Genomic DNA, 281,604 nt, shown 5'->3' on the forward strand with positions numbered 1-281,604 from the left:
GACACAACAGAAACACAACATTAAAATATAACACACACAGAAACGAACTATAATATAACAATGGTGATTTTCCTGACTTGGTACAGGGCATTTTAAGAAAAAAAAATGGTAGGTTGAACCTGGTTTTGTGGCATGCTATTCCTCCCGTTTTAATGGCAATGTTAAACATAACATTTAAATGACAACATTACAGGACAGGACTACAATACAAATAAATAGACTATCCAACTAAAAAAGACTAACCAGTGACGCTCAAATGAAAAAAGTTTGAAAACCAATACAGGCACAAAGCTGAAGAGTTATTTTATAAAATGACTATACAATAGATATACATGATTAACTTCTCAACGATTTGGTCATTTATCACGTTTAAACATCACTTCAAATATGTATAAAAAATCCAATTTTCTCTGTTATCATTTTGCAAAAGTACATCCTCGTTGTTAACCAATCATGTTGTAATTTCTAAGTGAAATTCTTCTATAATCTGGCAAGTCCCTTATTTAGTTTCATACAGAATTCAATATAATATATGTACACAACTTAATTATATCGAATCTTATTACAAATGTCATAGATGGACTTAATGATTTATCTGCACGTTACCCTTCTATTCTCTTTTCTCAATCAAAAGATAAATGGCATCGTCTTATTATACAGAGCGTTTTCCACAAAAAGTTTGGAGAATCGCCAACGACAAATATACCAAAAAGGTATCATTCAAATACTTGATTGTGTTTTAGCGACATATTGCAAGGATGCATTGATATAAAAAAGTTGTTTTACACCAGTTCTGATGTGTACTTGTTTGTTCTGCTCATTTGTTATCTGTTTTCTTTCATAGAAAGCAGAATTCCTACATAATCTTTCAGAAACAAAACAAAGCTTTTTGCTCAAATTCTCTGCCGGGCATATTCAAAGTACCCTGTCACTCATAATCAACATTTCGGTAAAAAGATCAATATTAAAAATAAAAAAGTCTACGAGAAATTCAAAAGGGAATTTTATTTATAAAATGGCAAAAACAAAAACTCAAACACATCAAACAAATGAAAGTTAACTGTTATTTTCCTTGCTTGTATCTTTTACAGTAAGATCCCATTTAACTTAAGATGAAAAAAAAAATATCACCGAAATAAAACGTTCAGATTCCTACTGTGATCCTTTCTTTAGACGTTTAAGCTAGATGAGGTGTCTTAATTTAAATCCTTTTTTTTTAAATTATTTGTCCAAATGTAATTTATATCATGCTTTTTCCACAAATGTATTAACAACTATGGGTCACAGTGCTTTTTTTCACGCTACGGATTAAGCAAAAATGTCAGATTTTGTATAAATTATAAATGGAAAACTAAAATTTAAGTGATGATAAGAAAAGGAGAAGGTCCGGTAAGGGCCGATTTTGGCCTCAAATTTCAGGTTCATTAAAGTTGAAGAACATTAGGGACCAAAAGTTTCAAAAAAATGTGCTCAATACGGCAAGGTTTTGGGATAAGAACATCATTATTATTTGGAATAATTCATACTTTTGCAAACAATAAATTTTATAAATTGATAAAACCGGTGACTAAATACAACAATTAAACGGATTGATAAATAACCTTAACCAGCATATATATTTAAATAAAACTATGATGATAAAGCTCTAATAATATGGTTTTAGATAAAAAATATTGGGGTCATGGGACTTGTTTTCTTACTAAATAATAAAGAAGGTTAATTCACAACAAATTCTATTATAAAAGTTCCTCATAGAGTTATGTCCCCTTACATCTGAGTTATATACCCCTATATGATAAAATTAAAAAAAAAGATTTTTGTAAAATACAGCTGTCGATGTAAAAATACGCATAATTTCTATATCAACATGAAAAGTGTTAGACATAAATTACATACAACTCTCGTAAATTGCAAATTGAATTCAAGAATAAAACCGATTGTAATATATTTTTACAAAATCCTAGATGGAAGAAGACACCCTATCTACCTTACATTAAGATTTAACAGTCACGTCTCAGTCATTACAGCTGAACGGACGTGCTGGGCCAGCTCTCATTTACCCGATATCTTCGATGAGGGTTTACAGTTAAATATCAACGACATACTACTTAAGATGACAGAAATCAATCCATGCCGTACAGATAGACGTAGTAGTTGGCGTACCCGCGTTAACATGCACTCCAAAACCATTGTATCATGGGGAGTGTTATGCCGATTAACGTCCGAGGGCTGTATCCTAGGCTGTTGGGTGATACGACCTTCATTTACCTGCCTCACGGCTTTGGTCCTGATAACGCTTCCTGTCATCTTTAGAACTACGTCCGAGATCATCTACCAGTACTCCATCATCGAGGCTAGCGGGCTGCCAAGCTGACCAAACTGGCCCTGAAAGCAGCCGTTAGTGAAGAATAAACAACAAAATAGTCAACAAACCAAAAGCAACTCACCAAAACCAAGGTGGCGGCCTACATATTGCGACCTCCACTACTTGTTCCTGACCCACGGCATCAAAATATGTTAAAGCTCACCAAACGTCTTCGGGCACCGAGCCGACCGTGCGAGGGCTGAAAAGCCAGTCAAGGTCGTTAAACACTTCCATATATATCTAACTTACACAAGCATTTTTGACAGCATGATTATTTCAACTGTCTAACTGTCTATTTTACATTACTCAGCAGTAATATCCTTTCACACCTAGTACATTGTGTATGAACTAACAGTACAGGAGTGTGCTGCTCCTAACACAGAAACTGCTCCAACAGAGTTATGAGGAGGAAAGATTAATAATGACACTCCGTAAATTTTATGCCAATTTTCCACGTCTTAAGTTATGGTTTAACATCTATGTCGTCTGTCTGCTATGTACCGACCTATTCCCGAATGTGACTATTATATCGATAGTGAATTTATACTGCCTTACGATGTATGTCGGTATTATTTATATCCAACCTTCATGTATTTATTTTTTATGTTTTTGTTATATCTTGGTTGAATAATGTGTTATTTCGTATTATTTGCTGTCATTTGTAAAATACACGAATAGAACTCTTATACTGAACGTGAATTTGCATTGCTGTGCGTTGTGTCTCGGTGTTTTGTACAATTATCTGTTATGTCTTTTGTAGTCCAAATAATTGTAAAATTGCCTTTTCCATAAAAAAAATTATCATGGCAATTGTTTGCACGAATATTGTGATAATTTTATAACGATCGAGATTGCATGTAAGTATCGTGAGCGCGACTGTTTTTGATATCCGTTGGTGTATATCGATGGTGGATCAAGTTCAGTGTTGTTCTGTCTGTATTTCTGTCATGTGGTGTTTCGCGATATTTTATAACATTGTCATAATGCATGAGGGTTGATATGCCATTAAAGCAGGTTCAACTCCCCATTTGTTTCTTAAAATATTCGTTCCAAGTTGGAATATGGCAGTTCATATCAAATTTTAAATTAGTGTTGTATTACTCCAGATAAGCAAGATAACAAACATCATCATTTAAATCAAATCTTTTTCATTGCTCTAGTAGCTTTTTGTTTTGTCGCAGGAATGACAAAAAATGCTTACTATATATAACGAAGCATTTAAAAAAATCTGATTTTATTGAGATTGGATCAGATACATGTATGTAACAAAATTTTAGTGTATTTTTAACTTTAACTGGACAATGTTTTACAGGGTTTACTTATTCGTTGTATTCCTATACTAGCAATCGTTATGAACTTCTTTGATATTTTTTTCAATAATGAAGTTCTTACCCAGCTCTCATCTCTTCTGTTCCCCATGTTAATTATTTTATTTATATTTGCTGGTTATTTACATTATTAATGAATATTTTTTTAGTCATACGGGCACATCATGATATTTAATACTAGGCAGGGAAGTATGTTTAACAGTAGGAAAATTACTACAGGTTGACTGAAAACAAGGTACTATATCAGTCAATCAATTTACCGACAAAAAGAGTATGTGTATAGCACACAAAAGAGATAAAGAGAAGATATTTTGTCGTTTGTTCATGTCTATAATAATTGTTTTTAGTCAATTAATTAGTTTTAAACCAGGCCGAAGTAGTTTCGTTTGAATTGTTACAGATTTTGTCATGTCGGGGCTCTGATAACAGTTATGGATTCACACTAATTGCTTTAATGCACAAATTCGAACCCTGTTGGATAGTTGTCACATTTGCGATACTTACATATATCATTATACATGTTTAAAAATGATGAATCACTTAAATGCAAACAAACAGTTTTAAATTCCATCCAACTGTAATAAAATTGTAATCTGATGATATATGAACATACATTACAAATATTGCAGTTTTAATAATTTTGTCTTTTTTTTTAGTTAGCCTGTCTTTATGTTGAACAATGCACGTCTAAATCGTACGTGTTTCGTTCTTTGTAAAATTGATACCTGGAATGAATGTATAATCTTTCTAAATCCATTTCAATCAAGGACAGTATACCATATTTACTGATGACGTAAATGCGAATTTGTGGTGAAATCCAATTGAAAGTACGCATTGCAATTCACACGAACCTGTCTTGTTTGACTTGACAAGGCAAAAATAAATTTGTATATCCTTAGTTCCGGTAAAGTAAACCAATCGACCTCTCTTATTTCTGCTGTTGGCCCCTACAGGTTCTAAAACATAAATAAGCAGAGTGGGCTTATTTGTCACTTTATGAATAAATTTGACATTTGTGTTAGTACTACACAGCTGTAATTGTTCTCCTTCCACATTGAGGACAATAAGTCATATAAATGTTTTTCAGAAAAAAAGTAAAATAACTAAATACTGAACTCTATATACAAAACAGAAAGTCCCTTATCAAAGGCAAAACTGATCAAAACATATAACGAATGGATAAAAACTGTCAGATTCTGGACTTGGTACATGCATTTACTAGCTTATGTTGAAAATAGTAAATAAACCCTGGTTTTATAGCTAGCTAAACCTCTCATTAGTATGACAGTCGGATAAAATTTCATTATACTGACAACAAGGTTGAACAAAACAAACATACATGATAGCTAAAATTGTCAAAATAGGTGTACAACAGTCAATATTGTGAAAAATCACAAAAAAAAAACAGTAGGAGTAATACTTTGTCTTTGTTTATAATCATTTGCGACTGAGAGGTATTTTATTATTTGGGCCATTGATTGAAAGCATTTTGTTTTGTCAGTTTGATGGACTTGGCTTTTTAAACTTACATTTCGCTCATTGTTTAATGTCGCACAGTGACCTATAATTGTTAGTTCTCAGTCATTTGGTTTCTTGTGGTGAGTTGTTTCATTGGAAATCATACCGCATCGTCTTATTTTTATATTTTCAAGACCAAAGTAGAAATCCAATGACCTTCCAATTGGGACAGTAATAAGAAAAAATCTAAACTAAAAAAAATAGTCAAATAGTTATCAAAGGTACCAGGACTATAATTTAGTACGTCAGACGCACGTTTCGTCTAAATAAGACTCTTCAGTGACGTTCATATCAATATTTATAAAGCCAAACAAGTACAAAGATGAAGAGCATTGAGGATCCAAAATTCAAAAAAAAAATTGCCAAATACGGCTAAGGTAATCTATGCCTGAGATTAGAAAATCCTTAGTTTTTATCGAAACATTCAAAGTTTTGTAAACAGGAAATTTATGAAAATGATGACATTATTGATATACGAAACGTCCACCAGCAGTGGCATCGACCCAATGGTGTAAATAGTTATCAAAGTTATCAAAACAAAAATAAAAAAACCCAGAGCATATCAAGGAAGACATAAATGGTCAACATTAAATCTAAGAAGCCTACGATTACATAAAAAGCCTAATTATGGTAAAAACACAAACAGATATCCAAATAACAATCGAAACTTATAATCTGACAACGAAGATTGATAAAAAATATAGTAAAATGCCGGTAAAAGTGCTTATTAGAGTTTGTTACTCATATGACTTTAATTATTAGATCGTGTACTGTGAAATATTAGCGAACACTGTGTTTAAAATATATAGTTACAAAGGATTTCAATATAAAATTTCATCACATATCAAAACAAAAGGTCTATCATTTGGTCTAACATATCTGTCATTTTGAACACAATCAAAGTTATAACCTTGAAGATTTATGCTATGCTTTATCACTTTTAAATGCATGTATAGAATAATCAATCGTAATATAATCTTTGAATTGTATGCTTTATTTTTCCTTTTTAACTCATGGTTAGGAGTTTCATTTTCCACTTATATGAAATCATTCAGCTTTGAAACATTACCTACAAAAGGAAAATGCAATTATATTTACTAGTAATTTTAAGTTCTGTATTTGTTATCGGTAATGCTGTATTTACATGCACCAACGGACAAACACAGTGCTATTTGAGCTCGTGGTTACAATGGTCAAACTGTACCTCATCGTGTGGTGGTGGTACGTCTAGGAGATTTAAATCACTGTGCTGTGATACATCTTATACTTCCATTGCAAAATGTGCGACAGACTGTAATATTACAACGAAAGATTACGTTGAAAATAAAGTATGTGGTCAAACGTGCGTGAATGGAGTGTTTAGACAGAACAAGTGCCAGTGTCCAAAGAGATTTACTGGAAAATGTTGTGAATCTGGTAAGAAAAGTCAAAGTAAATGAGATGAAATTATATCAAATGACAAAAAAAAATACTTAAAATTACGTGAAATGCATTCATTTATTTTTGGTTTTCATTTAGCCAGTTGATAAGAGATTTTTCGATTCAAGTTATCCTTGGATTTCGGTATTTTTGTTATTTTCCCAAAGCATGTTATTTCAAATTTTTTAATAATAAAGGTAATAAATAAAATCTATGAAATTGAACCGAAAGATCAAATTTTGGATTTTGATATGCTAAAATATTAAGGAAATATGGTGTTATTGGCAATGCGATAAGAGGACGCGACATGAAAAAATGAAAAACCTCAATTTAGCTACTGTCTTTATTTAACAAAATAGTTTACATTCCTTTTTTTCTTGAACTATGTTGGTATTTTTGGTTTTCAGAAACTTTTTAATAGCCCCGAAATGACCCTATGCGTATGGAAAATTTCATTATCATATTTGATAGATATGTGCACACGGAATTAAAGATTATACAAATACTAGATAGAAAATATAAAATTGAGAAAGGAAATGGTGAATATGTCAAAGCGACAACCACCTGACCACAGAGATATGTCTATCTTATGTTTAGGCTTATTTTCACTTTGTCACACACACTGTAAGCATCATTTTCGATTACCCACCAAAACGGGTTTCAAGCCCTTAAACATATTACATACGCGTCGACAACAAAATTTTATGAAACATTTTACTTGTGTTATTAGATTTTAAATAATATATTTGACATGAAATTAAATTTCTAGACCAGCTGTTAAATGTTTCCTTGTCTAAAGCTTGATTTAATCAAGAATATTTTCACAAAATCTCTATTTTGTTTTGCCCATTTGGATCTTGATGTCAACATTTAAGTAGCAAATGCTTCTGCTTTTTCAAAAGTTTATTTGGTAACTTTGTTGTTTGTAATGATTTACGTGAAGCAAGTTCCAAATAAGTCCTTAACAAAAACTTCGGACTTGTCGATCTAAACTTAATGGAAAAGGACCGACTCCTTTTTTACTGACAATATACTTTATTCTATGTTTTACAGAAATAACAACATTACCGGGGATACATAATGGATTCACCACGCCGCACTACAGCAGCACGATTACAACAAGTAAGTTATATAATACCTCAGGCATAGATTACCTTAGCTGTATTTGGAAAAACTTTTAGGAATTTTGGTCCTCAATGCTCTTCAACTTCGTACTTTATTTGGCCTTTTTTTTTTTCTTTTTTTTTATTTTTTAGGATTCGAGCGTCACTGATGAGTCTTTTGTAGACGAAACGCGCGTCTGGCGTATATTCAAAATGTAGTCCAGGTATCTATGATGAGTTCATCTATTATATCACAAATAAAATTCTTTGCTTTGAAAAAAAAATAAAAATTTAAATATTTTTAACTTGTTAAAAAAAAATGTGTTCGGAAAAGGACTCACCAATGATATTAATTATTCAATTTCGTATGCCACTCGCATTTCATCTAACTAAGATTTAAGAGTGGCTCTTAATTCAAATTCTAGAAAAAAAAACCAGTGGAAGCTACCAAGGGGGACATTCAAAACAAGCAAGTCGAAGACAAACTGAAAAAAAAAATCTAAATTTGTTTGTTTGTTTTTCGTCCGTGTAGGACTTCCTACTTATTATGTCAGGAAACAGGTTTACACGTATATAAACTTTTAGGTTACTGCGACGCACACCACTGAAATAACCCAAGGTATATAATTTCATCTGAAAGTAAAATAGATTTGCCTTACTTTCAGAATCGTGTAAACAAGATTGTAAGTTTGGTGACTGCAATGCTGGTAAATGTTCATGTATGACATTGTTCACGGGAAACACTTGCAATAAACGTAAGTACTAGAATATCAATTGCATTGTTCAAATGAAACCTATAAACATCTTTACCCTAATTCATTGAAAAAATGTATATATTTGTTATCATATGTGTATATAATATATGGTGTATCATTCTCCTGATTTCATAGAAAATCAAGATCTCGTTTGTAAATTAATGTTTCATGTATCTGACGCCTTGTTTATATTTTAAAGTATATTAACGCTATGTTTCTATTTATACGTATATTGACGGTAAATATGTGCAAGTAGATCGATTATATAGTTCCATATGAATTCTTTTTTTTTTAAACAGAAAATAAATCTGTAATTTTGTTTACAATTAAACAAGTTAATGTAATTTATTACTATAATTTCAATATCATGTTAACAATCGTGCAAAACAATATTTTAAACAAACCCAGAAGAACATGGAATTCCATTTTACTAATACAGTATTTATATATGTAACATATATATTAAGGACTTTCATTCAGTCAATACATTATATATGAACCTGTTAGATTATATTGACACTCGGACTTCATCCACGGTTAAAATAACCTGAAAAGGTCCATATATAACATATAGACCTCGTCTAAAGTCCACAGTTAATAAATACCTTACAACGTAAATGAAATATCCTTAACTTTGGTCAACTTACCAACATGCGAAATATATAAATAACATTATATCAAGGGGAAAACCGATCAACAATTAATATTGGCCGTTAGATTTCTCGTTTGAGTTGATTTGCATTTTTTCATTTCGCGGCCTTTTATAGCTGGCTATTCAGCGCACTACTAAAATTTGAAGATACTTTTTTTTTTTTATATAATGGGTGGCAATGGTATGCATATAATTTTTAGTCAAAAGTAGTGTTAATTCTTTTGTCACAGCTAAACAGTGGTTCCTAGTAGCAGCGGCCGTGCTTGGGACAATTACTTTTATGATGACCGTTTGCTGTATTGGTCATTTTTGTTGCGGGTAAGTTTGTCATCACACATGTATAAGCGGATACATATACCGTTGAACTAAAAGAGGGACGAAAGATACCAGAGGGACGAAAGATACCATAGGGACGAAAGATACCAGAGGGACAGTCAAACTCATAACTCGTAAATAAACTGACAACGCCTGGCTAAAAGAAGACAAACAGACAAACAATAGAACACATGACACAACATAGAAACCTCAAGAATAAGCAACAAGAACCCCAGAAAACCTTAGGGGTGATCGATGGTGATCCGGAAGGGTAAGCAGATTCTGCTCTACATGTGGCCCCCGTCGTGTCGCTTATGTTATAACAAATTCTGTAGATAGTCTAATTCGGCAGGCTACATTGATGAAAGGAAAGGGATTGTAGTTACGACGTAAGGACATATCCGATATAAATTGTGAAACGGTTATTCCATAACGTTCAACCAACTAGTGATGGCGTCCGTAAAATTTACGAAGGGATGATTTCAACTTCACCCTCTTGGTGTAATAGCTTCCTTGTGAGAAGAACCCTGTATCAAGAAAAACATGACAGGAAATGCAAGCACGGGAATATCGTATCAATTTTGAGATATATACACTGCATGAAGATGCTGCTGGAATGGGAATTTTGTTACTTAGAAATTGAAAGTTCACAATTGGAAAGCTGAAATCATCTCTTTTATCATAACTAACATACATGAGAGGCAAACACAATCAAAGTGAGAAAAAAATTCGTTTACGACTAGCTTTTACAATTTTCCTACGGAAAATGTTACAATTATTATCAGACCAGTAATTAGACCTACATCAAAATTATTCAGAAACATGTTCTAGATTAATTTTCATCGTGACATTTTATTAAAGAGCAACAGGGACCTCTGGAACATTTGATTTAACCTAGCCAGATCGATCCAACATAATAAACCCACATAAATCCTCTCGATTGATTATTAAAATAACAAATAAATGAGCAATGATCAAGTTGATCGGTGTGAGACAAGGCTCCGTGTTGAAGACCAACTTTCATGGTATACTTTTACAAATTGGGACGTCGGTTTACTACTGCCGGTTGAATCGTGTTTATATCTGAATATTTTCTTCCGTAAACAATCCCCCCCAACCCTTTAAATACAATGAAAAACAAAAATAATACCCAAAACCAAACCACAACCAATGAATTACTTGCTCCTGATTTAAGTTTTGGACTAACATTGACAGACTGCAACAGAGAAAAACATATGTGCTTTCTTCCAATTACCTCTTACATATGTCATCTTATTACCTGATCACTTTCAAATATGTTTATCTTACTTTTGAAGGTATGGTAAAAAAGTTCAACCGGAAAAGACAGAAACCAGAGTGAATAAACTTATGTAGACAGAGTTAACAAAGCTATTATTCTAATAAATACGTAATGTTTGGCGGTTTCTGTTGTTTTTATGTTTTTAAAAGGCGATATCAGGAGGTAAAAGAACTATTATAATTGTTATAATCGAATGAAGTTTCACATTTCTATAATATTGTTCAATTATTTAAGGTGTGAATATTAAAATTGAGAATGGAAATGGGGAATGTGTCAAAGAGACAACAACCCGACCAAAATAAAAAAAACACAACAGCAGAAGGTCACCAACAGGTCTTCAATGTAGCGAGAAATTCCCGCACCCGGAGGCGTCCTTCAGCTGGCCCCTAAACAAATATATACTAGTTCAGTGATAATGAACGCCATACTAATTTCCAAATTGTACACAAGAAACTAAAATTTAAAAAATACAAGACTAACAAAGGCTAGAGGCTCCTGACTTGGGACAGGCGCAAAAATGCGGCGGGGTTAAACATGTTTGTGAGATCTCAACCCTCCCCCTATACCTCTAACCAGTGTAGAAAAGTAAAAGCATAACAATACGCACATTAAAATTCAGTCCAAGAGAAGTCCGAGTCTGATGTCAGAAGATGTAACCAAAGAAAATAAATAAAATGACAATAATACATAAATAACAACAGACTACTAGCAGTTAACTGACATGCCAGCTCCAGACTTCAATTAAACTGACTGAAAGATTATGATTTCATCATATGAACATCAGGCACAATCCTTCCCGTAAGGGGTTTAGTATCATACCATCATAACATATATGAGAAGAACATAACCCGTGTCATGCCAACAACTGTTTTTAGAATAAATGTGTTTAGTTCCGACGCAAAGACCTTATCAGTGACTCAATATTAACTCCAAAATATGCAATCTTTAATGACTTGACAACAGTATCGTAATTATATCCCTTCTTAATAAGTCTATTCAAAGGTTTTGTAAGTTTATGAGGTGAATACTGACACCTTTGTGCTTTATAAAGAATATTTCCATAAAAAATTGGATGTGAAATACCTGAACGTATAAAAAATCTGCATGTTGAGCTATATTTACGAATGATGTCTTTATACCGATGATAAAATTTAGTAAATGTTTTGACTAGTTTGTGATATCGAAAACCCTGGTGTAATAATTTTTCAGTAATACATAAATTTCTCTCGTTAAAATCTAAAACATTGTTACATACACGAGCGAATCGTACAAGTTGAGATATATAAACACCGTAAGATGGTGACAAGGGAACGTCACCATCTAAAAACGGATAATTAACGATAGGAAATGAAAAATCATCCCTTTTATCATAAATTTTAGTATTCAGCTTTCCGTTAGTGATATAGATATCAAGATCGAGGAAAGGGCAGTGGTCATTGCTAGTATTAGCTTTATTTAAAGTAAGTTCACCAGGATAAATTTCATTAATATACATACTGAAGTCGTCATTATTGAGAGCCAAAATATCATCCAAATATCTAAAAGTATTATTAAATTTGTTTATCAGATGCTGTTTTGATGGGTCTTTGCTTATTTTTGTCATAAATTGTAACTCGTAACAATACAAAAAGAGGTCCGCAATAAGTGGTGCACAGTTAGTCCCCATTGGAATTCCGATAATCTGACGATATACGGAATCCCCAAAGCGAACAAAAATGTTATCTAGTAAAAATTCAAGGGCATATATAGTATCAAAGCATGTCCAATTAACATAGTTTTTTTGTTTATTGCTACTAAAAAATGACCTAAAAGAGTTTGAACATATATATTCACATTCTGATTTTTTGAATGCCCATTTAATTAGATGTGTGAATTTTTTCTTAATGAGAATGTGAGGCAATGTAGTATACAGGGTAGAAAAATCAAAACTTTGAACAGATTCAAAATCACCAATATAAGCATGCAATTTATCAAGTACTTCCAACGAGTTCTTGACACTCCAAAAGTAATTTATTCCACTATTTTCGAAGGCCTTATTTGAACAATTTATTATAAGGTTTTTAATTGTACCAAGTGTGCTGGTAAGAATAATAGACAATTTAGTAGTTGAACAATGGCTTGAAGACGAAATAAATCTATATTTGTAAGGGGTTTTGTGTAGCTTCGGAAGCCAATACATAGTTGGGACTTTCATTGTATTTGGCTCTGCTTGTAAAGCGGTGGCTAAAAGTTTATGTTTGTTACAGATTTCGTTTTCTGAAAATGGAGTCAGTTGGAATGTTGGTGAATTGGTGATTTCCTTTTTCAGAACCTCGATGTAAAATTTACGTCAAACAATAATAATATTATTAGCAGCTTTATCGGCCGGGACAAAAACAAATTCCTTGGCTAGTTCTTTTAGTTTATGTTTGATACGAGAAATAGGTTTATTGTGGTTATTGTTAATAGTAAAATGTTCTTTAAAATGTTGAATACGTATATCAACTATCTTCATTACTGAATTAAAAAAAGAGTCCAAAGATTTTTTGTCAGCTTTTTCCCGTTTTATCCATTTCATACAGTAAGTATGGAGTGAGTCGTGGATGATATTACGACACTCATTCCAATTAATAATTGACGGGGGACGATATTTAGGTCCTTTACTGAGAAATGATTTTAACTCTCGGTCTTGAACGATGTTAAGATCTCCTGTTATAACATGGGAAATGGGTCCATAAATATATTCGGAATTACTGCAATTACATGAAGTAGGTGTATTTTCACTGATATTAACATCTTTACACAATTGACTATAATTAAACACAAATTTCCGGGTAGATTTCTTGTAAATATAACAAATAAAAGGTAGCTCAGTATTGTCAAAATATCCAGGAATTTGTTCTTTAACAGAATGGTCGTTAAATATACCGGCAATATTTACAAAATCAAAGCCTTTATTGACATACTTAATTTTAATAAAATGTTTTTTGTGATCTTCAGGGCGATCAATTTTGGGAAATAATTTAGAATAACAATATGCCATAATAATTTGAACAATTTCATACTTAGGACTGCTATATGAAATTGTGTTGCAATCCTCCAAAATTTTATTTAACTTATTAACCGGTAACGAACAGAGTTTTGTTAAAAGATAATGTCTGCCGTTGTTTTTAGAAATAGAAATTAGGTCCGAAATATTGGTATGATTGGCCCGAAATTTTCTTTGATTGCGATTTGTTCTACAACCGTGAGAACGGTTTTTACGAACAGTTTTAGAAACAATATCCAAAATGTTAACGGAATTGGTTCTAGATATATTACCAATTCCCATGATATTATCATTTAGACCGAGAGGGTAAACTGTCTGTAATTTTTTAATCCAATTTAATTCAATTATTTTCCGTGATCGTACAAACTTTGAATGCGATTCACCAGGCTGCTTATTTACTACTTCTAATGGTTGAACTGCTAAATATTTAAAAGGATGGTTGTGCTTCTTAAGGTGTTGGTAAATGATACTTTTGAATTTATTAGGTCTTTTAAAACGATACAGATGTTCTTGAGTGCGTTTTGATAAATATCTTCCAGTTTCACCTACGTACTGAATACCACATCCCGGTTTGTTTCATGTGAGTAAATAAATAATACTGTTTGTTTTTCAAGTAATATCAGTTTCAAAATTTAAAGAAAATGTGCGACCATTAAACGTGGACCTTACCGTATTGTATTTTTTTACTATATCATTTTGCAATGCCTGTTTTATTTCGTAATTCCATGTCCGTGTCGTTTCACATTTCTCTAACGTTGTTTTACAATGAATATTAACTCATCTTATATATCAGGATTAAAGTTTGTATTTACACCAGACGCGCATTTCTTCTACAAAAGACTCATCAGCGACGCTCAAAGCCCAAACAGTTAAAAAGGCCAAATAAAGTACGAAGTTGAAGAGCATTGAGAACCAAACTTTAAAACGGTTTTGTCAAATACAGCGAAGGCAATCTATTCCTGAGGTACATACAGAAAAGCCTTTGCAAATGCAAAAGTTAATTTTTAGATACGACCATATCAATGATAACTCATGTCAGCACATATGTGCTGACTACTGGTCTGGTGATACCCTCGGTGAATTAAAACTCCACCAGCAATGGCATTGACCAATTGGTTGTAAACAAATCTTAGATAGCAGGATTAAAGTTTGTATTTACGACAGACTTTTAGTGTTGATCATTCCACGTGAAGTTGTCTGATTTCAATGAATCTATAGAACAATGGTTCAACTTATTGTGCGATGCTAAGCTCCAATGTGAGTCCCTGCTTCAAATGTGACACATATTCTGTTAATCATGCAAATACAAAACAAGCGACAATTCTTCTTGTTCGGAGAAAAGTTATCATGATTGTAGTTATCCGTAACACATGTATTCCATAACCATCAATTACGCCCCTAACATGGATGCTTCAACATTTACACGTTGAACCATAGTTCCAAACTCCAAGGTTATTCAAAAAGATTTGTCAAAAGCTCACATCTAACGAATAAAAAAAAACTATCATATAACTGACTTTGTATGTATAGTCATTTTCTTCTGTGTAATATGAAGACACCATTGTCATGTTTAAATTCGTTACTAAAAAAAAGACATACCATGGTAAAGAAACGAAAAACTATATCATCACATTTTCATTGAATTATCTAAAATATTTACTTTTTTTCGTACTAGAAGAAATATCTATATAAACTGCAGTATACAAATGTGTTCTCAGATTTATCAGAATACCATTATACATACATTTTTTTATAAAATTACTTAGTCTGTGTTTTGTTATTGAACCAAGCCGACGGCGTGGTATATTAAGCATTGAAAATTCATGTTTTAAGTAAACCAAAGTGATGAAATTGTTTAAATCGCACATACACGCAGGGGGTCGGTCAGTCCTCAAAAGGATTATACGTAAAATGATAAGTAAAGATCAAGTATATAGTAACGGAAAATTGTATTATTTACTGTAAATTACAGGCTTGAAGTACAGTAAATAATTAAATAATTAAATACTTTAATATCGTTAAATATATCTATAAATCTGTTTTAAGTAAAGAACACATACAATGTATGTCATTGCCCTTACTTTTTCACATAAACTTATACATTTTGATATTGTGATATACTTTCGAAAATTCAGGCGATCAAACATGAAATATAAAACATTTTGTAAACGGTATTACTTAATGTTATTGGTAAGTTCTACATTTATAGTTAGCAGTTCTGTATTTACATGCGGCAACGGACAAACACAGTGCGATTTGAGCAAGTGGGGACATTGGTCAAACTGTACTACATTCTGTGGTGGTGGGTTTTCCATGAGAATTAAAACACTGTGCTGTAATACATCTTATAAAACAATTGAAAAATGTGCGACAGATTGTAATATTACAACAAAAGATTACAGTGAAATGAAAGTATGTGGCCAAACATGTGTGAATGGTGTGTTTAAACAGAACAAGTGCCAATGTCCAAGTAGATTCACTGGGAAATGTTGTGCAACTGGTAGGTATTTTGATATTCAAAAATAACTATTATAGATAGTAAACTAATAGAATTGTTTTTATTAAAGTTATATTGCCGCTTCATATAAGATAAGAAGATGTGGTATTATTACCAATGAGACAACTCTCCACCATAAACCAAATGGCACAATAATTTACTGTAGGCCACAGCACGACAAATGAGCAAAACTAATACCGCATAGTCATATAAAAAGGCTCCAAAATAACAAATGCAATTCAATTCAAACTAGAAAGTTTATGCACACTTTTTAACCCGATATAAATAATAAAAGTAAAATAAGATATGTTTGTTTTTCATAGAAGTTATTTTGCTATTTTTCATTATTTTCAGTATTATAAGTAAAATACACTGCTCTCAGTTAATACTTACCAGATTATTTACACCATTTTTTCTTTCTAGAAATAGCGAAAATTCCTGTGACAACTAATGGGTTCAAAATGTCATCAAGAAAAACTGAGATCACAAGTAAGTGATACACTTTTCTTTATAGATAGAAAAGTATCTATATATCCATTGTTTAAAGATACAGGTTGATTTCAAAATCACACAAAAATGACATGTAATAAGGAAACACCCAAAATAATGTTATGATAAACTTATAAATGATGTTAAAACTTTTTTTTTCTTTCTGTTGATTTATGAGTTTCGAACAGCGGTATACTACGGTTGTCTTTATTTATTTGATACCTTCTTAATATTAAAAAAAAAGGGTTTTAGAATTCGAGTGGACAATTAGTGGCTATAACTAATATTTATGACGACATTGCATTCTCAATCTACCCTACTTAAGTAAATCTTGTGCTGGTAAAGGATAACACTAAAAAAATCAAAGGAACATTTAGAAAAAGAGGAACAAAACAATGCAACAATAATTGAACCTTATCATAATCTCGCATTAAGTTTTTAAAAAACACACATTAAGGATGTGCGCTACTCTGTTTAAAAATAACAAGCTTTTTAAAAGATTGTTATAAATTGAAAAGCAGAACAAATGGAGGGTCCGTGTGCTTGTTTTCGAGATATAAGTCGTTGAAAATTTGGTGGGAAATTATTCTCACTAGATTTTTCTTTCACTTAACATTGGCACCTTTTTTGCTTAAAACACTATGAAAACACAACAAGGATTTCATAAGATTTTTAAATAATATGTAAAAATATGAAAAGAAAAGTAGGGGTAAGTGGGTAATTTTTTTAATTTTATTACATAGATAAAACCAGAGGATACCGAAAATTTGGCAAAAATTCAAAAAGTAGAGGAATAAACATCCTTAAGGTAACAAACTAAAACATGGGAAATCGTATGAGCTCCAAAAAGACGAACCCGAGTACCTCATAAAACTATGTCAAACAAAGTGTGTGTACAATTGCTGAATAACACAAACAGTACGTGATCTATAACTTGAATTTCTACGCCTATAGTTCCAAATTCTATGCGAGAGACATGTATGTATTACTGAAAAATTATTTACACTAGGGTTTTCGATATCACAAACTAGTCAAAATATTTACTAAATTTAATTGTATAAGGACATCATTCGTAAATATAACTCAACACGCAAACATTTTATACGTTCCGGTATTTCACATCCAATCTTTTATGGTAATATTCTTTACAAAGCAGAAAAATGTCAGTATTCCCCTCAATAGCTAACAAAACCATTAGACAGACTTATTAAAAAGGTTTATAGTAACGATACTGTTGTCAGGTCATAACAGATTGCATTTTTTGGCTTTCATATTGATTCACTTATAGAATCTGTGCATCGGAATTAAACACATTTATTTTAAAACCAGTTGTTGGCATGACACGGGTTATGTTCTTCACATATAATTTATGATGGTGTAGTACTAAACCCCTAATTGGAGGGATTGTGCTTAATATTCATATGATGATGACATAATCTTTCAATCAGTTTAATTGAGGTCTGGAGCATGTCAGTAACTTCTAGTAATCCTTTTTTGTATTATTATTTTGTTGCGTTTCTTTTGTTACCTATTCTGACATCCGACTCTTGAACTGAGTTTTACTGTGAGTATTGTTGCGTGTTTTTTCTACATTGGCAAGAGGTATAGGGGAGGGTATAGATCTCTAAAAAACATTTTAACCCGCCGCTTTTTGGGCCTGTCCTAAGTCAGGAGGCTTGGCCTTTGTTAAGCTTGTATGATTTTTTATTTTAGTTTCTTGTGTAAAATAGGAGTTAAGTATGACGTCCATTATGACTGAACTTGTTTAGGGGCCACCTGAAGGACTCCTTTGGGTGCGGGAGTTTCTCGTTGCATTTACGACCCATTGGTGGCTTAAGGCTGTTGTCTGCTCTATGTTTGGGTTAATCCTTATTTCCATTCTCAATTTTATTTATAAAAATAACCAATACTAAATATCCGCTTGTGCTATTTGTCAAACACATGACCTCCATATTCTTTCGGATGTTAACCTATTTAGCTTCTTGTGCAACCGGACGTTTAGATAACTAAACTGTGAGCCTGATGATTGATATTTGAAGGCCGAGGATAACCGCAAGCAGATACTCATTTTGTCTGTGTTAGATTTACACAATATATATATTATTTTCTGAATTTTGTCTTAAAAAGTAACAATTATAGTAAGATATGATATAATTATATGTTATTGTTTGTATTTTGTCTTAAAAAGTAACAATTATAGTAAGATATGATATAATTATATGTTATTGTTTGTATTTTGTCTTAAAAAGTAACAATTATAGTATGATATGATATAATTATATGTTATTGTTTGTATTTTGTCTTAAAAAGTAACAATTATAGTATGATATGATATAATTATATGTTATTGTTTGTATTTTGTCTTAAAAAGTAACAATTATAGTATGATATGATATAACTATATGTTATTTTCTGTATTTTGTCTTAAAAAGTAACAATTATAGTATGATATGATATAATTATATGTTATTGTTTGTAGTTTGTCTTAACACGTTGATTGTCTTTACTTTAGATGCATGTGAACAAGGTTGTAAATTTGGAGAATGCAAAAATGGGAAATGTTCATGTATGGCATTTTTCAAGGGAAATTCTTGCCAAAAACGTAAGTTATGGAATATATACCATCGCTGAAGTAAACGACATGCTAAACACTTTGAATATAACCACCTTGTCACTTACTGGCAATGATGTGTACATTATATTACTTAATATACTGCAGCTGTGCTATTTGAGCAGTAAAATTGCATTGACTGTATATTTATATGTCATATACAGTCAATGACTGTATATCACCTGGTTTATGACGTTGACAATGTGTTTCCGTAGAGTTTTATTTATGACGTCAATAAAACATACAGGTTCGCGTCAATTTTACGTTGTCCGCTCACAATTAAAAAATTACGGTTTTTACTCAAATATTTCATTTTGAACAGTTATAAGAGTTGCAGTATATAAAAAAATAACCATACATTGTCTCGAAATATCAATGTTATTTGTACTCGGCTCGAAACAGGTAGAAATGCTCGGCACAGCCATATCAATGTTATTTGTACTCGGCTCGAAACAGGTAGAAATGCTCGGCACAGCCTCGCTTTCTACCTGTTTCTAAGCCTTGTACAAATAACATTGATATTTCGAGACAATGTATGGTTATTCTATATATGTCATATTTACTTATTTTTCTAGCTGAACCCTGGTTTATTGTAGCGACATCTATTCTGGGAACTATATTGATGACGATGATAGTTTGTTGTGTTTGCTGTTTTTGTTTTGGGTATGTTAACCATCAATCATATGATAGTATACCCAGTTAAAGGAAGCATGGAAACGCGCAACATTTTCATGCAGCTGCAGAACAAATATATATGGAGTAGACGGAACTAAGTTGAAAAACTTGTGTCTAATCCATTTGTTTTGAACAATAAAATATGTTTAAACTAACAAATATCTAAATCATGACTTTATATAATACTAGAACACACCCGTGACTGAATTAAAGTATATAACTATGCGCAAGCCTTACTTTAGTTTTAGTATTGTCATCTGATAAAATCATGCCGATTATAAGATACACAGTTTTCTCTGCTTTCAAATCTTTCTGTTTGAACCCGTCGAACTGGAACTTATCAATTATTGATCATGATAAATACTAATTATTTGGAAAACAAAATGTCCTGGAATGGAGTATTTTTTAATCAACAGCATTGTCCTATATTAGTTATAAATTAAGTTGAATTCTTTGATTCGCTGTTTTACGTCACTCATGCCCGGTAACAAATTGAAAACTGTACCTATACGCCTTATTGTTAGTCCATATTTTTAGTATTCGTATTGTTATCTTGGAAAGTCTAACTGATTAAAATACTACAATAGGTAACAATTTGACAATTTAGTAGTGTCAACCCTGTGAATATGACCCGTGTATATAGCATATTAATCCTGCATACACTGTTTGGTGGTGCCCCTGTCAGATGCGGAACGTACAGATAAGGTAATAAGTAACAGGTGATTATACTATTGGTATCGGTATCGGACTCGACCCGGAACTTCTTTAATAATTATTGGCAATATTAATTACGTGGAAAACAAAAGGTCCTGGAGTCGTGTAATTTTTAATCTACACCTTTGTACTATATAAGTTGTATATAAAGTTGAATTCTTTGATTCGTCGTTTTCACGTGATGACGGCTGACAAATTGGACCTCGTAATTTTAGTATTATAGATAGTTTAGCAATTTGAATTAGATGAACTCAAACATTTTAAATGGCAATCAAGTATATTTTTTTAATTCATTTGGTTTGTATCAACGTTTGTGAGGTGCATTCAACATTTTTTATACAAAAAATAACAGATGCTTCTTTTACCGAATGAAAACCGAATGAATTTTAAAAAGTCTCAGACTAAACCAAATTTGTTCGAAGGATATCACGCTTTGTTTATTTAAAAACAACATCCGAAAAAAGGCCTTTTAAGATTTGAAGTCGCCTGTGAATTTAATTACTTTTAACATATTTATATGATATTTGTAGATATGGTAAAAAAGTTGAGCCTGGGGAGACAGAAACACGTGTGAAATAATTAATAGACAATATTAAGAAGTATATAAATAATAGCTAAATAAATTATTGATTTAAAAAAAGTTGTGTTGTCTACTGAAAATGGAGATTATGGGAACAGGGGTCAACAGTCAATGGTCGACGAAGAACCAAATCACAACACACGAAAATCGGCAACTAAACAGAAAACAAAAACAGAAAAATAAAAAAACATAAACAAAAACAAAACCAACATATGCATTTAAATTTACTTGTTGATTATATTGTGTTCACATTAGGAGTTACTTTTGTCTATTGGTTCTTTTATTCCTTTAAAAGTGTTACTATGTGGCTGCTTCTAATAATCTATGCAAACGAGGAGTATTTCCGGTTAGTTACCTTTAATTCCCAATCTTATTTCTATTTGTTACAATAATATAACTTTTATCCAATAGAACAAAAATTTTAATAGCGCGTATGGCGTACTAAATTATAATCCTGGGACCTTTGATAACTAATTAAGTCCCATCAGAAATATTTGATAAATAATATACACTCTGACCTTAACATGAACTTTATCATAATACTGTATAGTTGATCTGTAATTTGAAGAGCGAGTTTGATAAATTTTATAACAACATCGGTAACATTAAGTATATGTAAACTTTGGAATGAAATTAATATAATATTTTGTTTTTATCTGTGAAATTGCTTCCTAGCTGATAAACAATATTTTTTTTATTTGAACAAGAATTGATACCACCATCCTTCTATTAATCTGCTAGATCATTTACTTAGGTTTTTAAATAATGGCAACATTATTATACCGCTGTTCAATAGTCATCAATCGATTATTTGAAAGCAAAGCCAGGTTCATACTTAAACCGAGGGAACAAATCAACTTTAAGTGCAAAACAACAGAACAATAGAAACACTGAACCCCAAACAAAAACAAACCCGAACATACATAGAAACGGACTATTTGTATCCTTATGATGAGTTGAGCCTTTTTCAAATGTGTTTTTTTGTAGTTTGTTCTTATTTTGATCTGTTAAACCACTGTCCACGGTTTAGGGGGGTATTGGTAGGTCGTAATTGTTCTTCTTCAAATTAATTGTTTTAAATTTTAATTTGGATGCTTTTTTATTGCTTACTATGTGGTATGGGCTTTATTTACTGTTGACGGCCGTATGGTGGCCTTACGCTGTCAATTCCTGTGTCGTTTGGTATTTTGTGGAGAGTACTTTCATTGTCAATCATAAAATTTTTTTTTTTTTTTGTATTTGAAAAAAAACTGCACTTTCTAGACATAACACAAATTCCATCTTGCTTAAAATTAGTAAAACCTCCGCGGAAAAATTCAAAACGTGAAGTCCCCAAGCAAATGACAAAATCAAACATCCAAACACATTCGAAAGAATGAATAACAACTGTCATATTCCTGACTTGGTAATTAAATCTCACAAATCAGTAATCCTTAAACTATTGGTATGGGTTTTGCTCAGTATTAACGGACGTACGATGACTTACAATTACTAACATATCCGTCTTTTAGTCTCTAGTAGATGGTTGTATCATTAAAAAATATACCAAATCTTCTTATTCGTGTTTTTGACAAATATATGAAGGAACTCGGATATATATGAAAATAAGAAGAGTTCAGCACGGAGAGGAGCACAGAAGGAAAGTCACTACCCAGAAACTATACTTCTCAAGACAATCTTGCCCTGTCAACGTTAAATTGATATTCTTTTGAATAATTTTTTTTATATAGGATAAAAGTCTGCTATCAAATTTGCTGAATATTGGAATTTACAGGAACAATAACAAAAATCTACAACCTTTCGATAAATGTTAGTCAAACCAAACACAATTATCAAGAGAACTTTTTCATCTGATTATAGCTCTAGTCCACTTTGTATATAAAGCACATTTACAATTTTAATTTCGGCACAACTTTTTTGAATTTTGGATCCTCAATGCTCTTCAACTTTTTACTTGTTTGGCTTTATAAATATTTTGATATGAGCGTCACTGATGAGTCTTATGTAGACGAAACGCGCGTCTGGCGTCCTAAATTATAATCCTGGTACCTTTGATAACTGTTTACACCACTTGGTCGATGCCACTACTGGTGGACGTTTCGTCCCCGAGGGTATCACCAGCCCAGTAGTCAACACTTCGGTGTTGACATGAATATCAATAACGTGGCCATTTATTAATAAATTTCCTGTTACAAAACTGAATTTTTCGAAAAACTAAGGATTTTCTTATCCCAGGCATAGATTACCTTAGCCGTATTTGGCACAACTTTTTGGAATTTTGGATCCTCAATGCTCTTCAACTTTTTACTTGTTTGGCTTTATAAATATTTTGATATGAGCGTCACTGATGAGTCTTATGAAGGCGAAACGCGCATCTGGCGTACTAAATTATAATCCTGGTACCTTTGAATTGATAACTATTTACACCACTTGCTCGATGCCACTGCTGGTGGACGTTTCGTCTCCGAGGGTATCACCAGCCCAGAAGTCAACACTTCGGTGTTGACATGAATATCAATAACGTGGTCATTTATTAATAAATTTCCTGTTACAAAACTGATTTTTTTCGAAAAACTAAGGATTTTCTTATCCCAGGCATAGATTACCTTAGCCGTATTTGGCACAACTTTTTGGAATTTTGGATCCTCAATGCTCTTCACCTTTTTACTTGTTGGGCTTTAAAAATATTTTGATATGAGCGTCACTGATGAGTCTTATGTAGACGAAACGCGCGTCTGCAAACTAAATTATAATCCTGGTACCTTTGATAACTATTTACACCAATGGGTCGATGCCACTGCTGGTGGAGTTTCGTCCCCGAGGGTATCACCAGCCCAGTAGTCAACACTTCGGTGTTGACATGAATATCAATAACGTGGTCATTTATTAATAAATTTCCTGTTACAAAACTGAATTTTTCGAAAAACTAAGGATTTTCTTATCCCAGGCATAGATTACCTTAGCCGTATTTGGCACAACTTTTTGGAATTTTGGATCCTCAATGCTCTTCAACTTTTTACTTGTTTGGCTTTAAAAATATTTTGATATGAGCGTCACTGATGAGTCTTATGTAGACGAAACGCGCGTCTGGCGTACTAAATTATAATCCTGGTACCTTTGATAACTATTTACACCAATGGGTCGATGCCACTGCTGGTGGACGTTTCGTCCCCGAGGGTATCACCAGCCCAGTAGTCAACACTTCGGTGTTGACATGAATATCAATAACGTGGTCTTTTATAATAAATTTCCTGTTACAAAACTGAATTTTTCGAAAAAGTAAGGATTTTCTTATCCCAGGCATAGATTACCTTAGCCGTATTTGGCACAACTTTTTGGAATTTTGGATCCTCAATGCTCTTCAACTCTTTACTTGTTTGGCTTTATAAATATTTTGATATGAGCGTCACTGATGAGTCTTATGTAGACGAAACGCGCGTCTGGCGTACTGAATTATAATCCTGGTACCTTTGATAACTATTTACACCACTGGGTCGATGCCACTGCTGGTGGACGTTTCGTCTCCGAGGGTATCACCAGCCCAGTAGTCGACACTTCGGTGTTGACATGAATATCAATAACGTGGTCATTTATTAATAAATTTCCTGTTACAAAACTGATTTTTTCGAAAAACTAAGGATTTTCTTATCCCAGGCATATATTACCTTAGCCGTATTTGGCACAACTTTTTGGAATTTTGGATCCTCAATGCTCTTCAACTTTTTACTTGTTTAGCTTTATAAATATTTTTATATGAGCGTCACTGATGAGTCTTATGTAGACGAAACGCGCGTCTGGCGTACTAAATTATAATCCTGGTACCTTTGATAACTATTTACACCACTGGGTCGATGCCACTGCTGGTGGACGTTTCGTCCACGAGGGTATCACCAGCCCAGTAGTTAACACTTCGGTGTTGACATGAATATCAATAACGTGGTCATTTATTAATAAATTTCCTGTTACAAAACTGAACTTTTCGAAAAACTAAGGATTTTCTTATCCAAGGCATAGATTACCTTAGCCGTATTTGGCACAACTTTTTGGAATTTTGGATCCTCAATGCTCTTCAACTTTTTACTTGTTTGGCTTTATAAATATTTTGATATGAGCGTCACTGATGAGTCTTATGTAGACGAAACGCGCGTCTGGCGTACTTAATTATATTCCTGGTACCTTTGATAACCAATTAATTTCAAATTCAAAAGAAAGCTTAATAACAAGTGCAGCAAATAAAAGTCCAATAATAATAATAATGTAACCATATCATTAACGTTTGATTCGATGGTGTTACAATGTAATTAAACGAAGTCGATAACGTGGTGAAGTTTTTATTGAATAAATCGATGCAACAGTAGTATACCACTGTTTAAAAGTCATAAGTTAATTCAGAGAAGAAAAAAATCCAGATTACAAACTAAAATTGAAAGAACCACATCAACTGTGAAAAGGTAAAAAGGAACAACCTGAAACACCAACTACATCAAAAACAAACGCAAACATACATAGAAACAGACACATTTGGATGGAGAGTTTTCCCACTGGCACTCACACGACATCTCCCTATATCGATTTGATAATAAACGCCAAATTCCGGTTTGGTACAGAACATTTTAAGAATAAAATGTTGAGTTTAACGTGGTTTAATGGCTAGCCAAACGTCCCATTTTATAAATTAATGTTAACCAATACCGCTAAATCGAAAACACGACGTGACAAGACGTACATACAAATGCAAGACCGTACAATGACATATAATCTTTTACTTTTTTAAATTGTTATTTGGATGGAGAGTTGTCTCATTGGCACTCACGCCACATCTTCCTTTATCTAAGAACCTTGAAAATTAATTTCATAATATACCATACCGTCAAATAATAATAAATAATAACGTGTATAGCCTTACCCTTTACGTTGCACTATCTGCGGATTAAAAGGCAACAATCGACAATTGATTGTCAGAGGTTTTGCTCTCAAAGGGATTATACATTTTAGACAGTTAAGATAAAATATATAGTTACAGAAGATTTTAATACTTATACATGTAGACAATAACTGATTTTCAATACAGTAAATAATACCATATGTTTCAATTATTTATACCATCAAATATATCCAATTGAACACAAGTTATAAAGTTAAGAACATTTACACCGCATATCCTTTCCATTAGTTTTTGCACGTATCCAGACGTATGCATATAAGTATAAGTATAAGTCAAGTTTTTTGTGGTATATTTTAAAATACGTTTGGCGACCAAACATGAATTTGGAAACATTTTATAAACAGTATAGTATTATATCACTGGTAGTTTTAAGTTCCACATTTATAGTTTGTAGTGCTGTGTTTTCGTGTCAGAACGGGAAGAACCAATGTCTAATGAGCGAATGGGGACAATGGTCGAACTGTAGCTCATCCTGTGGTGGCGGTACTGCTAGGAGATTCAAACAACTGTGCTGTAATACAACTTATACAACAATTGAAAAATGTGCAAAAGCCTGTAAGGTGTCACAAAACGATTACATTGAAAAGAAAGTATGTGGTGAAACTTGTGTAAAAGGTAATTTTACTCAGAACAAGTGTCAGTGTACAAAACAATTTACAGGGAAATGTTGTGAATCTGGGGCCTGTTTATCGAAGCTCTCTTAGGATTAGGACGTGTCCTAAGACCATCTTAAGACACATCTTAGTCCTAAATGGGTTTATCAAACATGTCGCAACTTAGGAAAATCCTAGAAATTGTCCTAACTTTAGGATACCAATTTAGGTGTCTTAAGATGGTCTCATGATGGTCCTAACTTTAGGATACATTCGAATTTCGTCTTTTGTTCATTTTCACGCGTATTATTTTTAAAGCATTAGTAAAAATAGTTGGAATTCTCCGTAATGATATGAATAATGCACGAGATTTGCATTTGCACTGTTGAAGAATGAAAATGTGAAACTTCGAATTCAACTCACTCAAAAATTACAGTTAGTTCGTTAATTTTTTTATGTTTGTGTCATGTTTGCTTTCATACAGTTTAAGTGTACAATTATTTACAAAAAATATTTATTACCTTTAATTTAAAACTACATATTAGATATTAGATTCTAATTAACCATATTTGAAATAAAATTATTGATAAAATATTATATCATAATTATTTTTTTTTCAAATTCGATTTGTATTTTCTTTTCCGCTAATACTTAGGACATCAGTTAGGACGTCCTAGCTAAGATATTCCTAAGATAGCTTCGATGTGCATGCTGAGACGTGTCGTAAGTCGGTCCTAACTTTATCCTAACTTCTGTCCTAAGAAATTCTTATGACCGATCTTAGGACAGTTTCGATAAACAGGCCCCTGGTAAGTACATTGGTAGTTAATTACTGAATTTACAAATCAGATTACTTCCAATATAAAAAGACCTATGTAGAAGAAACATGATAATCAAAATAAATGAATTTATCTGTGAATATAAATTTGTAAACTGAAGTTGTACCTAAACATACTATAAACAGACATGCAAATTTCTTGAAATGAAGTTTAAAAAGATATAGAAATAATTTGCAATAAAGCTAAATTGCTGTCCATTTGAATCTCCATTAATACAAGTAAGTTATTTTGGTATAATTCTTAATTCTATCGTTTAACTAAAATCATTGGTATTGACCATGAAAAAAATCTGGTTCATCTCAAAATTTTAAGCGGAGATAACACGAAAGATCTGCACAAATTGTAATAAAGTGTAAGATTATCACGTGTGGGTATTGTTTTTTTCTACTAATTCGGAAGACTTATCACCGTTAAAAGGAGCTGACTATTCTCATATTAAAAAAAAACCTTCTTTTTCAGTCGAATGAGGTTTTGTATTTCTATAAATGTTTGAAAAATCAAATATCATTTACCTAAAATAAAATCTCAAGTGAAATGGCTAGATCTGACTCCTAGTTATGATTTGATCATAATTTTTGTAATTAAATCGCTTATATCAGCTTTAGAATTTTATTAAGTTAGTTTTATTTTAACGAATATGTTGGCCTTGAGTATCCCATTCTTTAATCAAAATGTGCATTCCATGCAAGGCAAAATGGTACCGTTAAATGATTCTAGATTTAGGAAGATGTGGTATGAGTGCCAATGAGACAACTCTCCACCTAAGTCATAAATTTATTAAAATAATCCATTATAGGTCAAAGTACGGTCTTCAAATACTTATTTCATCTCCATTGTAACAAATAGTAAGATATATTTTGAAGTCAGCAGGCTTGTGCTGGTATAAAGTTTATCATTAAGACAGTTTCTGAAAAAAATAATGTTTTAAACTTATAAACCAGACATTGTCCTTACTTTTAGATGCGTGTGAACAAGGCTGTAAATTTGGTGAATGCAAAAATGGGAAGTGTTCATGTATGGCATTTTTCAAGGGAAAGTCTTGCCAAAAACGTAAGTACTAAAAATATAGTATCATCAAACCGATGTACAATTATGTATGTAAGGCTGTATAGACCAATTGTGGAAGGCATAAACCTAATATCAACAAATATTATGTTTTACATATCAACAATTTAGGTAAATACGTGATAGTGCACACAGAAAATACTTGATTTTATAAACAGTTTGTCATTGATTCTCGTTTGTGCCCTTCAAAAATCCTGCCCCAATAAAGTTTTGCAAACGAAAAAGTAAGATCGAGTGTGGTTAAATAAAGGCAACAGTAGTATACCGCTGTTCAAAATACATTTTTCGATTGAGAATAAAAAAAAAATACAGGTTACAAACTAAATCTGAGGAAAACACATCAAATATAAGAGGAGAACTACGACACAACAGATACACAACACTAGAATGTAACACAAACAGAAACTAACAATAATATATCAATGGCCATTTTTCTGACATGGCACAGGACATTTTTAATTTTAAAAAAATAGTGGGTTGAACCTTTAGTTATCCTTAAACTAGAATAATCAAAAATTGAAATGTATCTTTAAAATGAATGGTTGAGATACGAACATCGATAAAATACTTTTGCATGAAAAAAAGCATTTTCCGTCTAAGGATAAAAAAAAGTCATTGGTAGAAATCTTGATTTTATGTTCACTTGGGTATTTAAGATGCAGGCATATGCTTAAATGTGGACTGTTGAAAGAAAAGAAAAAAAACTATCATCATCAAATCTGAAATTGTGGTTAAAGAACACTAAATACGGTAAATGTTGACATTAACATATGCTACTTTTAATATTGAAGAATGTCAGTGGTAAAAACTCTACCCTCCCCCCCCCCCCCCCCCCCCCAACCCGAAAAAAGTACTGATGACATAAATGGCATTGCTAAATATAACACTTGAAAAACTAGGTATCGTGTATGTATGACACTGATAAAAGAATACCCGAGTAATATGTAAGCAAAAATATACTGTTTTCAGCAGTATATATTTTTTCGAAGTAAATGTTATGTGTTACAGGTTCACTCACTGACAATGATGTGTACAAGTTATTGCTTTATGCAGTATTCACTTATATTTTGCAGCTGAACCATGGTTTCTAGTAGCAGCATCTGTTCTGGGAACTATTTTGATGATGATGATAGGTTGTTGTGTTTGTCGTTTTTGCTGCGGGTAAGATTAGCATTATTATTTAAGGTTATAATTAATAAGAAGGCGCATTAAACACGTATGATTTACATTCAGATGAAGAAACAAATCCCAATGGAAACCCAAATGCAATGTACTCCCATAAGTTTCATCGAGTGGAAATTTTTCAAATCATAAATTTGGCCTATACTTAAGTTTATGGGATGCGTTAAAAAGGTAAGATAAAACAAATAAATATCAAACTAGGAGGGTTATTTCAAGTACCTGAATACATTTCAAAATCAAAAGGCCAAACACATCATACGAATGGATTCTAAATGCAACTGTAACACTTATGATTGAATTGAATAGACCACTTTGTTCATAAAAATACATCAAACAAAAAGGTTCATACCGATTTAATACACAGATTATAGACTATCTTTAAAATTGTTTATGCTTTTGAAGTGACAAATATTTCATCTTGTATTTGTAGATATGGAAGGAAAACTGAGCCTGAACAGACAGACAAAAGCGTTCATAATTGAAATAGACCGTTATAAACAGTTGTAGTAATAGTAAAATAAATCAGAAGTTTTAATGTCAATTGTTTATCTACGGGAAACAAGAAGAAGTATCATATGATATGCATTATCTTGTATCAACTAAACAAGAGTGCACACGCTGAAATGTCTCTTTACTTCTCATTGATATTATTTTGATAGACCTACATATAAAGCTTAATTACAACTGTCACATAAACTCAACATTAACCAAGAAAATGACAGATTGATCAATGAACCATGAAAACGAGGTCAAGGTCAGATGAACCAGCAAACATGTACAGCTAACAATTCTTCAATACAACAAATGTAGTTGAGTTATTGCTTATAAATTAAGAAAAACAGACCAAAACACAAACATTTAATACTTGGCAATGGACCGTAAAAATATGGTCAAGGTCAAATAAAACCTGCGTTACAGACATATAGATCATAAAATATTTCCATACACTAAATATAGTTGACGTAATGAATAAAGTATTAGAAAAATAGATTAAAACTCAAAAACTTAACTTTGACCACTGAACCATGAAAATGAGGTCAAGGTCAAATGACACCTGTCAGCTAGACATGTACACCTCACAATCATTCAATACACCAAATATAGTAGACCTTTTGCATATAGTATAAGAAAAACAGATCAAAACACAAAAACTTAAATATAACCACTGAACCATGAAAATGAGGTCAAGGTCAGATGACATCTGCCAGTTGGACATGTACACCTAACAGTCCTTCCATACACCGAATATACTAGACCTATTACTTATAGTATCTGAGATATGGACTTGACCACCATAACTTAACCTTGTTCACTGATGCATGAAATGAGGTCGAGGTCAAGTGAAAACTGTCTGATGGGCATGACATTGCTAGGTACGCACATACCAAATATAGTTATCCAATTACTTATAATAAGAGAGAACTTAACATTACAAAAAATCTTAACTTGTTTAATCAAGAAGTCACTGATCCATGAAAATGAGGTCAAGGACATTGGACATGTGACTGACGGAAAGGTCGTATAAACATGAGGCATATATATACAAAGTATGAAGCGTCTAGGGCATCTACCTTTTAAAATATAAAGCTTTTAAGAAGTTAGCTAACGCCGCCGCCGCCGTAGCCGCCGCCATCGGATCACTATCCCTATGTCGAGCTTTCTGCAACAAAAGTTGCAGGCTCGACAACAAACTATATCTCGGCAAAACATAAAGGGAAGAGGGATCAAATATTTGAGGCAGAACGAGCACATAATGAACAAAATGGCGATTAGATAGAAAACAATATCAAACCAAAACACATAGTTTATATCTTTAAGTTACACTAGATTACCTTCCATGTTAGAAGTTTTGTTTATCTATTGAACAAAATATTCTTAATTACAAGGTTGAAGCTATCGTTACAAAAGTTTTAAGGTACCTCATATTTGTTTCATAATATACACAGGATATAGAGTATTATTCGTGACTCAAAATCAGTTTACGTGAAGCAAAAAGCACACAAAAAGCAAAGAAAGAGCCATCTCAAAATCACAGTGAAGCCTTCAACACGGAACAAAAACAATTGTTTTAAAATGTGTCACTCTACGGGTTAGTTCTGTTTAATGTAGCCTCTTTCACGTCCATCTTTCATTATATAGAATGATAAAATGACAATACAAAATTAGTATACCCCCCCCTTTTTTTTAGTAACATGGCATATATATCGTAAACTTCAACTTATTTTTAACCGATAATATATACTTATATTTTGTAATGAAATTTGAAAATGAATATTATAAATGTTATCACAAATTCGGTAACTTTAAGTATAAGTAAACGTTTGGGGATTTTTGTAATATTAATTTAGAATTTATTGTCTGTTTCTATCTGTGAAATTAATTCTTAGTTGCCAAACAATAATATCTGTCATATCAATAACCATTGACACCACCATCCGGCTATAAATCTGTCAACTATTTTACTTAGTTCCGTAAAAAAATTAAAATAAAATCCAAAAAGATCAAATGTACGGATGGGGATATTTTCAATATTAAATCTTGATAGAAATATAATAGAAAATAAACAATTTCCTATTAAAGAATATATATTGTATGATGAAAATAACGCTTTTATGAGTTTGTTGAATCTGAAGCATCTTTTTGAAATTGCTTATCTCAATAACACAACAAAAAAGTTAAAAATCAAATATTAAAAGTACTTTCACAATTTAATTGAAAATGTTGGTACCTAAATATATTGGACTCAGATCGACGTCCGGTCTCTAACTGAAGTCCCTCAAAATCTGACGTCACAATTAAATATCATTCCAAATTGCCTGACGACCGAATTTATGTCCTCAAATCGACGTCAAATCTTTGGCTTGTCTACTCGATGTCCATTTTAGTAATTATCACAATGCAATGACATATTTATCAAAAAGTGGGTTAAATCATATACTGAACGACTTTAGAAACGCAACACTAGATTATTTTTCTGTTATTTTTTAATGAATGTGTCACCGTCAAAAGCGTCAAAAAATGCCTGTTACAAACGCCAAAATGATTGTCAGAAAGGTCAACAAATTGTGTCTGACATGTTTTTGGTTCCTTTTTACACCTTCTGATTTTGCATTTGTTCAACCCATTATTTGGTTTTGGCAATTATACGGTTGGAACTTTAGGGCTTTAAAGGTTTTCCTTCAGTCGATTCATTGGCAATTCAGTTGATGTGAAACATTTATGGCATGAATCTGTACTCAATGGCACTCGGCAATTTGATTAGCAGTTGACGTTTGCGGCCGTAAAAATGCCTGGCAAATGACGTCGCATGATAAAATTCTGTTGAAGTTCCATTGTCACTACACGTTGATCTGTTAATTGATTGCCAGCAAAACATCTTGTCTACTTGTATTGTTGTCGGAGGGACAGTAAGACAAGTTGCTGAAGTCATACAGTATGTTGCAGCACGTTTATGTTTTCATGTTTGCAGTATTCTTAAGGGCAAATTCAGTTTTTTATGTCCCAGTCTTGGCTAAATAGAGATGCAACATTTGTAAACTGATTTAAGTGATGCAAAGGATTGAAAGAACTGTTTCACAAAGCAAAAAAAAACTGAAACAATTCTCATGGGTCCAAAACTTCGCTTTAAGAAATTCGTGCCACTTCAAAAATTCGGTATGTTCAATAACCACAGGTAAGTCAAATTTCGATTTTTTGTAAGGAGAAAGAAGCATGATAAACATGAAAAGTAGTTTTAAGAGAATCAAACAAAATTTGGTAAAAAAAATCAACAAAATGAGTGATGCGTTTCTAAAGTCGTTCAGTATATATTATTGAAACATTAAAGACCAAATTATAATACTTTTGTCAGAACGCTATTTTATTCTTCAATTATTTGACTCTCTGTGTTGCCCTTCTATGTTTTTATTATTATATTTTTGGTGTGTTGTCTCAGTGTCGTACAACGTATTCCCATTCATTTGTGTATATGAACATGGGATCGAAGGTTGAAATCATTGTAAGGTCTTTCACTTCATTTGATTAATATGCATATACGTGTAAAAAGACTTATAACAAAAATACTGAAGTCCGAGAAAAATTCAAAAAGTCCCAAATCAAGTAGCAAAATCAAAAGCTAAAACACTTCAATGAACGGATAACAATTATTATATTCCCGTTTTGTACAGGTATTTTCTAATGTAGACAATGTTTGATAAAACCTGGTCTTATAACTAGCTTAACCTCTCACTTGTATGACAGTCACGTCAAATTGTTTATGAACAAAACCAGCACACATAATAAGTACTTGTCAAAAATTAAAGTAATAAAGACAGTTAACATTGTACAATAATCATACCCGGTGTTGAAACCGTACTCCGACCTATAGTTGTTTATTTTGTTTACATTGGACGTCGCATTGGAACTGACATTATTACATCTTATCAATAAAGATGAAAAACAATTCAAACGGGAAGCTTATGACCAGATTTATAAAACACTACAATAAACGAAACAAAAATATGATATAGAGCAACAAACGAAATACAATTTTATTACAGTGTCCTGTCTTGCGGCAGGCAAATACATCATGTGGCTGGGTTAAATAAGATGATTGGTGCCCTACCGTCCCCTAATCTTGGACAGTGATGTAACACCATATTTATTATTCTTTCGTAATTTATATGTGCATACTGCTGTCGTATCATTTTTAGTCCACAGCCATATATTGTGTTCATTTTATTGATTTACTCAATAATAAAGTTTTCATAAAATAGAGCTTTTTTAAAAATTAACTATTTAGAGGATAATACCGTCACCTATACTCAAGGTCCTAAATCTTGCTTTATCCTATTCAATAACAAATTAAAATGTGTTCAACCAATGAAGCGATATACGGAACTTTAAAAACTAAGCGATATCTGTATATATTAGTTTAGAACTGATTGTTCAAAGTCTTTAAATCGTTTCTGAAAATGACGAAAAATATGATGCTTATGGTCATGGTTATACTAACAATGATTTCTGTTTGTAAGGCAGTATTTCAGTGTTCACCGGGTATTTACCAGTGCTATCTATATCCATGGTCAGCTTGGTCAACATGTTCGTCCTCGTGTGGCGGAGGTGTTTCGAAAAGATACAAAACCATCTGCTGTTCACTGAATTTTTTGTCGTTTTCGGATTGTGCTGCGTTTTGCAATTACACTGTAGATGATTACTGGGACAAAATGGTATGTGGCAAGTCATGCGTCAATGGTGTATTCACACAGAATAGTTGTCAATGTCCGAGCGGATTTACAGGAAAATGTTGTCAATACGGTAATACATATATTGTTTTCAATGCTTGCATATATTACAATATGGTGATATTGTATAATTACCAATGAGGAAACTTTCAACCTAAACCTATAGGACATATAGCTCCTTCATGGCCTGAGTATGAAAAACTTCGGATATAACCTAAAATTTCTTAAAAAAGCAGAGAGTATGTAAAAGAAAAGAAAACTTCCGTGGATGCTTCGTCCGGGGATAAGAAAAAGCACATCACAAAAATACTGAACTCCGAGGAAAACTCAAAACTTAAAGTCCCTCATCCAATGGCAAAATCAAAAGCTCAAACACATCAAACAAGTGGATAACAAATGTAATATTGCATACTTGGTACATGCATTTTCTTATGTAAAAAATGGTGGGATAATTTAATTGAAAATGGAAATGGGGAATGTGTCAAAGAGACAACAACCCGACCAAATAAAAAAAAAACAGCAGAAGGTCACCAACAGGTCTTCAATGTAGCGAGAAATTCCCGCAACCGGAGGCGTCCTTCAGCTGGCCCCTAAACAAATATATACTAGTTCAGTGATAATGAACGCCATACTAATTTCCAAATTGTACACAAGAAACTAAAATTAAAATAATACAAGACTAACAAAGGCAAGAGGCTCCTGACTTGGGACAGGCCCAAAAAATGCGGCGGGGTTAAACATGTTTGTGAGATCTCAACCCTCCCCCTATACGTCTAACCAATGTAGAAAAGTAAACGCATAACAATACGCACATTAAAATTCAGTTCAAGAGAAGTGCGAGTCTGATGTCAGAAGATGTACCCAAAGAAAATAAACAAAATGACAATAATACATAAATAACAACAGACTACTAGCAGTTAACTGACTCGCCAGCTCCTGACTTCAATTAAACTGACTGAAAGGTTATGATTTCATCATATGAACATCAGACACAATCCTTCCCGTTAGGGGTTTAGTATCATACGATCATAACATATATGAGAAAAACATAACCCGTGTCATGCCAACAACTGTTTTAAGAATAAATGTGTTTAGTTCCGATGCAAAGACCTTATCAGTGACTCAATATTAACGCCAAAATATGCAATCTTTAATGACTTGATAATGCACGTTTGGTCAGATCTTAATTAATAAATGTTATTTATTTCAGCCCAAAAGTTTTGTTTCCGTTCATCTTTTACAATATTTTCTCTTCTCAATATTTTAAGCTTACTCTTGATGAAACAGTGGCTGTTCTTATCCTATTGTCTGTTAATATTGTAAATATAACAGGATTTGATGAGACTGTTATCAAGGTGAGAGGTTTAGCGCTTGAAAACAAGGTTTTGATTTGAAAATGCCTGTACCAAGTAAGGAATATGACAGTTCTTGTCCATTAGTTTTTGATGTGTTTTGATATTTGATTTTGCCATGTGATTATGGACTTTCCGATTGGATTTTTCTCTGAGTTCAGTATTTTTTTGATTTTACTCTTTTTTCTTATTTATTTCCATAGTTCAGATTATCTTGTTTCCTTTCAGTTATACAAAGAAATATTAATGCCACAGAAAATACATGTACTTCTTCGTCTTTCCTGTTTACCATAATGGGCAACAAGACTACACTCCCGTATGCAGATACTTGTAAGAAACCGTTATACTATAATAGATAAAATGGCTTAATTAACCAAAATATTCTGTATTAGTTTACACTCTACACCTATTATTGTATTTACATACTTTTCCATAGAAGCAGTATATAATTTATTAATCACTGACATAAAACGAGTTGCATAATTCAATAGCACAGTTGTAGTTTAAGACGATGAAGAATATATACCGGGTGTTTACAAGAAAAAGTAAAGATACCAAAGGGATATTCAAACTGATGAGTCGAAAACAAATCAACAATCATGAACATGGCAGAAAACAAATCAACAACCATGAACATGGCAGAAAACAAATCAACAACCATGAACATGGCAGAAAACAAATCAACAACCATGAACATGGCAGAAAACAAATCAACAATCATGAACATGGCAGAAAACAAAAACCGATAAAAAGAAAAAAAGTATACAAAACACAGCATCAATATAAAGACGGGACAACACGAACCCCATTATAAACTGAGGGTGATCATGTGCTCCGAGAGGTTGAATGGGTCCTGCTCAACACTTGGCTCCTGTCATGTTGCTAATTGAAATAGGGGATAAGTTAATTCGAGGAAAAGAAGACGGGTTGTGTTTACGCGTTTGTAATATATCAGCTGTCACCTGTAAAAAATTATATTTAGAATTGGGATGCTGAATAAACAAATATACGTACATATATGCACAAATTTTATGGCGTCTAGTCGACATAACAGTTTTCATCTCTGAAAGTAGGTAGTTGATACGATTGTCTTTCAAATTCCAGATCCTCCAAGTGAAAGATATACTAGTGCAAAATCAGTAAACAGGACAATAAATGGTAATCTTATGGCTAATATTCTTTTTAAAAAACATCATCCTATGTCCTATGCTTAACCATGAAAACACATTATCTATAATTCTCAGATTATTTCATTGTATTGTCTCTAACTCCAGACACCGACATCTTAGAGTGCTGAAATTAATACTAATGTATTTCTTTAAAATCTAAAAGAAATGTTTCCTACTCACATATCAGAGTTTGTCTCCTTTTTCAATACATCTCAGAGAAATGTATCCCATTTAACATCAAATTATTTGTTCACCTTCCATTTCTGAAATAACTTTAATCACGGTACTACTACTTGAAAAGTGTTTATTAACCTTCATCCTTTATAAAAAGGTTTTGGTAGGGTAAGCAGACGTGAATGATGGAGATAAAATAGTATAAACCACTGTAAAGAAAGGTTAAACCCTAAATTTTCTCCAAATAGTGGGTGTGTCGAGTCAGGAAAATAAGTTGTTTTCCATTCGTTCCATTATTTTTTGTTTTTTGTTTTAATCTACTTCTCCTATTTCTCTTTCTCAATTTATCTTGAAGTTTTGTTTTAATCTGAAATTGACAGTGTTGTCGTTTTCAAGCCGTTTTCGATACATATGGATTATCTGAGGGGTGTCACTTTATAATGTTCAACCCAGCAACTAAGTGTTTTGTGGGTCTAAGTTATCCTTCCATTGTAGTGTGATTTTCATGGCCTTGGGTTCCTCTGTATTATAGCCATCGATCCAAAACGCTAAGCAAGGAATCCCCATTTAAAAAAAGGAGCTAAATACAGATACTGACCTTGCTTGTCATGATATGAAATACCACGTGTACCTGGTGTCATACTCCTGATCCACCCATGTTAATTTCCGATATTCATATTTTTTCTTTACAAAATAAGATATTCAAAATTGAAAATTTCCCCTTACAGATTTTATACATTCGAAGAGCTTGTCAGTTTTTACCATCAGTCGGGAATGTTTAAAGCGAAACAGTGGAAAGCCTAGGGTGTATAAGTACCGAAACAGACGAGGTGCTATATGAACAAATATGCCTCATTGAGTTGATGCAAAAAAATACATTCAAAAGTGTGAAATACTTTTTAAGTCGGATGCACTAGGACAAATTTAAAAACAACCACTCTGTATACTAGACACGATAGATTTAAGCATCAGTTGTTGTTTTTTCTGAAAAGAACTTGAATGTTCTAAAACAGATTTAATCAAATATGCAATGATGTCTTAATTCTAAGAATCTACCAATCGGTTAAAAAAGAAATTAACTTCCTGAATTTGTTTGACATAAAATATTGAAATAACTGCATTTTTTTCTAGGGTATTGTAAAAACGGTTGTCAGTTTGGTTACTGTCATAATGATTACTGTGTATGTTCTACATTCTTCGAAGGGGATACCTGTGAAAAACGTAAGTCAATTAACCGTTATATAAATAGGCAGGGTGTTTAGTTTATTAAAAATGTTAACAATGCAATGGCAAGATTCCTTTTAAGCCAAGGCAAATTGACACAAACTCTCGGCAAATATAAATTTCGTACTGGTACCTAGAGTTTCTTCACTTATTTTGATTAAAAAAAAAAAATGTGAAGCCATGGTATTTCATCCCATAAGAAAAAATCCTACTTTAAACAAAAAATCAAAAAACAAAATAAATTTTTAACTTCAAAAAATGGAAAAAAGTACTGCTCACTACTCACTTAAAAATAGAGTTTAATTTCAAACACATGTGCTTTTCTTTATTTCTACATACACTGTCGTTAGAAAATAACTTTTACAAGAACAAGGACTCAGAAAGTATTTCGCAGGAATACCTCACTGGCTTTTGTTCATTGAAGTATAATTTAACGACCAATCTGACAAATAAGGAATTTATCTGTGGTGTAAAAAAAAAGTTAAATGATCAGTTTTTACGTATGGATGTGTAATACTGAAACATTTAATCTATTTTAGCACGTGGATGGTTTTTGGTAATGGTATGTATGCTAGGGTCGTTCCCTATGCTGATATTGTTTTATTGGTTCTGTAAACGGTAAGTACTTCTAAATTCAAATAAGTGTGTGCAATTAAGCATTTCTTGGAAAGCATGCTATATTACTTGTTGAATTTGAAATATACAGATTTGAATATGCTTTCGTTAACTTCATATACCTTCCCTTCCGTAGCACCTAATAACACCGTAGTTTTTGGATGGGGCTCATGTTGTTTAGTCTTTAGTGTTTATGTATTATTTGTATGAATTCATTAGGGAAATGCTGTTAGACAACATGTTCTGTAATAGAAAATCACTCTAATGCATGTGTAATGAATAAATCCGTCCGTTTCTATTTTAGGTTTTGTAATAAGGTGACACCAGACAACAAAGTACACGACGTGATGTGAGTGACACTGGATTCAGGATATATTGTAACAACGATGTCAGATATTATATTAAATTTAAACTTTTTTTTAATTAAAAATTGATTATATGACAAAATGTTATAAAGTCGATTAAGAATTTGGATTGAGTATTTAAGTCAAACAAATACACGTAGAATAAAACTCGCGAATTTCAATAAAGATATATTTCAAAATATGTTTTTGCTGATATGCATTTGTTTTGAAAAAAAACCTAACAAATATAAAAAAAAAAGAAAGTGTGGTAAGATTGTCAATAAGACAACTCTGTACAAGAGACCAAACGACACAGAAAATAACAACTATAGGTAACAAAACGGCCATCAAACTAGATCAAAGCCCAAACCGCATAGCCAGATGTAAAAGGCCCTGAAATTACAAATGAAAATCAATTCAAACGAGAAACCTAACAATCTAATTAATGTACAAAAAAGGAACGAACAACGCAAATGTAACAGAGCAACAAACGACAACCAATGAATTACAGGCTCCTGAGTTAAATCAAACAAATTATAGATACACAATGGGTATGACTTTCGGTAAAAGAAATAAAACCAACTCAGTATAATGAAACCTACATATTCTCTGCTTCTTTGATCTGAGCTCACGAAACTACAGAGTTGAGTACTCTAAAAACTGTGTTATTTTAACAAAACGCTATAAAAACACAAAGATACAAGGACTATAAAAATATAGATCGGAAAAAGATAGTCGATTTTATATAGTTAACATATTACATAACTTTACTCCAGCGAATATTAAAGTTATAACAACTCAAAATATCAAGAAAGAAACCAATTGAATTATTGAAGAAGGGTTCGAATCTATCTGATAAAATGCTTCAAGATATAAGATATCCATTTCTGTGTTTAAAGCGATGGAAAGATAACACGTGTCATCCGATATCATAATTATCATCAACGTTTGAATACTTCAAGGACATTATAAAAAAAAAGGAAATTATCTCCCTCATGCACTCCCATCATTATTTGCCCAACTTTTGCCTTTTTTGTTCTTTTTGTTTTAAAAACATTTTTATATATAAAGATTTGCATTTCCGCATATTTTGGTTTTAAAGAGAAAGTGTGTGCATGTAAATTGTAAAGCGAATCTGGTGCAGATTTGTTTTACTGTTAATTTTATTACTACTACTGAGTTAATAGCAGGTTGGATGGTAATACGGATAATGAGTCATCAAATGCTGTTACAAAATTTGAGTATTAGATTAAAGAGTGCGTTCAAGTTCCTATACCCCGGGCCAGCTAAACTTTAAAGTTTTTTGAGTGCCGAGATTCCAATATATACCTAAGGCAAGGCGGTTAAAAATTACAGGTCACCTTACGGTCTTTAACAATAAGCGAAGCTCAACCATATAGTGAGCTATAAAATGATTCGCATGATAAAAAAAACCAAACGTATATTCTAAACATAATCATAAAAATTTGTAACATGTAGCAATCAACAATATCCAATAGTAACTAATTACAGTCCATTAGATTACCCTTGCTCTTCAATAGATATAGGAAGATGTGGTGTGAGTGCCAATGAGACAACTCTCCATCCAAATAAAAATTAAAAAAATAAACCATTATAGGTTAAAGTACGGCCTTCAACACGGAGCCTTGGCTCACACCGAACAACAAGCTATAAAGGGCCCCAAAATTACTAGTGTAAAACCATTCAAACGGGAAAACCAACGGTATGATCTATATAAACAAAACGAGAAACGAGAAACACGTATATATTACATAAACAAACGACAACTACTGTACATCAGATTCCTGACTTAGGACAGGTGCAAACATTTGCAGCGGGATTAACTGTTTTAATGGGCCCAAATCTTCTCCCTTTTTCTGAAACAATAGCATAACATCACAACATATAAAAACATTCGATAAAATATCAATTGGCAGACTTAACTCAATCAAAAAACGTATGATTACACAATGAACGAATAAATTTGATCTGCGATATCTGAATACAAATGCACAGTTAATTAAATATTAGAGACAAACATTCATGACCTAAAAGGCTTACAAACAAATTCAAACACACTGAGAAATATTTAACCAATCAATGTTCACTCTTCAAGTCTGTTTAAATATACAAACAAGGAGATGTGGGATGATTGTCCTCACCAAAGTTCAAATGTATTGGATGTAAGCAAATACAAGCCTGTTTGATCATAAAGCTCCCAAAGTTGTAAATAATCCCGGCCTTAATTTACTTAACAGCATTGTTGCTGAAAGTTAAACAAGAAAAGACTCTTTGGACGCATTTATTTACATAGTCTATACATTTTCTGTGATTTCTGTTGGTAACATCTGTAGTGTACATCAAGTCTTGGTTTGTAAAATTGAATTATCATTTGATTTATTTGGTCGACAAAGTATTTCTGATATCGCGTTTTTGACGACCAAATTGACAAACACAAATTCTTGGAAATAAACTTGTAGCTTTATATTATATTTTTGGTTTCATATTTTATTCTGGTACCTTGTTCCTTAATTTATATAGTTCGTTTGATTATATTTGTAATCTGTTGTATGTGTTCAGTTTGGGAGGAGTATGCATCTATAACCTTATAAGAACTCAAAACAACGTATGATCGTTACTATTCCCTTTCTTACGTGTACGTATCTCATTTTAGACACAATTCGTGGCTAACCTCAGAGTGAGTTACATTAATAACATTGTATTTGTTGCTTTCACACCGTTCATCACATATTTTAACTCTTGATCCGTGATATATTGGAAATTATAACCGTCCAACTGATGTTTTGAAAGATAATCTGGGACCGTGGGACGTCCAAGCTTCTCTGGCAAAATTGAAGTTTGAGGTTAATCTGATTCTCGGACTACTTTATTTCGCGTTCTATGGTCTGTGCTTTATCTACATTTGAACTTCATACATTATAACATTAACATGAAAACATTTTTCAGTTTGTATCCGAAAACTGAAAAAATCACCTTTTTTAATGAACAATACCCCGTAGCTCGGACACATAAATTCTAAAATTTAGAAAATCAAAAGGGAGCTCATGTTGATGGATACGAACTATTCACCAAAGTTTTTGACACAGTGTTCATAGGGAATCCCTCTTAAAATCTTAAATATTTACAAACGAAAAGGAGCGCAAGTCAAATGATATGAACAATTAACTGTTTATTCAGGAATCGGTTAAAATGCTTTTGAGTTATTGTCTGACTATGCTCGTCAACGTTGTTTTTGTTTGGCTTTATAACTATTTTGATGGGAGCGTCACTGATGAGTCTTATCGAGACGAAACGCGCGTCTGACGTACTAAATTATAATCATGGTACCTTTGATAACTATGTTGACGACGGATGGACGGACGGACAACAGTAAATCATAGTACATTCCGTAAACGGGCATATAAAAACTAAATCGTCAATCGAAGCAATTCTAGAAATAGAATAATTCTCTGGTCAACGTCAATTGTGTAACTACAGTAAAGTAGATACATCAGTGTGGACGCTTTGCATATTTTCATTTACATATAGCTTTTGAACGAGGTTTTAGAGTGTAAAACAAGAAATTATATAATTTGAAAAATAACTCGTATGTAGAAGAACATATGCACGAACTGAAACGTGGTATCCATAAAACGAGAATAGCATAATGAGGAACGATAAACTCAAATGAATGCTCATTCTTATCAGTCGCAGTAAACTACCCAATTAAAGGCTTAGTTGAACAATTAATTGTTGAGTATCTGTTTAATTGCTTTTCACCCAACACTCTTTTATTTTCTGCTTTACTTCCGGAACTTCAATTCTATGCATATTTATTTTCTTCCAAATTCTTTTTTTTTTAATTGATCAAATTTGTGAGAAATCATAACAACATGATACATATTTTGAAACTTGTATTTTATGACATTTTCAGTGAGACGCCACAATGCACCAGAAACGTCTGCCAATAAAATGCTGATACTTTATAAACGGTCCTGCATAAAGTAAGTACAATGGAAATTTTACCCTTTATCTTTTCAATTTCAGTAACACATCCTTAATAACAGTGGTTTCAGTGATAACGCATAGACCAATAGAAACAAGTTAAGAATAACCGGATTAACGTTGAATCAATTTGGTAAACTTATTTTACAAGTCCATATCTTTGTCTGATCAAAGGTTTATATTGCTAAGATAAGTATGAAGTCGACATAATAAATGTGAATACAACAAACACGATACTTTATTTTTTTTCAAAAGTACTTTAGTAAAATCAAATATACAAATTCATTATGATATTAAAATAAAATGTTAAGGTTGTAAAGATTTTAATAAAACCGGGTAGAGAGATAACATATCACAAACATTATAAAAAGAACACATGTATTCTATAATACAATAATACTTTCTTTAATTTACATAGTCATTGTTAGGACGTTTAATCCTGGGAATATTATCTCCACGATTTAACTATATTAGAATTTATAAACTCATGGTGAGATTTGTAGTTCAAAAAGTATAAACGCTTATTCCTAAATCGTTTCATTTTGAAGAAGAACATGTCACGATACATAGTGTTGATTGCCGTTATATTTATTTCGACCTGCCTTGTTACTGATGCTAAGTACAGATGTAAGGCAGGTGTATACCAGTGTGATCTTAACCCATGGACAACTTGGTCAAATTGTTCCTCTTCGTGTGGGGGAGGTACACGAACACGCGTTATGCCGATGTGCTGCTCCCCAAATTACACATCAACGGCTGATTGTGCATCCGACTGCAGTATACCACTGAATAGCATCGTACACAGAGAGACGTGTGGACAAACGTGTGTACATGGAACATACAGACTGAATAGTTGTCAATGTCCCAATGGGTATCACGGGAAATGCTGTGACAAAAGTGAGCACTAAATAAATCATTTAAGAAATGAACGTATTATTTTGTATATTTTTATATGTTGTATTTATGCTTTAATCAAATTGTACGAATTTTCTTTTTACTGTATCGCATTCTTCATTATTTTTTCATTTTAATATGTTCAATTTAATTCACATTCGTGAAATGGGTTGAATTTAAGAAATATTCAAGAGTATTGTTTGTTCTTGAAACTATTTATTTTATCTTAGGTGAATTGAGTTATATAATTCTTTGTTTGTACACCATTTTCTACATAAGGAAATGCCTGTACCAAGTCAAGAATATGACAAAAATTGAGAATGGAAATGGGGAATGTATCAAAGAGACAACAACCCGACCATAGAAAAAACAACAACAGAAGGTCACCAACGGGTCTTCAATGTAACGAGAAATTCCCGCACCCGGACGCGTCCTTCAGCTGGCCCCTAAACAAATATATACCAGTTCAGTGATAATGAACGCCATACTAATTTCCAAATTGTACACAAGAAACTTAAAATTAAAATAATACAAGACTAACAAAGACCACAGGCTCCTGACTTTGGACAGGCGCAAAAATGCGGCGGGGTTAAACATGTTTATGAGATCTGAACCATCCCCCTATACCTTTAGCCAATGTAGAAAAGTAAACGCATAACAATACGTACATTTAAATTTCAATTGAAGAGAAGTCCGAATCTGATGTCAGAAGATGTAACCAAAGAAAATAAACAAAATCACAATTATACATAAATAACAACAGACTACTAGCAGTAAACTGACATTCCAGCTCCAGACTTCAATTAAACTGAGTTGTTTTCCATTCGTTTGATGTGCTTATTTCCTTTGTACTGAAAAAATTATACCCAAATATGTACATCATTTGCATTCCAATGTTTGACTTTGAGCGTTCCTGGATAAGATTGATACAGAAAAGCTTTTCAATGGCCCAAAAGACTTAATTTATTCTTTTTATATTTTTACGTAAACATTATATTTGTAATGTAAATTATTTCATAGATCATCAACAAATAAGGTACACGGTGTTTATGAAAGACTGATATATCTTCCTAAAATTACGATTACTCATCGAGTTCTTATGTTTTCAGTTGGAACTACCAGTAAACACCAGACATCTCAAGCAAACGGTGAGATTTACATCATTGTGAATATATAAGAAGACATCGTTTGTTAATATATATCGCCATTTTCATGGATGTTTAAAAAAAAAATCTAAATAAGGAGGGACGACCATTTTTTTTAAATAAATCATTACAAAAAACTCACCGAGATTGTTATTTGATGAGAGATCTTTAATGCAATGAAATCAATTGTCATTTTTATTAATTGAAACTTATCAAAATACTGTTTTTTAAAATCTTTCACAATTGATCAAAGTCACAGTGTTAATCTTTCGGCTCGAGTTAATTCTAGATGTTAGTTATTGGCTCCATACAATCTCTGCATAATATTAAGAAACCTAATCTCGAAAAAAGACAGCTGAGGGGGACGATTATTGTCATTTACCCCTAAGTTCATGCAATTTAATCAGTTTTCAAAAGGCAGATCGATCTTTATTTCGTTATACATGACTGTTATATTTATCATAAATTTGGGTCCCTTTATTGTGTTACCTCTTACATGTTGAATATAAAAAAGAAGATGTGGATGCTTGCCAATCAGACAACTCTCCACAAGAGACCAAAATGACACAGAAATTAACAACTATAGGTCACCGTACGGCCTTCAAAAATGAGCAAAGCCCGTACCGCATAGTCAGCTATAAAAGGCCCCGGAAAGACAATGTAAATCATTTTAAACAAAAAAACTAACGGCCTCATTTATGGACTAAAAATGAACGAAAAACAAATATGTAACACAAATGTAAGCGCCAACCACTGAATAACAGGCTCCTGACTTGGGACAGGCACATACATGCATAATGTGGCGACGTTAACAATGAAGCCCCCATTAAAGAGAGCAATGCGATTTTGAGTATAACGAGGATGCTTTTATTTACTTCCTGGATAAACACGTAGTAATAACAACATATTATCTTTTTTTGTAGGCATTGCCATTACAGATGATTCGGAAGATAATGGATGTTTTCAGTATAAGTCAGTAACAGCAATGACGGCATTGATGACTATAGCGGTCGTAGGAGTAGCTGCCTTGGATACAGTTCTCGGTTATCAGTTCTACAAACTTAGGAAACAGTTAATGGGAGGATCTCATATGGATTTGACAACTAGTGGAGTCGCTCCAGTATCCACGATGATAAAGAAATAAATGTCTGAATATTAAAGGACTTTCTAATATCAACATGTATTTGATAACTCATTTGACATCATGTAACATCATTCTTTGTGATTCTTTCGAATACTTGTAGTCTTGATATGAAAATGTTTAAAAAAAAACATTCAGTTTTTTCCCCTTTTTTCCTTGATAGTTTTCTCCAATGAAGCTTCTCTAAACATATTACATCGTCTGTGCAGATTTCACTAGCTTACAGAAAATTAGGTATAGAAATCAAAATGTTTCATTTAAATAAATGCATCAAGAATTATCAATGTTGTAGTTTTACAGATCATCTACTAATTATTCCTTTTTCAAATATACTTGTATAGGGACTTATCAATAAATTGATACCACACAAGTTATTATCGTTTAACAAATATGCGCTTAATATGTCGAAACATATAGTTTGGCATTGAACAAGGTCATGATTTTCTCTGAAGGATTTAAACTAAAGTAATTGGATTTTGAATGTGAACTGGTTGATATTATAGTCTTGGATACATACTTGTTTTATTTTTGTTATTTGCATTATTGAAATAGCTTTCAGTTAATGTGAGTACACTCAGATTTGTACTTTGTGATTTTTTTGTGGGAATGTAGAAAAAAAGTAAAAATAACAAAAATATTGTACTCTGAAGAAAATTCTAAACAGAAACTCTCTAAGCAAATGGAAAAATCAAGAGATCAAACACACAAAACGAACGAATAACACCTGTCACATGCCTGGCTTGTATTAAAGTCATCCTATTAACTGTTCTATATTATAGGTACCTCACTTTTCTCTCACTTTTTGAACAATTTACTATTGTACTCCAATCTGAATAATTCAGAATAATATACCAAAGGGACAGTCAAACTCATAAATCTAAAATAAACTGACAACGCCATGGCTAAAAATGAAAAAGACAAACAGACAAACAATAGTACACAAGACACAACGTAGAAAACTAAAGAATAAGCAACACGAACCCCACCAAAAACTAGGGGTGATCTCTGGTGCTCCGAAAGGGTAAGCAGATCCTGCTCTACATGTTGCACCCGTCGTGTTGCCTATGTGATGACAAATCCGGTAAATAGTCTTATTCGGTAGGTCACATGACATGTTTTAAGTGATTTTTTAAAAATTTATGTTTACTCCAGTTTTTACAATTATTCAGATGAATGTTTGATAGCTTACCACACAACAAGTAGGTTTGCAACCAAAGAATTGGGACCTTTGTGTATGATATGCAAATGAATTCATAATAAAATCATGTTAACTGCTGAACCCCTATTTTTGACGTTAAAACATTTTATGTCCGTTTGTGTTATTACCAAGTTAAGAATATGACAGTTGGTTTCCATATGTGTGATGTGATTGAGTTTTTGATTTTGCCATTTGATTACGGAATTTCCGTTTTGAATTTCACCCAGAATTCAGTATTTTGGTGAATTTAATTTTTTATTGTGTGTGCCAACCCATGAATATTTGTTCTAACATGCCTTGAAAAAAGAGAATGTCTTCCAACTTCTGTTACAACTTGTATCTATGTAAGTGCATACTGTAGAAACCCCGAGTTAGTATTTAAAAAACTTAAAGAGGAGGTTTGCCGTCTACCAGTTCTTGGATTTGTCAAGAAGTGTTTATCATTTTCTCTGTAGAGTAATATTGATAAAAGGCTTATCCCAAGGCAAATCATATGAAATAAGATACTATGTAAATATTTTTGTGGTTAGATTGTTTAGCAAATCCGCAGTATATCAAGTCGAGTTATGATTGAATATAGTCAGGTTTATGATGACGGTTTCAATCAAGATACGAATTGCCTCATGAGTATATGTACAGGTAGACAATCGTTTATATTGTAGATCATCATACCATCATACCTTTTACTTTAAACCCTTTTCCTGATCTTGCAATGAAATCAGGCAACAGCAGTTATGTGATGTTCAATTCATAAGATACTTTTTTTAGCATGCATTTTTTTTAAACTCAAGAAAGCAAAGAAAACAAATAACATATTTATTTAGAGATATTTCATATAAATATAAAAATTTACCTAAAACAAGATAATTTATTAATTCAACAACAAAAACATATGTTCAAAATATTCAGAAACAAAAGATACAGCATGGGACGGTAGATAACAAGAAAATCTAAATTAAATTCGTAAACAATAAAATCTAAACCTATAGTGATAAACAATATGACAAATAATATCAAAATGAGCTAATAAATGACAATTGGACGGATCATAAAAAGACCATTTAATATAAAGGAATCTAAATGAAAGTTAGCACAATTCAAAATGCAGGATCATATTAATATAACAATCTCGTAAAAATAAGATAAAAAATTGTCTATAAAACATGTAGATTGCCTCGATATTCGTGTATGAAAGACATTAAACAATTGATTGTGATAACAAGGCACCTTATTTCTATTACACACATATTTCTCTACAATCTAAAGCATATAAGGTTCTACTCACACACCTTAAATTAACACCTGATTTACGGCACTATTGCCACATAATGTTACTAATACCAATAGTACTATGTTCTGTCTAAAAGTCTATCACTTTACACATTTGACATAAATGCGTAAAATGTCTGAAAGTAATAATATGCTAGTCTATTAAAGAAAAACTAGTAAGCGTGCAGTTGCCCTTTTTTCACTGTTTATATTTTCAACTATGAAACGTAATGATAACTATAAAAGAGCTGTTACAAGATATTCCAGTTGCAATATTATAACCTATATCTAATACATCAAATTACTCCTGCTCGTAATAAAATTCTTCACCGGTTACTACGTCATAATCAGCATCACGTGACCTAGTAGACGCTCTTAAGTTGTCATGATCGCTACGTCTTGATCTTACTGAGGAACGTAAAACATCTCCATTCTCTATTCTATCTTCGACGATAATTTCGTTATCGTGAACTTCGTGTTCTTCGTGATGACGTTTGCTCTTCTTCTTCCTTCTACGTCTTCTTCGTCTGCGTTCTTCTTCCTCATCGTATGTGTACTCAACATCTGGAAGATAGTATTGTTGACGTGTTCCAGTGGATGTTACATAAGTGTTTTCTCTGGCACGTTCTGTTGTCTCACTGTAAAAAATATATTCCAATGAAGTCTATGAGAAAACCCATTTGCATAATATATTTTTATACAATAACTAACAATCATTGACATTTTAAAATCAAAGCTAAAATATAAGATAATGACATGTTGAGGCATGCAAGCGTTTCTTTAACCATTTAGTGGAAACGTATTGAAAGAAGAAAAATAAAAGATTGAAATACATTATGAAAGTCCTACTTACAGTTCTCTTGTTTCATCAGGCTTAAGGACTTGGTACTTGCTAATCTCATATTCGTCTGATGGCCGTCTGAAATAAAAAACATTAAAAATTAAGTTTCGCTGTTTAAACGATGTCAATTGTGCTAATTTGGTTTTGAATGTCACTCAAAAATGTTAAGCATGTATTCATGTATTAACAGACAAAACGCGATTAAGACATTGTTTTGGCTGAATTTGTTGGACATATTCACTGTAAATTGCAGACTTAGTTTCATTTATTTCATGGATAATCATTATCTTAACTTTTTTGTCATCTTCTCTTTAATTTATATCACGAGTCTATGGAATATTTTTTACTAGAAATACAAACTAAGTTATGGTATAAAGACAGTGGAGTCAATATTTTAATTAAGAATTGAATGCTTCTTTTTGTAAATTTATTGGGTGGTAAAAGCGTTGACCGAAGTACATTTTGTATGAAGCGCGGAAGCGCTTCATTCTAAAAATGTACGCACGGTCAACGCTTTTACAACCCTATAAAGTTTCAAAAAGAAGTATTCAATACTTATAATTACATTTTTTTAGCTAAAATCATGAAAACACGCTTTTTATCCAGTTTTATTTAATTCACCTGTGCACTTTTTTGTGGGACCTCGTATCATCATGCATGATAAATGTTATTGTCTGATGCAATTGTTTACGGAATAACATGTTAGCCAATCAGAATAACGTATTATAATGAAACTTACATCTAATGTAATTATTATAAAATATAGTTACCTGTATGTTCTATGTTTCTTATGACGTATCTTCCTAACCATAGTTGTTGGTGGTTCTCTACAAAAAAATAGATAACAAGAATGTAAACATGTCATACCTTAAAATATTCAATATCTCTCTCATTATAATTCATATTATCGCTATTTTGTGCATTTTTCCTTTGATCTTTTTTGTGATAATTTTCATATCATGCATCTCGCTTGAGATGGAAAAATTATCGCTTGAAACTAAGGAGGCCACGTGGCGTTGCTAACGAAATTGACATTAAAATAGACAACGTCTTCATAGTTAAAATAGCGATAAACAGATTATCATTGGTCATCTCAACTCGATTGCTTTTCTCACTTTCGCTGTACCAGCTCAAGCGAGAAAATCAATCTCGTTGAGATAATCAAAGATAATCTATAAATATCGATTGAAAAAATATAATTTAATTTAATACAAATTATTGCATAGAGCTATTTGAATCAACAAAAACTAAAATATTGATACGAATTAGAGTTCAATTTTGTGTTAAAGACATAATGTTTCACTTACGATGCAACAATTACAGGTTCCTCATAAAATCGTGGAATTTCCAATTTACGGAGTGATATGACGGATTCCTCTGGTTCTTCATAATAGACAGGTACTTGAACTATCTTAGGTGCTGGTTGTGGAGTAACCTTTTCTTTCTTACCACCACACAGGGACGCACAGTATCCTAAAAGCATATATATACATACATTGAAATAATTTATTAATCTTTGATATATCCACATTTACTGTAAACTGGAGATTTTGTGAGCTTTTCATATTATGTAGATTATTGTCTATTGTTAAAGTGCTGAATATGTGTTTCCTACTTTGTTGTCACTGGTTAGCACTTCATTTTCATTGATGTTTACCCAAAAAGTTTATATTTTACATTAGTGTAAATGTCCCTTTGTATCTTTCGTCTCTCTTTCCGACGAGTGTGCATATTTATTACAAAAGCTATTGTTTGAAATGATTGTTTATGAGATATTCAGATGGTTTTAACACTTCAAAAATAATTGAGCCGCATCTTCATTATTTTAGAAAGGACAAGTACAAAACCGAAAAATGTGTAACTGTCCAATCAAATAAAAAAATCAAGTAAAAAAATATATAAAAAAATATCACAAGAAGGATACTTGACATTTCTATAACATTCAAAATAATATAAGAAAACAGTCAGGTCTGACATATATATTAAGACGATATCGTGATACCATTCTTGAGGTTTTAACAGTCTTGTTAAATTGAGGTTTTATAGTCTTATATAAACACATACCTTGACAACAACAACATATGATGATTCCGATGACTAGCAGTAAGACAAAAAGAATGGCTAGAATAATGGCGGCTATTTCTCCAGTAGATAATGATGAAGATGCGCCTGTCGATGCTCCAAGGCCAGGACCTACAAAACAACCCAGGAAAAATTCAATTTCTAATATATATCACAAATATAAAAAAGGGAAGAATTATTCTGAAAGTATCTCAACGATAGATATCTAATAATCCTTTGATGTCTTATATAACCATCACATGTCACGCACAGGAAAAGCGAACAAAGCAAAGTTCAGTTTAAAAACGTTACAGGTCCGTTAATGAAAAAAAAATAATTGGAAACTCCTGAAATATCAAAAGGAAGAAACTGGCTGTTTTTTTGAAAAAAAAGAAATATAACAAGACTTCTATGTAGTTCAATAATGTCTTCATATAGATTATCGTGGATTAATTGCAATTTTAATCTTCCAACAGCATACAATGATTAACTTCTATACACGAACATGCTTATTTAAACATTATACATTGGTATAATAATAGGAGTTAAACTCAAAATACACCAAGAAGAAAAAGATTATTTACTCAATAAATTAGTTAATAATAGAAATAATCAATTAGTAGCTGATCAAGAAGTTAAAAAAGAAAGTAAAAACTATTCTAATAAAGATCGATCACATCAGAAATTGTATGATAATGATCACACATTATAACATTCGATTCTCATGCTGACAAAGCCATGGAAGATGTTAATGAAAAAGACAAAGATAGAGAGACAATCAAATACTGCAATGAAAAAGACAAAGATAGAGAGACAATCAAATACTGCAATGAAAAAGACAAAGATAGAGAGACAATCAAATACTGCAATGAAAAAGACAAAGATAGAGAGACAATCAAATACTGCGTACCTGCTGGGTCAACTGTAAAGTAAACATCGGAATAATAATACAAGTTGTTAATTTATAAATGAATGCTCTAACTACCTTCCACAAGAGGAAAAGTAAAGGATGACAAGAAAAAAGTACCAACATGTGCAATTAGTAAAGCAATAACATTTCCGTAGGACTTAAACGGTACAAATCGTAATGTCCATGATATTGTCTTCATTGATTACAGTTCGTCTTCGATACTTTAAGTAATAGTGTGAAGAACAAATGATAACAAAATATATGAAAACAAAATCCATTTATATGAAAAATGTCAGAAAAATATAATTTCGTTCGACGACCAGTACAAACTTAACTTGTAAGATGCATTTTTTTGTAAAAAATCGTGAAGTATCTATAAATACAAAGTATGAAGAAGTACACTTACCGATCCCTGTTCCTATACCAATGCTGAATGCAATGTCTGCAGATGATCCTACTGCGTTTGTAGCTCTACACGTATAGGTTCCGGCATCACTTTCTGTATCCATGTCAACTACTAGCACTTTATTGGTTGACGTTAGAGAATTACCATTATAAAACCATTCCCAAGCAGTAGCCGATGGGTTAGCACGGGTGTCACAGCTAAGACTGACAGGATTGCCAACTGTTTCGGATATGCTTGTCTGTGCAACATTACTCACGGGTATATCTGTAAATTATTAGAATGTAAGGTTCATTAACATGTAAGAAGACAAAGGTACAGAGTTGGATTTAAACAATGAATTGGCAACACAATTTTTGGAAAGGAAGAAAGACATTTTTGAAGTATGCAATGCACCTTAAACTACACAAAACTAAGAAAAGCCAGTTTTTCTTATTGGCTTTATCAACAGAACTTTTATTATTTAAAATGATGTTACAAATATTAATTGATTTTGATCTAAAACACAAACTTTATATAACTCACGCTGCACATCAACATCTTCCCACGTCTGTCTGCTTCCCTTAGTGTTGGTAGCTTTACACAAATGTAAACCATCATGTTCAGTCCAAAGGGAATTAGATATAGTTAGGACAGCACCTTCATGTATCATAACGTCATTGTGATACCAGTTATATATTGGAGCAGGATCACCATCAGCATCACAAGTCAGGGTGAAACCTTGACCTTCCTGTACTACAACACCTGCTGGTGTTATTCTTATGTATGATGGCGCAGCTGAAACATTGTAATATAAAATTGTTAAACAGTTCTGAAGTTTCAAGTTTTTACTTTTATAACAGTAAAATAGCAGCAATACCGAACAACGATATAAATTAAAACTTGAGTTTTAAGCTACTGTAATAACCTTTGGTTAAAATTGATAAAGTCTTTAATATTTAATATCAACAATTAAAATGTATGCTTTAAGAAGTGCATAGTAAACCTTTTTATACTTTGAAATAAAACCATAAGGGAAACACACTTTATAGATATTCGCTGTTATAGATCTATCTTTATCGGAAGCGTTAAAAAATCATATAAAACCAGCTATTTCTACAAGATATAGTCAACTATCCCAATCTTTACAAATAAATCAGAATAACTATGTTTATTCAAATTACAAAACTAGAATAAGGATTTCATCAACGATGACTCATTTAATAGACAGAAAATGTACATGACAAACAACCATTTAATACTCTATAAATCAATATCCAAATGTGGAGAAATCAAACATTCTGGTCAGCAGGTAATCTACAATCAAACAGTATATACCTAGATTTTTCTAAGAAAAGTTTTTATAATGACGCATGGGACTTACTTGATGTATCAACCGAAAGAGTGACAGATGATGAATCTCCTTGTCCAACGGAATTCACTACTGAACATCTGTATGATCCTTGATCAGAAGAAGCTAAGTTAGTGATGGTAAGACTAGGATTGGACAAGGTACCACCGACGTATTTGCTACCATCAATAGTAATGCCTTGGTTTCCTTTGCTCCATATAACATTAGTAGCTCCTGGGTTCGAAACGTAGGAGCATTGTATTGTTATAGCCTGTCCACCACTGCCTTGGGACGGTTGTGAGATAGTTACATCGGGCACATCTGTGGAAATGAACATACACTTTTTGTTAGAGTTAGTAAATAGATAAAGGAAGAAGTGGAATGAGTGCCAAAAAGATAACTCTCCATCCAAGTCACAATTTATAAAAGCTCTTTTTATTAAAAGAAGGCTGATTAAATAATAGGTAATTCCTTTAAAAAGCCTCACTAGTCTGAATATTTCAGCTTAATTCTACTTATATTAGTATTATGTCGTTTTCTGAGTTTTGCATGCAAATGAAAGACTATCAATCAGTTCGAAAACTTACAGGATAAAAAAACAATGATGAGCAAATATTATCAAGTAGAAAACTTACAGGATTGATAAAAAACAATAATGAGCAAATATTATCAAGTAGAAAACTTACAGGATTGATAAAAAAACAATGATGAGCAAATATTATCAAGTAGAAAACTTACAGGATTGATAAAAAAAACAATGATGAGCAAACATTATCAAGTAGAAAACTTACAGGATTGATAAAAAAAACAATGATGAGCAAATATTATCAAGTAGAAAACTTACAGGATTGATAAAAAAACAATGATGAGCAAACATTATCAAGTAGAAAACTTACAGGATTGATAAAAAAAACAATGATGAGCAAATATTATCAAGTAGAAAACTTACAGGATTGATAAAAAAAACAATGATGAGCAAATATTATCAAGTAGAAAACTTACAGGATTGATAAAAAAAACAATGATGAGCAAACATTATCAAGTAGAAAACTTACAGGATTGATAAAAAAAACAATGATGAGCAAATATTATCAAGTAGAAAACTTACAGGATTGATAAAAAAACAATAATGAGCAAATATTATCAAGTAGAAAACTTACAGGATTGATAAAAAAAACAATGATGAGCAAACATTATCAAGTAGAAAACTTACAGGATTGATAAAAAAAACAATGATGAGCAAACATTATCAAGTAGAAAACTTACAGGATTGATAAAAAAAACAATGATGAGCAAACATTATCAAGTAGAAAACTTACAGGATTGATAAAAAAAACAATAATGAGCAAACATTATCAAGTAGAAAACTTACAGGATTGAAAAAAAAACAATAATGAGCAAATATTATCAAGTAGAAAACTTACAGGATTGATAAAAAAACAATAATGAGCAAATATTATCAAGTAGAAAACTTACAGGATTGATAAAAAAACAATAATGAGCAAATATTATCAAGTAGAAAACTTACAGGATTGATAAAAAAACAATAATGAGAAAACTTACAGGATTGATAAAAAAACAATAATGAGCAAATATTATCAAGTAGAAAACTTACAGGATTGATAAAAAAAACAATGATGAGCAAACATTATCAAGTAGAAAACTTACAGGATTGATAAAAAAAACAATGATGAGCAAACATTATCAAGTAGAAAACTTACAGGATTGATAAAAAAAACAATAATGAGCAAACATTATCAAGTAGAAAACTTACAGGATTGAAAAAAAAAACAATAATGAGCAAATATTATCAAGTAGAAAACTTACAGGATTGATAAAAAAACAATAATGAGCAAATATTATCAAGTAGAAAACTTACAGGATTGATAAAAAAACAATAATGAGCAAATATTATCAAGTAGAAAACTTACAGGATTGATAAAAAAACAATAATGAGAAAACTTACAGGATTGATAAAAAAACAATAATGAGCAAATATTATCAAGTAGAAAACTTACAGGATTGATAAAAAAAACAATGATGAGCAAATATTATCAAGTAGGGTTTTATTGTTATTTAATAAGCAATAACAAGACTGTGTCCCCAGTCCACGGATTCCCCATCCGCACTATAATTTTCTATGTTCATTGGACTTTAAAAACAGGGTCAATCTCTAATTTGGTATTACAATTAGAAAGATCATATCATAGATAACATGTGTACTAAGTTTCAAGTTGATTGGACTTCAACTTCATCAAAAACTAACTCGACCAAAAACTTTAACTTGAAGCGGGACGAACGGACGGACGGACCCACAGACCAGAAAACATAATTCGCATATATATTGGGCATAAAAATACAAATAAGATTTCATTCCCAATGAAGATACTTACATTGAACCTCTACTGCAACAGTCGCGTCAGCATTTCCATAGGTGTTGGAAGCTCTACATTGGTACGTTCCGGCATCTGTGCGTGTTGAGGATGTAATCTGTAGAACAGAACCTGTGGACAACTGTGTATTTGAATTGCCCTTAAACCAGGTGTATGTTATCGTTGGACTTCCTAGGGCTGTACATGTAGCTGTTATAGTCTGGCCTTCATTTACAGTTATTGGACTGGGACTAATGGCAATGGATGTAGGTGCATCTAGAAATAAAACAGACATTTTACTCATATGAGACTGGTATTAGCCAGAAAGTGAGAATAAATAACTATTCATACTTGATATTCATTTATAAAAACACTAATGCCATCTACTTTACTTAGGGTCTTTCTGATGACATGCTTTACTTACAGATAATGTTTATTTTCTGAATACAGAAACGTATTGTTACAATGATCATTTTATAAAAAATATGACTATAATATTTACCTCCGGTCACAGTTAGATAGACATTATTACTAGTTCCTGTTCCTACGCTATTTGCAGCTTGACAAACATACTGTCCTTGGTCGCCTTCTTGTACAGTGTTAATAGTGAGAGACGGGTTAAATATCGTTCCTCCGCTGTATCGGTTACTACTTAAATCCATAGTTGTAGTCACACTATTTACAAGTCTCTGCCAGACTATCTGGGTAGCAGCTGGTGTTGCTGTTACTGCACAGGTTATTGTCACAGAATTCCCCACCTTCACAGAGGAGACGATTGACGCCGTTACAGATGGGATATCTATGTATGAGAAAAAATAACATTATTAAACTCTCTAATTACACAAACATAATATCTTAAAAAATGCAGTCAGATCGTAAGTCTTATTGAACTAAAACAAGCGCAAATTAAATATTGTGGTGATAAATCTTTTATCATAATGAAAAAAAGACGTGCTATGTTTGCTATATTGCTATGTTATTAAGTTTAACTGACTAGAAAAGTGGATTTTTGAAAAACAAGTACCTGGATAGAAGCCACTATTATGTCATGTTTGTGAAGTTATATTGTTCATTTATATCTGCTTTAGACTTTAATTCACAGTATTATTTTATATTTTAGCCGCATTAACATCTTCATTTACTTACTTCCGACAATATCTAAGAACGTCTGTGAGCTCTGACCAGTGCCAACAGCATTCGTTGCATGACATATATAATTGCCTTCATCAGACGTGTCTACGTTGTTGATAGTCAAAGACGGTGACTGTATAGTTGATCCGGAATATTTTGTAGAGGAAGTAGGATTCAGAGTTTCTGTATTGCCATTGTTGATCTGTCGTGTCCAGTAAACGGCAGTGTGTGGAGGGTTGGCAGACACTACACAAGCCAATACAATGGTATTCCCAATGTTTGTGGAGTAAGTTGGTTGACTTACTGTAACAACTGGAACGTCTAAAAAGATTGGGAAAGGTTAGAGAACATGTTAGAAAACATCTATCTCAAAATGAGTTGAAGTCTTTGATGAAAAATTGAAATTACAAAAATTGCTCCATCCATTTCGAAATATATTAGAAAACGTTTCTACGAGATTCATTGACAGATCACCGCTTTTAACTTTTAAAACCAATATGTTGAGATGTTTTTTTAGATTTTCAAAATTGCTGTTTTTTTTAAATTTTAACTCTACATCACTGCTTATTAGCAAAAATAGCAGACTATAACAGCTATATATAAAAGTACAATACTCACTTCCAACAACTGTTAAAGGTCCTTGTACACTCTGACCAGTTCCGACTGAATTAGCAGCTAGACATATATAATTCCCACCATCGTTACTATTGAGGTTAGTTATGGTAAAGGATGGTGTACTGACAGATGATCCAGTATATCTGGAGTTAGACATGTCTACAGTGGAAGTTACACTTCCCGAAACTTTCTGCCAGTATATAGAGGTAACACCGGGATTAGCAGATACAGTACAACCAAGTGTAATTGTGTCTCCATAGTTTCCAGTAAAAGCTGTCTGAGTAAGACTTACACTTGGAACACCTGAAAGAAAATTGTTGATACATGCATAAATTCCATCGTTTTAATGTTATAAAGTTTTTAATAAAAACTTAATAGAGTTACTAAGGCAGAGTTTTTGTGAACAGAGTTTAAGTTTATCGTGTAATAATTCATGATTTCGTTATGGCGTCTTTAAAACAGTATTTTTTTTATCTCGTCTGTATACTAGTAATAATACGTGGGCGCCATTTATAGTAGATGATTTCCAATGCTAAGGAATAACACCAACGAGAGATAAGGTTTCGGTGTTTTATTATACCAGTAGAGAAACAAGTCTTTTAGGTAAACAGTCACTTGTGGTGTGAGTCTAACATATATTCAGGACGTTATCCAGGAGTCAAATCAGATGGTAAATTGTGATAGCAATCATTATATTAGTACTTACTTCCTGTAACAGCCAATACAACCTGGGTACTCTGTCCTGTTCCTACACTATTAGTAGCATAGCAAACATATGTTCCTTGGTCTGATAACTGTGCAGTAGATAATGTTAGGGAGGGTGAGCTGACTGATGATCCACTAAATCTTCCTCCCATGTTTACATTTGTAGATGAGCCACCAGATATATATTGCCAGTAAACGGTGGTGTGTTGTGGGTTAGCTGTTACGGTACATGTCATGGTAATTGAATCACCAACATTTACAGTATATGCTGACGTAGGCGTTGTCACAACAGGTATATCTAATAAAAATACAACATGATTTTAATGATTTTTAATTGGATTTATACTTCAAGATTTACGAAGCTCAATAAATTTATTAAAAAAAGGAGGTTAAACTCCCGTATGCAAACTTAATATTAGATGGATTTGGCAATTAATTTTAGTCCCTTCTGGTTTAATTTCTTCTAATTTCAAGCTTGCAAAACATGCAAATCTAAAATTAAACTCCAATTGTTTGGAATTAGTTATCAAAGGTTCCTCGAGTATTGTTGACATAAGATAAATTAGGCATAACTTCAAATGAAAACAACAGAAAGCATTGCTAAATCTGAAAACAATTTAACTCATGGTTTATTATTTAGTTTAACGCATGGTATCGGATGGGGAATATATTTTTTTATCATTGAATTTCAAAGTAAGTCCTGGTATTTGTCTTTTCAAACAGAATGTTTAACATACAAAATATTCCAATAAAATGCAACTTTAGCAATGTAATTTGTGATAACATATAACTCCATCTTATGACTTCTAAAATGTGAATAATAAATGTATAGTGATTTTGATGTTATGTCAAAAACATACTTACTGCCTAAAACATCAAGGAATGTAGAAGAGCTGATTCCAGTTCCGACACTGTTGGTTACTTTACAAACATAATTGGCCTCGTCGGCTTCGTCAGCAGTATTTATTATCAAAGATGGCGACTGTGTGGTGGAACCATCATATTTACTGATAGCTGTAGAGATAATTGTGACCTGATTGGCTACAGTCCTTTCCCAGAAAACACTAGTAGGTGCTGGGTTTGAGGTATATGTACACTGTAGTGTAACTGATGACCCTCTATTGACTGTGTATGTAGATTGTGGAACAGTGACTGTTGGAATACCTTAAAGAAATCAATATATTTTCGTTTAATATATTTAGAAAACAAACGTGATAAAATTTAATCATTTGATGATTAAATGAATTTTCGAAACAAAATTTATAATCCTGAACTATAGACATAAGACATAATTATTATATACTTTAACTTACTTCCAATAACATCTAAAAATGTTTGTTGACTTTGTCCAGATCCAATGCTATTAGTAGCTTTACAGATATAGAACCCCTCATCTGATATGACAGTATTACTTATGACCAGTGACGGTGAGCCAACAGAACTTCCGCTGTAACGCCCACTGGACAGGTCAATATTTGTTGCTACATTATTGGTGAATCGCTGCCATGTGACACTTGTCGCTGATGGATTGGCACTTACAGTACACTGTAACGTTATTGAGTTACCGACGTTGATAGAGTAACTGGTTGATAGTACTGTTACTACGGGAACACCTAAAATAAATTCAAAGGGACAAACATGATGTATTCAAGGATCGAATGAACAAACGCTATATATATCAGGATTAAACGGGAAACTTCTGACATAAATTTTTAATCTAGTTATTTGTACTCTTCTCCTAATTGGAACTTTCCAAAATGTCAAATTAGTAGACAAGTTTTTTACAAGATGCTTGTAAATAATAAATCGCCTACTTATGTCTAAATTTCTGATCGGTATGTATGAATAAGAAAATTATATGTATAAATACAATATGAAAATAGATGCGTTTAGATATTCTCAAACATAGTTTTTAATCAAATAAACTTTAGATGTTGAGATTTGCATCTCAATAACGGATACATTTACTTACTTCCCGAAACATCCAGGAATGTCTGTGAACTTGTACCTGTGCCGACACTATTCTGGGCACTACATGTGTAATATCCTTCATCAGAAAGGACAACATTGAGAACAGTCAAGGATGGTGATGAGGTAGTAGATCCTGAGTATTTATTGGTCTGGAAGAGATTGATATTTGTCGATACTCCATTGACAACTTTTTGCCAATTAACTGATGTATGAGCAGGGTTGGCTGACACGGTACAAACTAAGGTGACGGACAAACCAACAGTAACACTATACTGTGCTTGGGCAATGGTAACCACTGGTATTGCTTTAAAAGTAAACAGACAAATAAATTAATAAACAGTCGTACGAATCTAATTGAAAATGTTTTATCTAAATTTTAACATGAGTAATTCAAAAATGATAAAAGAATAGCTTTCTGATGTATCGAGTTGATTTTTGTTTTGTTATTTCAAATTTTTTCTTAAATATCCTTTTCCAAGAGGCTTTACAAACGTAAAACATATTTGATTGGCGGTTTTATCGGTATCGTTGAGGACATTTCTTATAGAAACATATGATATATACTTTGTTGAGCACTTTCAGTTGAATTTGTTCTATAGTTAATATTTCGAGAGAGCTGGGGCACGCATATTTCCAAATCAGTTGAGGTGACCGTAATTCGAAAAAGATCATTTGAAGATTAACATATAATGGAAAAATATTCAGCTACTTACTTCCTTGAACGTTTAAGAAGGTCTGTGTACTAGTTCCGGTTCCGACAGAATTTGTTGCTTGACAAGTATAGTATCCCTCATCGCCCTCAACAGAGTTGGAAATTGTCAAAGATGGTGTACTGACAGTCGCACCTGAATATTTATTTGGGTTACTGGCTACGTTTATTGCAACGGGTACATTGTTTGTTATTCTATTCCATTGAACACTTGTGGCTGACGGGGTGGCAAATACAGTACATGTCAAAGTTATAGAATTTCCAAGAGCAATAGTGTATCCTTGTCCGACAGTCACTGAAGGTGCATCTGAAAAAGATAACACATTATGAAGGAATAAACACGAAACAATTGGAATAGCTAACAAAAATGAGCGCTTGCGGTATTGTATAACCAACATTATTCACATTGTATCATTGATAGACCAATACATCAACTGATTTTTGATAGATATAACTGTTTTAGTTTATAGCAAATACAAAGTTTATATAAAAAAAAGAGGTCAACATATTTTTAGTTGTTGATTGTCACAACTTAGAAAAGGAAGGCGACATTTGCGTATCATTGTATCGTGTAGATAAACTTACTGCCAACTACAGAGAGCTGAGTTTGTTGACTCTGTCCAGTTCCGACAGAGTTTGTAGCGTAACATGTGTAGGACCCTACGTCATTACTGTCAGCATTTAGAATTGTCAGAGACGGGGTTCCTGTTGTGGATCCAGAATATTTGTTCGAATTAGTGTTAGTGTTGATATTTGTCTGTGCGCCATTTGTAATCTTTTGCCAGTACACATTTTGTACTGCAGGAGTTCCGGAAACAGTACATACCAACTGTACTGACTGGCCATAATTCACACTATAGGATGACTGGGGTACAGTGACTGTTAATATACCTGAACAAGGATAAAACAGAATTAGATTCGATCTTAAATGACACTTCACATGAACAAACAGATATACTAGCTATACAATTACAGTTTTAGTTCAATGCAGAACATTTTTTTATTGATACTTGTAGAGAGGCACTATTTGACCAAATTGAAGAAAATTAAAAAAATATTCGATACAAATAAAAAACAACAACATATAAACAAACTTACTTCCGGAAACGTCTAAATATGTCTGTGAACTTTGACCTGTGCCCACTGCATTTGCTGCGGTACATATGTAATACCCTTCGTCTGTGTCAACAGCGTTCGAAATGGTCAAAGAAGGTGTATTGGTACTGCCTCCTGAATATCTACTGTTTGATCCTATATTAGTTTCCTGTCCGTTAACTATCTTCTTCCATGTCACGCTTGTATGAGATGGATTAGCTGTCACAGTGCACTGGAGCGTGACAGAAAGACCAATCTGAACTGAGTAATAGTTGGATAGTATCTGTACGGCAGGAACAGCTGTAAAAAGTAAAATTGTGAATAAGACATTCGATCTATACTTAGGGAACAGGTGTAAGAGAAAGAATGTAGATCAATAATAACATTTAGAGTTTTACAAATCATTGTTGGCTATTTAATTTTTGTCAGAAACTATCGTTCACATCGAACACCTATCAATTTTTGACAGGAGAAGGAAAGAATGCATATTTTGTGTTTATGTCTGCATTAGGCGTTTGATTAAAGTGCAATACTAACTAATATAGTCATTCATCATATTGATATCAGAGGTATTTATATAGTCACATATCATAGTGATTGGTATCAAGGGTATTTATCGTACGGATGTCAGGGATATATATATATAGTCACACATCATATTGATATCAGGGGTATGTTCTATTATGTAGTACTTACTTCCTTGTACATCGAGGTATGTCTGAGAACTTTGTCCAGTTCCTACACTGTTAGATGCAGAACATATGTAGAATGCCTCGTCCGTAATTCCGGTACCAGTGATAACCAAATTAGGGGAGGACACGGTACCACCCTGGTATCGCCCTGATATAACTACTGTTGACGGTATACCATTTTGTATTTTCTGCCACGATATACTTGTTTCTGTTGGTGTTGCAACAACATTGCATACAATGGTTGCTGTATTTCCGTAGTTTACAGAGTAGTAGTTAGAACCAATAGTCACTGCAGGGACACCTATAGAATGATTGTTAGAATTTATTTCATTTATTTCAAAATCACATGTAGCATTCATTTGATAACTGAATCGGGATATTATTAGTTGGTCGTTTCATTGCTCATCAACGCTTCGGACAAAAGATTTTATTTTGATAAAACAAGGAATTTATTAAATAATCAATTTGGGACTCCTTTTGGAAAACAGTCTGGTGTTATTTTACAAATAATTAAAATCTTAACGACATAAGAAGGTAGTTAAAGATATGGTTTATTCTACAGATATTTGTTTTTTTTGTATAACTGTAAAACATCTCTCTCGATTTTGAAATAAACTTGATCTAATTACTAAAAGTAGCATCATTTTACTGCTAAATTGGAGTTTAAAATATAATGTTATGTTTAAATGAAGATGTTAATCATTTGTACAATAATATTTAAAACCTTATGCACAATGTTAAAGGTAAATAGTCTTATTTTTGTTTCTTTCTTCATATTCTAGTACAGTCTACTTACTTCCAATGACATCCAAAAATGTTTGTGAACTTTGACCTGTGCCAACACTATTTGTAGCAAAACATATATAGTAGCCTTCATCATTAAGTATTGCATTAGATATTGTAAGAGTTGGACTGTTGACTGCTGCGCCGGAAAACCTCCCAGATATTGTCACCGCTGTTGTTACTCCATTTATAATTTTCCGCCACGTGACTGAAGTATGGCTAGGATTAGCTTGTACATTACACACAAGATTGATGCTACTTCCGATGTTGACAGAGTAAACATTTTCTTGTACTGTCACAACAGGTATATCTGGAAAAGTGATTCATTTAAATATTTTGCTTTTAATAAATAATGACTGGTTCTTAACGAATCAAACTAGTTGCATTTTACAATAATATTAGGAAAGAGACCGTTAATGAAATGGAAATATGATTTATTACTGCTATATAGTTATTATTCCGTAAAAACTTACTTCCAATGACGTCGAGAAAAGTCTGCTGACTGTTACCAGTTCCAATGTTATTTGTAGCATAACATATATAGTTTCCTTCGTCCGATGATTGAGCATTAGTAATGACCAGTGACGGATTAGAGACAGTAGAACCACTGTATCGTGAGTTGGAGGAGGTTGTATCAATACTTTGTTGTTGATTGTTAACAATACGTTGCCAGTACACATTGGTGGCAGCAGGGGAAGCAACCACAGTACAACCAAGTGTCACAGTCGCACCAATGTTAGAGTTGTAATTTGATAAAGCTACAGTTACTGACGGCAAATCTGAAAAAAGTAATATTTCACTTAAAAGATGTCTCACAAAAAAGCTTTATTAAATCATATTATGAGTTGCTTTATACATTTATAAGCTATTATTCTCATTTGTTCAATTTAAACAAAAGCAAAGTGTATGTAGAATACTTCATTTTTAACGAAAAAAAATCCAACTTATATAAATATTTTGTATTAACTTCTTTGTAATTTTAAAATCGAAATAAAAACTACTGATTCTAATTGCCAAGATAACTGATACATTGATGCTTCCAAATCTGATATTTGATAATTTTTTAACCAGAAAACACTTACTTCCTGTAACAGTCAAATATGTCTGAGATGAAGTTCCGGTTCCGACAATGTTAGTTGCTGTACAGACATAGTAGCCCTCATCACTCTGAGCAGCAGTGTTGACAATAAGATTAGGACTGTTAACAGTTGGTGTGTTATATTTCCCAGCATTGGTTGAAAGGGAAGATTGTACTCCATTTATAACTTTATACCACTGTACACTTGTGGCACTTGGATTTGCGGATATTGTGCAGACAAGTGTTGCTGTCTGTCCAAGAAGTACACTGTAACTATTGGACTGAACTGTCACTACAGGTAAATCTGCAAGATAAAAATGTGGTTAAAGAGCCATCATTTCAAAATGTATTTAAAATTTCAGAACGCATAACAACAATACCGAATGCAATGGGATATTATATTTGTATTAAGAGATAAATACCAATACAGTGTACTTTACAAACACCAAAAGAAAATCCTATAATGTTTCTGAAAAAGTAAAATAGCAAAAAAAACGAACTCCGAGGAAAATTCAAAACGGAAAGTTCCTAATGAAATGGCAAAATCAACTGCATTACCACAAAGCATAAGCTTAAAGAGTAAACTAAATATGATTTATACGTACTTCCAGAAACATCTACATAGGTCTGTTGACTCTGTCCTGTTCCCACTGAATTTGTTGCATAACAAACATAAAATGTTTCATCATTTTGATCAACATTACTGATTGTAAGAGATGGGTTACTGACGGTAGATCCGCTATATTTGGCTGTGTTAGCTGTAGAAATGGTCACTGCCTGTCCGTTCTGAACTCTAGTCCAGTACACCTGTGTTTGGGTTGGAGTGGCACTAACAGTACATACAAGCTGGACAGACTGTCCAAAATTCACAGGATAATTAGTTTGTGCAACAGTCACAACTGGTATATCTATAGGAAAATAAATAAAAAAAATCACTTTAAATTACATATTTAAAAAGTGAGTGTGGAGTATTGATACAAAACATAGTTTACAAGATGAACAAATATTCTTAAGAAATATTTTGTCAATCATTCGAAGAATACAATGTAGCTGAGATTATGTATAATTCATGCCATACTTGATAAGATCTGATTTTAACAGCAGAACATTCCAATATTACCGTTTACTTAAAAATGGCCTGTACTTACTTCCCACCACATTAAGTGTTGTCGGATTACTCTGTCCAGTACCAACATTGTTTGTTGCATGACATCTATAAACACCAGAGTCACTCTGAGTTGTACTGAGAATGATCAATGAAGGGGAGTTTATAGAAGATCCTTGATACTTTTGGGTATTTGTCATAGAGATGGTCTGTTCGGCGTTGTTACCGACTGCCACGGTCCAGTAGATATTGGTTTCTGTAGGATTAGCTGACACGATACAAGGAATTGTAATTTGACTACCAACATTTACACTGTACGCACTCTGTGGTATGCTTACTGTGGGTAGATCTACAAAATATAATCATGTACGTACTATAAGCTATTCGAATGCAACATAGATTATAACCTTTATTTTGATGGATAACGTCACAAACTTTCATGGCATCGATTTACAAAACGAACGGAGACCATTCTTACACGAAGTAATGTTAACATGGTTAATGCAATTATGAGATAACTGTATCGTATTGTAAGCTCTGACGGCACCGATTGATGATGTGATGATTGCAAAGACCGGTTTTCTGACTCCACTAAGGTGTCGCCAGTAAACTTAATTTGCGACCACCAAATCACCAATTGATACAATCGGAGCTTAAAATACAATACGGTTATCTCCTCATTGCACTAACATTCCTTTCTGTAGGAACGGTCTCCGTCCGTCAATCAAATTATTGATAAGCCCATCAGCTGCATATGTCATGTGAACAAAAAGTGAAATCATTCTGTTTTTGCTTTTTCTTTTTAACAGGTATGTCTAGGCTTTAAAACGATAATGATTGAATATCAATGTGTATTTGAACAATAGTTTTATATTAATGCAAATTAATAACAATTCTTTTAAATTTAAAATATACAGTAAACATCACTTACTGCCTACAACATCCAAAAATGTCTGACTACTTGAGGCTGTTCCTGCTGAGTTTGTAGCAGAACAGACGTAGTTCCCTTGATCCGCCTCTGTAGTACTAATGATGGTCAGAGATGGAGATTGTACTGTAGATCCACTGTACTTGTTAAAGTTATTCGTACTCATATCAACACTCGTTAGAGCACCATTCACAAGTTTTTGCCAAAACACGTTAGTGGCCGATGGATTGGCAATAACTTGACAACCAAGGACTACTGTGCCTCCAAGATTCACGGAGTATGTGTTAGACAAAACTTGAACAGAAGGGACATCTGAAAAATAGTAAGTTTAAATTATAGTCGATTTTAACAACAAAAATCTTGAATCATTGTGACTATTGTATATTAATTTTGTGTCCTTGTGTGTTCGTTTCTCTTTAAGATATTTTAGTGAAATTTTTGCCTGTTGAGTTAATTCATATATTGGTTACATATATAGTGACATGACGCAATATTATGCATGTCTGTTTTTTTTTTTTTTTTTACATGAAACCATTTAAAGCTTTCCATATCAGTTAAAACACCAAAGCAGATTAAAAAAAGAGCAGGCTAAGACTAAGGAAGCTTTCGCACCCGCAGAGTGGAAAGGGATTGTTATAAGTTGTAATAATGTTGTTTCCCAATCCACTATAAATAAATATGTTTAAACTAACGCTTGTGTTATGTGAATAGACGTGGAGCCATTTGAAGCTTGTCATAACAATTGTACAGCTAGCAGTTGTTAAAGATGATATGGTAGCGTCAATATATCTATGTGTGTTTGCTGATCCTTCAAAACAATTACCTAATCAATGTCAACATAAATTCAATAATATTCTATACAACAACTTACTTCCAATCACATCTAAAAATGTCTGTTGACTTTGTCCAGTACCCACACTATTCTGAGCATAACATTGATAGTATCCTTCATCAGACAGCTCCAAGGTAGTGATGGTTAGTGATGGCGAACCTACAGTCGAACCTGTATATCGCACATTGTTCATATCTATACTTGTCATCTGTCCGTTTACTAGTTTTCTCCAGTAAACACTTGTTTCTGTTGGATTAGCTTGTACTGTACATACCATTGTTACAGTTTGACCGAAGCTACCAGAATACTGATTCTGACCAACAGTAACTGTAGGTATATCTAAAAAAGACATACATTTGATTCTAAATTTTTTTCTAGTTAAATAAAGATCAAGTTATCAAAAGTTTTTTGAAAGAAAAGCAATATTGGCAATTTGACATTATAAACCCCTATACAAAATAAAAATAACTACAAAACATAACGAAATTGAACTACAGCAACCAAAACAAAACACAGTGACCTTAGAAAATAACTATCAAAGTAGCAGCTATTTAATTTGTGCTCTTCATTCAAACAACAATTTGCCTTGTGTGATTAACATTTAAGCGGTAAAATAACCGATCACAAGCCCAGTAGTCAGCCCTTCGGTGTTGACATGAATATCAGTTATATGGTCATTTTCATGTTGACAACACTTTGAACTTTTGAAAAAACTAAGGATTTTCTTATCCTATGAATAGATTACCTTAGCAGTTTTTGGCACAACATTTTGAAATTTCGGGTTCTCAATGCTCTTCACCTTTGTACTTTTTTGGCTTAATAACTGTTATAATCTGAGGGTCACTGATGACTCTTATGTAGACGAAACGTGCATACAGTCCTGATACCTTTAATAACTAATTATCGATAGCCGATGACAAACAAGTTAAAGGTAAATGATAAGTATCATAATCAACAGACTTATTAGTATTGAGGTTGTCCACGCAGAGACATGTACGAAAATGATTCTAAAACTTACTTCCTTGGACGTCTAAGAATGTCTGCTGACTGGTTCCAGTACCGACACTATTAGTAGCAGTACATATATAATTTCCTTCGTCACCAGATACAGCATTACTGATGGTGAGAGATGGTGTACTGACAGTGCTACCAATCATTCTGGATCCATCAACTGTTACTGTCGTGAGTACACCGTTAACGATTCTTTGCCACGTGACTGATGTTTGAGTGGGGTTAGAGGATACCGTACATTGCAATGTGACTGTACCGCTTAGCGATACCGAATAGCTGTTGGAAGATATAGTTACCACGGGAACATCTGTTGAAGAAAAACATAGATTATCTCTTTAGAAAAATGATTCAAACTGTAAAAACTATTGTATTCTTCAAATATTTGTGGAATAGAATTTTAGAATACTGATATTGATATAATGAGTATGTCTTTATTGAGGACGTTCTGTTGAGTAAAGTTCAGAATTATTTGTAATACAAAATGTATTTTTAAAACTAAAACATTGATCAAAGACAGAAATAAAAATACTTGTTCATTAATACATTAGTAATTTACCTCCAGTAACATCTAGGAATGTCTGTGTACTTTGTCCGGTACCAACACTATTGGAAGCAAAGCAAGCATAATTGGCCTCATCGTTAAGATCAGCGCTATTTATTTGTAGAGACGGGTTATTGACTGTGGAACCACTATACTTGTTGTTACTGTTAGCTACATTTATATCTGTGGTAACGCCATTCTTTATCTTTCGCCAGAAGACGTTTGTATGAGCTGGATTTGATGTGACGGAACATACCAGAACAGCAGAATTACCAAAGTTGACATTGTAGTTCTGTTGTTGTATAGTAACAGTTGGTGTATCTAAAATTAGTCAAAGTATTTATTATTAGTCTGAAGTTTGTATATCTTTCCTACAATGGATCAACAATAAACATAGTTTTCTAAGTAAGGCAACTTTGCTATGAAATACTGGAAAACGCAACCTTTGAGTGGACACTTTGTTATAAAAGGTGTGAAAAGTTATAATCTAGTAAAATAAAAAATCATTCAAAAATTAATGTCTATTTTAGTTTTAATTACCTTTATTAAATTTGTTTTCATTCATGTGGAGTTTTGTTTGTCCCACCGATATTTATTCTAGATTAACTTTCATAAGAAACGTTAATTTTAATCTGGATTAAAATGTTAACCGAAGTATAATTTAACGTTAGTGTTTAGATTAGTTATTAAAACTTTAATCCAGAAAATATATTTAAATGTAAACAGGCCTTTACATACAAATACATAAAAGGCAATTTGCTATACTTACTGCCGACAACAGTTAATGATGTTGATGTACTCTGTCCAGTTCCAACACTGTTTGTGGCATAACAGGTGTAGCTAGCTTCATCACTTGATGCAGCATTGTTGATAGTCAGGGACGGATTAGACACCGTTGAACCGGAATATTTCCCGCCACTATTGGTAACGTCAACATCTGTTGTTATTCCACCGACACTCTTCCTCCAGTAAACTTGGAAGTGAGAAGGATTCGAAACAACCGAACAACCAAGTGTGAGGGAACCAGCAATATTAACTTGGTAGCTTGGAAAGCTTACCCGTACTGTAGGGACCGCTAAAAATGAAATTTGTACAACGATGTATTATCATGGTTACCATTTACAAACAAATACAATTATACATGCAAATTATATTACTAAAATCAACATGAAGAGATCATTCATGTTTAATATTATTACTATCATTATATGTTTATTTTTTTGTTTCTCTCTTTGATTTGTTTTCATTATGTTGTACCATTAACAGCTCCTTTGAGTGATTTATATTTATAAAGGTTGCTATGTTAATTATCATTACCATAATCATAATATTTACTTCAGTTAGAAGTAAAAATGACTTAAAGTACAAGTTCTAACAAAGAAAAAGAAAAATATCCAATATGTTCACATGATGACTCCAGATTAAAAGTAGAAACAGATAGCAAAACACAGGTTGCAAATATATAAGTATCTTACATCCTTGTACATCAAGTAATGCCTGTTGACTTGAACCAGTTCCTATATTATTGGTGGCGAAACACTGGTAGTTTCCCGCGTCACTAATGTCAGCATTGAGTATAGTTAGAGATGGTGTCACAGTAGTAGATCCACCATATTTACTAGGATTGGATGACGGTCCTATAACGGTACTCTGCCCATTAATATCACGGGTCCAATACACACTAGTAACAGCAGGGTTGGCGGTAACAGTGCATCCAATTGTTATTGAATTGCCCACCTGAACTTGGAAGTTAGATCCTCCAATTGTCACAGTGGGGACGCCTATTAAATATGAGAATGGTAGTGAATAACTTACTATAAGGAATGGATCCTAAATAAGAAATATTTAATAGATAAACAAAATCAATCTGTCATTTGACGTTTTTTTTTTTAATTCATTTTGAAATTGATGAAGTCATACAAAATTGTAAAATGGATAAATCAACTACTAGTAAAACATTTATAAATCAAGGAAAAACGAAATGTTAAGATATATGATGAAATCTATGATTAATGCATGTATCATAAACATACAGTAACTTATAGTTGTACATACCTCCAGTAATGTCTAGGAACGTATTTTGACTGTTCGATGTCCCAATATTGTTTGAAGCATAGCACACGTATGTTCCTTCGTCTGAACTCTGTGTGTTGACTATTGTCAATGATGGACTTGAGGTGGTACCTCCAGAATATCTACCGTTACCATTTATATCTACGTTAGTTTGAACACCATTGACCAATTTTCTCCAGAACACGTTAGTCTGGATAGGAGTTCCGGTAACAGTGCAAGGTATGGTTACCTGTTGACCAGTCAATACGCTGTAGGATGATTGTGGAATAGTTACAGAAAGCAAGTCTGAAAAATATCAGTATTATTAACATACTTCCAATACTGTGAGGTATATATCTTTTTCAGAGATTATGAATAAAAAATAATTAGTTATAAATAATCGGTATGCCATCTTTTGTTGATGTGAATCATTTACTTTAAAACCTTTAAAGTGAAATACTAATGCTCTTCAGACATATTTCACTTTAAAGTCACACAGCAGTATTTTTGTCTTTTCAAAAAATAAATACTTATTAAAAACGCTAAATATTAAAGATTTTTCAGTTTTTTTGGAATTAATTACCAAGAAAATATAGCTCTTCCCCTCTATAGCATCGTTATGACTTACTTCCGGTGACGCTGAGTGAGGTTGCACTACTACTTCCTGTTCCAATAGTGTTGGTAGCTGAGCATGTATAGGTTCCGGCATCTGTAGATGCCAGATTGAATATGGTTAGAGACGGCGTAGAAGTTGTTGTTCCGCTATATTTTGCTGTATTGCTAAATGCTGCAATTATAATGGTTGATGCACCATTATTAAAAGTCCACGATACAGACTGGAGAGCGTCATTAGGCGAGGAAACTGTACACTGTAAAGTAACCGACTGTCCTGTGGTTCCCGAGTAGGTGGGCTGAGAAACTGTTACTACTGGTATGGACCCTGTAATAAATAAATAACACACAATATCAATAAAATAAGGGAAAGAAAAAAAAAATCAAATATTCAGGCAGGCTTTTTTTTAATTATTAAAATTGAATTATGTTTTATTAATACATAGTATACTATATTAATAATAAAGGGAGGAAATAAAAAAAAATAAGGTTCATTTCTTTTTATCATTAGTAGTATTAACGAACTTTTGGAGATCACAATAGGAAAATAATATTAGTTTCTTGTTATATAATATTTACATAATATATATTTTTTTATGCATGTGTGTGTGTGTCTAATTTTGAGTATACCAGTTCATGAGAAAAGATTTTTACATTAATACCTGTAATTTCGTAATTGAGAGATAGATTAGACATACATTACTAAGTTAGAAATAAAGAATTACCTAGAACTGTTAATGTAATGGTATTGGAGTTGGCAGTGGTCAATCCATTGGTTGCCTGACAGTAATATTGTCCAGCATCAGACAAAGCCACGTTTGATACAGTCAATGATGGGTTGATGGTATTGCCGTTGGAATATTTCGAAGAAGAAGCAATGTTAATCAATTGGTTGTTAAAGTACCACGTGATAGATGTCGCTGTTCCAGTAATCACACAGTTCATAACAAGAAGGGTGCCAACATTCTGCTGATACTGTGTCTGCGGAGCACTCACAGATAAAGGAGCTGAAAAATTTAAAAAGACATTACAACAGTGTTTTTGAGCATTTACCGATTAAGGGTCTAGCATTTCCAACGTATAATTTGTTATTGTTCCCCCATATCAGCGTTTAAAGCTATATCGTATCGAGTGAACACAATATATCAATTAACCATTTTATCACCCAGTGCTTGTATAAATTGTGGAAAACCTTATTTGACTCTTTCCTTTGTGCAAATGAATGCGTAATACATATTTCTATTCAAAATTAATTGATAGAACATTAAAAGTAACATTCAGCAGTTCTTGCAAACTGTATCTGAGGTAATACTGTTTTCAGTTTTGAACAAGCTCTATTCTATGAAAAAAAATATACAGAAGAGTTTGTAAGAAATAATAATAGCGAGTAAACATATCAGGTTTATACATAACACAGTTGTTTGCACGACATCTAACAATAAAACTATGTAAACAAGCATACCAGTAACTGTTAACTGAAGACTGACTGTCTGGAGGTTATTACCACGTGTCTCTGAATGTTGTACATCACAGAAAAGTGTCTGACCATTGTTACTGACACTTGGTGCCCACGATAGTGAGGAGGTAACAGTATATGTGTTATCTGACTGCAATACGGATGATTGTGTGATACCAGTATTAAACTGACTGCTACCTATCCTCATGGTCAGTGTTGGGGCGGGGTTGCCTCCCGTGCTGATGCAAGTCCATACGTAGGTAGAACCAGGTGATAGACTTTGAGAGCCAGTCAATGTGGGTTGATTTGGTTCGGCTGTAAAAAAAAGATTAATGGCATCATTTTACATTAGTATTTGCAATATCTAGTAAGCATTTCAAATGATCATAAATCGTCATTTTTATATTATGGATATGCACACAGATGTACCTGCACCATTTTCGTAAATATGTCTACCGGATATTTTCTAAAAAACGCTTTGTGATAATAGACATAGTGACAGGTGAGCAGATTCAACTCTAATAATGTGACACAGCAAGTTGAACAACTTGTTGAAACAGAATTCATAGAAAGGCGTAAAAGACCTAAAATTTGAAGAAAAAGAATTAAACCCAAGGTTGTTTTTTTTTTTTTTAATTTTTCGAATATTTACTTATCTTTGGCTTCATTTTAATATTTTTGTTCGATTTCTTTAAATATATGGTAAAGTTTTATTGTTCAGTGTGATATTTTAGTGAAAGCAAAAAGCTGTCTGGTGTCACGTGCTTTGGTTGATATTGGGTTAATCGTTTATTGGACCTACACAATAAATAGATTGAATGAAAGTCAATTATGGGATTAAAACAGACCAAAATGGAACAGACCGTACATATAAACATTTGTTTAATAATGAACAAATCTCGTTTACAATTGAAGAAAAGTATACATACTGTAGACTTGGAAGAACCATGTTGTACTCAGTTTGTTCTGTAATACATTATTATCCACCTGACATTCAAACACAGCCAGGTTGTGAGTTTTATCAGCGACAAAGTTATATGTGTTTGATGTGACGCCATTAGTGGTGGTCTGGGTATCATCTACCAGTTGGCCATTTCGGTACCAGTAGACTGTAGGTACGGGATTACCCCCGGACGATGTACACGTCAACCCTACTGAATTACCCTCCACTATAAACGTCGGCCCAGTAATAACAGGATTCCCAGGAGCTACAAAATATACAATACATACATATGTTATTTAATGATACGAGGGGGAATTCTAAAATTTCATATTGTCCCCAATTTCAGTCTCCAAAATTTAAAAACACTCTGAGTAAATGTTCTTTGTTTCTCTTTTTACGTATTTAAATACAAGTTGTAGCAAAACTATTTAATCCTTGAAAGCTGTAGTAACTTCATCTATTTCATCTGAATTCATAATAAAATCATTAATTTGAATTGAATATAAAAATGGGAATATGATGATTGCCCATGAGATGACTATACAAACAGAGTCTAAATATCATGAAAGTATATTTCAAATATTCAATTATTGCTTAAATATAATTATGAATATTCAGATATTTTTTTTTAATCTTTTTTATCATTTGGTCTTGCTATGTAATTGTGGCGGAAATGTAAAGTCATAAGAATCAAAACAAATCAAATCATTCAATTGGTTTCTTTTAAATAAAATATGCAAACAATCATGCTATCACTTTTGTGTTTGGTTTGTGTCTCCCCCCCCCCCCCCCCACCCCAAAAAAAATACCCCCAACAACAACAAAAACACAGCTTGATTCTATGTGAAAAAGATTTTAAACATACAAATTCACGTGCAAAGTAGTGACCATTAAACAAACATTAAACCCGATATTGTATTTTCAATTTCGGAGCCCTTGTGACTAAACAGTAGTTGCATTCAATATCATAGCAGCTAGTATAATATTATCTATCTATGATATGCTACGTAACCAGCCTATCAATTTGACTACATTGGTAACAACATTCAAGACGCCATATTTGATTCCCTAGATAGGATGAACTTTTTGGGCTATCTAGATCTTTTTAGTGGCTAGGCTAGCTACACGTTAAATAGTCTTAATCTAGGTAACGCTGCATAGCAGCTACGATATTTATCGCAACCCTGATACATATAAAGATAAAATGATCCGAAAAAGAGAGCAGTAAGATAGACTGTGTTCTGACACATGATATAACAAGAACAAGTATATTGAAGGATATAAAAACAGTTCCAATTCTTGATATGATGTCTAAACAAATGTTGTACAATAACTCACTAACACACAACATCATCAGTAGTCTATCTATTAGTACAATATCTATGTATATGTTTGTAGCAAAGACGTTAAAGAAGCAGCTAAAAGCAAAGGAGAGTCAGGATAGCACAATACAGAGGTAAGACCATCGGTAGCCTCTTATATGTTCTAGTTATAAACACTCTGTGACTGGTTCGTTCTGTCCATCTATTCCCTATTTTCCCTTGTCTATCTTGGCTAAAAATAATCCCTGTCCACGGGTTATCCCCACTTCCCGTATCCCTTTCCCTATATTGGCTATATATTGCACTTTCCACGGCATATCATGAGTGCCATGTACCTTTACCAATTGTGGTTATAAATTGCTCATTCCCTTGTTCGTTTACTTATTTTGCTATAACTTCCCATGTCGTGATCTATCCTGGCTATTCATTCCCTCTGTCTCTTAGCCTATCTATTGTATAAATTCCCCTGTCCACGGTATAGCCTAGCTATCCATTCCACCTGTCCAAGGTATATTCCGGCTATCCCTCTGTCCCTTTGCCTATCTTGGCTATAAATCCCCCTGTCCCTTTGCATATCTTGGCGTTAACCCCCCCCTGTCCAATGCATATTCCGGCTACCCCCTGTCCCTTTGCCTATCTTGTCTATAAATCCCCCTGTCCAAAGTATATTCCGGCTATCCCCTGTCCCTTTACATATCTTGGTTTTAAACTCCCCCGAACAAGGTATACCCTGTCCCTTTGCATATCTTGGCTATCAATTTTTCTATATCCGGTTTATCATGCCTATCAGAGAATACATATACGATAGACCGGGGATGGATATACCCCTGTACCCGGTTAACGATCTATCCTGGCCCTTGGTGTATATGCAAACACAATACAAGCAAGTGAAAATATATTTACCAATGTTTGCTAGATAAATAAACAGCATAAAAAGAAATACAGATTTGTAATAAAAGTCTTATAAAGCCGGGTTATCTTTATTTATATCTATAACCTGGCGCACATAAAAATACACAGATGTAGAAAAGGTAAGAGAAAATTAAAAGAGTCATTTTGTTCGAATCTAAAACACAATTGTACCCCAAAACAAGCATCGTTATTTGCTAAATTCTTTTTTTAATCAAGCGCTCTGATTATAATATTATATTGTATACTCTGAAGCTGATGTTTAAATCATTAAGTCTGTATATCACTAAAATAGGAAAAAAAGATATGCTTCACATGCAATAGCCCGATTTTATGATTATATATATATATATCCTTTGAGCTAAAAATTCCTGTTGCTAGACAGATACAGATGTTTTCTATTCACTTGCTTTTTATGTTTGATGAAAACTTACATTGAGCGATAGATATAGTTGTGAGTGATAAAAGCACCAATATACGTAGAACACATCGATTACTGGTCTTCGAACGTATCATTTTTCTGACGAAACGGTGACGAGCACCTTTTTTCTTCTAATGTCCTCTGTTGAATGCTGAAAGAGAAAAATAACATGACAATGTTTGAGAACTTTTATTAGGGTAAATATTTCATATATGTTTTAATCTTTCAAAATTTACAATTCAGCTATTTAGCTGGTCGACATACGAATTGGGTGAGGGAAGGACTAAGTACTTAAAGTTGCTGTGCAAATTCTGGTAGTCCTCGCTGTTTTATTTAAGGGGGAGGCGGGGGTGATGTCAGCTATTCGTCTGTATTCAATTTACTCTTTTATAAAGCTTATCATGACAAACTTTTATTTTAGAGTGTTTTAATGTGTTTGTGTGTGTTTATGTGTGTTTGGGTGGTTTATTAGTTGTCTAAAATATCATTTTTTTACCCAAAAGTTTATTTTTTCATATTAGGCCTAATATATTGTTATACATTTGACTATATTTATGTTGGAGTGTTTGCTTAAAGTGTGTGTAGGTGTAGATACAAAAATGTCACAGTCCATATAATCTTACTTATTTTATTAATCCGTTAATACAAAACTAATCCATCGCTTATGTAATAAATTGGAAAAAAAACTATTTGCATTGTGTAAACGAATCGATTAAATTGACCCTCGCTATTTATACTTTTTTAAGTCTCCTGAATTATAAGAGTTCGGTGAAATAATCTTTAACTTGTTACAACTATTTATACAAGTTTAGCAGACTGAATTCGTTTCCTATTTTATAATTTTCATTTCGTTTATGTTTTTTACTTTATACCTCTACATATCATACCGACTTCTCCATCTTCTCTAATTGTATTTAATAAAAGACTATAAATTGAATTGATCACCAGCATGAGTAAAGTCCTTAACACATACCTTTAACATTAAAAATAATATTTCCCCCGTAACTATGTATATAAACGACTTGGTCAATGTTTTCAACAGTATGCCCCCAATAATTGAATGGCTGTATTGCTAATAGAATAAATATTGAACTTATTCAACTGGAAAGTCAATATGATTCTATACTGTCCTTGAAACCTTAACGGTATACTTTGTACAGTTTAATATACCATGGTTTATATTTCACCCACGGTGTGTGACTTTCACTTATGTAATTAGTTTTCTTTGATCACTTTGTAATTGCATATATTTCAATAAAATTTCTTTGACATACTTTGCACCGGTATTGTGATCTTACTTATTGTGTATCATTTACTTCTTTTTAAACGTTTCACGAAAAATGTGATTTAATGCACTACATGTTAAGTTAAAGATTATAAACTTAGCCTGTGATGTTTGTCACTGGACGTTGAAAACCAAATACGAAACGATCAAATGAAAGGCGTAGTTACAACACAATTACGTCAGCAGTTTAAAACTTACATTTTTCACGAGACGTGCACTCTTTAAAAACATTGCAACGTTAATTGATAAGTATGAATAAAAAGAGATAGTAGGTATAAACTTTGATCCTTTTAAAAAGAACTTTAAAAAAACTTTAAAAAAGAAAAATAATTGTGTCTGTATTTAAATCAATGCTACAGTTATTGACATAAAAAGAAAGAAAGTGAGTCTTCTCTCCAGCCAGAAAATATGCTTGTAAGGCTAAATTGAGTTAAGAGGACAGCACTTAATATAATCTGGCGGAGATTTGTCTGATCAGCAAGCTTACCACATCTTTTTATTTTTATATTTGTGTTCATATTAAAATAAAAGGATCTAGTATGAAAACCATTCAGACAACACATCACCAGACCAAATGACATACAAGTTAGCAACTATAGGTCACTGAACGGCCTTCAACAATAAGCAAACCAGTCAGGTATAAGACCCCGAAACGACAATATCAAACAATTCAAAACTAGGAAACTAATGGGATTGTGTATGTACAAAATATGTAAGATAATAATTTTCCTTACTGAATCTTCAAAAAAGGCACCAACTTCGTTAATGTGGATTTTCATGATGCACTACTAATTATTGAAATACGGTGTAAAGCAATGATATAGAAATCTTAAAACAATGAGAAAGGAAGCGAAAAACAATATAGAGTTCATTAATGTATCTTCTCCAATACACGTTATAAGATACAATAAAAAAAAAGTATTTATATTTATATGAAATTTATACACTTACCTTTAATGATTTCTATTTCCGAGGAATAATGTCGTGTTGCTATGGCAATAGATTAAACAAATATCTGACCACTGTTACTTGTAGTATTTTACAATTAACACCATTGTGTCATCAAAATCAATACTATACTTAGCGTAAGATATAAATACAAATGGACAAATGGACAATACCTAAAATCTCTATTTCTACTCTGCTTGTCACATGTACTTCTATAAACTAAGTTTCCACGCACCTGTTATTGATTATATAATGGTGTAGGATACGTTTCACTAATAGACACTAAAATGACCACTAATGACATTCTTAATCAAAGGGGTAAATTAATGAAAACGGCCTCACTGTAATTAAATTTACCTGTAAATTTTGATTGGTAATTTGAATTTCTTCTAATTAGTTGTATGTGTAACTATAGCATGTAAAAACATGCCATGAGTATCTAATCGATGGGAATTGACAAATCACAAAAGTTTAGAATAAGACCGATGTTACAAAACAAATAAAGAAAACCTCAACAATATCAATTTTAATTGATTATTTATATAGCTCTTTTCTAATTTCAGTGTAGAATTTGGATAATTATGGCTAAAGGAAACTTAACAACAGATTATGTAATGTTTTGGTAAAATCCAAATCATTATGATTTTATCACCCGAATAAAAAGGACCATTTCACCCACCCCAACAAAACAGAAGGAATTGTTCATCAATGGAATGATTTTTTTCTTTTTACGTCAATGTGTGTGTTCACTGTTTCTGTGTCATTTTAGATAGCCTTCAAATATTTCCAAGTTACTGTCAAAATAAGTTATATAAATGTAAATTAAAGTTTTCATTTATTAAAATATAAATGCAGTGTCAGCAATATTTTGTAAATATCATAGAATAGATAGCAGAACATTTGTCAAGTGTGACTAGCTTTTTATTACATTTTAAGTTGATGTCTCTTCGTTTCAAGGTATTTACCTAAAATGTATGTATTATGTATTTTTAGAAAGCGCTGTTTTTTACAAATAATTTCCTATGAATGAAACCCCGATTAAAATGACAATGATACATATACATGTATGTATAAGTTTGAACATGTCCAGAATAGTATAAGTTAATTCTATTAAATGTTCTATGGAAAGAGGTCATTGTTATTTTCGGTGTCATCCCAACCATTTAAACACTTTAAATTTTTGTACCACTTTAATACATAATATAAATAAGGCTTTTAAATTTTCTATTCAATTATTTTGTGTGGGTACACAAAACTGTAGTAATTCCGAAAAACCAGTCTGGGGACATGTAGGTTGTGTGTTTTAAACCCTACTTATTATTAAAAGCATGGTTACACATATTTATTATCATATGAAAACTTTTCTTTTTGATAAAAATAAAAAAGCTCACTACATTTAAGTTGCATAAGTTATATGTTTTGCATCTTTAAATGTACGTATTGTTTCCATAATTTTCACATATGCAGCTATGTGAACTAAGGGGGGGGGGGGGGGGTATATATACATATAAAAAGAACTCTGACTCGGAAAACTACGATATTGATTTGAATAGAAAATCATTTCCATGAAAATTAGTATTTTAGAGATTTTGCTGCTGTTATAAAAGTGAGATTTATTTTCCAAAGACTCTTGATTTAAGAATCTAGAGCCACATTTAGATTACGATCAAATATTGTATTCCAAAAGAAGAAAGAAGATAAAATCAGATGGTCGAATATCCAAATAATTACAAAAAAAACCAATTCTAAGCTGTCTATTGAAAATTTCTAAGACACTGATATCAAAGCATATAATATCAGAAGCTTTTTTTCCCCAGAAAGGTCGTTTTAATATTAAATCAGTGCCGATGCGTAAGCATGCACGTCGTTTTCGAAACGAGACCATATCAATTGTATTCGTACAATGCAAAGACACATGTTTCTTAGAATCTTATTGTAGAAATCTAGCGATAAAATGTCCGCCATGCTTTCGTTACGGTCCGATAGTTTTTGAAATAGAAAGTATCCAATAGCAATACTGAAACATTTTTTTTGTTGTATTTTTAGTTTTCTTAATATTTCTCTACAGTATATAAATTCCTGTCCACGACCTCTGCTAATAATAATATCATCTTTCTGTATGTAAAAAAGATATTATGTTACACTTTCATAAGAATCTGCAATCGATACAGTAATTAGACCAAACATATAGTGCAACTATCAAAAAACTGTTTTACAAACCTTAGTATAATAGACACTTTAATCCGTATCGAAAATAAATAAGTTAATTTTGACGATGTTTCACATTATAGAATCACAAACATATAACTGGGATAAAAAATCTACATCCATTGGCCGTGATGGTATTTTCAAAGACTTGCTTCCAATCAAACGAAATTTAAATGTTCAACCGTCGTTACTATAGCGTGAACACAAGGCCAATCACCCACTGAAATTAAAGTATTTATTTATACTATGTAAACACACAATGCAAATTTTTAAATACATTTTCATTTCATCACAGTTATTGACCTTTTCTCATACATAAAAAAAAGAATTGAATGAAGAAATGAAAGTGATCTCTCAATTCTTAAAATTATTTACTTAAAATTATACAATTTATGAACGTATGTTGAACAATGACACCTCATCGCACTTAATGTCCCCTCCGTAGGATTAAAAAACATTTTTTCAGATATCGTTTTGAAACTTCAATTGAAAAATGTTGCTTTTAAAAACTTTTAGAGCACTGTCTTGATGGCTCATGACTCCGAATTTGTATGTTTCTCGACTCGACACTTTTTGTAAACGTAAAAAATTAAAAAAAACGGACTGGGCTTGATATGTAAATGTGCACATTAGTTTTTGGAAAATTGAAAATTTTTCTCTTTGAGATGTATTTTTGAAAAAAGAGAATTCTCCAAAAGTCTGAGTTGACTGGAACCTTTGTGCTTTATATATAGACGTGGATATCGTTTTTCATTTATAGACTGTAGAAGAATATATATTGTGCTTCATATATATTGTGTATATTGCGCTTCATATGTAGACGTGTCTAATGTGCTTCTTGTGTATATACGTGTATATTGTGCTTCAATTATATGTAGATATGCATCTTGTGTTATGTAGACGTACATATTGTGCTTCATATGTATATTTGCATAAAGTTTTTCACACGAAGACGTGCAGATCGTGCTCTAGATGTAAACATGTATATTGGCCGCCTCATATGTAGACGTGCATCTTTTGCTTATTATGTAGAATTGCAAAGTGTGCTTTATGTATATTATTTGTGGGCTTCATATTTACCATGAAGGTCGGCACTTCAAGTTAACCAGCGAGATATAGACGTGCATCTTGTGCTTATGCAGACGTGTACATTGTGCTTTATGAATATTATGTTTGCGAACGCAAAATTTCCTTTAGTTTGAGCAGGAGTGGAACCGTTTGTAAATTTGTTTTGATATGTAGCCGTGCATACATTTTGTGTCTGTGAAGTTAAAAATGTCTGTGAAAATATTTAAAATAAAAGTGGTTGGTATTGTTTCCAGGGCGATACATCGGTGTTGTTGGCAATTTCGGGGCAACATCGCAAATTTATTCAACGTTATTTTGGTTAATTTTACGTTGACGGACATTCTGAATCAATTTGAATTTATTTGTACCTGGAATTGTGGTGTTTGTAAGGAATAGCATTCAATTTCTGTTTACTTGTTCAGAAACACCCTACAATGTTGTGAAGACTTAGAAAACACTAATGAGCTAAATATTATAAATATTTCTTTACGAAATTCTATTGGGCACAATTTTCAAAAAGTGGTTTTGAGAAAATTACTGTAGATCACACTGGAAAATAAACGTGTTTCATGAGGCACTTAATTTCAGGTTTGACATTGACATTCTAATACTTTATTAAAGACAGCTGTTTAACGTCCAGCGGCAAGTTAGATGAACGTCAACATGATAATGTTTTATGAATTGTAACCCTGCTTTAGTCAATTAATTACTCTGATCCGGACTTTTAATGTGCTGTATACGAATACATATGTCACCATTTCTTCGTGTGTATATCATAGTGAACTCATCACTCCAAATAAGATGATATCGGTCGAAAACATCATGCAAGATCCTTACGTACGTGATATTTTCCTGACTTCCATAGCCTAGATATTTATAGATTATCGTTGATTATCTCAACGGGATTGATTTTCTCGCTTGAGCTGGTACAGCGAAAGTGAGAAAAGCAATCGAGTTGAGATGTCCAATGATAATCTGTTTATCGCTATTTTACATATGACGACGTTGTCAATTTCGAAGTCAATTTCGTTAGCAACGCCACGTGGCCTCCTTAGTTTCTAGCGATAATTTTCCCATCTCAAGCATGAAACATGATATGAAAATTATCACAAAAAAAGATCAAAGGAAAAATGCACAAAATAGCGACAATACGCTATCACTGATTATATTTCTGATTATTCCGTAGTTTGGTCTGACACGAGACCGAACGATCTGATTCTTATATATGACATATATGATACAATTGAACAAAAAAACATTTGAAAAAAGTTCAAAGTTATAAAAAAGCAATACAAATGATATTCCATCAAACTAAACCACCATTTACAAACCTAACTGACCATTTAAAACAAATAAATCAACCCTACAACAAGCTACACGAGAAATGCATTGAGTGGTAACTGTCCTAGTTAAATGACATATTAGTTTGAGTAACAAACCGATTATCGACACGACATGTTTAATCAACATTGAATCAGTGCAGATATTCTGAACTAATTTGTGTTTTAATTTCTAATTTCTTCTAACGACGTATAATTCTTACATGAGCTATGTCTCATAGCTTTAATGAGAAATAAATTTTCGTGACAGTAACATGTAAAATATTTGCTTTTGATGAACATGTATTAAATTTCTGATAAGATGTTAGCCTTAGTGATATGCTGAAATACTTATACTAAAATTAATTTTAAATATTTTCGGCTTTGGACATATGATATATTAGATAAATGAACTATATTCCTGTTACACTTTCAACCTCCTACTAAGAACACAATCATTTTAATATTCATGTTAAAAATTCTCCTAACGTTACGGTGTCTGGGGATATCTTAAAAAAACCCAGAAATTTAGAAAATCATGATCTTGTGAACTTGCGAACACGATTGTAAATTGTAAGGATTATTCTATATTTTGTAAATAGATTAAGTTGTGTTTTATCCCGTTTACTTAAATTCGATAACTATATGCCTTTTTATACCATATTACGGAAGCGTATTAGTACGGAAGCGTATTAGCGCCACACATTTTTTTTTTCTTCCTATGTTTGCGTTATAACGCAAACCTTTGCGTCTTAAATAAGAAATAAGATAAAACAAATGTTTGCGTTATAACGCATTATAAACCTTTGCGATATAACGCAAACCTTTGCGTTATAACGCAAACATTTGCGATATAACTCAAACCTTTGCGTTGTAACGCAAACATTTGCGATATAACGCAAACCTTTGCGTTATAACGCAAACATTTGTTTTATCTTATTTCTTATTTAAGATTCAAAGGAAACAGTAGTTTTTAATGGAGGAGGCTGGATATAATAAAATTGATCACCTTTGTAGTAATTGCAAAGTAAACTGCTTGAATAATTAGATCATATCAATGACTAATAATGAGCAGAATAATATAAGAAGATGTGGTATTAGTGCCAATAAGAAAACTCTCAATCTAAGTCACTATTCGTAAAAGTAAACCATCATAGGCCGAATTACGGTCTTCAACACGGAGCATTGGCTCACACTAAACAACAAACCATAAAGGTCCCCAAAAACGATATCCAAGTTACTACTAGTATATATATTACAAAGAAAATTGAGTAAATTGAGGTTATACCTAAGAAAAAAATCAACCCTGCTAATATAGCTATAACCGAATATAAATATACTTCCAAAGTAAGCTCTCGTTTGAGAACTGTGTAAAGTAGGTTACATCCAAACAAGCTACCCTTTGGCAAAAAATGTATAGAATGAAGATGTTTTATTAATAAAATTATGTTCTCTCTATTCAAATTGCTACCCAAGCATCTTAAAAATACTTCATTATATTGCAATGAAAATTCAATGACTTTCTATCAAAGAATCTTGATCATATTCTGAGTTTAAAAAAAAAATGTTTCCTTATTAATAATTCATTTTAAAGCAGAAAGATCATTTTGTCTATTTGACTTGGAGGTTTCACAATTGTATGACATTATTTTTGATCTTTCAATTTTAATATGACTATAAACTATATCTATTTTCTTGTTAAATTATATACTTTTCTGATGCACAAATCAGTCTTAATTTATGTATAATTGCACTTCCATTATTCCTATGCATATTTATTATAATGATTTGGCCTTGTATGTATGTTTCTTTTTTTATCTACTAGTAAATCACATCCGAAATGAATGACAGACGGACATATATACAAAACTTAATGAATAACTGAAATAAAGATGTTTGCGTTATAACGCAAAAGGTTTGCGTTATAACGCAAATGCTTGCGTTATAACGCAAATGCTTGCGTTATAACGCAAAGGTTTGCGTTATAACGCAAACATAAGAAGAAAAAAAAAAAAAAAATGTGTGGCGCTAATACGCTTCCGTATATTAGCGCCACACATTTTTTTCTTATTTTTCTTCTTATGTTTGCGTTATAAGTTATAACGCAAACCTTTGCGATATAACGCAAACCCATATTGCTTCGTTTCATATTCATATATACCAGGAGATGTTGATCTGCGTCAATGAGACGTCAACCGTCCAAACGTTTTAAAGTCCGTCAGTATATACACTACCAACAATTTGACTAGCGTTTACATGTACATTAAATGCCGCTATTTAAACAGTACTTTTAGGAAAAATCACTAAACAGTACATTAAATGCCACCATATAAACAGTACTTTCGGAAAATATCACTAATCAGTACATTAAATGCCGCTATATAAACAGTACTTTTAGGAAACATTACTAATCAGTACATTAAAAGCCGCTATATAAACAGTACTTTTAGGAAACAACACTATTCAGTACATTAATTTTTATATCATTTTAAGTAATGTTGAGAAAAAGTTGTTTTCAGTACTGAAAATTTCAGTCTTTTTTCAGTACTGAAAATTTCAGTCATTTTTCAGTACTGAAAATTTCAGTCATTTTTCAGTACTGAAAATTTCAGCCATTTTTCAGTACTGAAAATTTCAGTCATTTTTCAGTACTGAAAATTTCAGCCTTTTTCAGTACTGAAAATTTCAGTCATTCTTCAGTACTGAAAATTTCAGTCATTTTTCAGTACTGAAAATTTCAGCCTTTTTCAGTACTGAAAATTTCAGCCATTTTTCAGTACTGAAAATTTCAGTCATTTTTCAGTACTGAAAATTTTAATCATTTTAATTTTTTGTCATCTTTAAGTACTTCTACACATACAATATAAGGTAATTGTCATAAAAAATATAAAATGTTTTTTATACTGCAACAAGTTGTGTTTATTTCATATAAAATTTTGTAACAAAGCTATATTGTGTACGATGTCAATTTCATCATGGCACACTTTCTCCACAATCAGGGGTTCATTAAGGGATAAACATAAGTCTGTCGTTTGTGTAACGATTTGAATAGCTATCAATTTATTAATTTATGTTGCAGTTTAAAATATAAGGTCAATGTCAGAAAAATATAAACTATTTGTTCTCGACGCAAAACTGGGGAAGGGCTTGGTAGAACCTCGTTGTCCCCCAGTTTCATATCCCCTAACAAAAAATATGTATGAGACTGCGAAACTGGGGAAGGGCGATATTTTACTGCACCCTTCCTTTCCCCAGTTTTATTCAGATTACTAAAAAGTTTATATCTTTATGACATTGACCTATTATTGTTTTTTTACTGTAACCTAAATTAAAATTGATTTTCAAATCGTAACTGTTATATATTATTAGCATACTGAATATCAAACTTTTTGTATCCCTTAATGGACCTCTGATTGTGGAAAAAGTATTCCATGATGAAATTGACATTGCATAAAATACAGAAATCAACGACAATGGAAGCCCGCAATGAACGGTGTTTTAATCTTTTGCTGACGACAACTTCCAAATCTACTCAGGACCAGGATTCTTTAAGGTAAAAATTTACGAAATATTTCAAAGTAGTTCACATTTCAGTTGGATAGTACTGTATGGTGATCACGAAATCAAATAAGGTGTTCAAACTCACATGTATTTGGGGAATGGACTCCCCTTTTTTTTTTGGACCTCACTAAAATAAAATTTTGGCGTTTTTTTTATTCATTTACAATTTTCTACAATGTATAAACATATATCAAGTCTCAACAATCCATTGCTAGTCGATTACAATAATTTTTTTACTATCCATACGAACTAAACTGTTCCCTGTTAACTGTTTTTTTCTTTAATTTGTAAAAGACCGGCAAAACTACTTTTTTCGAATATCTCTTACCTTTTCTTATAGCTACATTGCATTCGGAACCCATCTATAAAACTGGTAAACAAAAACAGGGACAGTTTAGTCATACGGAGTTATTTCAACATAGCAAAAGACCACACAGATGTCGCTGTATTTTCACTTCCGTGAATCGAGGTTCAAACGGACAACAATTGTAGAACAAACTCAGAAAACAAGACACAAAACCTCCGCAGATCACCATGTGACCTATTTAAACGTGGAGAAAAATGTCTCAGGAATCTAGGGATGTAATTTATATGAAAAGTAAGTGAGTTTTTATATGATTTTTTTATCGATTTCCTGACCTGATCCTCCAAAGTGAAAGTAGGTCATTCATCGAAGGTAATTACCTTCTTCTTTTTTCACTTGGGGCTCGTATGGATAGTAAAAAAATTATTGTAATCGACTAGCAATGGATTGTTGAGACTTGATATATGTTTATACATTGTAGAAAATTGTAAATGAATAAAAAAAACCGCCAATATTTTATTTTAGTGAGGTCCAAAAAAAAAGGGGGGTCCATTCCCCAAATACCTGTGTTCAAACTTGGGGCAGAACATGTCCGTCCTGGGACAACTCGGACCGTCTAAAAAAGACAACTCGGACCATCTATAATGACAACTCAGACAAAGTTAAAGTTAAAAGAAATAGACTTTGAAATAAATGAATAAATGATTTAAGGAAAAATAACTAGTCTGACGAGAAATATCTAAATTGATACTTCTTTTTTATTCCAATTTTGAGTATATAAAATTATAACGTAAGCATTAAATTTGCCTCAATGTAGTTACTGCCCTGTAATAAAAGTGAGGTTTGTGTTTCTGACACAATATAGCTCAAGTTAAATGAAACCCTTTTTCAGACATTTCAAGTATATTTAAATAATATTTATAATTTTATAATATGAAGTTTTCGGAAGTGTTTCACGACTTGTTTTTTTGGAAAAATGAATTTTATGAAGAAACTGTTGCCATCTAATACTTTTGAATAGTCCTGCAGAGTTATTTATTTTCAATACAAGTCATTGTTAGTCAGGTTATGTATTTTGACAATACCACAGAACAAACCATTTATTTTTTGTGATAATTAAGGCTGAGGTTTATTTTCAAAATCCTCCTCCCAGAATATTAAATAGTTGCCCCCTTTAGTAGGACACTATATGGACAACTAGCTGAATCCAATTATTTCTAAAGTTTTAACTTGTCGCTAAGCATGCCTATTGTTTCAAGCTCTTGCCAGTCCACAATAATTATATTCGAAGACCTCCTGCCACCTCCCCCTTTTAATCCCAAAAATCAAATGATTTTCTAATTATTGAACACGAGTTTAAATTGATTGATTGTTAGTTATTTGCTTTTAACGTCAAGCGACTAATGTTTCATTTACATTGAATGTTAAGACAGGACGCGAAATTTAAAGTCATGTACGAAAAATGTATATTAGAAACGTCGCACGATACTGGTGTCACCTAACGTTACACACTCAAAGACGTAAGACAAAATAAAAAACGTTGGAATACATGTTGTTCAGATGGCTTTTTACAATAAATTTTAAGGGATGGATTTTTTTTCCTAAGAAAGGATTTTTTTTCTTAGATAAAAGATTTTAAGCTTTAGTTTTATTAACAAATTAAAAATAAAAAAGTAACTTGAATTGAAACCATTTAATTATATTTGTTTTATTTATAAGGGCAATCGATTTCTTTTTTTTATGGATTAACTATGCACTGCAAATGCATTCGTTTTTGCAATCCATAATGTCAAGGCAAAAGGACAAGGCATATCTAGCATGGCAGTTCTGCACAAATATATGCAAGGGAATTAGCGGGAACAATTATCAAAACTGTTTTTTTTTCTATTAATTTGTATTATAGCGGATCCGACTATTATCGTTCGGAAAACACTTCAGTTCCGCGAGGACATCTCTCTCTCCACCCTTCTTTGTGAATATGTAGAGCTTCAAAATAAAACATTAATTTTAAAGTTTTCTTATTAAGCAACAAATAAAATAGCCGTATTCCAAGTCGTTTGTGAAAACCGCAATCATGACAACTAGACGGAACGTTAGAAGCATATTTTATTAAATAACGTCAAAATCGTATGTGGGGACATTGTATCGGACATTTTAGTTTTATCTGATATCTTGTATATAAGATTTAGATTTATGGGAATTTAATATCAAAATAGAGATAATTTTTTGTACTTTTATCCATTATATTTTTTTATGTAGCGAATGGCACTGTATTAAATAAACATCATGAAAACGCAGAAAACGTAACCCTACGTTTAATTTGGTTTGAAGGGGACAAAATGTCGGACATTGCTAATCAACTCGAATAAAAAGAATGCGTTTTAAAATTTCCTGATTATTGCATGAGGCAAAAGTGTGATCTTTGTACAAAATACTAGTATAAGAATTATTTACTTTCGACATGGGGATTGCTCTAGAATTCCCTTTTCGGGACAATTTAAAAAAAATTACGGCAACCTTTCGTGGATGGGACACATAATTTGTATCATCTTGATCCCTTTTTCTTATATTTTCGTCTTGTCGAGAGAGAAAAATCGACATTACGTCATCGGCCACTCATAAATTGCTTGTTCTAGACGAACTTTTATATCGTTTGGTAAAAAAAATTATATGTTTTTTACGGTATTCAGAATTTCACAAAACTAAAAGTGTAACGCAGGACAAGGAAATCATATTGCAAAATAAAAGTATTATTGAGTTTTAATTAATGAAAATGGTCTTTTACATATACAAAATTGAAATATACAATAATCTAAAAGAAGAGTTTAAAAGCTTTAAAATGATATACAACACTTTATAAAATCATTGTTTGTGTTTAAAAATTAGCAAGATGAATGTGTCTTGTCCGTGATTTCACCAAAGTAACACCAGTAGCGTGCGACGTTTCATACAATATCATAACAAGTTAGGAGATGTGGTATGACTGCCAATTTGGCAACTATCATCTGGAGTTCAATGAAGTAGTATTATCAATTATAACCAACCGTGCTGCCTTCAAAAATGACAAATACCCTTACTGTATATTAGTTATGAAAGGCTACGACAAAAAAATGTGAAACATTTAAGACGAAATAAACTAATGGCCTAAGGGACGACATAAACAGTTTTAATGAAGGATAACTAGAGGTTTTTAAGAGCCTGTGTTGCTCACCTTGGTTTATGAGCATATTAAACAAAGGAAACAGATGGATTCATGACAAAATTGTGTGTTGGTGATGGTGATCTGTTTGTAGATCATACTTTTCTGATCATTCTTGCTACTTACAATTTTCTCTATATGTAATGAACTTGGTTCTTTAGTTACAGAGGAACACATTTTGCAAAAACTTACCAAAATTTACCAAATGAATGAAATTGTTAAAAAAAATGACTATAAAGGGCAATGACTCCTAAAGTGGTCAATTGACCATTTTGGTCATGTTGACTTATTTGTAGATCTTAATTTGCTGAACATTTATGCTGTTTACAGTTTATCTATATCTATAATAGTATTCAAGAGAACCAAAAACGGCTAAATTTCTTTAAAAATTACAAATTGGGACAGCAACCCACCAACCAGTTGTCCAATTCATCTGAAAAATTTAGAGCAGATATACATTTACTAGATAAACAAGTAAACCCTTGTAAGATTTGCTTTAAAAGCTTTTGTTTCAGAGTTATAAGCCAAAATCTACATTTTACTCCTATGTTCTATTTTAAGCCATGGCGGCCATCTTGATTGGTTGACCGAGTCACCGCACTCATTTTTTTAAAAATATACCCTAATAATGATTTTGGTTCAGTTTGGTTAAATTTGGTCCAGTAGTTTCAGAGGAGAAGATTTTTGTAAAAGAACAATTTACGAAAAAATGGTAAAAAAATTTAAAAGTTAACGACTACGGACGCCGACGGACGACAGACAACAAGTGATGAGAAAAGCTGTGGGCCAGGTGATCTAAAAAACTTAATTCACATAGTTTTTTCACTGTAGTCCCTAACGATATACAACAAACCCATTCTAAAAACAACAAATATGAGTCGACAGATATGAACAAAATTGATAATAACCACTCAACTACATGCGCATGATAATGTGGCAGGATTCAACATGTGTGTGAGCGTTCAACCCCTAAACTTAGACAGTCAGTGTTGTAATAGTATAACATAAAAACAATGTTTAAAAGTCCGTTGCAATTTGATTAACCCAAAAGATCGGTACGAGACACAAAAACAACTAACATTTACTAAAGATTATAAACGTGAAGCACCAAAATAAGAGTATTTGTAGTAACTGAAAACTACTAGTAGTAAAAGGACCATTAAAACCAGCATATAAATCATGCTCTTTCAGACTAAATTATTATACATCTATTGACTGGGTGTGAGGATAATAGCAAGTTTGTTGTCCTTGGGATACCAACTATTGCTCGAGGGACAACAAACTTGATATTACCCGCATAACCAGTCATTAGGTGTTTTTATTATACTGAACAAGTGTTAAACTTTCCGTTCTTATAATAAGTTCTAGCTAAAGTACACCAAACGCAAATTCACTTTTAATATACGGAGAGCGAACCCATATTATGAATAAGGTACTTTATTTTAGATCTTTAAAACATTCCCGTGAAGATTTTCTTTTTTTTATATAATTGCTTCTTGTAATTAGACAATGTACGTGTAGTGTCTTGAAATTTATTTGTATGAGGCTTAGAAACGGGAAAATGCGAGGTTCATTGTTCCAGTAGAAATCCAAATATATTCATTTTCTCCATGTTGGATATTTTTAATGACTGTACAATCGCTTGCAAGTTTACTGTACAATCACTCTGAACCTTCCTGTACAATCCTTAGAGCTTTTCTTTTCATCGTTTGGCCAACTAGACTACTCCGAAAGGAGGGTATGCTACTTTACCTTGGTATGACTTCACGGCCCAGCTAACAATTAAGCTAGCTAGTCAAAGGTATTACCTTTACCTACACACTCATTGTATTTTGCTGTAATAGCTTCTAGTGGCATATTACTAATTATAACTCTTAACTAGATAGATGCTTACTACTAAAATTGAGAATGGAAATTGGGAATGTGTCAAAGAGACAACAACACGACCATAGAAAAAACAACAGCAGAAGGTCATCAACAGGTCTTCAATGTAGCAAGAAATTTCCGCACCCGGAGGCGTCCTTCAGCTGGCCCCTGAACAAATATATACTAGTCCAGTGATAATGAACGCCATACTAATTTCCAAATTGTACACACGAAACTAAAATTAGAATAATACAAGACCAACAAAGGCCAGAGGCTCCTGACTTGGGACAGGCGCAAAAATGCGGCGGGGTTAAACATGTTTATGAGATCTCAATCCTCCCCCTACACCTCTAGCCAAAGTGGAAAAGTAAACGCACAACAGTATGCACATTAAAATTCAGTTCAAGAGAAGTTCGAGTCTGATGTCAACAGATGTAACCAAAGTAACAAACAAAATGACAATAATACATAAATGACAACAGACTACTAGCAGTTAACTGACATGCCAGCTCCAGACTTTAATTAAACTGATAGAAAAATTATGATTTCATTATATGAATATCAGGCATAATCCTAAGGATTTAGTATCATACTATCATAATACATGTATAATGTATGTATGTGAAGAACATAAACCGAGTACTACCTCTTCTGCCACATTCATCAGTTTATGTTTTCCATGATACTTCTGTCATATAAATATTTATTAAAACTACTGTAATTCATTGCAACATACGTCTGGAATGATTTTTCTCTCCTTTTTCGGTTACAATTTAATATCAGTTAGTTATTATGTATTGTAATCATTTTTTAACCGGATTTTTGTGACAAAAATGTCGGTTATTGATTTGGCGGGCGGGCGGTCGGTCGGGCGGGCGGCAATCAAATGTTGTCCGTGCATTAACTCATGAACCGTTCAACCAAAGCTTTTAAAATTTTAATATGTTGTTACTGACAACTAAATGAAGGTCAAGTTCAATAATGGCGATTTTGACTTTTACCGTTCAGGAGTTATGGTTCTTGAAAGATTGAAAAATGGTGTTTCCAGTCGTGTCCGTGCATTTACGCATGAACTGTTCTACCAAAGCTTCCCAAATTTTAACATGTTGTTACTGGTGACAAAATGGAGGTCAAGTTTAATAATGACGATTGTGACTTTTACCGTTCAGGAGTTATGGTTCGTGAAAGATTGAAAAATGGTGTTTCCAGTCGTGTCCGTGCATTTTCTCATGAACCATTCAACCAAAGCTTTTTAATTTTAATATATTGTTACTGATGACAAAATAGAGGTCAAGTTCAATAATGATGATTTTGACTTTTACCGTTCAGGAGTTATGGTTCTTGAAAGATTGTAAAATGGTGTTTCCATTCACGTTGTTGCATTTACTCACGAACCATTCAATCTAAGCTTTTCAAATTTTAATATGTTGATACTGATGACAAAATAGAGGTCAAATTTGATATTGACGATTTTCACTTTCACCAATCATCAGTAATGGTTCTTGTGATGTTGCCAGGACACAAATAAATGCTAATAATTCCGGTTTGCTGACGTTGTGACAGCCTCTTGTTTTAAACCTAAATTACCCATTCAAAAGTTGAGTATGCATTAGCGGATCCGGCATGAGGGGAGAGGGAGTTTTGGTGATTGAAACCCCATTCAAGTTTTTCGATTTTTTTTATTTTGTTAAATTTCAGGGTGTTCCGTGGTTTGGATCTCGCACCTGATCTGATATCGTCATTGATACTTATTAAATGATGATCCGATCATTGCAACTGATTTTTTTTATAGTTAGGTCTTGTGTTGTGATAGTTTTGGGGAGAAATGAGCACACACAGACATTTTTAACCCGCCAAATTCTTTATGTACCTGTTTTAAGTCAAGAGCCCGTAGCTATATAGTTCAGTGTTTGTCGTTGGTTCGTGTATGTCATATATGTTTTTCGTAATTTTTTTTATTATGAATTAGGCCGTCAGTTTGTTTATTCATTCTTATTTTTCATGTCGGAACCTGTTATTGCCGACTATAATTGCTTAAATCCATTTATTTTTTAAACTTTGAAAATCGTATCACATCTCTTTATTTTTATGTTGAAGATATAAATGTGGTTTGATAAATTGTTGTTCTCACTAAAAAAAAACTTTTTCGTTAGTTTGTCGGATTCTATAGTTGGGAATATTGAAAAGTGCCTGATATAAAAAAAAATCATGTTGTTTTCTCTGTCTTTCAGATAACAAGTCCTCTCCAATCCTTTAAGTTAAGCTTGATAAAAATTAATTTTACTTGAGCTTTTTCTTCCAATAGCTATAGCTTGTAGTAAACAGAAATCTCATTGGAAATTATACCACATCTTCTTATTTTAATATCGTGTTTATTGACATATATAATACGTGTCTTTTCTTTGATCCGGGCCACACTTAAAAATATTTTGGTTTGCCCAAACCCTACCCAAAGGTTGAGGCAGTGGGTAGGTAGGTAGGCATTTTTTTTATTTTTTTTTCAAAAACAGAAATTGAAGTATCAGATGTTTATTAGTCTTCATGCCTATTTGATTAAAAAAAACCTTCTTCAAATCAGGACAATAAAATAATTTGAGTAGGCAGCTTTTGTCTGGGTAGGTAGCGTTTGGGCAAACAAACCTATTATTTATTATGGCCCCGTGGTTAGCTACCACCATTTCACATTCGAATTTCTTTATCAAGTTACAATATCCCGATCCTATGATGAAAATTCTTTGTTTTATTGTTCAAATAGGTATTTATTATTTTTTTAAATTGCTGGTAAATAACATATTAAGTAGAATTCGAAATATGCAAATTTCCCTTGCAGAGCATCTAGTCACCTATATATAAATATTTATTTTGTTCGAGGATTATTTTGATTTTGATTTTAGATTAGATTCTTAACATATTTTGTACTGTCCTTTTCTTTTCGTCTTGTATACTTATTCTGTGGTTGTTTGTTTATGTGTTCAGTTTGTTTTTCGTTCATTTTTTGTACATAAATAAGCCGTTAGTTTTCTCGTTTTACATTGTTATTTCGGGGCCTTTTAAGTTTTATAGCTGACTATTCGGTATGGGCTTTGCTCATTGTTGATAACGTGCAGTGACCTATATATTTGGTAGTTTCTGTCATTTTTGGTGTCTTGTGGAGAGTTTTCTCTTTTGAAATCATATCACATCTTTTTTTATATATCCGTTGTACACATTTTGTTTTCGTCTCTGATATAGTCAACTCAAAAGGGTTCTTTGATAGAATCTTAATTGTTAAAATGACTGGTTTTGTGCTTATTTTCATTTCAAATACCATAGATGAATATAATAGGACAGACAAGGAATATGGAACGCCATAGCTGTCTTCCGTTGTTCATATTTAGTATATGCTGTGATCATTTAATTAGGTCTCTCCACTTTTCTGTGGAAAGACCTATTGTATAAATTGTTCTGATTATTAAGTCTTTCCACTTTTCTGTGGAAAGACTTATTGTTTTTGTTCTGATTATTATTAAGGCTTTCCACTTTTCTGTGTGTGCATCTCCTTCGAAACAAAAAAAGATAGCGACAAAATTCCTTATACAAATTGATTGTTACATCCTCAGAAATTTTTGTCTAATTTGGATCGAAGCGATTCGATGATATTTTATAGGAGTTATCTACCCCTACACAATAAATTTGTCGGTATGTGTTTTCAACTCATCAACCGTTAACCGTATAAGCCTAGGATATTTTTATTTGAGGCCCCTATGTCCTAACTTAGAAAATGAGGTCAAGGTCAAGTTCTCAATTGTGACTTTTGCTTGTTTTTGCATTTTCTCAGACACTTTGAAAAATACATTTAAAAGAACAAGTGCAAAATGTTTGCTTTATTGTGATGAAGATATGCTACATTTAGTCTGATACAATTTAATGGCATCTTAAAGGAGCTGGTGCCCCTAAAATGTCTTGGTATGAGGTTATTAGATTATAACTTCAACTAAGTTCATTATGAAGGCATTTGCCTTGTACAAAATATTAGGTGACAAATGACCTTGCAAATTGACTACCGGAAGTGACCTTGAGAAAACCGGAAGTAGCCTTTTTTGCAATTTTTTCATCTAAAAATACTCAGAATCCATATATTTTGTCATATAGATACAGAAACTGATTACTGAAGACTAAAAAATGACTTTCAAAAAACCGGAAGTGACTAATTATTTCCAATTTTACATACAAAAGTATATAGAAACTATATATTTTTGGAATCAGTGTGAAAGAAGCTATCATATGAGATCGGAGGTAGCATATTATCTCCCTTATATCACTCAAAAATATAATTAAACCATTATTTATCGTATCAGTATGAAGAATAACTTCTTATCAAAATTTCTTTGGTGTGGAAAGACTTTCAATTGTTCTCTGAACAATTGGTTTTTAATTATTATTATTATTTTTTTTTTTCTTCATTTTGTATCGTATAGTTTATGCGCTTTTGAATTTAACCCTGCTAAGCCGAACCTTTTTCTTTTTAAGAGTTATCTCTCTATTCACTGTTTATAATCAGAATGGATCTCCTCTGTAACAAAAAAGATATCGACAAAATATCTTTTACACATTGTTCGTTACATCCTCATGAATTTTTGGCTAATTTGAATCGAAGCAATTCGGTGACTTTTTATAGGAGTTATTTACCTTTTACGAAATAAATTTGTCGGTATGTGTTATTAAGGTGGTATGGGAGTCTAAAATAAAAATGATAGAATTTATTCATACTTTGTCAAAATGTAGTATCAATTGATACATGATCAAAAAATTTTGTGAATAGAAACTAAACAAAAAAAAATAAAAACACAAAAATACCGAACTCCGAGGAAAATTCAAAAAGGAAAATCCAAAATCAAAAGGCAAAATCAAAAGTCCAAACACATCAAACGAATGGATAACAACTGTCATATTCCTGACTTCGTACAGACATTTTCTAATGTAGAAAATGGTGGATTGAACCTGGTTTTATAGCTAGCTAAACCTCTCACTTGTATGACAGTTGCATCAAATTCCATTACATTGTCAACGATGTCTTCAGAAAATGCACTGTTTTAGAGTTACCTCCCCTTAAATTGCCAATTTGAAAATATTCAAAAACAACCAAAAATAATCTACACTTGTAAAAAAACAATTTTGTAAATATTTTTTTCATGATAATAAAATGCATTAAATAAAGATATGTTTGCACAGGCGAATAATACATAAATTATTTTTAGTAAATGCAATTCTGCAATGATTTTTTTTTTTAAAAACAAAAGGCACAGACAGTGCCTTCTCAGATATCAGTATGCAATAACAATCTTTTTTTTATTATTGGAAAAGAATTATTTATCATTGGAAAAGAAAGATAACTCTCCTTATATTTGATACAGATTGATAATTTCTCAATAAAATTATATACCGTAATGCCACCCTATACCTATACAAATGATAGAATTGTAAAACAAATTAGGAAAAGATTGCTTTCAGACAATGCTTTGAGAATATCAAAAGAAAAGATAGGGGCACCGTACGTTTTTTCCGGCTAAAAGACAAAAATAGAAAAAAATCGTGTAGAGTCCTTCAGAAAATGCACTGTTTTAGAGTTACCTCCCCTTAAATTGCCAATTTGAAAATATTCAAAAACAACCAAAAATAATCTACACTTGTAAAAATATTAATATTTCTAAGTTATATTCTTATTAATTGGTTCTTTTAAATGAAAATTCACATTAAATATCTGCATTCCTGCGTCAAATTTTGCTTACTTGATAGAAAATATAGACCTTAGATTCTCTGTTTTTTTTACAATCCAAGATGGCGAAAGACACCCATATCACCTTAACTTATAACTCGTTCACCGTATGACCCTGGAATGTTTTATTTGAGATCCCTAGGCCCTCACTAAGAAAATGGGGTCAAGGTCAAAGGTCAAGTTCTAAATTCAGAATTGTCCATGTTTTTGCATTTTCTCCAACCCTTTAAAGGTACGTATTAAAGAACAAGTGCAAAATGATTGCTATAAAGTTATAAAGATATGTTACATTTGGTCTGATACAATTAAATAGCCTCTAATAGGAGTTAGTGGCCCTAAAATGTCTTGATATGAGGTTATTTGATTATAACTTCAACTAAGTCCATTATAATGGCATTTGACCTTGTACAAAGGGTTAGGTGACCAATGACCTTGAAAAATGACTACCGGAAGTGACCTTGAGAAAACGGAAGTAGGTTTTTTTTTTGCACTTTTTCCGTATATAAGTACTCAGAATCCATATATTTTGTCATATAGATACATAAACTGATAACTGAAGACTAAAAAGGACTTCCAACAACCCGGAAGTGACCATTTATCTCCCATTCTAAATAAAAAAGTATATTAAAACTATATATATATTTTTGAAATCAGTGTGAAAGAAGCTGTCATATGAGACCGGAAGTGACATTAATTTCACCGGAAGTAGCATATTATCTCCCTTATATCACCCAAAAATATGATTAAACCATTATTCATCGCATCAGTATGAAAAACTATCTTCTTATCAAAATTTCTTTGATATGGAAAGACCTTCAATTGTTCTCTGAACAATTGGTTTTTAATTATTTTCAGCGTTTGTTTTCTCGATTATGTGTGCCCTTTTCATTATGTTCAGTAGTACATATAACAATTATGTTGAGCAATAACATCATAATGATCAGTAGAATAATCATTATATTGTGCAGATCTGGTATTATATTCAGCACTTTAATCAATATACTTTTGTCTTCATATTCAGTACTTTTGAAAATATCTTCTGTCAACATATTTTTATATTATGTTGATTTCTCATTATGTTGATAAAAGAAACCAAAATATTCAGTTGTCAAACACACTTTATTTATTATCAGTACTGTTATCATTATGTTGAATGAAATAAATATGTTCTGTAGACTGATCAAATAAAGATTATGTTCAGTACAGACAACTTTATGATTAGTGGTTAAAATGTTTTATGTTTGGTTAGAAAAATATAATACTAGGTGGTTAATCAATTATATTCAGTGCTTTTTTTATTATGTGGTGCTGGTAGACTTCCGAAAATAACCGAAAACATACGAAGCCGGATATTTTTTTTCCGGTTTATTTTCATACTATCAACACGTCGTCTGCTATACAACGTGCTCTTGCAGAACTTAATCTGCAAAATCTTTTAAATTGAAAAGTTTTAAGATGAGAGGATAGAGGATGACACTTTTCAGCACCTTACTGGTCAAGACTTGATCAGACTAGGTGTTGAAACTATTCACGGGTGTCATTCGGTTTATCGAGAGAAATGATCGTGAAAGAATATCTAACGGCGGTCAAGTATTGAAAGACGATCGTGAAAGTTCTGGTAATGGATCGTGAAAGACATTTAATCGAGAAGACATATGAAAGGTCAATACATATTCTAATTTATAGTTTATTACACAGACAAATTTACGACAAAGTAAAACTGTCTGTCAAAATGGTTCAACATTATGATCAATATGTGAGAATTACCAGTTTTAAAAGTACATAGTTATTACAAAACAACAAAAGGCAGATTGCTACTCGACATTTCAATGACATAAAAAATGTAAACAAACATGATTTTTTTCACAAATTCAACTAGAAAACCTACTTTAATACGAATAAAGGCTTTCTATTTGAAATAATCAAATGGTTCTCATAGTTATTTTGTATAACATAATCTGAAACTTGGTAAATAAAGAACTATTTACACAAAAATTGATTTTTCAGATCGTGAAAGATCACGTACCGCATTTTTGAAGATCGTGAAAAGGATCGTGAAAGATTTGATGCCACGAAGACGTTCAAATTATTCTTCAATTATATCATCATTAATATTTGTTATTGGTATTGAAAAAAGCTATATAGGTCAACATTCTCAATAGGTTTAAGCTTTTCAAAGTATTGATATTTTCAGAAAATGAAATGTAAAATAGTTGGTTGATTATAGGATGAAGCTTTTTATTGTCATGAGGAGTACTCACTCATCATGAGTTATAGGATACCCACATTTTGTATATTGGATCCTATAAACTACATGTTCGTCATACAGGATTAACCTGACCCCGAATTTGCCTTATTTCATGGATGAAGATTCATTTTTGTGGTCAAGTCCGTATCGCAGATTCGTTAAGCTTTAGAATAACTGTCTGTTGTTATGATTGTGAGTTGTACTTTTCGACTTCTGCAAGGTATGCTATAGTGCCATGGTATTTCGTGTATGGTGTACATGTCTGTCTGCATGTTTCATATATGACCATGATGACGTCAATTGTATTTGATATACTGAATGATAGTAAGATGTCTATGTCTGGCTGTCGGTAAGGGTTCATTATACTTTTGACCTTATGTTTCGAATTAATTGGCGAAGCATAACTATTACATTTGTCTGTTTCTAATGCATTGTAAAGATCGGAACACATTTATTTGGTCTAAGGGATATTTGTAGAGATCTGTATGCCATGGTTCATCTGACCTTGCACTCTTTGTATGAACTATTGACAATCCTAATTTAAAAAAAAAGAATATGTGGTATGATTGCAAAAGAGACAACTATCTACAAGAGACCAAAATGACACAGACATTAACAACTATAGGTCACCGTACGGCCTTCAAAAAGGAGCAAAGCCCATACCGCATAGAGCTATATGCCAATGTAATACAATTCAAACGATAAAAATAACGGCCTTATATGTATAAAAAAAATAATCGAAAAACAAATATGTAACACATAAACAAACAACAACCACTGAATTACAGGCTCCTGACTTTGGACAGGCACATCTATTAATAATGTGGTGGGGTTAAACATTCTAGCGGGATCCCAACCCTCCCCTAACCTGAGACAGTGATGAACAGCTCAACATAAGAACGAACTATAAAATTCAATTGAAAAGGCTAAGCTCAGCAGATGGACAAAAATACATTAAGCACATTAAGCGCATTTGACACTTCTAGAACACCCTTGGTATTATAGACGTTCCAAAAATTAACAATCATAAGTAAAGCAGACGAGACATTACAGCATTTGCGCTCTGGTATTCTATAGTCTGTAGTATATAGTTTAATCAATCAACATCTGCTTTGTATATACAGAACTTAAGAAAGTACTGTTGCACAAAATCGTTCAATCTCAATTAAATTACTGATGAAAGATGCTGTTTTGCTGTATTTTTTGTTTGATGGATATTATTTTGGTATAAAGCTTTAATGTTCATCCTTATTAAAATACAAAATGAAGTAACAGGCTTCAACCAGTTGGAGATTTATCAAATGGTAAAAGAAATACTGATTTCTGTCTGATTACTAGTAATAAGTCTGGTCTTGCATTATCTTTCACGATCAAAATAATGCGTTGCCTGATCTTTCACGATCAAGTTTTATGGATATTCAATAAATTCAAGGTTTTCATAAACAAATTAATGCGTTTTGAAAATTAAGCGATTTTTTCAAAGATTTTAAACAAAAATGTACATTAAATGTCTTTCACGATCCGTTACCAGAACTGTCTCTTAATACTTGACCGCCGTTAGATATTCTTTCACGATCATTTCTCTCGATAAACCGAATGACACCCGTGCTATTGGTGATAGAATAAGATTGAGGGAAGCGATGCAGATAACTCTGTGACTATATGACACAAAAATTAACAACTATAGGTCATCATAATATCCCCAATAATTAGAAAAAGCCCCCGCATAGTCATCTATAAATAGAGAGGAAAGATACCAGAAGTCGAGAGTCCCCGAAATGCTATGCGGCAGACAGTGTTATTAATTAATTATTAGCTCCCTTGGTAAAACTCAAAATTTCATAATTAATGTATTTCATTGTTAAATAATTTACATGAAGCTTGATAAGTATATATTTGATAATTGCATAGCTTTTGAACCCTCTTTGTATACATTCAGTGAGAAACTTATATATTTTATAGATCTTAAAGACAACGTCGGTGTTACCGGCCGCTGAAGAGCTGATCAACCAGAGATTAAAGTAAATAAACATAAAGCTGTAATACTATCCAGCAATTTTAAATTTGGGAAGCTTTTTGATATTGAAATATGTATTTTAAATGAAAAGAAAAGTTACAAATAACATACCATATTAGTTTCAAAAGTAAACACTAGGGACTATATTCGAAGAACAGACATTGTGGTCTCGGTCGTATATTGGTATGACGTTGGCGTCATCGTTGTCGTCGTCGTCGTCATCCGTGTCTTGGTGTTTTCGCACTTTAAGTTTAGTATAAGTTAAAATAGAAACATATGAAATTTATACAAAAAGTTTATGGCCATTCAAGGAAGGTTGGGATTGATTTTGGAAGTTCTGGTCCAAACAGTTTAAGAATTAGGGGTCAAAAAAGGTCCCAAACAAGCATTTTTCTTGGTTTTTGCACATTAACTTTTTGTCCCCACAGTTAAGGAATAAGAGGCCAAAAGGGTCTAAATTAAACTTTGTTTGATTTCATAAAAAAATGAATTATTGGGGTTCTTTGATATGCCAAATCTAACGGTGTACCTAGATTTTGGATATAAATGTCCAATTTAAAATCTTAAAGTTTTTAAGTTTAAGTTCTTAGACCACATTTATTCTGTGTCAGAAAATTATGTTGTGTCAACAACAAATGTTTTTAATAACACTCCAAATTCAGAGCTGTATCAAGCTTAAATGTTGTGTCCATACTTGCCCCAACTGTTCAGGGTTCGACCTCTGCGGTCATATAAAGATGCGCCCTGTAGAGCATCTGGTTCTTTTAGTGGTCAAAAAGTGTGGAATTCATTATCCAGTGAAATAAAAAAACAAGAAAAAAGTATATCTGCTATCAAATACTCTTACAAGTCATTATATTTTTAACGTGTCAAATGTATGAGTTAAGCCACAATGTATATATATAATAGGTGTTTTTATACGACCGCAAACAATTGTTTTGGATTGTAAAATGTTATGATGTCGTTGTCGTCGTCTGCGTCGTCCGAAGACACATTTTGGTTTCCGGACAGTTTCTTTAGTTTAAAAAAGTAGATCTTTATGAATTTTTTTCAGAAGGGTCAATACCACAAAAGGAAGGTTGGGATCGATTTTGGGGATGGTTGTCCCAACCGTTTATGAATAAGAAGCCCAAAACAAGGATTTTTCTAGTTTAAGGATAATAACTTGTGTATACGTACTTCATTTGCTCTGAAATTGTACCAAAATGTTTAAAACCACAAGTAGAAGGTTTGGATTCGTTTATTGGGTTATAGGTCCAAAGTTTAGAAAAAAAAGGACAAAAAGGGTCCAAAAGCAAGCATTTTTCTACTTTCAAGACAATAATTTGTGTGTAACTGTATGGAACTCTCTAAAATTGTAACAAAGGGGAGGCTAGGATTAAGTTTTGGAATAATTGCCCAAAATATGTAGGAATTAGGGGCCAAAAAAGGGCAAAAAAAATAGCATGTTTCTAGTTTCCAAACAAAAACTTGTTTAGGTGAAAGAATCTCTCTGAAATTGTAATACAAGGTTCCATCCTACAAGGGAAATGATGGGATTGAGTTTAAGGGTTATTGCTTAAAGGGGGGTTTCAATACGTTTTTTTTGTTGGGGGGGGGGGGGGGGGGGGGGTTAGTTTACAATTTTTTAAGGGATTCCTTTTTTTTTCAAAATGTTTCGTAATTCGAATTTTGAAAAGTTTCAAGAAGAAGCCCGTTATTTAGTGGTTGTCGTTATTGTACAGTAGATTTGTTAGATCTCTAGCCACATTTATTTTGTGACCAAAACCTTTATTATGACAAAAATTCGATCGCAATCCAAATTCAGACAGTATCAAGCTTGAATATTGTGACCAAATTTGCCCCAACCGTTCAGGGTTGGACCACTGCGGTCGTATAAAGATGTGCCCTGCAGAACACCTTGTTGTTGTTGTAATTATAGTTTGTGTATTTAGATCTATTGTTCACATTTGTATATTAGTAGATTAATAATTATTATGTTTCATTTATGTAGTTGATATTGTATGTAGAGAACCTTATTGAAAATTGGTTTAATCCTAATGAGTTATTACATGTATTATTATTATTATAACTCGCAACTCAACTTTTGAAACCCGCAACCCGACTTTCTTAACTCGCAACTCGAAACTCGATAACAAGTGAATCTCTTACGAATTGCCGAAATGATGTCAGAGGCGGATTAAGAGGGGTGCAGCCCCCTTTTTGGGAAAAAAAATTGCTTGCTTATATAGGGAATCACTGAAGCTTGACTAGAGCGGGGCCCCTCTTAGGCAGTCAGCGGGCCCCCACTTTCGAAATGCGCATCTGGTGCAAGAAAATTAGTACCGTTAATTTTTATTACTACCACTGGGTCGATGCCTCTGATGGTGGACTATAAGTCCCCGAGGGTATCACCAGCCCAGTAGCCAGTACTTTGGTATTGGCATGAAAATACGGAGTTTTTGTATTATTAAAATTTGCTGTTACAAAATATTAGAAAATATTATAAATTAGGGAATGTATCTCCCTCATGCAAAGCTCTGATTCCTTTCACGGATTTGGCTATACTTTTTGGACCTTTTGGATTATAGCTCTTCATCTTTTATATAAGCTTTGGATTTCAAATGTTTTGGCCACGAGCATCACTGAAGAGACATGAATTGTCGAAATGCGCATCTGGTGCAAGAAAATTAGTACCGTTAATTTTATTATGATAATTTCTGGATCCGCCACTGGATGTTGCCATCAAAACTGTGTCACTTAATAACTTGTCTCCGGGTCAATTGTTATGAAATCTGTAACTTTACTACAATGGTTCTTTTATGGTTGCCATGGTCAGGATTGTTTTGTTTTAAGGGGACAATCATTTGATGGTGGTTGGTTTTTTTTTTGGGGGGGGAATAGATCTAATCATTTTGATCTGTTGCTACGCAAGTTTATATTTTACTGCAGCAAAGCTTCATTTTTACTTTATTTTTATTTGTACACAATTTAGTTCCTGCATTTTAAGTTGCAGAGAATTAATTTTCCTCATGCTCTGGGCATGTTGGGCAAAATAATTTCTTTCAAGTCTTATCAGCCTACAGAAAAGTTTCAAAAATCCATTTAAAAGAATTGGTTGTCATATTTGTTTTAGCCCACTTTGCTATATTCATAAATTTTTATCCGTTATCATTGTCTGTTAACTTATCTAAAATTGTAAAAACTGTTTTCCTCTGCATACTAATGAGCTTAATTATTTTAACCAAACTAGGGAAAAAGAAATCCTCATAGGGATATATAGATAAATGGATCCACAGAACTCTGTAGCTCACCTGCAGTTGCTGCTGTTAGTGTAAAAGTGTGATGTTGACTTTAAAAGTGAGTATATTTATCAGTAAAATACAGAATTTAAAAAAAAAATATATGTGTATAATACTCGATCCATAACTACGGATAATTAAAAAAAAATATAGCAATAACTAAAAAATATTCATAGATCTAATTTTAAGGGTAAAATTGGTTAACTTATTATAGCTCTTCATCTTTTATATACGCTTTGGATTTTAAATATTTTGGCCACGAGCATCACTGAAGAGACATGTATTGTCGAAATGCGCATCTAGTGCAGAAAAATTGGTACCGTTAATGTTATTATTAGAAATATCTTGTTCTAGTTTATCATGGAGACTGCAATGATAAATTATAAGTCACAAACATTCCTTAATCTCACCATTGCACATGTCAGAAATGCGAAATGTGTGGACTCATCTTTAAATCCCTTAACAATAACCATGATTGGTAAGGTTACTGTAGTATTTGATGATTATTTTACGAAAATTGTACCCCTGAATTTTATTTCTAGATTTCAGCAACAGAATGAAGGATTCCAAGAGTCTAATACGGTTTATTTAACAGGATTTTATCATTGAATCAACATCCTACAAGACTATAACATACAAATAAATGAAAGAATCCATGGATACTAATAGTAATTATGTGCAGGGGAGAACATTTAAACAATACTGTAAGAGAGATACAGTGGTGTATTTTTAAAGAGACCGAAGGAACCTGTAATAACTTGCCATGAGTGTATATTTTCCAAACTAGACGCTCGTTCATAATAATATACAATTTAAATTAAAATTAGTGTATGAACATTACAGATAAATTCTCAAAATAGAAAATTTAGTTTTAAATGAAACATTAGAGTACAAAACATTGAAATAGTCCTTTCCATGTTGTGGGACATGTAGAACGTTTATGCTAGCTCATTCATGTAGCTCTATATAGAGGACTGGGTCCCTGTCCCTCCTCCAAAAAAATACCGCATTCGAATCCGACAGCAATCAATCGATAAAAAACACCAAACAAAAATCAAAAGGGAAACATAGTTTACCATTCGTACACTTGATACATGTAGCATGATCTGCATTGTGAATGAAAACTAAATCAAAATATTTTTTTATGTTTTTTTGACATGAGACAAGCAATGAGAAGGTTCCTACCTTGGTACAGGGGTTTGAATAAATTATTTTTAGAATATTAAGTCGATAAATGGATAAGAAAAAAATCATAAAAGAATGAACATCTTTCGTTCTGTCTTTTGCAGGTAATACCCTTTTCCCTGAGTAATTTGTTCCAAAGTTGATCAACAAATACAACTAAAATCCAGGATTCGAGTCATCGATGTACATGCCATTGCTTGTCTTTTTGCTTTCTTGATGTGCCTGTGACATGCGAAAGATACAGATAACAATCCTACGGCGTTAGCTATTTGTATTGAGCTTGATATTTTATATGGTAATTGACTTGAACTGGAGGCTTCATACCTTGTGGCTTATACATGTATAACGAAAGTCTGTATTATATCTGTTGGACTTGACCTCATTTTTAATGTCAAGCAACTGCTTGAAAACAAATTTCTATTTGTATTATGTTAATTTCTCACTTACCTATTAGTGAACTACCGAATTGGACTATTTACCAGTTTTGTAATAACATAAGCAACATGATGGGTGCTACATTTATATATGGAGCAGGATCAGCATACCCTTCAGGAGCATCGAAATCAAACCCATGGTGGGGTTCGTGTTGCTTTATAGTCATTAGTTTTCTATGCGTCTTGTGTACTATTATTTGTCTAATTTGCACAGGTCATTGGTCAATGTTAAATTTTGTTTTTGTCTTTTTCTTTTAGCAATACTAGTAGATAAAACTATATCTAGTGAATGAAATGATTTTATGATTTAAATGTCTGTCTAGCAGGGTTCATCTGACGAGTCACCTTGACTTTTTTTTCAAGGTTCATTTGTCAATATGTAATTTTCATGGTTAGGGCTGTTTCTTTTATGAGATAAGCAAAAGCAAAACTATATTACGTGTGTATAATGATTGTCAGCTAAACATGTCTTTCTGACTTTAAATTGATTTATCTCACATTGACTTCATTTTCATGGATCTTTGACAATGTGTGATTTATGTGACACCTGTACTAAAACTTTTTCCTTGGTCTATCAGCATAAAATAATTCGTGAATAGAAAAGCAGGCGACACGTTTCAGCTTGAGCATTTTTGTTGCACCTTATAAGTTGTATTTGAGACATTATTGGTTAGAGCTTACAGGACTGACTGTTACTGTTGAGGACCAAGAAATTTGAACAACAAGAAAGAAATAAAGAAAGGTTGTATAAAACATGCTCACGACCAAAAAAAAATTCATATTTACTACTTTCTATAATAATATCTAAAATATGTTCAGTTACTGTTAAATTCTTGTGAAGACTCGATTCGTGTTCATTTCCCATCATGTGATAGCTCGATTCACTTTGATTTCATAGGTAGAAAATTTGTCTGTAGTTTAGATAATTCTTTTAAACTAATCGATTTTGAATGTGCTTTAGGTCAAGGACAAAAAAAGGCATTTTTTTGCAAATGAACACTCTTTTACATGTAACGTAAAAGATGAAGAAAACCGAATAAGACTCAAATTAGTAATTGACTGAAATATCTTTGGTAGAAGTGTTACTGTTTTGTGGAGATTTAACTAACATTTCTTTTCATATTTAGAATATGTATTTTAATTGGATTCTGCCTTACTACCCTAAAAATTAGTCCAGCTTTTCATTCAAAATCTACAAAATTCTTATGCTATATTAAAACCACGCAAAGAACAATAAGAAGCAAAGTTCTTTTTTCTTGCCGTTGAATAGAAAATATCAGTGTTGGTAAAAATAAGGAATGTGGTTATAATTTTCAATGATACAACTATAATAATTCACCAAAGTATTGGGTAGATATACAAAATTGTAGTCGACTGTACGGCCTTGATAGAGTGAGTAAAAGTCGCTATAAAAGGTTTAAACATGTGAAATATGAATATGAAACAATTCATATCAGAATATTAACTGCCCCATGTATAACAAAACAATTTACAAACAACAAATATGACCGAAATGAACCAACCACAACCACTAGACTACAGGTTCCTGACTTGATCCAAGGTTAATGTTAAAGAAATATCTTGAAACGTGTGCTTATTCTTTTAAATAGCTTTGAAATTATTATTGATAACAAACTGTCATGGTATCAGAAGAATCTTTTCTATCTATAGGAGAAACGTGAACTATATTAAAGACTTCATTGCATTTCAAGTGCAACAAGAAAGTATGAAAGAGTAACAGTTTTAATATAGACGACTGCATATATATAATCTACATATTTAGTTCTATTAATAAAACAAGGAGATGTGGTATGCCTCCCAACTAAAAACAACAGAACAAGGATACTATATATATATAACCATAATGTTCAACGTCAGACGTCGACAAAATCGGTGCAAGTCGGACAAAGTCATGTTATAGATATGTCTTAGTTTGATGAACGATATTCTGACATTGTGGTTTACATCTAGATGACATCTATTTTTTTTGTCGGAGCTAGTATGGTGTTGACTGCTTAATATTAAAAAACTGTATTGGTGACCTCTGTCTGGTGGTTTTGAATTTGTTGCCTTTGTGATTGAATTTGACTGTCTTTATGACAGCTCCTTTTCCGTCTTTCACATGAATCAACAATAAAAACATCATTGCGCATGGAAAGCTGTAACAGTCTTCTTGATAACTAGCGAAACTAATCGTCAGGAAAAAAAACTAATCCCGCACTGGTCTACGCCAAAAACATTAAATAACATCAATTATAACATACAACAAATAACGACAATCAAAAATGAGAAGTTGTGGCTTGAAACAGGCACATAAAGAATGTGGTCATAAAGTTCATCAAAAGAATCCTCTTCAATGTATTAATGTGTTGAAATGAAAGAATACATAGTCATGGAGTTTAAAAATAAAATTCTTGTTTTTATCATAAACCAACTTATGATATTTGTTGATGATTCATTTTTATTGATTGTTGATTGCTTTATGTCCAGTGGCAAATATTTCACGATAGTAGGTCTTGTAATAATAGAGGCCAATCGGGATGATGATCAGGGGGAATTTCGACTTCCACTGGAAAATAAAGGTGTATAAGTAAAGGACAGAAATTTTGCCGTGCAACAGGAAGAGTTGTTGCAAGGGTTCTTAACGTGCAGAGATCTTGTCACTCTCTTTACATGAGGCATTGAATTTGACCTCGGTATATGCATTCTGACAGGATGTAGCTGCAAACTTGATACATCTTTCACGGACGCCCCACTTTGGCAAGCTTTTTACTGCCGGTCGGAACAGGACCAAGTGAGCATATTTCTATTCCCAACTCACCCTAGGGGCTTATGATATTTGTGATAGCAAAAAGTAGTTTTTTATTTGGTCTTGAATTTGACTTCAACTTTCTGTACTTAAAAATGACTGAAATTTTCAGTACTGAAAAGGACTGAAATTTTCAGTACTGAAAAATGACTGAAATTTTCAGTACTGAAAATTGACTGAAATTTTCAGTACTGAAAAATGACTGAAATTTTCAGTACTGAAAAATGGCTGAAATTTTCAGTACTGAAAAATGACTGAAATTTTTAGTACTGAAAAAGACTGATATTTTCAGTACTGTAAACAACTTTTCTCAACATTACTTAAAATGATATAAAATTTAATGTACTGAATAGTGTTTTTTCCTAAAAGTACTGTTTAGATAGTGGCATTTTATGTACTGATTAGTAATGTTTCCTAAAAGTACTGTTTATATAGCGGCATTTAATGTACTGATTAGTAATGTTTCCTAAAAGTACTGTTTATATAGCGGCATTTAATGTACATGTAAACGCTAGTCAAATTGTTGGTAGTGTATGTATTGTGTTTTTGTAACATAATAAATCTATGCTTCGAAGCAAAACATAATCAGTTGATACTGTATAACAGAAGGTTAACTATGTTCTCCAATGCACTATAAGCAGTATTGTTTTTAAAAATTACCTTCACCGACAGCAGTGTTGAGAGTGAAAATAAATGTTTGGTTACATGAATACATTGCCGAGAAGTGTTATAACCTCAACAAGGCAACACATCTGGTATGTTCAATCACATTTCTATGTTTACCCCGTGAGCGAAAACTATACAGAAATATAGCTTTTTAACAGTAATATTCAAAGATCTGCAACCTAAAGTCAATTCTCGAATATAACGAAGGTTGTTACTTGGGACAGACAAATAGTTCTGTTGGAAACAATAATGCAGTCTCCAAATTACACATATATAACAACGAATTCCCAAACAGGCATACTTTTATAAATTGTGACTTGGATAAAAAGTTGTCTCATTGGCACCCAGACAAGTCTTCTTACATCTATATAAATACAGAATTTTGCGGGATAAAATATTTTTGTGAGTGCTCAACCTCGCCACACGTATTACATCATAACATATTTTTAATATTTCAGAAATGTCTTTTAAAAGAAAATAATAGAACATGTAAATAGTATTTGTTATGTTTATTGTGTTATTAAATAAATGAGCGAAACATTTGTTTTTAATTGTCATCGATTCACTTATTTACAGTTTGAAACATGACTTCAATGCAGGCCATTCCATAAGATAAAGATAAAATTAAATTTTCTCAAGGTAAATTATGGTTTTCCTTCGCTGAAGACAAAATATAAAACGGTTCGTTTATTCCTTTAACAACACACGGTGTGAATTTAAAAAGATAGAAATAGTGTAAAAACCCATTTTATGATTATGCAAAGAGAACACATGTACTCGTTTATATATTAAGTTCAACGTCTAAATATACATAAACTTTGATAATGATAAATCTGTATGATGTCTTTACCAACGGATATCTTTAGTGTGATCTTTTTTAAAAGGCTGGGTGAGAATTAAGTAAAACGGTCAAAATAGGAAATTATAAACAAATTTTAATAATTATGACGAAAGTGATTTTGCATGGTTGAACTAGAAACTTCGAACTTTTTTCTTATAATTTTAAACTGCTTTTGATATCGTATTCTAAACATAGATAATAACCTAGTTGTCTGTGTATTTAAATTGACTAGACTTTATAGTGTTTCTTCAAGGTTTACATAATAGAATTTTGAAGAATGACAATTGCATGACAAAAAGAAACTTCTGCACGGAGATTTTTTTTCCTTCAAATGGTCTTTTTTAAATATTTGTGATTTGACCGCTTACAATTGACTTTTGACTTTTTTTTTATAATTTCGATGGAACGGTTGTGCTACATGGAAATTTATAATCTCTGTATATATAATGTAAGGCATGTTGAGTTTATTTGTAGTAGATGTATCTGCTTTTATCAAGGGTCGATCTATGAAAAACTATGTGCAGGTTGAAATATCATGCAAGTTATGAAGAGAAATCGAACTACATTTTATCTAAACAAACTGATAATATTGATTATTTTATTTGTTTTATAGATGATGATGACGATGATGATGATAGAGTAATTTATTGTTCTTTTCTAAATAACTGAACATTTCGTTTAAACATGGTAACAGGAGAGAAACATTTTGAACTTCCAATCAGAAAATACCGGTTCAGAAAATGCATGAATAAGTTCTTGTATGAAATTATCAAGATTGCATTTTTTATATGCTGTTCAATATAAGATAATATGCTTATTTGTATTTGCTATAAAGACAGTGGTTTACACTAGTAACTTTAGATGAATTTTGCAATTTCAAATTCGACTTTTTAAAAAAATTACCAATATGACGTAGGATCATAAATGATGTGTGTTGTTTTAGCGTTTACGTTACCATACATATGTTGCTGCTCATTCATAGAGAAGACAAGAAAGATATTAAAAGAACCAAAAAAAAATAAAAAAAATTAATATACCAAAAGCGACAACCTTTCATTTTTGCCATTGTAACTATATGTATAGATAGTCTAATGCAAGATTGATTAGGAGACTTACACTTGAAAATATGTTGCATCTTTATCGATGACATCATTATATTTTCCAGAACATTTGAAGAACACATGGAGAGATTGAAACTTGTTTTTGACAGAATTAGAGATGCTTTTTTGAAAATGGCACCAGCTAAATATACCTTCTTCAAACCAAAGGTAAAGTATGTAGGTCATATAGTCTCAGAGGAAGGAGTTGAAACTGACCCAGATAAGATAGAGAAAATTAAGAATTGGCCAACACCGAAAACTCCAGAGGAAATTAGGCAATTTATTGGTTTTGCAGGATATTACCGCAGATTGATTCGAAACTTCAGTCAAATTTCTAAACCATTTACCGAATTAATGCCGACACCAGCTAAAAAGAACAAAAAGAAAACTCATACACAGAAATCTTGGACTTGGGGAGAAAAACAGGAAAATGCATTTTTGAAATTAAAGGAACTTCTTTCAACAGCACCAATTTTAGGATACGCCGATTACACGAAACCGTTTGAATTACACACTGATGCTAGTGGATCAGGATTAGGTGCAGTCTTATATCAACATCAAGAAGGACATGATAGAGTTATAGCATACGCAAGCCGTGGACTATCGAAATCAGAAAAGAATTATCCGGCACACAAATTAGAGTTCAAATGGTCAGTTTGCGACAAATTTCATAGTTATCTTTATGGACATGCTTTCAAGGTATTAACTGATAACAATCCACTAACCTATGCGTTAACAATTGCAAACTTGGATGCCACAGGACATAGGTGGTTAGCTGCTCTTTCAGTATATGACTTTGATATAACATACCGTCCTGGCAAAAACAACTCTGATGCAGATGGTTTATCAAGAATACCAACCAACAAAGAGACAAACATACCAATGGAATCGATTAAAGCGATTTGTGTAATGATTTCAACACCATTTGTCGAAACTATCTCAATATCACCAGAAGTAGTTGATTTAACAACAATAGATACGCAACATCAAATTTACAACGACATAGATTGGGTAAGTATACAACATCAGGATAAGGAACTACAACCATGGATTGAATGCGTTAAGATAGGAAAGAAACCAAAGAAGGGAGAAATTATACAGAGTCCGTTACTCAGACAGTTTGAACATCTGAAACTGATAGACAACATCTTATACCGAGAAGTAACAGATAGGAATGGTAAGATACCCAACCAGCTTGTACTACCATCAGATTATGTCAAAACAGTATTAGAGGCTCTACATAATGAAATGGGACATCCTGGACGTGATAGAACTACATCATTATTGCGCGACAGATTTTATTGGCCAGGAATGTCAAAAGATATAGACGATTGGATTGAGAACTGCGATCGGTGTATAAAAAGGAAAAAACTACCACCAAGAGCACCACTGGTAAGTATAGCAACTTCACAACCTTTGTAATTGGTATGTATAGACTTCTTAACTTTGGAACAATCAAAAGGAGGACATCAGCATATTTTAGTAGTGACAGATTATTTCACTAGGTACGATCAAGCCTATCCGACAAGAAATCAGACCGCTTAAACTACAGCAGAAGTTTTATTTTATCAGTTTATTATTCATTACGGAATACCGAAACGCATACATTCAGATCAGGGACCAAATTTTGTTGGGAATTTAATACAGGAACTTTGTAAATTTTGGGAACTAAAAAATCAAGAACTACACCGTATCATCCAATGGGAAATGGAATGACCGAGATATTTAATCGCACTTTACTCTCTATGTTAGGAACTTTGGAACCGAATCAAAAACTCAACTGGAAATTACATGTAGGATCCCTTGTTCATGCGTATAATTGTACAAAACATGAATCAACCAATCAATCACCATACTCTTTAATGTTTGGAAGAGAACCGCAATTGCCTATAGATCTAGCTTTTGGATTAGTTACTGAAAAACAACGCAAACCGCAAACAAAATATGTTCAGGAATTAAGGGAAAGATTAGTTAAGGCGTATGAATTAGCAGCTGCACACTCAAGGAAAGCTCAAACGAAACAAAAGGAAGGTTATGACCTAAGAGCAAGAGGTGCAGCGATTGAAAAAGGAGATAAGGTTTTAGTTAGGAAAGTTGCGTTCGATGGAAAACATAAAATTGCTGATAAGTGGGAGGATGAACCGTACATTATTTTATCTCAACCAAATTTAGAAATACCTGTTTTCAACGTTAAAAAGGAAAATGGAGAAGGCAGATTAAGAACACTCCATAGAAATCTACTTCTACCAATTGGTCATATTTCAGACAATACCGTTAAAACTCCACCGAAACCGAAACCTAGATTTAAACCGATGAAATCACCACCGAAACCGAAATCAGATACAGACACTTCAGACTTAGCCAGTGAATCTTCATCAGAGGATGAATGTTATTTTGTACCTGCTATGACAACTGACAGTGCCCCAACAAGCACTGAGGATACTGTTGCATTACAGGGTAGTGGAAATTGAACAGGATACAACAGAATCAGATGGGAACGCCCAATCTGATATTCAGGAAATCAGAGATGATTCTGAATTAGGAAGCGCTTCTGGACTTGAAGAATCTAGTCATGAGTTATTGAACGCAGATGAAACCGTTCAATCAGATGACAGTGATGCGTTAGATGATTTGGTTCTTACTCCGATACCTCCACCTAGAAGGTCGCGTCGTGCTAGGAGAGAACCAAAGTGGCTAAGGTCTGGAGATTTTGTTGTTAAAAGTGCAGTGTGTTGAGATTGGAAAGCAAAAGCAGAATTTATGGCTTCTGCAATTAAGGATGGAATTCCAGCTGGATTAGAAAAAGAAGCTGGGAAAGCTTTAATAGACATTATTATGAAATCATCTTAGAAATTTAGTGAGATTATTCCATTCAGTGATTGAGATCTGTGTTTTATCTTTTATATGTTTGATAGTTAATTTCATGAATTGTTAGTAAGAAGTACTGAGAGTCAGAACTTCATATGTGTATTATATATTGTATTTTGTTAAAACTTGACTGCAATGACGGGGACGTCATTTCCCAATGCAGGGGAGTTTGTAGTACAGCTTGATTTTAGCATTTATGTTGATAAATAGTATTTGTATATATTTGTTCATGCACTGACTTGTTGACTGACTCTGACAGAGTATACAGTATGACAGTACTTTGATTTTCCATTCACTTTGGTATTTACATCCTGGGTTTTCTATTTCTTTATTCCGATTGGTTACTCTGTGAACTCCTTTGATATTGAGGCACTCTTTTCAAATTCTACATAGAGAACACTATACTTGATTGTGATTTATATATTCTATTTATTCTTATTTTGGAAACAATTCTTTATATTCAGGTCAGTTACATTCTTTACATTAGTATTTGATGCATGTATTTCTATATTTTTATCTTGGTATAAAAGATATGAATGTGTTATGAAAATGAGTATGAAAGTCCACTTTGATTCCCATGAGTATGAAAGAGTTCATATTTTTACTTTAAGTTGGTATTTGCAAGACAGAAAGAATATTACAGTTGTTGTATTATTTTTCATATTTGGCTGCTATTAGATTCCAGCATAGAATATTGTCTTACATTGAGTTAAACTATATTATTTATTATTTTTGAAATTAAGACTTATGAAGTCATATTTCTTTATATTCAGATTCCAGTATGTGAAGTATGGTATAGAGTACAGTAACTTTATAGAGGAGCACTGCTCAGCCCTTGTATTATATACACGGTAAGCTGTGTTCTGTGTTTACATGTTTATTTGTTTACGTGTTGTCTATTTTTACTTATGTGTTTTAATTAATGTGTGTCTTGTCTTGTCTGGGTTTGTAATGTGTTATTGTTTAGTTTACGAATATCTCCGAATAGAATAGTGCCTTAGAATCGATGACTGTAGATAATGATCGTTGACACAAGGTGTTATTGATATCTGTAGAATTGCATATTGAACAGTTACTGGAAATAGTTTTTGGTATAAATGCTTATGATTTGTAGTAAACATGGTAAAACATATTTGATAAATTATGGTATATTTCGAACTGAAGTTAACTACTTGGATAATTTATATTTCATTTTATTAATATGGAGATAATGATTAGAGTTATCGTTCTTTGAACGTATGTATTGTGACTTATCATATACTTGTATACAATATTACTAAAATTTTACAGTGCAATAATATTTAAAAATATCAAAAGGCTATGAAAGGATTACTAGGTTTATTGACCAGATTCTTAAGAATTTCCATAGCGGGCTGATAAAGGTACCTTTATTGACTGCTTCCGGAATGTTATCACATGCCTTTCCGTTAATTTCCGTGACGTTTATCACATGCAACTTCGTGCATTTCCGGAAATTTGATCGAAAAAGACAACAGAACGCGGAAAACGGCAAGTGATAAGACTTATCTCAAAATAGTTGAGGAGCAAAAATGAATTAAGTTAAACTTGCTTTGAAAGACATAAATGAGGTGACAATATTATTGAAGAACATGAAAAAACAAATAAAATGCTTGTTATCAATAAAACAATTAAAGTAAAGAATTTGTTTTGGTTGTCTGTAAATATTTTCTGACTGAAGTGCAAAGACAATCAAAAATTAAATTCTAATATTTCTTGTCTGTATATCTTCTGCTGAAGTATATGATAAAAAGATAATTACATGTCATTTTTCATATCAGACCCTTTATCGGCCCTCGTTCATGATATCAGCCCTCGAGCCTCCGGCTCTTGGGCTGATATCACAACCTTGGGCCAATAAAGGGTTTGATATGAAAAATGCCATGTAATAATCTATACTTATTGTGTATTCTATATGTTACAGGGTGTTTATTCAGGATTACTATAATAAACCAATAGAACCCAACTCAAGTGTTTATTACGCCCAACTTGATGAGTCTACATGTTGCTGCTCATTCAAAGAGAAGACAAGGAAGATATTAAAAGAACAAAAAAAAAAATTAATTTAATATACCAAAAGCGACAACCTTTCATTTTTGCCATTGTAACTATATGTATAGATGTATCTACATTTCTTGTGTATACGCTAAATAAATTACAACCAAACAGATAAAAAATATTGCAAATTTATTTAGAGATAGTGTATATAAATATAAAAAGTCACCTAATACACGATCATACAATTCAATTAAAAAACCATAGCACATGAGGTATTAAGAAACATAATGTATAAACAATAAACATAAATATAGGAATAAATCTATAATGACTAACAATATAACAGTATTGAGCTTAATATTAAAAAAACAGCGAATAATGGACGGATCAAAGCACATTATTGAGGTGAGTATAAAACAAGCGAATAATGGACGGACTAAATATAAAAAAAGAAGATGTGGTATGATTGCCAATGAGACAACTCTCCACAAGAGACCAAAATAACACAAAAATTAACTAATCACAGTAAGGCCTGTAACAATGAACAAAGCCCATACCACATAATGCACATTATTGAGCTTAATATAATAAAACAAGCGAGTAATGGACGGAACAGCGATACATATAAACAAGAATGTTCCATACCATATGAGTATTTAGGCAAACCACGTTCGTGCATTGTTTCCTAATTGTTTACCCAATCACTAGCAACTCCAGTGTAATATTATGAAAATCATCTTTTTCAGTTGCCATTTTGTCGCTGAGGTAGAATCTTATATCCTTTTACGTAACTTTTTATTTCCTTATTTTTCCCCAACACCGTGTTATTTTTTCAAACTACTATGTAAACTGTGTATTGAAATTAACAAAGCATATTAACCCAATATAAAAAAATATACACGATCTAAACGCGGTTGCCGGATTTTAACCCATCATATTCTTAGCCTGAAATTTTAGGAGGTAAAATAAATACTCATACGGTTCAACCATATGCGATTTCGTTCAAATACTCATATGGTATGGGACCCACACACACACACACATATATATATATATATATAGTTATGTATAAATCTAAATGTTACAGACATGCAAAATAGGGTACTACATCTTAATACAAATGTGATTGTGAGTACAAGGCTCCTGTTTCAAATTGCTTACGTATTTACGTACAATCTAAAATTTAACTCACACTGACTCATTAACATAGGTTCTACCATAGATGTAATACTCATCTGTGGTTCTACTTTCTTTCTTTCTTTCTTTTTAGAGTTTAATGGAGACTACCCTTGCGGGTATTGCGCCAGATTACCTTATGTAAAAAAAACATTTCAAGTAAATGTTTTAGAATTATCATTGTTTAGGTATAAGCCTATATTATATATTCATATTATAGAAATTTGTGAGTTTTTTTTTTTCCTTAAGTTTAATCTTATTTGAATCTGAACTACAGTGTTTGTTTTAATTATCTTGATTATCTTTTGGTTAATTTAAAGTACGAAAAAGAAATTTATATGAACTTATTATTCCATCATTTGTAACTTAGCTTTCTTTGTTTATAAATATTTAAAAATAAGTTGGTAAATAGTTGTGTTTGTTGTTTATACATGAAAAATGTAAGTATCTAATACTCTTTGATAGACATATCTGACTTTTACAAATATGCAAATCATAGAAGGGGTCCGACATATTCCCGTACATGGTGTATACATTAATACAATTATACCGCGGCTCGTACGTCCTTGGTAAACTGTGATTCTACTCACACGCCTTTGACTTATATAAGTTTTACTGCACCGACTCACTAACTGAGATTCTACTTACAAGCCTTAAATTAAGTTTTACTGCACTGACTCAATCTCTGAGGATCTACTCACAAGCCTTTAATTAAGTTTTACGGCACCGACTCCCTTACTGAGGTTCTACTCACAAGCCTTTAATTAAGTTTTACTGCACTGACTCTCTAACTGAGGTTCTACTCACAAGCCTTTAATTAAGTTTTACTGCACTGACTCACTAACTGAGGTTCTACGCACTTGACCAGTGGAAGGCAAAAAAAACAGCCGAGGTACCTGCTGACAAAGTCCAACAAACCATCACCACACAAACAGAAACAAGAGACAGCGTAGTTGGACCTGTACTAACACCAACGAAGTACAAGGGGGAACCAGTTGGGGTTGTAGTCAATAGGGATATTGTCACCAGTCCCTACAACCACAACAAGGCCTGCAACCGCCTGGTATTTTATACCTCCTCCAATAACAGAGGCAAGCGCAGTAGGATCGACTTTGAAGATGGGTTCGACATCGACCACCCAGACCTACTGCGCACACCACCACACACATCGCCCGTCATCACTGACCAATCCAAAGAGGCAATTCAAGCAGCCTTTCAAGCAGCAAGACCCGATACTCCATACCAACAACACCAAAGGAGTAAAATGAAGGCAAAAAGACCGACAGACTCCAGTCTATAGAATAGGTAGTTACAGTCCGCGATATTCTTATAGGATAGTCGGACTCTAAACACTCACACATCATCATCATCATCTGAGGCTCTATTGACCCACTGACCGAGGTTCTACTCACGTGCCTTAGATTCATATTACTTTTACAGCACTGGCTTCACTTCCTGTTACCAAAGTATATAATACCGTATCCAGTCTAAATAATCTCAAGTATATATCTGTATACGTCTAAACATAAAAGTGGAGCTAAATATTTTAGACGTTTATATATATATCGTTGCAGTGTGAAAAATAAAAATGTAAGCAAGTAATATACGGGCGGCAGTAAATTTTCTTTTTGATTATTTTTTTTAAAACTATTTGTAGGCACATGCTTACTTTTTTTAACAACGAATACATATTTTGTTTGTTACATTTTTACTTCCACTGTCCAAGCTCCAATAAAGTATCCCTGTGGAATACTTTCTGAGTATTCAGGAAAATACTCAGAACATAAATATACACTTTTTTCCCTTATTATATCAACCTTTTTAAAATTATGAAAAAATCTTTTGAGAAACTGTTTTGTTCTCATTCGTAACCATTCGTAGTTCCTTCATAAACATATAATATATGTATATCGTTGTATTAAAAATCGTTCACATTATTTATACTGGTTTCACTATATTATATATCTTATGGAATACATCCATAAGATATATTATATGAGATGTATTAAGTTCAAGATAACTAAGATATTTTGTTGCACTCAAATTAAATGTGTTTATTACTCTTGTTCGTAATAAAAGTTTTCACTAACTATAACATCTTGCTCATGACCACGTGACGCCCTGAAGGTTCCGTGTTTGCTACGTCTTGACCGTAACTTGGAACGTAGAACATCACCATTCTCAATGTCTTCTTCTCCATAACCTTCATCACGAAGACGTTTGTTCTTCTTTTTCCTCCTGCGTCTTCTTTTTCTTCGCCGTTCTTCCTCTTCATACGTGCAAGTGACGTCAGAATATATGTTGTCTATGGCGCGTTTTCTTGTCTCACTGTAATAAGATAACATAAAAGTAAGTTCTGTCACATTAGCACCTTGATATAAGACTGTAAATGTACAAAAATATAGAAAGTACCAACTGTCATATATCGGAGTTTTACAAAACTTTATGCTGAAGTTTTGCGTTTAAATCTAAGAAAACGTAATAGTTAATCGAATCGTCAAAATGCTCACTTTACTTGACAATATGTTAAGTTGAATCTGTGTTATGATTACCTGCATTTTCTAAAGATTTAGATGTGATTGTATAATGATAAGTCTCGATGTGATGATATGCTTATTACACGTTACATTTAGGTTACATTATAAGATGTGAAGGTAACATTACAGGATGTGAAGAAGATATTACATAAATCAAAAGCACGTACCTCGAAGAGAGCACCTGTCCATAGCAACAAAGAGACTAATAGCAACCAAGAATAAAAGGATGATTTTCAATGTTGATCTCATTATCGTATTGCTCAAACGCGTAGTAAATGAAGGATTTTTTTTTTATCAAACAATGAATTGCAATTTATGTCTTACGCTTCAAATGTATATTTGTCACAGTGGAACGTACATGATGTTAAGCTAAATTACCACGATGCTATTTCACTTTAATGTTAATGTTACGATAGGTTTACCATGCACTATGGTTACTTTTCTTAAACCAAACGATGTACTGTTGAAAGTCCATGATGTTAAGCTAAGCCCGATGTTTTTTTGTTATAATGTCATAATGGGCTTACTTTACAATATGCTCAATTGCAACTACATGACGCACAGTTGGAAATTCATGATGCTGAGGAATGAGCTTAAGATAGCACACAATGTTATATTATTAAAGTCAGGATAGGCTTACCAAACAGTGGGATCTCTTACATGACTTACAGATAAAAGTTGAGCTAAGATAGTCCATTGTGACATACCGTATAGCGGGTTATTTTCGCGGGTGTAAAATTTCGCGATTTTCATTGAATAAGGTATACGAAATATTTTGGCGGTTATTATTTTGGCTGATTCAACATTTTTTACATTACCTTTGCATGCACACTTTTAAATTGGCGGAATTTATTTTGGCGATTTTGTTCTATTCGCGAAAATAAGCGAAAATTTACACCCCGCGAAAATAACACGCTATACGGTATAATGAAATTAAATCATCGTGCTATTTTAGCTTAACATCATGTACTTTGAACTGTGCCTCGTGCAGTTTAAATAAATTGCAACTCATTTTATGACAATCTTATCGTAACATAAAAATGATACAGCAACGTGCTTTCTTAGCGGCACATCATACATTTTGTAGTTAAAGTATGCATATTTTATGATCAGCTTTTGTTACACTTAAGTGATGTATCAATATTGTATCCAAGCGTTACATCATGAACTATCAACATTTTGTATGATAAACATCTCGTCATATCAAAATGAAGAATGTCTAACTATGTAAGCTCAATATTTATATATACCAAGTCAGTACCATATATTTTAGCTTAATTTGTTTTGTCATCATAGCTATCGATGTAGATGACTAAGCATTACCAAGTAACAAGGTACCACCCTATAATATCACGTCTAGCGTATTAAAATCTAAACATAATACCTTTTGTTAGCTATTATTCGTGGGTTTCTCTGTCCTATATGTTCTCCCATTTATTAGTATTGTAGTCCTGTTATGTTATGTTGTCATTTTAATGTTATATTTAACATTGACAAAAAAGCGGGAGGTTTGGCATGCCATAAAACCAGGTGAAACCCACCATTTTTTCCTTAAAATGTCCTGTACCAAGTCGGGAAAATGGCCATTGTTATATTATAGTTCGTTTTTGTGTGTGTTACATTTTAATGTTGTGTTTCTGTTGTGTCGTAGTTCTACTCTTATATTAGATGCGTTTCCCTCAGTTTTAGTTTGTAACCCGATTTATGAATTTCGAACAGCGGTATACTACTGTTACCATTGTTTATATCCTATTATGTAACACGGATTTGTTTTCTCTCAATCGATTTATGACTTTTGAACATCGGTATACTACTGTTGCCATACTGTAATCTCATCGTAGCGTGTATTTGGCATTTCATCACAACATAGCGAATTGTCATTATACCATCACACTTGAAAATAAACATAACACATATCCAACTTAACAAACTAGTATTGTAAGGTAAAGTAAGCATTTTGATGAATCGATTCATTATAACGCTGTCTTAACTTTACATTAAATAGCCTCGAACACTTTTTGTAAATCTCTAATAAATGACAGCTGATGCTTTCCATAAAAGACTCAAACACTCTATAGATACAAAAAAGAATGTCCTACTTACAGTTTTCCGGTATCTTCAGGCTGAAAACTTTGGTACTTTTGAATCACATGCTCTTCATCTTCATCCTCAGGATGTCTACTACAATATGACAAACTGACAATGAATTGATAAGTTTACCGGAATTAGGGATTGGACCGGCATCCGCTGAACACATTTCCCCACACTAAGGGATGAATCAGGTTAGAAATAAGAAATTGACAATGAGGGTCGGTTGAAAACAAAACTTTTCGACAAAAGAGTGATTTAAGTTTCCCAATAGTGAACTTTTTATTTCTATGAAGCAACATTCAAGCAGCACCTGCATACGGAGTATATACCTCCCAATTGATACGATTTCCGGGCTTGTATTTCCTATTATGATTTCCTTGATAGAGGATTGCTGCTCACAAGGAATCTATTGAACCAAGAGTTCCAAATGGTGAAGTTGAAATAATCCCTTCGTAAATTTTACGGACGCCATCACGAGTTGGTTGACTGTTATGGAATAACCGTTTCACAGATGCTATCGAATATGTTTCTTGTGTCGTAACTGCCATACCCTTTCCTTTTCACGAATGTGACCTTCTGAATTAGACTATTTACCGGATTTGTAATAACATAAGCAACACGACGGGTGCCACATGTGGAGCAGGATCTGCTTACCCTTCCGGAATACCTGAGATCACCCCAAGTTTCTGGTGGGGTTCGTCTTGCTTAGTCTTTAGTTTTCTACGTTGTGTCTTCTGTACTATTATTAGTCTGTTTGTCTTTTTATTTTTAGCCATGTCATTGTCAGTTCATTTTCAAGCTATGAATTTGACTGTCCCTCTGGTATCTTTCGCCCCTCTTTTAGAAAATATGAAATAATTAAAAAAAACAGTTGAAAAATCTTTTTGAGAAATTTAAAAATTTTGTTTTCACTGCGTTAGTAAACGCAAAACGGCCTGGATATAGTTTTATAAAGAAAGCATGAAAATTAAACGGCCATCATACTTTTTAAACTTTTTCTGAATATTATAATGAAGGATAAAAGGTACCGAAACATAGAACGCCATACTCCCCTCGCTTTTAGCAAAGATATTACCATATAGTTAATCTGAAGGGAAAAACCCACCAGCTTCAGCAGAAAATATAACTTACCTGTACATATTATGTGTTTCGGCCCGTGCCTTTCTAACAGGTTGTTCTCTGAAGAAAAACCAAACGACGAATAAAAACTTGATAATCCGTCAATGGTATACATTTGTTAGTCTTGTATTATTTTAATTTTAGTTTCTTGTGTACAATTTGGAAATTAGTATGACGTTCATTATCACTGAACTAGTATATATTTGTTTAGGGGCCAGCTAAAGGACGCATCCGGGTGCGGGAATTTCTCGCTACATTGAAGACCTGTTGGTGACCTTCTGCTGTTTTTTTATTTGGTCGGGTTGTTGTCTCTTTGACACATTCCCCATTTCCATTCTCAATTTTATTATATGTTTCATAATTAGTATTTTTGTTAAGTAAACCTTTTCACAATTATTTTGCAAGTATTTGATTTGGGAGTTTGACTGTATTTATAGAAACATCATAAGAACGGGATACACAATTCATTAGACAAATTGAAATAAAAAAGAAACGGGCGCAGGACATTTTAGCCAAACATTTGGAACTACTAGGTACATTTGAGCGCCGACATATGAGCTCAATTTAGCGCCGGATTTGTCCGTTCACCTGTATTTTCGATAGCCCATTTTAGCGAAAACTGACTTACCTGGTTGAATAATACTCGCTAAGCTTTGGGCATAAGTTCAGTGTAATTCAAAGCGAACTAATAATGGATCTGAGTCATTCCATGCCCATTATAATGAGCAATTTTATAGTTGTCACCCAGCTGTTTACTTTTTTATATATATACAATTATTAAATTACAAACAACAACTTATATAAAAATACGAAGTATAGACAAATATGCACAACAATCTAGATACGAAAAAGAGAAAGAACAGTTTATTATGCAATTCAACAGTTTTGTACATGAGGTAAATCCGGAGCCTATTATGTACGTTCTCTAGAATCAATTCCAGGCTAGAACAGACTTTTAACATTTGATTTAATCTTTTAGACATTTAGTGCTGTATTTTGATAGACATCATCTATTTTATATTGTGCTGTCTTGAGTCTACTAAAGTTTTTATTCATTATATATTATAATGGGTTAAAAATATTTCGCTAAAATGGGTTAAAAGTCAGGCGCTAAAATGGGTTCTACTTTGACGCTAAAACGTCCGATTGTTTTCGCTCAAATGTCCTATCAATGCGCTAAAATGTCCTCCGCCGTCATATCCTCATGTTTGATGTAAAGTTGTTTATAGAGCTCGTAAAATTAATTATGGTCAATATAAACTCATTGAACCTTTAAATAAACGTAATCAATATAACACAATTGCAATAATAATATCTTTAAGCATTGTCTTTCTCAGTATTAACATCTATAATCACAAGAGAAAAAGAAAAAAAAACAACTTTAAATACATATTGATATTGGCAAAGAACGTGTATGATCCTACATCTTGCCCGATACTTTTATTTGGCATTGCACTAGGTCATGCTTTTCTCAGTCTGATAATGACGTCTAAATATGTTATATGTGAACTTATTGTAATTCTATCCCAGAAATGTTATGTAATTTTTAAGTGCAATTGGTTTTAAAGTTTTTAAAACTTTACATGACTTATCATAAAAAAAAGAATTGTCTATTCAGAAATTTGTGGTCAAAATTTTGTCTTCCATTTTGTCCCAAAAATTCAGTTATACACAAAATAAACTCATCATAGATATCACGATTGAAATTTTATAGTTATGACCATATCAATGATAATCCATGTCAACACAGAAGTGCTGACTACTGGGATGTTGATACCCTCAAGGAATAAAAACTACACCAACAGTAGCATCGACCCAGTGGTTGTAAATAAACTTATCATATATACTAGGATTGGAATTTTATTATTGTGCCAGACGCGAGTTTCCTCTACAAAAGATTCGTCAGTAACGCTATAATAAAAAAAATGTTAAAGACCAAATACACACCTGCCAACTTTTAAAATGTCCATGGGGGTTTTACGTGCAAGATGGCTCTTATAGTTCTTCAAAACCTTCAAGGAAGCCTTCAAATACATTTAGATGTTGGTTTTTGGATTCTTCATGGTTTTACAAGCCTCTAGCCATTGTAAAGGTTATTGTTAGGTTTAAATTGTGGAGAACATTGCTCTTTCAAAATTTCAATTTGGGAGCCTCCATGGGGTAAATCCACCGCAAATAGTGACAGTTGGTAGGTATGCAAATAACTACTTTTAACTAATTAACTCTGCCAAATTCTGAGTGTGCGTGTGACACGTGTGGTTTCAGTTTTTGATATTTTTTTATCGTTTATATCTATCTCATTAATAACTTCTTTTGTTTTTTTTCATGTCATTATTTTTACGACGACATATAGTACTTTATTGGTTTCTGATTAATATTTGTCCCAATGACATTCAAACTAATCTAAGTTTAAGACTGAGGGAATCTCATTAATGAAAACATAAGACTGGAAATGGGAAATATGTCAAGGAGTAAAGAACTAATTTATTATGTTTAGTTAAAAACGAAAAATGTTGACATGAGAACATTCTCTAATTAAAAAACATGATTTGTTTACTTACACATTCTTTTTAAATGTTGGTATTTCTAATTTACGGAGCGAAATAACAGATTCATCAGGTTCTTGATAGTACACAGGTATTTCAGTTCTCTTTGGTTCTTCTTGTGGAGTTATTCTTTCTTTCTTACCACCACACAAAGATGCACACTTTTCTGAAATTATTAACAATGAAGTGGCTGTGGTGACTGATCTTTCAATGATTTAAATATCATCACCTACACTTGAAATCATTAAAAAGGTTGTGTAAAAATGAAAAACAACTTCTATTGTTTTGGAATATATATTTACCCAACTTTGTACCTTCTGTTAAAGATTTATTGAGTTCTAAATCAGGAATTGTTCCAAATATTTCTATAGGTTGCAATTTGTAAATACAGCTGTTTCTCAAACCACCCTTTTTTGGGGAGATTTAGAATATTCATAGAAAATTAATTTTGTTTACATACTAGTCCTCAGTTCTGATCTGTAGGTTGCATATCATAGAGACATAACTTGGGAAAATTACCAGAAAATATACATGCGAATATTGTTTGTATTGAAATCTATGGTGACCCTACAGTCGAGGAAGGGATAGTTAAGAAAATTAAGAGTTAGTTTAAACTCTTAGAAGTTCGGGGCATATACACGTTGAAAATATACCGTACAGCCCTATATTTTGACCTTTAAAAAAATAGAAGTGCATATGAACTTTCCATTCTAGGATATGATTTTTTTTTCAAAACCTCATAGTAAAAGTGGCACAGTTTTAGCCGTAAAGGGAGTTCCTATTGGAAAATGCATTGTCAATATTTACAGAAATGCAACTTATAAGTTCAATGCTACGCGAATTTCGTATTCAGAATTAAGAAAGATGATCGTCTCTTCAGCCAGCTTGGTAATTTTTAGACTATGCGTTTTATAATCAAGTTTAATTTGAAAACCTTTAAAGTGGGAATCTCTTATTCTACAGGATTATAACTGCTATTACAAAAATGGCGAACTTAACGGACATCTTTGTTTTATCCCAGGATAGAGACTTTAGGTTTCTGAGATCTAGCCATTATTAGACAAGCTCCCTTTAGTATCATAATATAAAGTTTAACCCATTTTATGAAGGAGTGTATTAATAAAAATGTTTAAAGGGTTTTGTAAATAAAGGGTCGATCCTAGAAAGTCTTTGGAAAAGTCGATGAACAATAAAACTTTAATAAATGTTTTCTGAGTAATCAATTATATCTTGAATCAGGCGAATGTTAACACCAATGTACCGATTTTTTATAACTACGAACAATTTTGGAAAACACCACATTTAATCGTTGCGCAAAGGCATACAACTTTAGTATCTACATTTCATAAAGTAATTAGTCTGTAGTTATATAATGCTAATGAATCATTTGTGTTATACATTAGGGAAATAGCAGCAATGTTTTGGAGAGTTGTCTTTCTTTTTGATAACATGTATTAAATACTTTCAATGCAGATTTGGGTTTGACTAAAAAGTAAGGTAAAATTTTACACTTTCTAGTCCAAGGGACTTATTTAGTTTCATATTTATACATCCTTTAAGTACTGTGAGTTGCCGCCCAATACTTCAGAATCATTATTGGAAAGCGAATGGTCTATCTTTGTTTCACAATTATAATTTTTCATTTTGGTAAGTACTGTTATTCATATTTTGGTTGTAGTTTTTCCAACGAAATAGTATATTGGATTCGTCTGTAACTTAATTACCTTGATCATTATCAACAGCAGAAATAGTTTTCTTTGTTTGTCATGATTTTTCAAGACCCAAAAAGTATTTTGTATATTTTTCGCTTCATCATCCCTACTGACTCGGGACCTTAGTTGTGTACCTTTAGTTTCCTTCATATATAAATTGGTTGGATTTAGATAATCTATTTCTATTTTAAAATTTTCTGAAACACTTGATTTTTCATATGAACGTTTTAACTTATGTTCTTAATTTTTTATTTTGTTTTTACTTTCAGTTGCCTTTTGTTTAAAGGATTCAGTGATTACCTCCATTCCTTCAGTATGGAAAATGTAACTCTAGGACAATTCTGTGCGAGTATTATTTCATTATTGGTGTCAATTAGTTTGATTATTATTTCTTTGTATTTTGTGTCTATCAGTATACTGTTATTTATCTTACAGCAAATTTCAGTCAGTATGTAGCTAATGGTAATATCTTTGGTTAGCTTGCTTGTTAGCTGAACTGTGAAGTCATTGTTTGGTTAGGTAAACTACCCTCCTTAAATAGTAGACTAGCCCAACAGATAACCAATCTATCTCTCTGTAGGACTAAGCTACTTTAAAAGGGTAGTATACCTTACCTAACAATGATTTCACGGTTCAGCTAACAAGCAAGCTAACCAAAGATATTACCATTAGCTACATACCGACTGAAATCTGCTGTAAAGAAAGCTTTGACTTAATATTGATCTTTGTATTATTTGTATTTAGATGGATTGAACATCTCTATGTGTAATTAGTGCAGGTCTTATGTCTGCTGATGTTTTGTGACGTTTATATCAGGAATTACTAGAAAAAAATCAATAATGCTTGCAGAATTTATATTGCTTTTTCTTTTCAAATTAAACTGACTTGTATTTCGATTTAATTCTATTCATATATGAAAATTTAAAAATAATAAGGTAATTTTCGTTCTTACATCGGAGAAATTCGAACCCATGCTTTTGCTATATCGAGACAACACCGTCTGCACTGTGTCAATCTCTGTAGACCACTCAGTCACATAAACGGAACTAAAAATTCAGCTTTCAATACATGATAATACTTATCAAAGAGGGACGGAAGATACCAAAGGGATAGTCAAACTCATAAATCTAAAACAAACTGACAACGCCATGGCTAAAAATGAAAAAGACAAACAGAAAAACAATAGTACACATGACACAACATAGAAAACTAAAGAATAAACAACACGAACCCCTCCAAAAACTAGGGGTGATCTCAGGTGCTCCGGAAGGGTAAGCAGATCCTGCTCCACATGTGGCACCCGTCGTGTTGCTTATGTGATTACAAATCCGGTAAATAGTCTAATTCGGTAGGTCACATTCATAAAAGGGAAGGGGATTGTAGTTACGACGTAAGGAACATATCCGATATCATTTGTGAAATGGTTATTCCATAACGGTCAACCAACTCGTGATGGCGTCCGTAAAATTTACGAAGGGATGATTTCAACTTCACCATTTGGAACTCTTGGTTTAATAGCTTCCTTGTAAGCAGCAACTCCTATCAAGAAAATCATGATAGGAAATGCAAGCACGGGAATATCGTATCAATTGGGAGATATCAAATGTACCAGGATAATAATTAAATCTTCAAACGCTCGTTTCGTCTACATATGACTCATCAGTGACGCTCAGAGAAAAATAGTTACAGAGCCAAACCAATACAAAGTTGAAGAGAATTGAGTACCCAAAATTCCAAAAAGTTGTTCCAAATACGGCTAGGGTAATCTATGCAAAACAACACCTACCTTAAAATCGACGTTTTGATAAAATTTAATCAAAATTTGAATCGTACAAGTAACGTTATGACCTTCAGTTTGTTAGTTTTCATTTATATAACGTCACGTTTAAAAACATTAATGAAGTTATTTTAATAAATGTACATTTTTATGCCCCGCCATAGCAAAGGGGGCATTGTATGTCCATCGTTCGTATCATAGTGTACGTCCGTTTTTACAAAATTGGTTTCCGTTCTCTACACAACCCACACGTTTAGTAAATATTATTTGTTTTATGGATGCATTAAAAATTAGTCTTTCAGATACAACTATTGCATTGTGTCGTCCTGAACATGCCTGAAGTATTTGTCACCGGACATTTTACAATCTCTAATCAAATAAACTTCTATGCATATCAGTCAACTTTGAATCTATTTATCTAAAAACAAAAACTCACGATAAAGTTAAATGGCCATTATATAATCACGAACCTTGACAACAACAGCATACAATGATTCCAATTATTAACAGTAGGACAAAAAGAATGGCTAAGAGTATTGCCACTATTTCTCCAGTAGATAATGGCGCTGTGTCAATTATTGATGCTCCAGTTACAGGTTCTGCAGGCTGAGTGACTAAAAACATAAATATGCATTGGAAACATGCTTCTTTTAACCATGAGTAGCATCTGATATATTAAAGAATAAAAACTTAGCAATAGAAATATATTTGCTATTTAACCATGCATATCCGTTCGAAAGTTCATGCTAAGGACATATATTTTATTCGTTCAACAACACCAAGGGAAATATATCCAACATAATATGTTAATGACTACATGAATTCACTTTTTGAATGCTATTTTATGACATGTTTAAGGTTTCTTCAAATTCCAACGATTAACGGTAATAACGTCTCAACATTGAATATGTTTCTTGTAATTCTGGATAAAAATAGAAATAACTACTGATTCCAAAGTAACATAAAATCTTTAAACGTCAAAGGAAAAAGGTTAATGACGTGAAAAAATTTGATTGCTTCCTAAACATCGAAAATTAAAAAAGAAATAAGATTATAAACATTGATGCCGTCATTTCAGTAATCTGCAAGGGTGTGGAAATCCTTGAAATAACTAATGGTAAACAAACGAAAGTTAAAGTAGAAATTTAACAATATTCTTAGAAATGCTATGACATTTGTCTCAAACTTGTCTAATACTCAGCGTGAGCGCATTCTTTGAAACATGCATCACCACACAAGTCAAAATACCTTTGTTATAATATCTGCACCTTTCAACTTAATACAATCATACTATAATAGTAGTCAAATCAAGGCAGACCGATATAAAATAAATTTTTGTTTCTTCATAAAGGATGAATGAGTTTAAAGTAACAAATAATATTTGATCTTATAAAGTGCATACTTTTTATTACAAATGATTTCATTTGTTTGCAGTGCGGAATAAATCACAATACTAATTCAAGTTGTAAATTGCATAGTCTTAAAGATACAGTAATATATACGTCTTACCCGTTGGCCCTTCTGTAAAGAAATGATACGAATAATTAACAATGCAGCTGTTGTATAATGAAAGAATTTACTCATAACATATCAAGTCAAAAGTACAAAAGTTGTCAGGAAACAATTAGTGATCTAATGAAATATTCTTTGAAATTAAGCAGTAGTATTATTCATTATTTGTGTCCAATGCGTAGCAGCAGTTTACCCTTGACAAAAATGTTTACAATTAAAGTATGCAAACACCAACTATCAAAATACACGATAGATATAGGATTTTGCTATATTTTTCTATAAATTAACTTTATCATATACTTAAGCTCACAATATACCATAGAAAAAAGCATTTTGGTACAGGTACTTTTTTCTGTTGAACTAATACGACAAATAGAGGAAATATCGAAATAAATAAAAAAGAACTAAAATACAGAAATCGCTCAAATTTTGCAAAAAATTAGTTTAAGTACAGCTTATTTAAAAATGATAATAAAAAATATAGGTCACCGATGAGTTAAAAAAATAATATTTTCAATTTAGAAGCCAATAAATTTTTGCACCAAAGGGAGATAATTTTGAGCTTTTTCAATGATATATAAATTTAAAAAGTCATCTGGGGCTAAAACGAATTGATTTTTTTGGATGATTTTTGTACCATATGATATAGTAACAACTAATAAAGTATTAAATAAAATTTGTAATGAAATAATTAAAAAAAAATAAAAAATCTGAATTTATGCACCCTCGAGCCTTCTAAAAGTGGAGACGAAAGATACCAGAGGGACAGTCAAACTCATTAATCGAAAATAAACTGACAACGCCATGGCTAAAAATGAAAAAGACAAACAGATAATCGATAGTACACATGACACAACATAGAAACATTAAGAATAATCAACACGATCCCCACCAAAAAACCCACTTAATATGATTCCGCTTCCCTAAGACAAATTTGATCTTAGAACGATTTGACTGTTTTTTCATGTCTATTTTAGACATATGTAAACACAAAACGTACCTGTCCCTATTAGTACAGCAATGTTGAATGTAATGTCTGATGATGTTCCTACACCGTTTATAGCTCTACAGGTATATTGCCCAGCATCACTTGCTAAATCCATATCAACAACAAGCACTTTGCTGGTAGACGATAGAGAATAGCCATTGTAAAACCATTGCCATGCAGTAGCTGATGGGTTAGCACGTGTGTCACAGCTAAGACTGACAGGATTACCAACTGTTTGTGATATGCTTGTCTGTGTAACAGTACTTACTGGTTTATCTGTCAATTATAACACATAATGTTAAAGTAGCATATTAGAAGGAAAAAAAACCCCATAGTAATGTTCGAACATTGAATTTGCACAACACAAATAAATGAGAATTGATTGTGTTCACCTTCCTCATATATTGCCATGTAAGTGGGAGATTTGGAAAGACATAAAACCAGGTTCAATCAAACATTTGTTTTCTTGATATAACCTCTTGCAAGTCAGGTTCATGGTAGTTGATATCAAATAGTCAGTTACTATGTATGTTCGTGGTGTTTTGGTTGCAATTCAGTATTTCTATTTTCCCGTTGTTGTCCTCTTAGAGTTGATGTATTTCTATTGGTTTTAGTCTGTAACCCGTTTTTATTAGTGGTAAACTACTGTTGCAATTTTACATCTAGCTAAAGGTAAATAACACGTAACTCACACTGAACGTCAACACCTTCCCATGCCTGTTTGCTTCCTTTGGTGTTGGTAGCTTTACACACATTTAAACCGTCGTGAATAGTCCAGTTGGCGTTAGAAATGTATAAAACAGCACCTTGATGTATCATGACGTCATTTTGATACCAATTGAATGTTGGGGCAGGATCACCATCAGCTTCACAAGTCAGGGTGAAACTTTCACCTTCATTTACCACAACACATGATGATAATATTCTTATGTATGATGGTGCAGCTGTAAAAATCATTTATTTTCAAAATACATTGAAGTGAAGAAACGGGTTAAAACATATGCGATGATGATTTGTGGCAATGAAAATAAAACGTTATAAACTAATTTCACCTTAAAAAATTTCTAGATTTGCCTTCATCAAGATTGTCCTCCACCATATGTTTGATATCTGAGGGAGTGTTAATTCTTGAGGAGCTATTTAACCTAATGAAAATGTAGAATATAAAACAGTTGTGTCTGTAGAGTTTCTTAATTTGATCTAGATTAATCACCTGACATTTAGGTGAAGAAAATATACCAGGATCATGTTTCTTTAAGGTGAAAACATTCCATGATAAGCAGCGATAATTTTTTGATTATTCATAAAAATGTGTTTCTCTGAATAACTTTCTCATTAGGATGATGACAGACAATCACACATAATATATTAAATAATTCCTATTATGACGCTGACCACTTACTTGATGTGTCAACCGTGAGAATGACAGATGATGAATCTCCTTGTCCTACGGAATTGACTACTGAACACCTGTATGATCCTTGATCTGAAGCAGCTAGGTTAGTGATAGTAAGTCTAGGATTAGACAAGGTACCACCGACGTATTTGCTGCCATCAACAGTAATGCCTTGGTTTCCTTTGCTCCATATAACATTAGTAGCACCTGGGTTAGAAACGTAGGAGCACTGTATTGTGATAGCCTGTCCACCACTGCCTTGAGACGGCTGTGTGATAGTTACATCTGGTATATCTGTGGATACAATTATAATTATACATCCACACAATAAATAATTCACTAAGTACAAATCTGAGAGTACTTCTCTACGTGTTTAATTTAATGTGTGTTTTATAATTGGAAATGAATAGGTCAGTCCCAGGATACGGTAGTTAGTTGAATGCATCATGTGACTTCCATCACCATTTGACTAACACGTACGCATAGTAATTTTCAACACCTGTGGCGCGAACGGTGAAAAGTTTGGATAATGAAAATCTTATAAGTTGGTAACCCTCCCTTAAGTGGTACGAGAGTAACGATGACGTGCTTATGGAACAACAATTATTGACAAACTACCCTGCAGAATAACGATTCATAAAGTGATTGAAACTTTAATAGAGCAGGGATACAGGCGCACATGAAATGACGTCATAAAGGCGTGTGCAATTGCCGGAATTGTCTTGTGAAAAGCATGATTCCAGACTTGCCTTTTGTATTGAATCATACTTAAAGGATACTTACACTGAACCTCAACTGTAACTGTTGCGTCAGCATTACCATAAGTGTTGGAAGCTCTACATAGGTACGTTCCAGCGTCAGTTCGTGTAGAGGATGTGATCTGAAGAACAGAACCTGTGGACAACTGTGTATTAGAATTGCCTTTAAACCAGGTGTATGTAATCGTTGGACTTCCTTGGGCTGTACATGTAGCTGTTATAGTCTGTCCTTCATTTACAGTTATTGGACTGGGTCTAATAACAATGGATGTAGGTGCATCTAAAAATAAACATACAGTTTACAAGTTTAAAACTGTCAATATCATGGATCGGAAAGACTCATTCTAATATGCTTCTTTCTCTTTGTAATCGATAGCGTGCTTCAGGAGCCTGTAATTCAGTGGTTGTCGTTTGTTTATGTGTTACATATTTGTTTTTCGTTCATTTTTTTACATAAATAAGGCCGTTAGTTTTCTCGTTTGAATTGTTTTACATTGTCTTAGCGGGGCCTTTTATAGCTGACTATGCGGTATGGGCTTTGCTCATTGTTGAAGACCGTACGGTGACCTATAGTTGTTAATGTTTGTGTCATTCTGGTCTTTTGTGGATAGCTGTCTCATTGGCAATTATACCACATCTTCTTTTTTATATTTACTTAATAATAGATGTTGCATTTTACCTTCAACTTAAATCCACATGTATCGTAACCTATGTGCAGATACTATGTCGATTTCGCTGTCTTAAATTTGAAATTAAAAACAAAAAACTCAGAAATATTATTATTATTAGTATGCATAAAAAAAATTAACACATAAGAGCTTAAACAATAACAAAAATTATCACAAACTAGATTATCTAAATTCCTTATAAACATGACGTCATACGAATGAAAGTAAATCAGTTCTTGAAGTCATAAAACTTTTGAGTATTTTTTTTGTTCTCATACTCCAAAATCAACCAATCAAATTGCTGGATTTCATGTTTCGAGCATGATTTTTGTGCTCCGAGCACGGAGCAAAGTTTTATGACTTCGAGGCCAGATAAGCGGCGCTCCGACCACTTTGTTATTGCATTAACATGGAATTTTAAAGTAGGTGGTGTTTCATTTTATATTTTATGCGAGTTTGAATTTAGTTTTAAAAATATAGAATAATAAAGAAATTAAGGCAACAGTAGTATACCGATGTTCAAAACTCATAAATCGATAGAAAAAAAACAAATCCGGCTCACAAACCAAAACCGAGTGAAACACATTAAATATAAGAGAATGAAAACATTAAAATGTAACACACACAGAAACGAACTAAGAATAAGACAAAATCCGATGAGAATAACAAATATAACATCAAAACTAAATACATGAATTGGGGATAGAAAAGTACCGTGACACGTCTTATAATAATGTGAATTCACACTCAAATATAAGAGGAAACAAACGACACAAAAGAAACACAACGTTAAAATGTAACACATACAGAAATGAACTATAATATAACAATGACCATATTCCTGACTTGGTACAGAACATTTTTAAAAAGAAAAAAATGGTGGGTTGAACCTTGTTTTGTGGCATGCCAAACCTCCCTCTTTTATGGCCATGTTAAATATAACATTAAAATGACAACACAACATTACAGGACTACAATACACATAGATAGGAGACCACAATTGAGAAAGAAACACACGAATAATAGCTTACAAAAGGCACCAGGTTTACAATTTAATACGCCAGAAGTGCGTTTTGTCAACACAAGACTTACTAGTGACGACCAGATACAAAAGAAAACGTGCAGAATAAAAGGCCTCACATATACAGAAAAGAAGGAAACCTAGAAATAAAAGTAATAGAAAATTATTGTATGTTAAAATATAATGAATGAAAAGTATCATGAAAAAATATAAAGAATAGAGAATGCAGAATTGAGGGCACACACTTATCCACTTTTTTATTGCATTATTCACAATATCATAATGGATTTCAGAATGTAAACAGGAAGATTCACACGCAAACCATTGATGCATTGACATTTGTTTGCTTTATCAAGTACGGGGTAAAATAATACAGCCACAAATACGACACACTTATCGTTGCTTCACTTTTTAAAATTACCGTTTTTGGTCTACTAGAATCTGAATAATTCATGTAATTCATATATTTATTGTCATTGAACATGGTCTGGGCTATTGCGTTCGGATATTCTGTTATATGAAAGTGTTTTCACAAAATATAGAACTATTGAAATGATCAGAATAAGATGATAAAATTTACCTCCAGTAACAGTCAGATAGACATTATTACTAGTTCCTGTTCCCACGCTGTTTGAAGCTTGACAAAAGTACAGTCCTTGATCATCTGCTTGTAAACTATTGATAGTGAGAGACGGTATAGGTGTCGTTCCTCCGCTGTATCTGATACTACCTGTGTCAATAGTTGTGGCGGCATTATTTACAAATCTCTGCCAGACTATCTGTGTAGCTGCTGGGGTTGCTATTACTGTACATGTAATTGTCACAGAATTTGCCACTTTAGTAGAACCGATGATTGACGCCGTGACAGTTGGGACATCTATTTATGAGAAATATATTACATATTTATACCTTCTTATAAAATCAACATTATGTCTTAAATTTGTATTTAGATCAACCGCTTACTAAAATCCATTACTAGTATCTTAATATGATTACACGGTTGGAATCTTACTGATAAATGCTACATTGTTAAACAGAAATGATTAATCTGTTATGATTGAATCTGTATGTAGTAACATTCTTATTGCTTATAGATGGTTTTACATCAACTGGATTTCAACGTGTTGTCTTAAAAAAATTAGCAAAAGAAGATGCAGTCATTTCGATGCATTTGTCATAGTGCTAATTTAATCGTGCACTGTGGCTTAACTTCTTTAATCTTAGTTGATGTTGCAGTCATATCATACCTTTTTAGACTTACTTCTGGTAACATCTAAAAACGTTATTAGCAAGTACATGAACAGCAGCCATTACAATATCATGTTTGTGAAGTAATATTGTTCATTTATATCTGTATTGGACTTAACTTCATAGTATTATTTTATATTCCAGCTGCATCAACACCATGGTATACTTACTTCCGGTTATATCTAAGAATGTCTGTGAACTTTGACCTGTACCAACAGCATTAGTTGCATGACATATATAATTGCCTTCATCTGATGTGTCTACATTGTTGATAGTCAATGACGGTGACTGTATAGTTGATCCGGAATATTTTATAGAGGAAGCAGGGTTAAGAGTTAATCTGTTGCCAATGTTAATCTGTCGTGTCCAGTAAACCGTGTTGTGAGAAGGGTTTGCTGACACTACACAATCTAGTGTGATGGTATTTCCAATGTTTGTCGTGTAAGTTGATTGACTGACTGTTACTACAGGAATGTCTAAAATAAAATAGAGGATGCATGTTATCGGAGAAGGCGAAAATAAAGCTAAATATATATTTAAATTGTAAAAAGAGGCAGTGATTGATTATATATAATACAAAGAGAAGGTGAATAATGAAAATGGTAGAGCAATTATTATTATTAGGGAGTATTTATTTGATTTCAAGTCTGAGAGAAAATATTAGTGTTTTAGATCATAAATCATACCAAAAGTATATTAATTCAAAATATAATAAGTGTTTATTATAACAATGTTTCATACTTATAGTTATTATAGCCTCAACATTAACGTGACCAATTTTACTGCACCATTTTATACGACATTTTACTGCACCAGAATATACGATTTTTGGTATGCTATTACTCGACGACCGTAACGTGACCTATAACTGCTCATATAATGATCTTTTTTGTACACCAAACTATACGTTATCGCGGCTGATTATTGTGAACGATCGTTCTGTGACCTATAGCTGCTGATATAATGATCTTTTTTGTACACCAAACTATACGTTATCGCGGCTGATTATTGTGAACGATTGGACTGTGACCTATAGCTACTGATATAATGATCTTCTTTGTACACCAAACTATACGTTATCGCGGCTGATTATTGTGAACGATCGTACTGTGACCTATAGCTGCTGATATAATGATCTTTTTTGTACACCAAACTATACCTTATCGCGGCTGATTATTGTGAACGATTGGACTGTGACCTATAGCTACTGATATAATGATCTTTTTTGTACACCAAACTATACGTTATCGCGGCTGATTATTGTGAACGATCGTACTGTGACCTATAGCTGCTGATATAATGATCTTTTTTGTACACCAAACTATACCTTATCGCGGCTGATTATTGTGAACGATCGTTCTGTGACCTATAGCTACTGATATAATGATCTTTTTTGTACACCAAACTATACGTTATCGCGGCTGATTATTGTGAACGATTGGACTGTGACCTATAGCTACTGATATAATGATCTTTTTTGTACACCAAACTATACGTTATCGCGGCTGATTATTGTGAACGATCGTTCTGTGACCTATAGCTACTGATATAATGATCTTTTTTGTACACCAAACTATACCTTATCGCGGCTGATTATTGTGAACGATTGGACTGTGACCTATAGCTACTGATATAATGATCTTTTTTGTACACCAAACTATACGTTATCGCGGCTGATTATTGTGAACGATTGGACTGTGACCTATAGCTACTGATATAATGATCTTTTTTGTACACCAAACTATACGTTATCGCGGCTGATTATTGTGAACGATCGTTCTGTGACCTATAGCTACTGATATAATGATCTTTTTTCTACACAAAACTATACCTTATCGCGGCTGATTATTGTGAACGATTGGACTGTGACCTATAGCTACTGATATAATGATTTTTTTTGTACACCAAACTATACGTTATCGCGGCTGATTATTGTGAACGATCGTACTGTGACCTATAGCTGCTGATATAATGATCTTTTTTGTACACCAAACTATACGTTATCGCAGCTGATTATTGTGAACGATCGTTCTGTGACCTATAGCTGCTGATATAATGATCTTTTTTGTACACCAAACTATACCTTATCGCGGCTGATTATTGTGAACGATCGTTCTGTGACCCATAGCTGCTGATATAATGATCTTTTTTGTACACCAAACTATACCTTATCGCGGCTGATTTTTTGTAAACGATCGTACTGTGACCTATAGCTGCTGATATAATGATCTTTTTTGTACACCAAACTATACGTTATCGCGGCTGACTATTGTGAACGATCGTACTGTGACCTATAGCTGCTGATATAATGATCTTTTTTGTACACCAAACTATACGTTATCGCGGCTGATTATTGTGAACGATTGGACTGTGACCTATAGCTACTGATATAATGATCTTTTTTGTACACCAAACTATACCTTATCGCGGCTGATTATTGTGAACGATTGGACTGTGAGCTATAGCTACTGATATAATGATCTTTTTTGTACTCCAAACTATACCTTATCGCGACTGATTATTGTGAACGATCGTACTGTGACCTATAGCTGCTGATATAATGATCTTTTTTGTACACCAAACTATACGTTATCGCGGCTGATTATTGTAAACGATCGTACTGTGACCTATAGCTGCTGATATAATGATCTTTTTTGTACACCAAACTATACGTTATCGCGGCTGATTATTGTAAACGATCGTACTGTGACCTATAGCTGCTGATATAATGATCTTTTTTGTACACCAAACTATACGTTATCGCGGCTGATTATTGTAAACGATCGTACTGTGACCTATAGCTGCTGATATAATGATCTTTTTTGTACACCAAACTATACCTTATCGCGGCTGATTATTGTGAACGATCGTTTTGTGACCTATAGCTGCTGATATAATGATCTTCTTTGTACACCAAACTATACCTTATCGCGGCTGATTATTGTAAACGATCGTACTGTGACCTATAGCTACTGATATAATGATTTTCTTTGTACACCAAACTATACGTTATCGCGGCTGATTATTGTGAGCGATCGTACTGTGACCTATAGCTGCTGATATAATGATCTTTTTTGTACACCAAACTATACCTTATAGCGGCTGAATATTGTGAACGATCGTTCTGTGACCTATAGCTGCTGATATAATGATCTTTTTTGTACACCAAACTATACCTTATCGCGACTGATTATTGTGAACGATCGTACTGTGACCTATAGCTACTGATATAATGATATATTTGTATATGTTAGCACTCAAACCACTTCGCTTTTTTGTTACATGTATTTAATAATGATCATGCATAATACATTATACATGTAGTCGAGCACATTAAAAAAAGAATAATTTTCGTCGTATCATATGAAACAACTAATTCTTTATCTTTAGAATACTCATTTTCTGATTTGATTTTGAATTGATTTGTTAAGTTCAATAACTTATGGTAATACTTGATACCAAAATCAAATCAAATGTTTTCATTTTCGAATATATACTCACTTCCAACAACCGTTAGTTGTCCTTGTAGACTCTGACCAGTACCAACAGAATTAGCTGCTAGACATATATAATTCCCAGCATCGTTACTATTGAGGTTAGTTATGGTTAGAGATGGTGAACTGACAGATGATCCAGTATATCTAGAGTTAGACAAGTCTACAGTGGAAGTTGTACTTCCCGCAACTTTCTGCCAGTAAACGGAGGTAGCAGCAGGATTTGCAGATACAGTACAACCAAGTGTAATTGTGTCTCCATAGTCACCAGTAAAAGTTGTCCGTGTAAGACTTACACTTGGAACACCTGAAATAAAACGCGTTAAAAAAGATGATTTTAAATTTCTCTGTGATGCTTAAAACACTAGAAATAGAATATATTTTAGCATTTAAATTTAATTCAAACATATATTGGTGACTGCAATCAGTTGAAATTAACGATATATTTAAATAAACTTACTGCCAGTTACAGCCAGAACAACCTGTGGACTATGTCCCGTTCCCACACTGTTGGTAGCATAGCATACATATGTTCCTTTGTCTGATAACTGTGCAGTAGATAATGTTAGGGAGGGTGAGCTGACTGATGATCCACTAAATCTTCCTCCCATGTTTACATTTGTAGATGAGCCACCAGCTATATACTGCCAGTAAACGGTGGTGTGTTGTGGATTAGCTGTTACTGTACATGTCATGGTAACAGAATCACCAACATTTACAGTATATGCTGACGTAGGCGTTGTCACAACAGGAACGTCTGAAGAAAGCATACAAATTTTAAAAGTTGATTAATCCGAAGTGTGGTTCTATCTTATAAATTTATCGATAAACTTAGAGTTTGACTCCCTCAATCAAATTTAACTATAGATGGATAAATAAGCCAAATAGCTCGTAAAGGTTACGTGTTTCCTATCATGATTTTTGTTATGGAGGCTTGCTGCTCACAATGAAGCTATTAAACCGAGAGTTCCAAATGGTGAAGTTGAAATCATCCCTTCTTAAATTTTACGGAAGGCATCACGAGTTGGTTGACCGTTATGGAATAACCGTTTCACAGATGATATCGGATATGTTCCTTACGTCGTAACTACAACACCTTCCCTTTCAAGACGGTGCCAAATGTGGAGCAGGATCTGCTTAATCTTATGAGATCACCCCTAGTTTGAATGGGGTTGGTGTTGATTATTCTTTTCTATCTTATATATCATGTGTACTATTGTTTGTCTGTTTGTCTGTTAATTTTTAGCCATGGTATTATCAGTTTATTTTCGATTAATGAGTTTGACTGTCCCTTTGGTATCTTTCGTCCCTCTTTTACGTTTTTATCTGCATCCATGTCTTTTGAATATTCAAATTGGACCGTTCTTGATGAAAGTCAAGGGAAAATAAGCTTGTGATGCTAGTAATTTATAAAATATTTAACTAAAGAATTACCAATACCACTGCTGGTAGGCTATCAATTCTCACGGACAAGTATATCATCAGCTTAGAATCAATGCTTCTGCCCTGACATTATTTATAACATGCATACATTTGGAAAAGGTCCCATTAGTGAATCAAGAAACCGTTGAGAAAACAAGGTTTCATCTGTCTTAGGGAAAGTTGACATTAAATGAATTTGGCTGTTCATTTTCAATGTACCATTTTGAAAAATAGTGTTTAATGGTAATGTTTAATTAAGAGCGTTCATAATTGGCAAATCCTTTACAATTTATGGGTCAAATGTGTAATCTTAACAAACGACTGGCGTTAACAGTATAATTACTACTGGTTTCTATAGCAAGTTTATTTAGTAGTCAGGAATAAGACTTTTTGAAGAACAATGTTGCCTTTCCCCTTACTTAAACTCGGCCGATTCCATTGCGAAAGTATCGGATTCACTGGAGGATAGCTGATTGTTGACATTATTACATTTGACAATCCTAGAGTGAATCAACCAGAACGGAATCGACTGAGTTTACACTTACTGCCTAAAACATCAAGAAATGTAAAAGAGCTGATTTTGATGTTATTTCATATTGAATTTACACTTACTGCCTTAAACATCAAGAAATGTAAAAGAGCTGATTTTGATGTTATCTCATATTCAGGGGCGGATCCAGGATTTACAGTTAGGGGGGGGGGCGCAAAATAATTTTTGAAGTTATTTTTAGGTAAAATTATTGAAATATTCTTCCAAAGGGTGAAATGTAGATATCTCGATCTATTGTGCGGTAAAATGATCGAAGAATTAAAGTTTCAAATTGAAACCGCCTTAATCCACACCCGACAACAATCTACAGATAGACGGGCGGACAGACGAACGCAAAGTGAGACGAGACAGATCACAATTGCTTACCTGACATATGTATTTAGCAAACGAAAATTTCTACTTTAACCAGCAATTTTTAATTATCCTTTCATAATATCTGTTTTTTTACTTTTTTAATTTTTGGAGGTTGTCCCAGACTTTACTGTGTTCGCAACAAAATAACTAAAATCAGAATGAGACGCAGTTATCTTTATTTTTCCAAGCATGTAATTCGGTACAGAATTCGGCTAAATATTTAGGTTTGCAAGTGAGAAACAAATATAGACACAGAGATACAAATTAATAAACTAACCTTTCGATTGAAACAGTATTTCTATCTTCCATAACGGATATTATGAAAGAATCTCACCTGCCGATAGTTTCTTGACCGTGTCATGATGACATTGTGAAAGTGAGTATAAGGGATGTTTTGGAACTTCAATTATCAAAGAAATTTATTATAAAAACCGGAAATACAATGTAACATTAGTTTTTACTTTAACTGCTAAAAAACCCTATTATCATGATTTGTCATCAAACGCAGCTCCGCATTTGACACTTTCCTTTGAAATAATTTATAGAACTTTAATAAAGCGTAGGTCAGTTGATTAGTAATCACGTTGATTCTGTTAAACTGACTGTTTTATATACTTTGAATGATAAAAAAGATGTAATGGTCTCTTCTGATACTTAAATATGTTGGAGTAAACCCATGCTTTGCAAATTTTAGGGGGGGCGCACGCCCGCCACGCCCCCGCCTAAATCCGCCCCTGATATTGAATATACACTTACTGCCTAAAACATCAAGGAATGTAAAAGAGCTGATTTTGATGTTATTTCATATTGAATATACACTTACTGCCTAACACATCAAGAAATGTAAAAGAGCTGATTTTGATGTTATCTCATATTCATAATGAATATACACTGACTGCCTTAAACATCAAGAAATGTAAAAGAGCTGATTTTAATGTTATTTCATATTGAATTTACACTTACTGCCTAAAACATCAAGAAATGTAAAAGAGCTGATTTTGATGTTATTTCATATTGAATATACACTTACTGCCTAAAACATCAAGAAATGTAAAAGAGCTGATTTTGATGTTATCTCATATTCATAATGAATATACACTGACTGCCTTAAACATCAAGAAATGTAAAAGAGCTGATTTTGATGTTATTTCATAATGAATTTACACTTACTGCCTTAAACATCAAGAAATGTGAAAGAGCTGATTTTGATGTTATTTCATATTGAATATACACTTACTGCCTAAAACATCAAGGAATACAGGAGAGCTGATTCCAGTTCCTATACTGTTGGTTACTTTACAAACATAATTGGCCTCGTCTTTTTCGTCAGCAGTATTTATTATCAAAGATGGTGACTGGGTGGTGGAACCATCATATTTACTGATAGATGTAGATATTATTGTGACCTGATTGGCTACTGTCCTTTCCCAGATAACACTAGTAGCTGCTGGGTTTGATGTATAAGTACATTGTAACGTGACTGATGATCCTCTGTTGACTGTGTATGTAGATTGTGGAACAGTGACCGTTGGAATACCTGACAAAAAAATGCATGTTCTTTTTATAAATTTGCATTTTTGCATTTTACTTTTTTGAAAATAAAATAACAACAATACCGAACTCAAAGGGATGTCAAAACTGAAGTCCTATATAAAATTGAAAACAAAAAAACTCAAACATATTCAAGACTTGGTACAGGAATTTCTTAATGTAGAAAATGGTATATTTGATCAGGTTTTATACTAGCTAATCTGATAGATAAATGAATTGTCGACATAATATAGAAATACGAATTATAATCCTAGACTATAGACAAAAGACGTGTTCAATATATGATGTCACTTACTTCCAATGACATCCAAGAAAGTTTGTTGACTTTGTCCAGATCCAACACTATTTGTAGCTGTACAGATATAAAACCCTTCGTCTGATGTGTCAGTATTACTTATGACCAATGATGGTGACAAAACTGAACTTCCGCTGTAACGACCACTAGACATGTCAATAATTGTTGCCACATTATTGGTGAATCGCTGCCATGTGACACTAGTCGCTGATGGGTTGGCATTTACAGTACACTGTAGTGTGATGGAATTACCGACGTTGATAGAGTAGCTGCTTGATAGTACGGTAACTACAGGAACACCTAGCATAGATTCAAAGGTACAATTGTTAGTTTTATCAGGACTGCATAGTCAAACGTTGATTGTATCGGAATAAAAAGGACAAATGTCATTTTCATCAGAATCCTTACGACAAATGTTGGTTGTATCCGAATATGTTGGACAAGATTGGATGGGTCAGATTCGAAAGATATAAAACGTTTGTTGTATCGTGTTGGAATGGGGAAAACCTTAGAAATACCAGAATCGAAGGCAAAACGTTGATTGTATGAGTTTCGAATGGTAGCTGGTTGTATCCGAATCGAATGTAAAAAGGTTGCTTGTGTTTGGATTGAAAGGACAAACGTTTATTGTATCGCATCAACAAACTTTTATTCGCCGAGGGTATCACCAGCCAAGTATTTAGCACTTCTGTGTTGACATGAATTATCATTGATATGGTCACAATTATAAATTAACTGTTTACAAAACTTTGAGTTTTTGAAATACTAAAACTTTTCAACTTCAGGAATAGATTGCCTTAGCTATATTTGACAACAGTTTTAGGAATTTTTGGTCCTTGATGCTCTTCAACTTTGTACATTATTTGGCCTATTTAAGCTTGAGGATCGAAAGGACACACATTGGTTTTATCAGGATTGAAATAATAAACTTTTGTTTTCAAATATGCTGAACCAATGTTTTGATATAACAGTTTCTTATAGCATATGCATAATATTTTCCTGTCCATTAATGATAAATTTTACTCACTTCCCGATACACCCAGATATGTCTGTGAACTGGTACCTGTGCCGACACTATTCTGGGCACTACATGTGTAATATCCTTGGTCAGCAATGACAGCATTCAGAACAGTCAAAGATGGTGATGTAGTAGTAGATCCGGAGTATTTACTCGTCTGAGATAGATTGATATTTGTTGCTACTCCATTTACAACTTTTTGCCAACTAACTGATGTATGAGCAGGGTTGGCTGACACGGTACAAATCATGGTAACGGACAAACCAACAGTTACACTATACTGTGACTGGGGAATGGTAACCGCTGGTATTGCTATAAGAGTAGTTAAATGAATAAAAAAATAATAAATCACTGAGAAGGAATAACTTATTATTTTTTTTCAAATGAATAACTTATGTTTCAGATTACAAAGTTTTCCTTTGTCATATTTAACACTTTACCGAGATCTAAATGAAAAAGGAATAATGAAACCAAACTCGAAGGAGAATGCTTTGCGTAAGAAAATGAGGCATCGTGTTTCTAATGCAAATGTCATCATGCATTGATGAAATCAAAGAAGTTTTATATTACCAGCGAACGAAATAACAAACAACTTCAAATACTGCAAGCATAGCTCTCAAATATTATACACGCCTTTCACAAGGACCGTGATTTGCAAAAAGAAACCCTTCATCATAAAACATAGATTCTAATGAAAACCAAGTTAAAGAATTTACATAGCATTATATGATTAAGGTTGTGAGAAAAGTTTAATAAACTTTAAGTAGGGGGTTCATAAATATTTGGCCAAGTTGGAAATACAAAATAAGTAAAAAACTTAGTACGCCAGACGCGCGTTTCTTCTACATAAGACTCACCAGTGACGCTCATATCAAAATATTTATAAAGCCAAACAAGTAAAAATTTGAAGAGCTTTGAGGATCCGAAATTCCAAAAAGTTGTGCCAAATCCGGCTACGGTAATCTATGCCAGGGATAAGAAAATCCTTAGTTTTTCAAAAAATTCAAAGTTTTGTAAACAGGAAATTTATAAAAATGACCTCATTATTGATATTCATTCACCGAAGTGTTGACTACTGGGCTGGTGATAGCCTCGTCCACCAGCAGTTGCATCGACCCAGTGGTGTAAATAGTTATCAAAGGTACCAGTACCTCTGAATAAAGGAATAAGAAAGACCCTTCTTAGATAAAACAGAACTTAGAAATGATTTTGACAAGAAAAAATAATAGGAAATGCGCATTTGAGTAATATTGAAAAAATTGTTAGAAAGTAACATACATAATAAAATATATTGTAATAAGGGGCTTCTGAAATTGTACGAATGAAAAATGGGTCCACCCCAAAAAAGTCAAAAGCAACGTTACTGCATTAGTTCACAAAACATCAAAAAAGGATTTGGATTAATAAATAAAAAAAGTGGAGTACAATAATATAATATGGTTGAGATCAAGAGAACGTTTGAATGACGTTTGAATGAAATGTAGTTAGGTTGAAGAGAAGTTGCGAATACACAACTTATATTCTCTTTGATGCAAATGGATAGTTCATCCTATGATAAGGGAAACCCCAAACTTTTTTTCTTCAAAAATACATGACATAAATAAGATTTTTCAAAAGCTTACAATATTTCATTTTGGATTTCAATGCTCTTCAACTTTGAACTTTATTTGACTTCTTTTTTTTTTTTTTTTTTAACTATTTTAGATTCGAGCGTCACTGATGAGTCTTTTGAAGACGAAACGCACGTCTGGCGTATATACAAAATTTAGTCCTGGTATCTATGATGAGTCTATTTATTTAAAAAAAAAAATAATTCTCCCCTTTCTCCTCTTCAAGCTACTGATTTTACTCCTCCTCCTCCTCCTCCTTATCATCATTATAATTCAATCTACATCATTTTCACCGTAAAAAAAAAAGAAGTGGAATTACTCATATACTTACTTCCTAGAACGTTTAAGAAGGTATGGGTACTAGTTCCTGTTCCAACGGAGTTTGTTGCTTCACAAGTGTAGTATCCTTCATCGCCCTCAACAGAGTTAGAAATTGTCAAAGATGGCGTACTGATAGTAGCACCTGCATATTTAGTTGGGTTGCTGGCTACGATTATTGCAACAGGTGCATTATTTGTTATTCTATTCCATTGAACGCTGGTGGCAGCCGGGGTGGCAAGTATAGTACATGTCAAAGTGATAGAATTTCCAAGAACAACAGTATAGCCTTGTCCGATTGTAACAGAGGGTACATCTACAAAAGATTTCACGTGTACATTCTAAATTTTGGATTGAAATTACAATGTTTACACACCATGAACAACTGGCCAGATATCACATCTGAAGCAGGATCGGTTTACTAACTGGTGCACATGGAATCATCCCTGAAATATAGTGGGAACCCTTTTGCACATTATTGAGTTTTCACATAGTGGTCTTTAAAATAATGTTTGTCTTTTCGTTTTTGAGCATGGTTTTGTATATCTACAAACCATATGTCAACTTGTTGAATAACTAAATTTTTTATACATTGTACAGAAATTCAAAAGAGGTCCCGTTGATAATTTTCAGGAAAAAAGTTATAAATTAATGTTTTAAAGTCGATTACACATTATATGGTAAGACGTTAATTACCACAATTTAAAAAAAGAAGGCGACATTTGTGTATCCTTTTAAGGCTAAGACAAACTTACTGCCAACTACGGAAAGCTGAGTCTGTTGACTATGTCCAGTTCCGACAGAGTTTGTAGCGTAACATGTGTACGATCCTACGTCATTACTGTCAGCATTCAGAATTGTCAGAGACGGGGTTCCTGTTGAAGATCCTGAATATTTGTTCGAATTTGTGTTCGAGTTGATATTTGTTTGAACGCCATTTGTGTTCTGTTGCCAGTACACATTTTGTACTGCAGGAGTTCCGGAAACGGTACATACCAACTGTACTGACTGACCATGATTCACACTATAGGATGACTGTGGTACAGTGACTGTTAATATACCTGGACAGGGATAAAAAAAGATAGGTAAAGATCACGTAACTAGTGAACTACATATACACGTGGTTTTCTTCTGTAACGTAAATCTTGCAAATCTACGTGCAAAAAGATACAAAAAATTTGATACCAATAATTTATCTTAAAGAAAATAAAACAAAAAAAACATCTAAGGGAAGAAGAAGAAGCAAATATGAAAAACTCACTTCCTGTAACGTCTAAATATGTCTGTGAACTTTGACCTGTGCCCACTGCATTTGCTGCGGTACATATGTAATACCCTTCGTCTGTGTCAACAGCGTTGGAAATTGTCAAAGAAGGTGTATTGGTACTGCCTCCTGAATATCTATTGTTTGATCCTATATTACTTTCCTGTCCGTTAACTATCTTCTTCCATGTCACGCTTGTATGAGATGAATTAGCTGTCACAGTGCACTGGAGCGTGACAGAAAAACCAATCTCCACTGAGTAAAAGTTGGATAATATCTGTACGGAAGGAACAGCTGTGAAAGGTAAGATTTGGTGAACGAAATTTTATCTATACACAGGGAACAGCTTAAGAGAGTAATATGGTAAATCAACAATAACATTTACCTTTGTTCAAATTAACTTTGATCAAAGCTATAGACTTTTGTCACACAATTATTCCATTATCTTCTATGATGAGGCGTAATCAGTTGCTGGACGATGATGAAAATGAACAGCATATTATGTGTTTTAATCTGCATGTTGTGGTAAAAGTAAGTTGATGTTGTTGATTAGTCTTTAGTTTCCCAAGTTGTGTCATGTGTACTATTATTTGTCTGTTTGTATTTTTCTATTTTATCCATGGCGTTGTAAGCTTATTAATTAATTTGAATGTCCCTATGATATATCTCACCCATCTTTTTGAACATTTCTTATTGATATTTATTGCATTGCCATCTATATTGCTATGCATCATATTGATATCTAGGATATTGTCTACTTTCTGATACTTACATCCTTGAACATCGAGGTATGTCTGAGAACTTCGCCCTGTTCCTAAACTGTTAGAAGCAGAACATATGTAGAATGCCTCATCTGTACTCTCCGCACCAGTGATAATCAAATTTGGTGAAGATACAGTACCACCCTGGTATCTCCCTGTTATAACTATTGTTGATGGTATACCATTATGTATTTTCTGCCACGATATACTTGTTTCTGTTGGTGTTGCAACAACATTGCATACAATGGTTGCTGTATGTCCGTAGTTGACGGAGTAGTAGTTGGACCCAATAGAAACAGTAGGGACACCTACAGAATAATTGTCTTTATAATCATAACTTTTATTCAATATGCAGAGTAGGATGAGAAGATTTTAGTTTAGTAGTGCTCAGTTGTTTGACCAAGGATGTGTGGCTAATAAACATTTTGCTTGGTTAAATACTCAATTATCTTTCCTTTTTTATTGATCTTTTTGTTCTATAAACTACAAGCATACATACATTTTTACACGACATAAGTGAATAAGGTTAATGACATGGTTAAAATTTTTATTATGCAACTAATATATCCAATTATCAGATCATTTAACTAATATAAACTTAGACCTATAATGGTTTACTTTTATTAATTATTATTTGGATGGAGAGTTGTCTCATTGACACTCATACCACATCTTTCTATATCTATTAGACAACTTCCTTAAATGCTTTATCTATGTGTCTGTCTGGTATATAAATATATTTGAGTTCAAGTAAGGAAATTAATATTATAACGATAATTACCTTACATTTTTTTTAAAGTTATTATAATTATAATTATTTTTTATTATAAACTCCAGTTGTCTATTTTTTAATTCATGCCACTTACTGCCAATGACATCTAAAAACGTTTGTGAACTTTGACCTGTTCCAACACTATTCGTCGCTAAACATACATAATAGCCTTCATCGTTTAGAATTGCATTAGTTATTGTTAGAGTTGGACTGTTGACTGCAGCGCCGGAAAACCTCCCAGATATTGTAACCGTTGTTGTTACTCCATTTATAATTTTCCGCCACGTGACAGAAGTATGGCTAGGATTGGCTTGTACATTACACACCAGATTGATGCTACTTCCGATGTTGACAGAGTAAACATTCTCTTGTACTGTCACAACAGGTATATCTGGAAAAGTCATTTATTTAAAATTTTTGTTGTTATTCACTTTTATTTAAAAGAGCTTATTGCATATATTTAGGTGTTGCAAGTATAAGGAATTCATTTGGGTAAATTATTTAGCCAGTTCTTAAACGTGCTTTATATTTGCGCTGCATTTACTATTATCTGAAAATTGACCCAAACCTTAGTATTTTAACTAAAACACACAAAAAGGTAATGACGAAAATATCGAAATCAAAGGTAAATTCCAAGCGGGGATATCCCTTATATAGTAAAGTATCGACAAACTTAAGCGCTTTACTATATCTATATAACTATATCCACCAACGGAACGATGATAAAACAATTGTTATACCGCTGACAGACCCCCTTCGATGTCAATATTACTGAATTTTTATGTGACAGCATGCATATAAATACTTTAAAAAAGAACCTACGTGATCAGTTTAAATCATTATTTCATAATTCAGAAAAAAATGAAACCCTTGTCTTCTATGTTTATACAAACACTTCGGTATTAGTTGAGGACAGGGTTTTGAAACTGATTTAATAATATAAACGTCGATTTTGTATGTCACAATGATCATCCTTTCTGGTGATTGCAGATGTCAAAGTATTACGCAGAATACTGAGAAAATGTTATAGGAGAATTCTTTTATGAAAAAGAAATATGATTTATAACTTTCTAAAAACTTTCTTTTCGTAAATCAACTTACTTCCAATAACGTCTAGATAGGTCTGCTGACTATTACCAGTTCCAATTCTGTTGGTAGCATAACACATATAGTTTCCTTCATCCGATGATTGGGCGTTAGTGATGACCAGTGACGGATTAGAGACCGAAGAACCACTATATCGTGAGTTGGAAGAGGTGGTATCAACAGTTTGTTGTAGATTGTTAACAAAACGTTGCCAGTATACATTGGTGGCAGCAGGAGAGGCCACAACAGTACAACCAAGAGTCACAGTCGCACCAATGTTAGTGTTGTAATTTGATAAAGCTACAGTTACTGATGGTAGATCTGCAAAAGTTATTTTATATTTACATTGATTCTCACAAAATGTTTATACAATTCTATATTTTTTTTATAATTTTCATTCTATAATACTTCATTCAATACCAATATTTTAACAAGTTATTTCAAACATTTGTAAAGTGTATCAGTAAAACATCCATTTTTTAAAATACAGACGATAAATATATGAAGTTCAAAATATGGTATGAGTGCCAATGAGGCAACTTTCCATCTAAGACACAATTTGTTTAAGTAAACCATTATAGATCAAAGTGTGGCCGTCAACAGGAAGCCTTGGCTTTCACCGAACAGCAAGCTATAAAGGATTATACAAATTACTGGTGTAAACCCATTCAAACAAGAAAAACAACTTTGGAATCTATAAAAAAAAAAAACCGAGTAACCAGAAACACAGAGAACTTTATGCGAACATTTACAAAGATAAATTTTAATTTTCATGATTTTTAATTCAACTGTCTAACTCGTGTAACTTTTCTTTCATTGAATCAGATGAACTGATTTTAGCTTAATTTTCATGTATCAGGTCGGTTGAGGTGACAATCATGATCAAATCCGTAATTTTTTTCTTTGTGTAGTCGTCTGATCTGGTAAGTGATTGCGTCCTACTTCCGATTCTGTGAGTTACCTTGATTTTCCAAAAAGATCAACGAAATTCAAAATCCGTACATTACTGACACCTTCACATAACACCAGAATACACTTACTTCCTGTGACAGTCAAATATGTCTGAGATGAAGATCCGGTACCGACAACGTTAGCTGCTGTACACACATAGTAGCCCTCATCAATCTGAGCAGCAGTGTTGACAATTAGATTAGGACTGCTGACAGTTGGTGTGTTATACTTTCCAGCAGTAGTTGAAAGAGAAGATTGTACTCCATTTATAACTTTATTCCACAGTACACTTGTGGCACTGGGGTTAGCGGATATTGTACAAACAAGAGTTGCTGTCTGTCCAAGTAGTACACTGTAACTGTTAGACTGAACAGTCACAACAGGTAAACCTGAAAAAGGAAATACATATATAGATATGACTTTCCTAGACGTTTTTTTTAATTTTCTGCCAACATTGAAATATAACGGTTTCATGTGTTGATTAGGAACATTATGTCTGTCATCTTCATCCTTTGTCATGGTTTTGACTGTCAATGTCGACCTACCAACCGGTACCTTGTTTAAATTCGAATGTTCAGAATTAAACTACAAATGCAAACAGATGACTAAATGATGAATCTAAATTAATGTATATACATAAAAAATAAAACGAAATACATACTTCCAGAAACATCTACAAAGGTTTGTTGACTCTGTCCAGTTCCCACCACATTTGTTGCATAACAAACATAAAATGTTTCATCATTTTGGTCCACGACATTTATAGTAAGAGATGGATTACTGATGGTAGATCCGCTATATTTGGCTGTATTTGAGGTAGTAATGGTCACTGCCTGTGTGTTCTGTACTCTAGTCCAGTACACTTGTGTGTGGGATGGAGTGGCACTTACAGTACACACTAGCTGGACAGACTGTCCATAATTAACAGGGTAATTAGTTTGTGCAACAGTCACTATTGGTAAAGCTGTATCAAAAGACATGATATATTACATATACTAGTACATGCATTTGAAGAAGACAAAATCATTGTATATTGTGATTTAAACACAACAAATATTTAATCAGGCATTGTATTTTCTTTAAAAGAATTGTCTGGAAATTTGTAAATTTTAATGTAATTGATAACAACCATATGCTATATATATATATATATATGTTACAGGGAATTCGTAAAACCAGGGATTTTGTAAAATTACTGGACTAATCAGTAATTGTGTAAAATCACTAACAGTTTCAGTGGTTTTGTAAAATCCCTGAAATTGATAGGGATTTTACAAAATCACTGAAAATAGAGCTAGGGATTTTGTAAAATCCCTGATTACAATAAAGTATAACATGCTATTAGAATTGTGTTTTTCTTAATATAAAAATAGACAAAATGAATGATCACTAATGATTTGAAAATATATTTCTTTTATAAACACTATGAGCTAGAACTAGTGTATAATGATAATGACTAAAAGGCATATAAACGGATATTTAGACCACTCTGAATTTGCTTATTTTTGCATGACAAGTTTGGGTGACATCCTTACCACTATAAGCTATTGATATGTGAATTTTCTTAATTATGCTGTACATGTCTTCAAGACATACATAATATTTTTTAAACATCTTCATCTGATGAATACCATTTTTAACATTTTTTTCAAATTTCCACATTGAAGAACTGCATACCTTCATTTATCAACAACTTGAAAATATTTACTTTATTTGGTTTAAAAGAGTTGAGAAAGTTTAGAAACTTATTCACTTTGTGATAGAATACATGTGACTGAAATATGACCAAAGTAGGTAAAACTTTTTGTTTATTTTTGCTTGGATAGAACCTATTCATAAACATGCAAGTACAAAACAAAGTATTATTACCAATATTTTCTGTTGTCTTTTTTTAATATTATTTTGTGAATATAAATGTTATTTTGTAGGCAGCAAATTAATAATACAACACTTATTTGCTTTTTATATATCAATTTCCATGCAGCAATAAGATGCTCTTGTTCTGATATGCATGTAATATTTGCCACTGGATCACATACCCTAACCCACTCGATTTATTATACCTTACATATGTTTTTTTTCTCTTATGACAGAAATTGACCTAATGTTCCGTTTTTACATTTAATTTTAAAAATATGCTAAAATTGGTTTTATTTTCTACAGTAATTATACAGAAAAACTATAATAAACAGTAATTTTGTTTCAAACAAGGTGTTCATAAGAGCTTGTTTTGTCTTCTTTCTGTGGCTCATTGACAAACTATTCCAAAATGTTTATCATAATTTCCCTGGTTCCATATGTTGCACTTTAATTTTACTTCAATTATTTGAAGTAACTTTTGTGTGTATGTTTGCACTTGATTTCAATACATTTGTTCCTGAGCCATTGTTCTACAGTAAGTCGGTTGTTTTGTGCATGAAAACCGCTCTCTCAATATTAAACTAAAGACAAGATTAACCTCAAACCTATTGAGTGTTACTGTTGTAGTCGTTTTTTACAGAAATTCTTTATAAAAATTAATGAATGTATTTTACAAATTCTCTGAATTTAATCAGTGAATCTGTAAAAAAGATCTTAATTATTTCAGGAATTTTGTAAAATCACTAGTCAAAATCAGGGATTTTATAAAATCACTAATCAGTTCAGTGATTTTACAAATTCCCTGAAATTTCAGTGATTTTACAAAATTCCTGATTTCACAAATTCCCTGTAACATATATATGCTCAATTAAAGCTTTAAAAGAAGGAAATTGATAAAGTGGACGTTATATACTTACTTCCCACAACATTGAGTGTTGTCGGATTACTGTGTCCAGTACCAACATTGTTTGTAGCATGACATCTATAAAGTGGACGTTATATACTTACTTCCCACAACATTAAGTGTGGTCGGATTACTCTGTCCAGTACCAACATTATTTGTAGCATGACATCTATAAAGTGGACGTTATATACTTACTTCCCACAACATTGAGTGTTGTCGGATTACTGTGTCCAGTACCAACATTGTTTGTAGCATGACATCTATAAAGTGGACGTTATATACTTACTTCCCACAACATTAAGTGTTGTCGGATTACTGTGTCCAGTACCAACATTGTTTGTAGCATGACATCTATAAAGTGGACGTTATATACTTACTTCCCACAACATTAAGTGTGGTCGGATTACTGTGTCCAGTACCAACATTGTTTGTAGCATGACATCTATAAAGTGGACGTTATATACTTACTTCCCACAACATTAAGTGTGGTCGGATTACTGTGTCCAGTACCAACATTGTTTGTAGCATGACATCTATAAAGTGGACGTAATATACTTACTTCCCACAACATTAAGTGTGGTCGGATTACTGTGTCCAGTACCAACATTGTTTGTAGCATGACATCTATAAAGTGGACGTAATATACTTACTTCCCACAACATTAAGTGTGGTCGGATTACTGTGTCCACTACCAACATTGTTTGTAGCATGACATCTATAAAGTGGACGTAATATACTTACTTCCCACAACATTAAGTGTGGTCGGATTACTGTGTCCAGTACCAACATTGTTTGTAGCATGACATCTATAAAGTGGACGTTATATACTTACTTCCCACAACATTAAGTGTGGTCGGATTACTGTGTCCAGTATCAACATTGTTTGTAGCATGACATCTATAAAGTGGACGTAATATACTTACTTCCCACAACATTAAGTGTGGTCGGATTACTGTGTCCAGTACCAACATTGTTTGTAGCATGACATCTATAAAGTGGACGTAATATACTTACTTCCCACAACATTAAGTGTGGTCGGATTACTGTGTCCAGTACCAACATTGTTTGTAGCATGACATCTATAAAGTGGACGTAATATACTTACTTCCCACAACATTGAGTGTGGTCGGATTACTGTGTCCAGTACCAACATTGTTTGTAGCATGACATCTATAAAGTGGACGTAATATACTTACTTCCCACCACATTAAGTGTGGTCGGATTACTGTGTCCAGTACCAACATTGTTTGTAGCATGACATCTATAAAGTGGACGTTATATACTTACTTCCCACAACATTAAGTGTGGTCGGATTACTGTGTCCAGTACCAACATTGTTTGTAGCATGACATCTATAAAGTGGACGTAATATACTTACTTCCCACAACGTTAAGTGTTGTCGGATTACTGTGTCCAGTACCAACATTGTTTGTAGCATGACATCTATAAAGTGGACGTAATATACTTACTTCCCACAACGTTAAGTGTGGTCGGATTACTCTGTCCAGTACCAACATTGTTTGTAGCATGACATCTATAAAGTGGACGTAATATACTTACTTCCCACAACGTTAAGTGTTGTCGGATTACTGTGTCCAGTACCACCATTGTTTGTAGCATGACATCTATAAAGTGGACGTTATATACTTACTTCCCACAACATTAAGTGTGGTCGGATTACTGTGTCCAGTACCAACATTGTTTGTAGCATGACATCTATAAAGTGGACGTTATATACTTACTTCCCACAACATTAAGTGTGGTCGGATTACTGTGTCCAGTACCAACATTGTTTGTAGCATGACATCTATAAAGTGGACGTAATATACTTACTTCCCACAACATTAAGTGTGGTCGGATTACTGTGTCCACTACCAACATTGTTTGTAGCATGACATCTATAAAGTGGACGTTATATACTTACTTCCCACAACATTAAGTGTGGTCGGATTACTGTGTCCAGTACCAACATTGTTTGTAGCATGACATCTATAAAGTGGACGTTATATACTTACTTCCCACAACATTAAGTGTGGTCGGATTACTGTGTCCAGTACCAACATTGTTTGTAGCATGACATCTATAAAGTGGACGTAATATACTTACTTCCCACAACATTAAGTGTGGTCGGATTACTGTGTCCAGTACCAACATTGTTTGTAGCATGACATCTATAAAGTGGACGTTATATACTTACTTCCCACAACATTAAGTGTGGTCGGATTACTGTGTCCAGTACCAACATTGTTTGTAGCATGACATCTATAAAGTGGACGTAATATACTTACTTCCCACAACATTAAGTGTGGTCGGATTACTGTGTCCAGTACCAACATTGTTTGTAGCATGACATCTATAAAGTGGACGTTATATACTTACTTCCCACAACATTAAGTGTGGTCGGATTACTCTGTCCAGTACCAACATTGTTTGTAGCATGACATCTATAAAGTGGACGTAATATACTTACTTCCCACAACATTAAGTGTGGTCGGATTACTGTGTCCAGTACCAACATTGTTTGTAGCATGACATCTATAAAGTGGACGTTATATACTTACTTCCCACAACATTAAGTGTGGTCGGATTACTGTGTCCAGTACCAACATTATTTGTAGCATGACATCTATAAAGTGGACGTTATATACTTACTTCCCACAACATTAAGTGTGGTCGGATTACTGTGTCCAGTACCAACATTGTTTGTAGCATGACATCTATAAAGTGGACGTTATATACTTACTTCCCACAACATTAAGTGTGGTCGGATTACTGTGTCCAGTACCAACATTGTTTGTAGCATGACATCTATAAAGTGGACGTAATATACTTACTTCCCACAACATTAAGTGTGGTCGGATTACTGTGTCCAGTACCAACATTGTTTGTAGCATGACATCTATAAAGTGGACGTAATATACTTACTTCCCACAACATTAAGTGTGGTCGGATTACTGTGTCCAGTACCAACATTGTTTGTAGCATGACATCTATAAAGTGGACGTTATATACTTACTTCCCACAACATTAAGTGTGGTCGGATTACTGTGTCCAGTACCAACATTATTTGTAGCATGACATCTATAAAGTGGACGTAATATACTTACTTCCCACAACATTAAGTGTGGTCGGATTACTGTGTCCAGTACCAACATTATTTGTAGCATGACATCTATAAAGTGGACGTAATATACTTACTTCCCACAACATTAAGTGTGGTCGGATTACTGTGTCCAGTACCAACATTATTTATAGATATAGGACGTTATATACTTACTTCCCACAACATTAAGTGTGGTCGGATTACTGTGTCCAGTACCAACATTGTTTGTAGCATGACATCTATAAAGTGGACGTAATATACTTACTTCCCACAACATTAAGTGTGGTCGGATTACTGTGTCCAGTACCAACATTGTTTGTAGCATGACATCTATAAAGTGGACGTTATATACTTACTTCCCACAACATTAAGTGTGGTCGGATTACTGTGTCCAGTACCAACATTGTTTGTAGCATGACATCTATAAAGTGGACGTTATATACTTACTTCCCACAACATTAAGTGTGGTCGGATTACTGTGTCCAGTACCAACATTGTTTGTAGCATGACATCTATAAAGTGGACGTAATATACTTACTTCCCACAACATTAAGTGTGGTCGGATTACTGTGTCCACTACCAACATTGTTTGTAGCATGACATCTATAAAGTGGACGTAATATACTTACTTCCCACAACATTAAGTGTGGTCGGATTACTGTGTCCAGTACCAACATTGTTTGTAGCATGACATCTATAAAGTGGACGTAATATACTTACTTCCCACAACATTAAGTGTGGTCGGATTACTGTGTCCAGTACCAACATTGTTTGTAGCATGACATCTATAAAGTGGACGTAATATACTTACTTCCCACAACATTAAGTGTGGTCGGATTACTGTGTCCAGTACCAACATTGTTTGTAGCATGACATCTATAAAGTGGACGTTATATACTTACTTCCCACAACATTAAGTGTGGTCGGATTACTGTGTCCAGTACCAACATTGTTTGTAGCATGACATCTATAAAGTGGACGTAATATACTTACTTCCCACAACATTGAGTGTTGTCGGATTACTGTGTCCAGTACCAACATTGTTTGTAGCATGACATCTATAAAGTGGACGTTATATACTTACTTCCCACAACATTGAGTGTTGTCGGATTACTGTGTCCAGTACCAACATTGTTTGTAGCATGACATCTATAAAGTGGACGTAATATACTTACTTCCCACAACGTTAAGTGTTGTCGGATTACTGTGTCCAGTACCAACATTGTTTGTAGCATGACATCTATAAAGTGGACGTTATATACTTACTTCCCACAACATTAAGTGTGGTCGGATTACTGTGTCCAGTACCAACATTGTTTGTAGCATGACATCTATAAAGTGGACGTTATATACTTACTTCCCACAACATTAAGTGTGGTCGGATTACTGTGTCCAGTACCAACATTGTTTGTAGCATGACATCTATAAAGTGGACGTTATATACTTACTTCCCACAACATTAAGTGTGGTCGGATTACTGTGTCCAGTACCAACATTGTTTGTAGCATGACATCTATAAAGTGGACGTTATATACTTACTTCCCACAACATTAAGTGTGGTCGGATTACTGTGTCCAGTACCAACATTGTTTGTAGCATGACATCTATAAAGTGGACGTAATATACTTACTTCCCACAACATTAAGTGTGGTCGGATTACTGTGTCCAGTACCAACATTGTTTGTAGCATGACATCTATAAAGTGGACGTTATATACTTACTTCCCACAACATTAAGTGTGGTCGGATTACTGTGTCCAGTACCAACATTGTTTGTAGCATGACATCTATAAAGTGGACGTTATATACTTACTTCCCACAACATTAAGTGTGGTCGGATTACTGTGTCCGGTACCAACATTGTTTGTAGCATGACATCTATAAAGTGGACGTAATATACTTACTTCCCACAACATTAAGTGTGGTCGGATTACTCTGTCCAGTACCAACATTGTTTGTAGCATGACATCTATAAAGTGGACGTTATATACTTACTTCCCACAACATTAAGTGTGGTCGGATTACTCTGTCCAGTACCAACATTGTTTGTAGCATGACATCTATAAAGTGGACGTAATATACTTACTTCCCACAACATTAAGTGTGGTCGGATTACTGTGTCCAGTACCAACATTGTTTGTAGCATGACATCTATAAAGTGGACGTAATATACTTACTTCCCACAACATTAAGTGTGGTCGGATTACTGTGTCCAGTACCAACATTGTTTGTAGCATGACATCTATAAAGTGGACGTAATATACTTACTTCCCACAACATTAAGTGTGGTCGGATTACTGTGTCCAGTACCAACATTGTTTGTAGCATGACATCTATAAAGTGGACGTAATATACTTACTTCCCACAACATTAAGTGTGGTCGGATTACTGTGTCCAGTACCAACATTGTTTGTAGCATGACATCTATAAAGTGGACGTTATATACTTACTTCCCACAACATTAAGTGTGGTCGGATTACTGTGTCCAGTACCAACATTATTTGTAGCATGACATCTATAAAGTGGACGTAATATACTTACTTCCCACAACATTAAGTGTGGTCGGATTACTGTGTCCAGTACCAACATTGTTTGTAGCATGACATCTATAAAGTGGACGTAATATACTTACTTCCCACACATTGAGTGTTGTCGGATTACTGTGTCCAGTACCAACATTGTTTGTAGCATGACATCTATAAAGTGGACGTAATATACTTACTTCCCACAACATTAAGTGTGGTCGGATTACTGTGTCCAGTACCAACATTGTTTGTAGCATGACATCTATAAAGTGGACGTAATATACTTACTTCCCACAACATTAAGTGTGGTCGGATTACTGTGTCCAGTACCAACATTGTTTGTAGCATGACATCTATAAAGTGGACGTAATATACTTACTTCCCACAACATTAAGTGTGGTCGGATTACTGTGTCCAGTACCAACATTGTTTGTAGCATGACATCTATAAAGTGGACGTTATATACTTACTTCCCACAACATTAAGTGTTGTCGGATTACTGTGTCCAGTACCAACATTGTTTGTAGCATGACATCTATAAAGTGGACGTTATATACTTACTTCCCACAACATTAAGTGTGGTCGGATTACTGTGTCCAGTACCAACATTGTTTGTAGCATGACATCTATAAAGTGGACGTAATATACTTACTTCCCACAACATTAAGTGTGGTCGGATTACTGTGTCCAGTACCAACATTGTTTGTAGCATGACATCTATAAAGTGGACGTTATATACTTACTTCCCACAACATTAAGTGTGGTCGGATTACTGTGTCCAGTACCAACATTGTTTGTAGCATGACATCTATAAAGTGGACGTTATATACTTACTTCCCACAACATTAAGTGTGGTCGGATTACTGTGTCCGGTACCAACATTGTTTGTAGCATGACATCTATAAAGTGGACGTAATATACTTACTTCCCACAACATTAAGTGTGGTCGGATTACTCTGTCCAGTACCAACATTGTTTGTAGCATGACATCTATAAAGTGGACGTTATATACTTACTTCCCACAACATTAAGTGTTGTCGGATTACTGTGTCCAGTACCAACATTGTTTGTAGCATGACATCTATAAAGTGGACGTAATATACTTACTTCCCACAACATTAAGTGTGGTCGGATTACTGTGTCCAGTACCAACATTGTTTGTAGCATGACATCTATAAAGTGGACGTAATATACTTACTTCCCACAACATTAAGTGTGGTCGGATTACTGTGTCCAGTACCAACATTGTTTGTAGCATGACATCTATAAAGTGGACGTTATATACTTACTTCCCACAACATTAAGTGTGGTCGGATTACTGTGTCCAGTACCAACATTGTTTGTAGCATGACATCTATAAAGTGGACGTTATATACTTACTTCCCACAACATTAAGTGTGGTCGGATTACTCTGTCCAGTACCAACATTGTTTGTAGCATGACATCTATAAAGTGGACGTTATATACTTACTTCCCACAACATTAAGTGTGGTCGGATTACTGTGTCCAGTACCAACATTGTTTGTAGCATGACATCTATAAAGTGGACGTAATATACTTACTTCCCACAACATTAAGTGTGGTCGGATTACTCTGTCCAGTACCAACATTGTTTGTAGCATGACATCTATAAAGTGGACGTTATATACTTACTTCCCACAACATTAAGTGTGGTCGGATTACTCTGTCCAGTACCAACATTGTTTGTAGCATGACATCTATAAAGTGGACGTTATATACTTACTTCCCACAACATTAAGTGTGGTCGGATTACTCTGTCCAGTACCAACATTATTTGTAGCATGACATCTATAAAGTGGACGTTATATACTTACTTCCCACAACATTGAGTGTTGTCGGATTACTGTGTCCAGTACCAACATTGTTTGTAGCATGACATCTATAAAGTGGACGTAATATACTTACTTCCCACAACATTAAGTGTGGTCGGATTACTGTGTCCAGTACCAACATTGTTTGTAGCATGACATCTATAAAGTGGACGTTATATACTTACTTCCCACAACATTAAGTGTGGTCGGATTACTGTGTCCGGTACCAACATTGTTTGTAGCATGACATCTATAAAGTGGACGTTATATACTTACTTCCCACAACATTAAGTGTGGTCGGATTACTGTGTCCAGTACCAACATTGTTTGTAGCATGACATCTATAAAGTGGACGTTATATACTTACTTCCCACAACATTAAGTGTGGTCGGATTACTGTGTCCAGTACCAACATTGTTTGTAGCATGACATCTATAAAGTGGACGTAATATACTTACTTCCCACAACATTAAGTGTGGTCGGATTACTGTGTCCAGTACCAACATTGTTTGAAGCATGACATCTATAAAGTGGACGTAATATACTTACTTCCCACAACATTAAGTGTGGTCGGATTACTCTGTCCAGTACCAACATTGTTTGTAGCATGACATCTATAAAGTGGACGTTATATACTTACTTCCCACAACATTGAGTGTTGTCGGATTACTGTGTCCAGTACCAACATTGTTTGTAGCATGACATCTATAAAGTGGACGTTATATACTTACTTCCCACAACATTAAGTGTGGTCGGATTACTGTGTCCAGTACCAACATTGTTTGTAGCATGACATCTATAAAGTGGACGTTATATACTTACTTCCCACAACATTAAGTGTGGTCGGATTACTGTGTCCAGTACCAACATTGTTTGTAGCATGACATCTATAAAGTGGACGTAATATACTTACTTCCCACAACATTAAGTGTGGTCGGATTACTGTGTCCAGTACCAACATTGTTTGTAGCATGACATCTATAAAGTGGACGTAATATACTTACTTCCCACAACATTAAGTGTGGTCGGATTACTGTGTCCAGTACCAACATTGTTTGTAGCATGACATCTATAAAGTGGACGTAATATAATTACTTCCCACAACATTAAGTGTGGTCGGATTACTGTGTCCAGTACCAACATTGTTTGTAGCATGACATCTATAAAGTGGACGTTATATACTTACTTCCCACAACATTAAGTGTGGTCGGATTACTGTGTCCAGTACCAACATTGTTTGTAGCATGACATCTATAAAGTGGACGTAATATACTTACTTCCCACAACATTGAGTGTTGTCGGATTACTGTGTCCAGTACCAACATTGTTTGTAGCATGACATCTATAAAGTGGACGTAATATACTTACTTCCCACAACATTAAGTGTGGTCGGATTACTGTGTCCAGTACCAACATTGTTTGTAGCATGACATCTATAAAGTGGACGTAATATAATTACTTCCCACAACATTAAGTGTGGTCGGATTACTGTGTCCAGTACCAACATTGTTTGTAGCATGACATCTATAAAGTGGACGTTATATACTTACTTCCCACAACATTAAGTGTGGTCGGATTACTGTGTCCAGTACCAACATTGTTTGTAGCATGACATCTATAAAGTGGACGTTATATACTTACTTCCCACAACATTAAGTGTGGTCGGATTACTCTGTCCAGTACCAACATTGTTTGTAGCATGACATCTATAAAGTGGACGTTATATACTTACTTCCCACAACATTAAGTGTGGTCGGATTACTGTGTCCAGTACCAACATTGTTTGTAGCATGACATCTATAAAGTGGACGTTATATACTTACTTCCCACAACATTGAGTGTTGTCGGATTACTGTGTCCAGTACCAACATTGTTTGTAGCATGACATCTATAAAGTGGACGTAATATACTTACTTCCCACAACATTGAGTGTTGTCGGATTACTGTGTCCAGTACCAACATTGTTTGTAGCATGACATCTATAAAGTGGACGTTATATACTTACTTCCCACAACATTAAGTGTGGTCGGATTACTGTGTCCAGTACCAACATTGTTTGTAGCATGACATCTATAAAGTGGACGTAATATACTTACTTCCCACAACATTAAGTGTGGTCGGATTACTGTGTCCAGTACCAACATTGTTTGTAGCATGACATCTATAAAGTGGACGTTATATACTTACTTCCCACAACATTAAGTGTGGTCGGATTACTGTGTCCAGTACCAACATTGTTTGTAGCATGACATCTATAAAGTGGACGTTATATACTTACTTCCCACAACATTAAGTGTGGTCGGATTACTGTGTCCAGTACCAACATTGTTTGTAGCATGACATCTATAAAGTGGACGTAATATACTTACTTCCCACAACATTAAGTGTGGTCGGATTACTGTGTCCAGTACCAACATTGTTTGTAGCATGACATCTATAAAGTGGACGTTATATACTTACTTCCCACAACATTAAGTGTGGTCGGATTACTGTGTCCAGTACCAACATTGTTTGTAGCATGACATCTATAAAGTGGACGTTATATACTTACTTCCCACAACATTAAGTGTGGTCGGATTACTGTGTCCAGTACCAACATTGTTTGTAGCATGACATCTATAAAGTGGACGTTATATACTTACTTCCCACAACATTAAGTGTGGTCGGATTACTGTGTCCAGTACCAACATTGTTTGTAGCATGACATCTATAAAGTGGACGTTATATACTTACTTCCCACAACATTAAGTGTGGTCGGATGACTCTGTCCAGTACCAACATTGTTTGTAGCATGACATCTATAAAGTGGACGTTATATACTTACTTCCCACAACATTAAGTGTTGTCGGATTACTGTGTCCAGTACCAACATTGTTTGTAGCATGACATCTATAAAGTGGACGTTATATACTTACTTCCCACAACATTAAGTGTGGTCGGATTACTCTGTCCAGTACCAACATTGTTTGTAGCATGACATCTATAAAGTGGACGTTATATACTTACTTCCCACAACATTAAGTGTGGTCGGATTACTGTGTCCAGTACCAACATTGTTTGTAGCATGACATCTATAAAGTGGACGTAATATACTTACTTCCCACAACATTGAGTGTTGTCGGATTACTGTGTCCAGTACCAACATTGTTTGTAGCATGACATCTATAAAGTGGACGTAATATACTTACTTCCCACAACGTTAAGTGTTGTCGGATTACTGTGTCCAGTACCAACATTGTTTGTAGCATGACATCTATAAAGTGGACGTTATATACTTACTTCCCACAACATTAAGTGTGGTTGGATTACTGTGTCCAGTACCAACATTGTTTGTAGCATGACATCTATAAAGTGGACGTAATATACTTACTTCCCACAACATTAAGTGTGGTCGGATTACTGTGTCCAGTACCAACATTGTTTGTAGCATGACATCTATAAAGTGGACGTTATATACTTACTTCCCACAACATTAAGTGTGGTCGGATTACTGTGTCCAGTACCAACATTGTTTGTAGCATGACATCTATAAAGTGGACGTTATATACTTACTTCCCACAACATTAAGTGTGGTCGGATTACTGTGTCCAGTACCAACATTGTTTGTAGCATGACATCTATAAAGTGGACGTAATATACTTACTTCCCACAACATTAAGTGTGGTCGGATTACTGTGTCCAGTACCAACATTGTTTGTAGCATGACATCTATAAAGTGGACGTAATATACTTACTTCCCACAACATTAAGTGTGGTCGGATTACTGTGTCCAGTACCAACATTGTTTGTAGCATGACATCTATAAAGTGGACGTAATATACTTACTTCCCACAACATTAAGTGTGGTCGGATTACTGTGTCCAGTACCAACATTGTTTGTAGCATGACATCTATAAAGTGGACGTAATATACTTACTTCCCACAACATTAAGTGTGGTCGGATTACTCTGTCCAGTACCAACATTGTTTGTAGCATGACATCTATAAAGTGGACGTAATATACTTACTTCCCACAACATTAAGTGTGGTCGGATTACTCTGTCCAGTACCAACATTGTTTGTAGCATGACATCTATAAAGTGGACGTTATATACTTACTTCCCACAACATTAAGTGTGGTCGGATTACTGTGTCCGGTACCAACATTGTTTGTAGCATGACATCTATAAAGTGGACGTTATATACTTACTTCCCACAACATTAAGTGTGGTCGGATTACTGTGTCCAGTACCAACATTGTTTGTAGCATGACATCTATAAAGTGGACGTAATATACTTACTTCCCACAACATTAAGTGTGGTCGGATTACTGTGTCCAGTACCAACATTGTTTGTAGCATGACATCTATAAAGTGGACGTAATATACTTACTTCCCACAACATTAAGTGTGGTCGGATTACTGTGTCCAGTACCAACATTGTTTGTAGCATGACATCTATAAAGTGGACGTTATATACTTACTTCCCACAACATTAAGTGTGGTCGGATTACTGTGTCCAGTACCAACATTGTTTGTAGCATGACATCTATAAAGTGGACGTTATATACTTACTTCCCACAACATTGAGTGTGGTCGGATTACTGTGTCCAGTACCAACATTGTTTGTAGCATGACATCTATAAAGTGGACGTAATATACTTACTTCCCACAACATTAAGTGTTGTCGGATTACTGTGTCCAGTACCAACATTGTTTGTAGCATGACATCTATAAAGTGGACGTTATATACTTACTTCCCACAACATTAAGTGTGGTCGGATTACTGTGTCCAGTACCAACATTGTTTGTAGCATGACATCTATAAAGTGGACGTTATATACTTACTTCCCACAACATTAAGTGTGGTCGGATTACTGTGTCCAGTACCAACATTGTTTGTAGCATGACATCTATAAAGTGGACGTAATATACTTACTTCCCACAACATTAAGTGTGGTCGGATTACTGTGTCCAGTACCAACATTGTTTGTAGCATGACATCTATAAAGTGGACGTTATATACTTACTTCCCACAACATTAAGTGTGGTCGGATTACTGTGTCCACTACCAACATTGTTTGTAGCATGACATCTATAAAGTGGACGTTATATACTTACTTCCCACAACATTAAGTGTGGTCGGATTACTGTGTCCAGTACCAACATTGTTTGTAGCATGACATCTATAAAGTGGACGTTATATACTTACTTCCCACAACATTAAGTGTGGTCGGATTACTCTGTCCAGTACCAACATTGTTTGTAGCATGACATCTATAAAGTGGACGTAATATACTTACTTCCCACAACATTAAGTGTGGTCGGATTACTCTGTCCAGTACCAACATTGTTTGTAGCATGACATCTATAAAGTGGACGTTATATACTTACTTCCCACAACATTAAGTGTGGTCGGATGACTCTGTCCAGTACCAACATTGTTTGTAGCATGACATCTATAAAGTGGACGTTATATACTTACTTCCCACAACGTTAAGTGTTGTCGGATTACTGTGTCCAGTACCAACATTGTTTGTAGCATGACATCTATAAAGTGGACGTAATATACTTACTTCCCACAACATTAAGTGTGGTCGGATTACTGTGTCCAGTACCAACATTGTTTGTAGCATGACATCTATAAAGTGGACGTAATATACTTACTTCCCACAACATTAAGTGTGGTCGGATTACTGTGTCCAGTACCAACATTGTTTGTAGCATGACATCTATAAAGTGGACGTAATATACTTACTTCCCACAACATTAAGTGTGGTCGGATTACTCTGTCCAGTACCAACATTGTTTGTAGCATGACATCTATAAAGTGGACGTAATATACTTACTTCCCACAACATTAAGTGTTGTCGGATTACTGTGTCCGGTACCAACATTATTTGTAGCATGACATCTATAAACACCAAAGTCACTCTGAGTCGTACTGAGAATGATCAGTGAAGGGGAGTTTACAGAAGATCCTTGATATTTCTGGGTATTCGTCATGGAGATGGTCTGTTCTGCGTTGTTGCCATCTGTCACAGTCCAGTAGATATTTGTCTCTGAGGGATTGGCTGACATAGTACAGGGAATTGTAATTTGACTTCCAACATCTACACTGTACGCACTTTGAGGTATACTTACTGTTGGTATATCTACAAAATATAATTATGGACATATAAAGTAAAGGCTGCAAAACTGCCGTTCCCTGATTAGGTCTCTAGTGAGAAAATATGTTGCCTTACATTACTTTTAGGATGTAATCTTAAAGGAGAGTTATATATTTACTTTAAGGAACGTTTTATTAAGAGTTCTACGATGCTGTAACATTAACCGTTCCTTGTTTCAATAATAGTGCACGCATTATCAAGCTAAGCATACCAACACATGAAGATGAACATGACAGTAAATAAGATGAAGCTGTCTCGTTGATCCAAAAAGTACACACACGTAAATATGACTAAATATGATTTCATTCAACGAACGGAAATGTTTTAAAAAAAGGTGAATAACTAAAATACCGAAAGTCCCTGGATAACATATACATTGTATAATAATCTTCACTTGTTTCAGGTATTTTCTTATGTAGAAAATGGTGGATTAAATTTTGTTTTATAGATGACCGAATTGCTCATTGGTATGAGAGTTGCATAAACTGTCATTAAATTAACAAAGATGTGTTGTTCATCTATCTCATTAAATTAAATCAATATTCGGCAAACAAGGAGTGGGTGTCTGACAGATGCCAATTTTAATGCAAGATCAGCACTGCGCTGCGCTTAAGAAAATATGTCATATCTTTCCTTGATTATCAAAAACGAAATTGAGGTTAGTGTATTACTTACTTCCTACAACATTGAGAAAAGTCTGACTACTGGAACCTGTTCCGGCTGCGTTTGTAGCCGAACAGACGTAATCCCCTTCATCCGCCTCTGTAGCATCGATGATAATCAGAGATGGAGATTGCACTGTAGATCCACTGTACTTGTTAAAGTTATTTGTACTCATATCAACTGTTATTAGAACACCATTCACAAGTTTTTGCCAAAACACGTCAGTGGCTAACGGATTGGCAGTAACTTGACATCCAAGCACAATCGTTCCTCCAAAGTTTACTGAATAGGTGTTAGACAATACTTGAACACTAGGGATATCTAGAAAACAGTTAGGGTCATGAATAGTCGATTTTTTAAGACACTTGAGTGGACGTAGCGCGCTTCTGGCGTATTAAATTTTAACTACAGTACAACCTGTGACATCTTCTTAGTTATGTCCACCCTCTTGCATGGTCAACATCCAATGGTGAACATTTATTGGGGTTTTCAATCTTGAGATGTTGGCCATTTATTGGGGGTCATAAAACATAGGTATATGTTTTATCTAATTATGTTACCTGTTATAATCAATCAGGGTTGAAGTTTTAAGCTGGTATGTTTCATTAAAATTTACATGTACAGGTAACTCAGGTTTCTTTCAAAATTGACATTTCACCTTTTATTGAAAATGTAAAATAAAGTATTGTTTTAATCTGTCAATTTATCATTAATTTTTTTTTGTCTTTAATTTTTCAATTTTTTGTTTTTTTTTCATTTTTGTATGGTTTTTTTTTTCATCACGTTTTTGTTTCTTATTATTTTAATTTCTTCTCATATTTTTATTCGGTAAATTATATTGGCGAAAGTGCTGGATTGGCATAATACATATTCTTGGTATACATTTGCAAAGAATATTTCACTCAACCTAGGCCTTTTAGATAAAGTTAATAATTGCAGGGACTTGAATGAATTAATGTAAGACTTTTAAAGTCCTTGATAAAAATTGAATTTAAAGAAAAATCTAGGAATAAAAACTTATGATCAAAACTGTAAACAAAATTGTGTCAATAGGTAGAGAATTATTGGTAATAATTTAGAAACAGAAAAAAGTGGACAATATAAAATTCCTAGAAAGGATAGAATGTGTAATTGACTGTGCCTCTCGTTGGTCTATGAAGAACACTCCTTCCTTGATTGCAAAATTAACAAAACAACTTTGAGATAATATATTTGAAAATTATTTACCTTCTCATAATAATGTCTCTTACACAAGAACAAAAAGTAAAAGAAATGCTTAACCTCTAAAACAAGGATCATGTTTAAAGTATCATATGACAATAAAAATACTATCAAATTTTGCTGTAATGAATATTTCTAATATTTATATTTTATTCAATAGAGAAATAATGAATTACCTAAATTTTATTTAGCGTAAGTCCTAAAGACAATCTTAAACAATCTTAACCATATGTTAAACAATGTTGGATGCAGATCAGTCTATCTACAATAATAAACCATTTTGATTTTAGAAAATTAATTTGAGAAACACCTTTTCATTAGAAAAAGGCAGGCATTGTAAATGTTTGCAGTTATATTTGAAAAGGATATCCATTAAAATTCTTCAATTACCAAAAAATAGACTTAATGCATATAAAAAAAACTTAAATTGATTAAAAATTATTTGAAAGGTATAATATCAAAACTAATAGTCATGAGACAATTTTTTTTTATTAAACTATTTGTTCAACTAGTTTTATTATTTCATTTAATTTTTGAATTTCTTGTCATAATCACAGTTAATAAATTTGGCAAACACATACATGTATATTTTACCTGTTACACATGACCTGTAAGTTATATAATTTTAACACTTCAATGCATTCAAGATTTCCCTTTATCCTTGACTAGTTTTTGATTAATACTTTGTGTATTAAAAAAGCAAAAGGGGGTATGATGATGGACATATAGGGCCACCATGGTGAACATATTTTTTATGGCCACCATTAATAAGATAAAGTCACAGGTAGTACTGTAGGTGCCTTTTGTTGGCTATTAATCGTTTGTTTCTCTGTTCTATATGTCCCCCCATTTATTTGTATTGTAGTCCTGTCATGTAATGTTGTCATTTTAATGTTATAATTAACATTGCCATTAAAGCGGGAGGTTTGGCATGCCATAACATGAGGTTCCACCCACCATTTGTATCTTAAAATGCCCTGTACCAAGTCAGGAAAACGGCCATTGTTATATTATAGTTCGTTTTTGCGCGTGTTACATTTTAATGTGTGTGTTTTTGTTGTGTCGTAGTTCGTTTTCTATTTGATGCGTTCCCCTTAGATTTAGTTTGTAACTTGGATTTGTTTTTTCTCTTTCGATTTATGAATTTCGAACAGCGGTATACTACTGTTGCCGTCACTATCGAACTAGGATGTAGTTTATATATAATAACAATAGAAAAGATATGATTGCAACGGTGTCAAAATAACGTAGTTTAAAGCCATTTCAAGTACCCAAGACGTGCGTTCCGTTTACAAAGACTCACCAGTGACGAAAAGTTAAACAGGCCAATTAAAGTACAAATTTAAGAGCATTCATGATCCTTATATTTGAAAGTTTTTGCCAAATACAGCTATGATAATCTTTGTATTAATCTTATACAGATAACGTTGGTATTTCCTTTTGTTCACAGTTGAATTACATATGTGCTTATGTCAAATATATATTTCTTTGGAACGTCACCACTATCCTACATATAGCGCTATTTTAAAAAAAGTTTCCATATTGTTCGAATATATATAAAATGGCTTTATATTTGTATAGACAGGGAGCAGTTTGACCCTCAAAATTATGACAGGTGACAGTCGTTAAAGGTCCTGAATAAATCACAATATGGCTACATAAAAATAATATGATGTGGTATGATTGCCAATGACAAAACTATCCAATCGAATGCATTAGATGTTTGAGGGCATACATATTGTCCCTTTTATTTCACCTCTTCTGATTTGGGAATACAAAGAGCAAAAATACAAAGGAATTAACACATACATATTTTTCAGGAAGTATCTTTATCAATGAATACATAAATTCACAATTATCTATTTGTTTACTGACCTCCAATCACATCTAAAAATGTTTGTTGACTACTACCAGTTCCCACACTATTCTGAGCATAACATTGATAGTATCCCTCATCAGACAACTCCAAGGCAGTGATGGTTAGTGATGGCGAACCTACAGTCGAACCTGTATACCGCACATTGCTCATATCTATATTTGTCATCTGCCCGTTTACCTGTTTTCTCCAGTAAACACTTGTTTCTGTTGGACTAGCTTGAACTGTACATACCATTGTTACAGTTTGCCCGAAGCTTCCAGAATACTGATTCTGACCAACAGTAACTGTAGGTATATCTAGAAAAACACAAAAAAATATGTTTCCTTAGATCTTTTCTGTCTGCGCAAAGATAAAAGAAACTAGAATTGCCATTGCAAGCAATAGCGGATGTCACCCTTCCCCCTATTGCCACTAAGCGGCAGCCATTTAAAAAGAATGTTTAACAGTGAATGCACAAAAATACAAATATACATGGCTATAAATCTTTCTGTAAATTTTCAGTATATTTAGAGCATTTTAAAACAAATCTCTATCTGCCGTTTCCATGGCAACGGCAGCAATTTTGAAATTTTCAAAGTCATAAGTCTCATCTTTACTTGCCAGTTAACAATAATATCAAGTTTCATTTAGTTCAAAGCATTTTGAAAATTTTTGGCATGTTTGCAGTTTCCATGACAACGGGGGTCTTTTTGGAAATTCCATCGTCAAAAGTCTCGTCCAGGCTTGCCAATTTACAATCATATCAAGTTTCATCAATTTTGGAGCATTTTGAAATTTTTGAAATTTTTGACATTTGTGATGGTTCCTATGGCAACATAGACCATTCCCAAAATTTAATGGCATATACTGCATTGGTACATGGGAGGGACCATACCGTCAAAGTTTCAATCAATTTGACCTACCATTTTCAGAAAGTAAATGCCACTATAAGGTTTTTGGACCATTTTGACCTGTTTTGCATTGTTTCCATTGTAACAGAAGACATTTTCGAAATTCCAACGCCAGATTTCACATGTACCAATGTTGCTCATCGTTACTGTGAAGTTTTAATTAATTTGGAGCATTTTGATATTTTTGAAATTTTTGGTGTAGTTTCCATGGCAACGTAGAAGTTCAAATGGTTGCCAAAATCATACCAAAACTAATATATAGTGGGCACCTACATTGTATCAAAATATAATCATTCTAAGTTTAAGCATTTCCAAATAATCCACCAAAATGTTCTTAAGACCTACTGCATCCCGAATTTTTGTGTTCCTCATTATAGTTAACTTTCATTAAGATTGGTTCCATTGGCTGCAAGAAAACTGTCGGACAAAATAGGTGGAAGTATAATAATAATGATACAGAAAAAACCCAGAGGAAAAGCAATATGTCAACCGACATTGTCGATCGGGTGACATAATGAAGAAGCATTTGCATTGACAAAGTAAAAAAGAAACATCATACAAAGGCAGTACAAAACCTACACGCACATAACAGCACAATATAAGAATAAAGTATTTATATCAGTTTAAAGGACTACAACACCACTGTCCCAGGTAAGGGAAGGGTTGAGCACCCACTTACATGTTTAACCCCACTATATACGACGGATGTAACGTGTGTTGAAAAAAGCAGCCAAAACTGTGTAAACACACTACCGTTGAGAATGCTTCAAAAGAATAATATAAGCATTACATTATGTACATCAAGTCAAATTATAAAGAGTATAATAACAAAACGTTTACCAATATATAGAAATATGCAATAAATACTTCTCAAATACATGATTTAAAAAATAAGTTGTACAAACAAACTTACTTCCTGTGACGTCTAGGAATGTCTGCTGACTGGTTCCAGTTCCAACAACATTGGTAGCAGTACAGATATAGTTTCCCTCGTCACCAGATACAGCATTACTGATCGTGAGAGATGGTGAACTGACAGTGCTACCAACTATTCTGGATCCATCAACTGTAACTGTAGTGAGTACACCGTTAACGATCCTTTGCCAAGTGACTGATGTATGAGCTGGGTTAGAGGAAACCGTACATTGCAATGTAACTGTAGTGCTGATTACTACTGAATATATGTTCGAAGATATAGTAACCACGGGGATATCTGCCAAATAAAAGATAATGTGTTGCTATAGAAAACTGTTCAGGACAGCAAATACTAGTACATTCATATTTCTCAAAATATTCTATAAAAATGATTGAATTGGAAAAAGTATATGAAGTATGCATATTTTCGACAGAAAAATCTTGAGAAAATTTATCATACTCTTGAATGTAAACTTGATTGTAAAATTTTAGAAGAAGAACCAATGGTCTAAGACACAAAGAATTTATTATTTGATTAACAAAGTGTTTTTAATTTACCCCCAATAACATCTAGGAACGTCTGTGAACTTTGTCCTGCGCCAACAATATTGGAAGCAAAGCAAACATAATTAGCTTCGTCGTTTAAATCAGCGTTATTTATTTGTAGAGACGGGTTGCTGATTGTGGAGCCACTGTACTTGCTGTTACTGATGGCTATAGTTATATCTGTTGTAACGCCATTCTTTATCTTTCGCCAATAAACGATTGTATGAACTGGATTTGCTGTGACAAAACAAACCAGAATAGCAGAATTACCATAGTTGACATTATATATCGTCTGTTGTACAGTTACTGTTGGTATATCTGAAATCAAATAAACTCTTTATTTTACGAAATCACAGGTTTGTAGATCAATTTTACGTGTACAGCCATGACGAAGCGAGATTTTCTAAGAAATTTTTGTTTGTGATAGGATTTTTTTTTTATTATTACATGAAATATTTATAACTTTTTTTAAAAGTGTATTACATTTCAAAATATTTTGTTTTCGTCTGCGTACACGCCTTTAATTACGTTTAAAACGCCAGAGGTCAGTGTTTCTTCACGGGCATTCTGGTATCTTTTATGTATACCATGTTGTATGAATTTTATAGAAAATATTTACCACATTATAACATCAAATAAAAAGATAGTTAAATACATTCATTTAATTTTGAATTTAGAAAAGAACAATCTGCTATACGTACTACCAATAACAGTTAATGATGTAGATGTACTCTTTCCAGTTCCAACACTGTTTGTGGCATAACAGGTGTAACTAGCTTCATTACTTGATGCAGCATTGTTGATAGTCAGGGATGGGATAGAAACCGTGGAACCGGAAAATTTCCCGCCACTATTGGTGACGTCAATATTGGATGTTGTTCCCCCTACAGTCTTCCTCCAGTAGACTTGGAAGTGAGCAGGATTGGAGACTACTAAACATACAAGAGTTATCGAATTGCCAAAATTTACCTGGTAGTTTGGGAGACTAACCTGTACTGTGGGAACACCTACAAAATAAATGTATGTCATATATTGTCACCATCTACACAAAAAGTACCACTACAACTTACAAATTTTATTGCTTCAATCAACATGAAGAGTTAAACAAGGATACACACACACACACATATTATGATGTGATTTAAAAAGAAGAAATGACATAAAAAAACAGCACTTGCAAAAACATGTGAAAATATATTGTTTCTTTACCTCCTTGTACATCAAGTGATATCTGTTGACTAGAACCAGTTCCGACAGAATTTAAAGCGTAACACTGGTAATTCCCTTCGTCACTAAAGTCAACATTGTATATAGTTAAAGATGGTGTAACTGTCGTAGATCCGCCATATTTACTAGGATTGGATGAGGGTCCTATATTGGTTATCTGTCCGTTCATATCACGGGTCCAGTACACCCTAGTAACAGCAGGGTTGGCGGTAACAGTGCATCCTATTGTTATGGAATTACTCACTTGAACTTGGAAGTTAGATCCTCCAATTGTCACGATGGGGACGCCTGGCAAAAAAATAAACAAAATGGATAAACGATGTAAAACTTATAAATCAAATAATGTTTTTCTGAATGCTCTTCCATTTAGTACTTTATTTGACCTTCAGCATGTGTTGATTCATATATGAGTCTTTTTTAGACGAAACTCGCGTCTTGAGCAAATATAAAATTTCAGTCCATTCTTTTATCCGCATATAGAAATTAAGAAGACAAAGTAGTTATAGTACTTGTAAATTTCGTTTAAAACTAAATTAAAGCAACATCTAAATTTTATTAACGTATCAAGGAAAATAAGTTCGGATATAATAGAAAAGATCTGTGAACTATATCACAGTAATGCCATTATCAGATAATATACGCCATCATGTACTGCTTGATCTATACGATTTATATATGTCTAAACTAACTAACGACGTTTTGTTGCATCTTGGATAAGGGTTCACATGCTCCCGAATATGAGTGATTTGCTGAGTGTTTCGCATTGCTATTAGACGTGTTTCGATATTTGAACATTGAAAATTCATGGATTTAGTTATGTTTTATTTGTAATTCCGATTGGATATTGTTTTATGTTTAATCGTTTGTGGTTTTGATTTCTTTTGATTGTTCTATATGTTTTAAAGATATTAATACACATTTCTTTTGTATGATCATTGGTTTAAAGCAACCTATCCACAGGATTGTTTTTTACACAATTTGTTTGAGAAGAAAACCCGACTTGGGTAGAAATTGCAATTAATCAAATCATTACTAACACAGTATTTTTGAAATTGTTAGAAAATACATCGAATAACACCATTACAAACTTAACCCCGAGTTTTATTTTCAATTTTAAAGAAATATACTTGTGACATTTTGGCATTGAAACATTCGTGCGACGCACAGTTTATAATTTTATTTTGCTATATATGTGTACAATGGTAAATTAAGTTCGTTCTTATTCTTTGATCTACATGTTTCTATTGTCATGTAAGCCAGAGGTGTGGCTAACCACAAAACTAAGTTCAAACCACATTTTTTTCTTAAATTTCCTGTACCGATTCAGAAAGATGGCAGTTATTATAAAATATGTCGTGTCTATGTATGCTGCATTGGCGTTTTTTTTTTAGTTGCACTTCAGCATTTCAGTTTCTCCGTTTATAGTTGATGAGATTCCCTCGGTTTTAGTTTTTAAACTGGAATTGTCTCCCTCTCTATTGATTAATGACTTTCAAACAGCGATATACTACTGTTGCTTTTATTTACATACCTCCAGTAACATCTAAGAAGGTATTTTGACTGTTAGATGTACCAACACTATTTGTAGCATAGCACACGTATGTTCCTTCGTCGGTATTCTGTGTGTTAATTATTGTCAATGATGGAGTTGAGGTGGTTCCTCCAGAATATCTATTGTTACCATTTATATCTACGTTAGTTTGAACACCATTGACCACCTTTCTCCAGAACACGTTAGTCTGAGAAGGAGTTCCGGTAACAGTGCAAGGTATGGTTACCTGTTGACCAGTCAAAACGCTGTAGGCTGACTGTGAAATGGTGACACTAAGTAAGTCTAAAAAAATATCATTTTTATAGACATGCTTAATTTTAAAGTGTGGTAAGATGCTATATACTAGAATTTTTCTTATCTTTCGTAGTATGTATGTAACGTTACCACCGAATTAGACTGACCTCGTAGAGCGTACTTACACCACCAGCACCGATGGATATTAAATGTGGACAAAGACCTGCTCACCCTCCATTGTTTGTTTTAGGTTGGAGGTTCATTTTCCGAGTCTTTAGTTTTCTATGTTGTATTTTGTATGGCTATTGTTTATGTTAAGCCCTTTGCGATGGCATTGTCACTGACTTATATTGGCTATTTCATAACTATATTCTGCTTCTCTTCTAATATAATATGTAAATAAGTGCCTATAAATAGGAACTCATTACATACAACTCTGTTTGCATGTGCATAAATTAATGAAATGTTGTAAAATACAGTGCACAAAAAATAAAAAAAATAAATCTTAGAATGTACCAATATGTAGGAGGTATAAAAGATACCAGAGGGACAGTCAAACTCATAGATAGAAATTAAACTAACAACGCCAAACAATGTGATAAAGCGGTGCTTGGCTATGAAATAGACGTAACTATACGAGATACAGACGAATGCCAAACGGTAACCAAAAGTAGATGATATGTATAACACAGCTTTAGACAAGTTATTAAATTTGTGATAAAAAGTATATTGACATTCTTGTTGCAAGTATAATATTTCGTACATTTTGAGATTATTATCAAGTCTTAAAAGTTTACAACTGCACTTGCGAGTACAGAAAGACAATAAGATATATTTAAATCAATCGAGCTATAAATATCCTAATTGATAAGTGACATTGGTGATAATGACATCTTCTTTAGAATTTAAAAAAAATGATTTGCTGGTTGTCCCCCTTTAAAGACTCAATAAAAGTATTTGCTTCAAATTTGCACATTGTATCTAAACAGTTATTCTAACATTATCTTAGAATTATTAACTGTTATAAGTTAGAATTGTTTGGCTTTATGAATATTTTGATATGAGCGTCATTGATGAGTCTTATGTAGACGAAACGCGCGTCTGGCGTACTAAATTATAATCCTGGTACCTTTGATAACTAATTAGAAAATAATAATAAATACCTAGAACTGTTAATGTGATTGTATTTGAGCTGGCTGATTCTACTCCATTGGTTGCCTGACAGATATATAATCCTGCATCAGACACAGCGATATTTGATATAGTCAATGATGGGTTGATTGTATTACCATTTGAATGTTTCGAAGAAGAAGCAATATTAATCATTTGGTTATTAAAGTACCACGTGATAGATGTTGCTATTCCAGTTACAACACAGTTCAAAGTAATAACGGTACCAATAATCTGTTGATACTGTGTCGGTGTGGCATTCACTGATAAAGGCTCTGCAAATAAATACAAACCGGATGTCAAATACAACAGTGCTCTTAAGAATGAACTGAATAGAAATGTGAATTTGTTTTGATGATTTTTTATAGTATCTATCAAAATTCGCAAATAAATTCTTTTTATTTCCTTTGTAATTAATCTACTGTTAAATCGTTATGGAAGGAATTATGCCCGATAACCTATAATTGATTACATCTTCGTAATGTGAACTCTAGCGGATAAGGTTTACATTGTCAATCATAAAAATCTTCTTATGTTTTATACTATATAGACAAACACAAGCAAACGGAATATTTTTATAATACGTTCTCCAAGAAAAAAAAACAATTATAAAAATGTAACAATATTGTTTGTATATCTAAATTTGTTGCTATATTCTTCAGTTATTATATAAATCACAATGCATATCTAACAGAACACTTACTGTTTTGCGACTAATGTTATTTGATAGAAGAGACTATAAGATGCAGAATATTTGAAAGCCAGAAACACTCTTGAGTTTCAAAATAGCGAATACATGGAATTCGAAAATTAAGTTTTGTGTATACACTGTTGCATGTGTATCTGATCATAATTCATATGAACGTACCATTAACTGTTAACTGAAGACTGACTGTCTTATTAACACGTGTCGCTGGATGTTGAACATGACACAACAGTGTCTGACCATTGTCGCTGACACTTGGTGCCCAGGAAAGTGTAGAGGTAACAGTATAAGTTCCATCTAACTGCACTATTGATGATTGTGTGATTCCAGTACTTAGCTGACTGTCACCAATCCACATGGTCATTAATGGTGCTGGGATCCCTCCCGTGCTTAAACATGTCCATTTATAGGAAGTACCAAATATTAGAATTTGAGATCCGGTCAACGTTGGGTGATTAGGTTCAGCTGTTAGAAAAAAGGAAAAAGCACCATTGCATTGGCATTTGCAATTTCTATATATCACATATCTTGAAATAACTACATCTTCAGCTTTGCAATGAAATTCGATAAGAAATTTTGATATAATAGATTTGAGTAGTAATCAAAATTTAATTATAGATATAATATACAATAGTTCACAATTAAGTGTATTGACAAATAAAAGTAGAACATTTTATTTTGATTTCAACACAAGCATAAAATCTGACGGGAATTTTATCCAAGTTTATAAAAAACCCAACCGACTATTGAATCTGTAGAACAAGTTTATATTATTTAAGAAATATTAACCGACACACCTGTGTTATAATAAGAAAGACTGAAAAGTCACCGCATCACTTAGTAAAACGCCATTTTGATAACAACATGCATAGTCCATTGCCCCCTCTTAAAGAAAAAAGAAATAAAAAGATTAGAAGATGAAAACAGTTGTTTTTATATGCTTGGATACTTGTAGTATACACCCTAGTTTTTGGCGGTGAATGTGTTGCTTGGTTTTTGTTAATCTATGTTGTATTTTGTGTTCTATTGTTTAAGCGTTGTCAGTCTATGTTCAATTTATGAATTTATTACTATCTGGTATATTTTGTCCCTCTTTTAAACGTATTCAGATATAAAATCACTCCCATACTATTTTGTTTATAAAGCTCGAATGACATATATTTTTAGTTATCTTAATCGGTGGTACACATATCGTTAAATAGAGTAATATAATTATTTTCTGTTTAATCATGTGTACATTTCAATGCCTAATGTGCCTAAGGGTAAGCGAAACCAAATCATTACAAGAAATCAGATCAGAGCAATGCAGCAATCGAGATAATTCCTTTATTTCTGACCTTTTTTCAAATTTACTACAGCAAATTGTCAATAATTAAATGCAATAGTAGTATACCGCTGTTCATTATATAATCATAAACGTCAGACAAAACAAAATAAAAAATTAATAATTAAAAAATGGAGGAATATATAGAGGGAAACACATTCATTATAAAAGACAAATAATGGTCCAACAGAAACACTTTAAATTACAACAAAAGCAAACACGATCATACAAAAGAACGGAGTGTGTTTAATACAACAACCGCCATATTCCTGACTTTATACAGGACAATATCTGTAAATTTATTAACATTGTGTCTGTGTAGTATCATTTACATGATGACATTGTTTTTCTTATATCAACATAACTAAGGTTATGGTAACAAGATATCTGCTTGAAGATAAAAATATCTAATAGTATTTCTAACTCATTAGAATAAGTTTTGATATCTTTCGCCTCTCTTTCTCATAAATATATTCCTCTTGTATAATAAAAAAGAAGATAATATGCAATAACACAGATCCCCACAAGCATCCAAAACGAAGTAGAAGATTAAAATTATAAGTGATCATATGGCCTTCAGCAATGAGCAAAACCAATAATGTACATTAATCCAGAACAGATTCCGATATGATAAGTGGAGAAGAAGTCAAACTAGAAAATTAACAGCGTAATGTTTGTGCAATATATAGATATCATTTACAGCAACAAACGAAAACTAATTAATTACTGAATTTTGACTTGTGACAGGCACATACAGAAATTAGCGTGTCAACAAACCCTTCTTCTAACTAGGGACAGTGGTGTAACAGTACAAAATAAGTTCACACTACATAACTCATTTTTTAAAGGGCTAAGCTCTACAGATTAACAACAACAAAAAACTACCAAAAACACAAAAGGCACAAATATTAGATCTGAGGGTACTTGCAGTTGAACATTATTTCATAACTAATTACAACTAATGATCGCATCATCACCGTGTATCATCAGTACAGCGGATATAGGTACTAACCAAGCGGGCGTGATAGATTTTGACCTCACACTGTTACGAAAATCTTTGTTTTGTTCACATAATATCAATTTGTACTTCAATCTAAACACAATTGTTGCTTTAGGAAATGATTTGGTCGTAGGTTGATGATTAAAGATGTCTCATTATTTTACCAAAACACGAACGATTACTAAAAACATGTGCAAATACTTGTCAAAGAAGTTGGCACTCGTCTCATCCGATGTAATTCTATTTTCAATGCAACTCTTTTTCTGATAGAAGGCCACTGTGCGTGTGTAATAAGGATAGCTGTTTCAATAATTGGCATTGAAATCTTTCATGCATATGTTTGTTTCGATATGTTATCCCGAAAAGAAACGTAGTGTACGGTGTTTAACTGACTAAATAAATCTTTCTGTACGGTGCATAGTTAACTTGCTGTACACCGTACACAAAAGCTAAATTTTCATACCTGTTTATTACCCCAAAAGTTTCAAGGAATGAGTAATCACAGGCAGGTTTATGATTGATAACTATTACCAATGTTATTTCAACTGATCGGAATGAGCTTACGCATTAATTTGCATTAAGACATTCTATTTGAAGATGTGTGTTATAAGTATGATTGCCGTTATAATTATAATTGATTTCTAATCACCTAACAGTGTTATCAAGGGAATTTATAAAAGGATGACTGCATACTTCATTTATGAGTTTATCCTAAAAAACCTATCTATAGATGGACTGGTTTATTATGAGCGAACCGGTTAAACCCCGTCCAGTCAAGTGAAAAAATCGAGTAATACTACTTTTGCCATGTATAAGCTTTCTTTCAGATTAAATAATGTCTCAACAATTGTATCGAATTTGAACGTTGGTGTTGACATTCACAACTATTTGCGCATTTACAAGTTGATTGTTGATTGATCAGAATATCAAAGTTGTCTTATAAATAGGAAAAAATCGATGTGAAAATTGTTTTGGAACAGGAATTTCAGATGTTGAGACATGTACACTGAATGTTGATAAAACAAAACAAAGATTTTCGTTGCCGTGTAAGGTCAAATCTATCATGCCCGCTTGGTTAGTACCTATATTCGTTGTACAATGATTCACGGTGATCATGTATCTTAGACTATTTTATAAATCATTACACAATACATATCAAATGAATTTGTGTAAAGATGTCATTTAAAGTAAAAAAAATATGACCTTGTAGAATGCAAAAACATATTAACAGAATGTAGCGATTGTACATATGTGTGAAATAACAATAATTTCTATTAGAAATACTTTTTGAAAAAAAATAATTCTATATTGATTAAAAAAAAAATCTGAAACCTTCTCCTGCATTCACAGAGTCCGGAAATAAAGCAGAACATTCGCACAATTATCACAGTGCATAAAAAGTTACTTATATCCCTGTCATTTGAAATGTGATGATTAGTGTTTGCATTGTTTATCATACAAATCTCTTTGTCCTATATATTATTCAATCGAACAAAAAAACCTGCATTAAAAGCCTTTTATTGCACACTACTGGACAATTCCAATTCCGGTTTTAAAAGAGGGTTTATTGTACTTGTTTTCAAGCTTGTGATTTAAATCAGCAGACAAAAATGCATCTTATTTCAGTATCTCATTATTTGTCGGCGCGATACATAATGCTTACATGATTAAAATGATGATCTCCCTTGTCACTATATCGTATGTGTTTAAATATAGAAAAGCATACCATTAATTGTTAACAGAAGACTGTCGGTTTTGCGTCTATTACCACTTGTCTCTGGATGTTGAACATGACAATCAAGTGTCTGACCATTGTGAATGATACTTGGAGCCCACGTCAGTGTAAAATTAACAGTATACGTTTTATCTGACGTCTGTAGTTGTGATGTGATATCTGTATTGATTGATGAGATATTATAATTGAACTGACTATCACCAATCCACATGGTCATTGATGGTGATGGGATCCCTCCCGTGCTGATACATGTCCAGTGGTAGGTAGTGCCAATTATAACAATTGAAGGTCCAGTCAACGATGGCGGATTTGGGTTGGCTGTAAGGAATACGTGAAAGGTTTCATTTTTACATTAAAATTTGCTATTTCGAGTTAGTATGTCAATATAGCACATATTGTTTTCAATTATGGATACAATCACATAACACGCACTGCATCAATCGACATACACCAACTAGCTTAGTGTTTAGCTGTGCACTCAAATTCAACAACAATATTTTCTAGTATGGAATTCTGGTCCAAGTCTTTATTAAATTATACATATCAGAAACAAAGGTTTATTATAACGTGATTTGATAGATAAAAGAAGAACAATTTATTTTGTTTCCAGCACACCCATACAATGGATGGCGAAATTTTATCCGAATAAAACGTATATTGAATATATAGGACAAACATTTTTTACGACAAATTCTCCAACAAATATTGCACGATAAGTAGCAAATATGAAATGTTATGGACTCATTTAACGAAACAACACATTGAACAGCATATATCAGAGGATAAACAGAACTCCGACTAAAACTATGTTTTCTTAATTCTTGAATATTTATAATGTTTAACATATTCCGACATACGCTCACTCCCAAGAATTTCGTTTATTAAGTTAAGATAATATAGTGTTATCTTTTTTAATCAGATGTACAAAATATCATACAACAGATTGTCTATATAATAAAAACAGTAACTATATACATTTCACTAACAAATTGTACGTTACCAAAACAGATCTCTGTTCGATGAGTTCAATACAAACTTATGTAAAACTCAATTATAAATATTGAAGATCTAATATACCAAGAAATAGAAACATAAGTAAACCCAAACCATTACCATCAGATAAATAAGAGCAATTGTTTCCGTTGTAATAACACAATAGCAAAGGTACTGTTTAGACAGCATTGTGTGTGTATGTTTAATATAGATTCGACCACTTCATCGACACAGTTAATTTTTCAAGGCTTGCAGAGCGTTTTAAATATTCAAAATATTCGATAGTGGATAAATATCGTATAACACAAGATTTGGTGGCGAAATCTGTTTAGCTGATTTTTAGACGATTTGCAGACAATTCTAAATCTTCATTTCGAAATACGAGCACATAGATGTGTTCTGTCCATGTGACGTCATCAGGCATGGTCGCATTTTTTCATGACGGCACGTTAGGAATTTAACAGGAAAGCAAAAAAAAACAAAAACGTTATAACTAAATTTCTACACATGAATAACTGATATCAATGGAACCACACGTTTATAAAATAAAAATTAAATCAATCAACCGTTCATGATAAACCGAGACCAGATTTGAGAATATGTTTTCATAATATTTTGATGTATTTCGTTTTGATCAATGAAATTTATCTATTCGAATAACATCACTGGGATATGTTATCATAAAATATCCTGTAACACCTTTTCACACCTTTACAACCATCTTGATTATATGAACCTTTTGTTATGATTGAATTGATCGTGGTCAAGTAAACGCGAAGAGATTAGTAATGTACATACTGTAGACTTGGAAGTACCATGTTGCACTCAGAACATTATCAACTCGACATTCAAACATTGCCAGGTGGTGAGTTTTGTCAGCCAGAAAGGTATAGATGTTTGTTGTTACTCCATTTGCTGTGGTCCATGAATCATCTAACAGTTGGTTGTTTAGGAACCAATCTACTGGGGTACCATAAGTTGAATTGCATGTCAATGATACAGAATCGCCCTCAACTTTAAATGTCGGGCCAGTGATCACTGTATAACCGGCAGCTACAAAATATACAGTACAGAAATATGTGTCTATTATCAAAGTACAGCAGAATAAACAAATAAAAAGTAATTTACCGCTTTTCAATAACTCGATTAGACAAAAACAAATCCGGGTAGCAAACCTAAAATGAGGGTAAGACATTAAATATTAGAGGAAAACACCGTAGAAACACTGAACTAAAACAAAAAATAAACTTTAACATACATAAAAATGGACTGTGTGATACCAACTGTCATAATATTGACTTGGTACAAGACATTTTGATATTTAAAAAAAAAAATGGTGGGTTGAACCTGGTCACATGCTGTCAAAAAAACAGGCAAGTTTACGTATATTCTTCATTTTTAACATACTTTTAGTGTTATTAAACTATTTCAACCATTCGGGGAATTGATCTGCTCTACCACCCTCTCAGCAACGTATATCTCAAATGATTACATGTTAAAGTAAAAATATAAACCAATAGATAAAGGAGGATGTGGTGTGAGTGCCAATGAGACCACACTCCATCCAAATTACAATTTATAAAATGTTTGCTGAGATATAGAATTGAAATAATTCTGTTTTGTATCAATTAATATTGCTAAGATTGAGATACTAAGAAGTAAAAACGAAGAAAATTGAGATTTGTTTTAAAATATGAAATATTCATTATTTTTTAATTCCATAAACTAACTACTATTTATCATCGTACCTGTAAAATCAAATGTCAATCATATAGATCGTAATAAATATCAAGGAAAAATATGTGATAAGTAAGCGTTATGTATCCCCTTTGTCAATAACTATTAGTATATGCTTTAAAGGAATTTAATGGTTAGTGAATAGACAGAATAAGAAGCATGTTTATTTTAACAGGATTAAGATTAAAACTTACATTGACAAAAAATTAATGTTGCGAGGGACAACAGCACCAACGCACGTAGAACATATTGTTGACTAGTCCTGAAACATGTCATTCTTTCTAATCAAATTGTGACAATCACCCTTTTTGAAAAATGTCCTATATTGGAGGCTGCAAAGAAAAAAGACAAAAATATTACAAAGTTAAGTAACTATAAAACAAAATTCTAATAATAGAAAAACTCACCCCCATCAAACAATCACTTATCTATTAGAACAAGAAATTGTATTGACAAACAATTCTTTAAACATTTTAACGACAGGAATAGCTGTCAGATGATGAAGCATTTTGAAAGCACTGCACTGGGATTCTAAGAAATTTGTTATTACTTTTGTTTTACGGTTATTTGCCTGTTTTTGTTACCTTCAGAAACGTGAGTTGTATCCACAAAAAGTTGTTCATTCTGACATTTAAGTGCTCTAGTGACTAATAGTAGTTTTTACTCTTCAAAATAAATGATCAGGTGTCTGGATAAACTCATTTATATACCATGATTATATGAATCAATGTAAAAATATAACATTTAACGTTGTAAAAGAGTCCAGTATGACCTTTGAAATTCATTGATGACGTCATAGGTATATTTGCATGAGGTCGTAGGAGATGAAACCTCCAAAAAAAAGTAAACCAAAGTGAGCTTGTGGAAAAAATTGACCTTATAGCATTAAAACCCAGAAACCATATATGTGTGTGTAGAACATATATAAGTAATCACATAAAAAGAGACATTTTGTTAATCCAAAGTAACGAATTGTACCCCTTATTTTAAAAGATAGCTTGTAATACAATGATTTCGAAATATTAGCACCATATTATAAGACTTTTTACCGTCAACAAGAGAAAAAAATTGCAACCTAAGGTTTAAGAAATGTGTTTTTAGGTGTTCAAAAAAGCTTAATTTATAGTTATTACAATAATATCTGGCTCCTATATATATTTATCATTGAAATAATTCATTTGATCAACAATGATAAACAATGATTGAAGATAGCAAATCATTTTTAAACCCACTTTTTTCTCTCTCACAGAAATGTATTATGATATGTGGTCAGGCGGATATTTAGAATCGAGCGTCACTGGTGAGTTTGTGATAGACGAAACGCACGTCTGGCACAAATACAAAGTTTCAATCCTGGTATCTTTGATGAGTTTATTTACTATACATAAAAAAAGAGGTGGATAGATGATCCTTTAGACTATAGAATTATAACCAAAAGTGATACTACTGCTTATTGTCTTAATAGAATACATAACAGACTGATAACATATTTTGAGAAGCAAAAACTAATTTGAGGTTTGGCTAGCCACAAAACAAAGTTTAACCCACCATGTTTTTTAAAAATGCGCTGTACCAAGTCACTGAAAATTTTATTATTATCTTATAGCTAATTTCTGTCTGTGTTGCATTGTCGTGCGTTTTTTGTTGCACTATAGTGTTTCTGTTGTATCGTTGTTCTTCTCTCATATTTGATGTGTTTCCCACATTTTTAGTTTGTACGGTATACTACTGTTGCCTGTATTTGTAAAGAACAAATGGATTTAATCGTGGATGTCGTGGAAATGATCATATGTTTGTAATAAATACTTTTATACCAACATAAATTTTAGAAGTAAATTAAAATCGTATGCATATTTTGTATATTTTAAACGTATAAGATTACAAAATCTGGTGTCGGTCTAACATTTTATAGTATAATTAAGTCAATGTATAAAAACAAGAAATCTTCAAGTACAGAGTTTTATTAATTCTATATCTAATTAGTTATCAAAGGTACCAGGATTATAATTTATTACGCCAGACGCGCGTTTCGTCTATATAAGACTCATCAGTGACGCTCATATCAAAATATTTATAAAGCCAAACAAGTACAAAGTTGAAGAGCATTGAGGATCCAAAATTCCAAAAAGTTGTGCCAAATACGGCTAAGGTCATCTATGCCTGGGATAAGAAATCCTTATAAATGATTTACAAAAACTATGTTCATTCTACATGTGACCCAGTTACCCTCAGCTCAAAATGAATTAATTGCCTACTGTATGATGATGATTTTATTCATTGAGCAAGCAGGGTGTCTATATTGTGTAAACAAATTATCTATCTTCACTAAGATAAAAACACACACATCCGCATAATAAAAATTCAATGGAAAGAAAATGATAAAACAATTGTCAGGTTGTTATATAATACGAATCGCTTAAGTTACATGATTGAAATAACTGATTATTTACTCAAATTTTCAGTTCCATGGGGTGTTATGTTTTACAACATAGGCATCGTTAGTATTATCCATTCTTATCGCAATACTTCTTTGATTTATTGTATGTGCAAATAAGTAAAACATGTCAATACAGACCGTTAGTATTAAAAGGTGGGCAAAAGATACCATAGGACCAATCAAAATCATAAATCGAATATAAACGGACAACGCCCTGGCTACAAATGAAAAAGACAAACAGACAAACAGTAGTACTTAAGAAACAACAAAAAAAAAGGCTGAACAACACGAACCCCATCAAAAACTGGAGGTGGTCTCAGGTGCTCTGGGAAAGTAAACAGATCCTGCTCCTTTATGTTGCACTCGTCGTGTTGCTAATGTCATTACAAACCCAGTAAATAGTCTAATTCAGTAGGTCACATTTATGAAGACGTAAGAAACATATCCGATATCATCTGTGAAACGGTTATTCCATAACAGTCAACCAAATCGTGATGGCGTCCGTTACATTTATTAAATCTTGTGTTCTAAATGTTGAAAATTTTGCGAACTGCAATCGCAATTTGGTTTTCCTCTTCTGGTTAACAGATGAAGATGAGTATATTCCAATTGTAATCAAAAATTCGGTCTATGTCCCCCGAATGTATTTGCCTTAACAATCACACGGATTCCAAGTGAAGAAAAGGATCTCGTTACAATTAGGGAGCACCTGAAATCAACCTCACTTTTTGATGGAGTTCGTGATTCTCTGTTTTTAGTTAATTTTGTTTTAGGTAAATTATTGTTTGTCATTTGGTCTTTTCCGTGTTTTTTTCCATGGTATTGTCACTTTATTATTTATTGTATGGTTATTATTGTTATGTTGTTGCATCGATGAAGATCTAAAACATATACATTTGTTTGATGTGTTTGATCTTCAGATTTTACCACTTATTCAGGTTCTTTCCGTTTAAGGTTTTTTTCTTTTCAGACTGTAATAATATGTATTTTTAATTCATTTATGATAGAAAAACATCAGGTGTAGCTAGCAAATAATTATACTACTACTAGGTGGTGTTTAATAACCTTGACCTCTTTTAAGGGTCTCGTAAGGTCGTTTGTTAGAATTGCATTTCAAGTACGTTTCTTTTCATTTAAAAGTTTATCGAGAACTTCATTTTCAGAAAACTATATTGAAATATTTGTTTGAATTTCATTATTGGCTGACAGTTATATTGATTATTACAAATTTGTACATGCGCAGCACAGTTGATGTGTTTTATGTTCGTATAACTGCTAAATGTGTAAATAATTAGGAAAATCGTTGAACTATATTATATCATTTATACAAATATTTGTATGTGTTAACGAACAGATAAAATGAGGTAGCAATTATTTGGTCTATTTAAAAAAGTCTTGACACATACTAAGGATATTAGCGAATGCATCACTTAAGTGTACGCACACAAATTTGTTGAAGACTAAATTCATTGATATGGTCATATTTATAAGTTAACTGTTTACAAAAAATTTGCATTTTTGAAATAATAAGGCTATCTACCTCAGGAATAGACCTGAGCTGTATTTGGCAAAATGTTTGGTAATGTTGGGTCTGAATGATCGTCAACTTCGTACTTTGCCTTGTTAACATTTTAGGGATCGAGCGTCACTGATGAGTCTTTTGTAAACGAAACGAGCGTCTGGCGTAAATACAAAATTTAATCTTCATATTTTTGAGGTTTTTTGGTATTAAACCAATATTTTTAAAATGGTGAAGTTAAAATTAATCATCCTATCATAGATTTTGCGGACGCCATCACGAGTTAGTTGACTTTTATGAAATATCCGTTTCGCAGATGATATCGAATATGTTCCTTATGTCTAAACTTCCTTCCGTTTCCTTTTCACGAATGTGACCTACCAAATGGAATTTTTACCGGGTTTGTGATAAAATGAATACCTCAGATCAAGCCTAGTTTTTGTGAGGTTGGTGCACTTGTTACTTTCGATCTATGAGCTTGAATGTCCCTCTGGTATCTTTTACTTTTCTTTTGATTTTTTTTTTACTATAGTATGTATGTTATAATACAATCATTGTATTATGCATTTAACATGCAGTGATTAAAAACACACTAATGTATATATATATATATATATATACACGACCAACGAAAGCTTTATTTTTGTGAAGCCCAGGTGGTCGTGTGGTCTAGCGGGACGGCTACAGTGCAGGCGATTTGGTGTCACGATATCTCAGAAGCATGGGTTCGAATCCCGGCGAGGGAAGAAAAAAAAATTTGCGAAAGCAAATTTACAGATCTAACATTGTTGGGTTAATGTTTAGACGAGTTGTATATACATAATGTACACAGCCATGTATCACCATCATTGCTGGTGATCCGATGGATAAATCTGTTGTAGAGTTTTCACTGACTCAAACGTACTTATAAATATAATTATTTTCTGTGACTGTATCTTGGATTAATTTATAGGATCCTTTACTATAGATAATTGAGCTGATCTGTAACAATAACATCTCCATGACTTATATATCATGTACTGTAGTATGCCGCTAGATTAAAACTGACGAGGAAAGGTAACACACGACCACCGGAAGCTTTATTTTTTTGAAGCCCAGGTGGTCGTGTGGTTTAGCGGGACGGCTACAGTGCAGGCGATTTGGTGTCACGATATCTCAGTAGCATGGGTTCGAATCCCAGCGAGGGAACAACAAAACTTTTGCGAAAGCAAATTTACAGATTTAACATTGTTGGGTTGATGTTTAGACGAGATGTATATACATTATGTACACAGCCATGTATCACCATCATTGATGGCGATCCGATGGATACATCTGTTGTAGAGTTGTCACTGACTCAGACGTACTTATATATATATATGTATATATAAAAGAGTCTAAATTGAAAACAACGTTCAAACCTATGATTGCGTTGGATAAAAACCGCAATTTTGTATACGTGTGCATGTAACAAATTTCGTTGAAGAAGGGTCTAAATACAGCACAAACAACATTTTCCAACAGACCAAAAGAGTGAAAAAATATATTTGAACAAAACGCATTTGACTAGCAGGTCGAACAACTGATGTTCTTAAACCCTGCTGACTGTCATTGGCGATTGCCAACTAAATTGATCACAAGGTGTAACAAAATGGATCTCTATATTAACTTAATACCTAATAGAAAAAAATAAACATGCGGCAAAGATGGTAAACCACAACATGAGGTGCTAATTTTTTTACACCATATCCGGATTTCGACAATTAATGTCTCTTCAGTGATGTTAGAGATCGAAAAGTATTTGGAAGGCCATTTGATTTACCTCAATTTGAGATAGACTCTTGAATTTTAAAGAGTCAAAATAGGATGAACGGATTATATAAACCGGAGGGAATATATAATACAAGCCCAAACGAAAAGATATAAACGAGTCTAAATTGAAAACTATGTTCAAACCTATGATTGCGTTGGATAAAATCTGCAATTTTTATACGTGTGCATGTAAACAAATTTCGTCGTAGAAGGGTCTAATTACAGCACAAACAACATTTTCCAAAAAACAAAAAAAGTGAAAAAGTATATTTAATCAAAACGCATTTGACTAACAGGTCGAACAACTGATTTTCTTTAACCCTGCTGACTGCCATTAGCGATTGCCAACTAAATTGATCACAAGATGTTACAAAATGGATCTTAATATAAATTTAATTCTAAACAGAAAACAATTAACTTGTGGCCAAGATGTTATGCCACAAACATTCGGTGTCAATATTTCTTTTGTACACCAGATCCGGATTTCGACAATAAATGTCTCTTCATTGATGTTAGGGATCGAAACGGTATTTGGAAGGCCATATAAAATGTTCCCTCATTTTTAGATAAACTCTTGAATTTTAAGAGTCAATATAGGATGAACGGATCATATAAACCGGAGGGAAAATATGATACAAGCCAAAACGAAAAAATATAAACGAGTCTAAATTGAAAACTACGTTCAAACCTATGATTGCGTTTGATAAAATCTGCAATTTTTATACGTGTGCATGTAAAACAAATTTCGTCGTAGAAGGGTCTAATTACAGCACAAACAACATTTTCCAAAAAACAAAAAAAGTGAAAAAGTATATTTAATCAAAACGCATTTGACTAACAGGTCGAACAACTGATGTTCTTTAACCCTGCTGACTGCTATTGGCGATTGCCAAATCAAATTGATCACAAGATGTAACAAAATGAATCTAATATAAATTTAATACTAAACAGAAAACAATTAACTTGTGGCCACGATGTTATGCCACAAACAAGGTGTCAATATTTTTTGTTTTGTTTTTGTTTTGTGTTTTTGTTTTGGTTATTTATTTATATTTGAATAAAGTTTATAAATTAGTTTCACTCGTTTAGATAAATTAAATTTTATGATATGGAAGATAAGTCAAAATAAAATACATTTTTAATGTTGACTGAAAAGTAATTTTGATTTTATATGTTTGCAAGAAACTCATTGCACAAATTTGGTAGAAAACGAATATAAATGAATAAGATGGTTTAATTTACTGGATTAACTGTACTCCCTCTTCTAAAAGGGAAGCTATTTTATAACAACAACGAAAAAACCCAGTAGATAACAAATACTGAACTTCATGGCAAGGGGTATTGAAGATTTTAACGAATTTCTGAACAATAAATTAGAAAAAAGTAAGGAACTAAAACATTTATCGATCTAAATAACCACCAAATGACGACTCAGTTCTCCAAACTAAAGTGGAACTCATTCTCAAGAGTTATATCTTGCTTGATATAAAATTATATACTCACTCATGAAATACAGATTATAGATAAGGTTATGCAAAACGTGTTTATTGTTTCGTTCAATGATCACAAGTGTGACCAACCTGTGAACACTATCAAACAAAAAAGAGGTTCGGGTTATTAAAAAACCAATACGGGTTATTGGTAAATGAAACTGAATTTTAAACAATCTCGAATTCTTGGAAACATAATATGAATTGATTTTTGAGATAAAAAGGATTTCTCTGACATCGCAGAAACTACTATAAATAGGCATTACTATGAATCTTTAAAAAATCTTTGATTAAATAGAAACGAGGGTCAAAGTGGGAATATCAAACAGAAATCTACTTAAAAAAAAACGAAACGCAAAAAAATATGATTAACTAAATGCGATTGAAACACACACTTACATTGATAGTTATAAATATTACGAAATGAAAAGCGTAAACTGCGCGCATTAAGAAGAAATGAGTTGACATGAAAAAGGGGAAACATTTATTACTGTTTTCTTTAATTAGAACAAACATGAGGTAAAGAAAAACCTAAGTCAAAGATAAATTCTAAAATGACGCATGTAAAAAGATAGGAAATAAATAAGATAATAAAAATAAATAAAAAATAGGTCGGGAAACTGTTTACTTCAGGTGGTTTGAACCAAAAAGCTCGGAGAATTTTAATACAAAATGTAAATAAAGGTGTCTCTGAGGCGAAAACGTTTATGTATAGTAAAATTTCTAAAGATGTAATTTATAAAACTATTAAATACTGATATAAGATGAATCAACAGAAGAAGATGGCATATTTGCAGAATTTTGTGACAATTACTAGTATTTGTTACAATTGAGATTAAGTAAATATAACAGATTTTTTATATAACGCTTTTGAAATCGCAGACGAAAAGCCTATCATCACTGAGGGGAGAGGGATGATGCTAAAAAATGGAAAAATAACGGTATATAAAGTAAATTGTAAAATAAAATAAAAATCTCGCTGAACGTTTAAAAATTGTTTTACCAACAGTTATAGAAAAAAACCAATAGGTATAACAAAAAAAAATGTGGTATGATTGCCAATGAGACAACCGTCTACAAGAGACCAAATTGACAGGGTTCGTTAAGGGCCAACACATTTTTTATTCTTCCCATGCTTATAGAGTGCTTCAAAATACTTTTGTTTATATGAATATGTAAAATAAATAGACTTAAGGGAAAGCTTTCAATTTTATTGAATAGGAATTGTAAGCTGCATATCTAAAAAAAATCAATTTAGAGAATTTTTGCCTGAAATTTGTTATTTTGTTTTACTTATTAATGACAGTAAAACAAGTTATGTATGTTCTTCGAAATGCGTCCATCAGAGCTGTTTATTATTGTAAATATAACGGAATTTGATGAGACTGTCATCAAAGTGAGAGGTAAAGCGCTTTAAAACCAGGTTTAATCCACCATTTTCTACATTTGAAATTCCTGTACCAAGTCAGAAATATGACAGTTCTTGTCCATTCATTTTTGATGTGTTTTGTCGTTTGATTTTGCGATGAGATTATGGACTTTTTCCTCTGAGTTCAGTATTTTTGTGATTTTAGTTTTTGGTATATTCTATTATTTACATTTTATATGCGAACCCGATTGCAGCCACAAATAGAACTAATCAAAAAGTACAAGGAAATCCCCTGTATTGTCCTTACACAGAAAAAAACCAAAATAAATATGTTTGCAGACGACACAATATTATTGATAGAAAATAGAAATCAATCGAGAAAACATTTATGGTTTAAGAAATATATACAACGCATCAATTGCTATAGTAAATTATTGAAAAATTGAACATTTAAATCGTTTGAAAAGAAGAAAAAACTCCAAAAGTTCGAAAATAAAAACATTAAATGAACCAACCCAAGCATTGCGAAGTGTACATGGATACACTTTACAGATATGGAAGCTATTTGATTAGAGAAATCATGAAAATTAAGGAATGTCTCGTAGTTTAACATTTAATGACTTAGTCCCGATATTAAAATCATTAATTGAATCAAAAAAGGGTTTGAAATTGAAATCCTAGGAATTAATGAAAAGGAATTAAACAACATCATGGCGATTTTTATATGGCAAGGAAAAGTATTATTTCGACAAATGCATGCAGTTGTATAAGATCTGTGTAGCATGTTTATTAATTCTATAATTCAGGAATTTAGTAAAAGTTATTTATATATGTTTTTAATAATTCAGATTTGCATTAACTTGTTCTGAAATGAAGTGTTTACTGTTGATTTTAGCTAGGCTTGTTTTAACTAAGTACGATATGACATATCGTTAAAAAAGAGAAAATGTGTGTCTTGTATACAGACACGTAGAGAGTAAAGGCTTTGCCTGAGCTTGTTGCAACAGTAATGTCTGCATAACAAAATACAATTTAGTTTCAGTGCTCGGACGATGTCAAGACAAATATGTCACCTTTATAAAAATTACATATTATATGTTTGAAAAATATCGTTCTAGCTTACAACTTATGATTATGTTGTGTGTCCTTTATTCATATTATCAAGCAAACTATCACTAACAGGAGGTAAGGTGACTATGATCATCTGAAGCTCACGTTTTTACAAAAATATGATAAGATCATTATTTTTTTTTCTCAGAAGATACTTTGTTGATTCTTATGATGTTTTTAATAGAAAACTTAAATTGAATGCTTTCGTTTCATCAAAGTCAATGCAAATAGTTATAATTTCACTAGGAGTATAAAGAAATAGGAAGATGTAGAATAAGTGCCAATGAGACAACTCTCCATCCAAGTAGCAATTTATAAAAGCCAATCATTATAGGTCAATGAACGGCCTTCAACACAGAGCTTTGGCTCACACCGAATAGCAAGCTATAAAGGATCTCAAAATTATAAGTGTAAAACAATTCAAACGGAAAAAAGCAACGGTCTAATCTATATAAAAACGAAAAACGAGAAACAATTATGAACCACGTAAACAGACGACAACCACTGAATAGTATATTACATTTTGTGTAACACATTCGAAATCACAGAGTACTATAAAAAGTAAAAAGTAAAGCTTGGTGTTATGCCTAACTAAACCTCTCACTTGTATGACAGTCGCAAAAGATTTCATAATATTGACAACAATGTGTGAACGAAACAAACAGAATTAATAGGTAAAAATGTCAAAATAGGTCTACAGCTATTAGCGAGTTGTCATTTTGAAATGTAAAATCTCCTTGAAATAAAAAAATTCGTACAAAGTCCTATTGATTATTTGTTTCAATGTGTTTTGAATGCGTTGAAAATACGTGCAATTTTATCAAAACCTAGAGACTATATATAGATTTGACCAAAGCGGTTTGCCTATGCTCTCAGCTGAGCAACACAAATCTACGACGTGAATTGGTTGAGGGATACCACCAATTTAAAATTATTTAAATCTGTTTTCGACACAATATATGGTTTGTTAACCTCTGTCTTCAATATTATTGTTTTACGCTTTACACTGCTATTCTACCTGCTTAATTGGGAGATGATCTGTTATATCATTAGACACAATTTTTGATACAAAATGGGAAACGCACGTTCTAAAACTTTGTTTTAATTCAACAGAATTTTTACTTTTCGAAGAATTATACTAATTTTACAACAAATACACCTAAGTTGATACTTTCAAAATGATGGTCTTCTTTTTATCAATAATATATTTGTTGAGTTGGTTGCATGCTATTCCAACAGTCAGTTGGTGTTCCTATAAGAACTAATTATTTACCATTTCTGGCCAAAGATTATTGGTACGCGTATGGAATAGAAAAGAAAACAAATTGCGAAGTTCTTAAATTTTATTTTCATCCGAGAACTGTTTAAAACTTATTTTCTTATTTCACTCTTATAAAAAAGAAGGTGTGGTATGATTGCCAATAAGACAACTCTCCACAAGTGACCAAAATGACACGTAAGTTAACAACTATAGGAAATACTGATTTTGTATATTTATTGTGTAAGAAAAGTTGAAAATTTATCTTATGAAACTTGTGACTGGACACGATTGATCACATCGTAAAAATGCGATTTAGGACGCACGTTTTTTGCATTTTAAATATGTTTCTAGATATATAAAAGTTATGTAGAATGCCACATTTTCCGGAAAAAAAGTGTTGAAATTTAGGTTAACATAACTTAACAACAAGACGGGTGCCACATGTGGAGCAGGATCTGCTTACCCTTCCGGAGCACCTGAGATCACCCCTAGTTTTTAGAGGGGTTCGTGTTGTTTATTCTTTAGTTTTCTATGTTGTGTCATGTGTACTATTGTTTTTCTGTTTGTCTTTTTCATTTTTAGCCATGGCGTTGTCAGTTTGTTTTAGATTTATGAGTTTGACTATCCCTTTGGTATCTTCCGTCCCTCTTTTAACGACAATTTGAATGCCAGGTACAATTGTAGCGTGTTCATGTGAAAAGAATATTCATATACGACTCTGTTATTAAATGTCCTTGAACAAGGTCGTTGTGGCTATTTGTATCATCCAAGCTATTTAATCAATTTGCATGTTTATAACAGATAAGTTCATAATTGTATAATAGCAATACAGCTTTTGTATATTAGTCTGAATTAATAATAGGTGTAAAATACAACTTTAGTAAGGCAACATCCAGTCCAAGGATATTCAAATTTGAAACTTCAGCGATTTGAATACTAAATTACATAATTTAAAAAAGTTATTCGCAACTGCTTTTATTTTGTTAGGTAATGCATATGTTTGTTGATTTTCTCAATTGCATGTTATTGAATTTAAATATAACCGTTGTTTGGAAATAATCAAATTATATTACAAAAAAAGGTGACAAAGACTTTTTATTTTTATAAAACACCCATCAAACTCGCAATATACGAAAAGGTACAATGTGCAAAATGCAAAGAAAGTAATCAGAAGAGAAATAAACAAAGAAAGTATACAATTTAAGGAACAAATAAAGTAAGATGACAACAGATAGGAATAGATACATTTTGATATGACCAGTAAAGAACACATGTATTTAGATGTGCCCAGTAAAGAACAAATACATTAAAATATGCCTAGTAAAGAACAAATGCATTTAGTTGTGCTTAGTAAAAAAACAAATACATTAAGATATGCCCAGTAAAGAACACATACATTAACTTGTGCCCAGTAAAAAACAAATACATAAGAAGCTGCCCAATAATTGTTAGATACATAATTTTCTACCCTGTGAACAGATCGTACCATTTAAATTTCTACCAATCTACATAAATTTCTGTTTTGTTGCGTTTTAATAAAGTAATAAGATCTCTAAACGTCAATGTTTTACCATGGTTTACTATTAATACATGGTCTCGAAGAAGTATAATTAAGAAATACAGTTTATTATGTTAGTAATATTAAGTTACTGGTTGAAACAAAAACAATCAATATTTCGTATCGCAAATGCAGTTCCAACATCATATTTAATGTCTTGCAAATACAATGAATTCTTATTTTCACTTTAGAAACCCGATATTAAAATAATTGCTACACATAAAAAAAGAGAGCACGATTGTGACAATGATGATTCTACCTAAGCAGATAGTAAAAGAGCTCGTACAAAATGCTGGCGTTACAGTTCCATAGGTTTTGAAAGGATGAGAAAACTAGGGCAAAATGTTTTTTGTTTTATGAAGAGTTTCTGATTTTCTAATTTTACTCTACAGTATTGTATTGCCTGTGCATCACTCTTGCACCTGATCATATTTCAATGGGTCGTAATTGAATGGTTTTATCATGTAATGTATCTGAAATCAATATAGTAATTAGAACAAGCATCTTGAGAAGATATAATAATACTATATTACAAACCTCAGTTTATGGACACTAAAATCCAACGACCTTTTTACACCAATATGGAATCATACAAACTACACATCAACAGATCATCTAGTGGAGGTGTATTTCCAATGTCATGACTTGCATATAATCGAACAAAATTTAAAGGTCCACTTATTGATACTGTTGCATGGAGACACAATTTAAATTATAGTGTAAACATTACATTGAAAACTAAATATAAATAGAAACTATTTTTATCATATTCAAATTTTTTTTTTAGATGTATTAATTTATAAAATAAATGCTGTGAGCGCTATTTCTTTTCCTCTCTGTTTAAAATGAAAAACAATTACATACATAATATAGTATTTTTGTCCATCTGATGAGCTAAGCCTTTTTCAACTGATTTTTATAGTGCATTCTTATGTTGTACTATTATACCACTGTCCCATGTTAGGGATAGGGTTGGAATCCCGCTGACATGTTTAACCCCGTCACATTATTTATGTATGTGTCTATCCCAAGTCAGGAGACGGTAATTTAGTGGTTGTCGTTTGTTCATGTGTTACATACTTGCTACTTTGTCATTTTGGTCTTTTGTGGATAGTTGTCTCATTGGCAATCATACCAGATCTTCTTTTTTATATAATAGTTTTGTTGATTAAGTGTTCAAGTAATATGTCATTCATGGTTCCATTCAACAGCACTGTAGACTCTGGAATGTTGATTGATAGAAATCTCCCCCTTTTTATGACTGACAAAAATCGGAAATGTTGTAATTCCAGTAGCCCCAATTATAATGGCAATGCACGGAGGATGCATGAGACATATAGTGTTCTCTTTGTCAGTCAGGCGAGTATCTGTTACACAATATTTTATAAACAAAAAAGTTTCAAAAATTATCGGTAGGCGCAGAAGAATATTGTGCATTTTCTGTGTATACAAATGATTTTTTTTCGGATAGGACACTTCATTTTGGCAAAAACAGTTCTGTTAGTTCCGTGCATAAATTAAATAATCATAGATAACAGGATTGAAATTTTGTACTTGGGCCAGACGCGCATTTCGTGAATTGGTACAGGTATTTTCCTGAGGAGAAAATGGTAAATTAAACCTGGTTTTATAACTAGCTTAACCTCTCACTTATAAGACAGTTACATAAAATTCCATTATATTGACATCGATGTGTGAACACAAAAACAGATATACTAGTAATAGGTAAAAATTTCAAAAATTGGTACATCAGTCAACATTGTATTATAATCTTTATAACTATGTAACAAAGAAACACAAAAAGGCATATAGACAAAGCACCATGGCAAAAATGAAAGACAAGAATACAAAAATTACCATAACACAAAATGCACAAATGATTTGCAAATGGCTCATAGAAAAGCTGACTATAAGGTTTAATAACGGATAAGTCAAATTCTTTATTTATTACATTTCGAATCACACAGCATAGCACCTGAATATGCTTGTAAAACACCACTTTAAAAGATGCGTCTGTACTTTTTTTGTGACTTATTTCTTAGTAAATTTTTAACAACAATGTATAATAAGTTCAGTATCAAATAAATCCTGCTGTTATGATCACAATCGTTTAATGAAATCCATTTGTAAGCGAAAGCATATTTTAAATTAATGGTTAAGTTGTGAATTTATCACTTGCTTTACTTTTACTTTTCTGTGGACTACTCCGGATGCATCGAACTGATGAATCAATCTGGTCGTTCAGGCATGGTACACTCAAATCGACAATCTTTCATCGACCTAAAAAAGCTATATTCAATTAAATTCTAAAATCGTATTGATTTCTTCTTCCATGCTAAAGTTAGCAATAGTAATTTACTAGCATGGGGATTTTCTATCAACAGAATGAAAACTAAGGAACACAACCAGGGTCATAATTGTCTATAAGTTTAAACTATTTCAGCGATAAATTATGACAATGACTTTATAAAATCATTTTGAAAGGATCAAATGCACTTAGTTGATGTTAACAACGTTTAACATCCATAGATGACTAGATACATTACAAATCAAGAATTGAAACATAAATATTCTATTGTATATGGATTTCATTTTTTAAAACAGTTCTTTTTTGTGTAACCCATCTTTATAAGTAAGTGAATATGCATTTTATTATATTCGAATTAAACGACATGATTTTTAACAAATTAAAGTTGACGAGTGACTTACTGACAACAGGCTGATTTTTACTAAAGCTGCTTTGATATATTGTGTTTCAGGAAAATAAGTAAGAGACTGTGTATTTGACAACATTTTAAACGACAAACGTATCGTATGGACGACCACCAATGTTTGACTGTAAACATGAGATACAGCTAGTGCAAAGCCAGTAACAACTAATACAAACATCACTTTATAAGACTAAAATATCCAGTACATATAAAACATTCCATGTATTTAGTGTAAAGACACCATTTACGAACAGAGAACATGTGACCTTGTGACTAGTGCAACACTAAAACATATGGTGTCATAAGCTATGCATACACCCGAGATAAAATGATATATATTGGAACTAAGTTTGTTGTTGATATGCGCATGAAGTCAAAGGTGACAAACAAATTTTATTGAGACAGTTTCGTAGTTTTATGGATACATGGCAAGCACTGACGCTATAGACAAAGATGCTATATCAGTTCAAATAGTAAACGCAACTTCAAGTGCTACTGTCACAGTGTATTTTGACCTGTTTTTTTCCGTTTCCGTACCTTTTTTATATGGAATTATCCCATTGGTATCTGTTGTCTCTTTTAAATCAGGTATGTTGATGATATTTATTGTATAATGGAGACAAATGAACCATCTGGTGGAGAGTTGTCTCATTGGCAATCATATCACATATTGTAATTTTAATAGATACGAACCAATCACATAGTAATTACTACATATCGGCTTTTTTCATATCTTTAAAATAAAAAATAAAAAGTTGTGTTAAGTCCACCATTATATTTGTTTTCATTGGAAAGTGACGGACAGAATGACACAGGGCCTCTGGTCAAACAAAATTGTGCTTATTTTAAAATCATATCTTAGAATGTGTCACTGGTACATATATCAGAAGTCATTTTTCTTCTGAAGACGGTCAAATAATTAATATATCACATGAAATTATAGATCGGGCAGTTGCATGTTCTAACACCTGTTGTTAAGGCCATGTAGATATCAATTTTCTAAATTGTAGCCAACATAAGATACAAATAAATAATAATATCAACCAGATTTATATATTAAACACAAGAGAACAAGAAATATTTCACAAATTGAAAATAGCAACTGTACTGTTCGATCCTTTGTTTTATCTTTATCCGGAATTCTTCTCTAAACTGTTACGGAATACGACTTATTAGTTTACAATCTAGTATGATGTAGTAAACAAAAGTGTCAATCCAACTCTAGAGTAATTCTGAGTAATCAAATATAACAAAGTCTGATCATCTTAATACCTTGCTGCTTACAAGGAAGCTCTCAAACCCATGAGTTCCGAATGGAGAAGTTGAAATCATCCCTTCGTAATTTTTACGAACGCCATTACAAGTTGGTTGACCATTTTGGAATAACCGTTTCACAAATGATATCGGAAATGTTCCTTACGTCGTAACAACAATCCCCTTCCCTTAACATGATTGTGACCTACCGAATTATACTATTTACCGGGTTTGTTATAACACGAGCAACACGACAGGTGCCACATGTGGAGCAGAATCTGCTCACCCTTCAGGAGCACATGAGATCACTCCCAGTTTTTGGTGGGGTTCGTGTTACTTAGTCATGTTGTTTCTTTTGTACTATTATTTGTCTGTTTGTCTTTTCATTTTTAACCATGGCGTTGTCAGTTTATTTTCGAATTATGAGTTTGACTGTTCCTCTGGTATCTTTCGCCGCGCACCCATTTAGGTGTATTCAAAAACCCTGTCGAAGGGGAACTCATAGAAACTGTAAAAAGGAAACCTCTAGAATACTGTCAATCACACATTATAGATTATGATTATTCAAGAAACATCATGCAGGTCAAAAAGAAAGTTCAAATCATTACATCAGTATCTATGGTTGTTCAAATGATTATATAAACTGCACAATTACAACATTATTTTGTAAACAACTCTGTTTACACATCTTATAAGGCCCCACAATACAAATAAGGCCAAGACAAATAAATATGATAATTACAATGTTATAAGCACTTGCCAAAAACATGCAGATTGATTTATGTACAGGATTAGAATGTAGTATTCGTTATTACAAGTTGCATTTTCTACATAGCATGATTAAATTTCCTGTACCAAGCCAGGATTATGACAGTTGTTTTCCATTCATTTGATGTATTTAAGCTTGAGATTTTACTATTTGTTATTAGACGTTCCGTGTTGACTTTCTCTTGTGGTTCGTTTTTTTTTCATCATTTTACTTTTTGTCATACACAAGTCCTTGCTAAACAAAGCCAATCAGAACAAACACACATATTTATTAACGATGATGTAACACACGTAATCGAATTTGCCGCCACCTCACCATGAGCTCATATAATGTCCAATTCAGGAGATATTACTAATGTTATGTTAAACAAAGAAAATGGAAAAAAAATCAATAAAACAGAACAGATGAAAACACAAGTCAGTATCGATTTTAAATGCAAAACATTGTTTATCAAAGTTCCATTAAAGAAGGGACGTTCTATTTATAAGATATTCAAAGGAAATACCATTAACTTGAACCCTAGTCCTATTCTAAACCTTAAACCAAACCCGCGGTCGCGAAAGGAAACTAGGGTTTTGTTAATCAATAACTAAAAGAACAAAATCAAAGGTTAATCCGAATGCTAGAAAATTGACCACTGAACTTCACCAACTAAAATCGAACACCTTTATACAACAGCCATAAAAGGGTACACAAACAGAGCCAGTCATTTTTTTATGATTCCTGTTGGGTCTTTAAAGCCGTCGTACTATCCTTTCCCTTTTTACATTTTTGATTCGATCTTCGCGAATGTGTCTTTTGTCCGGTCATGATTTATGGGTTGTGTTTAAATTTGAATTGTACTCTTTTTAGCGGTTGGACATTTGACAAATTATCCTTAATAAAAAGTAAACGAAACCACCCATAAACAGTACCAAATCGTTTGATATTATAGCTTTTAAATGAAAGCTCAGATTAAAATAGTTAAGTAAACTATTATATCAAAAAGGCGGACATCGCTTTTAACATATTGAAATTTTTCATGTTATTACAATAATTACTGACTGTGCTTTGTTAAAAATGTTCCAGCAATTACACTATTTTGACAAGCCCCCGTTTCTTCAAAGTTACTGAATTAATATAAAAAAAAATCATTATACCAATAAATCAAAATGCAAAGAAATAAATTAAATTTATTTAGATATATGTCTTAAGAAAACAAAAGTTCACCCATAAACAAAGTCATTTAATAAATCTAAAAAGAAATAACATAATAAAATCCTCTGAAACCTTCAGACACATTGATAAACAATGGGACGGATGATAACATAATTAAATATACAAAAAACAAATACTTCTAGTGGCATAAGCTGCCAAATCCATGTTCACTCTTTAAACTCACCATCTTACATTTTATCTATAACATACTTATACGTTTATCTGAATTGCAAAAGTTTGAAAGAAACAATTTACAAAGCATGGACTCGTTATAATGTATCAGCATGTCTTACGTATTTTAAAATAAACGCCCTTTAATTATTCGAAATAATCGCACACAAATTCTAAAAATCATTTAATCTGATGTAAACATTTATATAGATAAAATTCACAAGCAACAACGGCTGTTTAATAATGACATCACGTCGCAAATTAGAACGAAATGTAAATCTTAGAAATAAAAGAATCCTAATTTCCAGTCGTCATGCACATCTATATAGAATGTCCTTATTATCTACAAAGTTTCATGAAATTTTGTTGTGCAGTTTCAGGTGAGTTTTGATTATCAGAACAGGACGCGGACGGATAGAAGGACATGCAGATGGACGGATGAAAAATGTACGTGTAATATAAAAAAGAAGCATTTAATGAAATATACGAAACATTGTAGAAGCTTTTTTTTTACACGACTACAATTTCGCATATTTCTCTACGATCTAAAACCTAAAAGTTTATATACTATCACACACAATTACGTTACACATATTTCTCTACTATCTTAAGCATATACTTTTGTGTTATATCACACACAATAAGATTAAATAAATTTCTGAGCAATCTAAAGCCTATACGTTTACCGTACTATCATACACAATAAGATTAAACATATTTATGTGCAATGTAAAGCCTGTACGTTTAGGTACTATCATACACAATAAAATTAAACATAATTATATGAATCTGAAGCCTATACATTTAGGTACACACAATTAGATTATACATATTTTACAGCTGTAATGTCACTTTCTGTTACCAATGTAGATAGTTTCATATTCCATCTAAAAGTATTTTACTGTATTAACCAGTACTTATAAAATGCTTGACCAATATTATTATTTTCCAATAATTCAAACTATATATACATGATATAATAAGTCAAACTTATCCTTTTCACCGGTCATTATATCATGCTCATGAGCACGTGACAACATCAAGGTATCAAGTTCTCTACGTCCTCACCTTATCGAGGGACATAATACCTTAGTTTGTCTATTTTATCTTATAAATCAAAATTTGTTGTCACGCATCTGTTCTTCACGAAGACGTTTGTTCCTCTTTTTTTCCTACGCCAATGTCTTCTGCGTTTTTCTTCTTCCTCGTATGTGCAAGTTGATTCAGAATATGTGTGGTCTATTCTTTGCTCACTGTAATAAGTTAACACAAAATGAGTTTTATATAATAGAGAAGATGTGTTATAATTAAAAATGAGACAACTATCCGCAAGAGCCCAAAAAACAACGTAAGGTTACCGTACGGCCTTCAACAATGAGCATAGTCAACTATAAAAGGCCCCGAAATGACACATGCAGAACAATTTAATCGAGAAAACTAACGCCTAATTCATGTTCTAAAATGAATGAATATCAAATATGTAACACATCAACAGACGACAACAACTGCATTACAAGTTCCAAACTTGGGACAGGCACATGCATATAGAATTTGGTGGGGTAAAACATGTTAGCGGGATACCAACCCTCCTCTAACCTGGGACAGTGGTGTAACATTACAACATAAACACAACTGTACAATTCAATTGAAGAAGGCTTAACTCATCAGATGGATACAAATAGGCATATCCTCCAAAAAATCTAAATTAAACGTTTTCCTTGTCCTTCTTGTCGCTTGTCTATATGGGTATTGTGAATTTCTTCTAAGGAAGAGCAAAGAAACATCAAAGTGGCATATAGACAAAGCATATAAGCAATAATGAAAGACAAGACTGCATTTTTTTTTATCATAGAACAATAACACAATGGTGGGATGTATAAGTACAGACCAACGTCATATGAATCAAGGTAACCCATCAAGTCATATAGACGAAGCACATTAGCAAAAATGAAAATTAAAAGTACAAAAAATAATTAAAAAAATAAATAACACAATGACGGGATGTGTAAGAATAGCGTGAAATGAATTTCACCAAAATAACAGATTAAACAGTAAAAATAATATTAATAAAGACAAAAGAATACTATAACACGTTATTAAGATTATACGAAACGTCAGTACGCGTAATCTATACTTCAATACCATCGTGTATTATTTGTGAAGGAATATTTATCAACAAGGTCTTGAAACCTTCCGATGAACTTCTTTAGAAAGAGGACCAAACGTTTCTTTAATTTCTTGTTCTGGAGATTATATTAATGACACCCAATGAGAAAGGTGTGGATTGTTAATGAAATAACATCATTACTATATCTGAGAGTGAAATTAAATAATCTGGTCACTTTGATCTCCTTTTTTTGAAAAGTGTCTGAAGGAACTGGGATGCATATTTTTCACAGTATATTTGAAGACCCTCTTTCACTTACCATGGCGTTGTTAGTGTATGTTCATCTATAAGTTCGACTGTCGCTCTGGTTTCTTGCGTCCCTCTGTCACTGCGGACAAAATTTAAGTCAGTCTAACAGACAGTTCTTTAGTGGAAAATGCAGATGAAACGGCAATGTGCCGTTGTTTGTATGGAATTTAATGAAGCTTAGGTATCCAATAGAAACAAAGTAGTCCTCAAATGTTTCTTGAATGAGGAATTTTGTAGTACAAAACTACAAGTATTGAACAGTAATCAATCTGCAGTAATTTCTTAAATGTTTTAGATATTGCCTTTTTTAACTCTTCGTTGTCCTACTTCTTACAAACAAACTTAGAAATACGAAAGTAAAAGTTTTACTTACTATTGTTTAACATCTTGAGACTGAAGAACTTGTGACTGGTTAATCTCAAAGTCATATGACGTGTCATCATGGTCAAAGTGTCGACTAGAATTAAACAAAACGGAAACGAAATAATACATTTACCGAAGGTTTGAAGAATGCAGAATTTGAAGTTCTGGCTACGAAACTTTGCTTACTAAAGATCTCTGTCTTTTTGTATTGCGATTCTATCGGGGCTTTTTTACAATCGTAAGTTTTAACAAAAATGTTCTATATTGTGTTTTGTATTCTGCTGTCTTTTCGTCATATTTCGTTTTTGCCATGAAATTGTCATCTTGTTTTCTACGTATGAGTATGCAGTATATTTAAGGAATAACTGTACTGTAGTTCAAGAGTTGCCACCGTCAATTGGCGATTTGACGGTCGCAAATGTACATTTGTAGTTTTACTGGCGACGCGTACCGTTATTCCGAATCTTATGTATACACACAAAAATATTACGTTAGAGCTATAAATTTAAAATTTCATGAATGAGTTTGGCGCAAAGACGTCGTGCCAAAACGTGACGTCATTCAAATGAAAATTCACAAACTGAAGCTGATAACGTTACCTGTACGATTCAAATTTGAATAAATTCACAAAAAACGGCGATTCTAAAGTTTATCTTCACTGATTATGGACTTATTTATTTGCTTGACACTAATTTTATAATTTTTTGTTGAATATTTAAAATTCGAAGTTAATCTTATAGTCTTTTCTGTGTGTGTTGCATTGTATTTTTTTTTACACTTCAGTGTTTCGTTGTTTTCCTCTTATAATTGATATGTTTACCTCAGCTTAAGTTTGTCACCCGGTATACTACTGTTGCCTTTATTAAACCTATACCAACTAAATCAACGAAATCGGTATTCATCAAAAGAATTAAATCCACAGTTGTCTTCAAGCTAAGTAATGTATTGTTCATGCTTAGGGTAATTTAAGATAAAATCAAGAGGATTCAATTTTGGTTTTGTTAAATAAAGGCAGCAGTTGTATACTGCTATTCGAAAATGATGTTAGAACTGTTAAAATAAATTAAGTTTGCGAACATGCAAAATATTTTCTTTTTCAGCTGGACCAAATCACTACTTTCCTTTAAAATTCTGGACCCAAATTTTTTTACAGTGTAATTTCACCCCCCCCCCCCCATACTTGCAATTTGAGGCATAAAACATGGAGAAATAAATTTGGAAGGGGTATAAAAAACATTGGTTAGTAACCCACTGTCAACACTAGGGACTAACAACGAAAATCAAGGGACGACAATTGTGGTCTCGGACCTAATAGGATCGAAAGAGCTGAATAATCTTAATAAAACTTGTTATGACCAAGGCTAAATAAATTATAACACTGCTTACAAAGTTTCATAACAATAGGATATATGTTATAGACAGTATGTTACATTCTATACTCAACTTTGCGTGTTAAATTTTGACGTTAAAATTGAAAAATTTCAACTATCAACATTTGGGGCTTAAAAATTAAAATGTTGAAAAAAAAACTTTTTAGATACCTAAATATATCAATTATCATGCACTAAAAGCAATAGAGTACTCATTTGATTTATCAGACTTAGCATAATTATTAAAAAGTCAAATTTATATGAGCCTGCGCCTAAAAATTGAGGTTTTTCAATGAGGGGGGCCTTACATGAAGATGTGATATTTTCCAGCAATTTTTAATTTGTGAAGCTTTTTGGTTATAAATTTTCATATGTATTGAATGTACTTTAAATGGAAAGAAAAGTTACAAATAACATATCATATTAGTTTAAAAGGGTCTGAGGCCAAGTAAGACTGGAAATAATTTAGGGTAAATTTAGGTCGTGCCACATATTTACATTAAATAATGCATATTGAGGCTATAAGAAATAAAAAGTTGTGTCTTTTTTATCATGTCTATACTCATATGACATGATACAACAAATCTGAGCACAAAAAGACTCTTGCATTTAACTTTTATTGCAGACAGTATGGTCTGATACAAAGATTTTTGACATTTTTGTGTAAAACTTGCATGCAATTTTAGTCTCAACAGGCTTATATTTGAACCACTTGCTATCCTACAGAAGAAAAGAAAGATAGTATGTGAAATGAAACAGGTACAAGGGACATTGTAAAGTGCTTTTTATACAAATTTAGTGAGGTCTTTACTTCAACTTTTATATACCAAGCTCCCCACTTTTGACTTCATCCAAACAGGGCGTTTAGACAAGGGTCATTTATACAGCACATTTTGCACATATTGTCTGAGATAATCTTCTTTTCTGTAGATTCAGAGTTCATAAATAAGTCATAGAACTGGATAAAAGCATAGAAACATAAATATTGACACATGAAAACTTGTCAGATAGAAAGTCAGGATGCCATTTATGCATCAACATTGAAAAAGCTACAAATGCCTATTTTGACCATAAAATGTCAAAATTGGTCATTTTTGCACAAATTCTATAAAATAAAAGTTTAAACCCTTTAGTTTCATGCTATTTGACAAATTGGCACCATCAAATCATTTAGGGAAGTTGCCAAAGTACAGATTCTATATTTACTGATTTCATCTCTTGGGTCCGAGACCACAATTATTTCGTAGTGCATTTCTTTTAGAAAATAAACGAAAATTAAAAAAATCCCACCTGCGCTTTCTCAATTAAATTTTTACAGTGTGTTGTACTACTTTTGGGACAAATTATATCAAAATAATAGAAAACTTTATCGGCTCTAACTCAAAATATGGACAATTTTATGTTTAGGACATCTCGATATTTTTGACAGCTTCAGAAGTGCTAAGTTTTAACCTTTTTCAGCTGGACCAAATCACTACTTTCCTTTAAAATTCTGGACCCAAATTTGTTTACATTGTAATTTCACCCCCCCCCCCTAACTTGCAATTTGAGGCATAAAACATGGAGAAATAAATTTGGAAGGGGTATAAAAAACATTGGCAAGTAACCCACTGTCAACATTAAGGACTACATTCGTAAGGGACCACAATTGTGGTCTCGGACCAGAGGTGGTTATTTATTTATGTAGTTTGACTTTGTTTCATCGAATAAAGGAAAAGATAGAATACCGCTGTCTTATAGTCATACATCGATTAAGTCAAAACAAATCCTGGTCACAAACCAACACAAACCAACACCAAGGGAAACACATCAACTATAACATGTAAAAGGGGAAAAGAACGAAACAACAGAAACCATGAACTGCTACAAAAACAAACGCCAACGAAAAAGAGAATTACATAAATAGAATACAGCTGTCTAATAGTCATACATCGATTATGCGAAAACAAATTCTCTTCACAAACAAATACAAAGGGAAACAAATCAACTATAACATGTATAAGAGCATGACGAGGAAAAGAAACCGAACAACAAAAACACTGAATTGCTACAAAAACAAACGATAAGAAACACAGAAACAAATTGACATATACCCTGTAACTCTCTCTCATATTCATAAACTAATTCATTATCAAATATAAGACAAACGTTTCAGCAGCTTATTGTAAGACTCTCAACAACCAATATAACTTACCTGTACGAGTTCTTTGGACGAGTCTCACTAACTGATCGTTTTCTGAAAAAACGAAACAAATTCAAAAACGGTACACCTTCGTTGGTAACAATTACATGCTTCATTTATTAAGTAAAGTAAACCATATTAGCAGATCTATAGAAATATAAACAGTATCGTGAAATCATATTCAAAGTTTAAATAAAGGCAACAGTAGTATACTGCTGTTTAAAACTCATAAATCCATGGACAAAAAACAAAATCGGGGCAACAAACCAAAACCGAGGGAAACGCATTAAATATAAGAGGAGAACAACGACACAACACCGAAACGCAACAGCACACAGAAACGGACCAAGCAACAGACAAAACACCACGGGAATAACAAATATAACATCAAAACCAAATACATAAATATGGGATAGACAAGTACCGTGCCACGTCTTATCTCAAAAATAAGAGAAAACAGAAACGACTCAACGTTAAAATGCAACACACACACAGAAACGAACAATATTATAACAATGACCATCTTCCTGACTTGGTACAGGACACTTTTAAAGGGGAATAAAAGTGGTGGGTTGAACCTGGTTTTAAGGCATGCCAAACCTCGCACTTTAATGGCACAGTTAAATATAACATTGAAATGAAAACAAAATATTACAAGACTACAATATAAATAAAAAGCAGAACATATTAGACAAAGAAAAGCATGATTAATAGATAACAAAAAGCATCAGGTTTAAAATTCAATACGCCAAAAACGCGTCTAGTCCACACGAGACTCACCAGTGACGAAAAAAATACAAAATTGTTCAGCACTGAAGATCAAACGTTGAAAAGGTTTTGCCAAATACGGCATTGTTTGTATGCCCAGGATAAGAACATTCATATTATATAAAACAATTCACACTATTGCAAACAGTAAATTTTAACAAATGAATATGAAACTGAAGTAAAAACTAATTACAGAAAACTAAACCCGAATACATAACGCCCAGATATACAAGATCGAAAGTGAAAAAAGTACAAAGTTGTACAGCACTGAAGATCAAAAGTTGAAAAGGTTTTGCTAAATACGGCATTGTAATATGCCCGGGATAAGAACACTATTATATAGAACGATTCATGCTATTGCAAACAGTAAATTTTAACAAATGAATGTGAAAGATATATTCATAATGAAACTAAAGTATTAACTTATTACAGAAAACTAAACCCGAATACATGATGCCAAGTTCAATACAGCATAGACACACCAGTATCAGTCCAGGCGTTAACGTTAAGTTTGATTTTTTTTTATAGCCCGTAAACCTTTCAAACATATTACTATACATAATCAATTTAACCGAAAATTGTAATCTTTTTAAAAAAATTGTCTTTATAAAAAAAAAAACATTTATCAGTTATCATTAAAAACAGTTCGTTATAAATATAGGCAACAGTAGTATACCGGTGTTCAAAAGTCATGAATCGATTTTGAGAATACAAATATGGGTCACCAACAATAAACGAGAGTAAAACATCAACTATAAACTATAAAACAGAAACACTGAACTGCTACACAATCAAACGTCCAACATACATGGAAATGAATTGACATATACCCTGTAACTCTATCTTACATTCAATATATATACTAATAACTGATAACTGATTAATATTAAATATAAAAAGTCTTTTAACAGCCAACTAACCTGTACACATACTTTGTATGGGTCTCACTACCTGATGGTTTTCTGAAGAAAAGAAAAAAACAAATGGAAGAACGGTACACATTTGGTGGTAATCAGTATCAGTATCATTATAAATACTGAAATAAAGTAAGAGGTAAAATCACCAAAATACTGAACTCACTGGAAAATCTAATAGGAAAGTCCATAATCAAATGGCAAAATCAAATGACAAAACACATCAAAAACTAATGGACAAGAACTGTAATATTCCTGACTTGGTACAGGCATTTTCAAATGTAGAAAATGGTGGATTGAACCTGGTTTTATAGCGGTAACCTCTCACTTGTACGACAGTTGCATCAAATTTTGTTATATTGATAATGATGCATAAACAAAACAAAAAGACACAATAGGGAAAAAATGTCGTAAATAATGGTAAAACGTCTAATTCGGTAGGTCACATTCGTGAAAAGGGAACGGGATTGTAGATATGACATACGGAACATATCCGATATCATCTATATAACAGATATTCCATAACGGTCAACCAACTCGTGAATGCGTCCGTAAAATTAACGAAGTGATGATTTCAGCCTCCAAATGTTTCACTTTTGGGCAGCTGAAATCATGTCTTTTGTCGTAAAGTTTTGTTTTCAACCGACACTCATTTAAAACATTTTAAATTAAATAATTAAGATGAAATAAGGAGATGTAGCAGATCTATAGAAACCTGAATAGTAACGTGAAATCAAATTCCAAATTTTACTTTAATTTTGTTTTTATAGCCTGTAAACCTATTAATTATATTATTATACATAATCAATTAAATCGTGAGGTGTAATCATTTTAAATAAAGTCATTTTAGATACAGGATTTAAATTTTATATTTACGCCCGACGCGCGTTTCGTCTACTGAAGACTCATCAGTGACACTCGAATCAAAAAAAATATTTTAAGGCCAAATAAAGCATGAAATTGAAGAGCATCGAGGACAAACCATTCCTAAACATTTGCGAAATACAGCTAAGGAAATCTATTCTTGAGGTAGAAAGCCTATGTATTTCAACAATTCAAAGTTTTTTAAACGGTTAATTTATATTATAAACATATCAATGATAACTCTTGTCAACACAGGGCTCGTGATACCCTCGGGGAAATAAATCTCCACCAGCAGTGGCATCAACCAAGTGGTTGTAAATAACCTTATCATATATTTAAAAGTATTGTCTTTATGAAAAAGTAAATTTTTCAGTTATCATTAAAAACAGTTCGTTATAAATATAGGCAACAGTAATATACCGGTGTTCAAAAGTCATGAATTGATTTAGATAATACAAATATGGGTTGCAATCAAAAACCCAAAGAAATAAATCAACTATAAGAGGAAACTACGGAACAACAGAAACACTGAACTGCTACAAAATCAAACGCCAACATGCATAGAAACAAACTGACATATAACCTGTAACTCTCTCTTATATTCAATATATATTTCAGTAACTAATTAATATTAAATATAAAAAGTATTTCAACAGTCAACAAAACTAACCTGTACGAATTCTTTGTACGGGTCTCACTAACTGATGGTTTTCTGAAAAAAGCACAAAATGGAAGAACGGTACACATTTGGTGATAATAATTACTTGTTTCATTATTAGTACTGAAGCTGAAGTAAATCATTTCTAAGTCAATAATACCGATTAAATAAGGAGGAGTAGCATATCTATAGAAACCTGAATAGTAACGTGAAATCAAACTCCAAGTTTTACTTTAATTTTGTTCATATCGTCCGTAAACCTATTAAACATGTAACTAAACATAATCAATTTAAATGTGATGTGTAATCTTTTAAAAAAGATTGTCTTTATCAGAAAAATACATTTATTTAGAGTAATTTATTTTCATAATATGTATAATAATCCTATGGTTTTGTTTAAAGTTCTAAAAAGGATAAACACCACGACCAATATAAAAATATTTAGATAAGTGTACATTTTTTATACAGTTCTGAGAACCAAATTCTGAATATATAGGAATACATATGTGCCAACATTCTGTTTATACTGTATTTTGTCATTGCAAAATATAATGACTTTTGTCGTTTTTACAAATAAATCTCATATTGATGTATATTTCTTGCAATTTTAGCCTGGAATATACATGATTTATTCTTTGGTTATAATTTACTCTGAGTGTTTCCGTGTGGACATATTGTTTTATATCGTGCTCTTACTTCACATTCATGTGTTAGGGGTGTTTTGAATCATCCAAAAATGTTAAACCCAGCCGAACAACATACTTAATATGCTTCCCAAAATCATATGATTCAGTGGTTGTCATTGGTTTGTACCTGTCCTATGTAATTTTCACTTTAAAATTGATTTATATTTTGTCTTGTAATGGTTGCCGTCCATAGCTTTGTTTCGGTACTTTCCTCTTCATTTTGTCAATGGGAGATAATTGTATCATTGTCTTATACACTAATTTCATAAAAGACTTCCCGATATAAATTTTCCTTTAATCTAACTATTTTTTTTTTATTTCTTTTTCATGAAATAAATATCCATCTAAAAATATTCCATTATTCAAAAGCACAAAATGTTCAAATGTTAATTTGAACTACATTTATTTGTAACAGGGTGTTATTTTACTTACGTATCATGCTTAAATGTTGGTATTTCTAATTTACGGAGTGAGATAACCGATTCATCAGGTTCTTCATAGTACACAGGTATTTCTACTCTCTTAGGTGCTGGTTGTGGACTAATTCTTTCTTTCTTACCACCACACAAGGAAGAACATGTATCTGGAATTGTTATTATTGATTGATGAACGTTGGTAAGCTTTCAATGTTAATGATCAAAACGGTATGCAAAAGAATTAAAAAGGGTCTTGAAATATCATATGGATAATTATTGTCCACTTTTGACGAATTATTACCTTGATTCGTCTTGAGTCGTTTAATGTTGCTGGGCTGTTGTATCATTTACGAAACACTGGTATCTTATGTTATACATATTATATGTTACAAAATATACATTGAGAACGAACATAACAAACAAATTTTAAGAATAAAATGTAAATGCCTTATATGTTATCCATTTAGAGGAAAGACATTATATATGATATCATGTGAAATGTCTCTGAATCGTCAAACTTTGGTCGTCTGTTTCGTTGAAAAATTAACTAACTAATCCTCAACGCACATCAGCGATAGTATCATACGATATCAAGACGCTATCATTAGAATATGTACGGATTTTGCTGAGGTAGCTCCAATATTACATCGATCTGTATAGCGAGAACACTTATATCATGTAACAGTTAAAGCAAATGGTGGTTCTCCTTCCAAACCAGTGTGATTTTCGACAAAAGAGGAGCGAAAAAAAAAACCAGAGAAACATTCAAACTCATTGATCGAAAACAAACTGAGAATGCATAGCTAAGAAGCAAAGGACAAACAGATAACCAGATAAATAATAGTACACAAGACATAAAATAGCAAACTAAAGACTAAGGAACACGAACCCCACAAAAATCTGGTGGCGATGTCAGATGCTGCTCCGGAAGGATAAGCAGATCTTACAACACATATGGCACCCGTCGTGGTGCTCATGTTATTACAAACCCGGTTATTAGTTATATAATTATATAAATAAGAATATTGAAATACGTACCTTGACAATAACAGCATACAATGACTCCGATGACTAAAAGTATCACAAAGACACATGCTAAGATGATTGTGACTATTTCACCTGTACTTAGTGTTGAATCAAGATTTAATGAAGCAGCAGGGTCAGAAACTACAAATGAGATTATACACAGTAAACCTTCATTATTCAATATACATTTGTACCAGCTATTTTAAGGCTTTGATCACACCAAATCTTTCAAAATTGATACCCACGAAAATAAACGAATGTCGATAATATTCCAATGATTATTCAAGAGAATCGAAAGATAGCAGTGGGCCATTCAAACTCATAAGACGAAAACAAATGACGTCATGAGTTCTCTGACTAGTCATGACGTTAAAACATTAAATCCCTGGGATGTGTTTTATTTGATTTTAGTCTGTGATGCATGATTTTTCATTTCTAATTGTTTTTGGCTTTAAACTAGCTTTCAGTAGCTGCATGTACTATCAAATAATACTTTCGTATTAATTTGACCTGCTGATAAAATTCATAATGCATTTTTGTTATCCAATGTTAGCTTGTTCTGTATCATATCTCGTCTCACTGTTAGTATTTAGTATTTGTTTTTGCCATTTGAATAGAGACTTTCCGATTTGAATTTTTCTCGGAGTGCAGTATTTTTGTGATATTACTTTTTGTGTGGTTTTGTTGTGCATGTACTAATTTTGTGTCATAGATATATACCCTATATCATATGTTTTTCTTATTAAAAGTCAAATTTCGAAACAAATCCTTTGTATACGGATGAATTTCACTTACATGATGTTTCAACGGAAAGAGTGACAATTGATGAATTGCCTTGTCCCATGTAATTCGATACTGAACACGTGTATGACCCCTCATCAGAAACAGTCAGATTAGTGATAGTAAGGCTAGGATTGGATAAGCTACCGCCCACGTATTTTTTACCATCAACAATAATGCCTTGGTTTCCTTTTGTCCATATAACATTGGTTGCTACAGGGTTAGAAACGTAGGAACACTGTATTGTAACAGATTGTCCGACGATGCCTTGCGGTGGCTGTGTTTTTACATCTGGTATATCTGTAATAAATTGCATTATAAAAAAAAATTCAATTTACATTAATTATAGCAGTCTTTTCAGATGAATTATAAACAAATTAAACACTTCTTTAAAATGCTTTACTAGTTTGTATGTAATTTTGGTTTCATTTTTGTTTTATTTAATTCTACTGAGTTATGATTTAATATTCTAAAAACGCATATGTCGTTGGACATATTGCCTGAAATGTAACGCAGAGGAAAAATAAAAAAAACAACAACTAATATTTAACGTTCACTGTTTAGTCATTGCCTTGATGTCAGATCATTCATATACAGTGGTTTATATAAATATCCATGCACAAGGTTGATTTGACACTTCCAAATTCAGTGTTCAAGGTAAATAGATAAAATGTGTTTTTCAAGTAATTTGCTTTATGAATGATAACCTGTTTTGATTTTCTGTGATCATTGCATCGAAATATATATGTGTTGCTACTCATACCAACCGCAGACCTATTTATGGAGTTTTGTGAAAGCTTTTTTTTTAGCCTATCAAAATTATTTATCAGATTGGTTTTTTTATGTTCTTGTTTGCATAGTGTTCAGTTTGCCTTCAACATGTTTGGTTTGTAAACAACTGTTGAGCCTTTTGTAAACAAAATGCACGTCTTACTGGTCACGATGTATTGTTTTAAAGAACCAATACTTTTGAACTGTAAAACTAATACATATGTAATCCAGTTGTTCAATAATTTATTATGAAAAGTTTCTGCAATTAACAAATAATCAAAATATATTTACGTCTAATGTCCACTGTAACATTTGCACCAACATTGCCATAGCTGTTCGAAGCCCTACAATAATACGTTCCAGCATCTGTCCGTGTTGAGGATGTTATCTGAAGGACAGAACCTGTAGACAACTGTGTATTGGTATTACCCTTAAACCAGGTATATGTTATCGTTGGGCTACCGTCGGCTGTACATGTAGCTGTTATAGTCTGGCTTTCGTTTACAGTTATTAGACTGGGACTAATGACAATGGATGTAGGCGCATCTAAAAACATTTAAAACTGTTTTTAGGAAAAAGTTCAACATTATAGACTATTCATATAGGAGATAGCTGCATAATCATATCATTAATTCATTTGTGTTAGTTTTGTAGCTTTATAGTCCTTCTTTAGTCATATTTTACTTTTTTAAATATTTGTCTGTCGATACAAAAAAGTAATATTTCAATTATAATTTTCATTTTAAATATACACAATTACTATGAGTATTGCATTTATGTTTATCAAAATCTGCTTATAACATTTACCTCCAATGACAGTCAAGTTGACACCATTACTTGTTCCTGTTCCCTCGATGTTTGAAGCCTGACAAAAGTACTGTCCTTGATTATCTGCTTGTACACTATTAATAGTGAGTGACGGGTTAGATGTCGTTCCTCCACTGTATCTGATCATTCTTATATCAATAGTTGTGTTGACATTATTCACATTTTTCTGCCATGTTATCTGAGTAGCTGCTGGTAATGACGTTACTGTACAGTTAATTGTCACAGATTTTCCAAATTCGACAGGGGATACATGTGACACTGTTACATTTGGGATATCTGTTAATAAAAAAAGCATATCATATGATTTCACTGTCTAATTACATAATCAAAATGCCTTGAGGTTGCATGCAGATCGAAATAATAATTAATTTAATTGATCATCTTAAATCCTACATGCGATTAAACGAGTTAATGGAAACACATTGCTTCGTGTTTGTTTTATATTAGCTTACCATCATAGTGTAGAAGACATATTGATAATGTTATCTGAACTTCTTTGATTTTGTAATCTTGCACTTAGCTTCTACCTGTATTAATTAAATTATGTGATGCTTTGACTTCATCCGCACCATTGTATACTTACAAACGATTACATCTAAGAATGCCTGTAAGCTTTGTCTTGTCCCAACAGCATTGGTTGCATGACATCTATAATTGCCTTCATCAGATAACTCTACATTAAAGATAGTCAGTGACGGTGACTGTAAAGTTGATCCGGAATATTTGGTTGAAGACGCAGGGTTTAGAGTTACTATATTACCATTGTTAATTTGTCGTGTCCAGTAAACAGCAGTGCGTGTAGGGATGGCGGACACTACACAAATTAAGGTAATATTATTCCCAATGTTTGTGGAGTAAGTTGTTTGGCCAACTGTTACTGAAGGGACACCTAGAACAAATTGAGAAAATATAGAGCTGTAAGATGTATGGTCAAACTATTCAAGAGGCAGTCACTGGCTACAGATTTTAGTAGAAGAAGGTGAATTGAAAACATAGATTAATTTTAAATAAAACTAGGATACTTAGAATTATTTTCTACATAAGAAGATGCCAGTACCAAGTCAGGGATATGACAGTTGTTAACACTTTGTTTGATGTGTTTGAGCTTTTGATTTTGCCATTTGATTACGGACTGTCCGTTTTAAATTTTCCTCGGAGTTTTAGTGATTTTTCCTTTTTTTCTTATAGATGAATCATCTACAATCTTGGAAGAGTTACATATGTTTGTGTTCAGGTCAAATATTATTATTAAATGGTAAAACTTGTAGGTAATAGAATTTTGTGAATTTAAATCACCCTATTAGCATGTTTGTTTGAATTTTAATTATTTTTTTCATATTGGATGTTTATTGCTAACTTTACAGAAATTGTTTGTTGTATCTTTTAAAAGCATATATGCTTATTATTTTGAATTATTATATTTAGTTCAAATTGATAACCAGAACATAAATGATGATTTCCTTTTCAAATATCTACTTACTTCCAATTACCGTTAAAGGTCCTTGTATACTTTGACCAATTCCAACAGGATTAGCTGCTAGACATACATAGTTTCCAGCATCATTATTATTGAGGTTAGTTATAGTTAGGGGTGGTGTACTGACAGATGATCCTGTATATCTTGAGTTAGACCTGTCTACTGTGAAAACTGAACTTCCGAAAACTTTCTGCCAGTAAACTGATGTAGCAGCGGGATTTGCGGATACAGTACAACCAAGTGTAATATTATCTCCATAGTAACCAGTAAATGATGTCCGTGTTAGACTCACAATAGGAATACCTGATAGAATACAAGTTTTATAAAATAATCATTATTTTGTCGTGTTTTTTTTTTTAACCAAAACAATATTCTTTTGTTCACAAATTAATGTCAATATTATGGAATTTTGTGCGACTTACATGTAAGCGAGATGTGTAACTTACTACACAACCAGGTTTAATTCCCCATTTTGTACTAAGGAAAATGCCTGTACCAAGTCAGGATATGACAGTTGTTATTATTTCGTTTAATGTGTGTTAGTGTTTGACTTTGACGTTTGATTAGGTCTCCGCTTTGAATTTTCGTCGGATTTCAATACTTTTGTAATTTTACTTTTTTGTCTATGGTATTGTTTGAAACCTATTATGTTATAATCTGTGGTACATAAAACATCAGAAATATAATTGATGCAATCGCTTTATATCGAGAAGTCTTATATTTAAAGGCAAGTGACATTTTTAGAAACTAAAAAACTGCACAAACAGCTTTCTCTTTTACAAAGGATGCTCAATATCTTAACTTCATGTTTTGTAACAACCTAATATTCAATCTTGACTCACAGCCTTTTCAGCACTTGAAAATTATTTTGTACGTGATCATTTCTTTGTCATGTCATGTCTCAAACGCGTCATATACCTGCAAGCAATCGTAATGAATGTTTATTTCCTAAAACTATCAGGTTAAATTTTATTTTTACTTACTGCCAGTAACATGTAGTACAGCATTTATACTATGTCCTGTGCCTACACTGTTGACAGCATAGCAAACATATGTTCCCTGGTCTGATAACTGTGCATTTGATATATTTAGGGAAGGTGAACTGACTGTTGATCCACTAAACCTCCCGCCAATGTTAACATTGGTTGATGAACCACCAGATGTATACTTCCAATATACACTAGTGTGTCGTGGGTTAGCTGTCACGGTACATACCATGGTAACAGAGCCACCAATGTGTACTGTATATTCTGTTGTAGGCATTGTCAAATCAGGTATGTCTGAGAAGAAAACCAAAGGTTTTTATTTTCAGCATGGTCGTTTCTGATAATTAATTTGATCTATGGTTTATTATGCAGCCAGGTTTTATTGTTCCGACGATACCACCAATTATACATAAATTATATCAATTGAAAGGGCAACATTGTTTTTGTTGAAAAGTTGCCATACTTTGTAAATCTACAACGTATTGTACGGCGTCACCGGGAAAGGGTTAGTTACGTAGATACGTTTTCTTTTGATATGTTCATGTTTTAAAATTCTGTAAATATGGTAACTTATTTTTATGTTGAAACACGATGCTGAATCAGAAAATATTGTTGCAAATGACATGGTAGGGGTGAAATTAAGATACATAAATATTTGATGATGTTTTGCTTGTCTTAATTAGAGTTATTAGTAGATATTCCTAGTAATTGATGTTCCAAATATAAATCATCATATGAAAATGTGAAGTGCTCTGTGAAACTTGTGTTTTGCTCTAATGCAACAATATTTGGATTCTCGTTATCCCTACTTTTTAATAATTATACATTTTTCATATTGAATATACACTTACTGCCTAATACATCCAGAAATATAGGAGAGCTGATTCCCGTTCCTACACTGTTGTTAACTTTACAAACATAATAGGCCTGATCGGACTCGTCAACGGTATTAATAATCAAAGATGGTGACTGGGTGGTGGAACCATCATATTTATTGTTAGTTGTAGGTATAGCTGTGACCTGGTTTGCTACAGTTCTTTCCCAAATAACACTGTTAGCTGCTGGATTAGCAGTATAAGTACATTGCAGAGTAACTGACGATCCTATGTTTACTGTGTATCTAGTTAATTGAACAGTGACAATCGGAATACCTGTAAAATAATGCATCATTTATGACATGTAATTCCAAACTTTTCACTTTTGTCTACATTGTATTTAATATCCGAGAAACTTATAATCATTAACCGTCAGACAAAAAAAAAGAAAAGTTTATCATATGTTTTCACTTACCTCCAATAACATCTAAGAATATTTGTGGACTTTGCGTAGATCCAACACGGTTAGTAGCTGTACATATATAGAACCCCTCGTCAGAAATAACAGTGTTACTTAAGACCAATGACGGTGAACTCACTGAACTTCCGCCGTACCGACCGCTGGACATGTTAATATTCGTTTCTATATTATTGATGTATCGCTGCCATGTGATACTGGTAGCTGTTGGATCGGCATTCACACTACACTGTAATGTGATGGAGTTACCGACATTGACAGTGTATCTATTTACTAGACCAGTGACTACAGGAACACCTAAAAAAATAAATAGAAACATTAGTTATATCAGGATCGAACGGATAAACATATGTTAAAAAGAATGGAAACACGTTCTTCTTATGAGGATCGAATCATTTCGTTTGTAACTTGTTTATTTTTATATGTTTTCGAGTCTTACCTCAATAGTTGGAAATGTTACAGTAAATGCAAAAGTAATGAGTTTTAACTTCTTGTACACGTGTTCATATATTTCGATTTAACAATGTAGTATAGAGCTGCTAGATATTTCAAAAATTGTGAATTAAAGACAAAATGCCGCAAAGCAGACTTGTTAAAAGTTTACTATAGTAGAACAAAGATAAACACAAACTCCTGCAGTTTGTAAGGGTCTCCTTATGGAGGAAAGATTTACAAAATGTATCAGGTTACTACAAACGAAAACTATATGTGACGTAGACATATACTATTGGTTTCGGCATTTGATTTGACCATGAACTTGTTAATTATTGGTAATATTAATCATGTGGGTAACAGATTAGCTTGATTGGTGATTTTACTTCTTTAGATTTATATACAGTTTAATTCTTTGATTCGTCGTGTTTACACATTGAACCTCGGTATCTTATTAGTAAAGATTGGTCATGAGAAATACTTTCTAATGGGTAGGTGAGTTTGAAAATCAAATCATACTCATCTCAAAAATTAAAATGTGAGCTATATTTCCAATTGCATTATTATAATTTATTTTTGTTCATTCAATTAAAATTGAAGCATATGAATTATTTTCTTTTATTTGATGTACCGAAAAAAAAGTAGAACACTTGGTTAATTAAACCTCCTGTTTTCCCTACAATGTTTTTAATTTTCACGATTGAAAAAGAAAAATGGCATAACACTTATATACGACTTTTAAGAAGGAGACTATTGATTGTTTGTTAAAAATATAAGTGATATTTATAAATAAAGTCAGCAGTAGTTTACCGCTGTTCAAAAGTCATAAATCGTTTGAGAGAAAAAAAATCGCCTAGTTTGATATTCATGTTTAATTTATACAAAATGGTAAAGATGGTGTGAAACTATCTTTGTAACATTTTTTCTAGTATTGCCCATTTACTACCCTCCCCATTACGTCTTATCTTAACTTACTTCCCGATACACTGAGGAATATCTGTAAACTGATGCCTGTGCCGACACTATTCTGTGCATTACATGTGTAATATCCTTCATCAGCAAAAATAGCACTGATAATAGTCAAAGATGGTGATGGGATAGTAGATCCTGAGTATTTACTCGTCTGGAGGAGATTGATATTTGTTGCTACTCCGTTCACATCTTTTTGCCAATAAACTGAGGTATGAACAGGATTAGCGGATACGTTACAATTCATGGAAACGGACTAGTTAATTGATAAAATACTTAAAATTAAGGCGGCTTATGAGCATCAGTGTAAGTTAAATACAAACTTACTGGCAACTACAGAAAGCTGAGTTTGTTGACTCTGTCCAGTTCCAACACAGTTTGTAGCGTAACATATATAGGAGCCTATGTCATTACTTTCGGTATTCAAAATTGTAAGAGATGGGGTTCCTATTGTGGATCCAGAGAATTTGTCTGTTTTATAGGTAGAACTGATATTTGTCTGAACGCCATTTGCGATCTTTTGCCAGTACACATTTTGTAGGGCAGGATTTCCGGAAACAGTACATACCAACTGTACTGACTGACCATGATTCACACTATAGGATGACTGTGGTACAGCGACTGTTAATATACCTGGAAGGCGAAACAGCAGAAATTAAGATAATTATTTATTCTACAACTACATTAAGTGTAATACAATATTTCCCAACTAGAGTCTGTAAAACTTTCAAAAATAAACACGTGAGGCTCACTACGCATTAGATAAAAGCTATTGACAGTGGCAAAATATCGTATTTTAGGAGATGTAGTATGCATGGATTTTATTTATTTATCGTGATCATTTTGTTTAGTTTCTTCTGTAAATTATTTTGACATTGGAATCGGAATACTTTTAAACTGAGTTTTACAGTGAGTTTACTTTTTACTGTGCGTATTGCTATGTGTTTCTTTATACTACATTGGTAAGACATATAGGGGGAGGGACGAGATCTAAAAAAAAACATGTTTAACTCCGCCGCATTTTTGCGCTTGTCTCAATGGTGGCCTTCGATTGTTTTTTGCTCTTCGGTCGGGTTGTCGTCTATATGACATATTATCTATTTCCATACTAAATTTTGTATTTAATGATTTGTGTAAACAATATGTAGACGTTTATTCCCAATTGTTTTCAATAATCAATAAAAACAAAGTTGGCTCTTGCTAGTTTGCGAGGTGACGTTAGCAGATGTGATCTCTAATTCTTCGCCGACTATTCTTTTATTGATCTGTTATTATATCTTTTTATTCAATGCTCTAAGTTTCTAAATAAATAAGTTAATATCAATATGTTAAAAATATTTACAATGCGATAAAAGAAAATAAACCCATTATTTCTTGGCGCAAATACAACATTTCGATCCTGGTTTCTATGATGAGTTTATTTCGCTACACAAAAGTTAAATTAGATGCAGATAAGAACTGTATGCATTTCATTTTACGTTGAATGTTCAGGTCTGATCAATATGTACCTATAAATAAAGGCAACACTAGTATATCGCAGTTCGAAATTTATAAATCGTTTCAGAAAAAAACAAATCCGGGTTACAAACTAAATCTGAGGGAAATATATCAAATATAAGAGGAGAACTACGACACAACAGAAACACAACATTAAAATGTAACACACATAGAAATGAACTAAAATATAACAATGACCATATTCCTAACTTGGTACAGGACATTTAAATAAAAAAAAAATGGTGGGTTGAACCTGGTTTTGTGGCATGCCGAACCTTCCGCTTTAATGGTAATGTTGAATATAGTATGAAATGACAACATTACATGACAGGACTACAATACAAATAAATTGGAGAACATATAGGACAGAGAAACACACGAATAAAAGCTAAGAAAAGGTACCAGGTTTACAATATAATACATCAAACGCGCGTTTCGTCCACAGAAGACTAACCAGTGACGCTCAGATAAAAAAGTTCGTAATCCAAAACAAGTACAAAGTTGAAGAGAAATGAGGACCAACAGTTCCAAAAAGTTTCACTTAATACCTGCTAGGGTTTTCTGACTTGGATAAGAACATCCTTATCATTTAGAATAAGTCATACTTTTGCAAACAGTACATTTTTATAAAATAACTATATAATAAATTCATGATAAAACGAAGTGGTGGCTTACTACAGAATAGAAGCGGACACATAAAACAACCTAAACCAGCAAATAAAAAAACACAGCCGAGTTAGCCAAAGTCATCAACGCACAAAGTGACGTCACATTTGAATTTCTAAAAGAGTAATACAATATGTTCAAATGAGCTCACTCAACAAGCGGCAAAACACTTTAGCATTACATATGCAACGGTAAACTATTCAATGTTATGTGGAGAGATCCCTAATTGGATATAGCTTTATAAAAAAATTATAATATAAGATAAAAGAAGCAAATATAATTATACGTACTTCCGGTAACATCTACATATGTTTGCGCACTTTGACTTGTACCCACTGCATTTACTGCGGTACATATGTAATACCCTTCGTCTGTGTCAACAACATTCGATATAGTCAAAGAAGGCGTATTAAAACTGCCTCCTGAATATCTACTGTTTGATCCTATATTAGTCTGCTGTCCGTTAAATATCTTGTTCCATGTCACGTTTGTATGAGATGGATTAGCTGTCACAGTGCACTGGAGCGTGACGGAAAGACAAATCTCCACTGAGTAAAAGTTGTGTATGATCTGTACGGAAGGAACAGCTGTGAAAGATTGAAGATTATGTATAAAACTGTTAATTGTTGGTCGATTTTATTTTGTGACCATGGCTTGCAAGTTTGTGATCAATTTATGGCTGTGAGTGTCCCTTTGGTAGGTGTCAACGCATATATATAAAGGGAACAGCTGTAAACATATATTTATGAAAAAAACATTAACTGATCCTTTCGTGTTTAAAAAAAAATCTTTGTACTTAACAGTTATGAGGAAAGAAAATGTTTTGTATCAATTTATATGTGTTGGTTGTGATAAATATTATATATTTATGTTACCTACATTGCTCTGCATTGTTTTACTAATTTACATATTCATATCATGTTATACATACTTCCTTGTACACCGAGGTCGGTCTGTGAACTTTGTCCAGTTCCTACACTGTTCGTAGCATAACATATGTAGAAAGCCTCGTCCGTATTGTCCACATCAGTGATAATCAAATTAGGAGAAGACACGGTACCACCCTGGTATCGCCCTGATATAACTACTGTTGATGGTACACTATTCTGTATTTTTTGCCACGATATACTGGTTTCTGTTGGTGTTGCAACAACCTTGCATACAATGGTTGCTGTATTTCCGTAGTTTACTGGGTAGTAGTCTGACCCTACAATTACTGTAGGGATACCTATGGAATAGTTATTTGATACGTTAATTATACATACATAATATGCATAGGACAACAAAATTGAGTTTGTATTAGTTATTTAAGATTTAGGTCTTTTAATCGTGGCAGAGGAAAATTGTGGTATATTCATGTTTTGCTTTAAATTTGCTACACTCAATAAACCAAGAATCATTTAATGTTTCTGTCAATGTAAAAGCTTTTAATGCGTTTTTGTGGTATTGTAGGTAAAATGAGAAGACAACAATGAGTATGACAATAAACATGTGTGTAATGTAAATTGTTTTTTTTTTAATTCTAAGCGATTGTTTTCTTTTTCAAATGAACCACTTACTTCCAATGACATCTAAATAACATTGCGAACTTTGGCCGTTTCCAACACTATTCGTTGCAACACATACATAGTATCCTTCATCATCAAGTATTGCATTCGATATTGTAAGAGTTGGACTGTTTATTGTAGCCCCTGAAAACCTCCCGGATATTGTAACCGTTGTCGTTACTCCTATTAAATGTTTCTGCCATGTGACTGAGGTATGAGGAGGGTTGGCTTATATAGTACACACCAGATTGATACTACCTCCGATGTTGACAGTGTACACCCTTTTTGTAATTCTCACAATGGGTATATCTGTTAAAAGTGAAAAAAATAGTCTTTATCAAAAAGTCCATTGCCGTGTAGAATGTTGGAAAATGTGTGCTCAGAATAGTAAAGTATTACACAATCTAGTGATTTCTCTGTTGATGTTACTTACGCAAATGTTAAACTAAATGATCTTTAAAGTAAACTGTGGATTCATTTATTTTTGTGGGTACCAATTTGTCAGGTTTCAGGATATTTAATTTCGTTATTTTGACAAACACTGCATATAGCCCTTTAGAAAACTTGTAATCCGTTGACATTTAAAACACTTAGTTCCTATGTATCCACAAAATTCACGAAATTTGATATACAACAAATAATAATAGTTTCACAGTAATAAGATAATATGGTCGAAAAATAGCATTATTCGAAATGTTCTATCCAGTATTCATATTACATCAGGTGTGGTTTATGTCAGTAAATCATTGAGGTAAGTTCTGTTGTAACATGTAAATGCACAACTGCATTGCAGTATAGTTAAATGGATACCTGCATCAGAAATTGTTATTTTAGTATAAGTAAGGCATAATTAGTCTCTTTCATTGACATGTTTGCAAAGCTTCAAACTTAATTTGTAGTCTTAATTGATATGGTATTTTAGAAAAGAACCATTCAAAAGGCCAAAATTTATGAGCATTGCTGATTTAAAACGCCGAAAGGTTTTGCCAGATACAGCTTAAGTAATGTTAAAAACTTACTTCCAATGACGTTGAGATAAGTCTGCTGACTGTTGCCAGTTCCAATGCTGTTGGTAGCATAACATATATAGTTTCCTTCATCCGATGGTTGAGCATTACTAACAACCAGTGACGGATTTGAGACAGTAGAACCACTGTATCGTGAGATGGAGGAGGTTGTATCAATACTCACTTGTAGATTGTTAACATTACGTTGCCAGTATACATTAGTGGTAGACGGGGAAGCCACAACAGTACAACCAAGTGTCACAGTGACACCAATGTTGGTGTTGTAATTTGATAAAGTTACAGTAACTATTGGCAAATCTACAAACAAAAATGATTAAATTTTCATTTTGTCACAACATTAATATATAGTTATGTAAATTAAATTATTTGATGCTTTACACACTCTGCATTATTAAATGTTAAGCAAAAGCGAGGTTTATCAGCTGAGTACTGTTTAACGAATACTAATGATTTATTTATTGTTATTTTCTAATAATCATTCATTTATTATCGAGATTGTAATGAAAGTTTTAATTATTTCCAACAAAAAAACAACATAATTCGGTTAATTGTATTATTTTCTGTCTCAAAAATGTATAAGCTATGTTAATATCACTTATTTCAATTTAATAATCGTACCTCCTACACGTTTCTAGGCTTATGATTAATTAGAAGCAACCATATTGAAACCGTGTATATCCCACATTAGGTAAATAGGCGGGGTTTCTTTGAATACATGGTTTGCAGTGGTGTTACGTCCATTTATAAAACAAAACGGTACTGAGCATATTTTTTTAAAAGTTTCAACAGATAACCTAAGGAATGAATTATGAAAGATTGAAATAAATTCATCAAACACAAAGCTTACACGTTGTTATTGTTGGCATTTGTTTGTGCATGACCAATAGAAGTTGTTTCTAAAGGCTAATGTTATTGGAGACTTGCTCACTTTGAAAGGTCAAAAGTATGAATACCACATGTTATGATAGTCGGTAAGACACATTCGTTACATGGTGTGATCGGGACGTAATAAGGTATATATGGGGTCAATAAATTCCATATGGGGATTCCAGCTTTACTCTCGCCCCATATATACCGTATTAGCACACTATTTTACTAATAACTTCAGAAAAGCAGCATTTTATAAGTATTAGCTGACTCCGTTTCAAGCTTGTTTGGTAGCTAGTTTCTTACGTTTTTACCATCACACACTTACTTCCTGTAACAGTCAAATATGTCTGAGATGAAGTTCCAGTTCCGACAATGTTGGTTGCTGTACAGACATAGTAGCCCTCATCACTCTGAGCAGCAGTGTTGACAATTAGATTAGGACTGCTGACAGTTGGCGTATTATATTTCCCGACAGTGATGAAAAGAGAAGATTGTACACCATTTATCACTTTATACCACCGTACACTAGTAGCATTTGGGTCAGCAGATATTGTGCAGACAAGGGTAACTGTCTGTTCAAGTAGTACGTTGTAACTATTGGACTGAATAGAAACTTCAGGTGGACCTGCAAAACATATTACAGAGGCATCATCAAAATGATCATTTGTCATTATGAAAACACATTAAAATATTGATATATGTCTTCAGATATATAATTATATCATGAATAAGTACCTATTGACTACATTTTACATACAATAAGACGAAAACAAACAAGCTAAACAAAATAAGGTAATTTTGCTAGAAATATTTTTTTCCTAAAGTTTATATCTTTTTAAACTAAAATACAAATATCACGGTTTTATATATGTTAATGATCTGTTAACGTTAAGAAAGAAATTAGAAAAAAATAAAGGCAAACTATAAAAACTCCACAGTACGAGAGCAATTGGACCATCATGGACCTCATTCAATGGTGCTGGTATGAATAGTACTTTAGAGTCAGCTGATTGGTTACCAGATACGACTTTCATCAATTTGTTTAAGAGAAATGTGTTTATAACAGAATGTTTTTTTTAAACTCTTCAGAAAGACTTGTTTTTGTTGTGTTACATTGTCTGCAGTTAAAAAAACCCAACAAAATAAAAAAAGGCTTTGAAAAACCGTAGTGTGCATAATAATATTATTCTAAATAGTATCATGTAAAAGGATTATACCCCTGACATAGATATACAGAGCAATAGAAAATTACCCTGAAACTAGTGAGGTAAGACTCTGTAATTTATCCGTTTGTACAATGTTCCGGAGTTCAATAAAAAAAACAATGAAACAAATTCTAAATTTTGTATTAAAATTCAGATGTCATGAATGACGTTTTCTTTTTGATAGTTACCCAACCTACCCCCACCTAATGTGTTTTATAGTAGAAATATTGTCTAAAACAATAATACAAATAAAACTATTGGTACAGGTAAAGTAAAGCATGTACCTGTAGATGATGTAGTTCCTGTTAGAAGTGTCATCGAGATGTTTTAGGATTGGACTGCAAAGTTTGCACTGGTAAAGAAAGTAATTTCAATTTAAATGAATAGATATAAAAAAAATCTTTATACATACTTCCGATAACATCTACATAGATCTGTTGACTCTGTCCAGTTCCAACTGTATTTGTTGCATAACACATATAATAAGTTTCATCATTTTGATCAACGTTACTGATAGTGAGAGATGGATTATTGACGGTAGAACCGCTATATCTAGCTGTGTTTGTCAAAGAAATGGTCACTGGCAGTCCGTTCTGGATTCTAGTCCAGTAAACCTGTGTGTGAGTGGGCGTGGAAGTAACACTACATACTAGCTGCACAGACTGTCCGTAATTAACAAGGTAAATGGGTTGTCCAACCATCACTGTTGGTATATCTGTATCAAAGAAAACAATAAATTATATATGTACATCAAGATTTAAAAAAAAAAAAATCTTCCTATAGATATAGGAAGATGTGGTGTGAGTGCCAATGAGACAACTCTCCATCCAAATAACAATTAAAACCATTATAGGCCAATGTACGGCCTTCAACACGGAGCCTTGGCTCACACCGAACAACAAGCTATAAAGGGCCCCAAAATTACTAGTGTAAAACCATTCAAACGGGAAAACCAACGGTCTAATCTATATAAAAAAACGAGAAACAAGAAACACGTATTTATTACATAAACAAACGATGTCTATTTAAACATCGTGTTATTGCTTCAAATATTACTCAATAGTATAGCATTACGGCGATTAATAGATGCTTACGTCAACTTAATAAGGTTTCTGATGAAGAGTTTTGTTTTCTTTTTACATAATACCAATTCTGCGTTTTTTGTATATAAAACAAACCCTCCTAAGACGTGTTCCACTTGTAGGGAAGGGTCTGCTTACAATTCCGAGGACATGAGATATTCCCAGTTGGTGATAAGTTTGCGCTGCTTAGTCTGAAGTTTTCCTTGTGTACAACTGTTTGGTAGTTTTCGTGTTGCAGTGTCGCGTTTTAGTGAACGGTACCTTAATAAACAAGCAATACAGAATCGTGGAATCACGTGGAAACTAAGACATTCAGTAGAGCTATGTTTTCTCTCTGGATTTTGTTTATGTGTTTCTTTTTCAGTTTATTTTATCAAAGTACGTCATAACAGTCGTTAAATGTTTGGTATATTAAATATATTTTAGAACCTAGTAATAGTACCTAACAATACGGTTGTCATACAGAGAGGACTCGTGGTGGTTACAGCATATGGAAAAAATATCGGCGAATAAGACAAGTATCTAAACGCATTTCATTTTTGAAGATTTGGATAGGATAAATACATATAGAGATATAGGAAGATGTGGTATGAGTGCCAATGAGACAACTCTCCATCCAAGTCATCTATAAAAATGATAACATTATAGGTTAAGGTACGGTTTTCAACATGGTGCCTTGGCTCACATCGAAAATAAAGCTATAAAGGGCCCCAAAACATTACCTATGTAAAACCATATAATCTTGAAAACCGACGGTCTAATCTATATAAAAAACGAGAAACGAGAAACACTTATAAACCACACCAACAAACGACAACTACTGAACATCAGATTCCTAACTTAGGACAGGTTCAAACAATTGCAGCGGATTAATAACGTTTAAATGATACCAAACATTCTCCCTTTTCTGAAGCAAAGGTGTAACATCACAGCATAGAAAGACCCACTATAAAATATCAATTAGAATGGCTTAACTTAAACAAATACTTGTAACATTAACCATAATACGACTTTTAAAGATAAGCATCCATCTTCAATCATTAACTTTAAATGACCTATACTTACTTCCCACAACATTAAGTATGGTCGGATTACTGTGTCCAGTACCAACATTGTTTGTAGCATGACATCTATAAAGTGGACGTTATATACTTACTTCCCACAACATTAAGTATGGTCGGATTACTGTGTCCAGTACCAACATTATTTGTAGCATGACATCTGTAAACACCAAAGTCACTCTGAGTCGTACTGAGAATGATCAATGATGGTGAGTTTACAGAAGATCCTTGATACTTCTGGGTATTCGTCATAGAAATGGTCTGTTCGGCGTTGTTACCGACTGCCACGGTCCAGTAGATATGGGTCTCTGTAGGATTAGCTGACACGGTACAAGGAATAGTAATTTGACTACCAACATTTACACTGTAAGTACTCCGAGGTATACTTACTGTGGGTAGATCTACAAGATGTAATTATGTTTTTGTACTAATATTGTTAAAAAGTCCAATCACCTTATGACATGTTCTTAGTTGAAACAACATTGCTCGACAGTGACAAGGGCATAATAGTTACAATTGACAAGCTAGTTTTTCATATAAAACATACATCCTAGTCTTAATTTTTCAAAACTGGAGTTCAACATTCTTTGTATTAAGTACTGCATATATCTAAATGGTATGTTCCTCTGTTTAGCACATAATTTGCATTTACCTACTAATCCATTAACTGTGTTTCACATGTATTGTTATTTTGCTTTCACGTTTGTCAGTTTTATAGACATTTTAAGGCTTTGAAATGTTTTTGAAGGAAGGCACGAAGGATTTAAAGCTATACTACATTTGTGAATGTATAAGACAAATATTTCTCAAACCCTCTAGTTATAATATCACGTACTGTCTACAACATTCAAAAACGTCTGACTACTGGAACCTGTTCCGGCTGAGTTTGAAGCAGAACAAACGTAGTTTCCTTGATCTGCCTCCGTAGTACTAATGATAGTTAGAGATGGAGATTGTACTGTAGATCCACTGTATTTGTTAAAGTTATTTGTACTCATATCAACAGTTATAAAAACACCATTTAAAATCTTCTGCCAATAAACGTTAGTGGCCAATGGATTGGCAATAACATGACAACCAAGGTCAATTGTTCCTCCAAAAAACACTGAATAGGTGGTGGACAAAATTTGTACAGATGGAACATCTGAAAACAACATGTTCTATTAATCGTTTGCTTTTATAGACATTTGAACATCGAATTTGATAAAGAGGATACCATAGATCCAGTTAGGTTAGCCTCAAATGTTATCTTTCATCTATAAAAAATATACGTAAACGGGCGTTTGAAAACAATATCTAACGACAAAAGGATGAAGGCAGTTTATAAAATGTGAACTTATTGTGAGTTTATAAAATGTGAACCATTGGTTGCCTTCGGCTGTTGTCTGCTCTATGGTCGGGAGGTTGTCGCTTTGACACATTCGCCATTTCCTTTCTCAATTATATTACAATATATGTTGAGCACAATTCATTTCTGCATATGGAGTAACTTTTTACTGTGATTTCCTTGAAAGTGGATTTAACGAGACGTTAAAAGGGTTCATGCTGAAGACACCCCTCTTACAGTTATATTGACACTCTAACAAGATGACAAATGACCACGGAAATGAACCATTTGTCGAAGTCGTTGCTAAAATCATGCACAGTATTACTCGATTGTGATATTGTCGAACTTGTGCTAACCACCAGTTATACAACCGATGACACGGTTGGAGCAGATTTTGCAAACATCAAAATATTCAAACGTCATGAATAACCTTCGCACTTCAGCGAAAGGACCATCGCACTTCGGTGTTGACCATTGTACTTCAGCGTGACCATCGCACTTCAGCGTCCTACATATTTATTTCTATTAAAGTTTGTTTAGGAATGCCGCATAAACCATTTCGTCTGATTCGGTAATTAATAAATAAATTATAATTCATAACAAAAAAAATATAATTGGAACTATGACACATGTGCAAATACTTGTTAGTTTGAATGTCCATTTGATATCGTTTGACTCTCTTCTTATTTTAGCATAACTGTTTTACATCAGTTCAACAATATTTTACTCTCTTACCTCCAATTACATCCAAATGTGTTTGTTGACTATATCCAGTACCCACGTGATTCTCTGCAGAACATTGATAGTGTCCTTGATCAGATAACTCCAATGCAGCGATGGTTAGTGAGGGTGAAATTACAGTCGAACCTGAATACCGCACATTGTTCATATTAACAATTGTTGTATTTCCATTTACAATTTTTATCCAGTTAACACTGGTTTCCATTGGATTAGCTTGCACTGTACATATCATTGTTATAGTTTGCCTGTGGATAGCTGAATACTGATTTTGAGCGACTGTGACTGTAGGAATACCTAAAATGATAACAAATACTGTGTTTTTAATCATTTTCATTGGTAAAGATTAAGTAACATACTTATTAATTGGAAAAGGGGAGAATTTTCGTTGAAAAAAATAGACAAACAAAAAACATGTGCTAGAAGTAAACAAACGTATAATTAGCTAATAGTAAAATTACAAAGATACAGAACTCCAAGGAACATTTTAAAAGAAAACTCTCTAAACAAATTGCAACATAAAAAGCTCAAACACATCAAACGAATTTATACAAGCTATTATATTCCTAACATGGTAAGGACATTTTGTGATGTAGAAAACCAGGTTTTTGAGCTAGCTGAACCTCTCACTCGTAAGACAGTCACATACAATTTCAATATATTGAAAACTATATGTGAAAAAAGCAACAAGACACTATTGGGTGATATATATGCATGATTGTTTATTAATAATTCTTTTTGGATTTTATTTGGCTTTCAGTAAATAAGGGTGCTCTCAAATGGTACTTTCGTGTTAATTTATACAGTTTGTAATGCATTTTAGATATTAACTGTTTGTTTACTTATTTTATATATCTCGTCTCACTAATTTTAATAAGTGTTTGGTATGACGATATATTTCACTTCTGTTCTTGAAGTATGAACAACAAAATTATTTATTTTGTGTTATATATTTCCGTACTCTATAGTATATCTTTCTATCTTTCTGTCTTTCTATTTTTCTCTTTTTTTTATTAATAAATTATGTTGGTAAGTTTATAACTACAAAGCAATTCAACTGAGTTTACATATTTGATATTATATTGAGCCATAGAAAAGGAATGGTGCTTGATGGATACTCTTCGTTTTACAACGCTCGGATACTAATTATGGTAGAAATTCAGCTAACATTTCCATCGGATATTTTATCAGCAGTTTTAACCTTTATTCAATATCGCATAACGTCTTTTAAATTTGTCAACATAGGTGAATGCTTTTGTAAAAAGTACACAAGGAAAGAATCATTCAGCAAAACCGCAAAAGTAATGAAATGAAGATGAATAATAGGGACTAAATCTCTATTCCTGACAAATAATGCAGAGTTTGAAAAATGATTACGTCATAGATGTATTTGAATTAAGGAATGACTGTAATATTTTTTCTGTCTATGAAGAAATAACATAAAAAGGTGGTGCACACTGAATAACGCGCGTAGCAGGTTATTTAACATTGTGCACCACATTTTTATGTTATTTCGAATAGACGGAAAAAATATTACAATCATTTCTTATATTTTAATTCTAAATTCCATTTTAAACCATTGAAAACCATGAAAAAAACGTTGATGACGTTACGGTCACATGACTAAATTATGTCTATGGGCTGATAACAAAATAACGTTAGCCAACCAGAAGACGTGTCACATCCAAAATTAAATTATTACCTGATCAAACTACAACCTAAAGCATGAAAAATTTAAGAAAACATTTATCTATCAATTTAAGCATGTCAAAAAAAATATATACATTATCTGAAATATCGGTACATAAAAATCTAACCTCCTGCGACGTCTAAGAATGTCTGTTGACTGGTTCCGGTTCCAACAACATTGGTTGCAGTGCAGATATAATTTCCTTCGTCACCAGATACAGCATTACTGATAGTAAGAGATGGTGAACTGACAGTGCTACCAATCATTCTGGATCCATCAACAACTGTTACTGTTGTGAGTACACCGTTAACGATCCTTTGCCACGTGACTGATGTATGAGCTGGGTTAGAGTAAACTGTACATTGCAACGTTATAGTGCCGCTTAGTAAAACCGAGTAAATGTTTGACGATATGATAACCACAGGTATATCTGTCAAATAAAAGGTATCATGTTATTGCAGAAGGGATGCACATACTATACATATCTTTTTCAAATATTTGTCAAACATGTATAAAAAGTACTAAAATTGTTTAAAAATATAAAACTGACGCCAAAAGAAATCAGATTTACTACTTCTTAATTTGACATTTGAAAGTTATATTTAGAAAACAAACAATGATCGTAGACACGAAGATACAAATGACTATAGGATTTCAATGATAAAATATTCGTAATTTACCCCCAGTCACATCTAAAAATGTCTGTGTGCTTTCTCCAGTTCCAACAATATTTGAAGCATAGCAAACATAGTATGCTTCATCGTTTAGATCAACGTTATTTATATGTAGAGACGGGTTACTGACTGTGGAACCACTGTACTTGTTGTAACTGTTAGCTACATTTATATCTGTGGTAACGCCATTCTTTATCTTTTGCCAGTACACGATTGTATGAGCAGGGTTTGCATTGACGGTACACACCAGAACTGCAGTTATACCATAGTTGACATAGACTATCCTTTGTTGTATTGTAACAGTTGGTTTATCTGAAATCGTGGAAATAAATTTATATTTTACATAATCGTAGTTTTATAGATCTACATTATTTATAAGATATGGGAGACATAAGAATATGTACGGCTTTTTTTTTTAATTTGTAATGAAAGTTAAACAGCTCTCTCATGTTATATTAATAACTTGATTTTTAAAAGGTGTGTTTGAAATTTTTATGAAGCCAAATATTAACTTTAGTTTTACCAAAAAAACAAACAACTCCGGAACTATTAGTTAATAAAATAAATATTCATTCAGTTAAAATGTTTATGAAAATTAACGCAATCTTCATTACTTACGACCGACAACAGTTAATGATATAGATGAACTCTGTCCAGTTCCAACACAATTTGTGGCATAACATGTGTAGTTTGCTTCATCGGTTGAACCAGCATTGATGATAGTCAGAGATGGAGTAGAAATCGTGGAACCAGAATATTTCCCGCCACTATTAATGACATCAATCTCTATTGTTGTTCCAACCAAAGTCTTTTTCCAGTAAACTCGTATTACCGCAGGTTTAGACACAATAGAGCACATAAGAGTTTTCGAGCTAAAATAATCTACATCGTAGATTGGCGAGTTAACCTGTACTGTTGGGGTCTCTTGAAAAGAAAAATGTATATATGCACATATATGCTACACTTTCACTCAGATTTTGTGTAGTTCAAGCCACACAAATATTTCTTAGTCATGCATCCGATTTTCACGTTGAGATATGCACACGCCTGATGAAGCTAATTTGTTTAGCAAAGTATTTCTATGTGACATCTAACAGACATTTTTATTGTATAAATTAGCGTGTTTAAGTTATATTCTTAAACATATTTGTATAAATTTAATTCAGTAACTGTAACTGTATCAGTATACTTTCACAAACTGATCCACGCCTCAATGGATTGGAAGTTGAGTGTTGCTTTTTTAAGACGTTATACATTACTATTATATAGTATAAAGATACATTAGCACCTCATGAAGTGGTGTACCATCTTTGCCGTAAGTTTATTGTTTTTTTACTTGGTATAAAATTAATAAACAGATCCATTTTGTTACACCTTGCGATTAATGTATTTGGCAAATAACATCAGTTGTTCGACCTGTTAGTCAAGTTTTGAAATAAATTATTTAACTCTTTTGGTCTTTTGTAAATGTTGTATGTGCTGTTTTAGACACCTCTAAAGCAAAATTTGTTACAAGCACACGTATACAAATTGCAGTTTTTATCCAACACAATCATATGTTTGAATTTTGTTAACTTTTCAATTTAGACTTGTTTATATATACCAGCGCGCTAGACCACACGACCATCTTGGCTTCTTTATTTTTATTATAGAAATCTTTATTATTGTGCAGCCCATTGTGGTCGTGTGGTCTAGCGCGCCGGTTACAGTGCAGGCGAATCATATATCATTTACCTTAGTACAACGCTAGATTAAAACTAACGTGGAAAGGTAACACCCGGAAACCTAAGGCTTCATATTTATGAAGCCCAGGTGGCCGTGTGGTCCAGCGCGCAGGTTATAGAGCAGGCGATTTGGTGTCATGATTTCTCATTTACATAGGTTCGAATCCCGGCGATGGAAGAACAAAACATTTCCGAAATCAAATTTACAGATCTAACATTATTGGGTTGATGTTTAGACGAGTTGTATATTTAGATATATATATGTTTTTAGACCCTTCTACAACGAAATTTGTTTGACATGCACACGTATAAAAATTGCGGTTTTTATCCAACGCAATCATAGGTTTGAACGTAGTTTTCAATTTAGACTCGTTTATATATATTTTTTGTTTGGGCATGTATCATATTTTCCCTCCGGTTTATATGATCCGTTCATCCTATATTGTCTCTTAAAATTCAAGAGTCAATCTTAAATTGAGAGTAAATTATATGGCCTTCCAAATACCGTTTCGATCCCTAACACCACTGAAGAGACATATATTGTCGAAATCTAGATCTGGTGTACTAAAGAAATATTGACACCGAATGTTTGTGGCATAACATCGTAGCCACAAGTTAACAATTTTTTTTTTCTGTGACGTATTAAATTTATATTCAGATCCATTTTGTTACATCTTGTGATCAATTTTATTTGGCAATCGTCAATGGCAGTCAGCAGGGTTAAAGAACATCAGTTGTTCGACCTGTTAGTCAAATGCGTTTTGTTTAAATATACTTTTTCACTTTTTTGGTCTTTTGGAAAATGTTGTTTGTGCTGTTTTTAGACCCTTCTACAACGAAATTTGTTTGACATGCACACGTATAAAAATTGCGGTTTTTATCCAACGCAATCATAGGTTTGAACGTAGTTTTCAATTTAGACTCGTTTATATATATTTTTTGTTTGGGCATGTATCATATTTTCCCTCCGGTTTATATGATCCGTTCATCCTATATTGTCTCTTAAAATTCAAGAGTCAATCTTAAATTGAGAGTAAATTATATGGCCTTCCAAATACCGTTTCGATCCCTAACACCACTGAAGAGACATATATTGTCGAAATCTAGATCTGGTGTACTAAAGAAATATTGACACCGAATGTTTGTGGCATAACATCGTAGCCACAAGTTAACAATTTTTTTTTTCTGTGACGTATTAAATTTATATTCAGATCCATTTTGTTACATCTTGTGATCAATTTTATTTGGCAATCGTCAATGGCAGTCAGCAGGGTTAAAGAACATCAGTTGTTCGACCTGTTAGTCAAATGCGTTTTGTTTAAATATACTTTTTCACTTTTTTGGTCTTTTGGAAAATGTTGTTTGTGCTGTTTTTAGACCCTTCTACAACGAAATTTGTTTGACATGCACACGTATAAAAATTGCGGTTTTTATCCAACGCAATCATAGGTTTGAACGTAGTTTTCAATTTAGACTCGTTTATATATATTTTTTGTTTGGGCATGTATCATATTTTCCCTCCGGTTTATATGATCCGTTCATCCTATATTGTCTCTTAAAATTCAAGAGTCAATCTTAAATTGAGAGTAAATTATATGGCCTTCCAAATACCGTTTCGATCCCTAACACCACTGAAGAGACATATATTGTCGAAATCTAGATCTGGTGTACTAAAGAAATATTGACACCGAATGTTTGTGGCATAACATCGTAGCCACAAGTTAACAATTTTTTTTTTATGTGACGTATTAAATTTATATTCAGATCCATTTTGTTACATCTTGTGATCAATTTTATTTGGCAATCGTCAATGGCAGTCAGCAGGGTTAAAGAACATCAGTTGTTCGACCTGTTAGTCAAATGCGTTTTGTTTAAATATACTTTTTCACTTTTTTGGTCTTTTGGAAAATGTTGTTTGTGCTGTTTTTAGACCCTTCTACAACGAAATTTGTTTGACATGCACACGTATAAAAATTGCGGTTTTTATCCAACGCAATCATAGGTTTGAACGTAGTTTTCAATTTAGACTCGTTTATATATATATATATATATATACTATGAATTGTCATATTCTTTACGTGACAAGAAATAGTCTTACCTCCTTGGACATCAAGTGATATCTGTTGACTAGAACCAGTTCCTATAGAATTATTGGCGAAACACTGGTAATTTCCTGCGTCACTAAAGTCAACATTGTATATAGTTAGAGATGGTGTAACTGTAGTAGATCCGCCATATTTACTAGGATTGGATGAGGGTTCTATATTGGTTATCTGTCCGCTCATATTACTGGTCCAATACACACTAGTAACAGCAGGAATGGCAGTAACGATACATTCTATTGTTTTGGAATTGCACATTTGAATTTCAAAAATCGATTCTACAATTGTCACATTGGGAATGCCTGTAAATGAAAGATAATTTGTTTGTATAAGAAATAAATGGACATTAAATTTAAATGTAAATATATCGATTATTTGTTACCAAAACTTATCTGAAAGAAAAAAAAAGACATGTGATCGTGTTATACTAAATAAAACAATAAAAAATGATATACAAGATCGGATATTTTGCGAGATCCATCAATAAATTTTGAAATGTATCATAAATTTACAATGAACTTTTTATTTACATACCTCCAGTAACGTCTAGGAACGTATTTTGACTGATAGATGTACCAACAATGTTTGAGGCAAAGCACTTGTATGTTCCTTCATCTGATCTCTGAGTGTTGGTTATTGTCAACGATGGAGATACAATAGAACCTCCATTATATCTACTGTTACCATTTATATCTACGTTAGTTTGAACACCATTGACCACCTTTTTCCAGAACACGTTAGTCTGAGTTGGTGATCCGGTAACAGTACAAGATATGGTGACCTGTTGACTAATCAAAACGCTGTAGGATGGTTGAGGAATGGTAACAGTTAGTAAATCTGAAAAAAATATCAATCATTCTTTTTCATTGACATACTTGGATAGCAATAATAAAAACAAAATATTATTAAGCTTAGTTGGAAAGAATTTGGGCGACATAAATCAAAACTAATTAGTTGACAAAAAGATACAAATCTCGATTTAAGAGTACTCGTAGTAAATTAAATTTAGTTTTACTCAAAAGCAATCATACATAGTAAGAATATAATATCAATCAAAATACATCCAGTGAATTTACAGATTCTCTAGAGAAAAAAATATGTATATACATGTACAATTAATTGTCAGGCATAGTAAGAATATGTAAAAATCACTGGATTTTTATTGATTGATATTATATTCTTACATCCGGCGGGTTTACAGATTTTAAGTATGCATCCTGTAACTGGCGATGGACGTTACACAACCTCTCCAACCATTATTGTTTATTTACGTAATTGAAAAACGTAAAGTGACTATTACAAAAACAAAATGACATACAAGTATTTGAAACAACTTTGTTCATTTCAAAGACTAATATGCAATTTTGATGTTTTCGTTATCACAATACAATGTAATTTTCATAAATAGTCCATTACCTTTTCAAACAAACTGCCATTCTTTTTATGCTTCTCCATCACTTACCCCCTTTGACGCTGAGTGTTATCATATTACTCTTTCCGGTTCCTACAGTATTTGTAGCTGTACATGTATATTTTCCGACATCAGTTGATGACAGATTGAATATGGTAAGAGACGGTGTGGTAGTTGTTGTTCCATTGTATTTGGTTATATTGGTTAACTGTGTAATATTATTTGAAGATACACCATTATTGAAAATCCACAGCACAGTGTGAAGAGCGCTTTCTGGTGAGGAGACTGTACATTGTAAAGTAACAGATTGTCCGGTAGTTTCTGAGTAGGAAGATTGGTTAACTGTTACCACTGGTATGCGTGCTTTAATGAATATATAACAGTCAATATCAATAAGATACATATAAGAAAAGTTAACGGAATATTGATATTAAATCCTTTGTATTAATTATTATTATATCATTAAGCGCAAGAAACAACAGTTATAAGAGCTGATTGCACATTAATAGATTAAAACATATATCTATGTCAGTTAAAAAGATGAATTTGAATATGTAGACCATTGATTGCTGATAAAATTACTTTTCATATCTCTCCTTTAGTCCCTCATGTTTGAGAGTAACTGATGCATCCAAAATCTCTGTCTCTCTCTCTGTCTCTCTCTGTCTGTCTGTCTCTCTCTCTCTCTCTCTCTCTCTCTCTCTCTCTCTCTCGCTGGGTGTTCAAATTTTAGTTTACTTGAGTTCCATTATTTGAAAGGTGATGTTTTCAAAAGAATGTCATGATCTTGAGAGGTGTCTTGTGATTGGGTAGCTATCTCCTAAAGTCTAATGTTGAATTTAGTTTCTGATTTGTCAGCATATTCCAGAATGTAAGTTAAAAAAAACATATGAGTACTAGTTTCCGTTCAACAATTAGAGCCTACATATATTTTTATCACTGCTTTGATTCTGTGCTAGTGAAAGAGTTTTAAAAGAGGGACGAAAGATACCAAAGGGACAGTCAAACTCATAAATCTAAAACAAACTGACAACGCCATGGCTAAAAATGAAAATAAACCAAACAGAAAAACAATAGTACACATGACACAACATAGAAAACTTAAGAATAAACAACATGACACAACATAGAAAACTAAAGAATAAACAACACGTTAAGTTTTGGCGACAACACAACAATTATAATTGCCCCTTCTGCATTTTTTGTAACACACGATTTTAGAGGTCAATTGTTTGTGTAATTTCTGAACAGCAAGTATATCTCTTATTGTTAGGGTCTACGACAAGTAATAACAGTAGATGATTAAAACATTTTTTAAGGACCAACCATTTTGATTTGCCAATGTAGACAGTATATGACGCATTTGCATATGTTATTATAGGTTGTGCGTTAGATACAGCTGTTTTATAAATCACTCCAGTGTACGTACCGGTTTACAAATATGATCTCCATGTTGCTTTTCACAGCGACAGAACTTTGCAATATTATCCGGATAAATACAAATGAATAGCAGACAAATTGAGTTCTGCGGAAGGCCCAAAGTGAAAAGAAGGGTAGTACAAAATTTGTTACAATTAAAACACCATACAAGGGAACGATCTTACATAATTCGTGTCGTTTTGTGCTTACTTTAACAGTTACAAAAAATAAAAACAACGACACATAATGGTAAATATGATTAAACATATATTAAAAGGAATATATTTCTTTTTTATAAATCAACATATGCATTTGCTGTCCTTTGGTCGGGTCGTTGTCTCTTTAACACATCCTCCATTTTTGTTCTCAATTGTATTTTAATTTTATTGTTACTTAAGTATTTTTATAAGAATTACAATATTATCAAGCATAATATTTCTAAATATAATCATGCATACCAATAACTTTTAACCGAAGACTGACTGTCTGGTAATTTAAACCACGTGTCTTGTCATGTTGAACATCACAATAAAGTATTCGACCATCGAAAGAGACGTTTGGCGCCCACGACAGTATGGAGGTAACAGTATATGTGTTATCTGACTGCTGTACTGCCGATTGTTGTAAAACGGTACTTATCTGACTGTTACCAATCCTCATTGTAATGTTTGGTGGGGGGTTCCCTCCCGTACTAATACACGTCCACTCATTTGTAGTGCCAGTTAATATAGTTTGAGAAGGTCCAGTCAACACTGGCGAATTTGGCTCTTCTAGAAGAAGTTAAAGGCAACATATTTCATTAGCTATTGCAATAATCAATAACACATATTTGTTAACAATATATACAAACAAACATACAACGATCACCTGAAATCGGCGAACATCAAGTATGTCATTGTTTTACTTTGCAACAAAATGAAAAAAATAAACTAACGTTCTGTATGGTTAAGGAATGAAGTAATATGCAACCTTCCCAACCATAAAGGTATGAGAGACGTTATTTCACAATAAATGTTTGTTTGTATTATTTGAAAATTTATGATAATGTTTGCAGACAAAAGCTGATATCAAGAAATAGTTTCTTATAATTGAAATCTCAGTTTGAATGAACTTTTCTGTGGTGAATGCTATACTAAGCAGTCTGTAGAACAAAATACGGTAAAAGAGTTTATACAACTATTAGTTGTATTCACATATAAAGCTGAAGTTTCATTCTGATGAAAGGATATATAAAATCGAGTTTCATATTAAAATGCATAGTTTTTCATGAATGAATGAAATTAATTTTATCTTAAATTGTAAACTTTAATAAATGCCTTGATGATATCAATTTATCATAAGGGTTTAATCAATCTCTGTAAAGTTTGCAATATATCCGAAACAAAAATTCATACTGTATACTTGTAAGAAGATTGTTGCACTCAAATAGCTCTGTAAAACTGTATTATCGACCCGACATTCAAACACAGCCAGGTGGTAACTGATATCAGCTGTATAGTTATATGTGTTTCTTGTTACGTTTGGTACTTTTGGTGTGTCCAACATATCATCTATCATAGCGTCTCTACGGAACCATTTTACTGTTGGTTCAGGGTTACCACCTATTGATGTGCACGTCAATGATCCTTCGTTTCCGTGAAATGTCAAATTCCGCCCAGTGATTATTAGAGTACCAGGAGCTAAAAGAAATACAATATGTTAATATTTGTCTGTTATCAAAAAGGGGAAATAAGCACAGTCACCTGTTTTTCGGAAAACCTTGTTAGTATACATATTTCAACAAGAAGATGTGGTATGATTGCCATTGAGATAACTCTCCACGAGAGACCAAAATAACACAGAAATTAACAACTATAGGTCACCTTACGACCTTCAACAATGAGCAAAGACCATACCGAATAGTCCGCTATAAAAGGTCCCGAAAAGACCATGTTAAGTAATTCAAACGATAAAACTAATGGCCTTATTTGTGTACAAAAAATGAATGAAAAACAAATATGTAAGACATAAAAAAACGACAAGCACTGATTTACAGGCTCATGACTTATTTTGTCCCTTTTCCAGCATATGTTTGGTACAGGAAAATTATTTAAACACGCGAAGGCCAGGTGTCTAAAACAAAAACTAGAATTTCAACTTAAGCAAAATTATAATGTCAAACGATTATAGGTTGCACTTTGTAAATACAGCTGTCTCTCAAACCACGCCTCTTTTGGGGAAATCTTGAATATTCATAGAAATTATTTTTTTTACATACTGGTATCCAATTATGCTCTCTGTGTTCCATCTCACAGAGATATACCTGGGTAATGTTACCAGTAAATATTCATTTGTATATTGTTTACATCGAAATCTGTGGTAACTTTTTATCGAGGTAGGAGTAGTTAAGAAAATTAGAGTTTGTTTAAACTCTGAGAAGTTCAGGGCTTGTAAGCGTTGGAAATATGCCGTACAGCCCTATATTTTGGCCTTTGAGAAAAATTGTGGTACATATGAACTTTCATGTCTAGGAAAAGATATTTTTCAAAACTTCATAGTAATATTGGTACAGTTTTAGCCGTAAAAGGAGTTCCTATGGGAAATTGCATTGTCAATATTTACAGAAATGCAACCTCAAAAGACAAAATAATTTAAGGTTAGTTGTGGATTCAAATCATAAAAAAAGTATTCAAACAAAAATCGCATGCAATCTCAGTACACTAATCTACATTTACCTACAGCTAAATGAATTTAAGTATTTTCCGTAAATAATCAACTAAGGTATGTTCAAACTAAATTATTTATGCAACGTATGATATTGAGTTTTAGAGACGAAATGTAATTTGAGACACATCAGTGCCTATAATTATAGTAGTTTGTATATATGCATTTTTAAAGATCTGTATAGGTACAAATACAATCACTTGTAATTACAAATAAACAGACACAATGAATTTAACCCATCTGTAGTTTGAAATACTTGAAAAAGTATACAATAAATAAACCCAACAAAAACACGTTTAAAATAGAATATACAAATGAGGAAACGTGAAGAAAAACTAAACCCAAGTTAAAAGGGATTAACAGAGATGACAGTGAATCGAACTTATGTCTACGAATATTTATTTTAAACGTTTGCTCTACAACTTTTTCATCAGAAACATGCAACTACCTATTGAACTTACACAAAGATCGATTATATAAATTTAAAGTTGAAAACCCTTAATATCATATGTTATGAATATATTAATATATATGCAACACTAATAAACGTGTCCATCTCCCAAACACGTGTCTATTTTCCGCAAAACTTGTCCGTAATATTCAATATTGCCCACACGTAACGATTTCACAACCTGCTAACGTGTCCGATAATTATAATTCATCAAACGTGTCCGATAATTGAAATTCATCAAAACGTGTCCACTGTTAAACGCCAGACGTCTTACGTCTGTCAGAGCTAACACATGTATTTCGTCCTTCATGACATCAATAACCATTACGGCAAATATATGAAGGTGAACACATTTGATGAAGAGGTCATTTATTATCATTTGCTTGTTCAATGCCGGTTGTTGATGATTATCATTATTGCAAATTTGTTTCTGTAACAAATACATCAACTTTTGACTGAAATGTTCGTTGTCCAGTTGCAAGTATTTAATGCTCATTCAAAGCGAACATACAAATACTTGTAGTTTATTAAGTGAAATATACTCAAATGATGTCTTGAATATTATGCCATTCAGCAGAATTAACTTCCATTTTTGTCAACTGTTCTGGTATTTTTAAAGCTCTTCAAATCATAAACTGGTTACCCGGTGAATACATTAACAGAAAATTATGAGCGATTAAAGACCGATTTTTTGCAGTAAGAAACATTTTATATTCCGTTTTAAATCAGAGTTGCGGTATTTGAAAAGAAAATGTTGCCTCCCAAAAGCAACGAAAGGCACCATGAAAGAACGAATTGCTACAAAGGTTTTAATGCGCAGAGAAAGGGACATTCGTCCTACTAAACAACGAGGAAAATTCAATCGAAAAGTTCTTTATTCCATGGGTCCTCCTTTCTGTCCCTAGTTTATTCTCTCTACCTATTCTTCTTGTTCAATTTTATTTTAATATCTTACATGAAAATGAAAGTAAGGGAACATTAAATTTTCCAATACTCAATAAATCACATTTATAGACTATAAAATACGTTTGTTTCTATGAGCTTTTGTTTTAAAACGAAAATTCAATCACATGCGTGAGGATTTCAACTACCAGTTTGTCAATTTCTTATTTCTCAGCAGTTTGTTTGTCGTCTGGTTTACACCTCTGCATGCCCAATATTATGCAAGATTCGTTGGTATTGATGTGCTCATTACACTTAACAAATCTTCAACAGAGTCACGAGGAAGAACGACTAAGATCGTCGTAACATATATCAAAAGGTGACCATCACAAATTTATTTATCAAACCTCAATAAATACATGTTTATGGCTCTAGGTATCAGTCTAGTGGTCTAATCTGGAATTTACTCGAATTTGTTCTTTTCCCGATTTTGATATTGGGACTAATTTATTTTGGATTAACATGCATAGCTGAATAGCATGAAACGATTACCCTGTGGACGCAAATATTCTCATTTATTTGGGAGGGTTATGCGATTCCCTTGGTTTGTTTTTGCTTTATCAATTTGTTATCTATTTTTTACATACAATATATTAACATCGTTACAAAGCCGTCGTCTTAAATTCTTTGTTATATTTGATTGACGCTTACGTTGACCAAAAGACATTGTGGTTAGTGACAAAATCACCAGTATAAGTGGAAAACATCGTTTATTGGTCCTCGGACAATCCATCATTTCTGACCGAACGGTGACAGTTTCCTTGTGTTAGGTTATTTCGTCTCATGAATACTGTAAATAGAAAAAGGTAATAACTTTGCAGAAAAAGCTTGTAAATCATATGAAAACACGATTGAAAAAATTGCAAAAAAATGTTAGAAACGTAGATCACTAACCACTATTAACACTCTTACTATGAATTACATTTTGCATCTCTTTATCAAACTTGCACCACTAACTTTTTTTAACATACTCAAAGAAATGTTTAATCATTTGATTGATTTCTTCTTCTCTGAGTAAATGCCTTTTGTTTAAGAGTTCCCGTTTCCAGAGACACTACTTATTATACATTCAAACATCTATGGACGATGATCTTTAAAACTTATAAAAACTACAAGCATAATGTATAAGTGCATAAAATTAATTTGAGAAAAAGGAACCAAACATTACAAATATTTCAAATATTCATCAACCCGCGCTCACGCCATTTTTTTTCTAGTGATTTAAAAAGCAGAGACGATGACAGTCCAAATTATGACTGCAATTGAATAAATTCATATATAACGCCAATACAAAAAAAAAATGAAAACAAATACCAGACGGCGCACAAATTGTAAAAGCACGTAGAAATCAATTCGTGGATTTCGTTAAAGTTAAGAAATATTTAAAAATATATATATATATATATATATACAGGAAACTTGGATACATTTTGTAAAAATCGAAGGGTTATATTTTGATCATTGTGAAAATAAAACTACAAAATTCAAATCATTTGATGATCAGATGTCCCTATCAAAGCGTTGGCACTCTGCATGCATACAACGGGATTGTATATATGACATTTGGAATGTGTCTGCAATCATCTGTGAAACTGATAATTCGTTATGATCAATTAACTCGTTTTGGGGTCCCAAATATATACGAAAGGGTGATTTTATATATACGAAAGGGTTGATGAATATTTGAAATATTTGGGATTTGTGGTTTCTTTTTCTCAAAACTAATTTTATGCATTGATGCATTATGTTTGTATTTTTTTTAAGTTTTAAAGATCATCGTCGACTCCATAGATGTTTGAATGCATAATAGGTAGTGTCTCTGGAACACGGATGCTCTTCGTTTGATGTGTTTGCACTTTTGATTTTGCCTTTTGATTTTGGACTTTCCTTTTTGAATTTTCCTCGGAATTCAGTATTTTTGTGTTTGTGTTTGTACCTTTTAACTTTACTATTTAGAAATCTCGGTTGTATAGCTTTCATGTCAACAGTAACCCTTTATAAATAAAGTTATGATAGAACATGCTGTCCTTGGAATATCGTATCAAATGGTTTGATAAAAAGTTTAATTTATATATTGAAAAAGTTAATTGTAGTTTCCTTTTATTACTCAATTTTAAATAAATTTTATCTGCATGCCAGTTAAATACGTTATATGAATATGTCTGTTGGAGTTTCATTTGAATTGTTTCCAATGGGTAAACAAACAATACTAAACATTTTTATTTTGTTATCCATTATTTATTCTTCAAAACTAATCCTTTTTACAATCTTAAATGTGTTCAACTTTTTTTTTTAAATTGCATATAATCTGATATGACTGTTGTAAAAAACTGTGACACAATGGTAAAATAAGATATTCAAAGATTCACATAATATACATTCATAATACTGATTTCGTTATCAGTCAATTAAAATCTATCTTTTTTTTCTTTTTTATTTACAAATGGCTCTTCTTGCATTGTCAGAAAACAAATGTTATTTAAACATTAAGGTGGTACCTAACACTTTCACTAAAATTCATTTGGCTCGTTTAATTTTGATAAAATTTTGACAAAGTATTTACTTTGACCCTTTAACAAAAATATAAAAAAAATCAAAAATTTTGAACCAACCGTTTTGTTAGAAAAATTACACTGGTTATATAGCAGTTTGACAAACACCAATTTTGATCTTTTGGAAGCTTATTGTTCCCTTTACAACACAAAGTAATTAAAACGTTTAGCTGACTTTACAGAGTTATCTCCCTGTAGTGTTAGGTACCATCTAAACAAACATGCTATGTTTATGTGACAAGTATAAAAAATACAGCAGTCTAAGCTGTGTAAACATAAATAACAACGACTGCACATTTCCTTACAAATTAAAGCAAACATGAAAATAAATCTAACAAAACAACAAAAACAATATTGTAGTAAAATTAAACGACATCAACCATATATGAATGAACAAAATGCACATATGACCAGTCGACGATTTGCTAAAACCAAATAAAATTCTACAGAAAGTTAATGAGTTTAATTATAAAAATTGGAGAAAAATATTCAACGATTGATCGAACAACTCATTAATTCACAGATGCGCTTAGCGCATGCATGAGTTAATTATTAATGTTGTTCGGTCACGAGTTGAATATTTTTTTCGATATTTGGATTCGTTGATTAGTTATTCTTTTTATTACATGGGCAAATTGTGTTTTAAAGAAATTAATGTAAAACATGTAAGGAACTATATCTTTTTTCTTAGCATTCACAATTCGTTTTGATCCGCCGTTATCGACGTTTCGACAACGCCTATTGTTGTATGACGTCAGCGAGTGAAATAACAACGTTTATTTCAAGAGTGAAATAACAACGTTTTTTTTTACATGTAAATTTATCGGTTTTTATTTAACTGTGAAATTAATTCATTGCAACCAATGTAATAATTATTATTAATATACCGACGGATTTGACAAAAGACAATAATGTTGTAGTTGATATCTATATCTAAGTTTCATTTGAAAAAAAAACCCAGAGAGCAACGTTTCTTGAATTTTCCTAGATGTATGTATGCGATACCAGCTGTTGATTGTCGCGCAAAATCATTTCCTCTTTTGTTATTCGTCTTAGTATTAAATTTATGTTGTTTTATTCGACTGTAATACAAATGAGGTTCGAAAGATACAAGAGGAACAGTCAATCTTATAAATCGAAAATAAACTGACAACGCCATGGTTTAAAATGAAAAAAAAAACACCAAACACTAGGGGTGATCTCATGTGCTCCGGAAGGGTAAGCAGACTCTGCTCCACATGTGGCACCTATCATGTTACACATAAAATAACAAGTCCGTTAAATAGTCTAATTCGTTAGGTCAAATTTATAAAAGGAAAATGGATTGTAGAAACGACGTGAGGAATATATTCGATATCATCTGTGAAACGGTTATTCCATACTTGTAAGTGAGAAGTGTTGTTTGCCATAACAATATTTTCATTAATGGTAGCATTTGTTTTAATTTATTATATTATGATACCATACAGCATATTTGGTTAAAAATGAACAAAAAGGTTACATATTAAACAGAGAAACAAGTGATCACTATGCTGAAGTTTCTTATTGGCAACATATTTGTTGAATATGGAGGTAGAATTTTTCAACAAAATGTCGGCAATCCGATGTGTGCGCCGTTCCTTGGTAACCTTTTCTTATTTGCATATGAATCAAAGTTCATTTAGACGCTTGTAAAAAAGAAAAAAATCCAAAGAGTGAGTTAATTTTTATTTAATATTTATATAAAGCGACGGTGCTCTTTTCATTAACAAAACCAAACTTTTTTGTTTGGTTTCCATAAATATATCCCTCAAAACTAGAAATTAAAGAAACGACAGACACGACTTCCTCCGCCTCATTTTTAGACTTTGTTCGAATTTGACATACACGACATACAAAAATCTATTACATATGAAACGATTTTAAAATTATCAGTTTCCCTAACCTAAATAGATATATTCCAACTTAACCTGCATTTGGGATATACATCTCCAAACTGATTCGGTATTCAAGAGAATGCATCAACTGCTTAGATTTTGTAAAACGTCACATGTGTTTAAGTTGATGAACCAAGACTATGTTGATTAATATTTCATATTTACTTCACAAATAACATAAGATGGTCTTGAACTATAAATTTGGGTATCATCCTAATAACGTGTTATATATAAAAGGAGGAGATGTGGTATGATTGCCAATGAGACAACTGTCCACAAGAAACCAAAATGACACAAACATTTACAACTATAGGTCACCGTACGGCCTTTAACAATAAGCAAAGCACATACCGCATAGTCAGCTATAAAAGGCCCCTTTATGACAATGTAAAACAATTCAAACGATAAAACTAACTTCCTTATTTATATAAAAATGAACGAAAAACAAACATGTTACACACACAGAAACGACAACCACTGAATTACAGGCTCCTGACTTGGGACAGGCACAAACATAAATAATGTGGAGGGGTTACACATGTTAGCGGCAGGGATGGGGTAATCGTAATCTGTAATCGTAATCGATTGTAATTGATTACATTTTTTCAAGTAATCGACAGTAATCTGTAATCGAAGACATTTTCGATTACATGTAATCGTAATTTAATCGATTACAGCAAAAATTTGGATGTAATCATCGATTACTTTTCGATTACATTTCGATTACTTTAGAAAAATAGTTTGATAAAAAATAACCTATTTCAGAGGAAAATATGTATGTTATCACTTTGTAGTACAGATAAAAAATTATGCATCAACAATACTTGAGAGTTAGGCAACTGCCTTATTTCTATCTATTATCTCAAGCTGCATTATGAGTAACCAGATCTCCAACCTAAATTAACTTTATATCTAGCTTTTGAAACAAATGGATGTATGTGCTTGTCAATAATTCAAGAGCATTAATATTTAAATAAGAAAATAGATTTGAAATAATAAAATAAATAAGAAATGTGTCTGTCTTTCTTTAAGTTCTGTACTACATTTTTTAAAAGTAGTCCGAGTTGAAATTAAAGCTTAGTATAGATAAACAGTTGATTTCTTAAATTATATGATATACATGTATATAAATTAAATAAAAAAGAACACAAAATCCTTTTAACAATGAATCAATGGCAATGCATAGCAATTCTTTTTGGAAATAGATACATGTATCCCTTTGACACTATAAATATATTTTATATATAATTTGATTGGAGAAGTTAACAAATCTTCACAACAGTTTTGCCTTTACTAATGAGATGATCAAAGTCTTCTAATCAATAACAAACATACTTTGATTTTATTTCAATTATCTTTAATAATTCTAATTAAGAAGGAAATTTACAATATTAGCCCCAGGTTATAAATTGTACTCCAGTGGCAGTTAAATAATCTGTAATTAGGGTGGTTAACCAAACAAAAGGTTTAAATCATGCATGTCATTATAATAATAAATTTTGATCTTAAAAATTAGCTGAATTAATTCATTATTCTACTTTTTTTCATATTTCCTAAAACATTATAATTAACTATGCTAAAATATATTTTTTTAAAGAGTAAAAACAAAAAAGCTTATGTAAGTCAGTAAGAAAGCTAAATTTTTGAAAAACAACTAGTTATGAATAAGTGATTATTGCAATGCGATGACATCTTTCATTTATGTTAAAAGTCAAAATTTCAAGATTTTTTAAATATTTCTAATCTTTTCAAAAGATTTGATCTAAAAAAACAGCTATTAACTTATAATTTAGAAACAATGCTTTGAATGATGCATTTTGTTGAGATCTTAATTTCCACTATACAAATGTTAATTGAGCAATATAATTGTGTTTTACACAAGTTATTTTTTGTTGAAATGTTGAAGTATGTAATCGACAGTAATCGAAAAGTAATGTAATTACTTTGGATAAAGTAATCGATTGTAATCGATTACATAATTAAATTTGAGTAATCGATTATTAATCGATTGCACAAAAATCCTTCCTGTAATCGATTATTAATCGATTACATTTGTCAGTAATCGTGCCCATCCCTGGTTAGCGGGATCCCAATCCTCCTCCTAACCTGGGACAATGTCACAGTACAACATAAGAACGAACTATAAAAACCAGTTGAAAAAGGCTTAACCCATCAGATGTACAATAATATGCTTGTTCTGTATGCCTTTGTTGAATATGACATAGCTCTGTACTTAAAATTCCGTCAATAAACTCATCATAGATACCAGCACTAAAATTTTACACTTACAAGAACGCGCGTTTCGTCTACAAAAGACTCACCAGTGACGCTCGAATCAAAACATGTTTAAAAGGCCAAATAAAGCATTGAGGACCAAAAGTTTTGCCAAATATAGCTAAGGTAATCTATTCCTGAGGTGGAAAAGCATAAGTATTTCAAAAATAATAGTTTTGTTTACAGTTAGTCTATTATTATAATCATATCAATGATAACTCAAGTCAACACAAAAGTGCTGCCTACTGGGCTGGTGATACCCTCGGGGAAATAAATCTCAACCAGCAGTTGCATCGACCCAGTGGTTATAAATAAACTCATTACAGATACCAGGACTAAAATTTTACACTGACGCCAGACGCGCGTTTCGTCTACAAAAGACTCATCAGTCAGGCTCCATTCAATGTGTTATTGTTCTATGATATTTTCGGTATTCTTGTCATTCGGTTTTGCTCATGTTTTCTATGGTTTATCTTTTAATGTTTTTTTCTTACATTTGACTTGACTTTTTACCTTTATTTTTTATATGTTTGCCAATTTGATATTTCACACACCGTTGTCAATTTAACAGAATTTCACACGACTGTCATACAAGCGAGAGGTTTATCTATAAAACCAGAGGTTAAATCCACAAATTTCTACGTAAGAAAATACCTGTACCAAGTCAGGAATATGACAGATGTTGTCCATTCATTTGATGTGTTTGAGCTTATGATTCGCCATTTTATTGGGGACTTTCAGTTTTTTCGGTGAGTTTACCTTTCTTTATAGGGAAATTTCTTTACCAAGTCGCAAATGTGACCGTTGTTTTTCATTAGTTTGGTGTTTGAGTGTTTAACTGTGGCATTTGGTAAAGTATTTTTTGCTTTGAAATTTCTTTGAACTTCGTAAGTTTTGATATTTTACTTTTATTTTCCATTGTTTATCAGATGTAAACGCATACAAGGTGTTGACAAGTCTATGCGATCATCATTTTTTGTAGTGATACTTTTTTCTGTGATTATGTCTAGCCGTTTTACACTCACAATTATTCCAAGCTTGATTTGTGCCTTTAGAGATTTATTAAATGACTACCACTTTTTTTCTGTTAAGTAAGGAAATCAACCGTATAAATTTTTCAATTCCAACACGTTTTTTAAATCAAAAAATTATTTGGAAAATCAAATTTTAAGAAAACCATGTTTCTATTCAGGTCAAGTTATATAACTTCACCACAATGAAAACAACAGTTACAATTATAATGTGTTCGTGTAAAGAATATTCCTATACGTCTCTGTTATTTACGATACAAGCTAGGTCATTGTTGCGTTCGGTGTCATATCAACCATTTAAATGATATTAGTCGTTATACCGGTTATATGAATAATGTAAATACAGCTTTTGAATGTTTCTTCTCAATTATTATTGCATGGGTCATTTAACTGTAAAAATTCCAAATAAAGTCCAAGGATATCCCATTTAACTATTACGTTATATGCCATTTTGCAACTTTTTTTTTTTGCAAACTAACATATTACTCTTTTTATTAGAAACAATTTGTGGCAAAATCTGTATGAGTGTTAATTATCTGATTAAAAATATTGCTTTTAATCGTATTGCACTTTTGTTGAAAAATGGTATACGTATATTGGAAAATATGAATTAAACAATTATGAAAAATCACAAGAAATGTTAGAGGGACAATGTAAAGAAAGTAATAAGCTAATACATGAAAGAAGCATAAAATGAAAAAAATAACTAGTAATGTCAGATTAATAAACGGTTATATCCGATTAAACCCGGTCCTATCATTTAAAGATTTGTCAAGCTACATAAAATGTCTTATTTGACGTTAAATACAGTAATTGTTTGTAAAAAACGTCAAAACATAATAATAATGGTTTGCTATCGATACAAGTTCTTATGAGTTCTATTGATAAATGAAATATATAATATTAGTTTTATTAAGTCATCGAATATACGGAAAATGAATGTTTCTTCTTTTAAAAATATATTATGTCTTACAAATGAAATGACCCGTGATTTTACCGTGTAAAGCTGCGTTTTTACCAAAGGCCCAACATCAACGATTCGAAATGCATGAAAACTTTAATAGTACGAAAGCAAATTGTTGCAGTGGAGATCTTCTCTAATTCGAAAAAAATCTAATTAATTCAAGTAAGGTCTTTATGCTTCATTCTCCACAGAATTTTCAAAATAGTTTTAATCTATTTTTTTGTGCAATGCCCTTTTATAGTTTACCAGGAATCTGGTAAAATAATCATTGTGATAAATATGATACCATCCATGTTTTTATTACAGTCCGATATTTGTTCGAGAGAGTAACCAATAGCAATAATGTTTTTGAAGAGATATTTCTGATTTCAAAATTTTCCTCAACATTATGTTTCCTCCTGTCTATGACACATGAAAACAACCAGACATTCATTTATATATCGTAATTTTTTTTGTTATAACTTTTCATTACATTTCCAATATAATCTAAAATCAAGATATTGAATATAGTAAGTGCAATAAAAGGTTGCATTGGGTAAAAATAATACTTCTATTTAACAAACCTTAGTACTATGAAAAAATTAGACTCCGTCGACCTTCTCCTCCATGGTTGGATAATACAAAGTTTATATCGACGGATAAATTGGTAGAGGTATTTTATCAATGAAAAGACTTGCTCCTGATCAAACAGAATTTAAATGTCCAATTGTCGATACTGTTGCATAGAGACACAACTGAAATTAAATTGTAAACAGTCAATGGAAACAGGAAAATAAGTACTCTTTTTTTTTTTTTATCAAAGATCTCTTTAAATTGTTATTTTTTGTAAATAGTTGAGAGGTCTCTTATCCGTCGATATACACTTTGTATTATCAATTTCATATTGTAAAATATCTGTTTGAATAGATGTAGAATGCATTGAAACCCCTTAATATATGGTCAAACATATAATTTGGGACATTGAATTTGAGTGTCGAAGATACCAAATGGACATTCAAACTCATAATTCGAAAATAAATTGACAACGCCATTGCTTAAAAAAGAAAAAAACCGAGAGAGACAAAAAAGCAACACGAACCCCGCCAAAAACTGGGTTTACAGATCCTGCTCCATATAAGTTTATCTGACTATTGTCAAAGTCATTGATCCTCGTTGTCATCAAAAGATTCCACAGGTCAATAAATTTTGTTTAGAGTTACAGCTAAGTTTGTAGTTTTGCACACTGTTAAAGAGGATTTTGTCCCTTTAATTAGGTAAAATCTTTTAGGTTACAAAATGAGCTAATGACCACAACATGTTTCAATATTCAAGGAGTCTCTTTAACTGTAATGTAAGAGGCTCAAAGATCAAGTTTAATGTAGATTTTTACTATATCTGAAGACCATAGGTGGCTACGATTTACGTTTTTATACGCCCGTCAAAATTTTGACCGGACGTACATGTATTATGGTATAAAAATGTCCGGTGTCCGTCCGTCTGTCTGTCCGTCTGTCCGGCGGAAACATATCGCACCGTAACTTGAGAACGACTTATTCAAATTTCACTTAATATAGTTGTTTCTTATGATGGTCAAATGATCTGTATACTTTTTGGTGAACATCAGATTTAACGTTTTTGAGTTACGGCACTTTATACATGTAACTAAAACAAGGGTGTGTTTTTCACATGTCGCATTGTGTCTCAAAAACGATTCTTGATTATGACTTAAAACTTTAAACACTTCTTAGTTATACTAATCTTAATATCTGTATACTTTTTGGTGATGATTCAAAACTTCATTTTTGAGTTATTGAGCATTTTTTGAAAAAGGGGGAGGTTTTTTTTACATGTCGCGCAATATCTCAAAAATAATTTTTGATTATTGCTTCAAACTTTACACACTTCTTTGTTATATTGATCTAAAGATCTGTTTACTTTTTGGTTTTGATTCAAAATTTTATTTAAGTAATATTTAGTGTTTTTGTAAAAACATCCAGGATGGGGGGTTTCACATGTCCCGCTGTGTCTCAAAAAAAAAATGTGGTTATCGCTTAAAACTTTATCAGAAACTATTTATGAAATTGCATAAGACTTCCACACAAGATATCGGGCGTATCATGCGCTCATGGCGCAGCTGTTTATTTCAAGTTTTAATGGCCATCAGAGATCTGTTTATTTTCAAAAGGGTATAATTGTATCAACGAGTCATTGATATTTTTCGGTTCAAATATAACTGAGAACCAGGGTATGGCCATTTACAAATTCCTTTTGACTGAAATAAAATTCTTCTTCAGACATTTATCCAATTAATTACCATGACAACGTTTTGTAAGTTGCATAGTCAATACTGAGAGAGTGGAAGACCTATAGTGTTCCTGTGAGAAGTCTAGGTATGTTTCTGTCAAACATTAAAAAAAATCCTGGATAATGCAAATTAAATTTGTACTAATGATGGGCATACTATGTTGATATCTTCACATATATATTATTTTTATTAAAACCTTGAACACATCCAAGAAAATGTGGTAGTTGTAAAATCTCACAAAAATGTCTTATAAATGTCAATGTTTTGCTTAAAGATATAAACGTGCATATTATCAAATGCAAAACTTGCAACAACAAAAAATGAACTCCGAGGACAATTTAAAAAAGGAAAAACCCTAACCAAAACGTCAATTTATAAAATGTGTCTGCGTAGTACTGTCGTAGTTGTAATTTGACTGCCTGATTAAATGAATTTGGATAATTTTTTTTTAAAGTTCAGGTTGCAAATGACATAAATATTCAATAAGCTAAAACAACCTAGTAAAATATATATGTGGATACTAACTAGTCAGAAATGATCAATATTTAAAATGCTACAGACATTCTCTTCTACACCAGTCTGCAGAAACAATCTCCAAACAAGTACATGTAACAAAAAAAAACACCAAGGAAATTTCAAATCGGAAAGACCCTTTACAAATGGCAAAAGCCAAAGCTCGAACAAATCAAACGCATAATGACTTGGTGCATTCATTGTCTTATGTAAATAGTGGTGGTTTATACCTTGTTTTGATGCTCAATCGTGTCAAAAACGCATAAAACTTCATTGTATTGATAACTGTGTGTGAATATAATGGACAGACATAATAGTTAAAAATGGCAAAAATAAAAGAATCGAATGACGATCACATAAAGTTCAGCCTATGTATAGTAATGCATTAATCAAAGATTAAACATTTAAAACTATACATTCTACTACAGTAAATGGTTCTTTATGGTTGATTTTTGTTTTAATTTTTATTTTGAGCCTTCAATGGAAGTATAATAAAGTAAAACTAGCAAAATTAAACACACTTAAATAACCTTGAACCTGCGAAAATCTTATACCGGTATTACAAAATAACAGGTAAATATTTTCTGCTATAATATTCTTCTTATATTTTTTACAATTATATTGAATTATACGAAATCTGCAAATAAATTTCGCGTATAATCTGACAACAGCACTTTTTAGTTTTTAAGTTAATTGTCAATCTTTAGAATTGTTTAGAAAACACTCTAATAATTTCTATTCACATATGTCATGGATATACAAAGCTATTGATATTTCTGATTAGTAATTTTGATCTTTTATCTTCAATAAACTAAAATGTACTGTCAGGACTTTAACGATAAAAAATTTAATTCATAAGAATTTTAATGTGTAATATTGTGTTGTCTATAAAATATATATATTTTATTTTAATATTTTCTTTCACTTTTGAATTCCGAGATATAGAGTAATTGCAGTTACGTATGTTAAATTTGATGTATGCCTTTTTGTGCTTCTTCGTTACATTTGTTGTTTTTATAGTGATATCAAGATGATAACAAAATATTGACTGATGTACCCCTATTTTTGACATTTTTACTCTTTGAATATGTTTGTTTTGTTCATGCATCGTTGACAATGTAATGGAATTTGATGCGACTGTCATACAAGTGAGAGGTTTAGCTAGCTATAAAACCAGGTTCAATCCACAATTTTCTACATAAGAAATTACTGTATATATCTACTTTGTACACAGTTTGTGTAGGTTTCACACAAATGAACGTGTTATTAATGTGTTTAACATGCTCGACCTCAATAGAACAATATCAATCACATTCTCCAACAAAGCTGTTATTTGCATATATCGATGTTACTGTCAAAACAGGCACTGAAAGTCCGTGCATTTGACATCTCAAAATACAAAGTAAAGTTTGAACCACTACTGATGTTTGACTATGATCATTAGGCTAACATAGTTCATCACATTCTTTACAGGTTTGAAATTACATCTACCTATACCCAAATTAAAATGGTGGACGATGGAACTAAAAATATGGAATCAAACAAAAAGCAAAAGCATTTTCAAATTATATTTTGAGAATTGTCTGCTTTCTCGTTATTTTTATATTTTTTATGACTTTTCAGTTTGTTTTCGACTTTTGAGTTTGTACACAACTTTTGTATCTTTTGTGTCTCTTATAGCAAGTCCATTGATTTACTGTGTTGTAAAATAAAAACAAATGAACAAATAAATAGTCTTCTTCTATAGATAAAACACCTCTTTACACTAGCCATGTTCTACAGCTTGTAGGAATTGGTTGTGTTTTTTCACTTGCAAACATGTGAAGGTAAGTTTCATTAAAATCTACGTACCAGTCAAACAGTTACCACAAACTACAATTTGTACAATATTGCATCTCAGTCCTACAACTCTGCATAATCCATCAAAGTTGCAGTCCGTAAACTCGTAAGACAAAGATGTGTTTCGATTCACCCCACGTATCTCGTGTGTTTTAAAATGATATATGTAGTAGCAGCTAATAAGATAATCAAATAAATACGCCTAGCATTTTACAAAATGTTTTATATGTTCGATTGGTTTTTAGTAAATGCACAAGAGAAAATGCTAATTGCAGAAAAAAGATTACGTATTCCTAAATCTGGGGTTCGTAGTAAATCTTCACAAATCTTATCTTATTCAATCACTTACACAAAGATAAAATTCAAGAGGTAAATTATTTTCACTACTTTGGACCGAATTTTGGAATAAGAAATATCAGTTAGGAGCTTAATGTACGGGAACAATACGTTAAAATATTATCTTAATTTGATAATTCGTTGCATAGAATTGATCTTCAATGCACGCTTATTTATGAAACTTATTCAAGTAACACCTACTGTATTCCTCGACCAAAGATAACATTTACACAACACTAAAAGACCATTTGATCATTGGTGGTTGAACAGAGCAAACACTACCAACTGTCTCAATAACAGGAGGTGTGTCAAAGATTAGGGGCGTATGGGTCAAATAAACAAATAAGTTGTTTTGTTCTGTCGAAGAACATAACCAACAAATATATATGTTATACTCCCAAACGTGTCCTTCCCCTCCAAACGTGTCCAATTCCCCGAAACGTGTCTATTTTCCCCAAAACGTGTCCGTAATATTCAATACCCCCAAACGTGTCCGATTTCAGAAACCCCAAACGTGTCCGATAATTGTTTTTCGCCAAAACATCTCCACCATTTAACTCCAGGACGTTTACGTCTTTTAGCGTTAATTCACTCATTTCCCGAATAAAATATAACGTTTATGGCTATTCTATGGTTGGGAAACAGTTGATGAAGTGGTCATTTATTAGCATCAGTTTGTTCAATGCCTTTTATTGTATCATAGTTGTAAATTCGATCTGTAACATGTCAAATGCGAAAACACTACATTCATTCACCGTTGTAATAAAAAATGGTGTCTAATGAAAATGGTATTTCGAAACAACATGACACTCAGAGTGGCTCATATCGCTAAAAAAAAACAAACTTAAAAATCGTCTGTCCCGAAACAAAAACGTCGGTATCATAAAACAAATTATGGGCATATGCATTTCTACGAGTATGTCGTATCCAAAAGGTTAGTTCAATTGTGGACTGATTTAGAGAGCTCTAATATGGCATAGAAGACTTTGGTATACAAAGATTCTGCGAGTTAGCGGCAATTCCCCAAAAAATGCCAACACGACACTGTCTACTTTTTTCAACCACAAGAAAAAAGAGTGCCAAAAAAATCCCGAAGTGTTAAAGCTGGCAGCTTTGTTGCTCTCCAAAATCTTTTTTTGACAACTTTAACTTTATAAACAGGTCACGTCAGAATAATTCTTGTTGGTAAGTCAATTTAATCAAAATATAATTTTTAAAGTTAACTATCACTGAACTAGAGCTACAAGACCTTCACGTGGTTTTGTAAACGGTGTTAGTATCCTGATGTGTATTCAACAGATTGTTTTTATACCATTTTGAAATACATTTTGCTGTTATATGCAGTTTACAAAACATTGGAAAAGATAGAAACAAAGAGAAGGACATTGTGAATGATGTGTATTGTACAAATGAATGTGTTTAAAATTGAAAACGTGGTGGTATGGATTAAGATTTTTACCACGGTGTGGAGTGGCAGACCTATAGAGCAATATGAAAATATACTGCCACCAGAGAGGTTAGGCTTTTTATTCTTTATATTGTATTTCTACTTACTACCTGATAATAACATATATCACCTCTGAACTTTTCAAGCAAATATAATGTTTCACAGCAATGGAAAAAATATAGTTCCCGGGAAGCAGATCTTACTTTTTAGAGGCATACAAGTACTATTGAATATTTATAAGCATTGTATATATACATACATATGTAGAAGAATATTTAACTTGATAAATATCAATATATACTACTTTTATGAAGTTTTCAAAGTAAGTTGCGCAAATAGAAATCAAAGTACAGTTTGGTTTAAATACTGCGTTGATTTTTATTCGTTTAATGTAAATGAGCTATTGATCTAACCATTTGATTAGGGATTTCTGTTTCGAATATTCCTCGGAGTTCTGTATTTTGGTGATTTGAATTTTGGTTCGAGTAGGTTTATATGTTAGTACAAACGACAAGTTCTAAAACATATTTGTATACTGAAGATAAACCCAAATTAACTAAACTAAAGATTATTTGGAACACTTTAACCTCACCAAGTGATGATTAAAGAATTTGATTTCTGTTTCTGCAAAAAATCAAATGCAATTAAACAAATACATGATTTTAGTTTAGTTATATATCTCTGTTTAAAATCAAAACAATTCCTAAACCATGGATTAAGTGTTAAAACAACATCAATATTTGAAAGATAGAAATAGAATTGGGCAGAAGATAACAAAACAATATGTTGATATATTCACTAGACCAAAAGAAATCTAAAATCTAAAGTAAATAACAATTTAAAAATAATATCACTACATTGATCATATTATAACATAAACGAATAAAGGAGGATCGCTAACTACTAGAATATAAAAAGATCTTTATTAAAAAATAAAAATTACAACAATTTGATTGCAGGAAATATATAATATTATCTTAATAAAACAATCTCATAAAGATAAAACAATAAAATAAAAATGAATGAAAGAAGCTTTGCAATTGTCAAAATTAAATAGGAATCTATTGAGGTCTTTCTTCTAAATCATTGGAATTTAGATATGTTCTGATTGATATCATAGTCTTAGATGCAGGATTTTATTATCAATTTTTATTGGCTTTCAACTAGATGTCAGTTGCTGCGATTACTCTCAAATCTATACTTAGTATTCTTTTGTTATGGGAATGTATAAGTACCCTGCCAAGTCCATTCTGTGTTTTTGTTAGAAGTATTTCTTTTCGGATCCATCTATTCAGTTTAGCCTTTATCACGGAACGATTTATGGTTTGTTATTGTGTTGTACTGTTATAACACTGTCCAGTAATATAGGACGGACGTATGGAAAGAGTGACTGTCAAGTCAAACACATAATGTCTCCATTGCCTACGGTGGGCTTACCGAAGTTTTTGTTATAAAATGTATTTCCCTACAACCTAATACCTATAAGGTACTTCTCGCACACTTTAGATTTACATCTATTTTACTACATGAAATGTTTGAAAAACATGCGCAGCATAAATGAATATTACGTTTGTTTGCCTAAAATATTTACCAACGTGCTGTTTATTCAAACAGGTTTAATCCACCGTTTTCAACATAAGGACATGTATTTTCCAAGTCAGAATATTACGGTTGTTATCCATTTCATTGTTGTGTTTGTGCAGCTTATTGAGTAAACACTTTCCATTTTGAATTTCCCTCGCAGTTCAGTTTTTTTTGTGATTTTACTTTTAATCCTGTTTGTTATTGGTATCCTTAATGATATATGCAAGTTACTATTACTACAAAAACTATTTATAAATACTACAGTTGAACTAATATAAACTATATCTAATATGTAAAATTGCTCCTGTTCGTAATCAAATTCTTCGCTAAATCATTCTCATAATCACGTGACGCACTCAAGATGTCATAATAAGTTGACTCTCTGGCGCTAGTGTCTTTGGAGCTCTCTTACACACACTTATGTATCTATCTCCATTATATTTGTTGTCACCCTTTTGTTCATCATGATCAGGAGTGGTATTCTTTCTCCTTCTACGCCTACGTCGTCTACGTTCTTCTTCTTCGTCGAATGTGTACTCAATATCGGGTAGATAGTATTGTTGACAAGTTCCAGTAGGTGTTACAAAAGTGTTGTTTCTGGAACGTTCTGTTGTCTCGCTGAAATAACCAAATGAGTTCTGTAATATTACACTTTAGAAAAATAAACTATTCAAAAAGAAAAAAAAAGAGTACAAATTGTGCGAAGAAACCCATGATATCAATTTCAGACTAAAAGAAAAGAAAAAAAACTGAACCCCCTACTTACAATTGTTTGATATCTTCCATCTTTACGACCTGGGTCTTGCTTATCTCAAATTCATCAGAATGACTTCTGAAATGTAAAGCATTATTTTTTTTGAAGCACTTCAATTGACAACGCACACTATTATACGTGGTAAAAACATTGAGAAGTAGAGTGTTTCATCCGAATATTTCAATTTTCTTCCCCGTATAAAAATGAGTTATGTAACACTTTATAATTACTAAGTTATCCAGATCTACTGTAAAGTTCTAAATACACCTTATTACATATAGATAGCACAGTATAACTGCATAGGTGAACAAATGATGCTTACTGAATGTCAGGTTAAGATAGGTGAGTAAATGAAAATTTGACATTTAAGGATTTTTATTGAAAGTGGATGTTGGAGTCGAATAATTTGGATAGCTTCCCGAAATCATGTTTAAAAGGAATTGCTTATGGGCATACATTGTGTTACATATAATATAATAATGTGTGACTGTCCTACACGTGAAAGGTTTAGATAGTTATAAAACCAGGTTTAATCAAGCATTTCCTACATTAGGCAATGCAGGTACTAATTCAGGAATAGGACAATTTTTTATCCATTTGTTTGCTGTGTTTGAGCTTTTCATTTTGCTTTATAAAAAGGTACGTTTTGAAATTTGCGTGTTTTTTTTTTTATTATTTAACATTTTTTCGGAACAAAAAACTGCCCACTGATGGTCAGGGATGGAGACCCTTTCCCACCTCATTGATGTTTGAATAAAAAAAGAAGATTGTTTAGAGGTTGGTAATAAAATAGATGCTTACTGAAAATTGTCACATACAGGGTTCTTACTGAATGCCAGAAAAAGAAAACATGTCTGATAATCGAAGGGTGGGTTAAAAAGTACGCTCATGTTTACTTATGATTAAAAAATTAAAAAAACAAAATTGAAATTTACAGTTGATGAAGATCTGACCTTAAAAAGGATAGCAGTTTTCTTTGCAATACACAATGTTATATATGTCATGTTAATGCAAGTGTAAGAGTGTGTGCATGTTTGTGTGGTTCTTTTTTCTTTTGCCCTTTTTTTTTTACATAATGTTGATATTCATATCATGAATATTCACAGTAGAAAAAAATGTAGTCAATTATTAATTTTTTGTTAACATTTCAAACCTCTTACCACCATAGTCAGGTGGTGATGTACAGGTATTATAAAAGCCTGACTACTGAAGAACTATTAAAAAAGGGATGTTCTGGGTTGTGCGATTAAAAGTTTGAAATTAAAAGTATGTAAACGCGTCTCTCCTGTTGATGTTGTTTTATTACTATCGCTCATTGACATATAACATACAACTGCTTTTTTCATACCAAGAGACATTCACAGAGGTTATTAACTTATACAGTAAAACAATTAGATTCTGGGTTCTCAGCAAAAGTTTTTCAGCAGCCAACAGAATTTACCTATAAACACTATAGTTCTTGATACGGGTCTTCCTAACGGATGGTTCTCTGCAAAATATAATAATACTTAAACAAGGTATCATGACCAGGATTAACATTATATGTTCAATTATTGGCACTGTCGGTGAAGGAAACCATTATTTAATTTTGGTTTAACAGGTGCAAACATAGAATGTATTTAAAAGAGGCGACAATTGGGACAATCAAATCTATAAGCCAAAATCAAACTAATCTACAATCTGTCGATACCTGTATCTTGGCATTGCACAAGGTCAGTTTTTTTCTCTGACTGTTTATGACGTCTTGACACGTTATCCATTCGATGTTGGATGTGTATTGATTGACAATTTAACTTGGATGGATGATTTTTTATTAGTTATACGTGGCTTTGAACTAGCTGTCAGTAACTGCGAGTACTTTCTAATTTGTATTTAGTGTCTTTTTAATGTTCAGATATACAAGTACCCCGACCACGTCAACTGTGTAGCATTTGTATTTTATCCATCTTAGGCCTTTTTCAAGTGATTTGACTTAGTTCGTTCTTATGTTGTACTGTTACACCCCTGTTCCATGTTAAGGAAGGATTGAAATCCCGCTAACATGTTAACCCCGCCACATTATTTATATGTTGCAAGTCAGAAGCATGTAAATCATTGGAGGTTGTTTGTTTTTGTGTAACATATTTGTTTTTCGTTCAGTACTTGTAAATATATACGACCGTTAGTTTTCTCGTTTGAATTGTTTTACATTATTATTAAGGGTCCTTTTAAAACTAACTATGCGGTTTGAGATTTGCTCATTGTTAAAGGCCATACGATGACCTTTATTTGTTAATATCTATATCATTTGGTCTCTTGAGGAGAGTTGTCTTATTAGCAATCAAACAACATCTTCTTTTTTTAATTTGACAACGTAATGACGTATGTAATTGCTCATCAAATAAAAGTAACGCTGTCGTCGTCGCCTGTAAAACATCCATATATCCCATTTAGCAAGCGAGATAAAAAAAAAATTATCGCGAAAGTATTTCATTAATGAAAACATATGTTGACAAGAATATGAGATTTTACATTTTAAAAAATAAATGAATTTACTTACGGATTTTCGTAAAATTTTGGTATTCCTAATTTATGGAAATAGATAATTGATTCGTCTGCCTCTTTTTTGTACTCATGCTTTTTAAGTCTTTTATGTTCTTCTTGTGGAGTAACCTGTTCTTTCTTTCTACCACACAAGGAAGCAAAGTAACCTGAAATAATCAATAGTCATATGCAAATGAGGATGAGGGCTTATTTTTTATTATAAATGTTTTAAAAACAACTGCACTTGGAAGGACTGACAGGTTTTTGTCATATCATGTATACAATTATGAAATGATACGAGTATATTCGCCCTAATACGGATATTCAGCATGCGCAAATCTGATGAAGTTACCTTGTCGATATCAATCAAGTGTTACATGTAATATTGCTTTTCAGGCAGAGCCAATACGAGAGCAAATACGGAAAAAACGCAGTGACGCAGTGGCCTATACGGTACGTCTACTTCCGGTTTTAATTTTCAAACGCATAACTTAAATTTGGACATATCATAATGCAAATAAAAACATTCGCCTTCATATTGAGTTAGCTTAAAATTATAAAATAAAAATATGTTCAGTGTTATGTAACATCTGTTATGAAGTCTTAGATAGAAATATTTCACAGCCTTTTGGAGTACGAGTTTTGATTAGTGACACTGTTTCATTTCCCTTGATTAATTAACAGAACGCAAAATCTATTTTATTTTTGCTAGATACAATGAATTGTAATAACAAACTGTTGACAATAGTTCCAGGAACATAAGTGCGAAAAGACAAGTTCAGATATGAAATTATGTATCATCATCACCTATAGTTTCCTAGTTCATATGTAGTTTATTCTAATTAAAAGAATCAAAATCGTTCAATAAAAGTGTTAGGAAGTAGCTGTTTCTCTATTGGCCCTGTTCTACATTCTCAATCAGCTGTGTTTGCCCTGTTCTAGATTCTCGATCAGCTGTGTTTGCCCTGTTCTAGATTCTCGATCAGCTGTGTTTGCCCTGTTCTAGATTCTCGATCAGCTGTGTTTGCCCTGTTCTAGATTCTCGATCAGCTGTGTTTGCCCTGTTCTAGATTCTCGATCAGCTGTGTTTGCCCTGTTCTAGATTCTTGATTAGCTGTGTTTGCCCTGGTCTAGATTCTCGATCAGCTGTGTTTGCCCTGTTCTAGATTCTCGATCAGCTGTGTTTGCCCTGTTCTAGATTCTCGATCAGCTGTGTTTGCCCTGTTCTAGATTCTCGATCAGCTGTGTTCGCCCTGTTCTAGATTCTCGATCAGCTGTGTTGGCCCTGTTCTAGATTCTCGATCAGCTGTGTTTGCCCTGTTCTAGATTCTCGATCAGCTGTGTTTGCCCTGTTCTAGATTCTCAATCAGCTGTATTGGCCCTGTTCTAGATTCTCAATCAGCTGTGTTTGCCCTGTTCTAGATTCTCGATCAGCTGTGTTTGCCCTGTTCTAGATTCTCGATCAGCTGTGTTTGCTCTGTTCTAGATTCTCGATCAGCTGTGTTTGCCCTGTTCTAGATTCTCGATCAGCTGTGTTTGCCCTGTTCTAGATTCTCAATCAGCAGTGTTTGCCCTGTTCTAGATTCTCAATCAGCTGTGTTTGCCCTGTTCTAGATTCTCGATCAGCTGTGTTTGCCCTGTTCTAGATTCTCGATCAGCTGTGGTTGCCCTGCTCTAGATTCTCGATCAGCTGTGTTTGTCCTGTTCTAGATTCTCGATCTGCTGTGTTTGCCCTGTTCTAGATTCTCGATCAGCTGTGTTTGCCCTGTTCTAGATTCTTGATTAGCTGTGTTTGCCCTGGTCTAGATTCTCGATCAGCTGTGTTTTCCCTGTTCTACATTCTCGATCAGCTGTGTTTGCTATGTTCTAGAGTCTCGATTAGCTGTGTTTGCTCTGTTTTAGATTCTCGATCAGCTGTGTTTGCCCTGTTCTAGATTCTCGATCACCTGTATTGGACCTGTTCTAGATTCTCGATCAGCTGTGTTTGCCCTGTTCTAGATTCTCGATCAGCTGTGTTTGCTCTGTTCTAGATTCTCGATCAGCTGTGTTTGCCCTGTTCTAGATTCTCGATCAGCTGTGTTTGCCCTGTTCTAGATTCTCAATCAGCAGTGTTTGCCCTGTTCTAGATTCTCAATCAGCTGTGTTTGCCCTGTTCTAGATTCTCGATCAGCTGTGTTTGCCCTGTTCTAGATTCTCGATCAGCTGTGGTTGCCCTGTTCCAGATTCTCGATCAGCTGTGTTTGCCCTGTTCTAGATTCTCGATCAGCTGTGTTTGCCCTGTTCTAGATTCTCGATCAGCTGTGTTTGCCCTGTTCTAGATTCTTGATTAGCTGTGTTTGCCCTGGTCTAGATTCTCGATCAGCTGTGTTTTCCCTGTTCTACATTCTCGATCAGCTGTGTTTGCTATGTTCTAGAGTCTCGATTAGCTGTGTTTGCTCTGTTTTAGATTCTCGATCAGCTGTGTTTGCCCTGTTCTAGATTCTCGATCACCTGTATTGGACCTGTTCTAGATTCTCGATCAGCTGTGTTTGCCCTGTTCTAGATTCTCGATCAGCTGTGTTTGCCCTGTTCTAGATTCCCAATCAGCTGTGTTTGCCCTGTTCTAGATTCTCGATCAGCTGTGTTTGCCCTGTTCTAGATTTTCAATCAGCTGTGTTTGCCCTGTTCTAGATTCTCAATCAGCTGTGTTTGCCCTGTTCTAGATTCTCGATCAGCTGTGTTTGCCCTGTTCTAGATTCTCAATCAGCTGTGTTTGCCCTGTTCCAGATTCTCGATCAGCTGTGTTTGCCCTGTTCTAGATTCTCGATCAGCTGTGTTTGCCCTGTTCTAGATTCTCGATCAGCTGTGTTTGCCCTGTTCTAGATTCTCGATCAGCTGTGTTTGCCCTGTTCTAGATTTTCAATCAGCTGTGTTTGCCCAGTTCTAGATTCTCAATCAGCTGTGTTTGCCCTGTTCTAGATTCTCGATCAGCTGTGTTTGCCCTCTTCTAGATTCTCAATCAGCTGTGTTTACCCTGTTCCAGATTATCGATCAGCTGTGTTTGCCCTGTTCTAGATTCTCGATCAGCTGTGTTTGCCCTGTTCTAGATTCTCGAGCAGCTGTGTTTGCCCTGTTCTAGATTCTCCATCAGCTGTGTTTGCCCTGTTCTAGATTCTCAATCAGCTGTGTTTGCCCTGTTCTAGATTCTCAATCAGCTGTGTTTTTCCTGTTCTAGATTCTCGATCAGCTGTGTTTGCCCTGTTCTAGATTCTCAATCAGCTGTGTTTGCCCTGTTCTAGATTCTCAATCAGGTGTGTTTGCCCTGTTCTAGATTCTCGATCAGCTGTGTTTGCCCTGTTCTAGATTCTCGATCAGCTGTGTTTGCCCTGTTCTAGATTCTCAATCAGCTGTGTTTGCCCTGTTCTAGATTCTCGATCAGCTGTGTTTGCCCTGTTCTAGATTCTCAATCAGGTGTGTTTGCCCTGTTCTAGATTCTCGATCAGCTGTGTTTGCCCTGTTCTAGATTCTCGATTAGCTGTGTTTGCCTTGTTCTAGATTCTCGATCAGCTGTGTTTGCCCTGTTCTAAATTCTCAATCAGCTGTGTTTGCCCTGTTCTAGATTTTCGATCAGCTGTGTTTGCCCTGTTCTAGATTCTCGAGCAGCTGTGTCTTCCCTGTTCTAGATTCTCCATCAGCTGTGTTTGCCCTGTTCTAGATTCTTGATCAGCTGTGTTTGCCCTGTTCTAGATTTTCGATCAGCTGTGTTTGCCCTGTTCTAGATTCTCGAGCAGCTGTGTTTGCCCTGTTCTAGATTCTCAATCAGCTGTATTGCCCTGTTCTATATTCTCGACCAGCTGTATTTGCCTTCGAATCATCGAGTCTCGGGTCTATTACAGCTAACCTCGAATCTACAGGCCCAATACTGACTCAGTCAGTTTATAAAACTATAGTATTGTCCGCTGTTATTGTTCTTCAGGTGTATTGTGTGTTTTGTGTGATTGTGTTGATATCTCACTAACAAAAGATATAATGGGGAAAATGATACAGAAGTTTTAAGATTTAGTGATTTTAGCGCCATATGGTTAATTCTTTAAAACAAATATCTTCCATATCAAGTTAAATGCCACTGAGTTGATAAGTCATGTCTTATGTTTATAGTTATCAAAGGTACCAGGATGATAATTTAGTACGTCAGACGCGCGTTTCGTATACAATTCCAAAAAGTTGTGCCAAATACGGCTTAGGTAATATATGCCTGGTAGAAGAAGATTCTGAGTTTTTCGAAAAATTCAAAGTTTTGTTAACAGGAAATTTATATAAAATGACCACATTATTGATATTCATGTCAACACCGAAGTGTTGACTACTGGGCTGGTTATACCATCGGGGACAAAACGTCCACCAGTAGTGACATTGACCCAGTGGTATTAAAAGTAAAAACACAAAAATACTGAACTCCGAGTATAATTCAAAAAGGAAAATCAAAAATCAAAAGGCAAAATGAAAAGTCCAAACACATCAAACGAATGGATAACAACTGTCATATTCCTGACTTGGTACAGGCATTTTCTAATGTAGAAAATGGTGGATTAACCTGGTTTTATAGCCAGCTAAACCTCTCACTTGTATGACAGTCGCATCAAATTCCATTACATTGTCAACGATGCATGCACAAAACAAACATACTCAAAGAGTAAAAATGTCAAAAATAGGGGTACAGCAGTCAATATTGTGTTATCATCTTAATATCACTATAAAAACAACAAATGTAACGAAGAAGCACAAAAAGGCATACATCAAATTTAACATACTCATTTTGATTTTCTTATACGACTTAATTTATCTATGTAAAGTCTACCCTTAAAGGATAGAAGGTTTTCAGTACTGGTGTAGAATTGCGGGTTTAAAATTCGCACAGGTAGACATAAAAAATAATTTTGTCGTTCAAAGTATGACGGCATACATACATGCAGAGTCACGTAAAGTAGATATAACAAAAAACAGACTTAACATAAAGTAATAATAATAAATAAAATAATTAAATAATTAAATAAAGTAATTAAATCATTGGTTATTTACGCAAAGAGATGACTGCACCATAGTTCAGGACGATAATATACATATATATATATATATACAACTCGTCTAAACATCAACCCAACAATGTTAGATCTGTAAATTTGCTTTTGCAAATTTTTTGTTCTTCCCTCGCCGGGATTCGAACCCATGCTTCTGAGATATCGTGACACCAAATCGCCTGCACTGCAGCCGTCCCGCTAGACCACACGACCACCTGGGCTTCACAAAAGTAAAGCTTTTGGAGGTCGTGTGTTACCTTTCCTCGTCAGTTTTAATCTAGCGGCGTACTACAGTACATGATATATAAGGCATGGATATGTTTTTGTTACAGATCAGTTCATTGATCTATAGTAAAGGATCCTACAAATTAATGCAAGATACAGTCACAGAAAATAATTATATTCATCAGTACGTCTGAGTCAGTGACAACTCTACAACAGTTTTTTCTGTTGGATCACCATAAATGACGGTGATACATGGCCGTGTACATTATGCTTATACAACTCATCTAAACATCAACCCAACAACGTTAGATCTGTAAAAGAGGGACGAAAGATACCAAAGGGACAGTCAAACTCGTAAATCTAAAACCAACTGACAACGCCATGGCTAAAAATGAAAAAGACAAACAGAAAAACAATAGTACACATGACACAACATAGAAAACTAAAGAATAAACAACACGAACCCCATCAAAAACTAGGGGTGATCTCAGGTGCTCCGGAAGGGTAAGCAGATCCTGCTCCACATGCGGCACCCGTCGTGTTGCTTATGTGATTACAAATCCGGTAAATAGTCTAATTCGGTAGGTCAAATTCATGAAAGGGAAGGGGATTGTAGTTACGACGTAAGGAACATATCCGATATCATTTGTGAAACGGTTATTCCATAACGGTCAACCAACTCGTGATGGCGTCCGTAAAATTTACGAAGGGATGATTTCAACTTCACCACTTGGAACTCTTGGATTAATAGCTTCCTTGTGAGCAGTAACCCTCTATCAAGAAAATCATGATAGGAAATGCAAGCACGGGAATATCGTATCAATTGGGAGATATATACCCCGTATGCAGGTGCTGCTGGAATGTTGCTACTTAGAAATGGAAAGTTCACAATTGGAAAGCTGAAATCATCTCTTTTGTCGTAAAGTTTTGTCTTCAACCGATCCTCATTGTCAATTTCTAGATGTAAATCAAGATATGAAGCCGACTTAACTGTATCTGTAGTATCCTTTATCTCCAATTCGATTGGATATATGCGATCCACATAGTCACCAAATTTTGAATTGTTTAGTGAAAGAACGTCATCTATATAGCGGAAAGTTGAGTTAAAGGATATTGCTAACTTCTTATCTTTCTTTCTTAGAAGTTTCTGCATGAAGTCAGCCTCATAATAATAAAGAAACAAGTCAGCAAGTAGAGCTACTGAGATATAGTGACACCAAATCGCCTGCACTGCAGCCGACCCGCTAGACCACACGACCACCTGGGCTTCACAAAGGTAAATCTTTCGGAGGCCGTGTGTTACCTTTTCTCGTCAGTTTTAATCTAGCGGCTTACTATATCATTTACTGTAGAACGCCGCTAGATCAAAACTGACGAGGTAAGGTAACACATTTAAACTAAAACTTAATATCAGAGAACATTACTTTAAACAGTGAACGCCATATGCAAGGACTTTCATTAATTGTTGTTACTTCTCTGAACATACAACCCTAAAAATTAATTATTAAGACTGATCTTTCATGGTAATTTTAGTTGTTTGTGCTACCTCATAAAACTTCCGGTCAGCATTCAAGGTCATACAAATTAGGTTGTTTTTTTCCTGTGGTTAGCATGTCGAAATGTACTACTGTTTTGATAATTTTTTTGTGTTTCTTTTAATGTTGTTATTTCAGTGTTATATTGAAAATTACCATGAAAGCACGAGGTTTGGCTTGCAACACAACCATTTTCTCTCATAATGTCCAGTACCGAGTCAGGAAAATGGCAATTGTTACCTTATAATTCGTTTTTGAATGCGTTGCATTGTCATTTGTTTTTTTTGTTGCACTTCAGGGTGTTTGTTGTTTTATTTTTATACTTGATGTGTTTCCGTCGGTTTTAGATTGTAACCCGGATCTGTTTTCTCTCAATCGATTAATGACTTCAACCCAACAATATAAACCTCACCTTTGCAACAACAGCATACAACAAGACATAACAGTAGCACAAAAAGAATAGCTAGTATGATTGCGACTATTTCTCCAGTTGATATTCTCGAAGAGTCATCTACGACAATTGCTGCAACAGGTCCCAAAACTATAATGATAAATATGCATACGAAAATCTTTTTGGATAAATCTAGCATCTGACATATAAAAAAAAACCAAAAAAGAACCCCCCCCCCCCCCCCCCCAACAACCAAACAATCAACGTGAAAAAAAAGTATAATTTAACATGATACTATGCTAAATGAGGAAAACAAAACATAAGCATTGCATGAATATGTGAAAACCATTTATATATCATGTTGTTAAATGTAACATTACAAAAATACTGAATACCGAGGAAAATTCAAGTCCCTAAGCAAATTGCAAAATTGAAAGCTCAAAACCATCCAACGAAAGGATAACAACTGTAGAAAAAAGTATTATTATTATTAGAAATATGAAATATAATAATTTTGAATATCAACATATCTACTAGAAAGCAAGGAAAAAATAGTGTAGGTTCGTGTTAAAACTGTCCTTATGATAGCTGTAATATGAACACATGTTGTATAATCTATATCTTAGAAAATCAAACTTTATTTATTTCATTTTGGAATTCCTTGTGAAAACTTTGGGTGTTGCAAACTAGTTTGAACGTCAGTACGAACGCCACCTTATACAAATATAAAACCCTCATGAAGTAAAATAACAACAAATTTCGAAAAAAGTTCAAAACGGAATTTCCCTTATTAAATGGCAAACCTAAAAGCTGAGATCTATCAAATATATATGGATAACATATTCTTTACTTTGTGTAGACATTTTCTGATATAGAAAATGGTGGATTTAATCTGGTTTTGTAGCTAGAAAACCTCTCACTTTAAATTTGATGACAGTCGAATGAATTTCATTGTTTTGACAACGATGTGTGAACAAAACAAAACAAACTGATATGATAGGTAAAAATGTCAAAAATAGGGGTATACATTGTAGTAGTCAACATTGTGTTATAATCATAATCACTATAAAACAGTTACGAACAAAGAAACACAAAACAGGCAAATAAATAAAGAACATAATCAACAATGAAAGACAAGAATACAAAAAATTACTATAAAACAATAACACAATGACGAGATGTATACGTACCGAGCCACACGTCCAACAGATATTACCAACATAGGGTAAACAGAAACAGTAATTTTAACAAAGACAATACAACATTACTATAACGCGTTAAGTACTACGACGAGAAAAAACATGCAAGTAATGTATGTTGGTGTATGTCTGGCTTTTTTCTAACTTTCATGCAGCATAAATATTTTCCCCCAGTTCAAGCGTGTTTTTAGCCTATACCTGTACGCTACACGCACGTCAAACATACGCTACAAGCGAGTTCAACGCACTAAATATAAGTTTGAGACACGTTTAGGGTGCGTGGTATACGCTTCGAGATCGTTTGACTTTAACTTAAACGTATGCGGGTTTGTTTGTAACAAACACCTGATAACAGCATGTCAAAGATACGACCGGGACGCGTTAAAGAACTTTTTATTCCTTCAAAACGTGCATTCCATCTACCTTAAACACGTCAGGCATACGAAACCATACGTTTCTTGAACGCCTGATTAATACTTAAGTACGCTTCTCGTACGACCCGTTACAGATATGATTGACAGGTTAAATACATGAAACATTACTAGCTTATTGGCAGCGTACATGATTTGTTTACACGCCCGACGTACGTCTGAGCTTAACGCTGATGGGTGACGCCGGTATTAGTTAAAGTCGAACGATTTGAAGTGTATGCAACGTACCCTAAATGTGTCACAAACTTATCTATAGCGTTTTTAAAGCGCTTGTAGCGCAAAGGTATACGCGAGACAAACGCGTGATGTGGGTGAGTGAATATTTTTATGTTGCATGCACATCCTGAAGTTATAGCGTTCACCAAGCGTATACCTTTGCACGTACTTGAAAATTTATGCAATTTTATTTTTGAGTTATTGAGTATTTTGTAAAAAAGGGGGAGGTGGGTTTTTCATGTCACGCCGTATCTCAAAAATGGTAGATGACTATTGCTTAAAACTTAACACACTCCTTTGTTATATTAATCTTAAGATCTGTATACGTTTTGGTGATGATTCAAGATTCCATTTTAGAGATATTGATTTTGTTTGTTAAGAGGGCGGGGCAAATGTCATGTCGTATCTGACAAACTATTTATGATTATTGCATAAAACTTACACACAAGGCGAAGGGCGTACAAAACGCCCATGGCGCAGCTGTTTATTCAACTAATACCCTTTGTCCCAGAATGGGATGGCTACGATCACGCTTACATGTTTAACCCCTTCACAGTCTGTGTTTACATGTTTGAGCCTGTCCCAGGTCAAGAGTTTTTTATATGTGTTTTTTATTCAGTTGTTTAATATGAATTAGGTGGTCAGTTGTCTGGCGTACTAAACTATTATCCTGGTACCTGGTACCTTTGATACTATTGACTCTTTTGTATTTTTTTTCATTGTGATTTGTAAACGTTTTATAACTGACTTTGCATAATGGGCTTTTATCATTGTTGACGGCCGTACGCTGGCTTGTAGCTGTTAATTTCGGTGTGGTTTTGCGTCTTGTGAAGAGGTGCCTTTTTGGCAATCATACCGTATCTTCTTTTTT

At 32.9% G+C, this 281,604-nt stretch overlaps 5 protein-coding genes and 2 long non-coding RNA genes across 11 annotated transcripts; 2 read left to right on the top strand and 5 right to left on the bottom strand.

The window, feature by feature from the left end:
• Window positions 1-19,292: 19,292 nt before the first annotated feature.
• LOC134711737 (uncharacterized) lies at window positions 19,293-30,537 on the top strand. 2 transcript variants are annotated; one of them, XR_010106226.1, is made up of 3 exons: window positions 19,293-19,371; window positions 29,865-29,952; window positions 30,404-30,537. It is a non-coding gene; the product is annotated as an uncharacterized LOC134711737 (long non-coding RNA). The 2 variants fall into 2 exon arrangements; XR_010106227.1 differs by lacking the exon at window positions 19,293-19,371 and adding an exon at window positions 28,687-28,776.
• A 13,916-nt stretch (window positions 30,538-44,453) lies between these two features.
• LOC134705850 (uncharacterized) lies at window positions 44,454-47,261 on the top strand. The gene is made up of 3 exons (XM_063564567.1): window positions 44,454-44,975; window positions 46,082-46,120; window positions 47,041-47,261. The coding sequence occupies exons 1-3, from the start codon at window positions 44,633-44,635 to the stop codon at window positions 47,259-47,261; spliced, it is 603 nt and encodes a 200-aa protein (XP_063420637.1). The 5' UTR covers window positions 44,454-44,632.
• A 1,998-nt stretch (window positions 47,262-49,259) lies between these two features.
• Window positions 49,260-83,192, bottom strand: LOC134697558 (hemicentin-1-like). Of its 4 annotated transcripts, none has more exons than XM_063559842.1 (39): window positions 83,007-83,192; window positions 78,567-78,704; window positions 75,888-76,166; window positions 74,965-75,273; window positions 74,228-74,509; window positions 73,519-73,830; window positions 72,894-73,196; window positions 72,314-72,619; window positions 71,608-71,913; window positions 70,854-71,159; window positions 70,305-70,604; window positions 69,326-69,625; window positions 68,458-68,766; window positions 67,570-67,875; window positions 67,027-67,329; window positions 66,426-66,725; window positions 65,817-66,122; window positions 65,357-65,653; window positions 64,565-64,861; window positions 63,872-64,168; window positions 63,359-63,664; window positions 62,778-63,080; window positions 62,066-62,368; window positions 61,407-61,706; window positions 60,958-61,257; window positions 60,095-60,391; window positions 59,392-59,691; window positions 58,789-59,094; window positions 58,145-58,441; window positions 57,664-57,918; window positions 55,304-55,591; window positions 54,466-54,717; window positions 53,944-54,207; window positions 53,538-53,549; window positions 52,631-52,759; window positions 51,874-52,039; window positions 51,337-51,393; window positions 50,579-50,644; window positions 49,260-50,363 (listed from the first exon to the last, which is right to left on the bottom strand). In XM_063559842.1, exons 2-39 carry the CDS (start codon window positions 78,646-78,648, stop codon window positions 50,027-50,029), a joined length of 10,038 nt encoding a protein of 3,345 aa, XP_063415912.1. In that variant the 5' UTR covers window positions 78,649-78,704; window positions 83,007-83,192; the 3' UTR covers window positions 49,260-50,026. The 4 variants fall into 4 exon arrangements, with proteins under 4 accessions (XP_063415912.1, XP_063415928.1, XP_063415920.1 ...); XM_063559858.1 differs by lacking the exon at window positions 83,007-83,192 and adding an exon at window positions 80,960-81,081; XM_063559850.1 differs by lacking the exon at window positions 83,007-83,192 and adding an exon at window positions 80,790-81,019.
• A 39,572-nt stretch (window positions 83,193-122,764) lies between these two features.
• LOC134705871 (hemicentin-1-like) lies at window positions 122,765-171,533 on the bottom strand. Its single transcript, XM_063564588.1, has 53 exons — window positions 171,395-171,533; window positions 170,940-171,095; window positions 170,576-170,731; window positions 170,030-170,185; window positions 169,666-169,821; window positions 169,302-169,457; window positions 168,756-168,911; window positions 168,028-168,183; window positions 167,573-167,728; window positions 167,027-167,182; window positions 166,663-166,818; window positions 166,117-166,272; window positions 165,753-165,908; window positions 165,389-165,544; window positions 164,934-165,089; window positions 164,479-164,634; window positions 163,934-164,179; window positions 163,388-163,543; window positions 162,933-163,088; window positions 162,478-162,633; window positions 161,932-162,087; window positions 161,568-161,723; window positions 161,034-161,189; window positions 160,670-160,825; window positions 160,306-160,461; window positions 159,760-159,915; window positions 159,214-159,369; window positions 158,759-158,914; window positions 156,188-156,490; window positions 155,616-155,915; window positions 154,591-154,896; window positions 153,584-153,880; window positions 152,729-153,025; window positions 151,954-152,250; window positions 151,448-151,753; window positions 150,706-151,008; window positions 148,774-149,076; window positions 147,747-148,046; window positions 147,138-147,437; window positions 144,035-144,331; window positions 143,582-143,881; window positions 140,251-140,556; window positions 139,413-139,709; window positions 137,169-137,423; window positions 136,392-136,679; window positions 135,682-135,933; window positions 135,002-135,265; window positions 133,999-134,010; window positions 132,960-133,103; window positions 129,016-129,166; window positions 126,467-126,514; window positions 125,348-125,425; window positions 122,765-123,035 (listed from the first exon to the last, which is right to left on the bottom strand). The coding sequence occupies exons 1-53, from the start codon at window positions 171,531-171,533 to the stop codon at window positions 122,765-122,767; spliced, it is 10,716 nt and encodes a 3,571-aa protein (XP_063420658.1).
• A 17-nt stretch (window positions 171,534-171,550) lies between these two features.
• Window positions 171,551-202,859, bottom strand: LOC134705878 (hemicentin-1-like). Its single transcript, XM_063564595.1, has 14 exons — window positions 202,762-202,859; window positions 189,884-190,021; window positions 188,751-189,005; window positions 186,951-187,277; window positions 183,063-183,365; window positions 182,188-182,469; window positions 180,770-181,072; window positions 179,221-179,526; window positions 178,713-179,018; window positions 178,024-178,329; window positions 177,464-177,763; window positions 175,657-175,956; window positions 172,573-172,881; window positions 171,551-171,882 (listed from the first exon to the last, which is right to left on the bottom strand). The coding sequence occupies exons 2-14, from the start codon at window positions 189,963-189,965 to the stop codon at window positions 171,551-171,553; spliced, it is 3,711 nt and encodes a 1,236-aa protein (XP_063420665.1). The 5' UTR covers window positions 189,966-190,021; window positions 202,762-202,859.
• Window positions 202,860-208,943: 6,084 nt separating this feature from the next.
• LOC134697588 (uncharacterized) lies at window positions 208,944-219,126 on the bottom strand. Its single transcript, XR_010103118.1, has 5 exons — window positions 218,980-219,126; window positions 216,346-216,387; window positions 214,670-214,711; window positions 211,116-211,199; window positions 208,944-209,579 (listed from the first exon to the last, which is right to left on the bottom strand). It is a non-coding gene; the product is annotated as an uncharacterized LOC134697588 (long non-coding RNA).
• Window positions 219,127-219,553: 427 nt separating this feature from the next.
• Window positions 219,554-241,769, bottom strand: LOC134705887 (hemicentin-1-like). Its single transcript, XM_063564605.1, has 22 exons — window positions 241,529-241,769; window positions 240,917-241,222; window positions 240,364-240,666; window positions 238,544-238,843; window positions 237,317-237,625; window positions 236,577-236,882; window positions 234,751-235,053; window positions 233,459-233,758; window positions 232,255-232,560; window positions 230,620-230,916; window positions 227,853-228,158; window positions 227,532-227,732; window positions 226,122-226,421; window positions 225,683-225,982; window positions 224,829-225,125; window positions 223,849-224,148; window positions 222,952-223,257; window positions 222,348-222,644; window positions 221,832-222,086; window positions 220,785-221,069; window positions 220,002-220,130; window positions 219,554-219,615 (listed from the first exon to the last, which is right to left on the bottom strand). The coding sequence occupies exons 1-22, from the start codon at window positions 241,767-241,769 to the stop codon at window positions 219,554-219,556; spliced, it is 6,009 nt and encodes a 2,002-aa protein (XP_063420675.1).
• Between the last annotated feature and the right edge of the window lie 39,835 nt (window positions 241,770-281,604).

This window comes from Mytilus trossulus, chromosome 1 (assembly GCF_036588685.1).
Source record: "Mytilus trossulus isolate FHL-02 chromosome 1, PNRI_Mtr1.1.1.hap1, whole genome shotgun sequence".
In the NCBI taxonomy this organism is placed as follows: Eukaryota; Metazoa; Mollusca; class Bivalvia; order Mytilida; family Mytilidae; genus Mytilus; species Mytilus trossulus.

Bases quoted from the DNA above. Each gene is read 5' to 3' on its own strand.
- LOC134705850 (XM_063564567.1), top strand. From the start codon at position 44,633: ATGTCACGATACATAGTGTTGATTGCCGTTATATTTATTTCGACCTGC. The intron at 44,976-46,081 runs GTGAGCACTAAA...TTATGTTTTCAG, and splicing joins CGGGAAATGCTGTGACAAAA to TTGGAACTACCAGTAAACAC. The intron at 46,121-47,040 runs GTGAGATTTACA...CTTTTTTTGTAG, and splicing joins CCAGACATCTCAAGCAAACG to GCATTGCCATTACAGATGAT.
- LOC134697558 (XM_063559842.1), bottom strand. From the start codon at position 78,648: ATGATACGTTCGAAGACCAGTAATCGATGTGTTCTACGTATATTGGTG. The intron at 66,123-66,425 runs GTAAGTGTTTTC...TACTTTTTTCAG, and splicing joins ATATTTGACTGTTACAGGAA to ATTTGCCGTCAGTAACTGTA. The intron at 59,095-59,391 runs GTGAGTATTGTA...CAATCTTTTTAG, and splicing joins ACCTTTAACAGTTGTTGGAA to ACGTTCCAGTTGTTACAGTA.
- LOC134705871 (XM_063564588.1), bottom strand. From the start codon at position 171,533: ATGTTGGTACTGGACAGAGTAATCCGACCACACTTAATGTTGTGGGAA. The intron at 158,915-159,213 runs GTAAGTATATTA...TCCACTTTATAG, and splicing joins CACACTTAATGTTGTGGGAA to ATGTCATGCTACAAACAATG. The intron at 151,009-151,447 runs GTAAGTTTGTCT...AATCTTTTGTAG, and splicing joins TCAGCTTTCCGTAGTTGGCA to ATGTACCCTCTGTTACAATC.
- LOC134705878 (XM_063564595.1), bottom strand. From the start codon at position 189,965: ATGACATGTTTCAGGACTAGTCAACAATATGTTCTACGTGCGTTGGTG. The intron at 189,006-189,883 runs GTAAGTTTTAAT...TATATTTTGTAG, and splicing joins AACATTAATTTTTTGTCAAT to CTGCCGGTTATACAGTGATC. The intron at 177,764-178,023 runs GTAAATTAAAAA...TTTATTTGGCAG, and splicing joins GTTCCTAGATGTTATTGGGG to ATATCCCCGTGGTTACTATA.
- LOC134705887 (XM_063564605.1), bottom strand. From the start codon at position 241,769: ATGTGCTCTATTGTGTCTAAACCTGCGGTAATACGAGTTTACTGGAAA. The intron at 232,561-233,458 runs GTAAGTGTGTGA...TTTTGTTTGTAG, and splicing joins ATATTTGACTGTTACAGGAA to ATTTGCCAATAGTTACTGTA. The intron at 230,917-232,254 runs GTAAGTTTTTAA...ACTATTCCATAG, and splicing joins TTATCTCAACGTCATTGGAA to GTATCCCTACAGTAATTGTA.